The sequence below is a fragment of the Microcaecilia unicolor genome, chromosome 5 (assembly GCF_901765095.1).
Source record: "Microcaecilia unicolor chromosome 5, aMicUni1.1, whole genome shotgun sequence".
NCBI lineage: Eukaryota > Metazoa > Chordata > Amphibia > Gymnophiona > Siphonopidae > Microcaecilia > Microcaecilia unicolor.
This window is the reverse complement of record NC_044035.1, coordinates 156689987-156978344: the sequence shown is the minus strand read 5'-3', so window position 1 is coordinate 156978344 and position 288358 is coordinate 156689987. Positions and strand designations below refer to the sequence as shown.

General features: G+C 44.0%; 2 protein-coding genes across 2 annotated transcripts in view; both read right to left on the bottom strand.

The window, feature by feature from the left end:
- The window catches only part of LOC115470373 (arachidonate 5-lipoxygenase-like), a 104745-nt gene extending 16626 nt beyond the window's left edge, over nucleotides 1–88119 (bottom strand). Inside the window, exons 1-13 of the mRNA XM_030203482.1 lie at nucleotides 87791–88119; nucleotides 74377–74575; nucleotides 55312–55393; nucleotides 50633–50755; nucleotides 40564–40670; nucleotides 37478–37650; nucleotides 35038–35184; nucleotides 21210–21413; nucleotides 17392–17478; nucleotides 8189–8367; nucleotides 6092–6213; nucleotides 3069–3169; nucleotides 902–1072 (exon numbers count right to left, since the gene is read on the bottom strand). Coding sequence (XP_030059342.1) covers nucleotides 902–1072; nucleotides 3069–3169; nucleotides 6092–6213; nucleotides 8189–8367; nucleotides 17392–17478; nucleotides 21210–21413; nucleotides 35038–35184; nucleotides 37478–37650; nucleotides 40564–40670; nucleotides 50633–50755; nucleotides 55312–55393; nucleotides 74377–74575; nucleotides 87791–88096 — 2001 coding nt within the window. The 5' untranslated portion in view covers nucleotides 88097–88119. The remainder of the gene's footprint in view (nucleotides 1–901; nucleotides 1073–3068; nucleotides 3170–6091; nucleotides 6214–8188; nucleotides 8368–17391; nucleotides 17479–21209; nucleotides 21414–35037; nucleotides 35185–37477; nucleotides 37651–40563; nucleotides 40671–50632; nucleotides 50756–55311; nucleotides 55394–74376; nucleotides 74576–87790) is intronic.
- A 57752-nt stretch (nucleotides 88120–145871) lies between these two features.
- Nucleotides 145872–283777, bottom strand: LOC115470372 (arachidonate 5-lipoxygenase-like). Its single transcript, XM_030203480.1, has 14 exons — nucleotides 283467–283777; nucleotides 238025–238223; nucleotides 233493–233574; nucleotides 233137–233259; nucleotides 225273–225379; nucleotides 223043–223215; nucleotides 222709–222855; nucleotides 204244–204447; nucleotides 198587–198673; nucleotides 171066–171244; nucleotides 160793–160914; nucleotides 159023–159123; nucleotides 151828–151998; nucleotides 145872–150694 (listed from the first exon to the last, which is right to left on the bottom strand). The coding sequence occupies exons 1-14, from the start codon at nucleotides 283614–283616 to the stop codon at nucleotides 150515–150517; spliced, it is 2025 nt and encodes a 674-aa protein (XP_030059340.1). The 5' UTR covers nucleotides 283617–283777; the 3' UTR covers nucleotides 145872–150514.
- Between the last annotated feature and the right edge of the window lie 4581 nt (nucleotides 283778–288358).

The window sequence follows — 288358 nt, the reverse complement described above, 5'->3', positions numbered from 1 at the left end:
TAACAGGTAAGGGCCATTACTAGCCCACTTTTCCTGCCAACTGGAGGGGGGTGGGGAGAAGCGACAAGCGTCTGTGGCAGTGGCTGCTCTGTTTTGCTCACAGAAAGGACACAACAAAAAAGAACAGGAACCCTTGTAGGAACAAAGACAAATCAGTCACAACAAGGGTGACAAAAAGGTGGGGGGTGGGGGGGACAGTAGATGATGTACAAACTTGCACCTTTATTAAACATCCAGGACTCAACACGAGTTGTGTTTTGGCCCACGAGGGCCTTCCTCAGGAGTCTCTTTGATTGGATGTATGTTGATATTAGGCTGAACCCAAAATGATGTAGGTAATGTTCAATGTCTTGCTATTCGTCTTCTAGAACACCTCGTAGAGCGCTTGGACTCTCTGGAGTACAAACTTTTTTTGTCACACTTGCACCTTTATTAAACATCCAGGACTCAACACGAGTTGTGTTTTGGCCCACGAGGGCCTTCCTCAGGAGTCTCTTTGATTGGATGTATGTTGATATTAGGCTGAACCCAAAATGATGTAGGTAATGTTCAATGTCTTGCTATTCGTCTTCTAGAACACCTCGTAGAGCGCTTGGACTCTCTGGAGTACAAACTTTTTTTGTCACACTTGTTGTGACTGATTTGCTCTGTTTTGCTCACACTCTTTTCTAGCACCTCTGGCATACCAAGGCAGCAATCTGCCTTGGGAGCCATTGAATTCATACATCTAAGAGAACCACTCCTAAACGTGGTCCCTAGGAGTATGCCTATGCTTTAATCCTGCCCTGCCTTTAATGTGGGTAGAAGGATCATTATTTCATGTAAAATCAACTTTTCTGGCTGAAGCGGTGTTGTGTGCCACTAGATGGTGAAGTTAGGTAGCCATGGCTTATAGGCTCACCTCATAGTCCCGAAACTGGCTGAGTGCCCAGACAGCTCCCAGGTGCCAGCAGGAGCGCCCCCTATCTGGCAATGACTCCATAATGTATTTTTCAGTGACCGTGCCTTTCTGTGTTGGGGGAGGACATCGCATGGTTGGAGGAGCATTAGGAATCCAGGAACACCAGTCAAACTACATAAGAAAAGAGAGATAGATGGGGAGTAATCAGAGAGTTCTTCCATGTGAACCTTGGGTTATACAGACCGAGGGGAGGGGGTGGATTTTTAAAAAAAGAGCACCAGGTTACTAGGACAAGAAGGCACCTATTTGGAGCATATTCTATAAAGAAAAATAGGCATCTCCTAGAATATTAGCATTAACAGGTCAAATACATGATAATATTTTAGGCATGAGGACATATTATCCATACAGCTGATGTAAATGCTTGCACATACATTGTTAAAGATCATGCATAGATTACAGTATTTTATAATTATTCTAAGTCAATATTCAGCTGGTAGTGGTCATCATTTTTTTTTAAGTGCAGATATTCAATGCTGGGCCACGTATGGGCACTGGAATTAAATATCCAGGTCTGACTAGACGTACTGGCTGCCGGCATTTATCCGAGTCCCAGCCAATATTCAGCAGAGACCCCATTAACAAGATTTGTCAATGGCTCAAGCCCCTTCCAACCCCTCCCCCCTGGATTCCGATCCTCCTCCAACCCCTCTTCCAGTTCCGATCCTTCTCCACTCCCCACTGTGGATCAGATTCCTTATATGGAATGCTGACCCCTAGCGAGATAGTATTGCAAGACTAATGCCAGGCATCAATGGGCACCATTTTGTACTTGAAGCCAGATGGGGTAGGAGCAGAAAGGGACCATTCCATCCCACTAGACCACCAGAGAGAGCCCCCAGATAAGTCCCGGGGGTACCTAGGGGTCTTGGGGTGGGGTAGAGGATTGGAGGAGTATCACAACCATAGTGAGGTGGAATTGGAGGAGGATTGGATCCATGGGGGGGGGGGGGGGGGGGTGGAATCAAAGCATCAGCCACATCTCAGAAGTTATACGGGTGGCAGCCAATATTCAGGGCTGGCACCCACATAACTATATGACCAAAGTTAGGACAGCCTTCTGTGTGGTCCTATTTGGTAACTGATTCAGCACTAAATAGTGCCAGTAGAAGCATCTCCCTGCCCCTCCCCCTGTAATGCCCCTCTCCTCTCTGGATTTGACTTGGATGGTTAGGGCCAATATTCAGTGGCACTGCCCAGTTAAATGCCACTGAATATTGGCGGCTGACCTCCGGAGAACGATTTAAGCACGTCCCTGCCACCTTTAGGCATCTGTACTTACCCCAGCTCTATGGCTGGTATAATAGGTGAGCCATTACCAGGCTATGCTAGTGTTCTATAACTAAATCAAGGCCCCTAGGCTCTATTATAAAATAGGCGCCTACTGCTCAGCTTTGGGATGTCTAAATGGATGGCATTCAGTTACAGAATTCCTATCTATGGTTCTTTATAAAATATCACTGCACAAATTCTGCAGAAGTCACGCCTCGATTGAAGGCACAGACATTACGCCAACTTGAGAGCAGGCTTAAATGTTAGAGCAGAGGTTCTTAACCCAGTCCTGGGGATACACCTAGCCAGGTTTTCAGGATACCCACAAAGAATATGCTTGAGAGAGATTTGCATTCTCTACCTCCATTGTATGCAAATCTATGGGTATCCTGAAAATGTGACTGGCTAGATGTGTCCCCAGGATTGGGTTGAGAACCCCTGTGTTAGTGTTCCTTACACAGCTATGTAAGTCTTTTATAAAATATGCATGCAAACTGCGACTCTAGACAAACTCCACCCAAATTTCTGTACGCCAACTGTACAAGTATGTGCCAGCTTGCACCATGCAGTTTTCAGCAGGACCTAATTTTATAAGAGCCCATATATGTTCAAAAGTATCTTACAAAATTACCATCCAGATGTCTATGTAATCCTATATAGTAACATTTCTGAGACGGAAAGACTGGAGGGAGCATAGAAGTGGTTCCTTCATTTCCTCTTAGGAAAATTTAGGTGGGCAGAAGGTGGGTTCTTTTTTTTTGGGGGGGGGGGCGGTCTTTTTGTGGTTTATGTCCAGGTTGAGAGAATCAGATTCTTGTTCTAAGTCACATTGTACCTGTCCAAAGTTCACACCAGCATGTTGTGCAGATGCTGTAAATATCACCATCGTGAAATACTCAATTAACTTCTCTCGAGTCTTTAAACTTTCAGGAAATCCTGTAAGAATGGGAATCAGATTAGGTAAAACTCAACTCCCCTCTGTGAATGCATGTCACTTCTACCTAAAGAATGTTATCAACGTTTAGGAAACATGTGCTGAAAGTAAATGTCCCCCATACATGGGAAATTCCTTTTCTGACAGTGGGAGAGCCAGAGAAGGGCCTGGGAGGAGCCTGGGCCTCTTCATTGTGGGCTCAGCTCCCCCCCCCCCCCCCCCCATATGATGCCCAAGCCCAGACACCAGTGGTATACCCAGACTTCTACATGGGGGGGTCCAGAGCCCAAGGTGGGCACATTTTGGCCCGCTGCCTCACAGGGTCCTCAACCCCCGCCAGCTGAAGCATTTGTCCACCACTGGTCTCTGTTGTATTGCTTGCCCTGTTTTCCTCTCACATTGCATGCATGCTAATTTTAGTGAAACTGAGCATGTGCGACACTCGTGCATGCTCAATTTCACTAAAACAAGCATGCATGCAACATGAGGGGAAAACAGGGCAAGCAATACAACAGAGACCAGTGGTGGACAAATGCTTCAGCTGGCGGGGGTTGAGGACCCTATGAGGCAGCGGGCCAAAATGTGCCCTCCACCTTGGTTTCTGGACCACTCCCCCCCATGTAGAGGTCTGGGTACACCACTGGTTAGAGGGCAATGCTCTATCTGTGTTTTGGTGCCAGGAGCAGGCCTATTTTCAGCCTATGCTATAAAGGAAAGTTTGTGCATACTTTCCTAAATAGAATACTAGTGTAACTGGTTACGTGTATGCATATATTGTAGACGCAAACAATCACACAAGCCATAGAACTGGTGTAAAAGCTTATGCCTAGATTGGAGAAGGAAGTGTGTAGATTATAACATTCTATAAATGTGTGGCCTCCTCTGCCATTCACATGGTTGGAGTTAGGGCAGTGTGGGTGGGGCACACATTTTACATGGGCAGAGCATAGACGTGTCTAACAATTATGTGAATAACTTATAGAATACTGTAAGTTATACACTGAAGTGATTCATTTAGGCAAGCACATTTATGCCTGCTATTAGCAATGTGTAAGTGGGTCCACCTAAAAATTGGCACCTAAATGCTGGCTTACACTAGCATTTTATAACAGAATTGGGCCACCCAGATGCCCTTATAGAATTTTTTTGGCATCAAATGTTTGGTGCCCTTTCTATCAGCCTGAATGTGTACAGGCAGCTGAATTTTGCCACTGAATGTTCATCTTTTGTCTGCTGACAGGGTACCACAGAGGCGGAGGAGGACCGTGTGTCACTATGTGAAGATAAGCCAGCAGAGGGAGTAGTGAAGGTAGCAGGGCTCTTCCCCCCAAAAAACAGCGGACACAAGTTCTAATGATCAAAATCTTTATTCTTCAAAACCCGACACAGTACTGTGTTTTGGCGAAAAGCCTGCAGCATTTCAGTTCTGCACGTTGCACTACATGCTTCCACAGGATTGTCGTCTTTTTAAAGACGGTTATTTTGACCCCTATTTTCATCAGTGACTTTACATACAGACCCCTGATGCAGGCTTCATCTTAAATGGATAGGCTGGCTGAAAATCTGCTTAAATATATGCAGAAAACTCATTGGGATATCTTTAAGAAGAAGCTACTCCACTGAACTTGGACTCCATGTTTAGAGATTTATCTGTTTTCTTCAGGGGGAGTTTTGTTTGGTCTCTAATTTTTGCATCTGTCAACCTCCATTTCCCCCGAAGTTAATAATCTAATTGTAGACTAATGTAGATCAGGGGCGTATCTGCTATGGGGCCACAGGGGCCTGGCCCCCACAGATTTGCCCTTGGAACCCCCTACCGACGACACTTTCAACCCCCCCTCCTCCTGCCGTCACTCCGCTGTCGCACCTCACCTCCCTTTGCTGGCGGGGGACCCCAACCCCTGCCAGCCGAAGTCTCCGTCCTTCCTTCGTTTGGGTTTGGTGGTTTCTGACGTCCTGCATGCGCGTACAACGTGCAGCATGCAGGACGTCAGAAACCACCAAACCCAAATGAAGGAAGGATGGAGACTTCGGCTGGCGGGGTTGGGGTCCCCCGCCAGCAAAGGGAGGTGAGGCGTGATGGCGGAGTGACCAAAGGAAGGAAGGACGGAGACTTCGGCTGGCGGGCCAACCCCCGCCAGCAAAGGGAGGTGAGGCGCAACGGCGGGAGGAGGGGGAGGTTTAAAGTGGGCGGGTGGGGGTGGTGGTGGTGGCGTCGGCGTCATCTTCATCTTCAGCGGGGGGGGGGGGGGGGGGCTAACATGTGCCCCCTCTCCTCGGCTCTGGCCCCCCCTACTGTTGAAGTTCAGATACGCCCCTGATGTAGATGCCGGTGGCATAGCTATGAGGGCCTAGGCACCCCCAATTTGGGCTTGAGACCCCTCCAGAACTACAGTACCCCTTTAAACAGCTGGCAGGGATGCTGAAGCCCTGCCAGCCAAATAAATACAGTGCCCGAGCCGCTCCCCTCCTCCTGGTGCTGCTTCCTTAATACAGAAGGTGGCGGTGTGCCTTCAGCCACTGATGCTGGGACTTCTCGTGCATGCCCAGTTTCTGCAAAAACTGGGGATGCTTGGGGAATCCTGGAGTTGGAGGCTGGATGCATGCACAAGGAGGAGGGGAGTGGCTCTGGCACTGTATTTATTTGGCTGACAGGGCCTTGGAATCCCTGCCAGCAAAGGTATGTTCAGAGTACACTGGGAAGGGGGGGGGAGAGAGGAGGAGGGAGGAATGCATTGCCCCCCCCCCCCCAGTCCACCCATGGGTGTCCCCAAAATTGGAGGGCTGGCTACACCCTTGGTATATGCTACCTATCAGAAGTCACCATGCACTCTGCAAAAGGACTGTGTTGCTATATACTGATGTGATATATGATGACTTCAGCAGTTTTTCTTTGAAGTAAAAGTAAATAATCTGATTTTTACCTGACGCCTTGTTATCCCTTAATCCTTTGACAAAGACATCTTTCACAAATGCTTGAAGCTCTGTATCCTCACACACCATCTTATCACTGTGATAATAAATGTTTACCACATCTGTAATAAAGCTTCCGAAGAGACAGAATAAAATGAAACATGATATATGAGCAGCTTTAAATGGTGGGCAAAAAAACCAAATAACATTTTGTTCAATTATTTCAGTCATATCCTTATTTTTTCCAAGGTAATATTCTGTTGTGGACTAGGAAAACAGAGTAAAATGGACAATTCTCTCAATGGAGGATGACTAGTAGAAACATATGACAAGGAGTATAAATATTAATATATTTGGTATAGTGGGAAATATGAATGTTTTAATATTTCTTTGAATTATACAAATATTTTTGGGAGGGGGAAATAAATACATTTTTGGTACAAATATAATAAATATTGTTTGTTTCCCTTTGATTACTATTCATGCTTACATTTACCAACTATCTCCTGAGCCACATTTGCTTTTATAGTCCAGCTTCTGTATTTAACCTGAGAATTCTCTTGCTTTTTTCAAGATGAATGAGGAGTGTGTATGTCAAAATTAATAGTTTTGTTTATTTTCTTTTATTGTTGTGCTAAATATCAGTGTGCATTAAGCTGTGTTAATGTGCGCTTGAAATAGTAAAGATAAAAGAAAATGACATTCATTTTTTTTGTTGTCATTTTAAATTGAAAATGATTGTTCTGCTTCCACTGTCTTATGGGCCGGGCCCTTCCTTTTGGCTCAGATCATGGCTTCATGTCTGCTGGGCAAACATCCACCTCTCATCCTGTGCAAGGGGATAGAGAGAGAAGCAGATCTCATCTTGTACCTTACCTCTGCTATCCATCTGTTCTTAACTCTTTTTAAAAACCCCTGAGCCTGCATTGTCTTTTCACCAGTGTCATACAGCCTGTCAACCAGCATTCTTCAGTAGTGGATCTCCCAGCTCTTCCTGTCTGAGGGTACTGGATTGAGGAATAGAATCCTTTCTGCATAGACAGTGCTCCAGCTCAGCAACATCTCAATTATAAGTGTTTATCTTTTGGTTTAATTGCATTGAAGAACAACTGAAACTAGAATCTTGAGTCTCCTTGTGGTGTTAAGATACTGGTTTAATTCCTTGCTAGCCACTGTGCTGGGAATATGTGAGAAGGCAAGACAATGATTAAAAAACCCCAAACAATATACTTCATTGGGACTTTCCTGTCATTTTTAAATGATATCAGATCTTTAATATGAACATCAAGAGAAGGACGATTAAAAATGCCAGGAATGACATGTACCACCACTTGTGGATTGCAGTTTGCTAACAGAGCTGCAGACCTGCCAACTGCACTCCTGCTGAGATGCCGGGATCTCCCGCTGAATGGCCTCCCCGTCCAGTGGCAGCAGGAAACGCCCTCATAAAGCACCATCTCATGCTGCCGCTGATCCTATGGCAACAGGAGATGACATTTTATGAAGGTGTTTCCTGCCACCTTAGGACAGGGAGACCACTCATTTTCCCGCCAGCCACAAATCAGCTGTGCTGGGGCAGAACAGTGGGTTGGGATGGAGTTGTAGGTGGGGCTGGGCAGAGTGGGGTGAGCAGAGGTGGACCCTAAATCTCCTGCTGAGTGGGTCAGCCCCCTTGACAGCTCTGGAACTGTGCAGGCTGTCTCAGAAGACCTGCTGCCAACGAACAACCCAACTCTATTCTTTACTTTATTTGCAGTTTCTAGACTGTTTTTTTCCATGATAAGTTCTAAGCTATTTACAGATTGGACATTAGGTACAAAGATGGGACCGATACAATACCTCGGGACTTACAGCAGATGTTAATTATAGTAGATCAGGTAGGCACTGTAGAGGGACTAACATAGGAATCTTTTAAATAGAGACGTTTTCTAACAAAATGGGGCACTCTCAAAGATCAATGATGGAGATCTGCTGGGTTATAACTGACATGAGATCCACTGATTTATTATTTTTTTCATTCTTTTTAGTATACGCTTGGTGGCTCCACTGATAAATTAATAAGGAAATAACAGGCCTGCTATGTTGCTAGAAATAACTGTAGTTCTTACTTTGTTACTGCTTCCCAGATCTTGAGTCCATCATCTCTGAAGAAATAGTACGAGACGTCTTCCTTGCTCTCAATCCCATTCAGTTTCATTGCTTTCGGCAAGCACAAGGAATCATACGTGAGTATCTTTATGGCTCGCAGCACCAGCTGCAAATGCCCACCACCACCTGTAGCATTTGCCTTTAATGTCAAAACAAAAAAGCCCTCCATAATTTATTCATTTAGCAGATTTATATTCTGTATGATCTATAAAGCCTAAATAGTATGAATATTCCACTTGGACCCAGACCAACACCTTCTGAGCAGGGAATGTCTTGATGAAATAATATGAACAAAATAGAAAGAGACAGAAAAGTGGCCTTTGAATAGAGATGAAATGTGTAGAAAGAGATGTTCATAATAGGAGGTGCAGAGAGCTGTCCGGATGGGGGGGGGGGGGGGGGTGTTGCAAAAGCTGTGGTTTGAGACTGGAGGAGTGGTATCTCAAAGTACTTCATCAAATAGCCAAGGAATATTACAAAAAAAACCTTAGAACAAGTTATAACATCATCAACTGTTCCAAAGTTCTTTGTAATAAACACATTTTAGAAGTGACGATTCCCCAATTTTTTTTTTGTTACATTTGTACCCCGCGCTTTCCCACTCATGGCAGGCTCAATGCAGCTTACATGGGGCAATGGAGGGTTAAGTGACTTGCCCAGAGTCACAAGGAGCTGCCTGTGCCGGGAATTGAACTCAGTTCCTCAGGACCAAAGTCCACCACCCTAACCACTAGGCCACTCCTCATAGAATCTCAAAGTACTGACAAACTTTGACTATAGGCCATATTTACTAAGCAGAACTGTAGTAAAGAGGCCCCTCTGACAGCTTATACTCACCAAAACACCCATCTAGAAGGTCATTTTATAACAGGGCACCTAGGTTAATGGGCAGGAAGGTGCCAATTTTTGCTCTGTTTTACAAAGACCCATAGGTTCCCTATGGTGCTTATTTTAGAAATGTCATTTGCATTTTGGACTTCCAGAAACTGGTACTTAAGTGTCTATCATGTACAGACATCTATGTCCAATTTTACAAAGCTGGGATATGTAGGGCGTGGTAGGGCAGGCCCCCCAAAAAGATGATTATTCCCCATTTCGAAAGTGGAATGAGCATTTATGTTCAACCAGCTAGATGGTAGGAGTTAGACCTTCTACTGGGAAAATTTCTCCTATTGAGTGGTGCTCTATTGCAGGGATTAGGAAAGGTCACCACCTTCATTCCCCAGAGACTGGTGTCCTCCCTCCCAAAAACAAAACTGGCATGCTATACTGGGCTCTCTGACAGCTTTGGGAGAAATAGATGTCTGTTTCTAAAATGGCTCACAAAACCGTCTTATGTTCCAAGACATAAACATCTATGGTACCATTTTATAACGAAAGACATTCATATGCTTCCTGTGTTACCCCATTGATATTTTAGCATCTATTTTTCTAAAATTGGCATTAATGCTGCATGCCACCTGTACATGAACATTAATTTCACCAAGTATTTTAGAATAGCTTCTACATCGTCAGATCCACTTCTAAGATACAAGTAGAACTTCAGACATTCTGTCTTGGGAATCTAAATTCCAGTTTTAACATCCTTTCTAAAATGCCTTTAGAAAATACTAATGCAAATCAAGCACTAACAGCACCTAAAGACATAGATGTCCATGTGTAGACTTTATAAGTATCTCTGTAAATTAGTATGTTTCATAATCGGTGCACATACTTCACAACACTGCTTCTACTCCTCCAAGATCACAACCTGGCAGTGCTTACAGTAAAATTACATGTGTTCATGCATTGAGACCCTTTATTCAGGTTTGATTCCAACCTGGACACTAGAAACTCTGCCTCCTATATTCAACTTTGGGGCTAGTTTTGTGCCTTCCTGGAGGAGTTTTAGGCCTTGGGATCATCCATTCTTGTAAGGGGGTGGGGGTGAGGGTTAGTGTGAGGCATGGGTCAGCGGTAGACCTATGCTGTTCTGGGCATGTGTCTCCCTTTCTGTAGGAGCTACTGTTCCCATTTCTTTTGTAATTTGTGGGATGGGTAAACGCTATGGTGTCTTTTGTCTTGGTCTATCCTTGTTCAATGTGGTGTTTCTGTGTCTTATCTATCTTGGTCTGTCTTATCTATCTTGGTCTGTCTTGCCTTAATTGGTACTACTGGAGCTAATCCAGAGTGCCGGGGGTTTATCTGCTAGCTTTTGGACTGGCAATTGGATTATTGCTTGTGCTCTTGGTTTTCCTGTTTCCTGCCTTGGATCCTGTTGTATGTCCTGTTTCTTGCCTTGTTCTGACTTCCAGTCTGTTCCTGCTCCTTTGCCAGCTTTCTGTTCCTTCATCATTATTGCAGCCTGGAGGTTCTTATATAATAGCTGAATCATTAACAATTCCTGCAACAACGTAAATAAGAAATCCCAATTGACAGAATCAAAAGCTTTTTCATCATCTAAACTAATCATCAACACTGGGACATCTTGCAGGGTGCAGTAATTTGTTGCTGCCAATATCTTCCTGACATTCTATACAGCATGTTGGTTACGAACAAAACTCACTTGATCAACATGAAAAATCTTGGGAAGTAGGGTCACTAGCCAATTAGACATTATTGTTGCTACAAGTTTGTCTCATCCACATAGAGATGGGTGAGAAATGTCCATTGACCCCACCAAAATGCCACCTGCAACCCCTCTAGGTCCATCCAAAACATAGCATGATCTGATATTCCTATTGTACTAATCTCTGCTCCTGCCATGTGTGAAAATGAGTCTCAGGATATAAAGATGTAGAGGCTCATTTTCGAAGCACACAGATTTGCAAAGTTACATAGGTTACTATTGAGCTCATTTTTGAAAGAGAAAAACATCCAAAAAGTGTCATAAAGCACCATTTGGACGGATTTCAAAACATCCAAATCGGCCTTTTCAAAACCTGTTCTGCAGAGGTCTATCTATGCATTTTGTCTACAATACGTCCAAATCACAAGGGGGGGTTTCAAAGGTGGGATTAGGGCGTGCCTAACACTTGGACATTTTTACAGCCATAATGGAACAAAACCAAAATGTCTAGGGCAAAAACTTCAACGTTTTGGTCTAGACCTGCTTTCTTACAAATAAGACACAAAAAGGTGCCCTAAATGACCAGATGACCACTGGAGGGATTCAGGAATGACCCCCCCCCCTTACTCCCCCAGTGGTCACTGACCCCCTCCCACCCCCCACCCCCAAATATGTGAATAAAAATAAGTACTCACCAGCCTCCATTACAGCCTCAGATGTTATAGCGAGGTCCATTAGAGTTATTGTAATGGTGTATAGTTGGGGGTAATGGGTTTCGGGTGGGGTTTGGAGGGCTCAGCAGACAAGGGTGCAATGGTGAGATGAGTACCTGGGAGTATTTATATGAAATCCACAGCAGTGCCCCCTAGGGTGCTCCATTGCTCTCATACGATGTCTGGGGGACCAGTCTGCTAAAAATGCTGGTCTCCTTCTACATCCCAATGGCTTGATTTTGTACATTTTTAACTTGTGCGGTTTTTGTGCACAAAGCACAAAACCTTGTTCAAAGTGGTATTTTCGACCAAAAATAGACATTTTTATTTTTTTTCTTAAATGGGTATATTTCCTATTTGGATTTGGTATGTTTAACGCAAAACATGCAAATCCCGACATACACGCACTATCGAAAATGCCCCTCCACGTAACTTTGTAAGTCTATGTGCTTTGAAAATGAGCATCATAATCTATCCTAGACACTGAGAAATGTGCTCTTGCTAAGTGTATATAATCCTTATCTAAAAGATGTAAAATTCACCAGGGATCTACTAGGTTCAAAACTTTACAGAAATAACTCAAGCCTCTAGATTGTGAAGACAAAAACAGTGATGGAATTCAAGAATGCGAGAGATAAACACAGAGGAACACTATATAGAAAAAAAACATGGAATCCAATTAAAGCAAAACTTAAATGACCTCATAAGAGGAGTGAGTTTTGACAGCAGATTCAGAGGTTGGGAAATAGGACCAATTCCAGGTAGACTTTTAAGGTCTGTGTATGTGTCACGTAAATGGCAAACAGGATCGAGGCTGGAGTGGCTTTTGACAGCAACTCCTAAAAATGTACAAAAAGACAGCAACTCCAGTAGTTAGGAAGTACATAAGTAATGCCACACTGGGAAAAGACCAAGGGTCCATCGAGCCCAGCATCCTGTCCACGACAGCGGCCAATCCAGGCCAAGGGCATTTGGCAAGCTTCCCAAAAGTACAAACATTCTGTACGTGTTATTCCTGGAATTGTGGATTTTTCCCAAGTCCATTTAGTAGTGGTTTATGGCTTGTCCTTTAGGAAACCATCTAACCCCTTTTTAAACTCTGCCAAGCTAACCGCCTTCACCACATTTTCCGGCAACGAATTCCAGAGTTTAATTATGCGTTGGGTGCCAGATTCAACTGTGGCCACCTTGATCGGGGATGGGCCGTTACTGTGTTGCTATGCTGATGCCCCAGTATCCCTTTGCCCAAGCTCATCCGTGCAATCCAGAACAAAGTTCATGACCACATTAAAATCACCTGCTACCACTAACAAAACCTCCATCTCCCTTGCACGGATCCATATTATTTGTTGAAAGAAAACCTTATCACATGTATTTGGCACTTATATATTCAGGAGCATAAATTCAGCTTCCTGTAAACCATTTCCACCAAAACATATCTCCCTTGCGGGTCATGCACTGTTTTAGCTATACAAAGAGGAACATATTTTGCTAAATAATACAGCAAACCTGAAGCTGAGACAACTTCTCCCACCCAACCCCTCTTTAATTTGCAATGTTTCCCTTCAATTAAATAGGTTTCTTGTAACCAGGTGTTATGGGACCCCTTCTGTTGCAAAGCTTGCAACATTTTTTAGCGCTTTATCAGAGAGTTAGTTCCAGCAATATTCCATGAATTTGTTTTGTTCTGTACTCCCAACTCACCCCACCCCACCTCTTCACTAAGACATATTTAGCTCAACTTTTACCCTCCTACTCTCCCTATCCCTTATGGTACAGACAACTGTTTCGCTGCCAGATCACCTCCAATTCTTAATCCCTTTCCCTCCGAACCAAATATCCCCAACTGTGCAACTACTCACGCCATTCAGTAAACCTTACTTTCACCACTCACTCTCCCATTTCCCACTGCCACATTACCTCATTCATACTCACAATGTGCACTGTGAAACAATGTCAAACCACAGCTAGATATAACATGGAAAAACACAAGAGTGAACTTCTCTGCTTGCAGTGCCCTCAGCGTAGTGGAGGCATCTAATGAAAACAGGTAAGGATTCCTGGCTCCATCCGAGAACACTTATCAGACTTCATCTATCAATGCCCTTGCTAATACTCCCGCTTCCACTTCACTTCAGCAAAGCTGAAAAACACTTCATTCCTGCTTATGCACCAACAGCAGGGCCATTTTATGGGCATAGTTCAAGATCTTAGCGATTATTATCCTAGGCCTTATGTTGGCTTGATTCTGCCGTCCCAGATGTTCAGTGCACTCCAACCACAAGAGTCCTGTGCCAGCCATTGCTACAAAAACCAGTCAGTTCGCCATCCTGCATTGTTTCAAGCAGTCCTATGAGGTGCAGGTTATTCCTGTGGGATCTGTTTTCCAAATCATCTAACTCGTCTTCGTAGACCTCCAACATTTTGGTGAACAAGGTAAGTTGCACTTGGGCCTGTTGCAGTATGTCTTCAACTTCTGAAATACAGTTCTCCTCCACTTCCTGTACTTGATCCCTAATTTATGCAAGCCATCTGAGTCACTCCTTGAAGTTGCTTGCAAGCTTCTCAAAACAGCTATCTAAAGAGGCTATAACTGCCTTTGTAAGAGACTGAATTGCTGTGTCACTGAAAACAGGAGACCCAACTTCTGGGACCGCTATCTTAGGTTCAGACAGCCACACCTCTATTTTTTTCCCTATAATTTAGCATCCAATTCTGCTTAATATTTGCGCAAATATCTGTCAATAAAGGTCTGGTGGTATATGCAAAAGTGGCATTCTGAGACTCAAAGGTGAATGAGAGGAATATGTAGAAGCTGATAAAGATAAAGCTGAATTGCTTAACAAATATTTCTGTTCTGTGTTCATAGCTGAAGGGCCGGGAGCAGGACTGTAGAAGACAAACACAAAGAGGAATGGAGGGGTGTTCATGAGGAGCTGGCTAAACTAAAGGTGGACAAAGCGATGGGGCTGGATGTCATACATCCGAGGGTACTGAATGAGCTTAGGGAAGTTCTAACTGACCTTTTCAATGCTTCTCTAGAGTCGTGAGGACTGGAGAAGAGTAGATACGGTCCCTCTTCAATTAAATCTCTGTCCACTTCTTCTGTCTGTGAAGGAGGCCTGTATATCATACCAATGTAAATACATTTGTCATTCCTCTTTCCAGACTGACCCACAGCGCCTTTTTCTTACCCTGTAGGTCCTGCAATTGTGTGCCTTTAATATTATCTGTGGCATATAATGCCGCTCCCCCTCCCTTTCTTCCTGCACTGTTTTTCCGGAATACATTATAGCCCAGCATAACTATATCCCAGTCATGGATCACTGTGAACCATGTCTTTGTGACCGCCACCAAATCCAAATCAGCCTCTTCCATCACAGCCTCAAGATCTAAAAGCTTATTTCCCATACTTCGGGCAATAGTATATACTCTTTTCTGGATGTTGCCCCTTTTCCCCCATTTATGTAGAGGTATTTAATGCTTCACTTACCTGAGGGCTTGTACTTACCTGTGAGCTTTGATCACCCTGTCCCAACAATTCTACTTTACAGCCCTCTTCAGTAAGTTAGCCAGTCTGTTGCTGAAAACATTTTTCCCTTCTTTGATAGCAGTGGCGTTCCTAGGGGGGCTGACACCCGGGGCGGATCGCCGATACGCCCCCCCCCCCAGGTGCAGCGCCCCCCCCCCCGGTACAGCGCGACTCCCCCCCCGGTGAAAGGACACCCCCCACCCCGGCGAAAGAACCCTCCCCCTGGGTGCACGCCGCTGGGGGGGTGCCACGCACCAGTCAGCTTCGTTCGTTTCCATGCTCCTTCTGCCCCGGAACATGTTACTTCCTGTTCTGGGGCACAGGGAGCATGGAAACGAACGAAGCTGACCGGCGCGCGGCACCCCCCCCAACGGTGTGCACGCGGGGCGGACCGCCCCCCCCCCTTGGTACGCCACTGTTTGATAGGTGGACTCATCTCTGCTCGGCAGCTCTTGGAAAATATCCCATGGTCCAGGAAGCCAAAATGCTCTTGATGACACCATCTGTACAACCACATATTCATCTCCAGGATGCAAGCTTCTCTGCTTTGGTCTTTACCCTCAACAGGGAAGATCGATGAGAACACCACCTGTGCACCTGTTTGCTTCACACTCTTTCCCAGAGCCATGAAATCACTTTTGATACATTTGGAGGGGTACTTAGCAGTATCATTTGTGCCAACATGGATGAGCAGCATTGAATAATAGTAATTAGGTTTGATGAGTCTCGGCACATTCTCTGTAACATCTTGAATTTTGGCACCTGGCAGACAGCACACCTCTCGTGACATCATGTCTGGTCTGCAGATGAACGCCTCTGTACCCCTCAGAAGAGAATCACCGACCACCACTACCTTTCACCTCTTAGTGGTCACTGATTCAGTAATTCTGGATATTTCGAGCACTGATTCCTTCTCTCTGGGGTGCTCTCACCGCCTCACGGTATCTATCCTGCAGGGTTTCATGATCTGAAGATATCTTGCACATGGAACCACCCCCTCTCCTGGGATCACATTTTTTGTCTGCACAGAGGCACAAGCTGTAACTGGGGCAACTGCTTTGGTGGCCCGATGTTTCCCAGCCATACTGCAGTAGCAGAAGTATTTGTACCTATAGAAAAAAAAACCTGAAACCAGAAAAAGCCCTACCAAAGTTCCTAACTTTTCCTCAGCTATCTTTTAGGCTAAAAGTAGCAGCTGTCTTCTTTTGTGCAAGTTCTGATCCTCAGAAGTGTGGGGACTTCAAAAGAGATTATTTAGATTATCTCTCCTTTTAAAATGGAGATAACAAAGAGGTCCTGGAGCAAGCAAGCAAAGAAGCTCCTTAAAGAGAAAATTAAAATAAGTCCTCTCTACTAAGATAAGAAAAAAAGAGCAACAGTTTTCCCAGCAATATAATATTAGAAGTTAAATAAACCTGTTCCTAAAATAAATAATTCAGGCATTGCACTTGTTGCAAAAAAAAAAAAAAATTTAATTCAACCTACAATATCTACCTCTTAATTGTCTGTGATGAACACACAAAAAATGGTGACAGGGCTATGCCCCTTACCCTTACATATTAATATTGTAAACTGTGATGGTGGCAATTTTATTGCTTCTAATGGCAGTATATCAATTATATCAAATAAATAAATTAATCTTATTTCTGTCTCCCCCATTATCCTCTCTCCTGTCTCCCCAATCATCCCTTTTTTCTACTCCCTTCAAAACTCCCTTAACTAGCTCTCTCTTCTTCCCCTCTTCCTACCACATTGTCTCTTATTCCCTTCTTTATCCCCTTCCCTTATGATTGCCGTTCCAAGTCAGTTGGGATGCAAACAATGGGGACTGAAGGTGACTGGAAACCTAAGCATGCCTTTCCTTGTTAAGGCATCGGCATTGTGGGAACAGGTGCATTGTGGGAACAGGTGAACAACGATGAACTCTCCATGCACTTCCTTTCTAACAGAAGGTGAATGCCACAGGAAGGGAGGGACAGTACAAGTTCCATGAGCATACTGCATTTCTATGATGTTAATGCCCATGCTGCAACAAGCAGAGGTGCCCAGCATTTGGGTCTTGGGATGACCTGATGCCTACAATCGGAAAGTGAGAGGAGATTCAGACGACTTAGGAATTTCCCAGAAGAGCTGGGGAATTTAGGCTCTCAGTGCATATCTGTGTGCATCTGCTATGTCTGTGCCTTTCTACAATAGCATAGGTTTCCCCTCTACCAAGCGTTATAGACCTCCTTGTGGATTTTGTAGTTCATAAATGTATTGATATATCAGTGCTTTTCTCTAAAGCATCTACTAATGCATATGTATCTGTGGGGGCATGCATGTGTTAGTATAAATGCAGCTACTGAGATAAAAATAAAATTCAATAACCTTGTCGAAGATGCCGTTCACGCTGATGAGTTGATCTCGAGCTTTGGTGTTTATGGCCATTGTGAACCGCACATGATGCACCAACAGCTGTAAAATGCCAAAGGTAAAAAGGTACTGCTAGTCAGTTAGATTTCACTCTGGTGTGCTAGGCAGTTAACGTGCACTGTTGTGAATAGCAATGTACAAAATATTGAAGTCAAACTCAAATAAGGTGAATTTCAGCCTGGTTCCAGTGTTCAGATTTTCCTCAGATTCTCTGGAGAAATCTATCTGATTTTTACTAGTGGATCTAGGAATAAGGTAAGTGAAATCCAAAAAATTTGAAGGCAGTTTGAAAAATTCACCTTCGACTTTTGAAACATCGAAGCAAAATTTTTTGGGCCACTTTGAATTCTTCACAAGAGCTTGTCCAGCTAATTTAATCGATCCTTGACATTTTAAAAAATTTATTTTGAAGATATTTACATATTTATATTATGTGCACAGCTGATGATATATCCTCAGGTGCACTATAAACATTTAAGAGTTACTCTTAAAACTGGGTGCCCACATTTTGTCATAACTTGCACACATGGAAGTGCAGAATACCTGCATGCTTGTGGGTAAATGTACACTTATGAGTGTAAGTTGCAGCAAAACAGTAGAGCCCTATTCTGTAAGGGCACACGTAAGTGACATACAGAGTAAATGCAAAGGGGGCGTTCACATGAGTAGAGCATGGGAGGGGCATGTATAGTGCTGCCACTTATATTTATTTATTTTATTTATTTATTTGTTGCATTTGTATCCCACATTTTCCCACCTATTTGCAGGCTCAGTGTGGCTTACAATTTTCCGTCATGGCTTACGCCATTCCTGAATACAGATACAATTGGTATTATAAAAACATAGTAACATAGTAGATGACGGCAGAAAAAGACCTGCACGGTCCATCCAGTCTGCCCAACAAGATAAACTCATATGTGCTACTTTTTGTGTATACCCTACCTTGATTTGTACCTGTCCTCTTCAGGGTACAGACCGTATAAGTCTGCCCAGAAATAAAGAAAGCATGGATGACATAATAAACAATCAAGTAAAAAGAGAAAACATTCAGTTGGTATTACATATAGGACGTGGATGACATAGTAATAGTAAACAATCCGGTATAAGGAGAAAATATTCTAAATATTAAGTAAGTGATGGTGCATTACAGTTCCTATTATAAGTCATTATGGTATGTCTTGTTAAAGAGGTGAGTCGGTGCTCGCAGTTACACCAGGTCTATGTCTGGTGTAATTCTGGGTGCCCAGAATTTAGGTACCCTGATACCGGGTTATACTAGTATTCTACTATGGCATTTGGACACCCAGGTGCCAATATAGTAAAGTTACTTACTTGTAGCAGATGTTCTCTGAGGACAGCAGGACACAGATTACCACATATGGGTGACATCATCTGACAGAACCTGGCATAGACGCTACCCAGCATTGTAGTATTTTCTGAAGCTTTTGGCGGCACCACACTGTACAGGTGCCTTTCTGCCTGACATGAGCGCATGAGAGCAGCAGTACAGTAAAAAAGCTTAAGGAAGACAACTCCTAGGGGAGTGGGAGGGTATGTGGTAATGTGTGTCCTGCTGTCCTCAGAAAACACCTGCTACAGGTGAGTAACTTCGCTTTCTCTGAGATGACTTTTAAAATTCTGGGCGGCATGCAGGAAGGCGAGGGCGGACCAGCAGAGGACTGTTGTGGGAGACGAGGTCGGGCTTGGGTCGGACTGGCACTCGGAGGAGAGAGGGGGCCAGGAACTCGGAGGAGAGGGAGGGGGCCTGGAACTCTGAGGAGGGGGAGAGGGAGGGGGATAGGAGGGGGGAATGCACCACCTGTAAAAAAAGAAATTTGAGCACCCCCAATCATTTTGAAAAGTTGGCTCCTATGCCTTTTATAATAACATCTGAGCCTTGTGTCTATTACTCTCAGTATAAGTGTGCATAAGTATAACTTTTGGACTGTGAATTAGGATCGCAGGTGAGGGGTTTGGTTAGTAAGAAATCCAGAATGCTTAGAGCTAAATTATACCTCTCACTCACTGCCAACCCTTTTGGAGTTTGGTGATATGTGCATTGTCCCCACATAGTTTGTCCCCTGAGATGTAGTGTGTTTCACACTATATTCTGATTTATATTTTATACTCCAAGCACATTATTTTGAGTTGTCTTACACCATTGGGTGTGAGTTTGAGAACACTTTTGCTTAACATCTGTGCTCTATGTTTAACTGTGCTGTTTTCAGCAATGTCATGTGCCTCTTTGCTACTGAGAGAGTTATTAAATGTGAAAGGCTCTAGGTACATATTCTGTGAGAACTGTTTGTAAAACTGTTCCTTTCATAACACCTGTGCTGAAGGTTGCAGCGGTGTCCGTGCCATCTGTTTTCACTCTCTGTCTCGGCAGTGTTTAATTGCCTTCAGTATTTGTGTTGATAAGACCAAAGTTAAAAGCACTAGCAAGCTTTCTTTAAAGCTGCTTTGCTAAGTTGGGCAGCTGAGTGGTTTCGTAACAGTTTAAATCTACTCTAATTTGGTTACAGAGACATGGTAGACAGCATTTTGGATGCAAATCAATATACTTGGGTCTTAGCTAGCCTTGCAGAACTACTCCTTATGAGTGATCAGTGTATGATACAATTGGAGAAGGAAAAATAGGAATTGAGAAATACCCAGGCTTTACTGACCCGAGCACAGACTGATTATGCCCACTTGGTAGTGAACAGCATCAAGCTTTTCTAGTGGCTGCTGGAGCTCACTCACTGCCTCAGCCATAGCTTCCATCTGCTCACCGGTCTGCAGTTCACTCTTCTCCTCCCCCCCCCCCCCCCCCCCCCATGGTTTGGCATCTGTTCCCTCTCAATACTTCCCCCTGCTGATCTATCTTAGAGGTGGCCATTAAAAAAATTTACTGCGTGAGGACTAACCGACATCTATTTTGTAGGCTGTAAGGGCTCATGCACTAACTGGTTAGCAAAGAAATGGCCACTCTCCACACCCAAACATGCCCGTTCCACACAAAAATAATAAATATTTCTTTGAGTATGGCTAGTGCATGCCAGTCTCAAACATCACAGGACATTTGACAGCATCCTGCGGTAAGCTATTTTAAGTTGCAGTAAGCAATCTCTAGTGCTTAACGCAGCTTAGTAAAAGGACTGAGCATTTTTTATCTCATTGTAGTTGTAGTTAAAAGAGTTGTATTTTTGCTTGCATGACACAAAAGAATGACTTTTCAAGTTTTAAGTACATAAGTAATGCCACACTGGGAAAGACCAAGGGTCCATCGAGCCCAGCATCCTGTTCACGACAGCGGCCAATCCAGGCTAAGGGCACCTGGCAAGCTTCCCAAACGTACAAACATTCTATACATGTTATTCCTGGAATTATGGATTTTTCCCAAGTCCATTTAGTAGTGGTTTATGGACTTGTCCTTTAGGAAACCATCTAACCCCTTTTTAAACTCTGCCAAGCTAACTGCCTTCACCATGTGACAGTTTTGATTTATAGAAATAATGCTGTATGGTATGGTTACCAGATAATTTTGGTTTGGCATCATGGTGTCTCATTTTTACAAGGGTATCAAAGTTCAAGTGTTTGCATTCCATCACATAAAGCTAGGATTGATTCAGCTAGTCCATGAGTAGCTAAAATCCCAGAGATATCTAGTAATACTATTGACAGACAAAAGTAAACAGTACATAGTATCAAACAGGGGGCTTGGGGTTATTTTGGGCTAAAACACAATTTTCAGTTTGCTTTTCTGTCTCTCTTCAAAACCAATAACTTACCTTGAAAAGTGGGTGCACCTCAGGGAGCTGTCGGTACATGGCGATGCCAAACACTTCTGAGATGAGGTGAGTACGCAACAGGTGAGTGACATTCTGATGCATGTGAAAGTCAGAAGATCGAACCCACATTTTTGCCAATAGCCAGTCATACTTTGCATCTGTAGGAAGAAATATGGGGTTGTCGGGGCCGGGCTTTTGATTGATCTGAAATGCACAAGTAAAATATTAAAAACATTGTAGTAGTAGTATATACGGTGAGGGATGATTTGCAATGTGGTAATGCATCCTAAATGCACTGTGGTCTCTATTAAGCTGCATTAATGGGTTTATTGGGCAGGTAAAATGCATGCTGTGCTAATGTATATAAGTAGCCTTTCATTCATCAGGGTTGAGGGTTACCCTTGAAATGGGTACGTAATCAATTTGTACTGTCTGTGGCCAAAATGTAGTGCAGTACTTTCTCAATTTCATGGCACACGCTACTAAGGATCTCTTGCAGTTTCTGAGCTTACAGTAATAGAACTGGTTTAAGAAAAGAATAGCAGGTAAAAGCAAAAGAGACAAAAATAGAGATCTTGCTACTTTAAGATAAAAAGTCCTTTTTTTAATGGACACTCCAGTATTTAACCAGTATGTACAGTAAAATAATGATGAAAAATAAAAGGTAAATTGTCCATAAGATTAAAGTAAATTTCTTGCAACATTGATCTTTACACTTCATTGAAGAAATATTTCTAGGTCAACTTGACGTAACTTTGCTGACTTCCAACTCTTACATCTTTCATACATTTAGCAGACTGCAAAGATGGCAAAATCCAACTCCTTATGATGATGTATCAAAGACTGTAGCCCTTTCCTTCTGATTTAAGTGAAATAGTTTCTTGTGGTGCACTTTAGTATCTCTCTCTCAATTTTTTTTTTTGTTCGGTAGCAACATCGGTGTTTCAGTGGATGATCTTGTAGCTGTTACTATTTTATTTATTATTTTGGTGCATTTGTACCACACATTTTCCCACAGGAGCAGGCGCAATGTGGCTTACAATAATTCAAGAGGAAAAAACACAATGCAAAGATGACTCAGTTTCAGATTGAGACAGGCAGGGAATGGAACAGTGGAAAACACGGGGTGAAGGATAGGGGCAAAGCAACCGGCAGATAGCCATGTACAGTCAGGAAGGGAGAGAGGTTAAACATAGGAGTTGCCAGTGGAATAAGCTTTGGTGAATAAGAATGTTTTTAAAGACTTTTTGAACAGGTGGTGGTCAACTAGTTCTTTTAGTTGTCTCGGCAGAACATTCCAGAATTTTGGACTAATGTAGGGGAAGGACGAAGCAAAAGGGTCTTGTATTTAACATTCCTGCAATTGGGATAATGTAGATTGAGGTAGGTCCTTGCAGTTATTAGCGCATTTTTAGAAGGTGGATCGATGAGATGGAGCATACAGTGGGGGAAATAAGTATTTGATCCCTTGCTGATTTTGTAAGTTTGCCCACTGACAAAGACATGAGCAGCCCATAATTGAAGGGTAGGTTATTGGTAACAGTGAGAGATAGCACATCACAAATTAAATCCGGAAAATCACATTGTGGAAAGTATATGAATTTATTTGCATTCTGCAGAGGGAAATAAGTATTTAATCCCTCTGGCAAACAAGACCTAATACTTGGTGGCAAAACCCTTGTTGGCAAGCACAGCGGTCAGACGTCTTCTGTAGTTGATGATGAGGTTTGCACACATGTCAGGAGGAATTTTGGTCCACTCCTCTTTGCAGATCATCTCTAAATCATTAAGAGTTCTGGGCTGTCGCTTGGCAACTCGCAGCTTCAGCTCCCTCCATAAGTTTTCAATGGGATTAAGGTCTGGTGACTGGCTAGGCCACTCCATGACCCTAATGTGCTTCTTCCTGAGCCACTCCTTTGTTGCCTTGGCTGTATGTTTTGGGTCATTGTCGTGCTGGAAGACCCAGCCAAGACCCATTTTTAAGGCCCTGGCGGAGGGAAGGAGGTTGTCACTCAGAATTGTACGGTACATGGCCCCATCCATTCTCCCATTGATGCGGTGAAGTAGTCCTGTGCCCTTAGCAGAGAAACACCCCCAAAACATAACATTTCCACCTCCATGCTTGACAGTGGGCACGGTGTTCTTTGGGTCATAGGCAGCATTTCTCTTCCTCCAAACACGGCGAGTTGAGTTCATGCCAAAGAGCTCAATTTTTGTCTCATCTGACCACAGCACCTTCTCCCAATCACTCTCGGCATCATCCAGGTGTTCACTGGCAAACTTCAGACGGGCCGTCACATGTGCCTTCCGGAGCAGGGGGACCTTGCGGGCACTGCAGGATTGCAATCCGTTATGTCGTAATGTGTTACCAATGGTTTTCGTGGTGACAGTGGTCCCAGCTGCCTTGAGATCATTGACAAGTTCCCCCCTTGTAGTTGTAGGCTGATTTCTAACCTTCCTCATGATCAAGGATACCCCACGAGGTGAGATTTTGCGTGGAGCCCCAGATCTTTGTCGATTGACAGTCATTTTGTACTTCTTCCATTTTCTTACTATGGCACCAACAGTTGTCTCCTTCTCGCCCAGCGTCTTACTGATGGTTTTGTAGCCCATTCCAGCCTTGTGCAGGTGTATGATCTTGTCCCTGACATCCTTAGACAGCTCCTTGCTCTTGGCCATTTTGTAGAGGTTAGAGTCTGACTGATTCACTGAGTCTGTGGACAGGTGTCTTTCATACAGGTGACCATTGCCGACAGCTGTCTGTCATGCAGGTAACGAGTTGATTTGGAGCATCTACCTGGTCTGTAGGGGCCAGATGTCTTACTGGTTGGTGGGGGATCAAATACTTATTTCCCTCTGCAGAATGCAAATAAATTCATATACTTTCCACAATGTGATTTTCCGGATTTAATTTGTGATGTGCTATCTCTCACTGTTACCAATAACCTACCCTTCAATTATGGGCTGCTCATGTCTTTGTCAGTGGGCAAACTTACAAAATCAGCAAGGGATCAAATACTTATTTCCCCCACTGTATATTCAGGGGCTTCTCCATAAATGATCTTGTGCGTTAGTAAGCAGATTTTAAATGTAATTCGATCATTGACTGGGAGCCAGTGTAGTTTATAACGCAGTGGCTGTGCATGATGAAAACGCGATTTGCCCAATATTAGCCTTGCTGCCGTATTTTGAGCAGTCTGTAGCCATTTGCTAAGTTGGGCAGCTGAGTGGTTTCGTAAGAGTTTAAATCTACTCTAATTTGGTTACAGAGACATAGTAGACAGCATTTTGGATGCAAATCAATATACTTGGGTCTTAGCTAGCCTAACTAGTGTTAACTAGTGTTATCTACTACTACTACTACTTATCATTTCTATAGCGCTATTAGACGTATGCAGCGCTGTACACTTGAACATGAAGAGACAGTCCCTGCTCGACAGAGCTTACAATCTAATTAGGACAAACAGGACAAACAAGAGGTAAGGGAATATTAAGGTGAGGATGATAAAATAAGGGTTCTGAACAAGTGAATAAGAGTTAGGAGTTAAAAGCAGCATCAAAAAGGTCGGCTTTTAGCTTAGATTTGAAGACGGCCAGAGATGGAGCTTGACGTACCGGCTCAGGAAGTCTATTCCAGGCATATGGTGCAGCAAGATAAAAGGAATGGAGTCTGGAGTTAGCGGTGGAGGAGAAGGGTGCAGATAAGAGAGATTTACCCAGTGAACAGCGTTCCCGGGGAGGAATGTAGGGAGAGATGAGAGTGGAGAGGTACTGAGGAGCTGCAGAGTGAATGCACTTATAGGTCAATAAGAGGAGTTTGAACTGTATGCGGAAACGGATAGGAAGCCAGTGAAGTGACTTGAGTAGAGGGCTAATATGAGCATAATGACCCTGGCGGAATATTAGTCGTGCAGCAGAATTTTGAACAGGTTGAAGAGGAGAGAGATGGCTAAGTGGGAGACCTGTGAGAAGCAAGTTGCAATAGTCTAAGCGAGAGGTGATAAGAACATGGATGAGTTTTCTGGTAGTGTGCTCGGAAAGGAAAGGGCGAATTTTGCTGATATTATAGAGAAAGAAATGACAGGTTTTAGCAGTCTGTTGAATATGTGTAGAGAAGGAGAGGGAGGCGTCGAAGATGACCCCAAGGTTACGAGCTGATGAGACAGGAAGGATGAGAGTGTTATCCACAGAAATAGAGAATGGGGGAGGAGGAGAGGTTGGTTTAGCGGGAAAGATAAGAAGCTCAGTCTTGGTCATGTTTAGTTTTTTTTTTTTTTTTGTTACATTTGTACCCTGCGCTTTCCCACTCATGGCAGGCTTAATGTGGCTTACATAGGGCAATGGAGGGTTAAGTGACTTGCCCAGAGACACAAGGAGCTGCCTGTGCCTGAAGTGGGAATTGAACTCAGTTCCCCAGGACCAAAGTCCACCACCCTAACCACTAGGCCACTCCTCCAACTCCTTCAGATGGCGCTGAGACATCCAGGCAGCAATGTCAGACAGGCAGGCTGATACTTTGGCCTGGGTTTCGGCTGAGATTTCTGGTGTGAAGAGGTAGATCTGGGAATCATCTGAGTGTTGTGAGCTTGTCTTGTGAACAGGTTAAGGATAAGACCTGGGTGGGTGATCCCTGACAGTTAAGATAGTTGGCTCACACCAGTTCAACTGCTTTCAGATTTCAATCCCTTCCCCAATTGGGACTTACAGTTGTCATCAGCTTTAAATCTTGATCTCTATGACTAAGTTTTAGGATTCAATCTCCCTATGACCAAACCTTCTACCTTAGGGCCTCAGTGGATCAGCTGGAAATTAGACTGACCTTTCTGAACAGTTCAATGCTGATAGGAAATCCATATGACTTTGCTCCATATGACTCCAGGGGCAACTAATTAACAGGTTAGCAACCCCTGTGCTTAATCCTCCTTACGTCTCCCCTAATCTCTTTAGCAAGAAGGTAAGGCTTTGGTGGGCAGCCCCAGGATGGGGTTCCCCGCCTACTGTTCCTCTATATCCTTCTAAGATAGAACCCCTGTGATGGAGGAAGACCACCTAACTGGATCCCTCCTGGTGGAGGAAGACAAAGCTCCTTCCTTTACGTAGAGCCTTATACTTAACTCTAAAAGCTCATGGTCAAATCCTATTGGATCAGACTCCTTGAATAGTCCTCCTACTGTCAGACTTTGATTGACATTTTTTCTGGCGCAGGAACCCGGAATATTCTGTCTGCAACTGCAATGACAGAGCATATTCACACAGTCTGCTAAACACAGCTTTATTGAACAATCAAGCGCACTGAACATGCAGCAAGGTAATACGTGCTATCACAGGAAAACGCATACAAAGTAGCAAATTAGTAGGTAAAACAATTAATGTGCCTTGCATTAAGCCTTTTACTGCATATTGACCGTGGAAAAGTTAACTGTTTCTTCGGAGGTGCAGTGAATTTTTCCATGGGAACATCAGCTTGTGAATGTGCTAACTGATGCACCTGGGGAAGAAAAATAAAGGGGTCAGTGATATGAAATAAAATACCAATTGATTATACTTTCCCAGTGTGTAATCAAAAGTCCTTGACAGGCCTCATACCCCCGACAAGGCAATGAAAAATAGAATCCAAAGGCAGCCCTCCCCAGTCAGGCACCACCCTCAGCACCACCTTTAGTGATAGGCCCTAACTAGGGTTATCATTGTTGAAAATGGTTTGGTGACATTTCATCACTGAGACATTTCATCACCATGGACATTTTGTCACACAACACTTCATCACATATTCAAGGTAAATGTTTTCAAATCATATACATGAAAAATTTGTGGCAAATGGGGGGGGGGGGGGGGGGGGGAATGCCATCACATTGGTGCCTATTCTTTTGCACCTAAATATGAACCTCACTAAAACTTCATAAACATGAAATTCTCAGAAAGCTCATATTCAGGGGGCCTTTTACAAAGCCGCGCTAGTATTTTTAACTCACAGTAAAAATCAGCTGGCAGTAAACACTGAGATGCCCATAGGAATATAATGGGCATCTCAGTGTTTACCGCCATCTGATTTTTACCGTGAGCTAAAAACGCTATCGAGCTTTGTAAAAGACCCCCTTTAGTCACCAAAAATCTGTGTTTTTGTCATCCGGCATTTTATTATGTGCAGAAAGCTAAATATACTGAAATTATTTACGCAGAAACCTTGTGCAGCGAATTGAGCAAATACATTTATATTTAAAATAACCTATCACATACCGCACAATGAACATGCGTGGAAGAGTTGCACACAATGGTGACGAAAGTTCAAAACCAATTCAGTTCATTACTAGCAGGCAATTACACAGAAAGGTCAATCAAAGTAGAGATGGACCACAGGTTTCCAACAAAGGAAGACAGCAGCACTAAAGATAAAGTGGTCAATATGTTTAATGCCCACCAGTCAACATAATAGTAGTAATCAGATCAAAACAATGTCTGTCGAGTTGTCATGCAAAGTCCACCAGAGTGAGCATAATCAAGCATATTGACCCGTATGTTCCAAAACTGTGGTCTTACTGCTGCCACTACAGAAGTGCCTTTTGCATATCAAATTCTATATTCTGTTCATCACACATAGAGGGGCATAATCGAACGCGAACGCCTATGTGTAAGAACGTCCATCTCCGAGAATGGGTCCATGAAGGGGCGGGCCGAATCGTATTTTCGAAAAAAATGGACGTCTATCTTTTTTTGCGAAAATACAGTTTGTGCCAGGCAAATGCATTGGATTTGGTCGTTTTTTGAGCTGGGCGTTTTCGTTTTTTAGCGATAATCGAAACCGAAGCAGCCCAGCTCAAAAATGACCAAATCCAAGGCATTTGTTCATGGGAGGGGCCAGGATTCATAGTGCACTGGTCCCCCTCACATGCCAGGACACCAACCGGGCACCCTAGGGGGCACTTTTACAAAAACAAAAAAAAAAAGTAAAAGAGCTCCCAGGTGCATAGCATCCTTCCCTTGTGTGTTGAGCCCCCCAAATCCCCCCAAAACCCACTGCCCACAAGTCTACACTATTACCATAGCCCTAAGGGGTGAAGGGGGGCACCTACATGTGGGTACAGTGGGTTTGGGGGGGGGGGTGGAGGACTCAGCATTAAGCAGCACAAGTGTAACAGGTAGGGGGGATGGGCCTGGGTCCACCTGCCTGAAGTCCACTGCACCCCCTAACAACTGCTCCAGTGACCTGCATACTGTTGTCAGGGAGCTGGGTATGACATTTGAGGGTGAAAATAAAAAGTTGTGAAACTTCATTTTTTGTGGTGGGAGGGGGTTAGTGACCACTGGGGGAGTCAGGGGAGGTCATCCCCGATTCCCTCCGGTGGTCATCTGGTCATTTAGGGCACTTTTTGGGGCCTTATTCGTGAAAAAAACAGGGTCCAGGAAAAGTGTCCTAAATTCTAGCTAAAAACGCATACTTTTTTTCCATTATCGGTGAAATGCGCCCATCTCTGTTCGGCCGATAACCACGCCCCAGTTCCACCTTCACCACACCTCTGATACGCCCCCATCAACTTTGTCTGCATCCGCGACGGAGTGCAGTTGAAAACGTCCAAAATCGGCTTTCAATTATACCGATTTATTCGTTTTTGGGAGATAAACGTCTATCTCCCGATTTGGGTCGCAATATAGGCGTTTTTCTCTTTCGATTATAAGCAGGATAGTGACCCCTGAAGTAGGCATTTGTGCCGAAACACAGATCTGTTTTGGGTCCATATGATTGATTGTGCTCACTCTGGTGGACTTTGCATGACAATTCGACAGACTTTGATTTGATTGCTACTTTTATGTTGCTAGGTGGACATTAAACACATTGACCTTTTTATCTTTAGTGCCTCTGTCTTCCTTTGTTGGAAACTTGTGGTTCATCCCTACATTTACTTTTTTCTGTTCGCTTGGCTTAGGGTGGATTGTCTCCTTTTTGTATGTTTGAGGCAATTACATAGCACATGTCGCAGTTGAGTTGGGAAGGATGGAAATGGAGTGAGGTGGAGAAAGCGAGGTGGCATCTTGGAGACCTGGGTAGATAAAACAGGAAAGAGAATCAGGTATGAATGGCTTCACTATGTGTTTAACAAGGCTCATATTTATGCACAAAATAACAGGTGCCAATGTGTGCTGGCACTTTTGGTTTCCTTTGGACACGCAGACAAAAAAGTTGCAGTTACTGCTATGCACCCCCCATTTGCTACAAGTTTTCCGTGCATATAATTTGAGTGCATTTAGCTTCAATACATGATGAAGTGTCCCAAAAAGTACACAGGCAAGCAGTTTGCAAGATCCAAAACAGCAGAACAGAAAAGCAGACCCATGTGGTATAATACAACAAAAATGTATTCAACGCAGATACATAAAATCAGCATATAACTTTCCTCTAGCCACCCAACATGGCCATTTTTCGCCCTCTCAAGGGCTGCACTAGGGGCTTAACATGAAAATGTTTCCCTTTCTGGTTAGTGCAGTGTAGCAGGAAGAATAAGACTCACAAGCAGTGAGCTCTTTCCCAAGCAGCTGCAGCCTGACACCTGTGGCATGATGAAGTGGCAGCTTAAGGTGCTGAAAACATTGTTCTTCACCTAAATATGAGCCTTGTGAAAATTTTATGTGTAAGAAAGTTTTAATAAGGGTCATATTTAGGTGCAAAAGAACAGGCACGGATTTGTTCAGGCACAATCTCCCCCGCCTCTCCACAATTTACCACAAATTTTCCATGCATATAATTTAAATACATTTAGCTTGAATATGTGAGGAACTGTCACATGATGGAACGTCCATGGTGATAGTGTCTTGTGATGACCTGGTTCGGTGATAAAGTGATACAGTTATGAAGTGTCAGGCAATGAAGTGTTTCAGTGATAAACTATCAGTAATGAAATGTCAGGTGATGAAATGTTCATACACCACTGAAAACATGACTGGATTCTTTAAGTCCTTCCTCCTACCCAGGCCCCACTCCTTAACCACAAGTTTCTTCCTGCTACCGTGACTTCCCCATTTCATGGCCTTAAATTCCCTGAAGGTCTAGTAGAGGACAGCAATGATCCTCAGTCATTCCTGCCTTCTTTGAAGGTGTTTGCCTGTTCTGTTCAGGATGATACACCACAAGAAAAATTAGGTTGTGTATTCTTTTACTGTTCTCCTGGAAAATGGAAATTAACCCAAGATGATTTTAGGGATTTTATTTCTGGTGCTAATTCGATAGCTGAAAATATATTGTTATTGGGTGAAAGGCAAAAGGCGGGGGGGGGGGGGGGGGGGTATAAATGACCTAAATAAATAAATAAATATTAATGTTCATTTAGTTAATCAAGAGGACTCAGAATCCAAGGCACTAGTAGATACGCTGCAATATTTGGGGTATTCTAGGGTGGAAGGAGGTCCAGCTCTTGAAAAAGGTCATCAAATCAATCTATTGACATATAGGTTACAGTCTAAGGGTGATTTTCAAATTGTAGATCCTATATGGACACCAACTATTTGGTCAGACCGTTTTAGATTACAATTTGTTCAATCCTTTTAAGCCAGGTATTAGTAGGAATTATCTTTCAAGGGGTAAGATTGAAGGAGAACTATTTTGGAATATAATCTTAGATAAACTGGCATCACAGGGTACGACAGATATAAATTTTATGACTCAGTGGCATAAAGTTTGCGATGAAATTTTGGATGATATGGCACTAGTTCAGATGAAAAGAGGTTCTGGAAAGAAAAAATCTACATGGTATAATGAGAAATTATTGGAATTGAAAAGAACATGTAGGAGGTTTGAGAGATTGTGGCACAAATTGTGTTTGAATTGGAATGGTGTGAGGCTGTTGGTATATATAAAGCTGCCATAAACCAAGCTAAATTAGATTATTTTTCCAATTATGTTGGGGCAGAATGTCACCAAGAGACTCTATTCTCTGGTAAATACTTAGAGTTCTGATGTATTAAAAGTTAAGGTGTCATCAGCAGATGAGCTTGCGGTATTTTTTTAGAACTAAAAGTGAAACAGAAAGAAGATTTTTCCACAGTTAATTACCCCACTGGATTTCTTTCAGAATCTAGATTTAACTAACAACATTATTCATGCTGATAGAGTTTGGAATAATGTTTCCATTTCTGATGGTCCTTAAATTCAAGGATGCTTGCATAGATACTCAAAATCTCATTGTTATCTGTTTATTTATTTAGATTTTGCTCACACCTTTTTCAGTTGTAGCTCAAGGTGAGTTACATTCAGGTACACTGGATATTTCTCTGTCCCAGGAGGGCTCACAATCTAAGTTTGTACCTGAAGCAATGGAGGGTTAAGTGACTTGCCCAAGATCACAAGGAGCAACAGCGGGATTTGAACAAACCACCTCTGGATTGCAAGACCGGTGTTCTAACCACTAGGCCACTCCTCCACCTTGTCCAGCAAATTTGATATCTAAAGCACCCCCCTCAGTTCATGTGGTTTTTGTATTAAGGTTTATTGGAAATGTTGGATAATGGTAAATTTCCAAAGGAAAAAGTTTTAATTATCCGTACCCCTATCTCAGTGCAATCTAGTGTAGTTTCAAACTATAGACCAGTGGCTTTCATACCACTTTTAATTAAGGTAATGGAGGAGCTTGTAACACAGCAATAGACAAATTACTTATGTTGTTATGATATTTTACATGAATCTCAGTTGAGGTTCAGAAGTTTTAGCATGGAGACAGTTTTGGCTACACTGTCATTTGAGCTTAAACAAGAAGTTAGTATGGGTAAGAAGGATCTTTTGATATAATACTATTTCTCTTGTGCATTTGATCTAGTGGATCATATGGTATAGTTATCTATTTTGGATTTTTATGGGGTGGGAGGTGTGGTTCTTTTACTGGTTTAAAGGTTTTTTGACTAACAGAAGTTATAAAGTAAGGATGAATTGATCTTATTTTTCTGAATGGATTCCGAGCAGTGGAGTCCTACAGGGTTCTCCTTTGTCCCCCATTCTTTTTCATGGCACCTTTGGGTAAAAAGCTAGTTGGGTTTTAGAATTTTCATGTATGCAGATAGTAACATAGAGGCTCATTTTCAAAGCACTTAGCCTCCCAAAGTTCCATAGAAACCTATGGAACTTAGCCTCCCAAAGTGCTTTGAAAATATGCCTCATAGTAACATAGTAGATGACGGCAGAAAAAGACCTGCACGGTCCATCTAGTCTGCCCAAGAAGATAAATTCATATGTGCTACTTTTTTTATTTGTACTGTCCTCTTCAGTGCACAGACCGTATAAGTCTGGCCAGCCCTATCCCCGCCTCCCAACCACCAACCCCGCCTCCCAACCACCAGCTCTGGCACAGACCGTATAAGTCTGCCCAGCACTATCCCTGCCACCCACCACCGGCTCTGGCACAGACCGTATAAGTCTGCCCAGCACTATCCCCGCCTCCCAACCACCAGCTCTGGCACAGACTGTATAAGTCTGCCCAGCACTATCCCTGCCACCCACCACCGGCTCTGGCACAGACCGTATAAGTCTGCCCAGCACTATCCCTGCCACCCACCACCGGCTCTGGCACAGACTGTATAAGTCTGCCCAGCACTATCCCCGCCGCCCAACCACCAGCCCCGGCACAGACCGTATACGTCTGCCCAGCACTAGTCCCGCTTCCCAACCACCAGCCCCAGCACAGACCGTATATGTCTGCCCACACTAGCCCCGCCTCCCAACCACCAGCTCTGCCACCCATTCTAGGCTATAACTGTTTTATTCCTTTTGAAGGCCACCTGTCGAATATAGTCCCTATTGCATCTAACGTGATTAATATAATAGAAGAATGGGCAACTACCTTTAGATTTAAAATGAATAAGGATAAAACAAAGTTTATAGTGTTTGGAGCACATTCAGTATGGCAAGTGAGAAAATCTTATGCATTAATAATATTGATTTTCCACTGGATCTGTCTATTCCTCCTTCCCCCATGATTCTGATTTCCTAGCCTGACCCCCCTCCCCCCAATAAAATACATCCCCATTCCAACCCCCTAACAATATCAATTCTTTCCTGAACTCACCCCAACATGTGCTGGCTGTCAGCACTTGTGCAGGTCCTGGCTGAATATCGGTTGGGACCCTCATAATGGGATTTGTCAGTTCCCCCTTCCCAACTCCCCCAACAAAATCCATCTTGGTCCTTACCCCTCTCCCGAGAAGTCCCCCTTCCATGCCCTAGTGGACCTTCCCCCCCCCCCCCCCCCCGGGCCTACTTTAGCATCCCTGATGGTTTAGAGGATAGTCCAGACAGGAGGGAACCCCTATCACTCCTGCCTATGTTAGTTCCGAGTGAAAAAAGGCAGCTGTGATGTCTAGCGATAGTGTTTCAATATTACTGCGAGGGGTAAGTCAATGTTGGTATTAATTTGACTTGGACTACAGTGGTTCAGATCTTAAGATAAGTCTTTGACTGAATGATGATAGCTCTGATCAGAAAATATTTTCAGAGACTTTATAAAATCACATTAGAGATTTGTCTGGATACAAATCTTGATGATACAGATTTTGAATAGAATATTTACACTGGTACTCATTAAAGGAATAAGATTACATAGTCTTTATTATAAATTGAACCCTTTAACATTAAGAATGACTCAAGGAGGTTTTTTGACCGATGATTAAAAAGCTAACTTCTGTTGTTGACAGTGGGAGTGACCAATGTGTCACCATCAAAAATAGCAGACTGAGCCCGAGGCTCTCGCACTGTGCCGAATAAATCTGCTGAAAATGGCAGTTATCAGAGTGTTGGCCTTAAGACTGTGAGTAGCTGGTGAGAGGGGAAATTGTACTGGTTATGAAGAGTATGAGGAAAAAGACCGTGGACCTCAAAGAGAATGTGTATTCGGGGTTAGGTGGTATGGGATCTGGGACAGAGAGCACTGAGCTCAAAAGTGCAGAATGGGAGGAGCTGCCAACTAGGATTGAGATCAAGAGTTGGTTTAAGGAGTTGAAGCAGATAATTCTAAAAGAGATATGCAGGACTTAGTGGTAGAGCTATGACTGGACATGAATGAGATTGGGCAAAGAGTGGAGGAGAAGGAGAGTTAAATGCAGGAACAGGAGGAAGAGATACAGAATATTAACCAATGCATCAAGGTGATGGAGAAAGTGCAGGCAGAGGTGGCAGTCAAAACAGAGGACTGAGAATAGATTGCATAGATGTTACTTATGCATATGGAGCCTGCCTGAATTGAGTTTCAGGATATTGGTGGAACTTAAAAGATGGATGGTACTGATAAGACAGTTGGGGGGGGGGGGCAGGGGGCAGATGTGGAGGAGGCATATAACAGTTAAATGCCGCTGAAAATGACTGGATAGCCACATACAAGTGAGTTAATCGGAAACAGCCGCTGACAGGTTAACTCACTTGTATGTGGCTATCCGGTCATTTTCAGCGGCATTTAACTGGTTAGCGGTGCTGAAAATGGCCGGTTAGCACCAAAGTGGAAGCCGGCTATGTCGGGGACATTCCAGGCACATTTCAGGGGCAGAGTCCGGTTAGCTCCCAATATATAGAGCTAACTGGCAATGTTTAAAGATAGGACAGCTATTTTGCAGTCCTATTTATGCACTAAACGCTAGCTCTTGGCTGCTTAAGTCTGAATATTCACTTCACCGGGCATGCGCTAGCTGGGTTTAAAAAAAACCCCCAGAAATTCAATGCTGAAGCCCACATAGGGCCCGACGCTGAATATCCGTTTTTTTAGCATCAGCGGCGGACAAAGGCACTGTGCGCTGCTGGCTGAATATCGGCCACTCTCAGGCTAAGCATGGGTGTAGAATAAACTACAGGAACACAACTCACCTGAATAGCAATGGGCAGAATTTTGTTCTCTGTGTTTTTGTAGAGCAAGCAGATAGGAGCTGCTATATACTGCACCGTAGAAGGATCCGTTGCATTGGCAGGAATGCCATCAAGCAGCTCATAATCCACTATGAAGACATTCCCCTGCTATAGAAAAGAACCCAAAGTCATATTACCAGGACAATAGTTACAGATTCCTACTTCACTCCCTTACCACAGGAGGAAAGCATGTGGTTACCATGGTAACAGTTACATCTTACTGACAGACCAGCAGGTCAGAGCAACTATGAGCTTTGAGAGTATTAATTGAAGGCTCCCTCCATTTTTGAAAGGAAACTCCTCACAGATCTTCCTTTGAAAATTACGCTGGTCTGCATTTGTATTTTATGTTATTTAGACAGATACTTGCTATGGTGCATTAAGGAAATAACACACATTATCTGCTCCTTAACGCGTGTTAAATGGCAATAATGTGCATTTTATAGTTTGTTACCTTGGGCTAGCTAATAAAGAGATGCAAATGCATCTAAAACACCTCATTATTATGTAAATCGAATAACATGGTAAATTTTGAAAGCTTTCCTGGAAAAATAATGCCAACTCAAAAGCTGACATTATTTTTCCTGCCCAGGAGCACTGGCCCATTAACATGTGGCAAACAAAAGAAAGAAGGGGAAGACCAATACAGTTCCAACTCAAGGGTAAAAAGCAATTTTATTAGTTGAACTTGACCAGGGGCATAGCCAGACCTCGATGGGAGGGGGGGCAGAGCCCAAGTGTGGAGGGGTACATTTTGGCCTGCCTTCCCACTGCCACCCCCTGCCTCCGCTCCTCCCCACTGCCGCTGGAAGGTACCTTGGCTGGTGGGGGTCCCCAACCCCACCAGCTAAAACGTTTGTCCCGCACTGGTCCCACACTGCCTGGCGCCCTGTCCTATTTTCAGCGCCATATACGCTCATTGTAATGAAACTGAGCAATGCTGAAAAAAAATGGCTTTTTACATTTGAGTTGGAACTGTATTGGTCCTCCCCTACTTTCTTTTTTTGCTCTGTGCCTTCATTCATGTAGGGGTTTCCTCTTCTTTTTTTGTTTCCATTAACATGTGGCCCAATGCTCCTGGGCGCCATCTTAAAGGGGCCGACAGAGAAAATACAGCTATGGTGCACTCCTCCCCCTTGAAGATACTCCTTTGTAAGGTAACCCATAGCTGGTTAAGTGCTGAATATCTCACTTAACCGGCTATGTGTTAGCCGGCTCTGGAAACCCAGAAACTCAATGCCAGTGCCCGGACATGGCCCAGTATCGAATTTCCGGGTTTAGAACCAGCAGAGGTCAGCGAAACGCTGATCGCCACCAGTTGAATACTGGGCCTATAGTATCATAGCTGATGACAGCAGATAAAAACCTGTACAGTCCATCTAGTCTGCTCAACAAGACCCAGATTAACTGTTAGTAAAAATCCAGAACCAGCCTAACATGTCCTTACTGGATTTAGATTTCAACTGGCGCGTCTGTGACCTGAACCCTCCATGTGTCATCTGTGTGAGAAGAATGAGGAGTAGAACTCGGTGCCTCTGATCATCTTGCCTGTGTTCCCTGGCCTGAACTGCTGTGATCATGGCTGCTGGATTGGTTTTGCCTCCCTCCCTTTGGCGTCACTTCCAGGTTATCATCTATATCTTGAAGAACCCAACACCTGTGTGACCTGTACCTTCTGTGTGTCAGTTCTGTCTTTATGTAGTAACCCATAGTCGGTAAAGTGCTAAATATTGCACTTAACTGGCTATGTGTTAGCTGTCTCTGGAAACCTGAAATTTCAGTGCCAGTTCCCAGACATGACCCACATTGAACGCTGCTGGCAGTCAGCAAAACGCTGAGTGCTCCCTGCTAAATATTGGGCCCAAACAGTCACAACAACAAGGGTGACAAAAGAAAAAGTAGTAGCCAATGTCCGAACTACCGTCTTTATTATATCATCCAAGACTCGACACGAGCCGTGTTTCGGTCAACAAAGGCCTTACTCAGGATTCTTTGTATGGATGTGTGCTGTTATTAAGTAAAGCTCAAAGTTATACAGGTGGTGTTCAATATCTTTCTGCTTGCTTCCAAAAAACTCTCAGTAAAACGCTTGAACTTACAAGAATTCAAACTTGAATTCTTGTAAGTTCAAGTGTTTTACTTTCTTGACCGATCTGTGTCGAGTCTTGGATGATATAATAAAGGTGGTAGTTCAGACATCGAATGCTGCTCTTCCTTTTGTTACCCTTGTTGTGACTGTTTGGTTTGTTTATCTACAAGGGCTACCGTTCTTCTGTTTTACTGCCAAGTCCTACTTGTGAGGAATGAAAATATCGGGCCCAAGCATAATGTCAGTGATTAGTTAAATATGCTCCAGATAACCGTTGGTAAAAACTTGTCATTTCTTTTTATTGTGCTGTACCTGTATCTCCTCTTCCAGTGTTAGGTTCCGCTGGAAGCTGCTTTTAACCATTTCAGTAGTCACTGGAAACTTCTGGGGGATTTCCTTGCACTTCTTGATCAGGACAGGATTGCAGCCATTCAGAAATTGATAGGCGAAAATATAATCTTCCTGCCAGTGCTGCATGACATACTCTGCAGAGGTATAAGAACAATCTCAGCACTCAGAACAGCCCTGAACATCTGCCCATTGAACTTCCCCACAGAGCAGACATAGAGGGGCCGCTCTATTAAGAGTGCGTGGAACCTCTGGGTTAAATTTTTAACACTGATTTTTTTGTTGTACTTTCACATTTACGCCCTAATTCTATAAACTTGTGTGCACAATTTTATGTGTAGCATGCATAGTTGCGCATGTAAGTTTTAGAATAGAGTTGGCATTAACAACCAATTATTGGCACTAATTAGTAGTTAACTAAAGTAAATTAGTACTCGGGTATGGATATGCTCGAATACCTATCAAACTCAAAAAAGAATCCGCTGCCACAAAATGACAAAAGTTTAAACTGAATATAGTGCGGAGTTGCACTTTACAGGAAAAAGGCCTCAAAGAGCTCACAGATCTTAATAAATCTGTTTGAGCTAAAGCTCACAGATCTTGGTTTACCTGTCGGAGCTTGAACGGATCACACGATCCTGCCTTCATCGTCGGCCAAAACCAGTGGTGTGCTGGAGCCGGCTCTGTCCGGCTCGCAAGAGCCGCTTGTTAAATTTTGACAACTCTTGCGAGCCGGTTGTTGTTGGGGGCGAGCCGGCTCCATTGGGAGGTAAGCATGGCAGGAGGGCGCCATCACAGGCCATGCTTACCTCCCCTGCCGCTCCGAGGCATGTCTAACGATGTCCTTCGCCCCCACCCTCCCCTCCTGCTCCCATCTGACTTTTTAAATTACCTCCGTCGAAACCGCTATTTAAAGCCCTGCTGCATGCAGGCCGTCTCTCCAGGATTCCCCTGCTTGCTTTGGTGACGTTCGCGCCCTTAGTCCCGCCTTCTGACGTCATTCTGACGTCATTTCCTTTTTCCGTGAAGGCGGGACTAAGGGCACGAACATCACCGAAGCAAGCAGGGGAAGCCTGGAGAGACGGCCTGCACGCAGCAGGGCTTTAAATAGCGCAGGCTTCGACGGAGGTAATTAAAAAAGACAGATGGGAGCGGGAGGGAAGGGTGGGGGCGAAGGACATGTTCGCTGGACATGTTTGGGAGCGGGAGGGAAGGGCAGGGGAGGGAGGAGAATCACTGGGTATGGATGGGGAGAGGGGGGCAGGGGAGAGATTTGCTGGGCATGGATGGGGAGAGAGGGGCAGGGGAGAGACTTGCTGGGCATGGATGGGGAGAGGGGGCAGGGGAGAGACTTGCTGGGCATGGATGGGGAGAGGGGGCAGGGGAGAGACCTGCTGGGCATGGATGGGGAGAGGGGGCAGGGGAGAGATTTGCTGGGCATGGATGGGGAGAGGGGGGCAGGGGAGAGACTTGCTGGGCATGGATGGGGAGAGGGGGGCAGGGGAGAGACCTGCTGGGCATGGATGGGGAGAGACCTGCTGGGCATGGATGGGGAGAGGGGAGCAGGGGAGAGAGGAGAGTTTCAGGACATGGATGGAGGGGAGAGCAAGAGAAATTCTGGTCATGGATGGAGGGGAGGGAAGGGAGAGAGAAGAAATGCTAGACATGGAGGGAAGATAGAGGAAGGAGATTAGATGAGGGAAAAGGAATTGAGGAGAGAAACTGCACATGGATGGAGAAAATAGGAAGAAGCTAGATCCACTGGACAGTCAAGTCTGCGGAGGATCAGAAATGAAGAAGAAAGGAGGAAAGAAAAGAAATAAATGGAAAGGAAGCCCTGGAAACGGAGTCAAGGGAACAGATAGAGAGCAGCAGAATCAGATACTGGACCAGCATGATCAGAGAAACAAAGTCACCAGACAACAAAGGTAGAAAAAAATAATTTTATTTTCATTATAGTGTTTGGAATATGTCCACTTTGAGAATCAGGTGCTGAACGTTAAAAGTTTATATTTATTTACTTATTTATGGCATTTTATCCCATATTAAACATGAATTAGATTGGAACCTGGGATCATTAATTTTTTTCCTGGAGAGAGTAATGCATTGCCCCCTCCCCCCGGCTATGGCCAGCTCTGCAATATTTGGGGGGGGGGGGGGGCGCCGAGGTGGACGGGGGGGGGGGGGGGGGGGGGGGGGGCGCCAAGGTGGACCGGGGAGAGAGCCTGTTGTTAAAAATTTACCAGCACACCACTGGCCAAAACCTTCTGATGTAAAGTTTTCCTGCTGATGTATCACATCTCAAGTCAACTATTAAATTGTATATGGTACTCTATTAAATATATTATGGCTCTATTGGCGCCATCACTTATCTTTCTCGGTGGTGCTCTTGGACCGCGTTTCCCAAATCTGTGCTGTGCTCCACTCTCTTCCCCTCATATGCCGAGCCGACGATGGCCAACGCTTTGCAAGGCTGCTTCAGGGTCTCGGTATCACATGGGAGAATGAACAGCATAGCTTCCCATTTGCAGCTACTAAGAATGTTTTTTTCTCTTGCAACTGTCCCATTTTGGCAAGGCTACTTCAGTGTTAAATAAGTGGCCTAAAACCTTACTTGGATGAAAAAGCTAATTTTTTCCCATGCCTTTGTTACTACTTATCTTGATAACTACAATGCTTTTTTTTATTAGTCAACTGTAATAAATCTAATATACAATAGAAAAACAATGGGATCATGTCACTCCCATCCCATATAACCAACACTGGCTTACCATTCTGCTTAAAATTCAATTTAAAGTCTTTTTGCTAGTCCATCTGGCTTTTTACAGTGGTAGACCTTTTCCACCTAAATGCTTTCCTAAGCCTCTGTTATCTTGGGTGCCTTCTTCACCCTTCCCAGAATCTTCTTGTTGTATAAAGTGGTTTTTATTACCCCTCCCTTCCACACTGGTACTAAACTGGCTCGTAAACCTCTATGGTATCTTTTTGATTTATCAAGCCCAATAACTAAATGAATAACTTTATTAGCTTTTTCATGTGTGGCAACTCACTTGAGGCAGTGTTGCTGATTCGAATAAAGATGCGCTCAAAATCACTGAAGCTTTTCCATGAAGACTGGAACATGTTCATAAAGTAATTCAATGAGAGATTTTCTATTCTGAGAAGAAAATATATGGTTATAGGATAAAATACAGAGATACAAAAGAACAGTCAAACGATAATATGCTATAGTAGGAGAAAGAAACAGACATGGGGTACTCTCCTGTGTGAACTATCACTAGTTTGCTTATTTTTGGAAGCAGCATGTCTTCAGTACTGTCAGCCACAGACGTGAGGTTGGTGGGCCATGAGGATGGGATGGAGGGGGGGGGGGGGAGATGGTACTGGACCTACTGGGTGGGAGAACAGGGAGAGAAATAGATGCCAGGACTTGTGGGGGAAGAAGGCAAAGATGAATGACCTGCAAGAGGGGACAGGAGAGAAAGAAGAGGGACACTTGCTGTACCCCCAAGGGGTAGGGGAAGGAAAGGATGATTTATTGCTTGACTTTCTAGAATAATGCATTTTTCTTGTATGTGTATTTTAGGTTACCAGTTTTGTGAATTGTCTTTAGCTATTGAAATAGCTGGTATATAAAAATGATGTGTGTTATTATTATTATAATTATTATTAAGATATGCCATGACTTGTTGCAGCAGGGAAAAGGAGGAAGAGGGAGAGATGATGCTGGACCTGAAGGAGGGGGGGGGACAGGAGGGAGGAAAGAGAGATGAACACTTGCTGGACCCCCAGGGAGGGGCAGGAGGGAAGGATGTTAGCTCTGGAGGGGTCTAGGAGGAAAGAAAAAGATGTGCTGGCCTTGGGAGGGGGGCAGGACAGAAGGGAGAATGATGGAGATATGCTGACCTCAGGAGTGGAGGCTGTGTGGGAGGAGTAATGCTGGACACATGGGGTTGATAAAGAGACAGAGGGGTGATACTGGGCACATGGGAAGGAATATGGACACTGAGGGGAAATGCTGAACAGGTCAAGAATAAGAGCACAGAAAGGGGTACTGTTCAACATGGCAAGAGGATAGGGGCAGGGACATGGACACGGAGGTAAGATGAATGATGGACATGAAGTAAGAAGAAATGACAAAAGGACAAGGAGACCAAAGCAAAAGAGTTAAGAAAAGACAGAGGAAAGGAAAGCAGAGACTGGGATCAACTTGATAAGAAAAATAAAGTGACCAGACAACAATGGTAGAAAAAGGAATTTTATTGATTAAAATATTTCAGTTTTTGGAATGTGCATCTGCTAGAACTGGTGTTAGACATGGCTGTGGCCCCTGACAAAACCTTACTCATTGGCCTTCAATCTCAAACATAGTGGTGGTAAATCTCCATCTTTGGGATGGGCTACCCTTGGTGTCTCTGTAAAACACATAAATACCTACCCTAGGTCCAGAGCCATAGCGAGGGGAGCTGACACCCGGGGCGGGTCGCCGCTGCGCACCCCCCTCCCCCCTGGGTGCAGCACGGCGCACCCTCCTCCCGCTGTAGCGCACCCCCCCCCCCGGAGCGCATACCCCCCCCCCCCGGAGCACATACCTGCGGCGAGGGACGGGCGGGAGGGCCGATCCACCCCGACTGCACGTTGCTGGGGTGTGTCGGCTCCGCGCTGATTCACTGCTCTCTCTGTCCCGGAACAGGAAGTAACCTGATCCGGGGCAGAGAGGGCAGTGCACCAGGGCGGACCGCCCCCCGCCCCCCCTTCCTACGCCACTGCCTAGGTCCTTACTTTTTTGCCTCAGTCCCACACAGCAGCAGTGCAACATTGCTTTAGCTGGAAGGGATTCTCAAGCTCAACCAGCTGAAGACATGTGGAGCCCACAGCCTCCCGGCTGGCACTCAGTGGTAGCACTTTAAGCCGCTGATGCCAGCACCACGTGCAGACTCAGTTCTCTTGCATGTTACCATGTGCTCCAAGTGCTACCACAGACTGCTGTGATTTTCTGAGTGGAGGCAGCAGGCTTCAAAGTCTTCAGTTGATGAGGCTTGAGCATCCCCTCCAGCTAAGATATTTTAAATCTGGTAGGGAAGTAGGGGCAGGGGTATGGAATGAGGAGGAAATCTAATACCACCTATATTACCTGTTGGCCCACTCAAAAAATTGCTTTCTGGCTATGCTACTGCTCTAGAATCCCAAACAATAAACACCTTCTGGCCGATATTTAAAACCATTTAACCGGCTAGGAATGGATCCTGGCTGGTTAAATGGCACTTAGCCGGCTATCCGGCAATATTCAGTGGGAGATAGCTGGCTATCTCCTGCTGAATATTGCTGGTTAGCGCTTAGCGGATAACCGGTTATATTGCATGACATAACTGGCTATCTGATGATATTTAGCAAATCGCCAGCTAAGTTTGGTGGCCAAATATGGCCGCCAAAATAGCAGGTTTTATCTTTTGTTGTTTTAAATATTTGCTTGGCCAGCTAAAATACACATGGATATTCAATGCTGGTCACCAGAAATGGCCTCGCATTGAATATCTGGGCTCAGTGATGACCAGGGGAGGCAGCCCGCTACCTCCCGCGGTCTGAATATCGGGCCTCTAAAGGACAATTCTGTAACTGGGTGTGTGCAGTTACATGCACTTTGCACGTGCATGTAAGTTCTATATCGTGTAACAGCAATGGGGGGGGGGTTCATGTGGACGGAGCATGGGAAGGGCATGGGTGTGTCTCCAACTTAGACTCACAGCTTACAGAATTCTATTAGTTACGTGCTTAGTGTTGAACACTTAGCCGTGTCCATTGACCTAGCATAAATAGTAGGTGTGACATTGTAGGTTTGCACTAGCATTCTGTTTGGGACTCTTGGCACCCAGATGACATCATAGAAAATGCACTCCCCATGCATTATTGGGGCATCTAAATCAAGACGTCCTGTTACTGAATTGCCTCCCTAGACTTAGAAGTAATTAGATATAATTAATTTATATTTAAATTACTCAAGAGGAGATGCAGCGTAAGAAATTGTTGAACTGCTATGATATTTTGTATATAAGAACGTAAGAGTAGCCATACTGGGTCTGACCAAAGGTCCATTTAGCCCAGTATCCTGTTTTCCAAAAGTGGCCAAGCCAGGTCACAAGTACTTGGCAGAAACTCAAATCATGGCAACACTCCACACTACAAATCCCAGGGCAAGCAGTTGCTTCCATGTCTGTCTCAATAGCAGACTATGGACTTTTCTTCCAGGAATTTGTCCAAACCTTTTTTAAACCCAGATACACTAACTGCTGTTACCACCTCCTCCGGCAAAGAGTTTCAGAACTTAATTATTTGTTGAGAGAAAAAATATTTCCTCCTATTTGTTTGTAACTTCCTTGAGTGTCCCCCAGTCTTTGTACTTTCGGAAAAAGTAACAAATTGATTTACTTCTACTTGTTCTACACCACTCAGGATTTTGTAGACTTCAATCATTTTATTATAGTTGCCCTTTCGAAAATTAAAAGCAGCTATAGTAGATTTCTTTTGCGGATTCATCCCAGATAGTAGCTCAAACTTAATCATGTTAAGAAGGGAAAATTAGGTTCTTACCGTGATAATTTTCTTTCCTTTAGTCATAGCAGATGCAGCCATTACAGATGGGTTGTGTCCATCAACCAGCAGAGGGAGATAGAGAGCACACTTTTTTCAGTGCCTCATACCAGCTTGCTCCACTGCCTCTCTTCAGTATTTGAAGCTTCCAAAGCAGTATGGCAAACCGCAATGGGAATAACATAAGCTTTCCTCACAGCGAACGATGGCCCTACAACAAAGGGCATTAACTCAGAATGGAGGGAATGAAACATCCTCCCAGAGGGCATAAACTCATCCTCCACTGAGACATAACTGGAGGGAATAAACTCATCCTCCCGGAGGGAATAAACTCATCCTCCAAAACATGAAACTGGAGGGAATTAAGTCATCCTCCTTTAATTGAACAAGAATCCTGAAGACTGTTTTCTGACTTTCTCCCAAGGACGGAATCTCCAGGAAACACGAACAGAACCTGAAATAGATTTACAGCAGATAGCATCAGACAGGGAGGGATCATGGCTGCATCTGCTATGACTAAAGGAAAGAAAATTATCATGGTAAGAACCTAATTTTCCCTTCCTTGTCATCAAGCAGATGCAGCCATTACAGATGGGATGTATCAAAGCAATCCCTAGATAGGGTGGGAACAAGCCACACCACGCGCCAGCACATGCGCTCCAAAATGTGCGTCCCTCCTGGCAGCCACATCCGGCCTGTAATGTCGGGCAAAAGAAAGCTTAGAAGCCCATGCTGCTGCACTACAAATCTCTTGAAGAGAGAGTGCTCCAGTTTCAGCCGAAGAAGAGGAAATTCCTCTAGTGGAATGCGCCTTAAAGGCATCAGGCGGAGGCCGGCCGGCAAGCAAATAAGCTGAAAAGATAGATTCTTTAAGCCAGCGGACAATAGTGGCTTTAGACGCTGGAGACCCTCTGCGAGGACCTGATAGCAAAACAAACAGATGATCAGAGGTCCTGAAAGAGTTAGTAAATCGCAGATACTGCAGCAGAGTCCTGCGCACGTCCAACAGGTGCAATTGCCCAAAAGATTCTGGAAACTCCTCCTCGACAAAGGAGGCAAGAAAATAGGTTGGTTTAGGTGAAACGCTGAAACCACCTTAGGCAAGAAGGAAGGCACGGTCCGAACCGTGACCCCGGACTCTGAAAACTGCAGAAAAGGGTCTCTACAAGACAGCGCCTGGAGCTCTGACACCCGTCTTGCCGAAATAATGGCCACTAACAAGACGGCCTTTAGTGTCAAATCTTTCTCTGAAGCACGCCGAAGCAGTTCAAAGGGAGCACCCTGAAGGGCCTTCAGCACTAGCCCCAGGTTCCAAGCTGGACAAGGTGCACGCACGGGAGGACGGAGCCGAAGCACCCCTCTAAGAAACCGTGCCACATCCGGATGAGCAGCTAAAGACATGCCTTCAACCTTGCCACGCAGGGAGGCCAATGCTGCCACTTGCACCCGCAGGGAATTATAGGCCAAGCCTTTTTGTATACCATCCTACAAAAAGTCCAGAATCGGCGAGACAGGAGCCTGTAGGGGTGTGATCTCTCTGGAAGTACACCAGACTTCAAACTGGCGCCAAATCCTGGCATAAGCCACGAAAGTGGAACGCTTGCGGGCTTGCAGGAGAGTGGTAATTACTTTATTGGAATAGCCTCTGCCTCTCAATTGCACCCTCTCAATCGCCAGGCCGTAAGACCAAATCGACCGGCGTCCTCCATGGTCACCGGACTCTGTGACAACAGGTTGGGAACCAGAGGTAACTGAAGGGGATCCTCTACGAGCATCTGTCGGAGGTCCGCATACCAAGGCCTCCTGGGCCAATCAGGGGCGACGAGAACCACTTCTCCTGGATGCAGCCGAATCCGCAGGAGCACTCGCCCTATCAAGGGCCACGGAGGGAACACATACAGTAGGCCTGGAGGCCAGGCTTGAGCCAAGGCATCCAACCCCGCCGTGCGAGGATCTCTCCATCTGCTGAAGAAGCACGGGACTTTGGCACTGGAGCTTGTCGCCATTAGATCCATCACGGGCTTGCCCCACTTGGCACATATCTGCAGGAACACTTCGTCTGCAAGTTCCCACTCCGCTGGATCAATCTGATGCCTGCTTAGATAATCGGCTTGCACGTTGCTCTGACCTGCAATGAGAGCTGCCGACAGAAACTGTAGATGCAGCTCGGCCCAGTGGCAAATTTGTTCGGCCTGCGCGGCTAGAGCTCTGCACTGAGTGCCGCCTTGTCGATTTATGTAGGCCACTGCTGTCGTGTTGTCCAACATCACTCTGACAGCCAATCCCTCCAGGGTCACTTGAAAAGGCCAGAAGCGCCTGAAACACCGCTTTCAACTCTAGGCGGTTGATGGACCACTCCGACTCCTCGGGTGTCCATAGACCCTGGGCATGCTTCCCCTTGCAATGTGCGCCCCAGCCTTTCAGACTGGCATCTGTCACCACTAGGCACCAATCGGGGAGCGCCAGCGGCATTCCTCGCCGCAGCATGCTGTCTGAGAGCCACCACTCCATGCTGAGTTGGGCTGCAGGGAGCCAAGAGAGTCTGCATTGGTAATCCTGAGATACTGGAGACCATCTTTGGAGTAGAGCATACTGTAGAGGTCTCAGGTGCGCTCTCGCCCAGGGCACCAGTTCCATGGTGGCCGTCATCGATCCAAGCATCTGGACAATGTCCCAAGCTCGCGGGCGGGGCATCCTCAGGAGCAGACGGACCTGATTCTGAAGCTTGCACCGCCTTTGCTCGGGTAGGTACACATACCCCGAGGCTGTGTCGAACCTGGCCCCCAAATATTCTAGAGACTGCGAGGGGGTCAGGTGACTTTTGGCCAAATTGACGACCCAGCCCAGAGATTGAAGTACTGAGACCACTCTGGCTGTTACATGCTGACTCTCTGCAGCAGAGTTTGCTCGAATGAGCCAGTCGTCCAGGTACGGGTGAACCCGAATACCCTCTCGCCTTAGAAAGGCAGCTACTACCACCATAACCTTCGAAAAGGTGCGGGGAGCTGTGGCGAGGCCAAAAGGCAAGGCCCGGAACTGGAAATGCTTTCCCATCACCGCAAACCTCAGAAACTTCTGGTGCGGGGGCCAAATTGGAATGTGCAAGTAAGCTTCTTTCAGGTCCAGAGACGTGAGAAACTCTCCTGGCTGTACCGCCGCAATGACGGAGCGCAGGGTTTCCATGTGAAAATGCCGCACTCTCAGGGACTTGTTTAATTCTTTTAAGTCCAGAATAGGGCGAAAAGACCCTACTTTTCGTGGCACCACAAAGTAGATGGAGTAGCGGCCGCAGCCGTGTTCGGCGGGAGGTACCGGGGACACGGCCCCTATCTGAATCAGACCTTGTAAAGTCTCCTCTACTGCCGCCCGTTTGGCGGCAGAACCGCATCGGGACTCCACAAACACGTCTCTTACAGGGGCGTCGAATTCTATTCTGTAACTGTCTCTGATCAGGTCCAAGATCCACTGAGTGGAGGAGTGGCCTAGTGGTTAGGGTGGTGGACTTTGGTCCTGGGGAACTGAGGAACTGAGTTCGATTCCTGGCACAGGCAGCTCCTTGTGACTCTGGGCAAGTCACTTAACCCTCCATTGCCCGCCGCATTGAGCCTGCCATGAGTGGGAAAGCGCGGGGTACAAATGTAACAAAAAAAAAAAAAAATGTTGGCCCACTCCTCGGCAAAGACAGGACTCGAGGAGAGGGCCGGCGCACCATCTTTGAGAGGGTCGCCCCTGAACTCCAGGCCTTGAGCCAGCGGCTGTGGAACGTTTGTCCGAGTGAAAGGAGTTCCTCTGCTGAAAACGGCCACGAGAAGTGAACCCAGCAGAACGACCTGGGCGGTACCTTCGAGCTTCTCGGAAGGGAGGTCTGTAAGAGGAGTGGACCGCCGCACCCTTAGAGGAAGGCCGAGGCCTATCTTCGGGCAAGCGCTGGGGTTTAGCCTCACCCAGGCCCTTCACAATTTTCTCCAACTCCTCACCAAACAGGAGAAGGCCTTGAAAGGGCAAGTTCACCAACCTTTGCTTAGAGGCCATGTCCGCCGCTCAATGCCGTAGCCAAAGAAGACGGCGAGCCGCCACTGCTACTGCCATGTGTTTAGCCGAAGCTCTGACAATATCATAAAGGGCGTCAGCAAGAAAGGACAAGGCCGACTCCATCCACGGAGCCACATCTGAAAAGGGCTCCGCTCCATCACCGGGTTGTTCCACTGCCTGTTGCAACCAAGCCAGGCAGGCTCTAGCAGCATAACAACTGCATGCAGACGCCCGAATAGTGAGACCTGCAATTTCAAATGACCGTTTAAGTGCTGATTCCAGTCTACGGTCTTGAATATCCTTCAGGGCAACACCTCCTTCAACAGGGAGGGTAGTTCTCTTTGTCACAGCTGTGACTAGGGCATCCACTTTAGGCATAGCAAAGCGAGCCATATGCTCCTCACTCAGAGGGTATAATTGCCCCATAGCCCTGGAAACTTTCAAAGGTCCCTAGGGGTCAGCACATTGAGCCAAAATAAGCTCTTGGATGGAGTCATGCAAAGGAAAGGCTCGAGCAGACTTTTTGGTACTAGCCATCCTAGGATTCACAGAGGAGGCTGTGCCACTGGCAGGGTCCTCAATAGAGAGAGCCTGCAGGGCATCAGAAATAAGCGCTGGCAGCTCATCACGGTGGAAAATCCTCACCGCGGAGGGATCGTCCAGATCCTGAGTCACTTCTGCACCAGACTCTGGCTCCTCAGACCATGAAGGCCTGCCAGAGTCCTTCGAATCCTCGCAGCCCGACCACGGGGGGCGGGGGGAAAAAGGAGGTGCAGCACTCTCTGAAGGGGAATGAGCCCTTCTGCGCTTCATATTCTGCCAATTATCAGGGAATAACGCCTCAGAGGGCATACCCAGGCTAGAATCCACCGGGGGGGAGGGGGGGGGCATTAGAAGAGGCCCATGCCGGGCTTTGTGGGAGAGCTCTTTTAAGCATGTATGCTTTATGCATTAATAAGACAAAATCAGGGGAGAAAAACTCACCCTGGGCACCCAGATCTCTGCCGGGGCTAGTAGCTCCCATATCAGCCTCACTCCGAGGCCTCCCCCCGGGTTCAGGACTCTCCGACTCAGCAGAGGTCGCGCCATGTGGTAAATTCAAACTGGCGCCCGCTGCCAGCTCAGAGCGTGAAGAATCGTCGTTCGCCATGCTCGGGCCGGCTCTAACGTCTGTACAGCACGATTTACAGAGCCCCGCTGCTGATCTGCGCTTGCCACACTTGGAACAGCGCTTTACTGTCTCCACAGCCATCGCCGAAAACGGCGGTTCACGCCAAAATCACCCCGATCACGGGCCCACCCCGGAGGAGTCAGAAAACACTCTTACCTCACTGGACTGAGTATCACAGCTCCGGTCCCACAGAAAAAGGCAAGGAAAAACCTCTGTTCCCTTTTTTTTTTTTTTAACGCTGTGAGGAAAGCAGAGGTAAATAGAACTCCGGAGGCTCAGGTGAATGGGAAAGGCAGGGAAAGGGCGAACCTATGTGCCTGCATCCACTGTTGGTGGGGAAGGACAGGGAAAGCTAAGCAATGTGTCCACATCCATGGAGGTATGGGTAAGGCAGGGAAAGGGCGAACCTATGTGCCTTTAAAGTGAAGCTGCTATAGCCTCCAACACCCCTGCTAACAACTGGCAAAAGCACAGGAGCAACCTCCAGGCAGATTTTACATGGAGCTCAAGAAGCTGCAGCCACTCTGCTAGGGGAGATAGAGAATACTGAAGAGAGGCAGTGGAGCAAGCTGGTATGAGGCACTGAAAAAAGTGTGCTCTCTATCTCCCTCTGCTGGTTGATGGACACAATCCATCTGTAATGACTGCATCTGCTTGATGACAAGGAATACTGTTTCCCAGTGGACACAACACTGCCACTTCTCGCACTATGCCCTGCACGCCACCAAGGACCAGATCCAAAATGACTCCCCCTCTTTGGATCTGATCCTTGGTGGTGTGTAATTTGCTTAGAGATGGTTAACCATAGGTAAAACATCAAACTGAAAAGTAAACTAAATTAAACTAAATTAGACGTAATAGGCTATTATTTTTTTGTGCTTTTCTTCACTCTTTTCTTGGATTGTAGTAGGCACAGAACCTAGTGTCAGTTCTTTCTTTTTGTCTGCCTTATGCTGCAACCCAGAATACACCTGCCTTATTCTGACTAGTTTTTACATGTTGGCTTTTAGCACAGCCTCACTTGTTTTACTTAAGTCCTCACTCCTGGGAAGATTTATGTTTTACCAGGAGTAAAGCAAGTTCTCAGTCACTTCCTGTGTAGACTCTGAATCTATTTTCTCAAAGTTCTAGCTGGGGTCTTTACTCTTCATTAGTCTGACTGTGCCCTTCACTCTCCTGCTGAAAACAGAGGTCCAGCAATGCTTTAAAACTCAACTGCTGTAGAACTTCTTTTCCTCTAGATGCCACTCTAGGCCCATTAATCTGAAAAAAAAAACAAAATAAAAAAAACAGTTCAATCGCTGACAAGCTAAAATGGCAATACTTACGCTCTAATATAATTTGAAGTAAAGTCAAATTCTTTTTGACCATCAAACTGAATGTCACGAGGGAGTTCGCTGTAAGTGTGTGCATCAATGCTGAGAAGGAAGCCAGGTTGCCATTCATTCCACCTAGAGAAAAAAAATGCAAGAGACTGGTTTAATCCCATACGTTTAGGGGACTTTTTACTAAAATGAGTTAACTGTTACCATGACAGATAGCACAGATCCCTTAACACCATCATAAGAAGTGGTGTTAAGTGCAACAAACTGCAATACACAGAAGCCCCCCTGATGTTGAGAAGCAAATGCGGGAGCAAGAGGCCATTAGCACTGGACTAGCGCCTGCATTAGTGAATGCAGACTGCTCAGAGGCCCTAGCACAGGAAACAAGCACACCAAAGATTGGTGCGAATAGCATGCTAATATAGTCAAATGAATGTTAATGATGTCATTTCCTACAGTACACAAGACAAAGCCACCCTTACCACTGAAAAAATGCCAGCCCAGAGCAGGCATTAGTGTGTTTGAAGAGAGGATTTTTCATGATTCTTTCTTTAGAATCTGGTGGATTTTCTTTAATGTCAAAGCAGAAGGAAGCCCATGGAACATCGTAAGTACCAGTTGTGCGAAACAAATGTGCATAAGTCTAAGCAAACCTGAAAGTGAAAGCACACTTGGAGCCTGTTTCCTGCTTTTAGAATATAAGCTTTCCAAGTTAAAATAATTTTGAAATGCGTATATTTAAAGGCGCAGAAAACAGAAGCCAATGTGTGCTTCACATTTGGTTTTGCCTGGTGCATGTGCACAAGAGCAGGGCTTACCGCAGAGCTTTTCTGTGCATCTGTCAAGCACATCACCCTCCTTACTTTTGTTGTAAAACTATGCATGCATACTATTTCCATTGAGCATTGGCAAGCTAATTTTCTGCTCTGTTATGGCAGTATAATTTCTGCACTGTTGGCTTACTGTGGCAGTTCTGAGCATTGAGCCATACAAGGGCAATGCTAAAACAGGGCACCTCTATTTAGGCTGTGCAAGGAGTGCCCATTCTATTATGGAATCAGGACGCCTAAGTGCAGCAAGATTCGAACATATCATTTTATTCTATGTGTTGCACCTGTATGTTGGAGACATGCCCGTGCTCTTGTATATGCCTCCCTTGCAGTTATGGGCTGTAGGAGGAAGCATTGGAAAGGACAAAAATGTTCAGTTTGATTTGTTTCCTATGTCATTTCAGCATTGTTCATTTTGTGGTTTTATCTACTTTCAAGGGGGCAATGTAGTTAAGCGTACACACTCTCCCAAAAAAGTGCACACTCTGTGGTAAGAGCGTGCAGTCTTTGTTAAGAGTGTGCACTCTTCTGAAAGAGTCCTCACTTCCAAAATAGCATATATTCTGTGGTAAAAGCATATAGAATTTAACAGTGTGCACTCTTCTGAAAGAGTGCACACATCTCTGAAAAAGCGCATACTCTATGGTAAGAGCGTGCAGTCTGTTAAGAGTGTGCACTTTTCTGAAAGAGTGCACACTCTCCCAAAAAAGTGCATATCTGTGGTAAGAGCGTGCAGTCTTTGTTAAGAGTGTGCACTCTTCTGAAAGAACTGGTAACAAAAGCTGACTGGGTGGATCACCAAGACATCTCCAAAGATCAAAGACACATGGAGACAAAAAGGAGACAGGCTGGAGAAGGTGTAAATCCAGCTATTGAAGACAAAGGCTTCAGAGGAAACCATAAACAAACCTATTTGCTTGTTATCAGATGTATACCTGCCCCCTCCCATCAGCTATCAGACAGGAAGACACCAGGACATGTGCAGAAAGGAAAGACTTATAATGTGATCATGTGAACAGACTACATTAACCATAATGCCTTGCAAATTACTCAGTACAAACCAGGAAGAAAATGATCCAGGACATGCACTCATATTTCCCTGCAAACTAACAGTATATAAAGCAGAAGCTGTTTCCCCAAGAAGCAGATTCTTCTCTTCGGCTGCAGCCCAGATCCTTCTCTGCTGAAGCCCTGCTACTGCTACAGAGACTCTCTTTGGGATCTGCTGCTCTGGGGACCTGCAGCTTGTCTCCCTGCTGTGAGGATCTCTCCTTCTATCACCATATACTCATCACTCAGCTTCTACAACAAAGGACTTTTGTAAGTTAACTTATAACCTTTTGATCTAAACTCTGTTACCTTGTTGTTTTTAAAGCACAAATTCTCTGTTCCAAGATCCTTTTTTAAAAGATCCTTTTTAAGACTACCTCTTGCTGCAATTACTGAAACCTGTATTGTAAATAAACCTTTTCTGAAGCTAAATATATGGTCTTTTCCTGTTCTTTGCACATGTTCTTAGACCTGGCAATGAAGGTTAATGTAATCTAATAAATATAGCATTTAATTCCTCTAATTCATTGCAATTGTAAATCTTATTACCATATAGGTAATTGGTGGAGAATTAACCAAAATATATATCCTAAAACTTATAATACAGCACCTGTTCTTAAAATATAAATATTAGCGAATGCTCCGAGCAATTTCCCCAAATTAAATATTAATTCCTGTAACACAGGTACAGTTTAACATAAAACCATAGTAAAAATGGCCAAATATAAACATAAATACAATAAATGAGGTAAACTTAAAACCTGACAATAGGACTACCATGAAACAGTATCAAAAATATACAAATTTACCAGCACTGAAATTAAAATAACAGGGATTTTAATGTGATGTCAGCATAATCATCTAATAAGCACACATTAGAACATTCAAATAATATAGATATGATGCTAATGATTTTCTACAATACAGCTTACCATGTAGCTGAGGGGCCAAGTGCAGATATATAGATGGGGACAAGATGGCTAGTACAATCAGTTGGGATAAACAGGTGAGTGGCTAGACTCCAGGCAAGTTCTTTGTACAGTTAAACTGATCGAAATTACAGACTGTGTAGCAAGCTAGCCAAGTTTTTATGATTGTACACCACAGATTACAATCCAGATCAAAGAGAACCAATGCTTGAAAGCAAATATCAAGAAAATATGTTCTGTGTGACCATTGTACAGTAGAGCAATAAAGCTTTGGTGTGACACCAACTGTAGGGCACCTTGAGTGTCTGACAGTATCTATAAAAAAAAACCAAACAAACAAAAAAAAACCCACTGACACCTCATGATAGACATACCAGCAATGCCTGTAGCTCTGAGACAGAATTTCTACTTGAGAGTAACACGATGAGTCCCTAGCACTGAGGTAGTTTACTTGAAACACATAACTTGGTGTGGAGTCGGGCATCGGGGGACCATGGCAGTTTGCCCTTTGGTTAAGTTCTTCATTTCATATTTAAAAGATTTGAGGTTTACTGAGATTAGTGAACTGTGACTTTCCTATATGCTGTGAGGCTGAAGATTTTTTGTATATTGGAGACTTGGTTTAATTTTGAGCACTATTGGTTGATTACACATTTGGGAAGCAGGGGAGTGTTCCTATGACTGGGAATATGAGTAGCCATAATCTGTAACACTTACAAGGTTTATTGTTTATAGTTTAAAAACTTAATATACTGCTTTAGTTGACAGACAAATCAAAGCAGTTAATAATAAAAACAATGTTAAGAAAATAAAAGTAGAACTCCATAAGACGATAGGAAATAGGTACCTTTTTTTTTTTTTAAATTAAGAAGGTAATAATATCTTTTTATTAACTGTTTTGAATCCTTTGGGAGAGTCGCCAGTATACAAACAGAGAATAGAATAGAATTTATTGGAGTGTAAGGTTGTATGGTTGGGGGGATTAATTAATAAAATACAATGCAGGTTGTACCAAAGACCTTTGGGCAGACATAGCTGTAGAATATAGATATGGACTGGTGATTTCGGATTGTACATTGAGCGGTGTTGCTTGCATTTTGTAACTACAACTTGTTATTGTGTGAATAAAAATATATTTAAAAAAAAAGAATAGAAAATCAATTTTAAGGGCTCTCCTGAATTTATATCTTATTCCATCTTTTACAAAGCTGCGCTAGCGGCTGCAGCATGGATGCCAACACAGCCCATTCCTTTGAATGGGTCATGTTGGCATTAGCACACCGGCAGCCACTAGTGTAGCTTTGTAAAAGGGGGGAGGAGTTAGGTTTTACAAAGTGCTATTTAGCAGTTACACAGAACATAACTTTTTATGATTGGACATGAGGGTGGCCGCATCACAGGGGAAGTGGGGGTTATTTCTTTTTAGAATTGAGTGGGAGAAAGTTGGAATTGAGAGAAAAGACACAACAGTTTTCTTTTTTTTAATGACCCAGTGGTTGGAAGGGGAAATATGGGTTGCTGAATGGCCAAAATGATTTTCACCTCTGGTAGGAGGGACGGATAGCACAGTTAGATTTAAGTCAGTTACCCTTAAGACTAGGTTTGGTCATCCCAAGTAAGATGGCTAACACTGAAAATCAGTGAAAGTGCCTGCTTTGCTTCCTCCGACTGAAACCTGCCTCTCAGGTGGGTCACATTCTTTTGATTTGCTAAATGTAGGCACCTTGTGAAACTGTTCCTAGATTTAGGAACTTCAAAGAGGCACATTTAGCTGTCTTAACTCTCCAAATTAGGCAACTAAAGCCTTTGAAAACTGAGTCCTGTACCTGAATTTTGTACCACGGAAAAGTGGAAAAAGGTTCAAAAAGCATACCGAAAGATTTTCTGTCGCTCTTCCAACTCCTTTTCTCTGTACTGTTTTAGAATTTGAATTTTATCATCCTGAGGCAACTTTGCTGTGAAGAGAAAGAATGAGAAGCATTTGACACAACATACAGATTATGAAAAAAAGGGCTGCTCAAACTGACCTACAAGTACCAGTGACTGTGATAGTTTGAAAGTCATTTTATTTAGAGGATACCTGTTTCCACAGACCCAAAGCAAAGTTTCTCTTAGCAGTTAGCAAAATCAGCATAAAAATTCTTGTATATACAAAACATAAAACAAAATAAAACAATGATGTTGAGGCAAAAATAGATGATTCCGTCAACTCTGCATCATATAATTTAAATTAAAATTTACAAAGTAAGATGAAAGGCATTAACCATAGGCCACAGAATTGCTTACTCCGCCATGAGTCTGGCAGTATATGCGTGGAGTAGTGTTACATTTCTTTTGCCCTGTAGAGATACATGTCTTACTAATCCGCAGTATGCTTGATACGCATTTATTTCCGGTTGAACGATTAACCGATAGCATTTCAGGATGCCCGCTGCATATTACTACCACATGTTTTGTTTTGCCGTTAAGAAGCTGGTGTTTTTCTCCTTTTTAAATGCTATCATATTGTGCTGGTGTTCTATGAAAAAGGGTGTATAGCATTGTTTCTGTAAATTTTAAAGGCCCTCTTTGCGCCCTAGAAATACCCTTCTCCAGGGACAAAGGGTCTGCGCTTCCACTATGTGTTGGGCCGCCTGCCTAAATCCTTTTGATATTCCATCCCAGTGATATCTCTGTTGTGTAGATACCAGAAGGCGTAAGTCTAGGATAATGTCCATGACCATGGCCTTCTGTCTATCAGGATCTAAGTATATCTTTGCCCATTTATGTTCCCATATATATGGTATTAGAAATCTATAAAAATTAGTGTAAAAAGTGTGTGTTAATCGTATGTGGCTTAGTTTTTAGTTAGAATGACAGGTAAAGAATTATTGGAAATAAAGACAGAGATAGATTTCAGAAAGAAGACTTTATTCTTACCAAGTTTTCAATTAAGTACAGACATCAAACAGATCTGGTTTCAGTCGCATAGGGCTCCGCCGTCTGAGAAAGCGTTGGGGAGGACTCCAACCCCCTGTCTAAATCTTATCTCTTTTATAGCCCCAGATCCTAATACAAGTGTATTGTGAGGCACCTTTTTTTTCTAATATTTCTCAATTTCTGAGATCATGTGCCATCAATTACCCTCCTTGATCTGGCTGAGATAGTCATCCAAACCTTCGCAGAATCTCCAGAGTCACCATCTGAACAACCACCTGTATTTGAACCAGCTTTTGAGTTGCCATCCTCACCTCCACCTCCCACTGTTCCAGCATTCCCACTTCCCTACGTTGATCTTCGCATCCGTCTCATCCGAATCCGTAACCTTGCAGAAGATCTCACCCAAGTCCGCAACTTAGCAGGACAGTTGAATCTGGAAGAACAAGAGTCTGTTGCGTTTTCAACAGTACAGAATTTGCACAGCAACATCAGTGAGCTGCTCGACATTCTACATTTGTACTTCCCGAATCAAGTCAGATAAATGCCACAGCAAGTTCCGCCGCTGTTCACTCCAGAAGAGCTTATTCCCTTACAGACTATTTCTCTACATAAAGTTCCTATTCCAATACCACCTTTCCCAACCACTCCTGTGAAAGTTTTAATACCACCACCCTCCCCCTCTGATTTCCGGCTCGAAGGACCAGATATCAGTAGGGAGGTTCCACCTTCACACTACCTCAGCGCTATCACAGTCTGCATAAATTTTCAGCAGCAATTTTCCTGGGATTCTATATATTGCGCCTTATTATCTGGGCAGAAATCAAAGCGTATTCTATAACAGTGTGCATAACTTAATTGGTTAACTATCTAATCAGCGCTATCAATTGGACGTTAACAAGCAATTAGCAGTAATTGGCATTAAGATTTAAGCACGCAACTTGCTAAATGTATTTTGTAATGTGGGGCACTTAAAATCTAAGTCGCATAAGTACATAAGTACATAAGTAATGCCATACTGGGAAAAGACCAAGGGTCCATCGAGCCCAGCATCTTATCCACGACAGCGGCCAATCCAGGCCAAGGGCACCTGGCAAGCTTCCCAAACGTACAAACATTCTATACATGTTATTCCTGGGATTTTGTATTTTTCGAAGTCCGTTTAGTAGCGGTTTATGGACTTGTCCTTTAGCAAACCGTCCAACCCCTTTTTAAACTCTGCTAAGCTAACCGCCTTCACCACATTTTCCGGCAATGAATTCCAGAGTTTAATTACACGTTGGGTGAAGAAAAATTTTCTCCGATTTGTTTTAAATTTACTACACTGTAGTTTAATCGCATGCCCCCTAGTCCTAGTATTTTTGGAAAGTGTGAACAGACGCTTCACATCCACCTGTTCCACTCCACTCATTATTTTATATACCTCTATCATGTCTCCCCTCAGCCGTCTCTTCTCCAAGCTGAATAGCCCTAGCCTCCTTAGTCTTTCTTCATAGGGAAGTCGTCCCATCCCCGCTATCATTTTAGTCGCCCTTCGCTGCACCTTTTCCAATTCTACTATATCTTTCTTGAGATGCGGCGACCAGAATTGAACACAATACTCAAGGTGCGGTCGCACCATGGAGCGATACAACGGCATTATAACATCCTCACACCTGTTTTCCATACCTTTCCTAATAATACCCAACATTCTATTCGCTTTCCTAGCCGCAGCAGCACACTGAGCAGAAGGTTTCAGTGTGTTATCGACGACGACACCCAGATCCCTTTCTTGGTCCATAACTCCTAACGTGGAACCTTGCATGACGTAGCTATAATTCGGGTTCTTTTTTCCCACATGCATCACCTTGCAGTTGCTCACATTAAACGTCATCTGCCATTTAGCCGCCCAGTCTCCCAGTCTCGTAAGTCTTGTAATTTTTCACAATCCTGTCGCGAGTTAACGACTTTGAATAACTTTGTGTCATCAGCAAATTTAATTACCTCGCTAGTTACTCCCATCTCTAAATCATTTATAAATATATTAAAAAGCAGCGGTCCTAGCACAGACCCCTGAGGGACCCCACTAACTACCCTTCTCCATTGTGAATACTGCCCATTTAACCCCACTCTCTGTTTCCTATCCTTCAACCAGTTTTTAATCCACAATAGGACATGACAAGGGGGTGTGGGGTGTGGGAATTTCTAAAATCTATGCGCTTTGTTATAGAATACATCCATTTAGACATTGAGCTTTACACCTAAGTAAAACATAACGTAAATGGCTGCAACTAAATTTGGTGATGTGGAGAGATGCTCAGCATGTAAACATACCAGGCTATAACCTTTTTAGGAAGGATAGGGAGGGACGTAAAGGTGGAGGAGTAGCTCTGTATGTGAGAGATGATATCGCAGCAACTGAAATGACAGGGAAGTGGGGAAAGGAAGAAGCGATATGGATCACCTTAGAAAGAGAGGATAGAACCTTGGTCCACGTGGGTGTTGTCTATAGACCCCCGACACATTTGGAAGAACTAGATAAAGATCTGATCGCTGATATTCAAAAGTTGGGGAAGAAAAGAGAGGTGCTGTTGTTGGGAGATTTTAATCTGCCGGATGTAGATTGGAAGGTTCCGTCTGCAAAATCAGAAAGAAGTAGAGAGATTGTGGATGCTTTCCAAAGTGCTCAGCTCAGACAAATGGTGAACGAACCCACGAGGGAGGGAGCCACGTTGGATCTGGTGCTCACGAATGGGGATAGTGTGTCAAATGTCCAAGTGGCTGCACACCTGGGAAACAGTGACCATCAAACGGTTTGTTTTGATATAACGGCTCATGTGGATGGCAGCCACTCTAAACTCAAAGTCCTGGATTTCAAGCGAGCTGACTTTAACAAAATGGAAGAATACCTGAGGAAGGAGCTGAGGGGCTGGGAGGACATACGAGAAGTGGAAGGACAGTGGTCCAGGCTAAAAGAAGTAATAAACAGGGCCACAGACCTTTATGTAAGGAGGGTAAATAAAAGCAAGAGAAAAAGGAAACCGATATGGTTTTCAAAGCAAGTGGCTGAGAAAATAAAGGCTAAAGAGTTAGCGTTCCAGAAATACAAAAAATCTCAAGTAGAGGAACACGGGGAGGAATACCGGATGAAACTGAAAGAAGCCAAGAGAGAGGTACGTCTGGCAAAGGCGCAAGCGGAAGAACAAATGGCTAGAAATGTACGGAGGGGAGACAAAAACTTCTTCAGGTATATTAGTGAAAGGAGAAAGACTAAAAAGGGGATTGTAAGACTAAAAGATACAGCAAAACGCTATGTAGAAAATGATGAAGAAAAAGCCAATTTGCTAAATAGATACTTTTGTTCTGTTTTTACTGAAGAAAATCCTGGGGAAGGACCGAGAGGGACTGGCAAAAGTACACCTGAAAATGAACTGGATAAAGCACCGTTCACGGAAGAGAGTGTATATGAACAACTTGGAAAGCTAAATGTGGACAAAGCCATGGGGCCGGACGGGATCCACCCCAGAATACTGAGGGAACTCAGAGAGGTTCTGGCGGGTCCTCTTAAAGATTTGTTTAATAAATCCTTGGAGACGGGAGAGGTTCCGAGGGATTGGAGAACGGCGGAGGTGGTCCCTCTTCACAAAAGTGGGGATAGGGAAGAAGCTGGAAACTACAGGCCGGTAAGCCTCACTTCGGTTATTGGAAAAGTAATGGAAGCCATGCTGAAGGAAAGGATAGTGAATTTCCTGGAAGCCAATAAGTTGCAAGATCCCAGACAACATGGTTTCACCAAAGGGAAGTCGTGCCAAACAAATCTCATTGAATTCTTTGACTGGGTGACGGGAGAATTAAATCAAGGACGGGCTATGGACGTCATCTACTTAGATTTCAGCAAGGCTTTTGACACGGTTCCCCACAGGAGGCTCTTGAATAAACTAGAAGGGCTGAAGATAGGACCCGAAGTGGTAAACTGGATTAGGAACTGGTTGACAGGCAGACGCCAGAGGGTGGTGGTAAATGGAGTTCGCTCGGAGGAGGGAAAGGTGAGTAGTGGAGTGCCTCAGGGATCGGTGCTGGGGCCCATTCTGTTCAATATATTTGTGAGTGACATTGCCGAAGAGTTACAAGGTAAAGTTTGCCTTTTTGCGGATGACACCAAGATTTGCAACAGAGTGGACACCCCGGAGGGAGTGGAAAACATGAAAAAAGATCTGAAGAAGCTGGAAAAATGGTCTAACGTTTGGCAATTAAAATTCAATGCGAAGAAATGCAAAGTGATGCACTTAGGGAGTAGAAATCCAAGGGAGGCGTATGTGTTAGGTGGGGAGAGCCTGATAGACACGGACGGGGAGAGGGATCTTGGGGTGATAGTATCTGAGGACCTGAAGGCGATGAAACAGTGCGACAAGGCGGTGGCCGTAGCGAGAAGGTTGCTAGGCTGTATAGAGAGAGGTGTGACCAGCAGAAAAAAGGAGGTTTTAATGCCCCTGTATAAGACGTTGGTGAGGCCCCACCTGGAGTATTGTGTTCAGTTTTGGAGGCCGTACCTTGCGAAGGATGTTAAAAAAATGGAAGCGGTGCAAAGAAAAGCTACGAGGATGGTATGGGAGTTGCGTTCCAAGACGTATGAAGAGAGGCTTGCTGACCTGAACATGTATACTCTGGAGGAAAGGAGGAACAGGGGTGATATGATACAGACGTTCAAATATTTGAAAGGTATTAATCCGCAAACGAATCTTTTCCGGAGATGGGAAGGCGGTAGAACGAGAGGACATGAAATGAGATTGAAGGGGGGCAGACTCAGGAAAGATGTCAGGAAGTATTTCTTCACGGAGAGGGTGGTGAACGCTTGGAATGCCCTCCCGCGGGAGGTGGTGGAGATGAAAACGGTAACGGAATTCAAGCATGCGTGGGACAGGCATAAAGGAATCCTGTGCAGAAGGAATGGATCCACAGAAGCTTAACTGAAATTGGGAGGCAGGGGGAAGAGGGGTTGGTGGTTGAGAGGCTAGGATGGGGGAGGGCAGACTTTTTATACGGGGTCTGTGCCGGAGCCGGTGATGGGAGGAGGGACTGGTGGTTGGGAGATGGGAAATACTGCTGCACAGATTTATACGGCTGTGCCCTGGAAAAGACAGGTACAAATCAGGGTAAGGTATACACATATGAGTTTATCGTGGGCAGACTAGATGGACCGTGCAGGTCTTTTTCTGCCGTCATCTACTATGTTACTATGTTACTATGTTATATACCATGCGGAAATTTAAGCCTATTCTTTAAAATATAGAGGTGCTTTAGAGAATACGCCTAGGCGTACCTTTTTTCTGGGCAGAATTTTCAAGCGCCATATATAGAATCTAGCCCCCCCTATCTGTATAAGTACTGCTAAATATTGGGTAGTCAGTTGTCAATTTTTTTTCTCCCATAGATAACTGTGGCAAGCGAGAACTCACACGTTTTCCTTTGCATTCATCTTACGATATTAGAAACAAAATGAAAGAAAAAGCTCCAAGAAAAGTGGAAAAATATTCTATCTCTGATACATTTCCAATCAACTTCATCTCACTGAAGCAACAGTACACCTGGCACTTGCCTTTTTCAATGTGCTGTTCATGAAGGCTACCCCTTACATAAGCATCTTCACAAACTAGCCACGTCTCCTCTCCCTATCTCTGCTCCCTTCATTCCTCTTGCTTACTCTCACGTCCCATCCCCTTTATCATTTTCGTTGCCCTTCGCTGCACCTTTTCTAATTCCACTATATCTTTTTTGAGATGCGGCGACCAGAATTGAACACAATAGTTGAGGTGCAATCACACCATGGAGCGATACAAAGGCATTATAGCGTCCTCCTTTTTGTTTTTTATTCCTTCCTAATAATACATAACATTCTATTTGCTTTCTTAGTCGCCGCAGCACAGTGAGCAGAAGCTTTCAACTTATCAATGACGACACCTAGATCCCTTTCTTGGTCTATGACTCCTAACATGGAATCTTGCATGATGTAACTATAATTTGGGTTCCTCTTTCCCACATGCATCACTTTGCACTTGCTCACATTAAATGTCATCTGCCATTTAGACACCCAGTCTCGTAAGGTCCTCTTGTAATTTTTCACAATCCTCCTACGATTTAACAACTTTAAATAACTATGTGTCATTAGCAAATTTAATTACCTCACTAGTTATTCCCATATCTAGGTCATTTATAAATATGTTAAAAAGCAGCAGTCCTAGCACAGACCCCTGACCATTTAACACTACTCTCTGTTTTCTATCTTTTAACCAGTTTTTAATCCACAATAGAACCCTACCTTCTATCCTGTGACTCTCCAATTTCTTCTGGAGTCTTTCTTTAGGTACTTTGTCAAATGCCTTCTGAAAATCCAGATACACAATATCAACTTTTTCTACGTCTAATTTTGAGATATGGCAACCAGAATTGAACATAATACTCAAGGTGAGGTTGCAGCATGGAGCGATACAGAGGCATTATAAATCACCTGCCATGATCTTATCAAACCAACCAAGACAGTGCTGATTACAACAAATGATATAAAAGACATCAACTCAGCTCATCTGGACTGACCTCTCCTCATCAAGCTACAAATACAACTTTCATCTTCCATTAATTCATCTCATTGGGCACTGGAACACTTCAGATCAAGCACTGCCTGTGAAGATAAACACCTACACGCAGGTTGTATGGTCAAAATCTGTAATCACTTGTGGGTAACAGACAGTAGGCATTTTGCCAACAGGGAATGTGTGTTTGTTCCAATATCAGAATTGGTGTTTGTGCTAGCATTTAAAGAACCAATATTTTACTCTTATTCTGTGATATTCTAAAGTTCAAACATACCTTTTATTTTCTAGTAATTCCTAACTTTATTAATTCGTTTATACTTTAAATAGTTCTATTCCTCATGTAAGTACATTCTTTGTTATTTCTATCAGTTTTGTGTTCTTAGTCTCATAGTTTAAACATATCTTAGGGATCTGAACTTGGAACAACTCATTTAGGATATGTATTTGTTCCAGAGTGAATAATATGGTATTTGAACATCTCTTTCCTACCGCTAGGTGGTGATACTGGGCTTGATGGACCTTCGGTCTGTCCCAGCATGGCAATGCTTATGCTCTTACGCTTATGTTCTTTCCCTACAGGCACCTAGAAGTAGGCACCACTTAGACATGTCACAGGCACCATTAAATTGATAGGTATGTGCAATAGGGTAGCTCTTAACTGCATAGGGGGCAAACACCTGCATGGAGCATGTGTTGGCCATGGACATGTTTCTCAAGTATGTGTGTAGTTTATAGAATACTATAAACTATGTGCACCACTAAATTATGCCTGCCACTGATATGGTGTAAGAGGGCGCACTTACACATGGGTATGCTAATGCTGACTTTAAGCTAGTATTCTATAACAGAATCTTGGCGCCAAGATACCATTATAGAATTGGCACTAAGTGCAAGGCATTGGGGCGCCTAGACTGAGGTAGTAATTTATAGAATAGACCCTAGGCCACTTACATGTACCCTTACAGAACAGCACTTTGTCACTTTGCTGCTACCTATGCGTGTAAGCATACACTTCCCTCGAAAGCACTGGTGTTCTCTATATTTATGCACATGAGTAGTGCACACAAGTGGGCACTCAGTTACAGAATTGTCCTTAAAGTGTGCACCTACTTTTATATGATTGTAGGCATTCTCAGGGATGTAGTTCGGCTGGAGCAAAGGCAGGCTTGTGATGTAAGTGCACATTTTATAAAAATATGTGTATACATACATGGAAAACGTGCACACATTTATTTATTTATTTGTAGCATTTGTATCCCACATTTTCCCACCTATTTGCAGGTTCAATGTAGCTTACATTTTTCCGTAATGGTGATCACCAGTTCCGGAAGAGAAATACATATTTAAGGTGAAGGAGACAGAGTGGATTAGGTATACAGATAAAGAAAGTACATTTTCATAATCAGCAATAAAAGGTATTGGATTAACTTCAATCGTGATAGATTAACTTGAACAACCAGGAATATTAAACTTCAATCTTGTTAAATTACTATGGACAATCAGGAAGTATAGAGTTATGTTTAGTGAAGATTCGGTGTAAATTTTGTTAACTGGTATTTAGGATGGATTATTGTAGTATGCTTTTTTTAATTTCTTTGAAGGCGTGAATAAACATGTGGATAAATGTGAGCCAGTTGATGTAGTGTATCTAGATTTTCAGAAAGCTTTTGATAAAGCTCCTCTTGAGAGACTACTGAGAAAAACAAAGAGTCATGGGATAGGAGGTAAGGTTCTGGTGTGGATTAGGAATTGGTTATTGGACAGGAAACAGAGGGTAGGATTAAATGATCATTTCTCAGTGGAGGAGAGTGAACAGTGGAGTGCAGCAGGGATCTTTACTGGGGCCAGTACTATTTAACATATTTATAAATTATATGGAAATTGGTATTAATCCGCAAACAAACCTTTTCCGGAGATGCGAAGGCAGTAGAACGAGAGGACATGAAATGAGATTGAAGGGGGGCAGACTCAAGAAAAATGTCAGGAAGTATTTTTTCACGGAGAGAGTAGTGGATGCTTGGAATTCCCTCTCACGGGAGGTGGTGGAGATGAAAATGGTAACGGAATTCAAACATACGTGGGATAAACATAAAGGAATCCTGTTCAGAAGGAATTGATCCTCAGGAGCTTAGCCGAGATTGGGTGGCAGAGCCGGTAGTGGGAGGCGGGGATAGTTCTGGGCAGACTTATACGGTCTGTGCCAGAGCCGGTGGTGGGAGGCAGGGCTGGTGGTTGGGGGGCGGGGATAGTGCTGGGCAGACTTACATGGTCTGTGCTCTGAAAAAGACAGGTACAAATCAAGGTAAGGTATACACAAAAAGTGGCACATATGAGTTTATCTTGTTGGGCAGACTGGATGGACCATGCAGGTCTTTTTCTGCTGTCATCTACTATGTTAATAGGTTAGTTTTCAATAATTTACCAAAATTATTTATTTCGTGTGTTGTTTTTATTGATTTAGGTAATTCGTTCCATATTTGCTTGGTTATATAGGAGAAACTGGATGCATATGTTAATTTATATTTCACCCCTTTGCAGCTGGGGTAGTGAAGGTTCAGGAACGTGCGTGGTGATTTAGTAGAGTTTCTGGTTGGTAGGTCTATAAGGTCTGACATATATCCCAGAACTTCACCGTGTATGATCTTATGAACCAGAGTGCAGACTTTGAACGTAATGCGCTCTTTTAGTGGAAGCCAGTGTAGTTTTTCTCTTAAGGGTCTGGCATTTTCATATTTCGTTTTGCCAAATATGAGTCTGGCTGCCATGTTTTGTGCAGTTTGGAGTTTCTTAATAATTTGTTCTTTGCAACCAGCATAAATTGCATTGCAGTAATCTAGTTGGTTTAGTACAATTGATTGTATCAGTCTGCAGAATGTTTCCCTTGGGAAGAAAGGTTTTATTCTTTTGAGTTTCCACATTGAGTGAAACATTTTCTTTGTTGTGTTTTTCATATGGTTTTCTAGTGTAAGATTTCGGTCGATTGTGACTCCTAGGATTTTCAGATTGTCTGAGACAGGAAGGGTAAAATTTAGGGTACTTATAATGGTGGGTTTGTACTTGTTGTGTTGTGATGAGAGGATGAGACATTGTGTTTTATCTGGATTGAGGTTTAGTTGGAAAGCATCAGCCCATGAGTTCATAATTTGGAAGCTGTAATTAATTTCTTTAGTGATTTCTGTCAGGTCATGTTTAAATGGGATATAGATCGTGACATCATCTGCATAAATAAAAGGATTGAGGCCTTGGTTGGATAGCGTTTTGGCTAAAGGTGTCATCATTAGGTTGAAGAGGGTCGGTGAGAGCGGTGATCCTTGAGGTACTCCGCATTCTGGTTTCCAAGGTGGTGATATAATCGAATTTGATATTACTTGGTATGTTCTTGCTGTTAGGAAACCTTTGATCCAGTTAAGTATGTTTCCTACAATTTTGAAATATTCTAAGATATTTAGTAGTATTTTATGGTTAACCATTTATACCTTTGGAGCAGGTGTGAGTTTGTGTATCAGAATGTATGCACTATTGAGGTTGATTCCTGGGGCCTATTTTATAAAGGCACATAGACACCTCTACTGCCCCTTTGAAATAGGTCTAAAATAGATAGCTTTGGGGACTTCTCATATAGGTATCCTCTTATAAAAGTATACTATTAGTGGGTCAGTTTAAGGATGGCTAGAAATGTGCAAAGCTTACAGGTACTTTTTACTCATGGACTTTGCACTGTGTTTCAGAATAAAAGTCTGTATATACTTTGACTAAGGAACACACACATACACAAACGCATGTGCGCACACATACCCACACACACTTTTGAAAATGGAAAAATATGCAATGTATTTCCAAACCCTGCTTAAGTTGGTGATGTGACCATGTAGCAGATAAAAAATAATTCTGAGATGGCTTTTTTTAAGTATACCAACTAGTGCGCACTTTGGGTGCTATGTCTACATTTAAGCTTCACCGCAACTATACCTCAAGGAATGTCTCCCCTCATTGCAGGTAAAAGTACGTGGGTAGTGGAGCTACTTGATTACTTGTAGCTGTTTATGGGGTAGGTGATTTTCTGAAAACCCATATAAAATCCACTAGGCTTTTGTCTGTGTATCTAATGTGGAAAATTCTGGCAGTGGACATACAGTGAAACTAGCAAAAGTAGAGTGACTGCCATGGTCTCCATGAGACACCAGATGGAGCCACTGCCCTGTAAGAAAGGGAGACAGGCAGCAAGGATGCAGGCCTGCTCTTTAGGAGTGGTTTCACTAGTTTTTCTAATTTTGGCTAATGAGAAAGCCACATATTCTTCTCAATCAGACAGAGTGAGCCTGTTTCCCTGACTGCTACTGTCTTTGTGAGAATGTAAAATTTTCCCACAGTCTGGGAATAGTGTGATTCTAAAGAAGGTGCTCTGTACACACACATCACTTTTCCCTCCAGTAAGAGGCTTTCCCCATCTTTAGTCTATGCCACCATGCCTCCCAAAAGATATATTTTCTTTTTTAATAAAGGACCAGTGGTTTTCAACTGATGTGTCGCGAGGTCAGCACACAAAACAGTGAGTTTTTAAAAACATTTTTGCAGCATGGTGTCTCCTCTCGTTCCTTTTCGTCCCTCCTGCCATGGGGTCAATATTTGCCCTCATCCTCAACCAGCCCTCCCCCCACCCCCCGTGAGTCCAGCACCTCTCCTTCACCCTCTCCCCTCCCCCCAGTTGTCAAACTTCACATTTTCCCAGGCAGTTCTTATGGCTGCTGCTGCTGCTGGCAAAAATGTGAAATTTGATGACCACGGAGGGGGGGGGGGGGGGGGGGGGAGATAGAAGGGGGAGAGGGCTGCAAAGAAGCAGTGCTGGACTCTTGGGGGGGGGGACTAGTGGAGGACAAGGGATAGGCACTGGACCTATGGGGCTGGAGGCAGAAGAGGGAGAGGTGCTAGAATTGTCGGGGGGGAACTCAGGTCAAAATTGGGAGAGGTACTGCACTCATGGGGGTGGGTCAGGGCAGAAGAGGAAGAGGTTGGGGGGTGCTGAGGGAAGAAAATGGAAAGGTGCTGCCTTGTGGGGAGAGGGTTGAGAGATGAAGTGAGAGAATCACTAGCACTGGACCCAAAACAGGGGAGGTGGACAGAAAGGGGGATGGAGGGTGGGAGAGGTGCTGGATCTGCAGGGAGAGAGGCACACAAGAGATGCTGGACCTGTTGGGGAAAGGGGACAGGAAAGAGGGGTGAGATGCTGGACTATGGGGAGGGGACTGTGGAGCTGCCAGACTGTGGAGAGAGGGAAAGAGAGAGAGAGTGGTAGTGAGTATGAGAGAGATTCTAGATTGTGGGGGATGGAGGGAAGAGAGAGAGAGAGATGCTGGACCCACAGGAGATGCAGCCACACACAGCCTGATGCTATGCTTCCTGGGTTGTGTAGGCAGTAAACCACCCTTAGAAGGCTTTCATGTCCAGTGCTCAGTTTACCACATACATAACCAGAAGGAGTAAAGCATCAGCATTTGTGTAGCTGTGTCGCGTTCATAAGTCTTTGTGCCCAGGCGGAGCACGGAAGCAAAGAATTGAACCTGCGCTCTGCTGGGCAGCCAGCAACCCCGAGGCTTCACCTGTGATGACCGCTATTCCCCGAGGGTTGAACCCCCCAGGTGCAGGCAGCCGACAGGGCTTCTGGATGCAGGCAGGGGTCAGGCAGCTACGGGTAGCAAACGGAAAGGAACCTGGATTCAGGCGACAGTCGGACCAGGCAGCAAGTGAGGACGAATCTGGATACAAGCAGAAACCAGGGCAGGTGACGAGCAGGGAGCTGTCAGGGGTCAGGCGGCGGGCAGAGGATAATCCGGTGTTCAGGCAAAGGTCAGGCAGCAGGCGGAGGATAATCCGGTGTTCAGGCAAAGGTCAGGCAGCAGGCAGAGGGTAATCCAGTGTTCAGGCAAAGGTCAGGCAGCAGACAGAGGGTAATCCGGTGTTCAGGCAAGGTCAGGTCAGGCAGCAGGCAGAGAATAATCCGGTGTTCAGGCAAGGTCAGGTCAGGCAGCAAGCAGAGGATAATCCAGTGTTCAGGCAAAAGGTCAGGTCACAAAAGAAAACAGTTTAGGAAACGATATCTCACCACAGCTGTCACCTACCAAAGTAGAAGCTGAAGCACTGAAGGAAGGAGTGGATGCTCCTAAATAGCCTCCATCATCGGGAGCAACAGGAATCAGCTGGAGAGGGAGGCTCTGGATTGGCGAGTGCCTGGAGGAGGGCAGAGCCATGGTGCGGGAGTCCAATCCCGGCAGCCGGAGATGGAGCAAGACCCCCCATGTGCCTGGACCCCACCACCAGGACGCTGGTGCTGCAAAGATGGTGCCAGCGTTCTGCTGCTGGAACCCGGACGCCCTCCGGAGCGTGGCCATTGCTCCGGGGCAGAGGCAAGGCATGTGGCTGCAGAGACAGTGGGCCAGCCACGAGGACCGACGTCCGATGCTCCCCGAGGAGCGCAACACAGAGTGGGACTGGGGAGGAACAAAACGGGGCAGTGGAACATGACTGGGCAGGTAAGCTGCACTTTTTTTTTGGGGGGGGGGGGAGAGAAAGAAGGGGGCAAGGAACTGCTGGACCATAAGGGGGAAGAGAGAGAACTGTTGCATCATAGGTGTGAAAGGGAGAAAAGAAGGGATAAGGAAATGCTAGTTCATAGGGGTAGATGAGAGAGAGGAAACAGGGAAATGCTAGACCATAGGTGTAGATGGGGAAATGCTGGAGAGGGGACAGATTTGCTGCACCATGGGGTGGAGGGGAAGAAATAGGGGGCAGAGAGTTGCTGGACCATGGGGATAGAGAGGAAGGGAGAGGGGAAAAGGAATTGATGGCCCATTGGGGTGAGGGGAAGGAAGAGGGGATCAGGAAATGCTGGACCAAAGGGGTGGAGGAGAGAGGGCAGGGAGATGCTGGGCTACAAGTGTGGGTGAAGAATGAGAAGAGATGCTGGGCTACAAGTGTGTGGGAAAGGGGAAAGAGGGGAGATAGTTAGCATGGTGGAACCATGTGAGAGAAACCATGGGGGTTCTCAAGGAGATGAGTGAGAGGAGGAGGAGGAGTACAGAGGGTAGCAGAGTAGTAATGGGAGTGGGTGAAAAAGAAGGGAATAGAAACCCAGGGAAGGAATGAGACAAGAGAGCTGGAGGGTTAGAGGAGGAGATGGAAGAATAATAGGTAAGTGAAATATAGGTGGAAGACTGAAGAGTGAGCAGATAAAATTTGAGTGGGCAGACTAAAGAGAGAGAGAAAGAGAGAGAGGAAATATGTCAGAGGTGGATGAAGTGAGGAAAAATGGAAGTAGAAAAAAAGGACAAATGGACAGCACCCACTGGAAAGAGAGTAGAAGATAGTCATGAAAGCAGAAAGACAAACTGGGACCAACATGCATGGAAAAATAAAATACCCAGACAACAAAGGTAGAAAAAAAAGTGTTTTATTTTTAATTTATTAGGTGGAATATGTTAACTTTAGGAAATATGCAACACGATGTCTTTGTATTTTGTTCAGTAGAAGAGGAAATGCATTGCTGTTTTTTATTTCTCCTTTGTTGAGGTACATGCCTAGTTTGACTTCTTGGGGTTCCCAGTTCAATTTTTTTCTTTATATTTCTATTTCTGATTTGTGATCCCTTGTTCTGAAATTGATGAGGGTTTGTCTGTGTTTTGTGTGTGTCACAGTTGTGGCCATGCCCTTATTTTCAGACCTACTGTTTCTCTATCTAGCTCTGTGACCTCTCCAGTCTGCCGTTTTCCTTATTGTTGTTCTTCCTGTAAGCCAAGCCTCGCTTTGGTCTCCCTGCTTCTGCTTCATTTCCTGTTGTTCTTCTTCCTGTTAGCCAAGCCTCGCTTTGGTGTCCTTGAAGCCAAGCCTCGCTTTGGTCTCCTTGCTTCTGCTTCATTTCCTACTTGTGACATCATCAGCCTACTCCTTTATAAGGACCCAGGGAGCTTTCCTACATTGTCTTTGCAAGAGGTCTCTTAATCTTGTGTTATTTGTTTAGAGCATTTCCCTGCTTGGCTTTGTTCCTGAGAATCTTGCTCCTGAAGGTCTGTTCTGTGTTTCTTTGAGTCTTGTGTTTCAGTGCTTTGCTTTGTTTCTGTGTGTTTGCTTTTGTACCTTGATCCTGAAAGCCTGGCTCTAGAGGCACACCCTGCCCTTGGTGTCTGTATCTGTTTGACTCTACCCTTGGCTCCTGCTTTTAGTCTAGCCCTGCTTTTGATTCTTGCTATAGTTAAGCTCTGTGTTTAATCAAGCTCTGTTCCTGTTTTCTATATTCCCTGTTCTGTTTCCTGTGTGTGTGTGTGGTTCTTGTCTGTTTATTCTGAGAGTCTATAGAAGCCAGTGTCGGCCCTGATTACTTCAGTGCTATTCAGCTGTGGCTGCCTCTCAGTCTGCCTGGCCTTTCCCTTTCCAGCTGTGGGTGCTGGTAAGCATATTGCTTCTTTGTTTGTCTTCCCTTAGTCTGCTTAATCCTTTGCCTGCTATGTTTGCTTCCTGGCTCTTGAGCTCTGTTTCTGTCAAGTTCTGCCCCTGCTCTGTGTTTGAGCTAGTTCTGTTCCTGTTCCCTATCAAGCCAAGTCCGTTACAGTATCCTGTTCCAGCCAAGCCAAGCCCGTTCCAGAATCCTGTTCCAGCTAAGCCAAGCCCGTTCTAGAATCCTGTTCCAGCCAAGCCAAGTCTGTTCCAGAATCTGGTTCCAAAATCCTGTTCCAGCCAAGCCTGTTTGAGAATCCTGAATCCTGTCTGAGAATCCTGAATTCTGTTCCAGCCAAGCCTGTTTGAGAATCCTGAATCCTGTTTGAGAATCCTGAATCCTGTTCCAGCCAAGCCTGTTTGAGAATCCTGAATCCTGTCCCTGCCTTGTTTATTGTCTTGCTTCTGTTATTCTTGTTGCCTAGTTCCTACCCTGTCTTGCCTGTCTAGTTGTGCTTTGTCTTGCCTCTTTCACCCTAGTCCTGTCCAGATCTAGTCCTTGCCTTGTCCTTGTCTTGCCCTTTTCTGGACCCAGTTTTAATCTACTTCCATGTTTTGCCTTGTCCTGTCTGGGTTCCAGTTCTGGCCCTTTGCCTTCTTTTCCTTGCCTCGTCTGGATCCTGTTCTTGTGTTGTCCATTGTGTTTAGTTACCTCTGTTCTGCCTTGTTGAGTCTGTTAGTTTATCCTAGTCCAGTCTGTTCTGATTCCTGCCTGTGCCAGCCCCGGTGATTTGTCTGCCAAGGCACCGGCTTTGGTCCAAGGGCTCGTCATTCCTGACAGTTATGACAGCGTGTGACTGAGATGTGGTGTTCTATTTGCATGTAGTTTCTGTGTAGAATTCTGTAGGTTTTTGCCAGGTTTTGTGTTTCATAATGTTCCTGGTAGTGGAGAGATTTATGTTGCTATTACACTCAGATGACATGAGAATCACAATTTACTTTTTTTTAGGTATAGTAACTTCCATTGATAAAATGTGCTACCTATGATCTGCACCTGTTTGGGTGGGTGGGGGTGGGGGGGGGGGGGGTAGGGGTTTTGTGGATACAGAGAAGGTTTACATTTCATTCATAAGAACTGCCATATTTTATCACACCAAAGATCCATGAGAGTTATATATTCAGTGAGTCACATATGCGAGCATTGTCTGTCAGGTGTGTTCTGACTGAAAAAGGTTGATAACTACTGCTCTAGACTGTACACAATTCTGTATAATGCATACTAAAAAGTTCCCCCCTTTTCATTCAGGAGGATAATTACAATTTACAAACTTCCTTCATTTACTAAGAAAGAGAACACACCACACAAGGTTCTATTTTTATCCCCCATCATTAAAAAGGTTAACCTTAGAATATTATCAATGTAACAGGCCCCTTCCCTAGCAATCTTCCATCTGGGTTTTCAGTAATAAATATAAACAAACCTTCCTAAGGAAAACGTCCCTCTGGCTTTTCAGTAACACAGGAATGAACCCCCATCATGGAAAACATGCCTTCTTCCCACTCCCAGCCCTCTACAGGCTGTACCTCATCCTTCCAGCTGTCTTTATGTTCTGCCTCTGAGCACCTCTCCAGGGGATAGCTTTACTCCAAACCCTTCTCCATTCATGCAGATAGAACATCTCTTAAAAGAACTGCTTAGTTCCTAGCCTTTGCCTGGCTTTTCAGGGAAAGCACCTGATTCCAGGGCTAGCTTCTCCCTGCCTCTACTTTCAACTGGCATTTGCTTCACTTCTCTTGGGACTCTCGTATGCAAGCAGAGCTTGCTAATATACTGCTGGCCTGATACAGCAAGAGAACCACACCCTCCTTCACAGATGGAGGGCAGCTATAAGTGGTATACCTGCAGTGAACTGCTCCTACTGGTACAATTCCAAGGTGCCTGATTGCCTTTCTCCTTATTATCTGATCGGCAGTTAAAGAATACTCTGTTCACTTGCAGGGAATAATTCCTGTTAGTACAATTCCTACAATTCTCTGTATTCCCCAAGCGGTATGCCTGGTCAGTTTTCTGGGCTTTGCTTTCTGCCTGCTTCTCCTTCCAGGACCTCTGCTTGTTCCAGCTCCTGGGTTTTCCAGGACTTCTTTACTTGGGGATAGGAGAAACTGCAGTGCTTTTCCTGTTTGCCAACCTTTTCTTTCCCCATCTGCTCAGACTGAGTGGCCTAGCTGGTCACATACCCATCTCCTTAAACCTCTACCTTTCGTTCCCATGATCACCATGGATCTTGATAGGCAAAACCTGTCACAATAGGCTATCAGGTGTCTTGTTAGAGCACTGTGCTGCATATGCCAAGAAAATCTCAATTTTCAGCATTATATAGAAAATGCTATTGAAAATCTAGGTCTAGACCCAGTGAGCAGGACTTGTCCTGGTAGGAGCCATCCTACCCAAATAATTCCCACTGAATATCGACCCCCTTACTTAATAAGTATGCAGTGATGTAAACAGAGTAGGGAGGCTCACACAGTTCCTAGATCAATTCATCATGCAAAGATTTAATCCAAATCCTCCAAATCCTACATTGTCTTTTAAGTACCTGACCCATAAAGCTTATTGTCAGGGACAGCCCAAGGCAATCTGCCCCCGAGGCAGAGATGAAATGCCGTCCATGCCCCCCCCCCCCCCCGGTGCCCAGTCTAGCATCCCCTTCCCTCCTTAACCCTTTAACTTATTTATTTATTTTTAAAGGTGGAGACAGCATTGGCAGCTATTCCCATAGACTGTCCTGCCTCTGAGGAAACAGGAAGTGACATCAAGAGGTTGGTCGCAGTGGGAGAAAAGGTGGCACTGCGGCAGGGCAGCCTATGGGAATCGCTGCCGCAGCAACTTTTTGGAAAAAAAAAACTAAGGTAAAGGGTTCAGGAGGGAAGGGGAGAGTGCCGCTCCTGGAGAATGTGGCCTGAAGCCCATGCCTCAAGTGGCCTAATGGTAGCCCCACCTGCCCCTGCTTATATTTAAATTTACTGACCTCGTCCATCTCTGAGGACAATTTCCTTTTCTGTAGTTATCCACTTGTAGCAGGGGAACTCCAAGCACTTCCCACAAGGTGTTTTCACAGTTACATATTTGCAATACCAATGATCTTCAAACCAACACTTGTGCTTCTCAAGTTTTACCACATAAATTTCTCCCAGATCTTCTGAAGCAGTCACATCATATGTGTCAATCTGCAAAGTATATGTAGAATTTCTAATCAGAAACAATGCAAATCAGGGCATCCACTTTGAAAGGAGATCCTATCCTACGTTGAGTTTGCATCTTTTCTATTTTTATTGTAGTTTTCTTTTCTTTGCGTTTTGTGAGAGGGTAGGTGAAAGGGGATCCAGGAAGGCACGCAGAAGGGGGGTGCAGGCAGCTGGGGAACCCCAACGGGGCAGACTTCATGTGCACAGCACCCACATTCAGAAAGCTGTGCTACCAGAGGCAGAGAGGTTGGCTGGGTTAAGGAAGAAGAGGAGGAACTACCAGTCCCAGAATCCCTCTCTTCCCCACCCAGCTGGGCAAGAGTTAGGGGAGGAGATAGAAGATTGGGAAATGGTCTCTGAGGAAGGTGATGAGGGCCAGCTGGAGAGGTTGGGGGCGGGGGAAGTTGAAGAGGAGGATAAAATGGAGGTTACTGAAGGACTAGAGGAGGAATAGATGGAGATTGGAGCTCTGGCTCAAACCCGAAAAGCTGCTGTAAGAGGGTGGCTAGCTGTGCCTTGGAGAGACTGGTGGAAGACCAGAGGAGAGAGACTGAGGCACTGGGGGAGATCTCTACTAAAGAGGAAACAGGTGCAACACCTGGGAGAGAAAGCGGGCTGGGCACAATTGAAACCCCAGTCTGAACCAGGTGGGACCAAAGCTGTGTAGCTGTGCTGTAAGAAAGACTGTGTAAACTGTTTCATACTGAAAAGGTCTGGGCCTGCAACCTACCAAGCTACTGTGTTTTCTTTCTGATAATGTACTGTTCCCTAAAAGAAGTAATTTTGGCTAAAGTGAAGTGACTTTATATGGACTGTTTTGAACCTGAATTGTGCTTTGGGGCAGCAAGCCTGAACAACCTGGAGTTAAGGTGTTCCTGGGCGTGTATGTTAACTGGAAGCAAGAAAATAGAGCTCTCTTACTTGTAAACATTGGGCTGTGCCTGTGGAGGTGCCTCTGTGCAAGGAACAGAGGGGGGAAGAAGTCCTGAAAGTTCTCAGGGCCTGGAGCTGAGGCTCAGAGCAGCTAGACTGCTGTGGAGTGAGGCAACAGCCGTGTGAAGGAGGAGGCAGCTAAGCAGGGTCGAGCCCGGCTGGGTCCTGGAGGGGCGACCCAGCTACAGTTTCTGTAATTTGACAAATTTGTAAACCACTGTGACCTGAAAAACCAGGCAGTATAGTAAATTCTTTAATAAGCATAAACATTAAGCTGTGTGACACCTATGCAGGCAAGGTCATTTCACCAGATGCAGAGAGACCTTTCTCCAGTATGAATATTATATGACCTTCAGTGGGACTAATGACTTCTCTCTGCATCTCTAATGCAGGAACTTCAGTGAGAAGCAAAGACTCTTCCTTCAGAAGGAAGGAAGCTTGAACTGATTTATTGTATCCTTGAGCTGATGCCCCTGCTGGTACTTTGCATACTGCTGGTGTCTTGGCCAGGTTAGGGGAAGGGAAGATTAAGGAGATGAAGAAACTGAAAGAGGAGATAAAAGTTGAAAGACTTAAAAAGGGAAAGATGAAGAAATGGGAGATGGAGAAGCTGGAGGGGTGAGGCAATAGTGCAGAGAGTAAAAGAGGGATTGGAATTTTCAAAAGCAATCTAGGGAAAAAGGGATAGGGGATGGGATTTGATATACCACCTTCCTGTGGTTACAATCAAAGTGGTTTACATATTAAATACAGGTACTAATTTGTGCCTGGGGCAATGGCGGATTAAGTGACTTGCTCAGAGTCACATGGAGCTGCAGTGGGACCCAGTTCCCCTGGTTCTCAAGTCATTGCACTAAGCATTAGGCTAGGCTGCTCCTGCACTAAAATGGATTAATGCACTAGGGGGCCCTTTTACTAAGCCACGTAAGCGTCTACTTGCACCCAATGTGTGACAAATGGAGTTACCGCCTGACTACCGCATGGCTCTTGCGGTAATTTCATTTTTGGCGTGCGTCCAATATGCACGTCTGAAAAATATTTTTTATTTTCAGATGCACGTAACAGACGCGTACCAAGTAGCATTTGGTGCACGTGGGTCATTACCACCCAGTTACCGTGTGAGTCTTTACCGCTAGGTCAATGGCTGGCGGTAAGGTCTCAGATCCAAAATGGATGCGCGGCAATTTTCATTTTGCCGCACATCCATTTTCAGCAAAAACTTTTTGAAAAGGCCTTTTTTACAGCTACGCTAAAAAATGAATCGGCACACACCCAAAACCTGCGCCTACAGTACCGCAAGCCATTTTTCAGCATGCCTTTGTAAAAGGACCCCTAGATTGCCCTGTTTGAAAATAATCCTCTTCTGACCAGCTAAAAGTATCTGCGGGCTTCATGCATATATATTTTAGCTGATTTGTGAAGAAACCTTTCCAGGGGTGTGTGTTTATGTTAGCAAAAAAAAAAAAAAAAAGAAAGACATGTGTGCATGACAAACTTTTAACCACAGACTCCACAATTATATGAGCATATATAAAAATTGACCTGGACATGTCTGTATTTTTGTCCAACTTTTCTGTTTCACCCGCTCCATTTCCATCTTGTTCTGTCTTATACCTTCCTTCATTACTCATCCTCACCCTCTAAACCTCCATATCATCCTACTCAGTCTTCTCGGTCTTTATTTATCTCAGTGCCTTTTTAGTTTATATATCTGCATTCCTTTGCTCTTTCACCTCCATCTTGCCCCTGAAATTCCCTCATTCATCACCCTCCTTTTACTCTTTCTGCTCATCACAGCGTCACTCTCCATTATCACTACAACTCTTTCATTTCCCCGTCGCCTCTCCATCTCGTCCCCAGTTCCTATGTATTTCCTCTTCCATCTCATCCATTCATTTTGCCTCCCTTGCCTATTTTCTTCAAACTCCTGTGCATTTTATAGTCCCAACTTACCTATTTCCTTTGACACCTCATGCAGAGGTTTGCACCTGTGTTCTCTGCAGGTACTTTTTCTATGGAAAATAATACATAGACGCCCTTATTTTATAAGTGGAGTGGAGGAGTGGCCTAGTGGTTAGAGCACCAGTCTTGCAATCCAGAGGTGGCCAGTTCAAATCCCGCTGCTGCTCCTTGTGATCTTGGACAAGTCACTTAACCCTCCATTGCCTCAGGTACAAACTTAGATTGTGAGCCCTCCTGGGACAGAGAAATATCCAGAGTACCTGAATGTAACTCACCTTGAGCTACTACTGAAAAAGGTGTGAGCAAAATCTAAATAAATAAGCTCTATTTTGAGTTTAATATGTGCATAAACTGGCACTTAAATGTTTATCTTACATAAATATCTGTTCCTATTTTATAAAGCCTGAGATAATTTTAGGTATTATTAGGAAAGGAATGGAAAACAAAATGAGAATGTTATAATGCCTTTGTATCGCTCCATGGTGCGACAGCACCTCGAATATTGTGTTCAATTCTGGTCACCGCATTTTAAAAAAAGATATAGTGGAATTAGAAAAGGTGCAATCAAACTCTAGAATTCGTTGCCAGAGAATGTGGTAAATGTGGTTAGCTTAGCGGAGTTTAAAAAAGGTTTGGACGGCTTCCTAAAGGAAAAGTCCACAGACTGTTATTAAATGGACTTGGGGAAAATCCACTATTTCTGGGATAAGCAGTGTAAAATGTTTTTGGGATCTTACCAGGTATTTGTGACATGGATTGGCCACTGTTGGAAACAGGATGCTGGGCTTGATGGACCTTTGGTCTTTCCCAGTATGGCAATACTTATGTACTTATGTACATATTAGACTCAAATGCTCAAATGAATGGCCTAGGCATGTTTCGGGTAGGATGAGGGTGTGTCAGATTTAGAGATGTTTAGTTTCCATATAAAAGGACTAAGAGGCCCTTTTACAAAGCGGCAGTAGAGCTACCACTGCTTTGTTGTGCACCAATCTGGCACTACCGCTGGCCTAACGTGGGAGCCGCCGTCAGTGCTGTCCCCAACACATGCCATTTCCGGTGTGACTGAAATTTTTTTTTCTACATGCCGGGGTGTTACCTGGCATGCTGCCCAGTTACCACCGTGTTAGCAAGGGAGCCTTTACCGTCAACTAAATAGATGGAAGTAAGGGCTCCTCCTGGAAATGTCTGTTCGGCAAGTGTTTTCTTTCAAATCTTTTGAGGGGGGGGGGTGGCAGGGGGTCAGTGATCACTGGGGGCGTAAGGTGAGGTAACTTTTGTGATTTTGTTGAAATTGAAACAGGTTTAGACCAAAATGACTAACTTTTAGCCATAGGCGTAGTTTGACTGTTTCATTTGGGGGGGGGGGGGCAAAGAATGGGCGGAACATATTAGGATATCATTTGCATATATACATATGCAAATGAATATGCTAATATAGAGGACGGAATTGAAATTTACAGGCAAAATATCACAGATGCACATTTCAAAAAGCTGACACATTTCAATTAATAAATTATGAATAAAATACTTTTATCTACCTTTGTTGTGTGATCATTTAGTTTTTCTATTCGCTTTGGTCCCAGTGTCTTCTGTTTTATGCAGTGTCTTCTTTCCAGTAGGCTTCCCTCTGCTCCCCACCCTCCCAGTCCCATCCATCTCTTGCTCCTTCCCTCTGCTCCCCACCTCTCCCAGTCCCAACCATCTCTTGCTCCTTCCCTCTGTTCCCCACCCCTCCCAGTCCCATCCATCTTCTGTTCCTTCCCTCTGCTCACCATCCCTCCGTCCCATCCATCTTCTGTTCCTTCCATCCATCTCTTGCTCCTTCCCTCTGCTCCCCACCCCTCCCAGTCCCAACCATCTCTTGCTCCTTCCCTCTGCTCCCCACCCCTCCCAGTCCCATCCATCTTCTGTTCCTTCCCTCTGCTCACCATCCCTCCGTCCCATCCATCTTCTGCTCCTTCCCTCTGCTGTGCCTGACCTCTCCAAATCCCATCCATCTCTTGCTCCTTCCCTCTGCTCCCCACCCCTCCCAGTACCATCCATCTTCCCTCTGCTCCCCACCCCTCCCAGTTCCATCCATCTTCCTTCTACTGCCCCCCCCCGCGAGGTCCAAGATCGTGACTCCGTTTACCCCCTCTCTTCCTCCCTCCCTCCGGCGCAGGCAACAGTCTTCAGCTTTTTCATCGTTCCTGGCAGCGGTAGCGATGTACACGCTGCCTTCGGTCTGCCCCGGAAGCCTTCTCTTCAAGTTCCTGTTCCCACCTATGCGGGAACAGGAACTTGAAGAGAAGGCTTTGGGGCAGAGCCGAAGGCAGCGTGTACATCACTACCGCTGCCAGGAACGCTGAAAAAGACTGCTGCCTGCACCAGAGGGAGGGAGGAAGAGAGAGGGGTAGACGGACACGCTCCTCTCTGTCCGCTTGGCTTCCCTGCCCTCTCTGTCTGCGTCCCCCCTTCCTTTGACGTCAGAGGAAGGCGGGACGCAGACAGAGAGGGCAGGGAAGCCAAGTGGATGGAGAGGAGCGCGTGCCTGCATGTGTTTTTTTTTTTTTAACTAATGGCGCGGCGGCGCCTCGTCATCGTTTGGGGGGGCATTGCCCCCCCTCGCCCCCCCAGTCTACGCCTATGCTTTTAGCCCTGGACGTTTTTGCTTTGTTCCATTATGATAGAAAAATGTTCCAAGTTTTGGGAACACTCAAAGCCCGCCCCCAACGTGCCCCTGACACGCCCCCTTGTGATTTAGACACGCTGCAGATGAACTGCATAGAAAAATGTCTTAAAAATGGGTTTTGAAAATAGTGATTTGGATGTTTTGGACAAAAAAAACCCATCCATCTGCCACTTTCTATTTCGAAAATGAGCCCCTTAATGTGAGCAAGTGCAAAGTGATACATGTAGGGAAGAAAAATCCAAACTATAGCTATCTGGACTTGAGGTCCCTTGCTCGCATCTCCAGGTTCCTGGAAAGAGAATGTCTTGAAAGATGCATTGATAATTGTTATGAAAAGCAAGACGAAAAGAGAGGAAAGAGCTCCTCATGAAATCAAATATGTAGATAATAAACTGTAGTTTGGAGTTTAATCATCTATCGAGTGACATCATTAGAATTTTGAGACAACATTGGCATCTTATGAAGACTTTATATACCTTTTTTGATAAGGAGTTGATGATTGCAAGAAGTAGAAATTTGAAGGCTATTTCGGTGCCTTCTGCATTTGGTAGAACCATGGAACCAGGATTGCTCCACATGGACACTATCCATGTGGTAGCTGTTCAGTATACTCTGTTAATGTTGCAGTTAAGTCCATTAAACATCCATTTACTGGTAACGAATATGTATTAAAATATTATTCTAATAGCAAAACTGAAAAAGTTATTTATGCCTGTTACTGTCTCTGTAAACTTTATATATATATATATATATATATATATATATATATATATATATATATATATATATATATATATATATAAAACGTGGAGGGGCATAATCGAAAGGGGCGCCCAAGTTTTCCTGAGGATGGCCTCGCAGGATGTCCCGGCGAAGGGGTGGGGAAACCCGTATTATCGAAACAAGATGGGCATCCATCTTTCATTTCGATAATACAGTCGGGACGCCCAAAGCTTGACATTTAGGTCGTCTTTAGAGATGGTCGTCCTTAGACTTGGTCGTTTCTGATTTTCGGCGATAATGGAAACTAAGGACGCCCATCTCAGAAATGACCAAATGCAAGCCCTTTGGTCATGGGAGGAGCCAGCATTCATAGTGCACTGGTCCCCCTGACATGCCAGGACACCAACTGGGCACCCTAGGGGGCAATGCAGTAGACTTCAGAAAAAGCTCACAGGTACATAGCTCCCTTACCTTTTGTGCTGAGCCCCCCAACTGTACACCACTACCATAGCCCTTATGGGTGAAGGGGGGCACCTAGATGTGGGTACAGTGGGTTTTCTGGTGGGTTTTGAAGGGCTCACATTTACCACCACAAGTGTAACAGGTAAGGACGCCGGGTCTGGGTCCGCCGGCCTGAAGTGCCCTGCACCCACTAAAACTGCTCCAGGGACCTGCATACTGCTGTCATGGAGCTGGGTATGATATTTGAGGCTGGCATAGAGGCTGGCAAAAATATTTTAAAAAATATTTTTGAGGGCGGGAGGGGATTAGTGACCACTGGGGGAGTAAGGGGAGGTGATCCCCGATTCCCTCCAGTGGTCATCTGGTCAGTTCGGGCACCTTTTTGTGGCTTGGTCGTAAGACAAAAAGGACCAGGTAAAATCGTCCAAGTGTTCATCAGGGATGCCCTTTTTTTTTCATTATGGGTTGAGGACACCCATGTGTTAGGCATGCCCAAGTCCCGCCTTTGATACGCCTCCGACACACCCCTGGGAACTTTGGTCGTCCCAGCGACGGAAAGCAGTTGGGGATGCCCAAAATCGGCTTTCGATTATGCCTATTTGGGCAACCCTGTGAAAAGGACACCCAGATTCTTTGTATTACATAAACTTATAATACTGTGGAGAAGAGGAGATGTGGATAACTTGCTCATCAGGATTGAACAAAAAATGATCTTCGAATTCAAGACTGTTGATCCTTTTGGTTTGAATAAGGAGTTTGATCTTTTAGCTTGCCTTTAATGTTATTTGCAAAGAGGTGGGATACAAATGCAATAAATAAATGTATCACAGGGAATGGCAGTGGGAGTTGAACTGGGCTTCCTTGGTTCACACCCTGCTGCTTTAACCATTAGGCTACTCCTCCATTACTGAAAGCACATAAATAAGAAAGAGGTCGATATTCAAAGCGATTTAATCAGCCAGAAATGGCTCCTGGCTGGTTAAATTGCTTGTGTGTGGCTAACTGGTAATTTTCAGCGGCATTTAACTGGTTAGTGCCACTGAAAATGACTGGTTAGCTCTAATGCAAACCCGGCCATTTTGGGGGCAGAGTCAGCACTTAACCGGCCAAGGTCACCGTATAAATAGGACTGCATAAAAGTCAGTCCTCAGTCCTATCTTTATGCATTTCCCAGTAGCCTGTTAAGTTCTGAATATTGCGTATAGCTACATAGATTGCCTTTATGAAACAGGCAGTACATATTAAAGAGCTGCACAAGAATGGAGATTGCTGGGATTCTTGTGGGGATGGAGGAAGTTACCGTGGGATGACTGCGGGAGTGTAGTCAAAATCTCTGCTAACTCCAGAATGACGCTTGGAATGCACTGAGAGAGGCAACTGGAGCACCAGAATGAGGCTTGGAACTTATAGAGAGGCAGAGCATCAGAATGAGGCTTGGAGTGCCCAGAGACACAGCTGGAACACCATTCTGAGGCTTGGAACAATCACTGGTTGAATAATAAACACCATCTAAAAAAATCAATGGGAGGCTGTTGGGGGAAACAGAGCGCTGCGAGCAAGTAAATAATAATGTTGATTCGTACAGGTATGGGTGGGGATGGAGGAGATAATTGTGGAGATGGGTGGGGATGAAATGGAACTTAGCGGGTACAGGTAGGTATGGGTTAGATTCCATTGGGGACGGGCAGGGATGGGTGAAATTTCTGTTTCCGTGCAACTCTCTACAACATATGCGCTTATGTACCTTGACAGCATAGACACCCTGCAAAAGTGGCATTGTGAGACTCAAAGGTGAAGGGGAACATTATGTAGGAGCTGATAAAGATAAGGTGGAATTGCTTAACAAATATTTCTGTTCTGTGCTCACAGTTGAAGGGCTGGGAGCTGGACCGCAGAAGACAAACACAAATAGGGACGAAGGGGTAGTAGTTCCAGAATGATTTTCAGAGGACTGTGTTCATGAGGAACAGGCTAAACTAAAGGTGGACAAAGCGATGGGGGCTGGATGGCATACAAGTCTATAAACCGCTACTAAATGGACTTGGGAAAAATCCACAATTCCGGGAATAACATGTATAGAATGTTTGTACATTTGGGAAGCTTTCCAGGTGCCCTTGGCCTGGATTGGCCGCTGTCGTGGACAGGATGCTGGGCTCAATGGACCCTTGGTCTTTTCCCAGTGTGACATTACTTATGTACTTATCTGAGGGTACTGAAGCAACTTAGGAAAGTTCTAGCGGCTCTGCTGACTGACATTTTCAGTGCTTATTTATAGTCGGGAGTGGTCCCAGAGAACTGTGGTCCCCTCTCCACAGAAGAGGAAGTTAGGAAAGGTTGGAAACTGCAGGCCAGTAAGTCTGACTTCTGTGGGTAAGTAAATTAATGGAAATGCTTTTAAAACAGAGAATAGTAAAGTTTTTGGAATCCAATGAATTACAGGACCTGAGGCAATATGGTTTCACTGGAGGCAGGTCTAATCAGACAAATCTGATTAATTTCTTTGACTGGGTGACCAGAGAGTTGGATCAAGGGAGATTTATTTGGATGTATTTAGATTTCAGCAAAGCCTCTACATGGTTCCACACAGATGACTAATAAATAAACTGAGTGCCCTCGGTATAGGTCCTAAAGTAATTGCCTGGGTTAGGAACTGGTTGAGTGGAAGGCGATGGAGGGTAGTGGTAAATGGAGCTCATTCTGAGGAAAAGGATGCTACTAGTGGTATGCTGCAATTTTAACATTTTTGTAAGTGATATTACTGAAGGGCTGTCTGGTATAAGGTTTGCCTCTTTGCAGATGATACCAAAATCTGCCTAGGGTAGACACCCTTGATGGTGTGGATAACATGAGGATGTATAGGCTAGAGGAATGATCTGGAATTTGGCAGCTTAGATTTAATGCTAAAAAATACAGGATTATGCATTTGGAGGAGTGGCCTAGTGGTTAGGGTGGTGGACTTTGGTCCTGAGGAACTGAGTTCAATTCCCAGCACAGACAGCTCCTTGTGACTCTGGGCAAGTCACTTAACCCTCCATTGCCCCATGTAAGCCGCATTGAGCCTGCCATGAGTGGGAAAGTGCGGGGTTCAAATGTAACAAAAAAAAAAAGAAACCCTAGGGAACCGTACAGTTTAGGGGATAAAGAACTTTTGTGCATGAAAGAGAAACAGGACTTGGATGTGGCCAAACAGATAAAAAGGCGATGGCAAAAACTAGAAGGATGCATAGGTAGAGGAATGGCCAGTAGGAAAAAGGAGGTGATGATGCCCCTGTATAAGATTTTGGTGAGACCTCATTTAGAATATTGTGCGCAATTCTAAAGATTGCATCTTCAAAAAGATATAAACAGGATGGAGTCAGTCCTGAGTGTGGCTGTTAAAATGGTTACTGGTCTTTGTCATGATGCATACGGGAGCAAAAATCTCAATATATATACTTTTGAAGAAAGGCAGGAGAGGGGAGATATGATAGACACATTTAAATACCTATGCGGCATAAATGCACAGGTGGCGAGTCTCTTTCAAATGAAAGGAAGCTCTGGAAAGAGAGGGCATAGAATGGTGAAAAGGGATAGACTCAGAGTAACCTGAGAAAATACTTTTTCATGGAAAGGGTGGTAAATTCATGGAATGGCCTCCTGGTGGAAGTGGTGGAGATGAAAACTGTATCTGAATTCAAGAGAACTTGAGACAAGTATGTAGGATCTCCAAGGGAGTGATAGAGAGAGTAGATGGCATGAATGGGCAGACTGGATAGACCATATGCTCTTTTATCTGCCTTCATTTTTCTCTGTTATAAAATTGCCCTTCACATGTCTTTGTGCAGCACGCCACACATCTGGCATTTGCTATTCAAGTCATAATAATAAATACAATTGCATATATGTAATAAGATGATGTATCTTGTCTGTGTGTGTTGACTAGAATGTAGGGACCAGGGCTTTTTTTGAGGGGGTACTTGGGGGTACTAAGTACCGGCAGCTTTTCCATTGTCTGCTAAAATTGACCCATGGTCCTCAAGTTTTAATGAAAGAGCTCAGGCCCTACACATCAATTCTGCCTTGTCATAGATTCTGTGACTGTTTGCAGGGGGACTGGCTATTGTGAGGCGGATCCCTCAATGATCACCCCACCCCTGAATGGTGGCCTGGCATTTGATTACCGGCACCTTTTTCGCTAGAACAAATACACTGGTAGGGACTGTCCCTTATATGTGTCTGTTCAGCACTGCCTGTGTCTTGTATCACTGTATTGAAATTCTTTTTCTTCATGTGTCTCTCTTTGAACTGACTGTAAACAGCTTGTTCTTGGAAATGGTCACATATCAAATTAAGATAAACATAAAAATTCATCTGTGGTGGCAACCAGAAGAAGCTAAATCCGTTTATTCAGTGACTCTGAATAAACATGCAATACAATCACCACCACTGCTGAACTACATTTAGTTTGGAGCTGATATTCACCAGGACTAATCTAAACATATAACTTATCTGAATAGTGAATAAATATCCTCACTCAACCGCATAATTTCATGGCCCACCCTCTCTGCCCTCCCTCCACCCATTTCTTATACAGATAGGTTTGGGCTGTTCATATTTTGGGCCTGATACTACCTATATGAAGAAGTTACACATTCACTGACTGCTAGTGCAAATATATCTTCATTTGAATGTTGACCCAATGATTAATAGTGGTTGTACATTTGTGGATTTTTTTTGACAGCGTGCACCTACTGGTTGTCAGTACTGACAGTACCACTGGAGAAGGTACATGTGTAAATGTAAATTAGACTATTGCTAACACAAGACCACATCAGAATCGTGATTTCCAAAGTTTTTCATGCACCGGTCTCTCAAGAGCTGTTGACTCAGTTTGTACAATTTCTATCTTTGTGCTCTGCGTGCATATTTATTTATTTACTTATTTATTTGGATTTATTTACCACTTTTTTGAAGGAATTCACTCAAGGTGCTGTACAGCAAGAATAAGTCAAACAGAAGCAATAGAGAATTATAGCAGTAAAAATATTCAAACAATAATACAAAGCATAGCATAGCATAGTATGCTACACTGGTTTCCACTTAAAGAACTAACAATAAAATGCAAGACAAAGGGAGGACGTTATCAATGTGGGCTACCATTAACAAGTGTTGTTTTACTGTTAACCCCATCTCAGAGCATAACCTGGGACATGTGCTAAAAAAGCTCCAGTAAGTGGTAAAATAACATGTCTTAACAATAGCCCACATTGATAACTACACCCCCCCCCCCCCCAAAATGCTTGGTCAGTTGTGAGCTACTAATTATAAATCCCCGGAGAGAGACAGATAATCCTAATCTATCAAAAAAGTCAATCTCTATGATAACAAAACAATATTTACTGAAGAAACACACGTCTAATAATCAAAAGATAATTATTTACATCTTTAAATTTTTTTGTGTAGAGCCTGGAGAGTTCAGTATAGGCTGCAACTGCAGCCGAGCATTTGAATCAGTGAGATGTGCCGCTATAGTGCGGCTCACTATATAGCTCTATACATCATGTAGTACTCTCCATGCATAGATGTATTTTGCGTGTAAAACTATAAACACTGCCATAAAGTGACATGAAATAAATAAATATAAACTACATGTGCTAATTCAATAAGTATTGCAATTGTTTGGAATCCTCAACTCGCCGGGTGAGAACTTTCACCCCATGAGAATAACTTCAGTTCTGATAAACATACACTGATTTTTATAAGGTTAAAGCACTGGACAATACAGCTAACAGGAGCAGACATCTGAATTCAAAGCTTCATCGCTAATGCCTATACTAAACTCTACACAAAAAAAAATGTAAAGATTTAAATAATTATCTTTTACAGAAGTACATACAGTAAGTATTGCCATACTGGGAAAGACCAAAGGTCCACCAAGCCCAGCATCCTGTTTCCAACAGTGGCCAATCCAGGTCACAAATATCCAGCAAGATCTCCAAAAAGTACAAAACATTTTATACTGCTTATCCCAGAAATAGTGGATTTTCCCCAAGTCCATTTAATAATGGTCTATGGACTTTTCTTTTAGGAAGCCGTCCAAACCTTTTAAAAACTCTGCTAAGCTAACCGCCTTTACCACATTCTCTGGCAACGAATTCCAGAGTTTAATTACATGTTGAATGAAGAAAAATGTTCTCCGATTCGTTTTAAATTTACTACATTGTAGCTTCATCGCATGCCCCCTAGATGCGTGTTTCTTCAGTAAATATTATTTTCTTATCATTGACTTTTTTTGATAGATTTTGATCAGTTGTGAGGGCAACTGCACTCCTATGTCACATTCCATCTAGAAACTGAGAAACATAACTGAATGTAGGTCTGCTGCACCTATCAGAGAGAGGAGAGAGAGGTGTTATACACAGTCACCACCCAGAAAGTGCTGGAGGAGAGTCTCAGATACTTACCGCACCTCTTTCAAAGTCATTGTAGAGGAGTTTGTCAAGCAGGCTTTTTTCACTGCAGCCTTGGGACCCCTCCAGGGTTATGTAAATATCAGAATCGGTGCCTGTCAACCACTGGCTTCCTGTGGCCACCGTCACTTTGTACAAAGCCATAGTTGGGACTTTTGCAGCAGTGGTTAGAGTCCCCAGTGCTTTGGCTGCAAAATCTGTCTCTGTCTTTGCCAGGAAATGTGGTTCCTTTGCCTTATCAGGTGCTACACAGTCCTGCTCTATCCCTCTGTGCTGCGTGCTTCTGGCAGCCTGAGTCATGCACAGGAAAAGAGATTCCCTTTTTATACAGTCCCTTGCCTTGTGGAGCATGAACAGGACACTGTGTTTTGGACCCTATGGGAAGGAGAGAGGGAGGAGTATGGGAAGGAGAGAGGGAGGAGTGTGGGAAGGAGGAGAGATAGTAGATTGCAGCCAAGGGAGATCATTCCTTGTTTTCTTGAGTAATCAGAGAAAGATGCTTGAATTCTTCTCCTTCTGACTTCACGGCTTTTCATTTATCATACTAATATTTTTAGACAGTTGTTGAAGAGGCCTAATAATAGTCTACAGAGCTAAAATGTTAAGTAGCCCTTTTAAGATGTGAATATATTTTCATATATATACACTATAGGGGAATATTTCAGCCAGTATAGAAAAGGCAGGGCATGTACACAGCATTCTAAGCAGCTGATTGAGAATATCTGCTAACTTCTTGTGAGGCTGCAATCACTGTGAACCTGGAGAATCTGTATTTACTTTATACAAAATCCAAATAAGGGTGTGGAAACACAAAGTCAATCCAACTTCAAAATAACATGTTCCACTTCACACAAAGAGAGATTTAAAGTTCAAAAATAAGAAGGAAAAGCCTCAAAGAGCTCCAAATCTAACGATTTATAGAGCTATATGTGATTAAAAAAAAAAGATCTCCTCTTCATCGGCAAAAACTTTCCATTCTTGTGCAGATGGTACCACCTATAAATTGTTCAAATGAAACAGTGCAAATATTCAAAACTTTCAGCAAACAATGTACTTATGTTTAAAGACCTTGTAACAAGATTGTAGCAAACCGGCTTCATAAACAAGAGCAGGATCCCCCCAGGACCAACCATGACCAGCGTTTCGCAAAGCTGCTTCAGGGTCTACAATACCAGGAACCTACAGACAGCACTTCCATCTACACTGCTGTTGACTGACTCCCATCTTTTGTCTTTGGATGGCCCCAAGTGCTCTGATGGCCTTATGTTGTCCTTGTTGTGTCTCCTATGAATGTGTGAGGTATGGCCTGGGGTTAGGGCTGTGGGTTCCGCCCACAGGGGAATTGGGCTGAATTCCCACTGCAGCTCTTTGCAACTCTGGACAGGTTACTTAATCCTCCATTGCTACTGCTATGAGATGTGTACCTACGTTTTCAGTGCTTTGATTTTACCCACAGAATGGTGGTATGGCATATCCCATTCCACCCTCCCATCCTTAACATGTGTTATCAATGATTTTGAGTAGGCTGCAACACATTTTAGTGTATGTAGGGCCATGCTGTTTTGAAGGTCACTGCATACACATTTATTGCTGATGGAGATAGCCATTAATGTGATGCAAGGTAGTCGTTACTTACCTTCCTCTGCCAAGTGCTGCCTAATGTGCTGATTGAGAGACTACTTCAGTCAGCATACATGCCAGAAATACCACCTTAGCACTTCCAAGTCTTGATGCACCCCAAAATATCTGGAAGACTCAAGTTTGAGAGGACATGGTTTCTTATAGACCTGGTTCCTGTATGGCATGTTTTGCTATGCTCCTCAGAGAGGACAGCACAGGTCTGCCATTTGGGGGGTTGGTGGAGAATGTGCAGTCGCAGCATAGCCAGAGGTTCTGTCCAGCATTAGGTGAGAAGTCTACACATGATGATTGTGGATGGCTTTGAGCATTGATATCCATGAAGACTTCACGCACGGAGGTGGTGATGCAAAGGTGGTCATGATGTGTGGGACTTGGTTGTCTCTGCATTTATGAGCTGCTGTCAACATGCATATGTACATGTAGTTATGGACTGACTGACAAGCCTGAGTTTATAGGGGGAGGGGGATCAGATGTGTAGGCCATCATTTCAGTCTTGCATATTGGGAGTTCCATATGGGGTTGGAGGACATGTTCTGCCCTTTCCTGAGCGTGGGGGCCATGGTGACAGGGGAGAGAAATCATGGCAATCCCACCAACTGTTTATGCGGGTGATCCTAGGAATGTATAATGATTGACTGCACTGATGCTGGACACGTAGCAGTACTGCATGATAGATACCTTGCTAGGCTACACCTGATGTGCCTCCATACCCAAATGGCTGTGTCATGAGGGGGGAATCTCCTATGCTGACAGAATAGCTACCTTTTGTGGATCGTGCAGAGCATAGTAAGGAGGTTGCTCTCCTCAGAGTTACAATTGGGTTCCCTCCTGTTAGACATTCTTGAACTCTATTTGTGGACTGTGGAGAGCGCTGTTCCACATGAACAGGAAACTAAATGTCCCAGTTCCTCATGGTCCACGCAGCCCATCCGGCAGACACACACTTCCACACTTCGCCATCCTTAATATCTATGGCTGTGAACAACTGTTTTAGAAAGTGTGGACAACTATCTTCATGCAACCAAGTCTGTTTTGAGAATGTTCATACTATGGATGTCTCTGTGACAATTTTAGAACGCGTAGGGATGTTCATTATTCTATTTCTGTTATCGTGCCATTTATTGGTGTGCTCATAGTTGAACGTTTCTTTTCTGACTTGAATGTCCTTTTGAAAATGCCATTCCACATGTTTATTTTTAACGCCATAAAAGTACAGAGACAGGGGTCAGTAATTTTTTAATATGAGTTCCAAGCTAAATATAATGTTTGGAAAAATGAAACTTCAGGCACTTGCTCTCTAACCTGTGGGGATCCCTCTGGGGTCATTATTGGCTCCCATTCTTTTGAATGTCTTTATGTCTCTCTTCTTACAAAGTATTTGTCTTACTCTGCTTGACAGTCAGTTTAAACCCAAGTATAGAACATTACCATGCATAGACTCAAACGCTTATCAAATTCTTCTTTAATGCAGTAATTAAAATAAGGGAAAACAAAACTTCCAGTTCAGATACATTGGATAAGAGTTGCTGCCCTCTGCAAACTTAGAATCCTTTCTTAACCAGCCCTCCCTAGGCAAAAGGGCCTGGAGCATCAGCTATACACTGAGCAGTAATGTGGTTTATATTTGTTGGTGAAAACTTTGATGGAATCACAGAGGATTTGAAAGGTTCATGCAGCATGAACATATCACGGGCAGTTACAGTTTACAGAAGGAGCATGCTGCGGACTTTTACAGACCGGAAGGAGAGAGGTGGGGGGGGGGGGGGGGGGGGGGGGGGGGGCTAGGCAAGTCAATAGAAAAAGTCCCATAAGATATAGGGAGCTAGAGCATGTGCTCCAGACAACTGCAAGAATACAAGAACTTCTAGTCCTGGTACACAGCATTATTTATTATTTAGATTTTGCTCACACCTTTTTCAGTAGTAGCTCAAGGTGAGTTACATTCAGGTACACTGGGTATTTCCCTGTCCCTGGAGGGCTCACAATCTAAGTTTATACCTTAGGCAATGGAGGGTTAAGTGGACTTGCCCAAGATCACAAGGTTTGAACCGGCCACCTCTGGATTGCAAGACCAGTGCTCTAACCACTAGGCCACGCCTCCACTCCATATATGGGCATCTACATGGTTACCCCCAGATTCTTTATATGGCACCTAGAGTCTGCACGGAGATACACATGTAACTTAAGTAACAAGGTAATCAGCATTTTTAACAATTGGTAATAATTACAATTTATGCACAAAAATCGTTGAGCGTATTCTATAAAGAACTGCACCTAAATTGCAACGCACACAGTTCAAAATAAACGCACATAGCTTATAAGAGGTATGGTTATGGGCATATTTATGTGTGTAATTACAGAATATAGGTCAGTGTGTCTAAATCTATGTTCACGGATTTACACCAGGTTTTTATTGGTGTAAATGGATGCAAGTAGACTCAGCATATTCTGTACACTGCACCTAAATCAGATAGAATACACTTAATTCCACATAGATTTTTTTAGGTGCCATATGTAGAATGTGGCCCTTAGTGCATACTAATTTTTAGCATGCGCTAAAAACACTAATGCACCTTAGTAAACAGTGCCCCAAGTGTTGAAATGCCCTAATCATTCCCCCAACATGCCCCTTGTGATTTGGATGTACTGCAGATGAAAAGCATAGATAAATGTTTGCAAAATAGTTTTCGAAAATAGGGATTTGAACGTTTTGGCAAACAAAACATCCAAATGCTGTCTTATGCCACTTTTTAAATGTTTTTTCTCTTTTGAAAATGAGCCCCTGTGTGTCTTTGTAAGACAGTCTCACCATTACAGCTGAATGTGGCTAAATGTACCTCATGGACAATACTTCACACACAACCCCCACCCCCCCAGAAACAGTCAAACAAAGGTGAGTAAAAACATATAAAAAGAGATGTGCGAATTCAAACAACCTTTATTAATGAGACCTGACAAGGTCACCATGTTTCAGCGGTGAAACCTGCGTCAGGAGTCTAAAACAAAACATAACTAAAACAATTATATAAATAGCTGAGATATAAAAGAGATATGGAAAACACATCAGAACCACAAGAGAAATAATGTAAAACTTAGTACATGTGGAGGGGCATTTTCGAACGGCGCCGGTCATCTCCATGGCCAGCTCTGCAAGTGGGCGGGGCCAACCATATTTTCAAAATGAGGTGGGCGTCCATCTTTCATTTTGAAAATACGGTTGGGGGCTCCCAAATCTCAACATTTGTTTCAAATGCTGAGATCACCAGCTGTAGAGATGGACGCCCTCGGTTTTCAGCCATAATGGAAACCGAGGGTGCCCAACTCAAAAACGAAGAACTCCAAGGCATTTGGTCGTGGAAGGGGCCAGGATTCGTAGTGCACTGGTCCCCCTCACATGCCAGGACACCAACCAGGCACCCTAGGGGGCACTTCTACAAATTACCAAAAAAAAAAATTGCTCCCAGGTGCATAGCTCCCTTACCTTGGGTGCTGAGCCCCCAAACCCACTTCCCACAACTATACACCACTACCATAGCCCTAAGGGGTGAAGGGGGGCACCAACATGTGGGTACAGTGGGTTTCTGGTTGATTTTCAAGGGCTCCCATTTTCCACCACAAGTGTAACAGGTGGGGGGGGGGGGGATGGGCCTGGGTCCGCCTGCCTGAGGTGACTGCACCCACTAAAATTGCTCCAGGGACCTGTATACTGCTGCAATGGACCTGAGTATGACATTTGAGACTGGAAAAAAAATTCTACAAGTTGTTTTTTTTAGGGTGGGAGGGGGTTAGTGACCACTGGGGGAGTCAGGGGAGGTCATCTCTGATTCCCTCTGGTGGTCATCTGGGCAGTTCGGGTACTTTTTTGTGACTTGGACCTATAAATAAAGTGACCAAAAAAAGCGGACCAAATTCTTGCCAGGGACGCCCATTTTTTCGGGCGTCACGGTGACAGAAAGCAGTTGGGGACGCCCAAAATCGGCTTTCGATTATGCTGATTCTGGCTCCCCTGAGAGAAGGGCGCTCATCTCCCGATTTGTGTCGAAAGATGGGCACCGTTCTCTTTCGAAAATGAGCTGGATAATTAAATAGTAAAAAAGAACCAATGTATAACACACAACCTTATATGTAAATGAGAAAGGACATACCAAAATTTCAGGCTGATATAAAAGAACCTTCAGATATATACTGAAACAAAACAAGCACCTGTGTGTAGCAGCAAAAGAGAGATTAACATCAATTATCTATTAGAATCTATTGATATGGGACTCAACAGTGATAAAAATACAAATGAGTTTAGTATAAAAGAATTGAACATCCTTTGGTGAAAATCACAAATTGCACCTCAGCAGTCAGTATAAATTAGAAAGCTCAACATAAAAAGTGTTACAAGTGAAATAAATGTGATGCAAAATAATAACAAAAACACAGAGCAGAAATATTTTAGTACCCCTGAGACAAAGACTATCGCTAAGCAAATTTGTAGCGATAAACTGTGAAGAAATCCAACTATAGTGAAGGAGCAGTAGTGTTTATTGCCCGAAGCAAACACCAAGAACATGAACGTAAACATATGCATAGTTAACAACACAACTACGTAAAAACAAAACACAAATGTGAAAGGTTGTGCAAAGCAACTAACGACCCGAAAATATAAACAACTTTAAAGGGCCTTTTACAAAGGTGTGCTTAAAAATGGCCTGTGGTAGTGTAGACGTGTTTTGGGCACGCGTAGAATCATTTTTCAGCGCACCTGTAAAAAAATGCCTTTTAAAAGTTCTGCCAAAAATGGGACGTGCAGCAAAATAAAAATGGCCATGCATCCATTCTGGGTCTGAGATCTTACCGCCAGCCATTGACCTAGCGGTAAGGTCTCACACGATAACCGGGCGGTAATGGTCTTCAACGCATGTAGAATGACGATTGCTGTCCAATTACCTCCCACGCACCAGAAAATAAAACTATTTTCTGTTGCCTGTAGCTGACATGCGTCAAAAATTAAATTACCACAAGGGCCACACGGTAACTCAAAATTGATATGTGTTGGGTACACATAGGCCCCACGTGGCTTTGTAAAAGGGCCCCTAAATGAACACAGAACATGTACCAATTATAAAAATAACGGGTGTGAGATTAAATTATGGGCTTGCACGAAGACCTAATAGCTATCCATGAAAAATGCGGTGAAAAAAGCAGTGGAGAAGATGACAGCAACTTAACGGAGCTGGCAAAAGAACTGGCTCACAATACGTTAAAGTATAACAAAGCAATAGCTAACGTGTCTGTAAATGAATAAAACCAAGAAGAGTCAAACTGAGCCACTTTGTGCAAAATAGATGTATAAATGAGAGAAGAAGGGCTGCCTACCGTATGGTACATCAAACCACGGGAGGAAATAATTGATCCACGCTTGCTACAACCAACCATTTAAAACGTTAGTGCTGACGCACCATGCAACAGCCATAAAAAAAGAATATTCATAAAGCGTATGCAAAGCACCAATAATGCCAAGCAAAAACAGGGGAAAACAGCAGGGATGATGAAGGCAGCAAGTGATAAATGGTAAGGGAGTGAAATAGCCAGTGCAATGTGTCCAATAATGAAGGGACGTAATTAAAAAAAAACAACAGAAATGGCATAACGCTAAAATAGAAATTAATCCAACTGGAACCTAAGGAGCCATTTTTTACAAAGCGGCGGTAGGGCTACCGAATGTATAGCGTGTGCCAAATCGACACTACCGTCCGAGTAGCGTATCCACCCGGCAGTAATGTCGAAGTTGGTGTTGGAATGTAATTGTATTTTACATGCATTGCCTGTCACCTATTATTTCTCTGTGATTACTCTGTGACCTCTGATGTGAATTACTTAGAGAGGTCACACAGCTATGCAACTTCCTGTGGGGGTTAGATGCAGCACATGCAGCACATGGAGCACATGGAGCTCATGATCTCTCCTAACCTGAGAGGATCTATGGTGGTGTGAGCATCCATTACCATCTAAGCACATGGAAGGAGCTGATAATACAAATGTATAGTAATATGTAAATATAAGCCTGTCTGATTATAATCTAACTACAAACTGTGAGTAAACAGATGTTTTGTTACTTCAACTTTAAAGTGACTCAGCAGTGAATTATTCAGGGGTGAATGAGAGAGAGATGAAGAAAGAAATTAACATTTCTAAAGCTGAAGCTGTGTGTACTAAAATCTGCTAATTATTTACTACAAATAATCCAACAAAAGGGTTATGGGCCCAGGGCTCAGGAATTGAAAAAGAAGAGAAATATTACCAGGCAAAAAAAAAAGGCCACATTTTTCTCTTAAGTTTTAAAGGAAAGATTCAGTCTGTCTCTCTCTCCCCCCACACAGCAGACAGAAGGCTAAGAAAATGGCTGAGGGAAGAAATTCACCATTGTTCTATTCTCTCAAGGTGCCTAAATTAACTGAGTTTAATTATCGGCAGTGGGAATTAAGATTCATATGTCTCCTTCGAGCAAAAAGATTAAATATATGCTTAGACCAAGACAGAACAGATGAAAATATGGCTGAATGGGACAATGCAAACTATTATGTGAAGTGCATGCTTTTGGAAGCTCTCTCAGAGAAACAAGCCATATTAGTGGAGGGAAAAGATACACCAAAGGACATTTTATATAAACTGAGAACTATGTATGCAACTACATATGCAAAGCAGCAACCAATTTGGTTAGCAGAGTTGAATGAAACCAAATTAAGGGATAAAAGTAAATGTAATGATCACATTATGCATCTTATGTCTTCATTTCAAAAGCTAGAACTTTCAGGAATTCCCATGTGTGATGCATTGAAAAGAGCATTTCTTTTTACCTCACTATCAAAGAAGTTTGATGTTTTTAGGTCTGTAAATGAGGCCATTGAAGGGCAATCTTTTGAACAGGCAACATCAAAACTAAGGCAGGAATGCATAATAAATGATTCTGAGGAGATGTGTTCTCAAAGCAAGTCAGAGAGAAATGAAACAAATTTCTTGGCAAAGAACAGAGGAAGGCGGAGCTATGGGAAAACTCCACCCAAGGGCAAGCTGATTTGCTACTCATGTGGAAAGGAGGGACATGTATCTAAATGGTGTAAGGAAACACAAAACACTCCCTCTAGCTCACCTAAGCCAATGGAACTAAAGAATTTTCAAACCAGGAAATGTATGAAGGACAAAGATAAACACAAAGGCTTTCTAATGGCAGAAAAATCTTTGACTATGGTAAATAATAATTCAAATGAAAGTACTTGGATTTTGGATTCAGGGAGCACATGCCATTTAACCAATTGTAAGAATTTCTTTCAGGAAATGTGTCCAGAAGAAGGAATTCTTAAAACTGCAAACGCAGGGACTGTTAAGATCCAAGCAAAAGGTATTGGATTCTTAAAATGCAAAGTGTCTAATGAAGTTAAAGAAATTCCTGTAAGTGATGTCTTGTATATTCCCCAAGCAGTTTGCAATATGCTTAGTGTATCTACATTAGATAAGAAGGGATTTGTGATTCATTTTGAAAACAGTAAGTGCACAATCTCTAAAAATGATGAAGTGTATGCTGAAGCTTTTATGCATAATGATGTTTATAAACTGAGTATTTCAGGTGAAGCCTCACATATGGCGCAAGTAAGGAAGAATGATGGTAAATGTAGTCTGGAAATCTGGCACCGCCGCCTGGGACATCGTGATTCTAAGGTGATCCAGGATCTTTACAGTAAGCAACTGGCCACTGGCATTCAGATAAGTGCAGATGCTGGTAAAATGGAGAAATGCATAGACTGTGTTACTCAAAAAGGTGTGAGACCCTCATTTCCTGCATACACAGGAAATAGGAGTAATAAAGTGCTGGACTTAATACACAGTGACTTATGTGGACCGTTTAATATCCCATCATTGGGAAATAACAGATTTGTGCTAATATTCTTGGATGATTTCTCTAGATATTGTGTGGCCTATTTGCTGAAAGAGAAAAGTCAAGTCACAGACATGCTGAAGAAATACGTAGCCATGGTGAGCAATAAATTTGAAAGAAAACCAAAGGTTCTTCAGACCGACAATGGTGGTGAGTTCACTTCACAAAGCATGCGCACATTTCTAGAACAAGAAGGCATTCAGCATATCACAACAGTAGCTTATACACCAGAGCAAAATTCTGTTGCAGAGAGAAAATTTAGGTCACTTGTGGAAATGACCAGATGTATGCTGTCAGATAGCAATCTCCCTAAAAGACTATGGGGGGAAGCCATTCTCACAGCAGTGTACCTACAAAACAGAATGCCAACTAAAGGCGCTGAGCGCACACCACATGAGACATGGCATGGTAGGAAGCCAAACCTGTCACACATAAGAACATTTGGAAGTACAGCATATGCTCATGTACCAAAGCAAAGAAGGCATAAGCTGGATTCCACAACAGAAAGGGGCATTTTAGTTGGCTATGCTCCAGGACACAAAGGATATAGAATTTTGAATCTGAAAACTGGCATTGTTGGCATAAGACATGTTACATATTTTGATGAAAACAAAAGGGTTGATAAAGGCTGGATTATCCCAGATGAGCCTTATCATCCAGAATATGAAACTAGAACCATAATAGACATGCCAGTGTATATAAATGCCATACCAAGGCAGATGTCTGAAAGCAACTCACCTGTATCTAACGAGGAACAGGCAGAGGAAGCAGACACAGAAAGGATCATTGAAGAAGACAGTACAGTTGGAGAAGGGGAATCAATTGTAGAAGAACTCTCAGATTTAGAGGATGCGGAAAGGTCAGACCAACCTGTAGTCAGACGCTCATCCAGGGAAAACAAAGGTGTTCCACCCCCAAGACTGTCTTACCTAACAAAGTCAGCAGAAGCTCAAGAGCCCTTAACATGGGATGAGATTGAGAAAATGCCAGCAGAAGAAGCTGCTGAATGGCATAAAGCTGCACAAGAAGAAATTGATGCATTGGATAAAAATAATACTTGGATTCTTACAAAATTACCTCCTGGCAAGAAAGCTATAGGATGCAAATGGGTATTCAAGTTAAAAAGGAATGCACAAGGAAAAGTGGAAAGGTATAAAGCCAGATTAGTCGCAAAGGGATATCTTCAAAAATATGGAGAAGATTTTGATGAAGTGTTTGCACCTGTAGTGAAACACACGACAATCAGAACACTTCTGAGCATTGCAGTCTCAAAAGGCATGCAAGTCAACCACATTGATGTGAAAACAGCGTTTCTTCACGGAGATATAACTGAAGACTTGTACATGGAACAACCAACAGGTTTCATAAATACAAAACAAAGACAGCTAGTGTGTAAATTAAACAAAGGTCTTTATGGATTAAAGCAAAGTGCAAAATGTTGGAATGAAAAATTGCATGAAATATTGACAAATTTAGGATTTAAGCAAGGTGAAGCAGATAAATGTTTGTACACTAGGTGCACAAATGGACAATATGCATACATTTTAGCTTTTGTTGATGATCTGCTCATTGCAAGCAAAAGTGAGCAAGAGTACAAGGACATTGTAAAATGTTTAAACCTCAATGTTGAGATAAAAGAACTGGGTAATGTGTCATACTATCTTGGTATAGAAATTGAGAAACAAAATGATGGTTCTTATCTTCTAAGCCAGAAGCAGAAAATAAATGAGCTTATTGAAAGTTTAGGTATGCAAGATGCCCAAGTTGTAAGCACTCCCATGATCACTGATTTTCTGAAGGATGAAACAGTAAGAGAACCTTTACCAGATAACATCCAATATAGATCAGCCATAGGTAAGCTTTTATATCTAGCTACCACATACAGGGCTGATATAGCAAATGCAGTAGGAATTTTGAGCAGAAGGGTCAGCTCACCTACCAAATCAGATTGGACTGCAGTTAAAAGGATGGTAAGGTATTTAAAAGGTACCATTGATTGTAAATTAAAGATTTCAGCCAATAGTAATCCAAAACTAATATGTTACTGTGATTCAGATTGGGCAGGGGATCATTCTGATTATAAATCCACAAGTGGATATGTGTTTATGTATGGAAATGTACAAATTTCATGGGCCAGTCATAAACAAAGTATTGTGAGTTTGTCTTCTACAGAAGCTGAATATGTGGCCGTATCGGAAGCGTGCAGAGAACTGATGTGGATTGAAAAACTTTTGCTGGATTTCGGAATAGCTGAAAAGAGACCAATCCAGATAATGGAAGATAATCAGAGCTGCATCCGACTGTCACAGAATGACAAGGTTCAGTCACGCACCAAGCACATCGCAACGAAATACCACAACGTGCGAGAGTTGGCAAAAGAAGGGGTCATCAGTCTACACTATTGTCACACCAGTGAGATGACAGCTGACATCATGACCAAACCGTTACCCAGAGAACATTTTGTGAATCTGCGTATAAAGCTTGGACTTTGTATGAATAAATAATTGCATGACAGTTATGCATGAGAAGGGGTTTGTTGGAATGTAATTGTATTTTACATGCATTGCCTGTCACCTATTATTTCTCTGTGATTACTCTGTGACCTCTGATGTGAATTACTTAGAGAGGTCACACAGCTATGCAACTTCCTGTGGGGGTTAGATGCAGCACATGCAGCACATGGAGCACATGGAGCTCATGATCTCTCCTAACCTGAGAGGATCTATGGTGGTGTGAGCATCCATTACCATCTAAGCACATGGAAGGAGCTGATAATACAAATGTATAGTAATATGTAAATATAAGCCTGTCTGATTATAATCTAACTACAAACTGTGAGTAAACAGATGTTTTGTTACTTCAACTTTAAAGTGACTCAGCAGTGAATTATTCAGGGGTGAATGAGAGAGAGATGAAGAAAGAAATTAACATTTCTAAAGCTGAAGCTGTGTGTACTAAAATCTGCTAATTATTTACTACAAATAATCCAACAGTTGGCACGTGCTGTTTCCTGTGGTAGAAAATATTTATCTATTTCCTACTCTGGGGGGTCATTCCTGGGGTAATCGGCAGCATGGCCACATTGGCACACTCTGCATGAGTGCCGCTAGGCCAATGGGTGACACTAAGGGTTCAGGCAGTAAATAGATGTGCGCTACCTTTAATTCTAGTGCACGGCCATTTACCGCCCCCATTGAAAAAGCCTTGTTGTTCCTCAGTTGCAGTAAAAAATGGCCCAGCGCGTACCAAAAACACCCACCCACACTTCTGCAGCCTAGTTTTACCACGGTTTAGTCAAAGGACCCTTAAGAAACTAAGGGCCTCTTTTACTAAACTGTGCTAGCAAGTCCTGTGCGGCAAATGTGGCGCAGTCCAAATTTAATAGACTGTGACGCATTTGCTGCACTGGGAATTGCTAGTATGGTTTAGTAAAAGAGGTTCTAAGACCTAAAAAAAAAACCCTTTTAAATAATGTAGGAGACTAAAACCAATGTGACAAATTTGCATCTACATAAAATGGGACAAATGGTAAAAAAAATAAAAAGGCAATAATCTGAATAAATAATGAGGGAAGCAATATAATACTAAAAAAATACTGTCATCGTGTGGAATCATGAATAAAACAATGTAAGCAGATAATGAAATAATGCAAATAAAATTGAATGTTAAGGTGCTATGGATGTCTGTGACACAAGATAAAACATAACCTGACTTTGATTATAAAAAAAGGTCTCAAAAATCCAACTCCTGGTTGGGCCCTGGGGGAGCTACTGTATTGAACTCAAAGATCAATCTCTGCTCTTCCTTTAGCAGCAAAATATCTAAATTTCCACCATGCCATCTGGGCCTAAAATGTTTGAACACAAAAAAGAGATCATCTATACTGTGGTTTAAATCATTCCAATGATTAAGAAGTGGTGCAGACACACAGCCCTTGCAATACAGCTTCTATGCTCAAGCTAGTTTTTACTATCCTTTTTGTTTTTTTCCCCCCACATATAGCAGATTATGATGTAGATGGCATGTGTGGAATTACAGTCTGTAATATAATTGAGTTTAATGTTTCTCTTGGTAATAGGATGTCTGAAATGGGACAAGATAAGTGAATGCCGACAAACAGAGCAAGAACCGCAGCTGGAATGGCCAGTAAAGCTGGTTATTTTTCCATTTCTCTCAGGCAGAGCTGGCCAATTTCTCTTTCAAGTTCTTATTCCTTGAGTAAGCCACAATGGGGAACTTGTTCTTAATGCAGCTATGGGCCTGGAGAACGTGCCAACTTTTCTTAATGATATGTGCTAAGTGTGAGAATCTCAAGGTACAGATAATATCAGGTTTTGTCTTGGCTGGTTTCTCTCTTAAAAGTGTCTCACGGCAATGAGCACTGGACTTATTTAGTCCCTGAGGGGCCCTTTTATGAAGAAGCAGTAAGCCCAATGTGGGCTTACTGTGCACCAATCTGGAGCTACCATTGGCCCAACCTGGGCGCCGGTGGCAGTTCCTGCCCCAGTGCGCACCATTTCCCACACTGGGGAAAAAAGACTCAATTTTTTTTTCTGCATGGCGGTTACCCAACAATAATCAGGCAGCACTGCATGCTACCTGGTTACCACTGGGTTAGCGTGGAAGCCCTTACTGCCACCTCAATGGGTGTCAGTAAGTGCTCCCCCCCCCCCCACACACACACATGACCACACGATTAGAGCAATCTTACTGCATGGCCATGTATTTTTGCAGTCTTTTTACCTGCTGCAGTAAAAAGGGCCTGTAAGTGATGCAATTAATGGGATATCCCCCTCTGCTGGAAAGATTTAGACATAACAGTAGACCGTGCCTCAGAATCCTGCATACTGGAACAAAGTCTGTGTAACCTCAAGAATTGACAGAAGGGAAGATTGCTTTCAGATTTCTGTTATGGGAACTGGTGAAATGGAGGTAACTGTTTCTATCAGTGGTTTTTTTCTTTTGTAGACTGTAGTGGCAAGACCATAGCGGGGTTTCTTGATTAATATGTCCAGAAAGGGAATTTCCTCTTCACTGTGAGTTATTGTGAGTTTCAATTTAGAATCTCTGGTATTGAGCCAGGCAAAAAATTGTAACATTTTTATTCTTTGAAGAGATAATTCTGAAAAATTATCATCAATGTACTTCCTGTACATTCTTATTTCAACATCAAAAGGATGATCTTCAAGGAAACACTTCTCAAATTTAGAAACATATAAATTTGCAATATCAGGTGCCATAAGCATCCATCGCTGTTCCCTTGATCTGCTGAAAATTTGGGGGGGAAACAAAAATAATTCTGAGTGAAGGCAATCATAGTCATTGCTAAAATGAAGCGATTTGGTATCTTTAAATGTGTAGTCCTATGTCCCATGTTTGCTTAATAATTGCAAGTGCCTCAACTTAGGTGATGTTAGTATACCGTGACTCAACATCGAGGGTCACAAAAAGAATATCTTCTAAATCACTGTCAAAATCATCCAGCCAATTTATCATGGTATGAACAGTCTTCCTGATATAATGGGCCTGCCAGGCAGAGTGACGGACTTGTGTATTTTAGGGAGGATGTAAATGGTAGGTAGTAGAGGACAACTGACTGTTAGAAAGTTGTTTTTTCTTTTTTTTTGGGGGGGGGGGGGGGGGGGGGTAATATATCCAGCTTTGAATGCAAAATCAACTTTCTGACTGATCTCTGCTTGCAATTTGCTAATGGGATCTTCACTTAACAGTAAATAATATTCCCTGTCTGCAATCTGTCATTCAATTTTACCAATATATTGCTCTCTGTCCATGATGACGATGCTGCCACCTTTGTCAGCCAATTTTATGACTATATCATGCTCAAATAAAATTTTACCATCCGAAGTGGTTCAATCAATAAACAGTTGCTCATTCAACTTATTGCTTGTTCAACTTTTTCAATTTTTTACATGTACACCCCATTGCTTTGAAGTGTTCAAATATTTAACTTTTTTTAAATTTTTTATGAAGACATATATAAAAAGAAGGAAAAAGCCTCTGTATTCCCGTTTTCAGTACGTGTTAGTGTCTGTTAACCGGGACAGAATCTTCATAGGCTCAAAAACCTCCTCTTATTTTTAATTAACAAAACCAGGTTATTATGACGAACACTTATCTTTTAGTGCCGTCCTTGCCGTTGCAATTTAGCTTCACTCTAATATGCCGACGGGGTCCCGTTTCGCCGTGCAGGCTTTCTCAAGGGAAACATCTGTTGCTACGATGTCAATCTGCTTCAACAAACAAAAGTATGAATTAGCCTCTGCGTTTATGCCACCCTCCTACTTATAATTACGCTTCATAATCTACTTTTCTTGTTCTGACCTACTTATTCAGCCCTGCTGTGCTCACTATCTGAACATCGCTATCTTTGAAAATGGCGCCTTTACGCTCCTCCGCTATGACGTCACTATTCTCTAATTGGCTGATTCTTTGTCTACAAACTTTAGACTAAATCTTAAAGGGCCCTTGTTATAAAAACGTGGCCCATTGGATTGTGGTGTTCAAGCCATTGGGTTCAAGAGACTTGAGTCTAAAGATCCACCTTTGTTCTGCTTGTAGAAGTAATCTAGCTCTATGGCCCCCCCTAATGTCCGCCACCACCTGATCGAGTACTAAACATCTATAATCAGCAAATTCATGTTTAAAGATGTTAGAATGGGCTACCAGGGGGGAACCTAATTGTTTTCTTTTCAAGCAAGATTTATGTTCTAAAAGTCTTGTGTGCAATTGTCTAGTGGTTTTACCCACATAGATCTTCAAACAGGGGCATTGTAATAGATAAACAACATGATCCGACTTGCAATTGGTATGTGAATTGATCTGATATTTTACCGTATCTACCGGATTTGTAAATTCCTTACATTCCAACATCATGTTGCAACTACTACAACTGTTGCATTTCAAATGCCCCCTTGTTGTTATAAAATTAGATCTCTCCTTTAATCTAGCTGGACTCAAATGTTCCTTTAAATTCTTTCCTCTAGAGTGTGCAATGCGTAAAACCTTATCAGCAAACAATGGATGAGACTGTACTATATCCCAATTTCTCCGTATAATGTTAGAAATTTCCTCTCCGCCCCTTGTGAAATTCAAAATGAAAATTTCTGGTGTCTCTTCTGTGTCCCTTACTGGATCCTTATCTAATAGTAAATAGTCCCGTTCACTGTATTTGGCTCGTTTGTATGCATCTTTTACAATTTTAGCTGGATACCCCCGGTCCATCAAATTTTTTGAAAATCTCTTAGCTTGTGTCTTATAATCCTGTCTTGTGGTACAATTCCTCTGGAAACGCAAAAACTGAGAATATGGTAAACTATTCTTCAAAGATTTTGGATGGCAACTTTGATAGTGTAGTAATGTGTTCCGATCAGTTGTTTTCCTATATATCAATGTTCTCCAACCCTCTTGTGTTCTCTGTATGTTGACGTCTAGGTAATGAATATTATCCCTAGAACTATCAAATGTGAATTATATCGCTGAACTCAAAGAGTTTAGCCAATCCACAAATGTGATAAGACTGTTGTTATCTCCTTGCCAGATCAGAAAAACATCATCAATGTATCTCAGCCATGTTATGATGTTATGATCAAATGGACAATTCTGTAGCCAGTGTGCTTCATAATGGGACATAAAAAGATTTGCTACTGAGGGTGCGAACGTCGCCCCCATGGCTATCCCTGAAGTTTGTAAATACAAACTATTTTGAAATAGAAAATGATTTTCTGTCAAAGCCAAAATACTTAATTGCATTAAGAATTCAGTAGGTACCTCTACGGGGCGTGGTCTTTTATCTAATAATAACTGAATCACTCCCAGAGCTTCTTGTTGTGGAATAGATGTGTAGAGCGATTTAATGTCTAAAGTCACCAATAAGATCTCCGTATCTGTCGGTACGGAAATCTTATGTATAATTTGAAGAAAATGCTTCGTGTCTCTGATATACGATGGCATAGTGGCCACCATAGGCTTCAGAAAATGATCCACAAAAATTGATAAAGGTTCCAACAGCGATCCTCTAGAAGATAGAATGGGACGCCCTGGAGGTTTGTGTAAACTTTTATGAACTTTCGGTAGACAATACAGTGAACGGGACTATTTACTATTAGATAAGGATCCAGTAAGGGACACAGAAGAGACACCAGAAATTTTCATTTTGAATTTCACAAGGGGCGGAGAGGAAATTTCTAACATTATACGGAGAAATTGGGATATAGTACAGTCTCATCCATTGTTTGCTGATAAGGTTTTACGCATTGCACACTCTAGAGGAAAGAATTTAAAGGAACATTTGAGTCCAGCTAGATTAAAGGAGAGATCTAATTTTATAACAACAAGGGGGCATTTGAAATGCAACAGTTGTAGTAGTTGCAACATGATGTTGGAATGTAAGGAATTTACAAATCCGGTAGATACGGTAAAATATCAGATCAATTCACATACCAATTGCAAGTCGGATCGTGTTGTTTATCTATTACAATGCCCCTGTTTGAAGATCTATGTGGGTAAAACCACTAGACAATTGCACACAAGACTTTTAGAACATAAATCTTGCTTGAAAAGAAAACAATTAGGTTCCCCCCTGGTAGCCCATTCTAACATCTTTAAACATGAATTTGCTGATTATATATGTTTAGTACTCGATCAGGTGGTGGCGGACATTAGGGGGGGCCATAGAGCTAGATTACTTCTACAAGCAGAACAAAGGTGGATCTTTAGACTCAAGTCTCTTGAACCCAATGGCTTGAACACCACAATCCAATGGGCCACATTTTTATAACAAGGGCCCTTTAAGATTTAGTCTAAAGTTTGTAGACAAAGAGTCAGCCAATTAGAGAATAGTGACGTCATAGCGGAGGAGCGTAAAGGCGCCATTTTCAAAGATAGCGATGTTCAGATAGTGAGCACGGCAGGGCTGAATAAGTAGGTCAGAACAAGAAAAGTAGATTATGAAGCGTAATTATAAGTAGGAGGGTGGCATAAACGCAGAGGCTAATTCATACTTTTGTTTGTTGAAGCAGATTGACATCGTAGCAACAGATGTTTCCCTTGAGAAAGCCTGCACGGCGAAACGGGACCCCGTCGGCATATTAGAGTGAAGCTAAATTGCAACGGCAAGGACGGCACTAAAAGATAAGTGTTCGTCATAATAACCTGGTTTTGTTAATTAAAAATAAGAGGAGGTTTTTGAGCCTATGAAGATTCTGTCCCGGTTAACAGACACTAACACGTACTGAAAACGGGAATACAGAGGCTTTTTCCTTCTTTTTATATATGTCTTCATAAAAAATTTAAAAAAAGTTAAATATTTGAACACTTCAAAGCAATGGGGTGTACATGTAAAAAATTGAAAAAGTTGAACAAGCAATAAGTTGAATGAGCAACTGTTTATTGATTGAACCACTTCGGATGGTAAAATTTTATTTGTTTCAAAGATAGTGGTATCGTCCCATTGTTTATTTAAGTTATTATATCATGCTCAAGACAGTGACTTTTGGTCAGGGTAAAAAATTCCTTTTGAGAGGTCTTTTCTAACTCTGAAATGTCACATATTGGTCTGGAAGAAATGGAGGAACCCACTTGGATTTACTTTGTCTACAGATATATCTATAGAATCTGTAGGATGTTATGAGAAAAGTGTCACTTGTAATTTTCATAGAAATCGAAAAAGATCTACTCTTGTTTGAAGTGGGTCGTACTTAACAATAGGAAGACAATAAAAACCTTTTTGAAGTAAAAGGATTTTATTGTTGGTGAAATAAGCATGTGATAAGTTAAGATGGGAATGTCTGCTACCGTTGGGGTCTGTATGGATTGCATCTGCCTCTGCCCCTGTCTCTGCCTCTGAATTGAAAGGTTTGATAGGTCAGACAGTTGTGGTCAAAGTTTTTTTTTTTTTTGAACTTCTTCTGACCAACTCTGATCTAAAACTGCTGTGGCTAGGCCAGGCATAGGAGTAAATGTTTGTTGGATTTTTCTATTTTTGTAGCGCTGGTGCTTACCCGGCGGTAATTGGGCAGCACCGCACACTGCCCGATTATCGCCGAGTTAGCGTGGAGTCTTTTTTGGTGGTGAGGTGAAAAACTCTTCAGAGTCATTTCTGATGCATTTTCTATTTCTCTCTTTCATCAACATATTATCACTTGTACTGAGGGCATTATAATTATTGTGGTGGATTTGAAACAGACACTCCTGTTGGATCTAGAAAACTCTAGCACTAGCCCTAGACCAAGGATAGATAATTTGAGTTAGCCTTCAAAACATCATTCTGCTTCTTTGATGCTTCAACAATTAAAATAATTAAATCCAACAAACACTTATTTAAAATTGAACAGCACTAATCCAGGAAGTCCTGGTCATCAAGGCACAGCCTCTTTTAGAGGTCTTTTTACTAAGCTGCAGTAAAAGGGGACCTGTGTTAGCATCAGCGTGTGTTTTTGATGCACATTGAGGCCCCCATTTTCCAAAGTGGGTAAAAGGCTGTCTTTTTTGCTGGAAAAGAAATGGCCATTCGGTAAATGAACCACATGCCACATGGTCATTATGGGGGGGGGGGGGGGGGGGGGGAGCATGTACTGTGTAGATAATGAACACAGTTATGCACCCTAGAGTAGAGTAAAAGGGCAAAGGCCATAAATCATGAGGCCCAGGAACTTATGATCTGATATGATATCCTTATGGGCAAACAGGCCTTGGAAAGGAGGAAGCATAAACAAACATGAGAATGTGGTCTAGTAGGTGAGGGAAACCAGATAGTTTTGAAAAAGACCAGATGACCTCTAGTAAGATAACTTGCTGAAGCCTTGTAAATCATTGTTAAATACAAGTGTATAAAAATAGCTGTTTCAGTTCAGTATGTTGGAGTGATAGATACAGAAAGCATATGTTGTATGCAGTAGTTCTATCCTCCCATGAGAAAATATTAATTGTATCAATACTTGCTAAGTAAAATAAATTACTTTTCTTATAAGCAGCAGCCTTGGTCTTTTATCTCTACAAATTGTGGGTAACTGGTATATGTAAATTTGGAGAGGTGGTAAAAAGACCTAAACATTTACAGTGAATTAATTCATTCAACTGCCACCCATTGAAGTGGCGGTAAGGGCTCCTGTGATAACCAGGCAGGGTGTGATGCTGCCCAATTACCACCGGGTAAGCACCGGTGCTACAAAAATAGAAAATATTTTTATAGCACTAGAAATGGCGTTCGCTGGGGGTGGGAACTACTGCCATGCTCCTGCGGTAGTTCCGGATTGGCATGTGGCAAGCCTGTTGCTGTGCACCAACTCTTTAGCAAAAGGGCCCCTTAATATTCTAAATCCCCTGGGTAACTTTTGAGTCCAACAATACTGAAGGATTGCATAATGTAGTTCATTGTGCACCATAGTTTTTCTTAAGATGAACTACTTCTGACCATTTGTCTATAAGGGTTTCTGAATTGGATTCATCCGCATCAAATGGTGAGTGATCTTGAAGAAGGCACTGAAGACAGTCCTCTGGGAAACTAAGGACATTGTCCCAGGGATGAAAAACCATTCTGTTTCTTCCAAATAGAACAAAAGCTGTTTTAAATTACTAGTCTTTTTACCACCTGCCCAAATTAGTACTCGCCAGCCACCCGCAATTTAGAGAGATAAAAGACTAGGAAAGCCATGCATATGAGAAAAGCAATTCTTTTATTACTTACCAAGATACAGATACAAATCAGTATTTTCTCATATGGGAAAGCAGCACTGTTACATAGAAATGTAATTTGTGACTGTCTCTTCCAACGTACTGCTCTGGTACAGCTGTTTTTATACCTTTTGTGTTAAGCAATGCTTCACATTACTTCAGCACTTATCTTCCTCAGAGATCATTCTGTTCTCATCATCTATTTTACTACTACTACTATTTAGCATTTCTATAGCGCTACAAGGCATACGCAGCGCTGCACAAACATAGAAGAAAGACAGTCCCTGCTCAAAGAGCTTACAATCTAATAGACTTAAGTTGCTAAATCACATTCTCTTGTTGTTTATACTAGTTTCTTTCCCAAGCCTGCTTGCCCGTAAGGGTATCCTAATAGATCATAAATTCCTGAGTTTACACAGGCTCATGTTCTTTAATAAATTACAGGCTTCTCAATCTCTGATAGATTCCAGAGTCGCACTGGCTTGTTAGCCTCTGCCCTTTTTGACCTGTGCTGGGGTGCTGACCTGTGCTCATGATTCTACAAAGCCAAACCCTTACCATTTATCACTGGCTGCCTTCATTATTGCTGCTGTGTTTTCCTACATTTTTGTTTAGCGTTACTGGTGCTTTGCATACGCTTTATAAATTGCGGGTCCGAGTTGCATGATGAGTGAGGCCACATATAACATGGTGGCAGCCACACTCTGTGCTGGTGACTTGCTCCGCCCCCTCAATTGTATATATCTACCTCCCTCTCCCTGCAGAGCTCATGAGCCCATGCTGTGACATCACAGGCTTCCCTATGAGCTGATTGGGGGATCCTTTGGGGAAGGAACAGAGCTAAATTTGCTACCGAGGGCTGGCATAAAGAGATGCATTGAGAGCACCGGGCTCTCTTTTACCTACCTCTCGGCTGCTTTTTTTTTCTGCTCTCCCCAGCTACAGCCTCCAGTGACCTGTTCCTCTGTCATACTCCAGTGACCTGTTCCTCTGTCATACTCTCCCCAGTGCAGCACATGGAGCTTAAGAGGGAAGAGAAAGGAGAGACTCCCTACACACTGCATCCTCTTGGAGCATGCTGTCCCTACTGCTTTGTTGTCAGTGAGTAGATAATATTGATGCTTGCACCTAGCTGGACTGCATGGCAGGCATGGGGTTGTTAAACTCTGCGGCTTGGAAATTTGATGAATTATGTGACCTAGCTTGTGCATGGCAGGTCACTGCTTGACTTCAGATGAACTAACTCCCTAGCTGGTATCGCAAGGCGGGGAGGAGGTGATAAGGACTGTTGGATTCATGGTTCAGGTGCCCTCCTAAGTTGTGAGGTTTGTTGATTTAATAGCTGCGGATTATGATTTACTCCAATCCTGAATATTGACTGTTTTATTGCATATTCTACAGTATGTGTGTTGAGTTGAGTGGCATGTGTGTGTGCCAGAGAATGTGCTAAAGGTGGTTAGCTTAGCAGGGTTTAAAAAAGGTTTGGATAGCTTCCTAAAGGAAAAGTCCATAGACCATTGTTAAAATGGACTTGGGGAAACTCCACTGCTTATTTCTGGGATAAGCAGCATAAAATGTTTTGTACTTTTTTGGGATCTTGCCAGGTATTTGTGACCTGGATTGGCCACTGTTGGAAACAGGATGCTGGGCTTGATGGACCTTTGGTCTGTCCCAGTATGGCATACTTATATGTACTTATGGCCTACCTGTGTTAATATTCTTTTTTTATTGCTGCTGTTGTATCGTGCGTTATCACTGATGGATTTTAAAGGGTTGGTTGCAACAAGCGTGGTTCAATTATTTTCTTCCATGGTTTGGAGTACCATATAGTAAGCTGCCCTTCTTTCATTTATACATTTACTAGCCATTAAGCCTGTAACAACGGGCGAGTTTTTTGTTTTCCTATGGCCTTCCTCCTGTCCACCAACCCTGCTCTCTCCCCTGCCCTCCCCCCATGTGCAGCAACCCTCCTCTCCCCCCTCCCATCCGCTCCATCCACCCGTGTCCATCAACTGTTCTCTCCCCTACCCTCCATCCTCGGGCTCCCATCCATGTCCACCCATCTCCTAAGTGTATCGTGATTGTGACCTCCTCTGCCCTGCCGTTCCCTCTGCCGCCATTTCACTATCCCCCCCCCGCCGCCACCTTTGACCCCCCGGCATCGCCCCCCCCCTCTTTCCGCCGTTGTCGTGTCCTCCTCCAGCTGCTTTCGTTACCTCCCGTGATTCCTCCTGTCATGTCGTCAGTTCTCCTCCATCGCTGTGTGTGTTTCACTCAGTTCCGCCCTCTCCTTCCCTCCCTGCTCTCTCCTCCTACGATTTCCATTCTCATGTCCAAGCCATCCTCCCTATTGGGCTGTACTGCTGGTGGAGGCGGGGCTTGGACTTCGACTCACCCGCAAATGCGCAGTAGAGACCGAACGTTGAGAGTGCAGGTCACTTGTCATTTATATGTTTGATTTTGCAAAAAGTGGCTCAGTTTGACTCTTCTTGGCTCTATTGCTTTGTTATACTCTAACATATTGTGAGACAGTTCTTTTGCCAGCTCCAGTAAGTTGCTTTCATCTTCTCCACTGCTTTTTTTTCACTGAGTCTTTTGTGGCTAATTATTAGGTTTTTGTGCATGTCCATATTTCACTCTCACACTCGTCATTTTTATTAATTGCTACAACATTTTCTGTGTTCATTTTAAAGCTTTATGCGCTCAGGTTGTTTTGCTCAACCTTTCACATTTGTTATTTGTTTTGTGTAGTTGTGTTCTCAAGTTATGTTTACATTCATATTCTTGGCACTTGCCTCAGGAAATAAAACCCTGCTGCACATTCAGTATAGTTGGATTTCTTCACAGTTTTTTTTTAATTGCATACCTATTTGCTTAACGATAAGGGTACTAAAATATATCTGCTCTGTGCCTTTGTTATTATTTTGCCTCACATTTATATCACTCTTGTAACTTTTTTTTTTATTGAGCATTCTAATTTGTACTGACTGCTGAGGTGCAGTTTGTGGTTTTCACCAAGGCATGCTCAATTCTTTTATGCTAAACTCATTTGTGTTTTTAAGAGTCCCTTATCATAGTGTCTAATAGATAAATGATGTTAATATCTCTTTTGCTGCTACACACAGGTGATTAAGTTCTTTTATATCAGCCTGAAACTTTGGTCTGTCCTTTCTCTTTTACATATAAGCTTGTGTTGTTATTCATTTGTCTTCATAAGCACTCAGTTTTATATTATTTTGATGTATTTTTCATATCTCTGTTATTTATATTTGTTATTTATTGTTTTTAGCTATTTATTAATATTAGTAATTTTGCATTGCCTTATGAATTTGTTTTTATTTATTGTTTTTAATCATTGTCTTTAGTGCAATTCATTTGTTTTTTTTCCATATTAGGCTGTTTATACATTTAACATGGTTTCATTGATTTTTAATAAGTTTTATATGTAATTGTTTTATTTATGTGTTTTAGACTCCTGATGCAGGCTTCACAGCTGAAACATGGTGACCATGTTGGGTGTCATTAATAAAGGCTGTTTGGATTTGTACATTGCTGTGTGGTTTTACTCCACCCTTGTCTGGCTGGAGCTTGAAGCAGGTACATAGGTGCGTATTTGAGAAACTGTGCACATAGAGGTCCTTTTACTAAGTAGAGGTAAAAGGTGGTTCACGGTGGCATTGGGGTATGGGATTAGGCCACCTCCTAATACCATGGGTGCACGTGGGAGTTTTTTAAAAGGAGGCAGTAAATGGTTATGTGGTAATTAAAAAATTGCTGCACAGCTATTTACTAGTGGAGCCTTACCACCTCCTATTTAGGAGGCAGTGAGGGCTCTGGCAGTAACCTGGTGGTAATCAGGCAGCTCATGGCACTGCCCAATACCACCAGGCACACCTACTCCCCACCCACTAGTGTTAGAAATTGAAAAAACGTTTTAGCACTGGAAATGGTACGGGCAGACCCAGAAGTAGCACTGGGCTCCTGGGCTCTTCAGCTTGGAAAAGAAACAGCTGGGGGGGAGGGGGGGAATGAATGAGGTCTACAAATTCCTGAATGGTGTGGAATGTGTGGAGGTGAATCAATTTTTCACTCATTCAAAAAGTACAAAGATCAGGGGACACTCGATTAAATTGCATGGAAATACTTTTAAGCAAATAGGAGGAAATATTTTTTTCACTCAAGGAATAGTTAAGCTCTGGAACTCGTTGCTGGAGGATGTAATAGCAAGGGTTAGCGTACCTGAGTTTAAAAAAGGTTTGGACAAGTTCCTGGAGGAAAAGTCCATAGTTTGTTATTGAGATGGACATGGAGGAAGCCACTCCTTGCCCTGAGATTGGTAGCATGGAATGCTGCTGCTAATTGGGTTTCTGCCAAGCATTTGTGACCTGGATTGGCCACTGTTGGAAGCAGGATACTGGGCTAGATGGACCATTGGTCTGACAGTATGGTTATTCTTAAGGTCTTATATGCCTTCTGGTGTTTGTGCACACTTTTTACACATATGTGTGGTCACACAATGTTATAAAAGTCTTTTCTGCTCATAAAACAGGGTTTACCCATGGGGAAAACACTTCTTGTGAAATTAGTCATCTAATGACTTTATTTAATAGAAGGGTAAATGAGAAACTTATTTCCACAAATTTTCTGTTTATTGCTTTCTGAGTTACCTCAGTACTATCTTAACTATGGGAGAGTCATTGTCAGGTATGAATTTACCTTCTAAGATTGTAAGGAAGGGGTGCCTCATTCCAGGAAACAATATTTTACAAATGATCACATATAAACTATACACAAAGCAGGTTATAAGACTTATTTTCCAGAATGAAGTGCCCTGGCAACTCCCAACAAAGATACAACAAACAAGGCTCCTGTTTTCTTTGCTCTCTTGTATGCATAAAGCAAACATATTGGGAATTTGAGAGATGTATAACGGGTAACCATATATCTGACAAAAACACAAAGAATCTAGTTTTAGTAGAGTTCAGTCTGACGTCACCTGGAATCTCCTAAGCATTCAGGGTTTGTTTGTTTGTTTTTAAATTGTATAGTATGTAATGGAGCAGTATTATTTACATATTTTAAAATATATTGCATCAGTAAGCAGTTGGGATACCCACATTTGTTTTTTTTTTTTACATGGCTGAATTTTCATTTATTTGTCAGGGGAGGCGGAAAAGATTGCCATGTTTGAAAGTTGTTTTTTTTTTCCCATAGCCTCTTTCTCGGTCATAGATGCAGGAGACACGAAGCTTACCTGTACCACAGACAAATAGGACAAAAGTGGGTGATGTCACCTGACCAGGCCAACATAGAACTCTTATTACAGAGATCAGGAAAAGCCAGAAAAGCTTCCTCAGTCATTTAAGAGCTTAAGCAGGCCAGCTCCTTATAAGGAGAATGATGGGTTTCTGTGACTGATTATCCTGAGTGGGATTACTGCAAGGCTAACATAGGGTCCTGTTATAAAGCCATGGTAAAAAGTGGCTTGTGGTAGTGTGGGTGCTTCTTTTTGGGTGCGCGCTGGGCCACTTTTTACCATGGCTGGGGAAAAGGCCATATTTTAATGCCCCGGGAAATGGGCGTATGCTAAAATTTAAAACTACCACATGCCTATTTATGGACTGAGCCCTTATCACCAGCCATTAACTTAGCAGTAAGGGCTCATGTGCTACCCGCACGGTAACCATGCAGCATGCGCCAACGTAGTCATGCTGCTGATTACGGCCGGGAATGCCCCCAGCGGTAGAAAACAGAAAATATTTTTGACCGCATGATTCAGCATGCACCAAACTGAGAATTACTGCCAGGCACAAGCACTACCCCAGCGATGGTGCCAATTTGGCACATGCTGCCCGTGCATTAGCCCCCCTTAATAACTTTCTCATACACTGCAGGATCCAGCTTTTTGCAGTTTTGAGTTCCTCCTGCCAAGAAGAAATCATAGAACAATAAGTGCCATGCCCTTCAATTTCAGCAGCGGACCACATGCCCACATGCCCTCAGAATTCTCAGACTTGTGTATAAAATATAATACTCTAATCATGATCTGCCTCAAGTTGTGCTTTCTATGCTGTGAGCACCTGCTCCCTGCTCTGTGTACTCATTCAAATTGATCACTTCTGGGCTCTTTCCCTGATCCAGTTGATAAGCCAGGAAAGGAATGAGCCCAAGTTCTGCTCTGCTCTAGTAGCAGGGGCACTCAGGATAGCTCCATAAAACACCAAATAAACACACCAAAGTCAGAGCCATTGGGTTAAACTTGGCAGCAGCTTTTTTTCAAATTACTAACCCAAGTCAATGTGATTATGAGCCAACATAAAACCTCGTAACTGTCGAAAAACCACCGCCGCTCCCCTCCATCTTCACCCAGCCAGGTTAGAACCAACAGCTGGCCATTGTCATAGCTCCTGCTGTGACTAGCACCTCGGCTCAACTTCGGACCCTGAGGAGGCCACTCCTGCCTTGCTCCTTGAGTCCCGGTTGTTCCAGTGGTGCTGTGCTCCACCCTGCGGCATCTCCCACTCCAGGATGCTCCTGCTTTCTTCTGGGTCAGTAGACCTGACTCTCCTAGGGTGTGTGTATGTGTATGTGCGATGAAGACCTGCTCTTAAAGGGGCAGCACACAGGAGTTCCGGGGACACCTGCTTAGATCTACTTTCGCCCTCTGGGGTATTTAAGGGCAGTTCCTGCTTCTCAAAGATGCCTTTGCAACGAGTTCTCTAGTCTTGTTCCACCTCCAGTCTTGGTCCTAGTAGCTTGGATCCATCAACGGGACATAAATTTGCTTTACATATTAACACCACAAGCAAATCAAAAGGGGGAGTTTACTGCATTATATGTCCGTGCGGTAAACTATACATCGGTCAGACCTCCCACCAGCTATATGTTAGGTTAGTTGAACATAAGAGTGTCATTTCTACCAGAAAAACTACATCACTGCTAGAGGTTCATTGCACTGAATCAGCTCACAGCTTTGACTCACTTAAGTGTGTGATACTTCAACAAGTCGGGTGGGATCTAAAGTTAAGTAATTTCTTATTACGTTAAGGCAGTGCTTTTCTATCTGCTACGAAGACAAGCAAATTGAATAAGGAAGTTTTTAGCCTATGATGAAGAAGCCCCAGCCCTCCTCCTGTAACAATACGGTAGAGGTGCTTCTCTGGGCATTTTCCTCCTTTAAGAAGGATTAATTAATGCTTACTTTAAGACTGTATTTCTATATTTGTATGCATATATTTCAGAAAGGAAACCAGTTCCCCTAGTATATTTATAGTTCATTTCTACAAATAAAGCATATGGGGACAGACTTAAGGCTCTCTCAATATGTATACACTGGAAGAAAGGTGGGAGAGAGGGGATATGATACAGACACTTAAATACCTCCGTGGCATTGATATACAGGAGGTGAGCTTTTTTCAAATGAAGGAAAACTCTGGAATGAGAGGGCATAGGATGATGTTACAGGCTCAGGAGTAATCTAGGAAATACTTTCTCACAGAAATGGTGGTGGGTGCATGGAATCTCCTCCTGGTGGAGGTAGTGGAGACGAGGACTGTGTCTGAATTTAAGAAAGTGTGGGACAGGCACATGGGATCTCTTAGGAAAAGGAGGAGATAGTGATTGCTATGGATGGGCCATTTGGTTCTTATCTGCTGTCATGTTTCTAAGCTGAAGGGATGATCATTTTATTCAAAATCCATTTGGGAGAGTGGCCGTTCCCCTTGCATCCCACCTAGCTACGCTTCTGGCACAGACCGTAGAAATCTGCCTGGCACTGGCCTGTCCAGCCATGATCAGGTCACAGACCATAGAAGTCTGCCCAGCACTGGCTTTGCATCCCAATTACTGGTGTTGCCTTCTAATCACCGCTGAGCTTCTTTGGTTTCATGCCTTCTATACAGGATTCCTTTTGTGTTATCCTATGCATTTTTGAATTCCATTATTGTTTTCATCTCCAAGTATCTACCACCCTCTCCGTGATAAAGTACTTCCTGACATTATTCCTGAGTTGGACCCCTGCAACCTCAATTCATGTCCTCTAGTTCTACCACTTACCCGTCTCTGGAAAAGATCTGCTTGTATATTAATATTGAATAATATCAAATAATAAATATTAATACCTTTCAAATTAATATACAAATTCTGTACTCCCTTACAGAACTGTGCATAGTGCATTTAGTGCCCCTGTTCTGTACACTTATGTGTACACCACACATGTACACATAAGTTATAGACTTACCCTTCTCACATGTATGGAAGGTATATGTGAGTAGAGTGTTTGCAAGTGCATTATGGAGGTTTGAGTGGGTGGGTTCTGGGTGGAGTGTTAGTGGGTGGGGTATGTGTGAGTTTGTGTAGGTGAGGTTTGTGAGTGGATTAAGGGAATGAGTAGGCGAAGGGATATGTTTGAGTGGGTGAAGGTATGCATTGGTGGGTATGAGTGAGATGTATGAATGGGCATGTGTGTGGGTGGGGGGTATGGTCAGTAGGGGAAGGGGTATGAGTGACTTGTGTGTGCATGAGTGGAGGGAAGAAGGAAGGTGTCTGAAGAAGAGATGGCCTTGTTTCCCCTACTTTGTACCCCTGCATTCCCCTTGTACTATGTCTCCTTTATAATCATCCCTTCTGTGTCTTCTCTCTTTAGCTTTGTCCCTAACCCTCCTCTATATTCTTCTTCCTCCTCCTCCTCCTCTCATTTTCCTTACTCTCATAATCTAACTAAAATGATGGGCTGAAAGAGCAGTCTCACCTCTACCTTTCTACCCTCTTGACTTTGCCACAGTTTCTCTGTGCCTGCCTGTCTTACCCTCCTGGCATTATTGTTCATGTAGAAACAATGAGCTAGAACACCTTTTTTATTTGGGAGGGCCAAGCTCTGCACCCAACCCCACCCATGCTCTGTCACCCCCCCTCCCACGGCATCCAGTATCCTTCCCTACCTTTCAACCCCCCACCATAGTGCCTAGCATTTCTCTTCTCCCCTCCCCCATAGTCTCCAGGACTTCATTCCACCTCCCCACCCCCTGCAACATTTTTAGTGCCTTACCTCCCTTCCCTGGGGTAGCCATACTCCAACTGGCACAGCACTAAAAGCATAGAGGCTGGCGGGCATGAGGACTTGAGCATCTGTGCATGCTCAAGGCCTGCCTGCTCCCTCTCTCTCCAAACTTCCTATTTCATGCTTTATGTACTGCACCTGCCAGCCTCAATGTTTTTGGAGCTGTGCCGGTTGGAGTATTGCCACCCTGGAGGAGGGTGGTAAGGTTCTAAACTCGGTAGGGGCGAGGGACAGGGAAGATGGAGAGGAGAAGGAGAGAAGAAGTTGGAGCAATGTTCCCTCTAAGGACTGAAGTGGACATGAGCAAAAGTTTTCTGTTACATTACATTGTGAGCACTTCTTACAGATAGCACACACACATAAGAAAAACACTCGCAGGGAGGCTGGAAAGAATTCCATGAGCCCTGCTCTACATGCTTTCCCTCCTTGTTCGCCTGTAGTTTAACTATGTTTATAGCTACTCTGAATTTTACTCAGTGGATGCATAGCGCAGCTTAGAGGGAACACTGCTTTCTCTGTACAAGCACCACTTTTAACAAAAAATAAAAATAGGAGCACTTTTCAACACAACAAAGGACGGACCCCTTCACTGTCTACCAACCGCCTCCCCCAGTACCTCTGTTACTGATGGTATTATACACACTGTAATACACTTCAGGGAATTATGTACCAAACAAATCAATATAATGCATGGCAAACAATGCAGCATATTAAACAGAAAAGTATTTGCAGTCTGGAAATATTTACAGGCATTTTAATACTTGGCTCTCTTGTCAGCCCTAGCTCACCCATCCAGCATCTTCCCATTGGCTATGTGATGTTCGTCAGTACTATAACAGAAATCCTGAGGTTACTGACAACCATAAAATAATTGGACGGTTGCCAAATAGCCACCAGTCTTCAGCTCAGCTAGCCTTTAGTAAGTGGTTGAGTTATCAAAGATTAGGTACAGCTAATATAGACAATATGTGCTATCTGTATTAGCTGTACCTAATAGAGCTGCAGGATGAGACATGGGGAAGCCACTGCTGCTTCTCAAAAGCTTGGACAAGTCACTTGTCCCCACTGAATCGGGTACAAAATTAAATTGTAAGCCCCAGACATACTGTGAAGTAATACAAAACACTACAAATGTCACTCAGGACCTAAAGAGCAATTCCAGCATACCATGTTCAAAAAGGCATATCCTACCGACCCAACCTAAATTGCCTGAAATCTGCAACTCAATCGAAACCTAAGAGTGTAATGGACACAACACAACTCTTCCTCTCTACGATTCCCTATTGTGTCTGTTACACACGAACCTCATTCTACCACTACATCACTTTGTAATTGTCCATACCGGAACTGGCGATCGCCATTACGGTGCTATGTAAGCCACATTGAGCCTGCAAATAGGTGGGAAATGTGGGATACAAATGTAACAAATAAATAAAATAAAATAATAGCAGTGTAACTTCCACAAGTTACATAACAAGCACCTAGTTAAGAAAACATAGCACCAAAAACACTGCAACACTAGAACATCAATAAACCCTATTGGAACACTAAAGAAACCAGATTAGTATAAATGCATCCTGCACAGTTAATGCTAACAGAAAACCATATCTGTTTCATATACACAGAACACAGACAGATCCTCATGCAGTATGAAATAATTAACTACAAATTGAAAATAAAAATATGTAGACAGATATTAAACAGAACCCCCAAGAAGCCATAGTGCAACTCCAGAGAAAAAGTGATGCATGTCCCCTTGTATTTTGCAAATATAAGGATAACAGATGTAAATTTCAAAAACTGACAAATTCCAATCACTACACTATAAGTTAACCAATACAAATAAAATAAAATAAAAAATATGATACCATTTTATTGGACTAAACACATTTTCAATTAGCTTTCAGAGGCCAAAACCTTTTCCCTCAGGTTAGGACAGTATACTGCTGTCTGTTCTGACTTGAAAAAAGAGGGTTTGGTCTCTAAACAGTCAAAAATGTAAAATTAGTCCAATAATGATATCTCCTTATTTCCATTTTCTATATTTATTAACGCAGCTATCACACTATTTTTATCCTAAACTAAACATAAAATTCATTTTTTCTGCCTTTGTTGCTTGGCCATTTACTTTTTCAAAATTGTCTCTTGTTTCTGCTTTCCTTGTTGTCTTCCTAACTCTCTTGCCAAGATTTCCTGCCCATCTGTCATTTTTCTCTCCTTTCTTCTCCTTTTCCTTTCAGCTTTCTTTAATTTATTTTCCATCCTGCATCTGTCCACTCTCTCCCCCTCTGCCACCTCTCTCCTCTCTTTCATCCAGCGTCTGCCACCTCTGTCTCCCCCCCCCCCCCCCCCCACTGGACATCTCCTCCCATCTAGTGTCTGTCCTCCCTCGCTCCCTCATCCAACATCTGTCTCCTTGCTCCCCCTCATCCAGTGTCTGCCCCTTTTTCTGCCCCCCCTAACATCCAGCATCTATCCCCTCTCTCCCCCTCCCACCAGACATCCTCACCACCACTGGCGCACCCTGCTGCTGTGGCCACACTGTTCCCTGACTCTGCCGTGGAACAGGAAATGATGCCGGAGGGGGTGAGAACATCACTCATTAACAGGAACAATGTAGCCACTCACATCCCTGCTGCTGTGGCCATCACTGCTGCTGCTACTGTTTCAGAAGTGGCAGCAAAAACAAAGAAAAAGATCGTGGAGCCACACTGTTCCCCAACTCTGCCCTGGAACAGGAAATGATGTCAGAGGGAGTGGGAATGTCACCCACGAGCAGGAACAATGCAGCCCTGTAATTTTTTCTCTGTTTTTGCCGCCACTGCTTCTCCCCATTCCGATGCCTATGACCTGTTCTGTTATCCTGATGGTGATGATGCACAAGCATGAAGTATGGCATTTAAACTTTTGCAGGCAGGGTCTGGGCTTCCCACTGGCTGTGCCACCCACTAGAGCTGTAATACCCCACCTCTGGAATTCACTACCCTTATACCTGAAATTACAAACTTCTTTATCTCAATTTAAAGCAGACCTCAAAACTTTTCTGTTTAATGATGCCTTCTGCTAATCCTACTCCATTCTCTTGCAAGCCATGCAGGCCACCCCTAGGGATGATATGAAAACTTACCTAATGTTTGTCCCCCCACCCACCCATTTTTTTTCTTTGAATCGATGGGAGTTCTACCTCCTCTCCCTCACTCTCTCTCTTGCTTTTACTCACCTTATTTTATCCCTTACTTATCACCTTCTGTCCTACGCTCGATCAATGATCATCGCATGGTTCTTCCAGGGCCCAGAGTGGCTCAAATGGAAAGCCTACGTCATAGTGCATTGCTTTTATAGCTCCAAATTTATGGAACTCTGTCTTTGCTATTGTGTAGCAAACTTAATATTAAGAAATTCAAGGTACATTTAAAGGCATGGTTATGCAGTCAGGCATTTTCATGTGAATGAGGCGGTTTCGATTTGGACATGGGCACCTCGGGAAGGAATATGAATGCTTAGCCATTAGTTATACTGTACTATGCTACTGAATGAATGGTTTTGTTTTCCTATCAGGTATTGTAATTCACTTTCTTACTTTTAAATTTTGAACTTGTAAACCGCTTTGATCTGCATGTCAGTTAAGGCAGTATAATCAAGCCATAAAGAAATAAAATTTTCAAACAATAAATATTTTAAGCCACCTAGAGGGCATATCCATATGACGGGATAGTAAATATTAATAAACTTGAATGTGGCACTGACCCACTTCTCAGCTTCTCTTGGGAGGTTAACTGGTGCTGGAGCACATGACCGCAAAAACAAATGGGGTTCACACTTTCCACAAAAAAAGAACACAACAAAAACAGGGTGGAAAGGAAACAAGTCCAAGAGATCAGTGCAAACACCAGGATAAGATGCTCCAAACAAAACTTTATTTGGACCCTACATGGTCCGTGTTTCGGCTACAAAAGCCTTCCTCAGGGGTCAGTCGATGAATGCTCAGCTTTATATCGACTGTTGATGGAGCGCATGAATATATATATCTCTTAAATGGTGTCTCTCCCTGAGTCTACAGCTTGCTGGTATCAGCAGCACAAGTGAGTCACTTCTGATACCAGCCAGCTGGAGCACAAGACACATAGCACAGTGTACTACATGCAGTATGCACATGTACAAACCACCCAGGTAAAATAAATACAACACTCTCAAAGCCAACTATTGTTGTTTTGTAAACCATCCCTTCCAAGAAATAAATCAAAAATTGCTTTACCATTTGTGGTCCCCAGGTTAAATCTGTAATTTGTACAAGGAAGAAATGTTTTCTCTTTTTAATTTGCATGCTCAGTTTCAAATAGATCATCTTTTGGCAAAAACTTTAGCTTCCTGCAATGTCAGAAAGGAAAGAAATCCACAGAGATAAACAATGTGCCAGAATCTTAAAAATGGGAAGATCAAGTGCCTTCTGCACATGATTTTAATTATATAACTTTCTGTGTGGAGATTTTCCCTCCCATAAATCACAGGAACCTTTTCACACATGACATGCTATTTTGACATTATATAAGCTCACTGCCTTGCCGATGTTTTTCTCTCTACTTTTATCCAATACGTAAGGCTGACTTACAGTTTCTAGGCCTGTGAGTGACTTAGTACAGTATTGTGTGGAGGGTTTCGATTGCTGTGCTTGTCTGTTTTTCCATATTGATTTGTCCTTCAGTACATTTAATTGCATACACTTCTGTGCATGTGACTCTAGGTTATAAGCAGAGCTGTTGGGCATTGATTTATTGCTTAGGTCAGAAGGGATTCAGCATCTTATCATCCAAAATTCACTTCACAGAAACAAGGGCTACTATCTTCTCTATTGCCTGCTTTTACATGTAGAACAGGCTCCTAAGTGAATTGAGACTTCTCTTGGATACTTGGGGCTTCAAGCATAAACTTAAGGCTTTGCTGTTTACCCAGGCTTTTGAAGATACCAACTAATGTTAGCAATTTAGTTTCTCACTTTGTAAGTTGTGTATTGTGTAACCTTTTAAATTGATCCCTCCTGCTGGCAATGTATGTCTGAAGTTTTTTTTTTGTAGCTGCAGTCATTATTTTTATGATGCTTTTGTCTTATGTAACTTATGGAGTGGAGGAGTGGCCTAGTGGTTAGAGTGGTAGACTTTGGTCCTGGGGAACTGGGTTCAATTCCCACTGCAGCTCCTTGTGACTCTGGGCAAGTCACTTTTAACCCTCCATTGCCCCAGGTACAAATAAGTACCTGTATATAATATGTAAGCCACATTGAGCCTGCCATGAGTGGGAAAGCATGGGGTACAAATGTAATATAAAAAAAAATAAAATAACTTTGTTGCATTTGTGAATTTTTTAATGTGATCTTACCAGGTATTTGTGACCTGGATTGGCCACTGTTGGAAACAGGATGCTGGGCTTGATGGACCTTTGGTCTGTCTCAGTATGGCAACACTTATGTACTTATGTACCGTTTAGGATTGAAAGTGGAATATAAATATGTAAAATAGATAAATAAATGTTGAAACCTTTTGACAAGTAGTCTCACTTATTCAAAATTCCATGACTGATGGTATTATCATGAATCTGAGACCAGCATCATTTTCTTGTCATTTGTTTCTTGGATTTCTGAGAGAAAAGTTGTGTTCGAAGGTTTGGGCTTCATGAGGAAAAGGAATGGAAATTATCAGGCATAGAAACAAATAAAGAGTACAGAGCACACACAAGGTTCAGGTTGTGAGAGCAAAACATTGGCTAAGTTTTTTATGCCAGGAAAACGTCAGGCTGTGTGGTACAGAACACAGACTCCATAATGAGAAGCTTAACAGAAATTAAACTGAAAAGAGCACAGAAGAGACAAGGTTGAGTTACAGGATAGGAAGGACACTCAGCAGTTGAGCTGGTATATATGTGAATCACTTCACTTGTAAAAGTCTTGCATGCTCTGTGGATCCATACAGACTGCAAAGTGCCTGGCTCTGTAGTAGTATCTACTGTCTCTTTCATACTGGGGGCCTTTGAGTTTGGAGCATGAAATTCACCTGAGTGAGATGGTCCCTTTCTGTTTAGGCCTGGAGATATACTTGGATGCTTCTGTGGCTATGATTGTCTGATTGCCTTTGTGGATGATAGAATGTGTATATATGTACTTCTTTAAATTATGTTAGTTCTAGTTTCTGATTACTTCCTTTTTCCTGTCTTATAATGGTGTTCCTTTCTGATTTCTCTTGTTTTGGGAATGTATACTGCTTTGTTATGCCTACCGAAAGGGTGGTATATTAATTGTAATAAACCATAACCGTATGTGTAATTGTCTTGTAAAATCCCTGCACATTACATATATAAAAATTGTTTCTCTCACTGAATAATGTCAATGCTTGCTAGAGGTAGACATAGAAATGGTGAGAGAAGCAGAGGAGGAAAAGGCAGTTGATCCTCCAAAGAAACCTAGGATTAGCAGTTTCACTAGTGGTGATGATCAGAGACTTGGATCTCAGAATCCCTGTAGTTCATCAGCCAAGATAAAGAGAGGTGTTTTTAAGAGGACAGTCTAATCCAAAATGCACAAACAGAGCAAATAATCAACAAATTGTCAAACTGCAGTGAATATCACATGTAGAAATATGGCATATAACACAGTAAATAATAAATGAGTGAGAAGTATCATACAGTTGTGCAACAATGTGGAAGAGCTCGAACAGCTAATCACTAGGGCAATATAATCATTTCCCTCTCATATAGCCAAAAGCTCATTTGCTTCTTTTATATTAAAAAAAGTCATTCAAAGTGTAACAATAAAAAATATATATACAAAAATTTCTATGTGATGAAGAATCAAATGGGCACAAAATTATCTTTGAAAGGGTGAACAAACAATGTGGATAAAGGAGAGCCGGTTGATATTGTGTATCTGGATTTTCAGAAGGCATTTGACAAAGTACCTCATGAAAGACTCCAGAGGAAATTGGAGAGTCATGGCATAGGATGTAGTGTTCTATTGTGGATTAAAAACTGGTTAAAAGATAGAAAACAGAGAGTAGGGTTAAATGGTCAGTATTCTCAATGGAGAGGGTAGTTAATGGGGTTCCCCAGGGCCAGTGGCGTACCAAGGGGGGGGGGGCGGTGGGGGCGGTCTGCCCCGGGTGCACGCCGCTGGGGGGGTGCCGCGCACCTGTTGGCTGTTCGTTTTCATGCTCCATTTGCCCCGGAACAGATTACTTCCTGTTCTCCAAGGACAAGCAGGCTGCTTGTTCTCACTGATGGGTGACGTCCACGGCAGCCCCTCCAATCGGAACACTTTACTAGCAAAGGCCTTTGCTAGTCCTCGCGCGCTCATGCGCACCGCGCATGCGCGGCCGTCTTCCTGCCCGAACCGGCTCGTGTTCGTCAGTCTTCTTTTGTCCGCGCTCGGTACGGTCGTGTTTTCGCCGTGTCGTGCCCCGCAAAGTCGACCTCGCGCGTTCTTCGTGTTGTTTCGAAAAAAAAAAAAAAAAAAACATTCTGTGTGTGGAAAGAGACTCTTCAGTCTCTTTTCCCCCCGCTATTTCCAGCTTTTTCGCCCCGGTAAGTTTTCTTTCGTCGTCGGGGTAGGCCGCTTTTAGGCCTCGGGTCAAAGTTTCTTCCCCTTGTTTTTCGGGTGCCTTTTCCGCCATTTCGACTTTTGATCTCGCCAGCGTGATTTTTCCGCCCATGACATCGAAGTCTCCCAGCGGCTTCAAGAAGTGCACCCAGTGCGCCCGGGTCATCTCGCTCACTGACAGGCACGTGTCGTGTCTTCAGTGCTTGGGGGCTGGGCACCGCCCGCAGGCCTGTAGTCTGTGTTCCCTTTTGCAAAAGCGGACTCAGGTAGCGAGATTGGCCCAGTGGAACGTTTTGTTCTCGGGCTCTTCGTCGACATCGGCACCGGGGGTATCGAGTGCATCGACGTCTTCAGCGTCCAGACTAGAGAGCTGCACGGCTTCCGTCCCCGCGGGATTCCCGCGGGGACGGAGGCAGTTCCTGCGGGGTTCCTGTGGGGATGGAAGCTGTTCTGCGGGGTTCCCGCGGGGACGGAGGCAGTTCCTGCGGGGTTCCCGCGGGGATGGAACCAGTTCTGTGGGCTTCCCGTGGAATTGTACGCTCCACCTGCACCAGCCTCTCATCTACCGAATACCAATTTATTTGAGTGCTGTCTCCTCCTCCTCTTCTTCCTTGCTTTAACAGCATAAATGTGAAAAGTCTTCCATTAAGGAGGTGGTAGAGTCACAAATGATGACGGAATTCAAAAAGGCATGCTAACCTTAAATGGCTGCATGTGTGTGGATATGTCAAGTGACACTTAGATGGCGACTCTGGCTGTGATGAACTAGAGCTGATACCTGGCAGACTTGAATGGGCTGTGTCTCATACATGGCAATCTGGTTTAGGATGGGCTGGAAAGGGCTTAGACAGCAACTTCAGTGGCTGGAACATAAGGACAGTGCTGGACAGACTTTTATGGTCTGTGTCCCACAAATGAGAACATGAATAGGCTGGAGTGGGCTTCGATGGCAACTCCAGCAGTTGGAACATAAGGATGGGGCCAGATAGACTTCTGTGGTCTCTGTTCCAGAAACACGAAAGAAAGACCATAATCAAGTATATAATATCACACTCGTTGATTTAATGATGACTTGATCATGAGTGTGAATATTGGCAGAATGGATGGACCGTTCAGGTCTATTTGCTGTCACTTACTATGTTACTATTAATGCTCTTTGCTCCCAGGCTGGTGCACAGACCTCAGCTCTGACACAGGCACGAGAATCAGATGTCACCTGACCTACTGGCATGTGCATGTGGTGACCTCTCAGCACACACTGCCAGTGAATCAGAGACAAATTTTAGATGTGCGCACCAGAGTGTTCCAAGTTCCAACTTCCTTCCTTCCTTGCCTACAGTGCTGTGGCTCAAATCCAGAGAGAGACTGAGGGAGCTGACTGGAACTTTCTTTTATGTACTATTAAATTCTTACGGGGATGGGTGGGGATGGGTTAAATTCTTGCGGGGACGGGTGGGGACGGGTTGGGATGGTTTAAATTTTTGCGGGGATGGGTGGGGATGGGTAAGATTCCAGTGGGGATGGGTGGGGACGGGTAAGATTCCAGCGGGAACGGGCGGGGATGGGTAAGATTTCTGTCCCCGTGCAACTCTCTAGTCCAGACCTTCATCCTCGGCCGCCAGTGCATCGAGTGCATCGAGGCATCGGCCCTCTGCATCGGCGCTGAGACATCGGACAGCTGCATCGACGTCGGTGGTACCGGGACTTCGTCGGCTGATGTCGTCGGACGGTGGTGCTTCGTCTGGAGTGCAGGTGAGGGCTGTCCATTCCCCTGCTGGTGGCAGTGAGCCTTCGGGTGGGTCTCCCCCTACCCTGAGGGCTCCTGCGGTACAGCCCCCCCGAGACCGACCTCCTTCGGCCTCGGCCCCGAGGAAGCGACGGTTGGATTCTACGTCCTCCTCGTCGGTGCCGGGAAGCTCCGGTGACATGCTTCGTTCCAAGAAGTCGAAGAAGCATCATCATCGGTCTCCTTCCCGTGTCGGCACCGAGAGCTCTGGGTCGCCGAGGGAGTCGGCACCCAGTAGGCATCGGCACCGAGAGGACCGCTCACCCTCTGTCCAGGAGGTGTCGATGCGCTCCGTTCTGGACAGCCCGGAACAGCCTCCACACCCGGAACAAGTTCTGACGTCGACGCCTGCATCGACATCCATGCCTTTCTCTGCAGCCGCTCTGAACGAGAGCCTCCGGGCCGTTCTCTCAGAGATTCTGGGAGAGCTGTTGCGCCCTACCCCTCCGGTACCGGCGGTGCTTGCGCCACCGGTACCGTCGAGGGTGGCGCCGGCTGGTCCATCGCCCGAGGTGAGGTCTCCGGCGTCAGTGCCGCGTGCGGTACCGGCTGCCGTCGCCTCCCAGGAAGGCTCCCCGACTACGTCGGCGGAGGGAGCTTCGCCGATGCGGGCGAGGGAGTCTACCTCTCGACGTCCCCATCGTGGACGTGGCTCCACGGAGTCGAGTCGGGCGAGGTTGCAGACACAGGTCCGTGAACTTGTGTCTGACACCAAGGGTGAGGCCTCGTGGGAAGAGGAAGAAGACCCCAGATATTTCTCTGACGAGGAGTCTGAAGGTCTTCCTTCCGATCCCACTCCCTCTCCTGAGAGACAGCTTTCTCCTCCCGAGAGTCTGTCTTTTGCTTCCTTTGTCCGGGAGATGTCTACGGCCATCCCCTTCCCGGTGGTTGTGGAGGACGAGCCCAGGGCTGAAATGTTTGAGCTCCTGGACTATCCTTCTCCACCTAAGGAAGCGTCCACTGTACCCATGCACCATGTCCTAAAAAAGACATTGCTGGCGAACTGGACCAAGCCTCTAACTAATCCCCACATTCCCAAGAAGATCGAGTCCCAGTACCGGATCCATGGGGACCCAGAGCTGATGCGCACTCAGTTGCCTCATGACTCTGGAGTTGTGGATTTGGCCCTAAAGAAGGCTAAGAGTTCTAGGGAGCATGCTTCGGCGCCCCCGGGCAAGGACTCTAGAACCTTAGACTCCTTTGGGAGGAAGGCCTACCATTCTTCTATGCTCGTGGCCAAATTCAGTCCTACCAGCTCTACACGAGCATACACATGCGGAACAATGTGCGGCAGTTGGCGGGCTTGGTGGATGCGCTCCCCCCTGAGCAAGCCAAGCCTTTTCAGGAGGTGGTCAGGCAGCTGAAGGCGTGCAGAAAATTCCTGGCCAGAGGGGTGTATGACACCTTTGATGTTGCGTCCAGGGCCGCTGCTCAAGGTGTGGTGATGCGCAGACTCTCATGGCTGCGTGCCTCCGACCTGGAGAATAGAATCCAGCAGCGGATTGCGGACTCGCCTTGCCGTGCGGATAATATTTTTGGAGAGAAAGTCGAACAGGTGGTAGAGCAGCTCCACCAGCGGGACACCGCATTCGACAAGTTCTCCCGCCGGCAGCCTTCAGCATCTACCCCTACAGGTAGAAGGTTTTTCGGGGGAAGGAAGACTGTTCCCTACTCTTCTGGCAAGCGTAGGTACAATCCTCCTTCTCGACAGCCTGCGGCCCAGGCTAAGCCCCAGCGCGCTCGCTCTCGTCAGCAGCGTGCGCCTCAGCAAGGCCCCTCGGCTCCCCAGCAAAAGCAAGGGACGAGCTTTTGACTGGCTCCAGCAGAGCATAGCCGACATCCAAGTGTCAGTGCCGGGCGACCTGCCAGTCGGAGGGAGGTTGAAAGCTTTTCACCAAAGGTGGCCTCTCATAACCTCCGATCAGTGGGTTCTCCAAATAGTCCGGCAAGGATACACCCTCAATTTGGCCTCAAAACCTCCAAATTGTCCACCGGGAGCTCAGTCTTACAGCTTCCAGCACAAGCAGGTACTTGCAGAGGAACTCTCCGCCCTTCTCAGCGCCAATGCGGTCGAGCCCGTGCCATCCGGGCAAGAAGGGCTGGGATTCTATTCCAGGTACTTCCTTGTGGAAAAGAAAACAGGGGGGATGCGTCCCATCCTAGACCTAAGGGCCCTGAACAAATATCTGGTCAAAGAAAAGTTCAGGATGCTTTCCCTGGGCACCCTTCTCCCCATGATTCAGGAAAACGATTGGCTATGCTCTCTGGACTTAAAGGATGCCTACACACACATCCCGATACTGCCAGCTCACAGGCAGTATCTGCGATTTCAGCTGGGCACACGTCACTGGGCACACTGTGTGCTACCCTTTGGGCTCGCCTCTGCGCCCAGAGTGTTCACGAAGTGCTTGGCTGTAGTAGCAGCAGCACTTCGCAGGCTGGGGGTGCACGTGTTCCCATATCTCGACGATTGGCTGGTGAAGAACACATCCGAGGCAGGAGCCCTGCAGTCCATGCAGATGACTATTCGCCTCCTGGAGCTACTGGGGTTTGTGATAAATTATCCAAAGTCCCATCTTCTCCCAGTGCAGAAACTCGAATTCATAGGAGCTCTGCTGGATTCTCGGACGGCTCGCGCCTATCTCCCAGAGGCGAGAGCCAACAACTTGTTGTCCCTCGTCTCGCGGGTGCGAGCGTCACAGCAGATCACAGCTCGGCAGATGTTGAGATTGCTGGGCCACATGGCCTCCACAGTCCATGTGACTCCCATGGCCCGCCTTCACATGAGATCTGCTCAATGGACCCTAGCTTCCCAGTGGTTTCAGGCTGCTGGGGATCTAGAAGACGTGATCCACCTGTCCATGAGTTTTCTCAAATCCCTGTATTGGTGGACGATTTGGTCCAATTTGACTCTGGGACGTCCTTTCCAAATTCCTCAGCCACAAAAAGTGCTGACCACGGATGCGTCTCTCCTGGGATGGGGAGCTCATGTCGATGGGCTTCACACCCAAGGAAGCTGGTCCCTCCAGGAACGCGATCTGCAGATCAATCTTCTGGAGTTGCGAGCGATCTGGAACGCTCTGAAGGCTTTCAGAGATCGGCTGTCCCACCAAATTATCCAAATTCAGACAGACAACCAGGTTGCCATGTACTACGTCAACAAGCAGGGGGGCCCCGGATCTCGCCCCCTGTGTCAGGAAGCCGTCAGCATGTGGCTCTGGGCTCGCCGTCACGGCATGGTGCTCCAAGCCACATATCTGGCAGGCGTAAACAACAGTCTGGCCGACAGGTTGAGCAGGATTATGCAACCTCACGAGTGGTCGCTCAATTCCCGTGTAGTGCGACAGATCTTCCAGGTGTGGGGCACCCCCTTGGTACCCCCTCTTCGCATCTCGAGCCAACCACAAAGTCCCTCAGTTCTGTTCCAGGCTTCAGGCCTACGGCAGACTGGCATCGGATGCCTTCCTCCTGGACTGGGGGGAGGGTCTGCTGTATGCTTATCCTCCCATACCTCTGGTGGGGAAGACTTTGTTGAAACTCAAGCAAGACCGAGGCACCATGATTCTGATTGCTCCTTTTTGGCCGCGTCAGATCTGGTTCCCTCTTCTTCTGGAGTTGTCCTCCGAAGAACCGTGGAGATTGGAGTGTTTTCCGACCCTCATCACACAGGAAGAAGGGGCGCTTCTGCATCCCAACCTCCGGTCCCTGGCTCTCACGGCCTGGATATTGAGAGCGTAGACTTTGCCTCTTTGGGTTTGTCAGAGGGTGTCTCCCGCATCTTGCTTGCTTCCAGGAAAGATTCCACGAAGAGGAGTTACTTCTTTCTGTGGAGGAGGTTTGCCGTCTGGTGTGACAGCAAGGCCCTAGATCCTCGCTCTTGTCCTACACAGACCCTGCTTGAATACCTTCTGCACTTGTCTGAGTCTGGTCTCAAGACCAACTCTGTAAGGGTTCACCTTAGTGCAATCAGTGCATACCATTACCGTGTGGAAGGTAAGCCGATCTCAGGACAGCCTTTAGTTGTTCGCTTCATGAGAGGTTTGCTTTTGTCAAAGCCCCCTGTCAAGCCTCCTACAGTGTCATGGGATCTCAATGTCGTTCTCACCCAGCTGATGAAACCTCCTTTTGAGCCACTGAATTCCTGCCATCTGATGTACTTGACCTGGAAGGTCATTTTCTTGGTGGCAGTTACTTCAGCTCGTAGAGTCAGTGAGCTTCAGGCCCTGGTAGCCCAGGCCCCTTACACCAAATTTCATCATAACGGAGTAGTCCTCCGCACTCACCCTAAGTTCTTGCCAAAGGTTGTGTCGGAGTTCCATCTGAACCAGTCAATTGTCTTGCCAACATTCTTTCCCCGTCCTCATTCCTGCCCTGCTGAACGTCAGCTGCACACATTGGACTGCAAGAGAGCATTGGCCTTCTACCTGGAGCGGACACAGCCCAACAGACAGTCCGCCCAATTGTTTGTTTCTTTTGATCCCAATAGGAGGGGAGTGGCTGTGGGGAAACGCACCATATCCAATTGGCTAGCAGATTGCATTTCCTTCACTTACGCCCAGGCTGGGCTGGCTCTTGAGGGTCATGTCACGGCTCATAATGTTAGAGCCATGGCAGCGTCGGTAGCCCACTTGAAGTCAGCATCTATTGAAGAAATTTGCAAAGCTGCGACATGGTCATCTGTCCACACATTCACATCTCATTACTGCCTGCAGCAGGATACCCGACGCAACAGTCGGTTCGGGCAGTCAGTTCTTCAGAACCTGTTTGGGCTTTAGGATCCAACTCCACCCCCCGAGGGCCCTGTTTGTTCTGTTCCAGGCTGCACTCTCAGTTAGTTGGTAAATTTTTTTAGGTCAATCTCAGTTATGTCCTCGCCGTTGCGAGGCCCAATTGACCATGGTTGTTGTTTTGAGTGAGCCTGGGGGCTAGGGATACCCCATCAGTGAGAACAAGCAGCCTGCTTGTCCTCGGAGAAAGCGAATGCTACATACCTGTAGAAGGTATTCTCCGAGGACAGCAGGCTGATTGTTCTCACAAACCCGCCCGCCTCCCCTTTGGAGTTGTGTCTTCCCTTGCTTTGTTTTGCTACTTATGGGACTGACGAACACGAGCCGGTTCGGGCGGGAAGATGGCCGCGCATGCGCGGTGCGCATGAGCGTGCGAGGACTAGCAAAGGCCTTTGCTAGTAAAGTGTTCCGATTGGAGGGGCTGCCGTGGACGTCACCCATCAGTGAGAACAATCAGCCTGCTGTCCTCGGAGAATACCTTCTACAGGTATGTAGCATTCGCTTTCCGGGGCAGAGGGAGCATGAAAACGAAGAGCCGGCAGGCGCGCGGCACCCCCCCCCAGCAGCGTGCACCCGGGGGGGGGGTTCTTTCACCGGGGGATCAGGGGTTCTTTCGCCGGGGGGGCGTTGTGCTGTTCCGGGGGGAGCGCTGTACCCAGGGGGCGGGGCGCATCGACGATCCGCCCCGGGTGTCAGCCCCCCTAGGAATGCCACTGCCCAGGGCTCTGTGCTGGGACTGCTGCTTTTTAACATATTTATAAATGACCTAGAGATGGGAGTAACTAGTGAGGTAATTAAATTTGCTGATGACACAAAGTTATTCAAAGTCGTTAAATTGCGGTAGGATTGTGAAAAATTACAAGAGGACCTTACGAGACTGGGAGACTGGGCGTCTAAATGACAGATGACGTTTAATGTGAGCAAGTGCAAAGTTATGCATGTGGGAAAGAGGAACCCAAATTATAGCTACGTCATGCAAGGTTCCACGTTAGGAGTCACGGACCAAGAAAGGGATCTAGGTGTCGTCGTTGATGATACGTTGAAACCTTCTGCTCAGTGTGCTGCTGCGGCTAAGAAAGCAAATATAATGTTAGGTATTATTAGGAAAGGAATGGAAAACAAAAATGAGGATGTTATAATGCCTTTGTATCGCTCCATGGTGCGACCACACCTCGAATATTGTGTTCAATTCTGGTCGCTGCATCTCAAAAAAGATATAGTGGAATTAGAAAAGGTGCAGAGAAGGGTGACGAAAATGATAAAGGGAATGGGATGACTTTCCTATGAGGAAATGCTAAAGCGGCTAGGGCTCTTCAGCTTGGAGAAAAGGCGGCTGAGGGGAGATATGATAGAGGTCTATAAAATAATGAGTGGAGCTGAACGGATAGATGTGAAGCGTCTGTTCACGCTTTCCAAAAATACTAGGACTAGGGGGCATGCGATGAAGCTACAATGTAGTAAATTTAAAACGAATCGGAGAAAATTTGCATTCACTCAATGTGTAATTAAACTCTAGAATTCGTTGCCAGAGAATGTGGTAAAGGCGGTTAGCTTAGTGGAGTTTAAAAAAGGTTTGGATGGCTTCCTAAAGGAAAAGTCCATAGACCGTTATTAAATGGACTTGGGGAAAATCCACTATTTCTGGGATAAGCAGTATAAAATGTTTTGTACATTTTTGAGATCTTGCCGGGTATTTGTGACCTGGATTGGCCACTGTTGGAAACAGGATTCTGGGCTCAATGGACCTTTGGTCTTTCTCAGGATGGCAATACTTATGTACTTATGTACAAAGTCCAAAAACACACCATCCAACAGAGGTACTATCCTGCCACTGGTATTTCAGCAGAATTGCCTATTTCAACAGATTTTCTTACTAAATCTCCAAGCATGAATGTTGCTCAAATACTCTCAAGAAGTCATCCACAAACATGGCTGAAACCTATTGCCTGAGTGGTTACACTGGTTGAGTTTTTCCACATCTGCACACAATGGTCTGATACATCTCGCTCATTTATTATTATTTACCACTACCCTTTTATGCTTCCCATACAACCAGTTCCTAACACAGACAAACCAAGGGTGTTCAGTTTATTTATGTTGCTGATGGGATGAGATTTGATATAACCACCTTTCTGTAGTTTCAATCAAAGAAGTTTATGTATTATATGTACTGGTACATATTTTGTACCTGGGGCAATGGAGGGTTAAATGACTTGCCCAGACTCACAAGGAGCTGCAGAGGGAATCAAACCCAGTTCCCCTGGTTCTCAGGCCACTGCACTAACCATTAAACTGCCTATTAGGAACTGTGTCAAAAGCATTGCTCAAATCTAAGGGCCCTGCATACTAAAAGGTACGCTAGCGTTTTTAGCACACACTAAAATTAGTGCACACCACGCTAAAAATGCTAGCGCGCCTATAGTGGAGCTCAGTAAACAGGGCCCTAAGTATTTCACATTTAGTTCTCTCCCCTAATCCAACTCGCTGGTCACTCAGTCAAAGAAATTGATCAGTTTTGTCTGATAAGATCTAGCTCTGGTAAAAACAGTGGGGTTAATTTTGAAAACAGAAAAACGTCCAAAAAAATAGCACAAAGTGGTAGATGGATGGTTTTCTTTCTTTTTTTTTTTTTTTTTTTTTTTTTGCCAAAATGTCCAAATTGTAATTTTTGAAATGCATTTTTGAGATGTTTTTCTATACAGTTCTGCAGTGCAACCAAATCACAAGGGAGCACGACAGGGGAGGGATTTGGGCATCCTAAAACGGAACAAAACAAAAATGTACAGGGCTACAAGTTAGACGTTCTGGTCTAGATCTCTTTTTATCATGACTAAGTCAGAAAAAGATGCCAAAAATGACCAGATGACCACTGGAAGGATTAAGAAATGACTCCCTCAGTGGTCACTGACTCCCTCCCAACCCGAAAAGATGTGAATGAAACAGTACAGCCCCTATGACAGCTTCAGATGTTATGGCCAGTCCTATTAGAGCAGCAAGCAGGTCCCTGGAGTAGCCTAGTGGTTGGTGCAGAGCACTGTAGAGAAGGGGACCCAAGCCCATATCCCAATCTAACTGGTACACTTGTGGTGGAAAGTATGATCCCTCCAAAACCCACCAAAAACCTACTGTACCCACATATAGGTGATACCTGCAGCCATAAGGGCTATTGTAGCGGTGCACAGTTGGGTACAGAAAGTGTTTGGTGGATTTTGGAGGGCTCACCATTTAATATAAGGAGGTAATGCTGAGATATGTACCTGGGACCTTTTATATGAAGTCCACCGCGGTGCCCCCTAGGGTACCCCACTGCTCTGCTGGGATGTCTGTGGTGCCAGTCTACTAAGAGTTCTGACCCCCCACTCCACCCCATACATCCCAATGTCTTATTTTTGTGTGTTTTTTTCCCTTGGACCATTTTTTTTTTGTAAATGCTCCAAAAAGATAGACGCACTGAGCACAAAAACATCTAGCAAATGGCCATTTTCAAAACAAAAAGATAAATGTTTTTCTGTTTTGAAAATTGCCTAGTTCGCTACTGGATTTTTGGATGTTTTTGGCAAAACGTCCAAAGTCGAATTTAGATGTCAAATCGAAAATGCCACTCCATGTTCTTTCTGATTCTGTAACCCATTTAATTCCAAAAACTGCACTATCCTCTGTTTTAGCCGCAATTCCATTAATTTACTCATCATTAAGGTCAGTTTTCGCTTTGGTGAAGAGGAACCATATTCACCCATCTTCAGTCTTCCAGAAACATTCCCAACTCTAAAGAAACATTTCAAAGTGATAGGGCCAGGCTGGATATATATGAGACAATTGAAGGAACTTAGGAAGTTTCTGGTGACTCTGCTGTCTGAACTTTTCAGAGTCACCAGAAACTTCCTAAGTTCCTTCAATAGTCTCATATATATCCAGCCTGGCCCTATCACTTCGTCTATTTTTAGTTTAGCAATTGCTTTTTTTCTAGCTCAAACGGTGCTGCTACTTTACACGCAAGGCCATCCGTAAGATGTGGGTGATTACTGAGGTACCCACTCCCACAATATCGCCACCCTCTTCAATTGCCCACAGTGTCTATGAAAAGATAGTATTACAATATTATACAAGTCTCATACAATATTGCATGTTGGAAAAAGAGCAGACTGCTATGAGTACCTGCACAGAAACTACATGCTGACAAAATGCTTCACTTCGGTCACATATGAAACTATAGATAAAGCCTCACCAAATGCAGAACAAATGACCACATATTAGAAAACAGTAACCTCCAGGCAAAAACTGAACTTGAAATTCAAGAAGCCAGACACTGCCTGCCTGCAGTACAATACTGGAACCATAAGTGTATTTGGGGTGTGCAGAGCCTGAGCTCTTTCATTAATATTTGGGGACCATGGTTCAATTTTAGCAAGCAATGGAAAAAGCCCCTGAATTTTGCTAACTCTGTAGTCTTCTGAAACTCATTAAAGGTCTCCCTCTCTCCCATTCCTTTTTATATCCATAGTCTGCAGTCCTACTCCCAGGTCTTCCTTAGCGAACACTGGACAGAAATATTTAAGCAATTCCACTTGTTTCTTTATCAGCTTGTAGATATCCTTCCCCTTTACCTTTGAATCTCTCAATTCCACTGAGGCACATTCTCCTTTTACTAAAATAGACTTCTTCCCCCATTTTACTGTATTAACTATTTTCTCTTCCTCTTGCATCTTCATTTTCTTGACTAGTTTCTCTTACTTTTTCCAGATATCGTTACTTGTCTCCCTCTTTCTGTAATTTCATATAGCTTATGAGTGCTAACCTTTCTACCTTACCTTTTCGGCTACTTCTTTTGAAAACTGTAGTGACATCTGTTTCATCTTATTTTCACTTACTTTCATAACAAATGCGTTGATTGCCTGTGCGCGATTTCCTTTCAGTTTTTCCCACTGCTTTTCTACTGCTCCAAGATGCTGTATTCCAGCTCCTTGATGTCCTCCCTCATCTTGGCAAAGTTAGTTTGCAGCCTGTAGCGTAATAAATAACCATATCATCTGGAGATCATTGGATCCTAGGTGATCACTCATGATGACATCAGAAAATACTCATTCCCTTTGTCAGCACCAGGATTAATATAACACCCACCCACCCCCTCCATGAGTTCTGTTACCAGCTGACAGAAAAGGTCTCCCTGTTTACATTGTAGGATCTCCTTCCTTCTGGAGAACACAACAACCAATCAACTTCAAGCAAATTGAAATCACCTAACAATAGTTCTTTCCCTTTCATAGCAATTTTGTGAATTTCAATTAAATCTCTATTTCTTTTGTCTGCAAGGTAGGTCTGTATATTGCACTGATATAAAAGGATGAGATTAAAGCAAGTTCATCCTCTTTACCTTGTAAACCCAGGAATTCTGTTGCTTTAATATTATGTTTTACATATAACACCTCTTGCCTTTATTTCTACTCTGCTTTTCCTGAATAGGTTATAGCCTGTGACCATCACTAAGGTCATCAGCCTTTTCCATTACAGTTTCTAGATCAAGGACTTTATTTTTATAGTCACTATTAATATACACAGATTTTCAGCTTTGCTCTTTTTTAAACAATTTCTATATGTGTTTAATGTTTTACTTACCTAAGGACTTTTACATAAATAAGGGCTTTACTCATCCATCAATCCTAGTTTAAAGTCCTCTTCAGTAGGTTAGCCAGTCTGCTCTGAAAGACACATCACTGCTTCTCCAATAGATAGACTTACTTTTTTTAGCTTCCTGCATCCTTTAGAAAATCATCCCATGTTCCAGGAAGCCAAAACATTTTCATTGACCCAATCGATGCAGCCATGCATTCATGTCTAGAATATGGGCTTCTTGGCCTTTACTCTTACTGAGATGATTGAATAGGATGCCACCAACACATCTATTTCACTCTTTCTCCCATAGCCACAAAGTTACTTTAGATACATTTGGGGAGATACCTAGGAAGTACCGACATGAATGAACAGCACTGGATGACAGTTGAGAGGTTTGATGAGTCTCAACAATGTCTTGGATTCCTGGCACCCAGCAGACTACACCTCTTTGGAAATCATGTCTGGCTGGTATATGGATGTCTGCTGATGTCTACAAAATCCTTAGTGGTGTAGAATGGGTAAAAGTGAATTGATTTTTTACTCATTCAAAAGGTCCAAAGACCAGGGGACACTCAATGAAGTTACATGGAAATACTTTTAAAATAAATATGAGGAAATATTTTTTTTCACTCAAAAAATAGTTAAGCTCTGTAACTCGTTGGCAGAGGATATAGTAACAGTGATTAATGTATCTGGGTTTTAAAAGTTTTGGAAAAGTTTCTGGAGGAAAAGCTATAGTCTGCTATTGAGATAGACATGGGGGAGGCCACTGCTTGCCCTGAATTCTACTACTATTTAGGTTTCTGCCAGGTACTTGTGACCTCTATTGGCCACTTTTGGAAGCAGGATATTGGGCTAGATGGATCATTGGTCTGACCCAGTATAGCTATTCTTATATTCTTAGGTCTCCATACCCTTTAGTAAGGAGTCACTACCAACCACCACTGCTCTTCACTTCAAGGCACACTGATTGCTGATCCTGCCCGTTTAGGGGTTCAGAAGTTGTAGTTTCTCTTTATCCAGGGATGGCTTCACTACTTCCAGGGCTGCATACCAGTTGTTAAATTCAAATGAAGGTGGAGTAAGGTACTAACAGAATACCTAACCAATCTGTCATAAATAAAACACCTGCTTATAAAGCTGACTCCTTTACATACTGACCAGAGATATAACTATCTGGGGTCATCTAGTGGTTAGCAGAGGGTATTGCATCCAATTTCCAGTACCTTGTTTAGTTCAAAACCTTAGTTCAAGGTACTGCATTTAGGGGTCCTTTTACAAAGCCCCGCTAGCGTTTTTAGCGCATGCTAAAAATAAGCTGTTGGTAAATGCTGAGATGCCCGCTACGGGCATCTCACTGTTTACCCCCAGCTGATCCCTTTGATAATGTTTGTGTGAAACTAATAAAGCTAAAAATGGTCAAATTCATGGGGTTGGTTAGGATGCATCCTAGGAGAGTAAGGGAACACAAATATTCTGGTGGGTCTGCTGAAAGTCCAGTTTAATAGATCTTTGGAGACAAACGTGATTCTAGGCATTAGAAAAAGTAGATGAAATCTCTTGTCATGCAGGTGGTAAATAGAGAAGGTTGGAAGGAAACTACAGCCTTTTTCCTCAGTAGTGGGAAAATCAGTGGAAGATGTAGTGAACAATCTGGAATCCAGTGGGTTGCAAGATCCAAGACAACATGGCTTTATTAGAGACAGGATGAAGGCAATTTTATAAAAGGGTGCACCAATTTTATGCATATTTGTACAGCAGCTACGGTATATGTGTGTATGTGCCTTTAAAAAATAGGCCCCCAAAATAATACGCAGTACTGCACAAATGCTCCTGCATAAGGTTACATCATACAATGCAGAGGGTCAAAGTACACAAAATAAGCAGTCCATAAAAAACACACAAAGGGCTCTCAAAAATGGAACAAATGTGCTTTAATGATGACCCGACACGGGCTGTGTATCAGCGTAACAAATGCCTGCCTCTGGAGTCAATTCCCCCAAAAAACAATAGGTGCATAATGTAATGGCAATACACAATAGTAGTAGACTAAAGTGGACTACTATTCTTGTGTTGTGCCACTACATATGTATTTTGATTTGAAACTTACACACCTAGTGTAGTTTGGCAGAATTGACCCCCTGAGTCAGGCATTTGTTTTGCCAAAACACGGCCCGTGTTGGGTCACCATTAAAGCACACTTGTTCCATTCTTGAGAGCCCTTTGTGCTTTTTTTCTGGCCTGCACAAGGTTACACCTGGTCCAAGGCAGATGCAACTTCCTGCACGAACTAGGGGGCAACTCTATAAAACAGGCAGTAATTTTTATGTGCCAATTATGTGCATGAATGTTTAGAATATGCCAAAATTCTACATATGCGCTATTCTGTAAATACCCACATATCTTACATAACACATATTTGACAGATAGGCCTACACACAGGTGGAGTCTGAGCATGTCTCCATCATCTAGGTGCAAACACTTATACCAGCTCTATGGCTGCTAAGTGTTCATACCTAATTGAATATAATGTAAGCCACATTGAGCCTGCAAATAGGTTGGAAAATGGGATACAAATGCAGCAAATAAATAAATAAATATGCACATCTATAGGCAGTTACGCTAGTATTCCGTAAAGAAAAGTGCACACCTACTTTCCTTTTTAGAACCGGTGTCTAAATATAGGCCTGCTGTTATAGAATTATCTCCCACATGTGGGTTCTATATAGTACATCTGTACCTTGCAACTGCACCTCTGCCTAGTGGAAATTACACTTCCATCAATGGCTAACCATGGCCTTCATATTCATGTAGGCAGGGTGCTTGTTTATGTGTGTCCTGTGCTCTTTAAGTAGGATAGGACTTCAAAGTGATGTAGTTGTAGTTTTTATGTGATAGGCTCTTCCTGAGCACCTGTACCTGTTCCCTATGCCTTGTGGGATGTTGACCAAGGGAATACAAATCCTGGAGACAAGAATCTTAAAAAAGTTTGTTTATTGATGAAAAGACTCGACACAACTGTTGTGTTTCAGCCATCAGGCCTGCATCAGGAGTCTATAAAAACATACATATGCAAATATGGAAAAAAAGGGGGGAGGGGTGAAAGATAACAATAAATATGATAAAAAAGTTTATATAGATTTTACTGTACAGATGTTTCATGCAACATTAGCATTCTATGGGAATATTGTACATGCGAATATGTATTTATGTAAAAATCTTTTCAGTTTTCATTATAAGCTTACTGCCCATAACTATACACATTATAGCATATCCTTCCAATATACTATTTCATTCATATGCTCTGCATGTTTATTCATTATTTATATGTATTCTATTATACGCATTGTTCTTGCAATATTAGCACCTTAGGAGAACATTGTAAATGTGAACACATTTTTTGACGTTTAGCAAAGGATGTTATTCCCACATTTTATCTTTTCATTTTATTTGTTTTTTACCATATGTTATTGCTTACTATGGTTTTTTATCATACTGTATATGTTTTATGTTTTTTACTTAATTTTTCTTTATTTGCATATGTATGTTTTATAGACTCCTGATGCAGGCCTGACGGCCAAAACACAACAGTTGTGTCGAGTCTTTTCATCAATAAACAAACTTTTTAAGATTCTTGTCTCCAGGATTTGTATTCCCGTGGTCAAACATTCCACTCTTACTTATACTTGTGTTTTCCTGTGGGGCGTTCGAGTTCTCCGCTTGGTTGCAGATTCTTCTGACCCTATGCCTTGTGGGACTTTTCCCTAATGGCTGGCCCTTTGTCCTTGTGCATGCTGGGCGGTAGCTCACCCATTCTCTTTCCTTTGAGTTAAAGGAATCTGTCTGAAGCATGCTTGTTATGAACTGTATGTACCTGACTGCCTAAGTCTTTCAAAAGCCTTGAAACATCATCAAATTTTCACCAGTTTAAAAGTATTTACAGCATCCACTCTTCAGCAAGTATTGAAAGCAACCCCAACTTATTTCTGCAGTGAGAGCTAGGGTGAGCTGGTAGAGAACAGACTTCCAGATCTGCAAGGCAGAGACTTGTTCAGCACATCTAACTGTAAGTTATTTTCCTTTGTTTAAATTTGCATTAAAGAAGATTTTGGTTCAAGAGTTCTGAGTCTTCACAGTCTAGCTAAGTGTTTGAGACAGCACTTTTGAAAGGACTGTATAGTATGCATGCTGTTGTAGTCTTGTGTGTACTTGTGTGGTTTTTCTATTTCATATGGTGAATTTCTCAATGCAGTGCTGATTAACTTTATTGCATGCATCTTTAAGAATATATTTGGATGGTTTATAAACAATAATTAGCATGAGAGAGCTTATTGTGCTGTGTATATGGTTAGATACCACTCTTTCCAAAAATACTAGGACTAGGGAGCATGCAATGAAGCTACTAAGTAGTAAATTTAAAACAAACCAGAGAAAATATTTCTTCACTCAATGTGCAATTAAACTCTGTAATTCATTGCCACAGAATGTGGTAAAGGCAGTTAGCTTAGCAGGGTTTAAAAAAGGTTTGGCTCATTTTCTAATAGAAAAGCCTATAAGTCATTATTAAGATGCACTTGGGAAAATCCACAGCTTATTTCTAGGATAAGCAGCATAAAATCTGTTCTGTTCTGGGGTCTTGCCAGGTACTTGTGACCTGAACTGGCCACTGTTGGAAACAGGATACTGGGCTTGATGGACCTTTGGTCTGTCCCAGTATGGCAACACTTATGCTCTTATGACAACCACTTTGTTATATGCCCGATGAAGACCATTGAAGCATGGCCATGTTGGGTTTGTGCTGAAGTTTTTGGACCTTTCTTCCTGTGTTTTTTGGGATCCTCTTTGTATTATCCTTGTATGCATATATAGGGAAAGGGAAATGGGACTTGATATACCGCCTTTCTGAGGTTTTTGCAACTACATTCAAAGCGGTTTACATATATTCAGGTACTTATTTTGTACCGGGACAATGGAGGATTAAGTGACTTGCCCAGAGTCACAAGGAGCTGCAGTGGGAATCGAACTCAGTTCCCCAGGATCAAAGTCCACTGCACTAACTACTAGGCTACTCCTCCAACTATGCAGCCATTTCCCACATGTAAAATGTGCTTTATACACAGAAAATACTTTATAAAATCATTCCCATTTTGTCAGACAAATCTGATTTGTTTTTATTTGATTCAGTGACTATAGAATTAAATCCAGACTGTGCAAAAGATGTGTTACTTAGATTTCAGCATAGTTTTTCATACCATCCTGCGTCAGTGGCTTGTTAATATGGAGGGGTCCCAGTTAGGTAGACTGAGTTAGAAACTGGTTGAGAGATAGGAGACAGAGAGAGGAGTGAAATGGAATTCATTTGGAGAGAAAGGTGATTAGCAGAATGCTTCAGTGATTGGTCCTGGGGCTGTTTCTGTTCTATATCATAGGCTTTTTTTCAGAGGGGTTAGAAGAAAGTCTGTCATTTTGCAGATGCAGTGCAACATAGAGGACACACCCAAGGGAGTAGACATAATGAGAAGCAATCTACCTAAGAACATAAGCTTTGCCATACTAGGATAGACCTATGGTCCATCAAGCTCAGTATCTTGTTTCCAACAGTAGCCAATCCAGGTTACAAGTACCTGGCAAGAACCCAGAATAGTAAAACAGACTTTATGCTGCTTATCCTACAAATACTGCCAAACTTCTTAGGCCAACCTCTGCTCTCTTGGTAAATACTCAAAACCAATGCAAAATATCAGAGAATTTCAAACGAGCTAGCTTTGTAAGTTTTCTATGTGAGGTAGAGTCTACCTATCTGTGACTAATCTATTTGGGTGACTATAGCGGAAACAGCATTCAGCTGTTTCCAGTTGCACAGTGATAAAATAACACTATCGCCATTTTGAAGATCAAACGAGAAGGCACACACAGGCACTGTAGTGAGTAAGTCGGTAAACCAGGAGCGTTTTTTGAATGGATGAATGAGGAAGTGAAGTAGTGTTACAGGGCTTGACTCCATACTTTCTTCTTTTTCGTTAACAGATTAGGTGATACTCCCCCTTGACAAAGCAGAGCGAAACAGGCACCTGTCGGGGTGTAAGAGCTCACCAATCTGCATAAGTGCTGTGTGCTTAGTACATACATTATGAGAGCAGTAATGGAGTTATAATTGCAAACATGTCTATGAATTAAATATAAAAGATTAAGGTAGGTGGGGGACGAGTCTATGATTAAAAACGTACATGAGCAAAGATTCACTGTTGAGTGAAATGAATTAGCCGTGTCAATAGATGAGACTCTACCTCACATAGAAAACTTACAAAGTTAACTCGTTTGAAATTCTCTGCTATTTACTACTACTACTACTTAACATTTCTAAAGCGCAACTAGGGTTACGCAGCGCTGTACAATTTAACATGGAAGGACAGTCCCTGCTCGAAGAGCTTACAATCTAAAAAGACAAATGTACAGTTACTCAGATAGGTCAGACAGATTGGGGCAACCTATATGTTCGAAAGGTTAGGTTCCAAATGCAGCATTGAAGAGGTGAGCTTTAAGCAAGGATTTGAAGATGGGTAGGGAGGGGGCTTGGCTTAGGGATTCAGGAAGACTGTTCCAGGCATAGGGTGAGGCAAGGCAAAATGAGCGGAGCCTGGAGTTGGCAATAGTGGAGAAGGGTACTGAGAGGAGGGATTTGTCATGTGAGCGGAGGTTACGGGCAGGAACGTAGGGGGAGATGAGGGTAGAGAGGTAAGGTGGAGCAGCAGAGTGAGTGCATTTGTAAGTAAGGAGGAGAAGCTTGAATTGGATGTGGTATCTGATCGGAAGCCAGTGAAGCAACTTGAGGAGAGGGGTGATATGAGTATATCGGTTCTGGCGGAATATGAGACGTGCGGCAGAGTTCTGAATGGATTGAAGGGGGGATAGATGGCTGAGTGGGAGGCCAGTGAGGAGCAAGTTGCAGTAGTCGAGACGAGAGGTGATGAGAGCGTGGACGAGAGTAAGGGTGGTGTGCTCAGAGAGGAAAGGGCGAATTTTGTTGATGTTGAAAAGGAAGAAGCGACAGGTTTTGGCAGTCTGCTGGATATGCACAGAGAAGGAGAGGGAGGAGTCGAAGATGACCCCGAGGTTGCAGGCAGATGAGACGGGGAGGATGAGGGTGCCATCAACTGAGATAGAGAGTGGGGGAAGAGGAGAAGTGGGCTTAGGTGGAAAGACGAGGAGCTCGGTCTTGGACATGTTCAGCTTCAGGTGGCGGTTGGACATCCAGGCAACAATGTCGGATAGGCAGGCCGATACCTTGGCCTGGGTGTCTGCAGTGATGTCTGGTGTGGAGAGATAGAGCTGGGTGTCATCAGCGTAAAGATGATACTGGAAGCCATGAGATGAGATCAGTGAGCCTAGGGAAGAGGTGTAGATAGAGAAGAGGTGTAGATAGAGAAGAGAAGGGGTCCAAGAACAGATCCCTGGGGAACTCCAACAGATAGCGGGATGGGAGTGGAGGAAGATCCATGAGAGTGCACCCTGAATGTGCGGTGGGAGAGATAGGAGGAGAACCAGGAGAGGACAGAGCCCTGGAACCCAAATGAGGCCAGTGTGGTGAGAAGGAAATCGTGATTGACAGTGTCAAAAGCGGCAGAAAGATCGAGGAGGATGAGGATGGAGTAGTGGCCTCTGGATTTGGCCAGGAGCAGGTCATTGCAGACTTTAGAGAGTGCTGTTTCTGTCACGTGGAGAGGGCGGAAACTGGACTGGAGTGGGTCGAGGATGGCATGAGAGGAGAGAAAATCAAGGCAGGGGCTGTGAACGGCGCACTCAAGTATTTTAGAAAGGAAGGGTAGGAGAGAGATAGGGCGATAGTTGGAGGGGCAGGTAGGATCGAGTGATGGTTTTTTGAGGAGAGGTGTGACTACGGCGTGCTTGAAGGTGACAGGGACAGTTGCAGTGGAGAGAGAGAGGTTAAGCATTGGCTTTGAGTATCCTAGAAATAAGCAGTGGATTTTCCCAAGTCCATTTTAATAATGGCTTGCAGACTTTTATTTAATAATCTTCTTGGATGGTGGATGAACAATTTGAAGAAACTTGAGGCGCAGCTGAATGCTTGGTGATATCTATTCAGTGCCACAAAAAAGTGCAGAGTTGTACATTTCAGTTGAAGAAAGCTCAGGGAGCAGTAGGTGTGTGTGTGGGGGGTGGGGGTGGGGGTTACAAACTTATATGAATTGACCAGGAGACAGACCTTGGGGCAATAATGTCTGATGATCTTAAGGTAGTGAAAAATGTGGTGGCCAGAGCCAGATGGATGCTTGAATACAAAGGGAAAGGCATAACTAGTAAAAAAAAAAAAAAAAAAAAAAGTGAGGTGATAAAAAAATGCCCCTGTACAGATCAATGGCGAGACATTTCTATTTCAATTTTAGACTTTTATATTGTCTTCCTCCCCAAAAAGGGGATCTGAAACAGTTTACAATTAAAAAAATAGAATTAAGATAACACATCAATAAAATGTAATAAAGCAAAATATGCATCAACATAACAGAATAGTGCAATAAATTTCTCCAGTAGCCTCTCTTTAAACCAGCTGCACCTAGATTCGAGGAGGATAACTTCGTACACATTTTGCATGTAAAATACCGATTTACAGGTGTAAATGGGCTCTTCTAAAGTTAGGCTATGCTTAGCCAATACGTTCTTTTACAGTAGGCATGCTGAGGGATGGAGTTTGCAGGAGCATAGGTGGAATCACAATTTACATGCATGTATTATAAAAGACATAAGTACATTTACACTTGCTTTCAAGCAAGCGTAATGCTCACTCCTTCATTCTAGGCATGATTTCTGCACAGTTTCTGCTTGTATTTTATAAGAAACATAGGTGCCTAGGTTTCATTTAAAATAATAATTTTAAAAATGAAGTGCCTTCCTGCCCTATGAGCTTAGGCATCCTGTTAATAAATTACCCTCTTGAGGGCAATTCTATAACTGGGCACTTCCATTTAGATGCCTACAGGGGGCACAGTAGGAGCCAAAAGGAACCTGGGAGCCTATGTTCCATTATAGAATACTAGTATAGTAACCCGGTATCGACATGCCTAACATCTAGGTGCCTGCACTTATGTCAGCCATAGAGCTGGCACAAGAGTGCGTGCTTAAGTGTGGCAAAAGACATACATCTGTAACTTACCAAATACTGTAAGCTATGTAAGTGGGAGCAGGGGCGGACTGACCATACAGGCAACCGGGCAGTGCCCAAGGGTCCAGAGTGTCTCCCCCCCTTGCAAACTACAGCCTCCCCCCGTCCCACCTTAAAGGGCCCTGGTGTTGTTAGTAGCCTCTTCGAGAGCAGGAAAGATCCCAACTCTTTCCTGCCCGTTGCCACTACTTTGCCCAGCGCCACTGCATTTTCAAAATGGCTGCTAAGACTTCCCTGCAGCAGTATCACGAGGCTACCGTGCTTAGGCGGAATTTTTTCTACCTAAATGTGTACGTGCACACATATCTGCATATATGCACTTATTCTAAACATTTATGCATATAACATGCATGTAAATGCAGGCATCTAGGTTACAGAATTGCCCTTCACATGGCTCCACATGAACTTTTATTATTAGGCTCCTTCCTTGGTCCTCTCCCTCCTGTCTTTCTTTTCCCTATGGATCCTTCCTGGGTCCTCTCCCTCCTGTCTCTCTTTCCCTATGGATCCTTCCTGGGTCCTCTCCCTCCTGTCTCTCTTTTCCCCATGGATCCTTCTTGGGTCCTTCCCTCCTCCCTCTTTTCCCCATTGATCCTTCCTGGGTTTTCTCTCTCCCATACTGTAGTTCTCCATATACTATCTCTATTTTCTTGCTTCAGCTGTGGGTCTGCTTGGGAGAGGGGTCACTTCTCTAGTAGGTTTAGGCTCAGGTAACATATAATACTGTGTTCAGTTGTGGAGGATGTATCAGGGAACGGAGAAAGTTGCGAGAAAGGTAACCAAAATAGCATATGGTCTAATGACCAAAATATGTATACCCTAGAGAATAAGAGGATATGATGAGACATGTAAATACCAGGAAGGTATTAATAATAATGCATAAGAAGCAAAAAGGTCAATCTTTAGCAGCAAAATGATCACTTTAAGTTACAAGGATAAATTATTTGTTTAACTTTATGCAGATTTTCTGCAATCCTAACTATCCAATTAGGATCACTGGAAACATAGAACTTTAAATGAATGAATACGTTATCTATTTAAAGTGAGACTTGATGTTTATATGTTTGACTTCAATGCATAAAGTTATATGGACAGCAGCTGCGTTTTTCTGTTCTCCATATAACTTTTTGAGCTCTGTTCCCAGAATGCCCCAGATCCCACCCTGATTTTAAGTGGATAACTTTGGCCATAGAGGGGGGTAATTCTATAACTTGCCAATTCAAATTAAGCGCACTGACGCTGTGCGTTGAACGCCAATTCTATAACAGCATGTGTGTGCCAAGATGCTGTTATAGAACAGTAAAATACACCCAACTTGGTGCCTACAACTTGGCATAACCACATATGCCAGGTCAATGGCAGGAATAAATGAGTGTGCCAAAGTGTACCATGTGAGATATGTTGAGGGGCATTTTTGATATGACATCTAAATCCGATTTTGGATGATTTGCTGAAAACCTGGCCAGTTAAATAGCCTTAAGCCAGCTAAGTGCTAATAATCAGAAAGATAAGCTACAGCCAGTAAAGGGAGGTGAATGGTTTAGTGCTGCTCTGTTTGCATGGTGGGAGGAGAGATTAAGGTGAAGCTAACTCTCTGGGAAGGTGCACAGGGGACAGGAAGAGGGAGAAGGAAGCTGGAAAGGGATGGCAGCTACCCTCTAAGAGTTTGCTATTAGCTGAAGTAAAAGGAGGCAATAGGAAGGTGCATTTTAGTGATTGCTCTTTAGCAAAGGTTTACTCTGTTTTTGCATTGCTGAGACCCCAGGGGAATGAAGGCTGGGGGAAAGGCATGGAACCTATGGATAAAGTGCCATGGTTAGCCTGTTCATTGTTGGAGAAATACAAGTAAACCCCTTATGTTTTGTAATTATCCTCCTGGGTGGAAAGGGGCAGTTCGGAACATTCAAATAAATGGTATAATTTACAGCACTTGTGTAGTCCAGAGTCTGGTGCTTGGTAAAAAGGGAAGGAACCCTGAGGAGGCTTGTAAGAGGAGGAGGAATGAAGGCCTGTTACTTGGGAGAACAGGGACAGGTAGACGGAGCACCCTCTTTTGGGCCATACTATTTTCAAAAGTGTGTTAGGTCGCTGGAGAAAAGGCATTGGTGTGAGCCTATGAAGGGAGTTCAGGGATTGACTGCCATTGTGCCTGTGTCTCCCCCCACCCCCCGACAATATCAACCTCAACCCTTTCAATAGAAAGAAAACTGTAATGCTAGAGCTCATCATGTCAAGTATCAATGGGTTAGACTCGGGGAAAAATGTCATGTAACTAAAATACTTTAATGGAAAGGGTGATGAGTGACTGGAATGTCCCTCTAGGAAAGATATCCCTGGTGGAAAAAAAGGATAGTAATGCAGTACTAGAGTTACCTGCAGAAAGCAGCAATTCAGCCTGATCAGCAGTGGTAGTTACTATTGTATTCTGCTTCTAAGAAGGAACAATGGTAACAACGCTAAACAGCAGTGGCCTACCAGCATCAGGCTTTCAAGAAAGCTGGGGTAGCCCGAATGGAGGGTCCATGGATGAAAACCAAAATCTGATGAGTATGAAAAGTCATTTAAATAAAAATAAGCCTTGGAGGCTTTAAGAGAATTACAAAACTTGGCAAGAAAACATAGAATGGAATCTGGGTGTTTGGTTTAAATACTGGTTTTATAGGTAGCAAAGCTGAAAATGGCAAGGCCTGACATGGTTTAGTAGCGGAGATGGAAGGAGCCAATAGTGTAACAAGTTTTGGGTGTGCTTGGGCCAGATATGGAGGGTGTTGCTGCACGGGATTTTGAGAGGTCAGATAAAGGACATGGAGATGGAGGGATCTGGTATTGGGTTGCTTATGGAAATGTGTAGAGGTAGCTACTCAGGGCTGGCCCAACATTTATAACAGACTAGGCTGTCGTCTAGGTTAGCAGCTTCTTGAGGGCAGCAAAGGACAACTTTAGTCAAAGCAAAACAATAGATCCTAACAGCCACACTAGATCAAAGAACTATCAGCACATAGTTTAATGTGCCTCTTTATAAGATATTTGTGTGATAATTATGATTACTATGTTTCATTATTGAAGTCTTAGGTGTGGGGGGGGGGGGGGGGGGGCTGCAAGCTAGGGGCCTGAAAGTTAAATGAAGAGGTATATCAGACTGAACGTTCATCTAGGGTGCCCAATATCCTTGCGTTAGCTCTATATCTACCCAAAAGTGAATGAATCTTAACTGGCAGACTGGATGGACCATTTTTGTTAACCGTTGTGATGTCCTTTGGACAATAAGACAGTATAACAAATGTTCATATAAAATAAATTTTGGTCTTTCTTTATCTTCTATCACTTACTATGTCACTATGACAGCAATATAGCTGGAGATTGTTGGTAGAGAAACATGATTAAAATAAGAAAATTCTGTAGGGAACAACGAGTATGTGAGTTGCACAGCAAAACAGTAATATGACTGAAGGTATTTAGTACATCTACACTGCAACACTGTTAGGGATTCGGTCAGGGGAAAGGTAATAATACGGTAGCTTTTTGCTCTTGTTGCGATCTTGAATAAAGCTGCTGATGTCATTGAGAGCCTTTCTGAAGGTCAGCATGGCTTCTTTCACTGGTTTCTCCGTGAAATGCTCATCTGTGTACATCCCTAGAAAGAGCTGAACACAAAACAAAGCGGATTTTACAAAGTTTGGCATAATGTGATATTGCCATCTAAGTTTTTTTTTGTTTTTTTAGATATGCTGTACTGCCCTGTCTGAGAATCTGCAACTTATCACAATAACTTTGCTGAAGACCTTTTACTCTCTCAGTTCAAAGCCCAAATTACAGGAGGAGTCTCCAGGCATTGACATTAGAGATGCAGGAATTTCATGCAGAAGATCTGTACTTTCAGGTTAGAAATATGTAAAATAACTCTTGTCAACAAATCAACTTCAGATACTAATGTTGAAATCACATTTCCATATCCAGCAGTAGTCTGTGTCATGACATGATGCTCATTCTACATGACGAATGGAAAAAAGGGAACGTACACATTTTACCTCATTAGCATGCGTTCCTGTGCACCTGTGTGAGTCAAATTGTCAGTAAATTGGCAGAAATGTATTGAAAACAAGGAAATAACAATACACATTACCACATATGATGGTCATATACCTTATAAAATAAGACTCAAAAAAATGGAACAAAACATTAACAGTTATCCAGTGTACATTTAGCAAAAACTTAATTGACCTTTTTAGATTAGTAACAAACATGGATCTATTCCTGCAAAGTAAAAGATAATTTCAACACCAGAATGTGTTCAAAATGTCCTCCCTGAACAGACTTACAATTACGAAAATGTGCATGCCACTGTCTTATTGCAGCATCGATCAAATGTTGATCAAGTTCTTCCCATGCGATCACAGAGTTCATCATTTTTTCTAATCTTTGCATTCTATACTTTTTCCTCCTTTGCCATCTAGGCTGTGTAGTCCATGAGATTTAAGCCTGGCTGTTGGGTGGCCACATTGTCAGTGGGATGAAGTGCGGCATTTGTCATGTCAGTAGCACTGTTTCTCGAGCTTGGTGGGCTGGCGCACTATCTTGTTTTCAGATATTCGTAAGCTATCCAAGTATTTTATCTTTTAGCAAGTCCTGCATCGCCACTATGTCTGTAGAGCTGCCACAAGTAACATCACTGGTACAGTTTAAATAATTGACTAAACCCGTAGTCTATACAGAAACAACTTCTCTGCCTGAAACAGTGTTTGATGCAGTCGTATTGTATAAGACTTTATACACTCACCTCATTATCTTGAAACTGACTAAGCGCCCACACAGCACCAAGGTGCCAGCAGGAGCGCCCCCTGTCTGGCAAAGACTCAATGATGTGCTCAATGGTGATTGTGCCTTTCTCTGTGGGGGGAGGGCATCGCATAGTGGGAGGAGCATTTGGAATCCAAGAGCACCAGTCATACTACAGGAGAACAGACAGAGAAAATGATGTATTACCCCTTCCCTTTGAGTTCTAAATTACAAAGACGATGTAGTTATATCTCAGGTAACCTAGTAATACTTTTAAAACAAAACTTTTAAAAACATTTAAAACAAAACTCCCCACATATATCCAGAAATGTTTAATAATGCCTTCTGCTATATTACTATCATGTATTCTATTACCATGCAACCCAAAATCCTTCTGTAAAACCAAATATCTATTCTCTTCTTACTTCCACTATCCATGATGTATTGTAAGCCACATTGAGCCTGCAAAGAGGTGGGAAAGTGTGGGATACAAATGCAATAAATAATAATAATGAGAGAAAATATTTTTTCACTCAGGGCCAGATTCTGTAAGTGGCGTCTAAAACTAGGAGTGTCCAAAAATAGCATTTAGCACTATTCTATAAACCACACCTAAAATTAGGCACAGCTTATAGAATAGCACATAGGGCCAGGGAAAGCGTCTACATTTAGGTGTGGCCATTTACGCCACTGAAAACCTGGTGTAAATACCTGTCTAAATGTAGTAACGTTCTCCTGAATTCTATAACCATGTGCATAAATTTGAGGAATGCCCCTGACATGCCTACATTCCCTCCATGGCGAAGCCTCATTTACAGCTCATTAGAATTTACACGTGCCTCTTTTTAGAATACACATAAATAGAGGCACGTGTAAATTCCAATTATTGCCAATTAGTGCTGATAATTGGTTATCAGCCAATTATCACTGACTGGCTCATTAGTCAATTAAGGTATGTGCATAAATTGGGTGCTTGCTCAAAAACGTGAACAACTCGCTGCTCCTTATATAGAATCCGGGGGTCAATGCATCATTAAGCTGTAGAACTTATTTGCCAGAGGATGTGATAAAAGCAAGTGAGTGTAGCAGGGTTTAAAAAAAGGTTTGAACAAATTCCTGGAGGTAAAGTCCATAAACTGTTGATAAGATAGAGCTGGGGAAGGGCATAACTTGTCCCTGGGGGTTGATAGCACAAACTCTTGCTACTTTCTGGGATTCTGCCAGGTACTTGTGACTTGAACTGCTACTGTTGGAAGCAGGATACTAGGCTAAATGGACCTTTGGTCTGACCTGGTATAGCGGCAAGGAATTAAACCAAGGACCTTAGCCGGTCATCAGATTAGAGCATCCAAAATGTGTTATAGGTATAGAAGGATGAGGGAAAATATGATTGAGGTCTACAAAATCCTGAGTGGTGTAGAATGAGTAGAAGTAAATCTGTCTTTTTACTCATTCTAAATGTACAAAGACTAGAGGACACTCAAGGAAGTTACATGGAAATACTTTTAAAACAAATAGGAGGAAAATATTTTTTCACTCAACGAATAGTTCAGCTCTGGAACTCTTTGCTGGAGGATGTGATAACAGTGGTTAGTGTATCTGGGTTTAAAAATGGTTTGGACAAGATCCTGGAGGAAAAGTCCATAGTCTGCTATTGAGACAGACATGGAGAAGCCACTGCTTGCCCTGCAACTGGTAGCATGGAATCTTGCTACTGTTTGGGTTTCTGCCAGGTACTTGTGACCTGTCTTGATCACTGTTGGAAACAGGATACTGGGCTAGATGGACCATTGGTCTGAACCAGTAGGGTACGCTTATGTTCTTATGTAAATAGGCTTAATTTCTGTTCTAAATTCCAAGGGCATTTTGCTGTCGCATACAACTATTGTCACACAGGGATGGAAACTCCTAACACTAGTGCTTCTTTGGAGTACAGTGTTTCATCTGGCAAGATTATTTGTAGTCAAGGACTAACCTAGTGGTTAGAGCAAATGATGGAAAACAATGGAAAGCATGTTTTAGATATCTTTGCCCAGAGATGCTCTTTGTGACTTTGGAGAAGTCATTTTACTCTCCATGGCCTTGGATATAGAACTTATGGGGTGCTATACAAACTCCACAGTCAGTGTTTTAAAATGAGGACTACAGAACTTGAAGTTATTCCCAAAGAGAGAGGATATCAGCACTGAATATCTGGGTATATAGGTGACTGCTGCTTTTAGCTGGATAAAGACAATATGCAATGCAGGTTCCAGATAAGAAAGTGGATTACATAGGACAGCTTTCTGTGACCCAGCAGTTGTTAAAAGGAGTTGTTCTCCAGATGCTGAAACATTGACCCCCCCCCCCCCCCCCCACGGAGGTAAGAGGTCCTGGCAGTGGCGTTCCTAGGGGGGCTGACACCCGGGGCGGATCGCCGATGCGCCCCCCCGGGTGCAGCGCCCCCCCCGGAACAGCGCGACGCCCCCCCCCCGGAGAAAGAACCCCCCGGATGCACACGCTGGGGGAGGGGGGTGCCGTGCGCCTACCGGTTCTTCGTTTTCATGCTCCCTCTGCCCCGGAACAGGAAGTAACCTGTTCCGGGGCAAAGGGAGCATGAAAACAAAGAGCCGACAGGCAAGCGGCACCCCCACCAGCGGCGTGCACCCGGGGCGGACCGCCCCCACCGCCCCCCCCCCCTTGGTACGCCACTGGGTCCTGGTGAGTGCACTCCCTTTATTCAGAAGCATAGCCAGGTTTTGATGTTAGGAGGAGCAGACATTTTGTAAAATAAGCTTCAGTGTGAAGATGAAGGGCTGATCTGCATAGCCACCATTTTACTCAATCTGTTTGGGGGAGAGGAGTGGAGGAGTAGCCTAGTGGTTAGTACAGTAGACCTTGATCCTGGGGAACTGGGTTCAATTCCCACTCCAGCTTCTTGTGACTCTGGGCAAATCACTTAACCCTCCATTACCCCAGGTACAGATAATTACCGTTATATACTATCCAGCTTATTTTCGAAAGAGAAAAACGCCTATAGTGCGACCTAAATCGGGAGATAGACGTTTGTCTCGCAAGGGCACCCAAATCGGTATAATCGAAAGCCGATTTTGGGCGTTTCCAACTGCACTCCATCGTGGAAACGAATAAAGTTGACGGGGGCGTGTCGGAGGCGTGGAGGAGGCGGAACTGGGGCGTGGTTATCAGACGAGGAGAGATGGGCGTCTTTAGCTGATAATCGAAAAACAAAGCGTTTTTACCGTGATTTTGGGTCACTTTTTTTGGACCCTTTTTTTCATGAACTAGTCCCAAAAAAGTGCCCCAACTGCCCAGATGACCACTGGAGGGAATCGGGGATGACTTCCCCGGACTCCCCCAGTGGTCACTAACCCCCTCCCACCAAAAAAAAACCCACTTTAAAAACTTTTTTCCCAGCCTGTATGCCAGCCTCAAATGCCGTACCCACCTCCATGACAGCAGAATGTGTTCGATCCTGTCACAGCCTTTCCCTGGGTCAGATGTGGCTCTCGGGTGCAGTACAGGGTCACATCAGCATTGCATTGTGGTGGGTGTAGGGTATTGGGCTCCGTGATTTCATTAGCTTGTGTTACAGTCTCACAATGTTGGTAGTTGGTAGGCTCTTCTCCCATGGTGCTTTTCCCCCTAACTACTAGGTCAGATTGTGCCCTGTTGTGTTTCCTGTTGTAGTCCATGCAGTAGTGGCCATTTTTGTAAGCCAGTTTTAGTTCCCTTTCCTGTGTTAGCCACGTTAGACAACTTAGTTCTTCCCTTGAATGTGGCTGAATGAAGGCATTGTACAGCATTCTGCCAGCTCTGACCTACTGCTCATCTCAGTACCAGGGAGACTTGTTACCAGTGGGGCACAACCTCTGATCTGCAGTTAACTGTGAGTAGAGGCGGTTATTCCAATAAAGGATGTTTTCGTAGAGTTTAGTCTTCAGGTGTCAACTGGTGTGCCAAGGTTATATAGCAGCAACCAGTCCTAGAGGCTTGCGTGTATGCAGGTCCCTGGAGCACTTTTAGTGGGTACCGCAGTGCACTTCAGCCAGGTGGACCCAGGCCCATCCCCCCCCCCCCCCACCTGTAACACTTGTGCTGGTAAATGGGAGGCCTCCAAAACCCACTGTACCCACATGTAGGTGCCCCCTTCACCCCTAAGACCTATGGTAGTGTTGTACATTTGTGGGTTTGGGGGGAGGGGGGTTGGGTGTTCAGCACCCTTGGTAAGGGAGCTATGCATGTGGGAGCTTTTTCTGAAGTCTACTACTACTACTATTTAGCATTTCTATAGCGCTACAAGGCATCCGCAGCGCTGCACAAACATAGAAGAAAGACAGTCCCTGCTCAAAGAGCTTACAATCTAATAGACAAAAAATAAATAAAGTAAGCAAATCAAATCAATTAATGTGAACGGGAAGGAAGAGAGGAGGGTAGGTGGAGGCGAGTGGTTACAAGTGGTTACGAGTCAAAAGCAATGTTAAAGAGGTGGGCTTTCAGTCTAGATTTAAAGGTGGCCAAGGATGGGGCAAGACGTAGGGGCTCAGGAAGTTTATTCCAGGCGTAGGGTGCAGCGAGACAGAAGGCGCGAAGTCTGGAGTTAGCAATAGTGGAGAAGGGAACAGATAAGAAGGATTTATCCATGGAGCGGAGTGCACGGGAAGGGGTGTAGGGAAGGACGAGTGTGGAGAGATACTGGGGAGCAGCAGAGTGAGTACATTTATAGGTTAGTAGAAGAAGTTTGAACAGGATGCGAAAACGGATAGGGAGCCAGTGAAGGGTCTTGAGGAGAGGGGTAGTATGAGTAAAGCGACCCTGGCGGAAGATGAGACGGGCAGCAGAGTTTTGAACCGACTGGAGAGGGGAGAGGTGACTAAGTGGGAGGCCAGCAAAAAGCAGATTGCAGTAGTCTAAACGAGAGGTGACAAGGGTGTGGATGAGGGTTTTGGTAGAGTGCTCGGAAAGAAAGGGGCGAATTTTACGGATGTTGTAAAGAAAGAAACGACAGGTCTTGGCAATCTGCTGGATATGAGCAGAGAAGGAGAGAGAAGAGTCAAAGATGACCCCAAGGTTTCGAGCTGAGGAGACAGGGAGAATGAGAGAGCCATCAACAGAAATAGAAAACGGGGGGAGCGGGGAGGTGGGTTTGGGGGGGGGGGGGGGAATGAGAAGCTCGGTTTTGGTCATATTTAATTTAAGATGGCGTTGAGACATCCAGACAGCAATGTCAGACAAGCACGCTGAAACTTTGGTTTGGATGCAAGGTGAGATATCAGGGGTAGAAAGGTAGATTTGGGAGTCATCAGCATAGAGATGGTAGGAAAAGCCATGGGATGAGATTAATGAACCAAGGGAAGAAGTGTAGATAGAAAAGAGGAGGGGACCAAGAACAGAACCCTGAGGTACGCCGACAGGCAGAGGGATAGAAGTAGAAGAGGATCCACCAGAGTGAACACTAAAGGTGCAGAGGGAGAGGTAGGAAGAGAACCAGGAAAGGACAGAGCCCTGGAATCCAAGTCCACTGCACTGACGTAGGGTGCCCAGTTGGTGTCCTGGCATATCAGGGGGGCGAGTGTACTACGAATCGTGGCCCCTCCCACAACCAAATGGCTCGGATTAGGACGTTTTTGAGCTGGGCGTTTTTAGTTTCCATTATCGCTAAGAAAAACAAACGCCCAGCTCAAAAATGTCCATTTTTTCGAAAATACGGTTCGGCCCGCCCCTTCACGGACCCGTTCTCGGAGATAAACGCCAATGGAGATAGGCATTTCCATTCGATTATGCCCCTCCATGTAAACCACTTTGAATGTCATTGCAAAAAAAAAACACAGAAAGGCAATATAACAAGTCCCCTTTCCCTTTCCCCATCTAGCTATGCCTTTCCCTGCCTTTACCATTCTATGCTGCCCTGACTCATAATTTCTACTGAGTGATTTTTAAGCTTTGTTTATACATAGCTTTGATTTATATTTATTTTTCAATTTTGAATTATTACAGTGCTACCTTGGGTGAATTGAATGTCTAACACCACAAGGGTAGGTAATGTACCTTGCCTGGTCCCTATGCACATTTTGATGTTTTTAAGTGTATTACTTTTACGTTTTCACTTACTGTATGCGATATCATGGATTTAATCATACTATGTGGTTTTTATTTGAATATATGAGTTTTTATTTGGATATATTATATTTCAGTATACTATTTATGTCCTTTTATATGATTTAGATTTTACAACTTATTTATTACTAGTAAAAAAGTCCCGTTTCTGACACAAATGAAACAGGCGCTAGCAAGGTTTTCCTCAGAGTATGTGTGAGAGTGACTGTGTGTGTGTGAGAGAGAGAGAGAGAGTGAATGTGCGAGTGTGTGTGTGTGTGACAGAGAGAAAGACTGGGTGCGAGTGTGTCTGTGAGAGAGAGAGTGAGACTGGGTGTGAATGTGTCTGTGAGAGAGAGTGTGCCAGGGGCCCCCCCTCCTCCCCCCTTCTTCCCCTCCCCCTCCTCCTCTCCTCTCCCCTCCCCCCTTCCTTCCTCCCAGTTCCAGGGTCGTTCCCTCCCTTCCTCCGACTTTCAGTGTCCCCCCTCCCTCCCTCCGAGTGTCAGGGTCCCCCCCTCCCTCAGGGTCCCCCCTCCCTCCGAGTTTCAGGGTCCCTCCCTCCCATTTTCAGGGTCCCTTCCTCCCTCCGAGTTTCAGGCTCCCTCCCTCCCTCCGAGTTTCAAGCTCCCTCCCTCCCTCCTGAGGAGTCATTGTGGCTGCCCACAGACCCTCCCATGGGGCCTGAAGGGGCAGCCACGGCCGTCACCTGCTTTCCTCCTCTTTCATGCCGCTCCGACTCCTGAGATCCCCCCTCCCCTGCGCAGAAACGCGCAAGCGCACTCGCGCGCCGGCTCGGCACAGCAGAATGCTCTCTGTGGCTCTGCCCCCTCTGCTGATGCCCAAGGACGACTCCAACCTTTCTTTCCGTGCCATTGGTCAGGACGCTGTCGGCTACTCTGCCCCTCAATGCTTCGGTTTCTTTTAAGCTCCGCCTCTGTCCCTGGGCCCTGGCTCTTTCGCCCCTCCTCCTCCGGCTCTGGCGTTCTACGTGACGTCAGCCTGATCTACAGAGCCCAGCAGACCAACTGCGAAGAAAGCCACGGATACAGGCAGCAAGCTAGAACGTTGGAGGTGAGAATTATTATATAGGATGTTAACTGTACCTGCCCAAAGTTTACCGCAGCATGCTGTGCAGATGCTGTGAATATCACCAAAGTCAAATATTCAGTCAACTTTTCTTTAGTCTTCAGACATTTCGGAAATCCTGTAAGTGTAACAACCAGTTAGAAAAACCTTTCACTTCCCCTTTGTGAATATTAGTGATTTTTCACTTTATGGTCACTAAGGATATTTCTGATTTGAGATCACTAAGGATATTTTCACTTTGTGGTCACTATTGATATTTTTGCTCTATATATCTTACCAAGAAAGCTGTAACATAGTTTCAAGGTAAACATCCCTCACACTTTTGTACTTTTCAAGACAAAATCACCGCACTTCTTTTTTAGATCCTCTCCCAGATTTTGTTTCCCTTTTATCACTCTAATCTTAGTGCACACAGACTTTTCCCATGATAAACCACTCTGCTTCTTCTACCTCTCACTTCTTGACCTGCAGACTCCCATAGAAATAAAAATATTTGAAAGGCTTCTGGTGTAATTTCCTCAAATTAATTTTGGTCTTCATAGCGCAAAGAGAGCAAAAATGTTGGATAATAAACTGTTATTTTAGCAGGTTCTCAAGAAGTATTTGTCATACAGCCACAAAATTTAAATGGACTGATAAAGTTACTTGATGCTCATGAAAGAAGCCACTAAGCCATTAGCACTGTGCGTGTCATTCATAGACAGGACAGCAAAGATTAATTCGTGCAAATACATGTGCAGGGGCATTTTCGAAAGAACATCAAAGCCAGAATAGGGATGAAAAAGTCGGAGCATTTATCTCAGTAATGCTTGTTCCATCGGGACCCCTAGCCAACATGGGCCATGTTTCACCTATGCTGCATTGCCTACGATGGTCCTGTCTGCTACCACAGCTTATAATCACTCAATTGTTCAATAAGTCAGAGATATTGTTGGACTGATGATGAATTCAGCGAGTCATGAGGCTGTGTTCCTCATATGAAAAAAGTCTCTGCTGAGGTCCTGTATTAAAAAGACACCTTTCGGATAATGCATGAAAGGCACTGGGTTTTTGCAGTTAGTTGATATTTATACCCCAGGCATATGAGCAACTTGGACTCATAAGTTTGATTCACACCTAAAATATAGGCATGTTTCTAACTTATTATACTAGTATTCTATACAGAAAAGCAGGTGCCTTCTTTATATAACAGGCTCCAAAGAGGCACTTTCTTGGTGCATAAAAATAGATAACCACTTTACAGAACTACCTTCATGAGGCAAATTCTATCAGGAGGTCATTAGATTTATGGTAACATGTTGAGGGCAACATATTGTCTTTGTCATATGATAGACACATTTTGGTAGAGCTGAGTGTTTAGTAAACTCTTTGCCATGACAGAGACTCTGCAGAAGGGTGGAGTGTTCCTTAAACAGAAGACATTTGGGGTTATTTTATAAAAGGGCACTTATATGGAAGGTCCAGAAAGATACTTTATGCTTTAATAAAATAGAACCCCAGAACCAGCCCCAGTACAACACAAATCTTCATGCACAAATTTGCACCTGCTCCAAAGATATGAACATAGATGTGATATGTGTGCATATTTTAGAATATACAACTCCATCTTACTCCACCCAAATGACACCCCCAGGAACATCTATGCATGGCATCCATATATGTACATGCTATCTTGCCAGCACATGCATTTTATATGCAAGCATACAGGTGCGCAGTTGTCTAAAAACTATTTTCAGCTTGTAAAACATGCTTCACAGGTAGAGATTGCTTATCAAATCAGCTTTTACCTGATGCCTCATTGTCCCTCAGTCCATAGACATACACATCCTTCACAAAAGCTTGGAGCTCCATATCCTCACACACTGTCTCATCGCTGTCATAATAAATATTCACCACATCTGTGACAAAGCTTCCAAGGAAAGAAAAAAATGTAAAAAGCGTGAAGAAGGATGCTATATTGGAAAAACGAGCCAGATGCTAAAAGATGAGATTTAATCTACATAGACATCATATGAAAAATGCAACCAGGATGTCACCTCTGTGGGACAGCACTTTATGAAACCAGAACACAGCATCAATGATTTTATGGTGAGAATACTAAAAGGAAACTTTAAGACAATCCAGGAACGTAAGACCTTTGAAGTCAAAATGGTGAAATATTTTGACACCCACCAGACAGGACTTAACAAGGATCTGGGTTTTCTGTTCCATTATAAACCATAAAATTCTACTGCTTTTTCATTCTCTTATCTACCGTTCATCTCTTCCTGTGTCTCATCCACCCCACCCTTGTCCTGTGAGATGCCTTTGCGTTTCACTTATATATACTGATGTTTGCCAACATTTGCTTATTTCTGATCTGAAGAAGGGTTACCTTTGAAAGCTGATCAAAAATGTATTAAGTTAGTCCAATAAAAAAAGGTATCATCTTATTTTCTTTTTTATGTTTTGTTTTATTTCTATGTATTACCTTACAAGGAAAGAAAAGAAACACACAAGTAAAACACAGGAGACTTAAACTGTTGAAAAGACTAATGGAGCGCCTGTGTCATCCTAGCCAAAGACATTTAGCACCTGCTTTATTTGTCATGAGTGAGACCCTAACAGTTGTATGAATTCATAGCTTTCCTGACATTCTAGTATTTATATTTTTTGTCAAACATTTTTTTTTCATTTGGTTCTTTTCATGAAGTCTTTTTACTAGCGGTGTTATTTGAAAATAATGCAGGTTATTTACATATAAAACATGTGCATCTTAAAGAGTGTATACGCTATCTCGATTGGAAAATGGATATTTAGGTCTGCGTGTGCAAAACTGAAGCAATAGTTTATAAAAGACATATTCGGCATGGAGCCTTTTATAAAATATTGATAGTGTTGCAGAAAAATGTGTACTTGGCAGCATGCAAATGAGAATAAAACAATTTCACAAAAGTACACACTGAAAAAAAGAAGAGCAGCATCTCTCTGGGGTATTGCATAAATGTAAGTTGCACCATTTACATGCATAAGAGGTGATTTTTGCCACTAAGGGGAGTAGTTATCAACATGGCTGCTGTTAAAATGTTTGATTTTACTGTTAACCTGGATTATTAATAACTAGGTCTCATTGTGTAAAATGGCACCAGTGCGAACATCTTTATTAGTTCACAAGCAACTTTATTACAGGACATCAATCTCTGATTTTATATTTATGAAGATGAAATTCTTATAATCTTTCCCACATCAAGCTTAGCCCCAGACTTAGCTCTTCTACAAGCAGCATTCTCCTCAGCCTTTGAATGGCTGTTGTCCCACAGACTTGTCCTTAACCCAGCAAAAACTGCCACCTGCTGTATTACAGAAACCCACCCTAAACCCTCACTGACACCATTCTTATTTGGTCTTCGCATTTCATCAGTCGACTCGTTCAGATATCTAGGTATCATTATTGCCATTAATCTCTCCTTTGACACATAGATCTCACAAACAATAAGGACTGGGTTCTACTGGTTACGTCGTCTCTGATCTATTTCTCATTATGTGAATTCCTCATCTCTTCACACTCTGGGTCATGCTTTCACTTCATGATCAGACTACTGTAATATGGGTTATAATGGTCTCTCCCACTTCCAACTGCGTCGACTACAAACCCTACAAAACACTGCTACTCGACTACTTTGTAAAGCAAAGATATATGGCCACGTCACTCCTCTGCTTATGCAGCTTCATTGGCTCGCTATGAAATTTCGGATACAATTTAAAATTCTTCTTCTTACCTATAAAGTTTTACACACAGGTAGACCCTCCTATCTATCTTCTGTAATCATTCCTTATACCTCTTCACATGCCCTCCACTCCCTCAATTCTTACTGTCTAGACCTGCCTTCTCCCAGGTTGGCACGCTATGAAGCTACCAGAAAAGCAGCCTACTACTTTTTAGCCCCCAAATTATGGAATAACTTGCCACCAGAACTTAGGTCAGAGCTTTCAATAACCCCATTCAAAACTTTATTAAAGACTCATTTCTTCCAGTTAGCCTTCAGTGTTTCCCCTGAACACCAGCCGTAACTCTTACTCTGCTCCTTACTTACAGCACAAGTGCATCAAACTTAATTTGATTTTAACTTATAATGTCGTTGTATGCATAGGCGCCGACTCCGTGGGTGCTCCAGCACCCCCAATATTTTATGCACCAGAAGTTCCCTTCCAGCCCAGCCAGAATTTTAAAAGTCCCTTCCTCCCTCCCTCCGAGTTCCAGGGCTGTCGGGCCGTCCGTCCGTCCATCCCTCCCTCCCTCCGAGTTCCAGGGCCCGCCCTCCGTCTGTCCGTCCGTCTGAATTTTAAAAGCCCTCTTACCTCATCAGTGAAAAGCATGCACTGCAGGCTCGGCGGCGCTTCAGCCTTCCCTTCTGTCTCTCGGCTCTGGTCCCGCCCTTGCGGAAACAGGAAATAAGGGCGGGACCAGAGCCGAGAGACAGAAGGGAAGGCTGAAGCGCTGCCGAGCCTGCAGTACACGCTTTTCACTGACGAGGTAAGAAGAGGGCTTTTAAAATTCAGACGGACGGACGGACGGAGGGCGGGCCCTGGAACTCGGAGGGAGGGATACAGTACAGAACATACTTGACAAAAGAGAGAGACCACACCAGATTCCAACAGAGTTTTTATTAACTCTTGCAAGGATTGCAATGAAAGAAAATTATTTTGTGTTTAACAACAAATTTTATTTGCAGACCAGTGGAGTTGCAATGGGGGCTACATTTGCTCCCTCCATCGCAAATCTTTATATGTCAGAATTTGAGAAAGAATGGATTGACCAATCTCCTTTTTCTGAAATCATCATCACATGGTGGCGCTATATCGATGATGTTTTTATGTTATGGGGAGGCTCTCTTGCAGAGCTTAACAACTTTATGACGTGGCTCAACAGTTGCAATAGTGATATTCAATTCACAGAGCAACATTCCACAGAATTGATTCATTATTTAGACGTAGAAGTGAGACTGGTTCAAGATCGTTTTGTCACAAAGGTCTATAAGAAGAGCACAGATAGAAATACATTTCTCCATAATTGTAGTTGCCATCCAGTACAACTGAAGAACAGCCTTCCTTTATCTCAAATGTTGAGACTGAGATGCATCTGCACAGACTTTTCCACCTTTAAACAACAAGCAAAGAATTTAATTGATGATTTGGCTGATAGAGGCTATTCTAGAACTATACTTAAAAAAGCCTATCGTAGAGCCAAATTTAACAGCAGAGAGTTACTTCTGTCCACCACTACTAAAGATAAGGACAATGAAGAGATGTTCACTATGGTTATGCAATATAACGAGGCTAGTCCACATCTAGCTAGACTAATTAGGAATAGATGGGAAATCATACAATCGATCCCTGCCTTTAAGAATGTCAATTTACGTATTGCATATGCAAGGTGTAATAATATGAAAGAGATGATTAGTCCGGCAGACCTTAGAACTGTGAGAAAACAAGATGCAAAACAACTGTATGGTCACTTTAAATGTGGCCTTTGTCAAATTTGCTCCATTACCAAACAAGTCAAACAAATATATAATCCAAAGACAAAAAAACATCATGCCCTGCGCCATTTTACTAACTGCTTGTCAGATTACGTCGTCTATGTAATCAGTTGTCCCTGTGAGAAATCGTATGTGGGAATGACCACTAGAATGCTAAAAGTTAGAATACTGGAACATCGATCAAACATTCGTAGCAAGCTGTAAAAGAGCCCATGGTAGAACATTGCATTGAGAAAAACCATAAATTTGAAGACCTTCAATGCTATGTAATTGATAGAATTGATGCATCAAATAGAGGTGGTGATCGTAAGTTAAAATTGCAGAGACGAGAGGCTCGGTGGATCTTTGATTTAGATTCATTAGAATCTAATGGCCTCAACAGTTCTATTGACTGGCATGTTTTTTATTAGCTCATCAGTCAATTATGATTGCAAGTCAATTTAGAGCTCTATAATTATCAGATGACCCATAGATGACGCTGAGACGCCATTTTGAAATGCATGGTGCTCCGTTAAGCTGTAAGCGGATCCAAGTGTGACTGTGCCAGTGTGCACTTTCTGTATTTTTTGATTCTTTTCTGCTTAAGTTTAATTTTTAATCTGAGTATTTATGTAGATTTTCAGCATCATGATCTAGAGCTCTGTTCCTGATGAAGCCTTGATGTTGGGGTGAAACGGAGGTGGCCCCCGTCGAACATAAAGATAAGAGTGCTTTACTTTTGTTATTAAGCGAAGTAATGCTGGAAGTTTAATAGTTCAGCAATTAAGAATCATACCTTTAGATAGAGTTAAAATGTTTGATAAAATCTTGAAAAAATTCTAATAAGTAAACAGTGGAGTTTTTACACCCAATGATAGAATCTGGGCGGGTGTTACTTTTGATATTAGTAACCTCGCTCTAAACCTGCGACTGTCTGTCCCAGGTTTCTGAGGGTTTTCTCCACTTCTAAGCACATTATTTTGAAACTTTGCTTCCTAGAGTCACTGCATATTTTGTATCACATTACGAGCCTTCAGACTCTAGACGATACTGCAACATTGTAGTCTTTTCGAGGGAGGGAGGGGGGGACAAGAGAGGGCGAGGAGAGGGGGCGGAGGAGAGGGGAGGGGAGGGGAGGGGGAGTGGGCGGTGGGGAATGCACCACCTGTAAAAAAAAAAATTTCAGCACCCCCAATCATTGAAAAGTTGGCTCCTATGGTTGTATGGATGATTGTGAGTCTTTTGATTGAGTTCTTTCCTATCTTAATTTGGAGTTCTTTTCCTGTTGTTGTGTTTATAATGTAAATTGTACACTGCTTTGACCTTTACAAAGTAAAGGCAGTACATCAAGTCCCAATTAAACTTAAACTAAACTTAACACGTCTTAACAGGTAGCTCGTATTAATAACTACACCCCTTAGACATATATAAGTAGTGGATTTTGCAAATCTGCATGTCCGAGGGAATCCATTTAAGGGACAGAGATCTGAAACTCAAATTTTTTGCATTTTGAAGAAGTTTTGCACATTGGAGACGTAAACACAGTTCTCCCCTCAATCACTCCTCCAAATCACAGGCATAAATGAGGAATTACCTAGGGGTTATGCATAATGCACAGCAGGTGTAAACACAAACAGGGAAAGTTTCTGAAGCATACATGTAATACTGTTGGAAAATATGCCTAGAACAGGCCCTCTTTAAATCTGTACATGCCACAGCATACAAATGTTACATGTAGCCCCTGCGGACTGTGGCTCTTCACTTGGTCTGTCCATATGTTCTTGTGGGGAGGCTGGGGGGGTATGTATGTCAAGCAAGGTAACTCTGTATTATGTACCGAAACAACTCTTGGAATTCAGGATTCTTGAATTGGGACCAGCAAATGCTGAAAGGCTGTCAGCCCTTGAGATCATTCACTCCACTTACTCTGATTTCCACTGAATGTATTTGCCAGTACAGGTTGTGTTCTCAACCAACAAGTTTACCTAGGGGGCCATTCTATTAAGTCATGGCAAAAAGTGGCCTGCGGTAATGTGGGCGCATGTTTCTGGCATGCACCGGGTCACTTTTTTACCGCGTCTGGGGGAAAAGGGCTTTTTTTCAATGGGCCAGGAAAAGGGCCTGCTGTAAAATTGAAATCAGTGCACGCTTATTTATGGCCTGAGCCCTTAACACCACCCATTTATCTAGTGTAAGGGCTCACATGCTACACGTACGGTGACTGGTCGGTACACGCCGCTGATTAATGCCGGAAACGCTGCACATGGTAGGAAATTAAAAAAAATTATTTCTCCCAGGACTGAACTTGGACAAACCTAGAGAACTTAGAACAGGGATACAGGAGTTCAGGCCTTGAGTGCCACAAACAGGTCATGTTTGTAGGATATCCCTAATGAATATGCATACAATCTACTGTTTTGAGTATCTCTTTTTCAATCTAGTTACAAATTATAATCATTACACACCAAGTAACAACCAACTTATTATCTATATAACTAATGGGCTGAGAAGGATGTCCATCTTTCGACATAAATAATTGAAACCCAATTTAGGACGTCACCAACTGCATTCCGTCGCAAGGACGGCCAAAGTTCAAGGGGGCGTGTCGGAGGCGTAGTGAAGGCGGGACTTGGGCATGCCAAACATTTGGACGTCTTTGACTCATATTTGAGAAAAACAAGGACATCCCTGACGAACACTTGGACGTTTTCACCCGGACCTGTTTTTCTTACAACTAAGGCACAAAAGGTGCCCGAAATGACCAGATGACCACAGGAGAGAATCGGGATGACCTCCCGTTACTTCCCCAGTGGTCACTAACCCCCTCCCACCCTCAAAAAACATCTTTAAAAATATGTCGTGCCAGCCTCTATGCCAGCCTCAGATGTCATACTCAGGTCCCTGGAGCAGTTTTAGTGGGTATTGCAGTGCACTTCAGACAGGCGGACCCAGGCCCATACCCTCACCCTACCTGTTACATTTGTGGAGGGAACAGCGAGCTCTCCAAAACCCACCACAAACCCACTGTATCCATATATAGGTGCCCCCCTTCACCCGTAAGGGCTATGGCAGTGGTGTACAGTTGTGGGTAGTGGGGTTTGTGGGGCTCAGCACACAAGGTAAGGGAGCTATGTTCCTGGGAGCAATTTATGTAGTGCCCCCTAGGGTGCCCGGTTGCTGTCCTGGCATGTCAGGAGGACTAGTGCACTACAAATGCTGGCTCCTCCCACGACCAAATGATTTGCATTTGGCCGTTTTTGACATGGATGTCTTTGGTTTCGAAAATCGCCGAAAGTCAGAAACATCCATGTCTAGGGATGACCAAATCTAGGGACGTCCAAATTTAAGAATTTAGACGTCTCTGACTGTATTTTTGAAACGAAAGATAGATGTCCATCTTGTTTCGAAAATACGGGTTTCCCCACCCCTGAATTTTGTCGTTTTGCAAGGCCGTCCAAATCGCAACTTGGACGTCCCTTTCGAAAATGCCCCTCTATATCTCCTTTATTGAAAATTTCAAGCCATAAAACGTTTTATAAAAAACACAAGGTTCACTTAACATCAATCCCACACTCTTATTCATACATCTCACTATCACCCTTTTAATGTCGTCCTGACTGTGTGAGTAATTAACAAACATACAAAAATTTCCTACTACTTCTTCCTCTTTTGTCCTCTTTAACAATAACTTATATTAATAACATTATACGATTATTTTCAACATCACAAGATGTAATTCTTCAATTCTTTGTTCTAAAACAGTCTTACACCTTCCACCTTATGTCCAAAGCGATAAGGGCTCCCATGCTAATCCAGCGGTAACTGGGCAGTGTGCAGCATTGCCTGATTACCGCCGGGTAAACACCGGCACTACAAAAGCAAAAATATTTTTGTAGCACTGGCAGTGGCGTACCAAGGGGGGGCGGTGGGGGCGGTCCGCCCCAGGTGCATGCCGCTGGGAGGGTGCCGCGGCACGCGCCTGCTCCAAGTTCGCTAAACTTCGTCGCTCGTTCGCTGCAGCTCCCTCTGCCCTGGAACAGGTTACTTCCTGTTCCGGGGCAGAGGGAGCTGCAGCGAAGCAAAGTTTAGCGAACTCGGAACAGGCGCGTGCCGTGGCCCCCCCCCCCCCAGCGGCATGCACCCGGGGGGGTGTCATTTCGCGGGGGGGGGGGAGGTGGCATTTAACAGGGGGGGCGCACTGCACCCGGGAGGGGGGCGCATCGGCACTCTGCCCCGGGTGCCATCCAGGCCAGGAATGCCACTGAGCACTGGAAATGGCATGCGCTGAAGGTGGGAACTACCGCCTGACTGGTGCAGAAGCCTGGCGGTACTTCTGGTTTAGCGAGCGGTAAGCCAGCGTTGGGCTTACCGCCGCTTAGTAAAAGACTCCCTAAGTCAGGGATCCAGGAGTTTAGGTCTCAAGTGCCACAAAAAAGCCAGGTTTTCAGGATATCCCTAATGAATATGTAACTCCATTCCAACGTATAAACCACTTTCCAATATTCTTCCATTATTCTTTATTAAGTCTTAAATTATCTTTAATATATTAACATACAAATGATAAATGCTGAGTGTTGCAACTTCAAACTGGCTTCTTCAATAAGTGGCTCTGACTGTGCCAAGTTTACTTGATTTATTCAAATGTCCTCCGGTATTGTCCTTCTATTCCTGATATCTGAAACGCTGCTGATCTCCACCTGTCACGATATTAATAAATGCCAAATGTTCGATACTGTCTGCTCAGGTGTGCATTCTTTTTTAAGACTGCAGAGAGTTGTTTGCCAACTTAAATTTTCAACATAATTGTGCGCAATGATGAACGAAAGATCATAGCACAGTGTGTCACGGTGGATTGGAGAGCTGACAGTATCAAACGTTCGGCATTCATCAACATCATGACGGATGGAGATGAGTAGCGCTTGAGATATCAGGAATAGGAGGACAATACTATGAAACATTTGAATAAATCAAGTAAACTCGGCACAGTCAGACTCACATGTTTAAGAAGCCAGTTTGAATGTATGGTTTAAGACAGGGGTAGGCAACTCCGGTCCTCGAGAGCCGGAGGCAGGTCTGGTTTTCAGGATATCCACAATAAATATGCAGGTGATAGATTTGCAAGCACTGCCTCCATGGTATGCAAATCTATCTCATGCATATTCATTGTGGATATCCTGAAAACCTGACCTGCCTGTGGCTCTCAAGGACCGGAGTTGCCTACCCCTGGTTTAAGAGATAAGTTGCAGCACTCAGCATTTGTTTGTTATTATATTTAAAGATAATTTAAGATTTAATAAATAATAATATTGGAAAGTGGTTTATACGTTGGAGTGGATTTACATATTCATTAGGGGTATCATGAAAACCTGGCTTTTTTTTTTTTGTGGCACTTGAGACCTAAACTCCTGCAACCCTGACTTAGAGGGTCTTTTACTAAGCGGCGGTAAGCCCAACATGGACTTACCGCTTGCTAAACTGGAAGTACTGCTGGGCTACCACAGCAGCCAGGTGCTAGATCCCACCCCTAGTGCATGCCATTTCTGGTGCTACAAAAAATGTTTATTTTTTGGTAATCATTACCGCTGGGTTAGTGCGGGAGCCCTTACTGCCACCTCAATGGGTGGTGGTAAGTGCTCCCCTCCAAAATGGCTGTGTGGCTAGTGCTTCAACTTGCCTCACGGCCATTTCTTTAAAAAAAAAAACCCAGACTTTTATCCGTTGCGGTAAAGAGGGGCTTCAGCGCGCATCAAAAACGTCCCCTTTTGCTGCAGCTTAGTAAAAGGACCCCTTTGAACCATATCAGAATACCCTATCTTCCCTGTTTTGGTGATATCTTTGGAAGATACCTTATCCCGAACCATACGCTTTTGAGCGACTATCGGCCTTCCCCCCCATTTCTAGTTTAAAAGCTGCTCTATCTCCTTTTTAATTGCAAAAACGCAATTTGAAAGTGCAAAACCCCTTCGCGAAAAACTACACTGGCTCCCAATCAAAGAATGCATTGCTTTCAAAATCTGCACTCTGGTTCAGAAGATTATCTACGGTGAAGCTCTGGGATGCATGACAGACTTGATAGACCACATCCAAATCAACACAAACTGCACTACCCAAGCTGCAAAGGACTCAAATACAAATCAACTTACACGTCCAGTTTTTCCTACATAAGCACGCAACTGTGGAACGCATTACCAAAAGCCTTGAAAACTACGAACGACCTCCTAAACTTCCGGAAAACAATAAAAACTAACCTGTTTAAAAAGGCATACCCTACCGATCCAACATAAATGCCTGAAAACTAAAGAACGTAATGGACATAACACAAGTCTTCCGTTGTATGATTCCCTAGTGTGGCTGTGCCACATGAACTTTATCTTACCACAACATCACTTTGTATTTGTTTACACCGGAGTCTGTAATGCCTCTCTGGTACTATGTAAGCCACATTGAGCCTACAAATAGGTGGGAAAATGTGGGATATAAATGTAACAAATAAATAAATAACAGTAACCCAGCTCCTTTGTAACAAATGTGCAGTGTTTCGGGTAATAATGGTAGTTCTTACTTCTTTACTGCTTCCCAGACCTTGACTCCATCATCTCTGTAGAAATAGTATGGGATGTCTTCTTTGCTGTCCATCCCATTCACTTGTATTGCTTTTGGCAAGCACAGAGAATCATATGTAAATGTCTTCATGGCACGCAGTACCATCTGCACATGCCCACCACCACCTGTAGCATTTGCCTAAAATGTGAAATACAAAAAGACCACACTGACATGTGTGTTCACCATAAAAAGGTCTTTTTCAAGACCATTCTGCATTTCACCACATCAGGACACTAGATGTTCATTTGATCTCCATTTCATACAGACTCCTGATGCAGGCCTAACAGCCGAAACACCACATCGTATCGAGTCCTTTACCAATAAACAATTTGAACCAATGGTTATAAAGTTATTAACTGTCCACAGAAAGATAAGAAGGGAGGAGGATTGGCTTTCATTTTTAAAGAGTTCTTTGATATTAAGCTAATAGATCAATATCAAGACAGCAATTTGGAACTTATGACTTGTCAGTTTTTGAATGTATGTAAAAGAGGTACACTGGGTTTAATATTGATTTATAGACCACCTAATAACTGTTAGTTTGTATAAAAGCTATTTGAGAAGCTTACTTATTATGCAACACAGTTCTCTGAAGTGATTATAATAGGGGATATCAATTTACACTTGGAGGATCTTTCTGATTCAGATGCAATGACTTTTTTTTGGAATCTTTAAACCTAGTGTTAGATATATCCTTTTTTACACACCAGAGAGGTCATAAATTGGATTTTCTAGTTTATTCTAAGTATACAGGGTTAATTACTTTAGATCACATACATTGGGACCAATTAATATGGTCCTATCATTTTTTTCTCTTTTTATCTGAAACTGTTTAATGTACAGGGTAAACAAGCAAATGATAGGAGGAAAGTTGAACCTCTTAAATTTTGGAATGAGATTTCTTCTAAAATTGCGGTAGTGTGGGTGCATCTTTTTAGCACGTACTGGGCCACTTTTTAGCGGGGCTGGGACAAAGGCCAATTTTTAATGGGCGTGTACAAAAATTAAAAGTAGTGTGTGCCTATTTATGGCCTGAGCTCTTACCACCAGTCATTGACCTAGTACTACTACTACTATTTAGCGGTAAGGGCTCACATGCTACCCACATGGTAACCATGCAGCACAAGCCAACATGGCCACGCTACCAATTACCCCAGGAACGCCCCACATGGTATAAAATAGACAAATATTTTCTACAGTGGGATTCGGTGCATGCCAAACTCAGAATTACCACCGAGCCCATGCGCTTCCCTTGCGGTAGTGCCAGGGCTGCTGAGGGGGGGGGGGGGGGGGAAATTCCATGGGCCTGGGCCTCCAAGGGGGGCCCGGCGTCAGGGTCTCTCTCCTTCTCCTGCCGAGACCCGAGTGATTGTGTCCCGACAGGAGCAGGAGAGAGAAAACTCCAGCGTCGTGGCCTGGCCCCCCTTGGAGGCTGGGGAGGGCCCAGAGGAGCAACTCCAGCACTGCTCTTCTGCTCAGCTGAGCAGCTGCTTTTCCTCTCAGGGCGCATGCTTGGTTTTGAAACCGAGCATGCCCTGAGAGAAAAAGCAGCCGCAGGGGCAGGCATTCGGCAGAAGAGCAGCGCTGGAATATGTCTTCTGCTGGCGGAGCCTCGGGATCCTCACCAGTCAATAAGGTATTTTGTGGCAGTGATCTGGGGGGGGGGGGGGGGGGGCAGCAGTGATCTGGGGAGGGCAACTGCGATCCGGGGGGGGCAGCGACTGCGATCTGGGGGGGAGGCGGCAGCGGTCCTACCTCAGGCCCGGTGGTGTCGACCCTGGGTAGTGCCCCTATATTCTTGTATTTCAGTAAAGCAGTTTAAACATTTATAGTTGATTCAAAATACAGCCGTTAGATTGATTAGTGGGGTTGGGCACTTTGACAGTGTGTCTCTCTTATTTTTCAAGATTTTCATTGGCTAACGATAAGCAAACGTATTGATTTCAAAATTCTCAGTTTGATCAATACGTCAATATTTGGTCTGAATTCTGAGGGTTTAGCTGAGTTGCTGGTTTTTCCATCTGCAGTGAGAACTTTGGGTTTTTCAAGAATTTTGAAGTTGTTTTTTTTCTTTCTTTAAAAGATATTTGGTTCAAATCTGCTCTTGAGGCCTCTTTTCCCTTTGCTGGGGCTAGAATATGGAATAAGCTTCCCCTGGATCTAAGGCTTGCACCCTCTTATTTTTCTTTTAGGAAAATGCTGAAAATGTATTTATTTGAACAATAATTTGTTGCATTTTATTGTTCTGTTTGGATTTTAAATTTGTTTTGGTTTTTGTTTAAAGTTATCTTTCTTTCCCATTATTGGAATATTCTTAAAAAATTAACTGTTTTGAATTCATTACGAATAACCAGGGCTTCTTTTGAGGGGATTCTTGGGGGTACTGAGTACCAGCACCTTTTCCATTATCTGCTCAAATCGACCCATTGTCCCCAAGTTTTAATGAGAGAGCTCAGGCTCTACACACCAATTCTGCCTTGTCATAGATTCTGTGACTGGTTGCAGGGGGCCTGGCTATTGTGGGGTGGGTCCCTCAGTGATCACCCCAGCCCTGAAGAGTGGCCTGGCATTTGAGTATCAGAACCTTTTTTGCTAGAAAAAATGCACTGGGAATAACAGTGGTATAGAAAACTCCTTAGTATAGTATACAACTTTCGAGGGCAAGTGTATACTTAGGTGTTTTCCTGCCATTTATGTATGTAACTAAGCACTATTCTATAAATAAACATACAACAAAATCAACAATAAAACAATTAAAAAAATAAATCAATAACATAAAAGCAAAATTATCATCAACCAATATTGAGTGGATTTGCTGTGAGGCAGTGTACATTTCTTTGGGCTCAGCCCTTGGGTCTGCAGTTTTTTTTTATGAAGGATCTTCTGTGAGTTTTAAGTTGTGCAGTTTGTGAAGTATCATGGCCATGCCGAGACCCACGCCCTGACTTACCACATGATGCTCTGGGGTCACTCCATCTCCCTGTCTCTGATGCTCCAGGATGATTCCAGGTTGGGTGTCTCTCCGCTTGCGCGGTGCCAGCATTTCCATTAGGTGCACGTGCGGTCCTGCCTGGAACTTATAGGCCCTGAGGTGGGAATCTGGAGAGGGTGCCTTCCTCTGACATCAGGAGGCAGAGGCTTCTTAAGAGCTCCATGACCTCTCCTCCCTTGCCTTCACAACTGGTTTCTGTTTGCCAAGTTCACTTGTCTCCTGGTTCCTGCTTGTCAAGTCTGCTGGTCCTCTGGTTCCTCTTTGCCAAGTCCTCTGGTCTCGTGGTTCCTGCTTGCCAAGTCCTCTGGTCTTGTTGTTCCTGCTTGCCAAGTCTTTTGATCTCATGGTTCCTGTTTGCCAAGTCCTCTGGTCTCCTGGTTCCTGCGTGCCAAGTCCATTGGTCTCCTGGTTCATTCTTGCAAAGTTTGTTGGTCTCCTGGTTCAGGTTTTGGCCAAGTTTGCTTGTCTCTTGGTTCTTGCTTGGCCAAGTTCGTTTGTCTCCTGGTTCCTGTTTGCCAAGCTTCAGCCTTGTCTCCTGCAGCCTGCTGTGCTTAACTCCTGTCTTGCTTTTTCTTTCCCTCACTCGGAGGTGATCTGTCTGCCATGGTCAGGGCTTCAGCTCCAGCCCCAAGGCTCACCACCCTGGATCACAACACCATATCTGAAAACAAAGGTTTACCCATCCCTGTGCCTGACTACGAGCAAAGAGTAAGCTGTGGAGCTTGGAGAGACCAGCTTAAACTACTAGGAAAAGAAGACCAAAGTACTGTGAGAGCCACTATCAGATGTTAAGGAATAAGATACTGTGTGGGAAAATCCCGTGTACTATCCAGCTTATAATCGAACGAGAAAAACGCCCAAGTTCCGACCTAAATCGGGAGATGGACGTTTATCTCACAAAAACGAATAAAGCAGTATAATCGAAAGCCGATTTTTGGGCGTTTTCAACTGCACTCCGTCGCGGATGCGGACAAAGTTTATGGGGGCGTGTCAGAGGTGTGGCGAAGGCGGAACTGGGGCGTGGTTATCTGCCGAACAAAGATGGGCGCATTTCAGCGATAATGGGAAGAAAGTATGCGTTTTTAGCTAGAATTTAGGACACTTTTCCTGGACCCTGTTTTTTCACGAATAAGGCCCCAAAAAGTGCCCTAAATGACCAGATGACCACTGGAGGGAATCGGGGATGACCTCCCCTGACTCCCCCAGTGGTACCTAACCCCCTCCCACCACAAAAAAATGATGTTTCACACATTTTTATTTTCACCCTCAAATGTCATACCCAGCTCCCTGGCAGCAGTATGCAGGTCACTGGAGGAGTTGTTAGGGGGTGCAGTGGACTTCAGGCAGGTGGACCCAGGCCCATCCCCCCCTACCTGTTACAATTGTACTGCTTAATGCTTATTAGTCGTCCAACCCCCCCAAACCCACTGTACCCACATGTAGGTGCCCCCCTTCACCCCTTAGGGCTATAGTAATGGTGTAGACTTGTGGGCAGTGGGTTTTGAGGGGGATTTGGGGGGCTCAACACACAAGGGAAGGGTGCTATGCACCTGGGAGCTCTTTGACCTTTTTTTTTTGTTTTTGTAAAAGTGCCCCCTAGGGTGCCCGGTTGATGTCCTGGCATGTGAGGGGGACCAGTGCACTACGAATCCTGGCCCCTCCCACGAATAAATGTCTTGGATTTATTCGTTTTTGAGCTGGGCGCTTTCATTTTCTATTATCGCTGAAAAACAAAAATGCCCAGCTCACACATTGTTGAATAAAACATGGGCGTCTATTTTTTTCGAAAATACGGTTCGGTCCGCCCCTTCAGTGACCCGTTCTCGGAGATAAACGCCCATGGAGATAGGCGTTTTCGTTCAATTATGCCCCTCCATGTGTGCTGAAAAGAATACCAGTGTGGTGTGGAAAGCCTCAGTGTGCATTGAAGTTGAAAGTTCAGTTCAAGGAGCTTGGTTTGCTCAGCATCTGTGATAAGATAAAAGGGATCACAGACACAGATGAAAAAGCAATGTGAATACGTAACAGAGATAATGTTTAATCAATGCTATAAGCCTATAAAAAAGACTACCTCAAAGCAACTTTCTGGAAGTTTGGAGCACCCTGAAAAGACTATGTATTATTTGCAAGTTTAAAACTAAATGCCATGGGCCCGATATTCAAAAGTACTTAACTAGCCATCTTTCTCTTTCTCTCTCTCTCTCTCTCTCTCTCTCTCCCCCTCCATCCAGTCTTGCCTCATTTCTCTCTCCCTCCCCACCTATCCAGTCTTGCCCAATTTCTCTCTCCCCCAGCCCTTAGCCTCTGTCTCTCCCCCCCCCCCCCCTTATCCAGTATTGCCACCATCTCTCTCTGTCACACTCTCTCTCCATCTCCATCCATCCAGTCTCGCCTAATCTCTCTCTCTCTCTCCCCTCCCATCCACTGCGGCCCTGCAGCACAGTCTCACTCCATCCCTCCCGTGCACATCTGCTGGGCCCCCGCTAATAAACTACCATGGGAGACACGCTGAACCCGGCTCTCTACAGTGCCGCTAGTACTTCCTGTGCCAGTCCTGGAAGTTTACATCAGAGGAGGCAGGCCTGGTGCAGGAAGCACTAGCGGTGCTGCAGAGAGTCAGGTCTCACGCATCTTCCATGGTAAGTTTATTAATGCAAAGCCAGCAGAGGTGCAATGGGAGGGAGAGAGGGAGCAAACTGTGCTGCAGGACCATGGTGGCTGGGAGGGGACAGGGAACAGGCCCTGCATGCAGTGAAGGTGTGGTTCAGGCTGGGGAGGCAACTGAGCCTCACAACAACAAAGTAATAGCCAATCAACTGCTGTTCTGGGCAGGTGTAGAGGGCAGGGACTAGGATTTCCAGGTGATGTCAGACCCTGGCTTGTATCTGACTGGGCCCAAACTTCTGGTCCCAGTTCGGCTGTTTTGGGGACCAGAAGTTCAGGCCTAATCAGCTGCAAGCTGCATCTGACATTCTTTAGAAAGCCTGTAGAGGGGAGAAGCAGAGGGATGGAAAATACTTTTTTTTTTAAACTACTATCCAAATTTGTACTTTGTTACTAAGTACAAAAGTACAGCTTAAATGTAATTCGTTACAAGTAAAAGTACTGCTAATTGTACTTGAGTACTGTAGCAAAGTATAAGTATTTTATTACTATCCATCTCTGATAACCTCTCACTGTTCTCCTCTTACTTACCCCACTAAAATCTCCATCCCTACTTTCTCCTCCAATCTCTCATAAACTCCATAGGTGGCCAAAAGACAAGTATAAGAAAGCACCCCACTATTAAAGACTTAAGTCATTTAAGACTACTTCATGCTCTGGAGGGTAAACTCTGAATATACTGCTCCCATATTAACCAGAATTGCTTTTTCCATTGAAAAGTCAAATGAGCATCATGAGCTTCTAACACCATAAGAGCGTGTAAGGCATTTGAGTGAATTCCTTCAAAAAGGCGGTAAATAAATCCTAATAAATAAAAATAAATAAAATTTCTCCAATGCCAGAATGAAGGGACTTCACTTTTGTTTCCAGCGTTGCAAAAGGCATCTCCTACCCAGTATCCCTATCTTGCACAGCAACAACCACCCTCCTTTACCCACTGGGACAAAAGCAGATCCTTTCCCAAGCAAAAAGCATGAGGGGGAAAAAGATTATGGGGCCAAAATTCAGACCGCAGGATTTAGACCGGCTAACTACCACGGTTGGCGTTGAGCCCAGATGTTCAATGCTGGGCCGTTTCCAGTGACTGGCATTGAATATCCGGTTTATTTTTGGCCAGTTTAAAGATACCTGGCTATGTCGATATTCAGATTAGCTGATTATCTTTAAAATGGCCAAAGATATTCCACATTTTAACACAGCCAAATATGGTCACTAATCCAGCTTTAAAAATTGGTGGATAGCTGGTTATATTGGACGACATAACTGGCTATCTGCTAGCCGCTAACCGGGGATATTCAGCGGGGGATAGCCAGTAATCCACTGCTGAATATTGGCAGATAGCCGGTTAAGCACTGTTTAAGCGGTTAGCATCTGGTCAGTTAAGTAATGCTGAATATGGGGGGGGGGGGGGGGGGGGGAGAGAGGGGAATAGGTTTTTGCAATAAAGCCTCTAAATATTGATGTACACTACTCCAAAACTTTTATGTCAGCTGGCAAGCCCACAAGGAATGGGCAAGGGAACACTCTGTGGTTGAACATTTAAAACAAAGTTGCTTAGGATCATAACCTGCCCTGTGGACCCACAGCTGAGAAAAGTAAGCCCTTTGTATTGTGCGAAAGTGACATTCCCGCAACTAGGCACTACATACTAATGTAGGAGTACATGTTAAAGAAGCAACAAGGTCTCTAGAAGTCACTTGGGTTCACAAATCCAATGTCCACATCCCAGCTAAGGATTCAAAATCCTGAAGTGGAATGATTTTATCCAATGTCTTATGTAAACTTGACACTGATACAGCATTTGGAGAGTCAGTAGCAAAAAATTCATATATTTTCTTTGCAGCCTCCCCACCCCCCAAAAAAATTTCTCCCTCTTCAGTGTTCGCGCATAATGAACTAATTGATAAAAAGTGAACTTATTTGTTTCCAAGGCCTGAAACCTCTGCTGAACGGTTTCTATTCCATCATTGATATTTGTGTTTTTAGTACGTGACATGAAGAAGAGCCAGAGAACTGGCAGAGTAGCTTCCTGCATTTTTTATACTTAGTCAGAGGAAACATAGAACACAAAGTTATTTTTTCTAGGAGATAAGGAGGTACAACCTGATTAGATTTTACTGAAGTTTGAAGTTCTTGGTTTCATAGGAAGCCACAAGAAACATGACAGGACTTTTTTCAGTACTGATAGCAATACTGTGGCTGTGGCAGACAGCTTACATGCTTATCAAACTCAGAATCTTCCTGCTTCTCATCTCTGCAGCAAGATACTATGATGCATTATGGAGAGGGTTCATTCAAAACTCAAGGTTCTAGATTTAAAACTAAATGAACTTTGTTGAGATGCGGGAATTCCTCAAGGAGTTGCTAGCTGGATGGGAACACTGGGAGAAGTAGAAAAGCAGTGGGCAAAACTGAAAGGAGCTATTTTAAAGGCAACAAACCTTTTTGTAATAAAAGCAGTGCTTTTTTTGTGCCGGTACACGCCGGTACAGCATACCAGAACCTTTTTTGTGTGGTCCGGCTCACCTGCCCGCTCCCTTCCGGCCGTGCTCCCTGCGTTACAAAACTATTGTTTACCCGAAGTCGCGGCAAACTGGCAGTGAAGGCAGCAGGCAGGCTCGCCTCCTCGTCGTTCGCTTCGCTTCCCTCTCAGCGTGTCCCGCCCTCCTCTGATGTCATTTCCTTTCCGCGAGGGTGGGACGCGCTCTAATCCTCGACTTCTCTTCACCACATTGAACTCTCTCCTCAAGGTGCCCCCTCCCCCAACTCCCCCTTCATTATCTCCTCAGACCCTTGCTGAATTCTTTCACAACAAGGTTCAAAAGATAAACCTTGCTTTCTCTACCTCACCAGCTCTCCCTCCACTAGTCCGTTCCCCTCTCTCTCCTTCCCCTCATTCCCTTTCCTCCTTTCCTGAAGTTACTATTGAGGAAACTACACTTCTCCTTTCTTCCTCAAAATGTACCACCTGTTCCTCTGATCCCATTCCCACCCACCTTCTTAATGCCATCTCTCCTACTCTTATTCCTTTTATCTGTCACATTCTCAACCTCTCACTTTCCACTGCGACTGTCCCTGCTGCCTTTAAACATGCTGTGGTCACACCTCTCCTTAAGAAGCCTTCACTTGACCCTACTTGTCCCTCTAATTACCGACCCATCTCCCTCCTTCCTTTTCTCTCCAAATTACTTGAGTGTGCTGTTCACCGCCGCTGCCTTGATTTTCTCTCCTCACATGCTATTCTTGACCCACTACAATCTGGTTTTCGCCCTCTCCACTCAACCGAAACTGCGCTTACTAAAGTCTCCAATGACCTATTACTGGCTAAATCCAGAGGTCAATATTCCATCCTCATTCTTCTTGATCTTTCCGCTGCTTTTGACACTGTCGATCACAGCATACTTCTCGATACCCTGTCCTCACTTGGATTCCAGGGCTCTGTCCTTTCCTGGTTCTCTTCCTACCTCTCCCTCCGCACCTTTAGTGTTCACTCTGGTGGATCCTCTTCTACTTCTATTCCTCTGCCTGTCGGCGTACCTCAGGGTTCTGTTCTTGGTCCCCTCCTCTTTTCTATCTACACTTCTTCCCTTGGTTCATTAATCTCATCCCATGGCTTTTCCTACCATCTCTATGCTGATGACTCCCAAATCTACCTTTCTACCCCTGATATCTCACCTTGCATCCAAACCAAAGTTTCAGCGTGCTTGTCTGACATTGCTGCCTGGATGTCTCAACGCCACCTGAAATTAAATATGACCAAAACTGAGCTTCTCATTTTCCCCCCCAAACCCACCTCCCCGCTCCCCCCGTTTTCTATTTCTGTTGATGGCGCTCTCATTCTCCCTGTCTCCTCAGCTCGAAACCTTGGGGTCATCTTTGACTCTTCTCTCTCCTTCTCTGCTCATATCCAGCAGACCACCAAGACCTGTCGTTTCTTTCTTTACAACATCCGTAAAATCCGCCCCTTTCTTTCCGAGCACTCTACCAAAACCCTCATCCACACCCTTGTCACCTCTCGTTTAGACTACTGCAATCTGCTTCTTGCTGGCCTCCCACTTAGTCACCTCTCCCCTCTCCAGTCGGTTCAAAACTCTGCTGCCCGTCTCATCTTCCGCCAGGGTCGCTTTACTCATACTACCCCTCTCCTCAAGACCCTTCACTGGCTCCCTATCCGTTTTCGCATCCTGTTCAAACTTCTTCTACTAACCTATAAATGTATTCACTCTGCTGCTCCCCAGTATCTCTCCACACTCGTCCTTCCCTACACCCCTTCCCGTGCACTCCGCTCCATGGATAAATCCTTCTTATCTGTTCCCTTCTCCACTACTGCCAACTCCAGACTTTGCGCCTTCTGTCTCGCTGCACCCTACGCCTGGAATAAACTTCCTGAGCCCCTACGTCTTGCCCCATCCTTGGCCACCTTTAAATCTAGACTGAAAGCCCACCTCTTTAACATTGCTTTTGACTCGTAACCACTTGTAACCACTCGCCTCCACCTACCCTCCTCTCTTCCTTCCCGTTCACATTAATTGATTTGATTTGCTTACTTCATTTATTTTTTGTCTATTAGATTGTAAGCTCTTTGAGCAGGGACTGTCTTTCTTCTATGTTTGTGCAGCGCTGCGTATGCCTTGTAGCGCTATAGAAATGCTAAATAGTAGTAGTAGTAGTAGGAAGTGAAGTGAGCGACGAGGAGGCGATCCTGCCTGCCTGCATTGCTGGTTTGCTGCAAGTTCGGTAAACAAAAGTTTTTTGCAACGCAGGGAGCACAGCTGGGTGTACGAACCAAAGGGAGCAGGCAGGTCGGGCTGGGGTTTGAATGATCTCGGGGGCAGGTGGAGGCTGGGGTGAGTCAGTGGACATGGAAGAGAGGGAGAGGATAGGGGGCAAAAGAGAATTGCTAGACATGGAGGGGAGGGGAATCACTGGACATGGAATGGAGGGGAGGGGAGGGAAGGGGAATCGCTGAATATGGAGTGGAGGGGAGAGAGGAGAGGAGAATCGCTGGACATGGATAGGAGAGGAGGGGAGGGCAGGGGAGAGGAGAATCACTGGACATGGAGGGGAGGGTGGAGGAGAGAGGAGACATGCTGGACATGGATGAGAGGAGGGCAGGGAAGAGAGAATTGCTGGACATGGATGGGATGGAAGGGGAGGGCAGGGGAGAGAGGAGAATTGCTGGACATGGATGGGATGGGAGGGGAGGGCAGGGGAGAGAGGAGAATCGTTGGACATGGATGGATGGAGGGGTTGGCGGGGAGAGAGGAGAAATGCTGGACTTGGGTGGAGGAGAGGGGAGAGAGAATTATTGCTTTATATGGATACAGGGGAGGGAAGAGAGGAGAAAATCTGGACATGGATGGAGGGGAGGAGAGAGGAGAAGTGCTGGACCTGGATGGAGGGCAGGAAAGAAAAAAGAAGATGCACATGGATGGAGATGAGGGAAAGGGAAGAGAGGAGAAAAACTGCACATGGATGGAGAAAATAGGCAAAAGCTGGATCCACGTTATACCTCCTCTAGTCAATTCCATGGAGGAGGACACAGCTTTTACTTATGGATGTAGGGCAAGAAATGAAGAAGAAAGGAAGCCCTGGAAAGAGTTAAGAGAACAGATAGAGAGCAGCAGAATCAGAGGCTGGGACCAATATGGATAGAAAAACAAAGTCACCAGACAACAAAGGTAGAAAAAAATCATTTTATTTTCATTCTAGTGTTTGGAATATCTCCAATTTGAGAATTTACATCTGTGTCTTATTTTGTACTGGGTGCTTACAGAAATTATTTATAATGAAAACAAATCATTAGTTATTTTTTTTCTCCTATACTAGTATAATATTTTCAATGATGTCTGTTTATATGTGCCATGGCTGGTATAATGGGGGCGGAGCCATATGTGGTGACCCCGCCCATAATGAGTACCGGCACCTTTTTTCTACAAAAAAAGCACTGAATAAAAGTAAATAAAAGCAAGAGGAAAAGAAGCCACTTTGCTTCTCAAAAGTGGTAGCTGAAAGGTAAGGAAAAAGAAGTTAGCCTTCATAAACTACAAGAGATTGTAGAAAGAGGAAGACAGGTGACAATTTCTGAAAAAGCTAAAAGAAGCTAGTAAAGTAGTAAAAAAAAGCAAATAACCAGTAAAGTAAAGTGTGTGTGTGGGGGGGGGGGGGGGGTGGACACAAAAGATATTTTTTAGATATGTTAGTGATAGGAAGAAGTGCAAAAGTGTAATTGTGATACTCAAGGGTGAATGGGAGGAATATGTAGAAGCTGATAAAGATAATCAGAGTTACTTATTTCTGTTCTGTTTTCACAGATGAAAGGCCAGAGTAGGACTGCAGAAGAAAACACAAATAGGAATGAAAGTGTGATAAACCCTGAATAATTTTCAGATGTTCATGAGGAGCTAGCTAAACTAAAGGTGAACAAAGTGATGGAACTGGATGGCATACATCCAAGGGTACTGAAGGAAATTAGGGAAGTTCTGGAGGCTCCACTGCTGACCTTTTCAGTGCTTCTTTAGAGTCTGAAGTGGTCTCATAGGAAGGGTGGATATGGTCCCTCTCCACAAAAGCAGCAGTAAGGAGGAGGTTGGGAACTACAGGCCAGTTAGTCTGACCTCTATGGTAAGTAAATTAATGGAAATGCTTCTAAAATAGAGGATAGTGAGGTTTCTGGAATTCAATGGTCTTGTCAGACAAATCCAATTAATCTCTTTGACTGGGTGACCAGAGTATTGAATTGCGAGACAGCGCTAGATGTGGAGTACTTATATTTTAGCAAAGCCTTTGATACAATTTTTCACATACGATATAAATAAACTGCGCACCCTCGGTATGTGCCCTATAGTGACTAACTGGGTTAGGAACTGGTTGAGTGAAGGCAACAGAAGGTAGTGGTAAATGGAGCTTACTCTGAGGAAAATGATGTTACCAGTGGTGTTCCACAAGGTTCGGTTCCTGGTCTGATTCTTTTTTAACATTTTTGTAAGCGATATTGCTGAACGGTTGTCTAGTAAGGTTTGCTTCTTTGCAGATGATACCAAAATCTGCAATAGGGTAGATACCACTGATGGCATGGATGAGGAGGGACCTAGTGGAACTTGAAGAATGGTTCAGAATTTGGCAGCTAAGATTTAATGCTAAAAAATGCAGTGTCATGCATTTGGGCTACAAAAATTTGAGGAAGTGGTACGGTTTAGGGGGTGAAGTACTTTTGTGCATGAAAGTGAGACTTGGCTATGATATGTGGTGATCATAAGGTGGCCACAAAGGTAAAACAGGCGATGGCAAAAAATAGAAGGATGCTTGGGTTCATAGGAAGAGGAATGTCCAGCAGGGGAAAGGAGGTAATTTTTGCCTCTATAGAGGGCTCTGGTGAGACTACACCTTCAGAAAGATATATACAAGATGAAGTCAGTCCAGAGGGCAGCTACTAAAATGGTCAGTGGTCTTCATCATAAACAAATAGGGCAGTGGTGTTCCTAGGCTGGCTGACACCCGGGGCGGATCGCTGATGCGCCCCCCCGGGGGCATCGTGGCCCCCCCCCGGTGAAATTACACCCCCCCCCCGGTGCAACGCGACCCCCCCCCCCCCCGGCGAAATTACACCCCCCCCAGGTGCATTTTTACCTTCTGGGGGGGGTGCCGCGCACCTCTCGGCTCCGAGTCCGCTCGTTCCCTGCTGCTCCCTCTGCCCCGGAACAGGAAGTAACCTGTTCCGCGCAGAGGGAGCAGCAGGGAGGGAACGAGCGGACTCGGCCAACAGGCGCGCGGCACCCCCCCCCAGCAGCATGCACCCGGGGCGGACCACCCCCCCCGCCCCCCCTTGGTATGCCACTGAAATAGGGACAGACTTAAAGATCTCAATATGTATACTTTTGAATAAAGATGGGAAAGGGGAGATATGATAGAGATGTTTATCTCTGTGGCTTAAATGCACAGGAGGCACGTCTCAATTGAAAGAAAGTTCTGGAAAGAGGGCACATAAGATTAAGGTGTGGAAGGAGATAGACTCAGGAGTAATGTAACAAAATACATCTCCATGGAAGGGATGATGAATTTGTGAATGGCCTCCTGGTGGTGGAGATGAAGATTGTATCTGAATTTAAGAAAATTTGGGATAAGTACATAGGATCTATAAAAAGGAGGATGGGATAGTAGATGGCATGGATGGGCAAATTGGATAGACCATAAGGTCTTTCTTTGCCATCATTTTTCTCAGTTTTTAATGTAATCTCAGAAAAAACTGTCAAACGTATTTAAAATGAAGTTTTTAAATGTCAACACTATAGGACAAACCCATTCTTGTAGTCCAACAACAAGTAGATGACAGGCAGTGGTACCTCATGTTTCCCCCACACTCCCTGCCTATGCACATGGGGAGGGTGATTTTCACTTATGTGGATTTTAAAAAAATATTTTATTGTAAGCAAGAAAACAAACAGAAAGCAATATACAGCAGCAAGTTGACATCATATCAACCCTGAAGACTCACTGTGTTTTTCCTTCATGGTAGTCTTCAGACTAGCAGTTCTGAAAACACAGCCTAACCCTCCCCCTCCTCCTACCCATTCCCTCCGTGCTCTGAATGTCATAGGTTCAACAAAAGGTTATGTGCTCTGTGTGGAAGTCTATTCCAGATTGGAGACCAAATTTGTTGAAACAGCCACCAAACCCGTGGAGACCCCTGTTTTACATCCAACCATTCCCATCACGTCAACTGGTGGCGCTCATTTCTCCATTCCGTTACGGATAGTGAAGAGGACTGTCTCCAATTTTTCAAAATGCATTTTCTGGCCAACAGAAAGCTCTTATGCTGTAAAATATTCATAACTCTAGTGGTGCTCAGTTGAATGAAATTACCCAAGGTAGCTATTAAATAAAATAGGACTCTCCTCCAAAAGCCTTGAATCTTCTTGCATTGCCAAAACATATGAGATAAATATGCTGGACAGACACTGCATCGTGGACACTGCTATTTATGTGGCCTGGTTTAAGTGGTTTACTTATGCAATAAGGGGCTGAATATCGGCACTTAACCTGACTCCGTCCCTGGAATGCCCACGGGTTAACTGCTTTTGAATTTGGAGCTAGCTCGTCATTTTCAGCAGAGATAACCAGGTAGGTGCCTCTGAAAATAACCAGATAGCTGCAAACAAGCAATTTAACTGGTCAGTGGCCATTTCTGGCCGGTTAAATCGTTTTGAACATTGGCTGGACTATTTTTAAGCACATTTTGGAACAGGTGATGGCACCTACTGTGGAGAGTCAGTCTTCTGTTTTGTCCATCCATTCATATGCGTATGTCTGTGTATGCACAAACCCATGCCTTTGGACTCAAATGAGCACTGGACTAGTGAGCAGCAAACAGCAATGGGGCAGAAAGGCTAGGCTCTGCCACCCAAAGATAAGCAGGATCAATGATGTTGCAAGAAGAGAAGAAAACCTAAGAACTTATCTGCGCTGGAGGCATGAGTATGCTGGAAGGGAACCAACCCCACTAGCACAGAAAGACAAACTGACTTTTGCTTGACTAGAGCTGCAAGATAGATGGGGAGGGAATAGAAGGAGAGGAGAATATGGGGGGGGGGGGGAAGAAAGGGTGAGAGAAGGAAGGAGAGAAGAAAAAGAAAGGAAATGGAAGAGAGAAGGGATAAAGAAAGGGGAAAGGAAGGCTGATGAACCACACCCCTGTGCACACTATTACCCTACTGCACACTGCTCTCGGAGAGTGCTTTGATATAAAGATGGTAAAAATGGTGAATAAAAACTTTAAGAAAACGTGCAAAAAAGGCAGTCCACTGTATTCAGGCTAGAACGTGTAGCACGTTTCTGGATCTGCAGGGTTAACAATCTGCGCTGATACTAGTGACTTTTACAGGAAGCCAAAACCATAATGTTAACTGTTACTAAGAAATAGATTTTGATCAAGAGGAAATAGTCAATCTATATATAGATATATGGATTGATACCCTAAGTAGCAGCTTTGAAAAGAAATCAGTTTTAAAGAATATGGTGCTCTTAATGGCCAGGCAATGCAGAAAGTGTTGAGCATAGGTGTTAACTCACGTGAAAGCTGTGACCACACACCATATGTATGTATGGTAGCGAGGCCATTAAGTATTCCACAGCAATGCAGAGAAGAAAACAGTGGCTTTTGATGTGGCCAATGCAAGAAATGTTTCAGCAAGTCCAGGGCAGTGTAGAAGAGTTAGAGAGGCTATAATGCCAGTTTTTAAGATTTAACTGGCAGTTTTGTCTTTTGCTGTAACTAGAAAGAAGTGCCTGATGGGAGGTAAGAGAGCTTGTGCACATTGGAATAAAAACAAAAGTGTCAGCATACATTGGCGCCTGTTCTGCATAAATATTAGCTTTGGACACATTTTATGTGTAAGAAAGTTTTGCAAGGCGAATATTTATGTGCAAAAGAGCAGGTGCCCTGTGTGCTGACACTTTCATTTTGTTCTGACATGTGCATAAGAAGCCGTGCTTACAGTTAAACCCTGTGCGCATGCATCTGGCAGGCTCCTACCAATTAGCATTCAAGTTCTGTGCGCATAAAGTTTGCAAATATTTAGTTGTCTGCGTGGCACAGTATTATGTAAGCAGTAGAATCAATGTGCTCAGACATCCATGCATGGCTCTACACATGGCTTTCTGCTTCGACCTCTCTGTGTATTATTCACTACATCAAAAGTAAACTTGGAAAATTGCTATTTTTTCCAAATCTTTTTATTAGTTTCTACAATACAGGTAGCAGGTCCAAACAAAGTTGAACAAAAGAAATGCATTGCAGATATATAATTAAACAGCAAGAAATGCATTTAGGTCCATAAGAAGTTAAGGCAATGATGCAATAAATTCTTTAAATGGTGCCCATGTCTATTGGAAGCTGGTAAGGTGATGGGATTTGAAAGATGCATTTTCTTCATATCATTTAATAGTGCAAAGGTGGCTCCACCATTCATGGAAATTTAGGTGCGAGGAGTTCTTGCAATGCAGGACTCTCAGGTGAACTGGTAGAGCTAACGTGGTATTAAAGAACTTGTGATATTGATCTTCCGGTGAAAGGTTTGGAGAAGAAGAACGTAATATTATCACATCATAGGATATAGTTGACGGTGATGAGATTGAAAAGATTTTAATAATTCTTTTCCAAATTTGAGTCCAAAATGTATTCACATGAGAGTAGTTAAATAGCATATGCATCAAATCACCACCAGCTTTAGAACATGGCCAACATAGAGATGGAAGTGTTGATTGTGTTATTTTCACGAATTTAGAAGGTGTCCAGTAGGCTTTGTGAAAAATGAAATAATAGGATTGTGAGATGCCAGCAGATAAGCTGGGATGAATAGAGTCTGACCAGAAAACTGACCAGTTTATTTCTTAAGGTTGGAAGTTCAGGGTGGTTTCCCAATGATTTTGCAGGTTTGTGTAAGGGTTTGTAAAGGAGTCATGCAAAACTTTGTATAGTTTAGAGGCCTTCTTGATTCCAAGTCGGAAGCTGAGACATAGAGAAGGAAGATCCGAGGGAGCGTCCTGATTACAGTTCTGAGAGAAAGAGTTCTTTATAAATGTTGATAATTCTAACCAGAATTTTGCTTCATGGGTAAACCATGTGAGAGGTATGAAGAAACAGCAGTATCTAAGTTATTATATTCAGTAATTTGGGACACTGACCAGATACTTTTTTATTTTTTGCCATAAAGGCCAATTTAGGGTAGAGTTTGCAAGCTTAATTGAGGAATTAAACCACAGGCTAGTATCAGTGGGGGAGGTATTAATGAGTTTAAGGGTTTTCTTGAAGGAGTTGATCATAATGGAAGTAGTCTTAATTAGGTGTAGTTCAGAAGAGTATGGAAACTTATTCATTGTGGGTAACAGATATAGTAGGGTAGGAGATGCTAAGCTATTTTCAAAAATAAGCCATCTTGGAAGGTTATGGAGATTACCACAGTAAAACCAGAAAATAGTTTGAGACATTCTAAAAGTGTCATCATATGTTTTGAAATCTGGAAAATTAATGCCCCCATTTGCCTTTTAAGTTTTTGAAGTGAGATTCTAGGTGGTTTGTTTTGCCATAAAAATGTAGAAATTTTACTTTCTAATTTCTTATATAGGGAAGGAGGAAAGGGGACTGGCACCATACTTAAGGTATGAAGTTAAGTTTAGGAGTAAGAACCATTTTAATTGCTTCTGCTCTGCCTCACCAAGAAAGATAAAGTGGTGACCATTTTTCTACCGTAGAGGTGACTATAGAGAGAAGGGAATTGGAATTAAGTTGGAGAGAACTATCTACATCTTTTCCATACCAGATGCCTAGATACTTAAGTACATAAGTATTGCCATACTGGGAAAGACCAAAGGTCCATCAAGCCCAGCATCCTGTTTCCAACAGTGGCCAATCCAGATCACAAATACCTGGCAAGATCCCAAAAAAGTACAAAACATTTGATACTGCTTATCCCAGAAATAGTGGATTTTCCCCGTCCATTTAATAACGGTCTATGGACTTTTCCTTTAGGAAGTTGTCCAAACCTTTTTTAAACTCCGCTAAGCTAACCGCTTTTACCACATTCTCTGGCAACAAATTCCAGAGTTTAATTACACGTTGAGTGAAGAAAAATTTACTCCGATTCGTTTTAAATTTACTACATTGTAGCTTCATCACATGCCCCCTAGTCAAAGTATTTTTGGAAAGCGTGAACAGATGCTTCACATCTACCTGTTCAACTCCACTCATTATTTTATAGACCTCTATCATATCATACTTTAGAGGCCTTTGGTTCCCATTTGAAAGGATAGCAAGATAGGTGGTGTTTCTAAACCAGAGGAGAAATAGGCAAAATAGCTGACTTATTCCAGTTTATTTATAGTCAGATAAAAAGGAGAAAGATTCTATGGTTTTGAGGAGTGAGGGAAGAGAATCAGTAGTAGTGTAGAGGAGAATATCATCAGTGTATATGGAGATTTGAATTGTTCAGGACCTATGCGTGCTCCTATTATATTTGGGTTGTGTCTAATAGCCATAGCTAGGGGTTCTAGAGCAAGATTGAAAAGGAACGGGGAAAGGGGACAACCTTGTTTTATGCCTCTTTTTAAAGAAAAAGGGCTCAATAGTGAACCATTAACAGCAGTGGAGGCTCCATAGCTCCCGAATTATTCAACCACCATGTCCAAAGGAGTGGAAGAGTGAGTTAGAGGTATATGCTGAAACGGAGGACGTTTACAGCAGAACCCGAATCGGCGGAACCACTCCTAAATACCTATGAGAAATCAACTTGGAGTTTTTGGCTCCTGTGGAGGTTACATTGAATATCATCTGGAAGGCGCTTCAGGACCTAACAGTGGCAGTAAATAATTTTGTTTCAGATATAATTTTATTAGAGAGTTACATGGACAATTCAACTGAACCCTTTGAGAGTAAAAAATTGATATAACAAATGATTCTACATGAGCAAGAAGTGGTTATGATAATAGACCAGAAGTTTTGAATAATAAAATTAATATTATTATAGATGATTAATGTCGAGATTATTGTTTTTCCCAGAGTTCCGGGTATGACTCCTAAAGTTTTCCTCAGAAATATTTCCTCAAATTATTACTTTGGAAGGAGTGAAGCCTTTGAAGACTGGGATTACTTTAATCAGTGGGATATGAAATAGAGACTTAAGTATATCTATTGTTAAATAACTTCTGGTTTTTAAAAGAGAAAGAATGTAATCAGATGTATTGTTTCTAACTAATATTGGATAATAAGTATGTTTTTCAATGAATTGATTTGACTATACACTGTATTGGGCTTGAAGAAGCCAACCAGATGATCAATGTGGAATAATGAATTAGACGAGTAATATCTGGGAATAATCAGGTTAATACCACGGGGTTTGTTTTTCTGTTTACTGTTTAATTGATCTCCTTATCTTGTTTCACGCTCCCTATTTAGTGGTCTAAGGAAGAGAATAGAATTACCTGACTGAAATAATTCCTACATATTACTTTCTCTTTATTTCCAGCAAGTTGTTTTATCGCTTGTAAAAATGTAAATGATTATAAATAAAAAATTTAAAAAAAAACAGCAGTAGAGGCGATAGGATTATCATATAAAAGGCTGACCATATTTAAAAACTTATTACTGAAGCCAAATCATCTTAGACAGTGAAATAAATATTGCCATTCTATTCTGTCGAATGCCTTTTCTGCATCTAATGAATAAAGAATCACTTAGGGCTCTGTTTACTAAGTCGTGCTGTAGGCATGCAAACGTTTTAGCACAAGCCAATGATAGAGACACCCATTACATTCCTATGGGTGTCTCTAGCATCAGCGCATGCTTAAAAGTTTGTGCATCTACAGAGCAGCTTAGTAAACAGGGCCCTTAATTGATGGGTACTCGACAGAATATTCCAAAATAATCTGGAATTGTCATTTGGTAAGCAATTAGGGGTGAAGCCATTTTGGTCTCTGTGAATGAGGATAGGAAGTACAGTTTGGAGATGGACTGCAAAGATTTGAGCAAATATTTTGTTATCTATATTTACAAGTGATATTGGTGTGTAATTTTCAACTTTATTGTGATCCATATCAGGTTTAGGGATAACAATTATGGTGGATTCCAGAAAAGAACCTTTAGGAGAAATATCAGATAAAAGAAGATTATATAATAGGAGAAGTTTGGGATCAAGAATATCAGAAAATGCTAAATAAAATTTGATATTAAAGCCATCATTCCCTGGTGATTTATTTTTTGGTAGAGTTTTCATAGCTTTGAGGATTTCCTCCTCAGAGATATTTTTATCTAGGGAATCTAGATTTTGCTTAAAGAGTGTAGGGGTGCTAAATTGTTTGTCAAATCTTCAAAAGAGAAGGAAATTTCTGAGCTATAAAGTGATTGATAAAAATTTTGGAATTGTGCTATATTATTATCAGTTATATGCACATTATTATCTGAGTCTATTATTTGAGGAATTCTGGATCTATTTTGTTTGGATTTGGGGTATTGGGCTAACGAGCAGCTGGATTTATTATTTTCAGGGTAGTATAGGGATTTTTGTGAATGAATACAGGATAAAGCCTCCTGTGATATTAAATTGTTGTATTCACATTTGTATTTTTGTAGCTCTGAATATGTAGAGGATAGTTTATTGTCAATGTATTGTGATTCTAAAGACTTAAATGAATTTTGCAGAGAGGATATTTTACTTTTCCTTTCTTTATGTTTCCCAGCTGTATAATTTATTATTGCTCCTCTGGTGTTATCTTTAAATGTGTCCCACTAACCACCTAGTTTAACATCTTGAATTGGGTTGTTATAAAAATAATCTATAATTATTTTCTTCATGCATTCAGTGAACTTTGGATCTTGCAAAAGGGATGTGTGAAATCTCCAGGAAGGTCTGTGAACTGGAGGTGAAGAATAATTGAGAAAATGAGAGATGGCAGAATGGTCAGAAATAATTGAGCCATGTATTTTGGAGTTGACTACAGAGGGAAGAAGAAAATCATCAATCCTAGAAAAACTTGCATGAGCGGGGGAGTAAAAGCTGTATTCTCTGAGTGTGGGGTGCCATATTCTCCAGGGGTCACATAAGCCAAATAATACTTTAATATTATCAATGGCTAAAGAAGATTTGGACTATCTTAAGGGGCATTTAGACTATCTGTCTAATATAACATACGCATCTGGCTTTTCCTACATTAGCACACAACTATGGAATGCATTACCAAATGCCTTAAAAACAACGCACGACCTAACAATCTTCCGAAAATTACTAAAAACCTACTTGTTCAAAAAGGCATACCACAATGATCCATCCTAAATACCAGACAATGAAACTCTTCCAGAATTAGACAATACCGAACTCTCTACACCTGACTGCTTCAATAACTCTGTCACTAATGACCGCAAATACACTTCCACCTTATTTCTCATGCCGAAATGAGCTGATTATGATTTACTCTACCATCTATGTACTTAATGCAATACCACTTTGTATTCCTCATACCGGAAATGGCGATTGCCACTACGGCATATTGTAAGCCACATTGAGCCTGCAAAAAGTGGGAAAATGTGGGATACAAATGCAATAAATAAATAAATATAGGGTCTTGAAAGTGATTAAAATCTCCACGTAGGAGACCTTTTATCATAAATATATCACCCATGATTGACTGTAAGGTGATGTCAGTCTCATCTTACTTTGTAGATTTGATTGGAGACAACGGAGCATGTTTTTGTCTTTTAGTGGCAGGAAGAGACTGCAAACTTGTTTCAGATTTAGTATTTTTAGAAGCCATATTATGATCATGAAAGTTCCAATAGAAAATGTAAAAGTCTGAGCTTGAAATCACTGGAATCTTAGATCAAACGGAGGGAGCAAACGGATCAGGCAACTGTTTTCTCTTGAGCTCACCAGCGCCCCCTGGAAAATTGCTATTTTTTTTAACTTATGTTAATTAAAGTCACACTTTCATGATTGCTGAAATCAGAAATTAAAATTTCTTGAAAAATATCTTTCACATTAACGGTTCAAAAAGAATATATTGCCTGTATGACTCCAAAATGAGAACTGGGCTCAACTGCCTTAAAAAAGGGAAGTTAATTATTTCCTTTGTTTAAACTGCCTTAATAAAAATAGACTTAGGTTGTGTGCCTTTTTTCCCTGCCTACATCCCCAGTTCCCACCCAATATAAGCTCATTCCTTGATTTATATCTCTTATCCAAATTAAGAGAACATAAAAACATAAGTATTGCCATACTGGGACAGACTGAAGGTCCATCAAGCCCAGCATCCTGTTTCCAACTGTGGCCAATTCAGGTTACAAGTACCTGAAAGATCTCAAAATAGTACAATACATTTTATGCTGCTTATCCTAGAAATAAGCAGTGGATTTTCCCCAAGTCCATTTTAATAATGGCTTATGGACTTTTCTTTTAGGAAGCTATCCAAACTTTTTTAAAACCCCTCTAAGCTAACTGCTTTTACTACATTCTCTGCCAATGAATTCCAGAGTTTAATTACAGGTTGAGTGAAGAAATATTTTCTCCGATTTATTTTAAATGTACTATTTTGTAGCTTCATTGTGTGCCCCCTAGTCCTAGTATTTTTGGAAAGAGTAAACAAGCGAGTCACGTTTACCCGTTCACTGCACTCATTATTTTATAGACCTCTATCATCTCTCAGCCCTCTTTTCTCCAAGCTGAAGAGCCCTAGCTGCTTTAGCCTTTCCTCATAGGGAGGTCGTCTCATCCCCTTTATCATTTTTGTCGCCCTTCTCTGTTTCTTTTCTAATTTCACTATATCATTTTTGAGATGTGGTGACCAGAATTACACACAATATTCGAGGTGTGGTTGCACTGTGGAGCATTACAAAGGCATTATAACATCCTCATTTTTGTTTTCCATTCCTTTCCTAATAATAACTAACATTCTAGCCACGCACTGAGCAGAGGGTTTCAAGATATCATCAACGATGATATCTAGTGGATAAGAGGGAAACTTTTACTCCAGTAGCTCCACGTCAAGCACGTGCCATTTCTGGCACTATGGAAAATAATTCCATAATTTCTAGTTTGGTGCTAACTTCCTAAGAAACCTTAAATAACTAACAAATCAGTGATATTAATATGTAGATAGCAGTCCAGCAGCATGACACAGGCTATTTAGTGTTTTGCACTGAGTACCACATATATGACTATCTGTCACTTGATGAGAGGATGTATGTGTGCACATGAAGCAAACGGCTCCTTATTTTCAGACGAGTCCAATCTCTGGGGGCTAGAAGAGCAAACTTGGTGGAGCTGGGACAGACAGTGAGGTAAAGAGAGGATACCTTCAGATACATAGTGGAGCAGTCCTACCTCCAGCCCCTGTACTGCCTTGGAGGTGAAAGGTCTCCTGCATGATCTTGGTATCACAGGAAGTAATTCTGTAACTAGGACTTGCCTGCCAAGTGATACAGTATCTTCTCCTCCTGAGGATGTGTCCTGGGGGATATACCCAGGAGGGAAGTGTTAGGATGGCCACTGTAGCTTGTAATTCAGTCATTAGGAATATAGATACGTGGGTGGTTAGTGAGTGTGAGTTCATTTGCTAATTTACCAGGGACTGCCAGACAATGAAGTTATTCTACAAACAGTTTTGCTGATGAAAAGTGCTCTGATCCTATATTATTTATCTCCTGTGGAGCCTTTGCTCACACATATTTTGGAATTTGTTTTTCTAAATTGGCATTTTGGAACCACCATCCCATGTTTGATGAGGTGAACTTTATCAGAAGACTGACCCTAATCTCTACAGATATCCTGAAAACCTTGTGGTTGTTGAGGACTGGAGGTTCTTCACTCCTGTCTACAGGAATCTGATAGCTCACCAGTGAATGACCAGGGTATATGAGGATGTATAACAATGAAACCAATGGGAGTCAAGCGTTAGGGATATTGAAAGAGTGTACACATGCCTCTTTGCAAATCTGTGCATATGTGTGATATTCCTACTCCTATACACATTAACCCCCTAATTCTATAAAAGCGGCCAAAAATTGTGCACCCAATTTGCATACACAATTTAATTAAATGAGTTAATTAGCGCTAATAGTTGGCTTTAAAACAAGCTATTTTTGGCACTTAGATTTAATTGGAATATATGTGTGTAAATTCCTACACCCAAATATTACATACAAGTTGAAAAAGGAGGGCACAAAAATGGGAGGGTCATGAGCAGAATGGCGGCATTCCTTATATTTACGCGCATTGTTATAGAATGAGAGGGGATACACACCTAATTTAGGCTTGTGCATTTGCATCATGTTTCAGTTGGTGCAAATGGTCATGCCTAAAGTTAGGCGCAATTCCTGGACATAAGCGCTATTCTATAAACCACAACTAACTTTAAGCATGGCTTACAGAATAGCGCTTTTTTCAGCACCGATTTTTTTTCGGCACCATATATAGAATTCACCCCAACCCCCTAATTCTATACAAATTACCAAAAATTGTGCGTGCAAATTTGGGCACACACCCAATTTGCAAGTACAATTAAATAAGCTAATTAGCGCCATTAATTGGCTTTCAAACATTTATTGGCACTAGCGCTGCGTACTCTTTGTAGCGCTATATAAATGCTAAAGAGTAGTAGTAGTAGTAGTAATTAGATTTAATTGGAATATATGCATGTAAATTTAGGCACAGGATCTGCTCCTAAATTTAACACACAAGTTGAAAAAGGGGGCGTGGAAAAGGGAGGGTCATGGGCGGAATGGGGGCGTTCCTTATATTTACACACATTATTATAGAATGAGGGGGGATACGTGCCTAATTCAGGTGCATATATTTGCACCAAATTTAAGTTGGTGCAAATGGCCGTGCCTAAAGTTAGGCATAATTCCCATGCGCAAGCACTATTCTATAATCCATGCCACACTTTAAGTGCAGCTTATAGAATAGCGCTTTTATCAGCGCCATATATAGAATTCACCCCTTAAGGGCACCCGTGGTTACACACCCTTTACATACATATATGCAAAGAACAGTAGCACTTATATGTGTGTGCCCTATGTGCCAGTGGCGTAGCCAGACTGCCAATTTTGGATGGGCCTGAACCTAAAGTGGGTGGGCACAAAATTTTCTCTCTATCCCCCTTCCCCAGCAAAATTTAGTCACACTAATCAGATGCATTTGTCATATAGGGGTAAAGTGCTGCTTTTCAGTGCATCATGTTTCAGAAAATTTATTTAAAAGCCTAACACCCTTTTCAATGAGCTTTCAGAGGCCAAAACCTCCTGCCTCAGGTCAGCATAACGCTGTTATGGTATCCTCTCCTGACCTAAGGAAGGAAGTATTGGTCTCTGAAACTTTATTAGCACAGGTACCGTATTACTTTATCCTAAATTAAAATAAAATTATTTTCTTTACCTTTGTTGTATGGCCATTTACTTTTTCTCATTGTGTTGCTCCCAGTCTCTAGATTCTGCTTTCCTTCGTCTTTCTCTTGCCAGGGTTTCCTGTCCATTCACCACCTATGGCTTTTCATCTTTTCCTCACCCTTGTTCTCCACATGCCCCTTCCTCTTATTCTCCAGTCTTTCCCTACTCTGTCCTCTCCCTCTTTCCATCCAGCAGCTCCCCTCTTTCTTTTGCATCCAGCGTCTCCTTTTTCTCCCTACCCTTCCATCCAGTGTCTTCCCTCTTTCTCTCCTCATCCTTCCACCCATCTACCCTCTCTCCTGATCCTTCCATCTAGTGTCTCTATCTCTCTACCCTTTTCTGTTCAGCCCTCTCTCTCTCTCTCCACATCCTTCCAGTCTCTCCCCTTTCTCTCTGCATCCTTCCAGCCATCTCCCCTCTTTCTCTCCCTATCCTCCCATGTCCAGCAGCTCTCCCTTCCCTCCAGTCCCTTCTTCCTCTCCCTCCCATGTCCCAGTGGCTCTCTCCCTTCCCTCCAGTCCCTTCTTCCTCTCCCTCCCATGTCCCAGAGCCTCTCTCCCTTCCCTCCAGTCCCTTCTTCCTCTCCCTCCCATATCCAGTAGCTCTCTCCCTTCCCTCCAGTCCCTTCTTCCTCTCCCTCCCATATCCAGTAGCTCTCTCCCTTCCTTCCAGTCCCTTCTTCCTCTCCCTCCCATGTCCCAGCAACTCTCTCCCTTCCCTCCAGCCCCTTCCTCCTCTCCCTCCCATGTCCCAGCAGCTCAGCCATTTTCCCTCCAGGTCTGCCCATCCACATCCTTCGCGCGCTGTCTCTATCCCTTTTGTCCCACAGAGGCAGCGCTTCCTTCCTGCCCTGTCTTCTCCCCAAGCTCCGCTGCATCGGTCCCTCCCTGCGTGGAATCCTCCTTCGCCGGTCACGCTGCGCTGCCATGCACACGCAGCTTCGCTCCTCCCCCTGCCGCATTCATCCGGCCCTAAACAGGAAGTGCATCACAGAGGGCCAGATAGACGCGGCAGGGGAAGGAGCGTAGCTGCGTGTGCAATTGCATGGCAGCGCAGCGCGACCGGCGAAGGAGGATTCCATTTGCAGGGAGGGACTGATGCAGCGGAGCTTGGGGAGAAGACAGGGCAGGAAGGAAGCGCTGCCTCTGTGGGACAAAAGGGATAGAGACAGCGCGCGAAAGATGCGGATGGCGGGCCTGGAGGGAAAATGGGTGGGCCTGGGCCCGTCCAGGTCCACCCGTGGCTACGCCCCTGCTATGTGCTATTATGAAAGGGCGTGTGTCAATGTTATAGCATGTAAGAGCAAGAGGGTTGTACACGTGGGAAGGATATAGGCAGAGCTCACAGTTATACAGGTAACTTACAAAATACTGGAAATTACACGTATTCCAGCTGCATTTAGGCACCTGCAATTACATCAGGTCTATGACTTGTATAACTGCAGGCGCACTGTTCCCTCTAAGCTGAGTGAGAGTCCTCCACCTACAGTCCTATCAGTGGGGGAGGGGGTGCTGTTTCACTATCACATTTTCAATAGTGAGGGACAGCCAAGCTGTGCTGGACTCCATGGAACCTGCCTTCTCTAGCGATTGAAAACACAGTATTGAAGCACTGCCTCCTACTGGCAGCAATGCAGTTGGAGGATTCCCACTCAGCTTAGAGGGAACAGTGACTGAAGGCATCTAAATGTAAGCTTCACAGATACCAGGTTCGATGGTATTCTATAGCAGAATCTGGGTGCCCAGGCGCACAGTTGTAGAATTGTCCCCATTATCCTTTGTCTAAGTGTCTAGATCCACATTGTTGTAGCTGTGCTTTATATATGCATTTATCAATGCACCAGTGCACGTATTTCTCTCTGCCCAGGTATCTGTGTGTGAGTGTGTGACTTTCTCACCTTATCAAAGAGGCCACACTCGCAGATGAGCTGTTCTCGAGCTTTCGTGTTTATGGCTATTGTGAATCGCGCATGAGGCACCAACAGCTGCAAGAAAGAAAAAGATAGTCAATGGGATTCCATGTTGGTATGAGTCCATCTGCACTCAATGCAAGTCAAAAGCAAGTACACAAGTCTTTGTGGAAAAAGTATCTGCATAAACAGAAGGTGCGGGTACTCCGAGTGGATTTTCAAAGGGAAATTTATCCCTCTGAAATGTAATGTCTGCAGGTAAAAAGTACCAACAGACTTTACACCCATAACCACCAGTTCTGTAGGTGCAATGGGGGCTTGATCACTCCCAATATTCTCTCCTGTATTCCTCTGGATTGGGAGTTGAGAACTCCATGCTCCAGGGCCACAGGGGAGTGCAGAAAGGAAGGTCTTGTGTCTTCTAAGCTATGGCTCCTGCTTCCCTTGCAGCCTATTGACTGGTTAAGGAATGTCTGGCAAATGGGCTTCAGGGGGAGAAGCAGCAGTGTAGAACAGATAGGTGTCCTGCATTCATCTCTCACATAGGAAGGAGAAGTTGCTGATAGATAGATGAACTAGGAAAGGAAATGAGAAAAGGTAACATATAGAAGGACAGGGGAAGGGGAAGGAAGGGCACAGAGGACCTATAAGATAGGTGATAAAGGGGCCAAGAAAGCTTCTAATAAAGGGGCTGGAATAGAGGTAAGGTTGTTTGTAAAAAGAGGTACAGGGTAGAACTGTTGCTGTGAGGGTCTAGGAGAGGAACTTAAAGAAGAAATCCTAAGAAGATATAAAACTGAGGGGAAGAGAAGAAAAAGGAGGATGATAGTCGGCCTGTAGGAGAGGGAAAAGAGTAGACATGGACAGCAAGAGCTAGAAGAAGAGGACATTTGTAATAAGGGGAAGAAAGGCTGAGAGAATGGACATCGACTGTGAGAGGAAGAATGGAGCCATAGGCAGCCAGTTGTTTGGAAGAGCTAAAGGGGGTTGGGATAGTGTGGGATTGGGGTAAGCTGAGTTAAAATACTTGGGAAAGTGAAGAGCTGGATCAGCCTATGAACCAGGTAAACACTGACTCAAGGCACCAGAGATAAAGAGTGCCAAATCTTTTTTTTCTTCCCTCCCCCACTCACCTGACTGCCGTGGTACAGCATTCCCCTCTTTCTCAAGCCCCCTTCTCCTGGATTACCTTTACATTCCTAGAGGGTGCCAGCAGTGGCAGCAATCCATACACATTGCCAGTGCCTGGCCTGGAGCCTCCGCTTTGCTGCATCCTCTCCCTCAGACACAAATTCCTGTTTCTAACAGGTCAGTGCAAGGCAGAGGGAAGGCTCCTGGTCAGGTGCAGGTAGTGTGTATGAATCACTGCTGTTGCTGGTGCCCTCTAGGAGTACAAAGTTAGACCCAGGAGGGTATTATGGAAAGAGAGGGCAAAGCCAGATAACGGGTGGGGATGGGGGAGGAAGTGAAGAGAGAGAATTGGATCACAGGTGAGGGAGGTTGTGCAAAAATTGGCTCGGGGGGGGGGGGGGGGGTGCTACAGTCCTTTGAGCTGGTCCTGGGACAGTGACTCAGCCAGAAATGATTTTTTAGAGGGGTCTGAGGTTAACATTGGGGGGGGGGGGGTGCATTCAGGTCTCAGTCATACTACTTATATTCTTACTGACAAGAAATTCCTTGTTTGCTTCTGAAATTGGATTTCTGCATCGTGTGTGACACTTTACATATTTTAAACTCAATTATTTCAAGTACTTAGCAATGCTAAACCACACACACATCTATGGAAACAATTCAACTGTATTTAAAGATGACTCCCATAACTGTGACCAGTAAGTGCATATTAATCAAATAGGAGGGTGGAAAGCCTCCTATGTCTACATGTAGAAATCTAATGTCTAAATCATGACCCGTGACCATTATACCTATAGCAGAGGTATACTGTGATGCTGTGTCTTTAGGCCCTGATGATGACATCAGCAGTGATTTTTGAATATAAATGGTGATACCTTTAATAGAAGGACAGAAGTTTTGCTGGAAATTATCCTGATGCAGAGGCAGTCTTCCCAACTCTCTAAACCTAAATTAAACCTGACCAAACACAAGGCTGCTATAAGGACAACCATCTCAGTATATATATCATACCCTACAAAAAGTCCTAAAACCCCAGCTGATGTTATGACATACTAATTACCATTATTTAGCATATATTCTCCAACTTTGTTTTATGACAAATAAATGTCTTATATACAACCAAACGTTACACATTACAAATGTAAGCACTTTCATTTGTTCATGCATACAACAATAGAAATGCATTCCTTTTTTAAAAAATGCAATAGGAGGAAAAAGCCTCAACAGGCTCCCATCGAAAACATTCTTCAAAATATTGCAGCTCTCACTGTCATCACTGGCTAAAAAAAAACCCTCCTAAAATGCACCTCAATTTTTATGTGACAATACAATAAATGTGGAACTGCACCCAACCCTTAACTTAATGTGCTGTAACGAGTTGAGCACATTAAGTTAAGTGTTGTTAAATGATTATTGGGATATTCAACCCATGGCAGTCAGCGGTTTGTAAGCCACTTACAGTTGTAGGCTCAAATAACCCTGGGTATTTAATACTGGGCCATGTTGAAGCTTGGGCATTGCATATACGGGTGTGTGCTATAACCCAGAAGTTAACCAGGCATCAGGGTTATTTGTGCCCACAGCTGCAAGTAGTTTAATAACTGCTGCCATGGGTTGAATATCTAACTCAATAATCATAAGACCATAAGAGATGCAATGGCTGCAGAGCAGATCTAGAATGCTTCACTTTACAGCCCAACATACAAAACATTTTTATTGGTGTCATACTGGGATTTATGTCCAAAATTATAGGGGCACTAGTGAGTGGAACTTGGGACCACTTTGTGCTAGACACACAGTCTGCATTTAAAAACAAGACTAAAAGTGCTAGGACATGGTGTCGCAAGGTATGCTTGGTGGCCCGTAAGAGTGTGCTACAGCGGTGGATATCTCCAGAGCCACCGGAGTATTGGCAATGGTGGAACCAAATACATGAATTAGCTACCTGGGAAGCTAGGGAGGCAAAAGGGAACCCAAAAAAGAAAAAACATTTTTTACTGATCTAGAATCCATATATACAGGGGTTAAGCCCCCGAAGACGCAGCTTATTGTTAAATATGTTGTAGACCTGCATGGGGATCACTGGTTAAGCGATGATCTATCTCCACGGAGTAGGTTGACAAGAGGGGGAGAGTAGGGACCCACCTGGGTTAACAAAAAAAATTGTATTAATGTTTGGATGTTGCCTCAGTAAGGGCAACACATAATCTCTCCACTGCCAAACGCTGTGCGTAAACGTTTGCAAAAGCACATTTGGAACCTTACCATACCATAATAGCACTAACTCCTTTGATTTAAAGGCAGCACTGCAAATATTGTACCAGGCCCTAACACAGCTATATACACCACCAACTGAATAAACAGAACAAGTGGGACACTACAGCTCTCTACATGGAAACTACATCGTAGCAGAACACTGCACCTCAATCACACATGCAAAACAAAACCGAGCCTTATCAAATACAAAACAAAGGACCACAGTTTAGTAATAAAGATATGAAGGCAAAAACTGAACTGGAAACCTCAAGAAGTCAGACTATGTGTGTACAGTAATTCCGGAGAAATAGAAGCTGACATGCATTTATCCCTGTGCTGAGCAAAATACAAAGACATCAGAGATGTGCATTTCTCAAAGCTGGCATATTCCAATTAACATCTAAAGGGGAAGAAAAGGAAAAAACAACAACTTTTTTTTTCTAATGTTGTTGTCTGAACATTTTGCTTTTCCATTTGCTTTGGTCCTAATGTCTCTCTTCTGCTCTGACAATTAAGCTACTCTTCTGCCACAGGAGGTAATATGGATGGGTCTAGTAGGGGAACTGGACTGTGCAGGCCCAATGAGCCAGCACAGTAGCAACAGGAGATGGTGGAGCATGGGTGAAGTTTTGCAGGGAGAGGAGGATAAAAGATGTATTGCCCACCCCCCCCCCCCCCTAATCTCTATGAGTTTGTTTTTTTTTAATTGGATGCCTGGTTTTCTTCCTGCTGACCCACTGAATCCTGGCTTCCCTCATTGCTCTTGGTTGCCACCTTGCATCTCTTGACTCTGCTGTCTGAGCCAGGTGTCCACCTCTCAGCTACTGCAGCAGTATCAGGTAGGCAGACCAGGATACAGTGGGTTAATATGAGTACATGCTCCTATATCTAGGGCAATTAGAACATATCCAGCTCTCCCACCCCATATGTGATCTTTGAGGTTTCAAGCTGAAGACAGGAAGCACCACATACAGCTGCGACTCTTGCTGAGCTGACAGGGCTCAGAGCATTTAGCTGGTGGAGCATCTCTTGTGGACTTTGCAGACATAGGATTGCCACAGATCTGCAATACACAAGTGACAGGAGAAATGTTATAGGGAATGGGAGAGCAGAAGCGGTAAAGGGAGGTGCCTGGCCTCAGGGTGAGCTGAGCAGGGAAATTGTCCAACCCTGTGGGGCTGGGGAAACACAAACAGAGAGGAATGAAGAGTAGGGGCACTGAAGGAATGGGTAAGCCAACTTGCTGAGGCAGGGAACTAGCTAAGGAGAGGTGAGAAAGAACACCCCTAAGGAGTGGAGGAAAACAGAAGGCTATGTTAACAGGAAGTGGGGTGTAAAGCAGATAAAGGAAAGGAAGTGGTGCAGGCAGAGAGCTATTAAACCCTCTGCTCTCAAATCTAAAAAGTTAACATGATGCCCATGCCGGAGGGGAAGAGTAAAAAGGGCAGAGGGAGTAAGGAGGTGAAGGAGAAAGAGAATAAGAAAGAGAAAGAGGAGGAAGAAGAGATTAGGAGAATGTGAAAGAAGCCAGCACAGCATTGAGACAGACATGCTTGCCCTGGGATTTGTAGCATGGAATGTTGCCACTATTTGGGTTTCTGCCATGTACTTGTGACCTGGATTGACCACTGTTGGAAACAGGATACTGAGCTAGATGGACTATTGGTCTGACCCAGTATGGCTATTCTTATGTTCTTAAGAGGTTGAGAGGAACATGGAGGAGACATGGAGAAAGAATATGGTGTGGTAGGACTGAAGAGAGAAAGACACTGTTGAGGACTGGCTTTAGTAGGCAGAGCAGTGGTGTGTACAGGAAGCAGGGCAAGAAGGGGAAGTTGAAATCTTAGGGTATGAACTGGGATTGACGAAAACTATGGCTTATAGCACTTTGAATACTTCCCTTGCTTCTGATTTGGCCACATGAGTCTTCTACATGTCCACATTACTTGCTTCATTCTTGACATATAAATATGGACTGGTCAGTCACACTTGCTCCATACTTTGTTTTTAATTTTATGCTGGGAGGCGGTTTTAAATTTGTGTTGAGTTCATGAATTCAGCACCTCCAATAATTTTCAAAAACTGACTCCTAAGTTTGCACATATGAGCTTTGTTAGAAAGTTGGCCTAAAAGTGCACATTTGTGTAAGTGAACTGCTAGTGAGTGAGCACTGGTGTGATTCCTGTTCAATGCCTCATGTCTCCTGTCCTCTGTTCTTCCTTTGTTAGTCTATAAATGTTCTTAAACCAGTAACCTACCTTGAAGAGTGGGTGCACTGCAGGTAAATGTCGGTACATGGCAATGCCAAACACCTCTGAGGTGAGGTGAGTGCGCAAGAGATGGGTGATTGTCTGATGAATGTGGAAGTCAGAGGAGCGAACCCAAATTTTGGCCAAGAGCCAGTCATATTTTGCATCTGAAGGAAGAAATATGGGGTTGTTGGGACCAGGCTTTTGATTGATCTGCAAAGTAAAAGAGAAATATTTTTAAAAATAAATTTTATAGTATAATAAGAAAAATATGAATGCATAGTGAGGGACATAGGTTCCTTTCACTTAGCCGCGTAGGTGCCTATGCTTGCCCAACGCAACCAAATTGGAGTTACTGCCCAATTACCGCGTAGCCCTTGCGGTAATTTCAATTTTGGAGCGCGTCCGAAAAATATTTTTTATTTTCTGGCATGCATAGCGGACGTGCACCAAGTGGCATCTGACGCGTGTAGGTCATTACCGCCCAAATTCTTCACCGCTAGGTCTATGGCTTGGCAGTAAGGTCTCAGACCCAAAATGGACACACAGCAATTTTGATTTTGCCGCACGTCCATTTTCGGAGGGGGGGAGGCCTTTTCTACAAGCGTGCTGAAAAATGAATTGGTGGGTGCTAAAAACCAGCGCCTACACTACCGCAAGCCATTTTTCAGCGTGCCTTTGTACAAGGACACCATAGTTGAGTAATTTTCAGTGGCATAATCGAAAGAGAAGGACGCCCATCTTCCAACACAAATCGTGAGATGGGCGTCCTTCTCTCAGGGCTGCCCAAATTGGCATAATCGAAAACTGATTTTGGGTGTCCTCGACTGCTTTCCATCGCGAGGACGACCAAAGTTCATGGGGGTGTTTCGGCAGTGTACCGAAGGCGGAACAGGGGCGTGGTTAACAGATGGGCGTCTTTGGCCGATAATGGAAAAAAGAAGGGCATCCCTGACGAGCATTAGGCCGACTTGGTCCAATTTCTTTCACGACCCTGCCTCAAAAAGGTGCCCGAACTGACCAGATGACCACCGGAGGGAATCGGGGATCACCTCCCCTTACTCCCCCCCAGTGATCACCAACCCCCTCCCACCCAAAAAAAAAAACAAATTAAAAAAACATTTTTTCCAGCCTCTATGCCAACCTCAAATGTCATACCCAGCTCTATCACAGCAGTATGCAGATCCCTGGAGCAGTTTTTAGTGGGTACTGCAGTGCACTTCAGGCAGGCGGACCCAGGCCCACCCCCCAACCTGTTTCACTTGTGGTGGTAAATGGGAGCCCTCCAAAACCCAACCGAAACCCACTGTACCCACATCTAGGTGCCTCCCTTTACCCTTTAAGGGCTATGGTAGTGTTGTACAGTTGCGGGTAGTGGGTTTTGGGGGGGGGGGGGTTGGCGAGCTCAGCATCCAAGGTAAGGGAGCTATGCACCTGGGAGCAATTTCTGAAGTACATTGCAGTGCCCCCTAGGATGCCCGGTTGGTGACCTGGCATGTGAGGGGGGACCAGTGCACTACAAATGCTGGCTTCTCCCACGACCAAATGGCTTGGATTTGGTCGTTTTTGAGATGGGCGTCCTCGGTTTCCATTATCGGCGAAAACCGAGGCCGCCCATCTCTAAGGTTGACCATCTCAACATTTAGGTCGACCATCTCTAAGGTTGACCTAAATGTTGAGATTTGGGCGTCCCCGACCATATTATCGAAGTGAAAGATGGACACCCATCTTGTTTCGATAATACGGGTTTCCCCGCCCCTTCACAGGGATATCCTCAGAGATGGGCGCCCTTAGAGATGGGCGTCCCCGTTCGAAAATGCCCCTCTTTGTAACAGGGTGCCTAGGAGGATAGGAACATACAGTAAATGCATGTGTGTCGCTTACTTTATAATCGGCTTGTTCAAAAATCATTACTCTAGATAGCAAATGTTATATCCAGTAAAAGTAGGACTTTCAGAGGTGACTCTCAGAAAAGCTGTTTACCGAGGGATATTCACCACAATCGCCTGTAGTCCAGTTCTTTAAGTACCCTTATTAAATTTAAATATTTAATTTCCTTTTATTTAAATTTTCAATGTTTATTATTTCAACGTTTTAATCTTCTCAATCCTGAACCAAAATTTTAAAGATGAGTATTTTATCTATATCAGATTGAAACATTGAAATGATAAAAAGAAGAGCTGGGGAGGAGTTGGAGGTATGTGCATAAGTTAGCAAAATATGAATGTATCCATATGGAGCACACGTTCATGGTTTTACCTGCCTCAGAACAAGTATAACCTTGTGAGAGAGCATTTGTGCACCAAAGGGGATCATTGCGGAAGCCTGTTTTTTAAAATTACATAAATACCTCTGTCGCTTTTATAAAATAAGCATAAAACAGGAGCATTTTTCAAAATTATTTTAGGTGCCATGTTACAAAATTACCTTCCACTTGTATGTGTACCTACTTTGTACAAGAATATTACCCCAAGGCAATTTTAGAAAAACCCACCTTTAACCATGCACACCCACTAGATGCAGTTCAGGCCTTTACCCCAAGGTGGTTAAGGGGCCCTTTTACAAAGGCACGCAAGGGCTTATGCGCATTCAGCACTTGCCAAATCAGCATTACCGCCTGGCTACCGCATGCACCGGGTGGTAATTCTGAATTTGGCGCATGCCGAAAACATATGGTAGAAAATAAACAGCAGTGGATGTGTGCTGTATGCCTACCACCCAGGTAGCGCATGAGACCTTACTGCTAAGTCAATGGGTGGCAGTAAAGTCTCAGGCTGAAAATGGACGCACGCTAGTTTTTATTTTGCTGTGCGTCCATTTTCCAGCCCCTTAAAAAAGGCCCTTTTTCCAGGATGAGATACAAACTGGCCTGGTGCGTGTCCAAAAGACGTGCTCACACTGCCGCAGGCCACTTTTTGCTGCGGCTTAGTAAAAGGGCCCCCTCAATGACCTACTTCCCCACTCCTCCATCATCTCCCTTTTCTTTCCTAGTTCTCCTCCAGCACCTCTCTCCCCATCCAGCATCCCCTTTCCATATCCAGCATCTCTTATTGCTTCCCTAGTTCCTCCCCTCAAGGTGTCCAGCATTTCCTTTTCACTTACCCTACCTATACCTACGACAGATAGCCAGAATCTCCCCTTTTCCCTCCTCCACAGGTGGTCAGCATCTCCCCTTCCCTCTCCCCCTAGGTGTGCAGGATCTAATCTCTCCTTCAGGGGCGTAGCCAGACAACAGATTTTGGGTGGGCCTAGGCAAGAAGTGGGTGGGCACCAAGGGCATCTTTTACTAAGGCACGCTCACGTTTTTAACGCACGCTAAAATTATGGGTGCGCTAAATGTTAGAGACGCCCATAGGAATGTATTGGCGTCTGTAACGTTTACTGCGCCCACAATTTAAACGTGCGCCAAAAAGGTGAGCGCGCCTTAGTAAAAGATCCTACAAGTGTTCTCCCCCCTCCACCACCCAAAAAAAATCTCCGCTAGTGGGAAAACGCTTCTTTCCACCTCGGCAGTCTGCAGCAGGCGTGTGCTGTAAACTCAGCATGTGCAGGTGCCAGTATCGAGGAGAGTAGCGTTTTTGTTACCATCAGGGGGAAGTCTTCAGCTGCCAGAGCTTGGGATCCCCACCAGCTACCACTAAAAGTGTGCTACTGTTTGGGTGGGCCTGAGCTCTAAGTCGGTGGGCCCCAGCCCACCCAGGCCCACCTGTGGCTACGCCATTGCTCTCCTTCCCTTCCCCTTCTCCCTTTCCAGCATCTTCCCCTCCATTCCCTATTCCCAGACCTGCTGCCACCTCTACCCCACCTCCACTGAAGCACAAGGCAGCAGCTAAATGATGCTCAAACCTAGGGCACCAGATTTTAGAGAAGATGGCATAGCTCATAAAGCACCACGAGCCTTTAAAAATGGAACACAGTTCTTTAATGAATGAGCCTTGACAAAAAGACCCGACACGGGCCGTGTTTCGGTGACTAGCACCTGCATCAGGGGTCCCCACGTCTCATATAGTAAAAGCTTTTACTATATGAGACGTGGGGACCCCTGATGCAGGTGCTAGTCACCAAAACACGGCCCATGTCAGGTCTTTTTGTCAAGGCTCATTCATTAAAGAACTGTGTTCCATTTTTAAAGGCCCGTGGTGCTGTTTTTTTTGTTTGGACTTTAGTTTGTACTTGGTTCCCTCTCTTTTGTTATATCCATAGCTCATAAAGCACCATTTTAAACAGACTCCCAGTGTGGCAACAGTTTTTTTAGCACAGTCCTGAGCTCATGTTGTACTGATCCCCTCCCGGATGAAATTTCCTGTTAGATGGGGTGGGACACAGTAGTGCATGAGCTCAGGGCGTGCCACTGCTGTGAGATCCCACTAAAAATGATGCTCACGAGCCACACTACCACCGTTCCAAACTCTGCTACTTTAGGTGGACAGCAATTCACCAAGTGGCTGTGTCGGCCCTGTTCCTTTCATTTCAAAAACTACATGAAACATGACCTTTCCTATTTCACTTGAGGTGATAGCACATCCCTAACTAACAGAGAAACAAAGGAGCTAAATGAGCACAACTTTGAACCTTGTAAGTGCTAGCCCCAGTTGTCAAGGCACCAGGGCAGCCCCTGTTTATCTGCATATCACTGATAAACAAAACTAAAGAAAGAGAGCTTTCAGCAACGGCGGCGTGATGCAACTGTCTGATGCATACTATGTTTTATGATACGGCATTTATGATGTGTTTGTAAAATGAACCACTGAGTTTAGGAGAACATGTAAATGTTAGCTCCAGTTGTTAGGTGTCAACCAAATGCACTTCTACTGAAAGCACACTGGGCCTCATATTCAGCACTATTTAACAGGCCAGGAAGGCTCCTGGCCAGTTAAATAGCACTTTGCTGGATAAGTGCTAATATTCAGTGTGAAATAGCCGCCTATCCATGAATATTCAAGCCTAGCCCTAAGTTTAGTGGTCAAATCCGACTGCATAAATAGGAGTCTTATCTTTGCCTGCTATTAACTTAACAGGCTAGTACTGAATATTCACATAGCCAGTTAAGTTAGAGCTGGCCAAAAAAACCCCTGGTTATTTAATACCGATCACCAGAAATGGCCTGGCATTGACTATCCAGGGTCAGTGCCAGTGGCGGCAGCTAACCATGCTGCCTGCCACCAGCTGATTATCAGGGGGATTGTAGATATCTGACCCATGGAGACAAAGTCCTTGAGCTCTTTTTATTTATTTATTATATATCAATGATGTAAGGCAAATAAATTTAGGACAGGCCATGCAAGGAGTGTAAGTTTAAAGCAGGCCTCCTAACTTATTCAGTGGGCATGTTAATAAATTGCACCAATTTTTTAAAGAGGGAAAGTTATTTCTACAGCGCTGTACACATTATATATACAGGTACTTTCTCTGTCCCTAGAGGGCTCACAACCTAAGTTTTTGTACCTGAGGGTTAAGTGACTTGCCCAAGGAGCTATAGGGGGAATTGAACCCAGGTTGCCAGGATCAAAGCTGACTGCACTAACCATTAGGCTACTCCACTCCAATAACAAATTCAAGCAGGGTTACTTGGAGCTCAGGCCTAGATGCACAAAACTGTAATGACCCTTTAACGGCCGCTGAACGATGAAATTTCCCACCGTCTCATGCATTAAGGGCCCTTTTCCGAAGCCGATAGCAGACAACGAAAACGGGATGCAAACGAGTCACTTCCAATTGAATATGAACAAATCGTAATGCACCACCATACCGACCTTACACGATTCATTACCGCAAAAGATTTAACGAGGAGTTGAAGCTGTCGTTCAGGCCACAGCTGTCAGACAAATCCATCGTAACACGTCAATGCACACAAAAATGGCACAAAAATACACCCCAAAACAATTTAATCACCTAGGAACACTTATGGACCAAAAATTGTGGGAACCACATGTTACACGCCACACACCTTGGACAACAATAAAATGCAGCATAAAGGAACAATAACATGGCAGCACCTTCGAAGCAAGAAAATGTGAAATGAAACAACAGGAGCATGGCTGCAAACTTATCATCTGTTTAGTAGGAAAACTACCCATAAAAAAGCAGAGTGCCTGAAACCACACGGTACACAGCGAAAGCAAAAAAAAAAAACATGTGGAAAACAACGCAATTTACTAAAAATCAAAATTTTAACTTTATAAACGTCTTTCTTATCAATTAAATATTGCAAGCACAGAGAACAACACACAACAATCAAGTCTCAGCGCTCGGTAGTTGTGATTTTAAAAAGCTGTGACTCGACTATTACACGCCGTGGATGCACGCCTATGACGTTACATACACGTAGGTTAGCCACGTTGATCCTTGCGTATGCATTTCCGAATGGATTTCCGAAATTTTCATGCATCTGACTTCTGAGTACCGTTCCGAAATTTTCTATGGTGCGTTTTTCCTGCATTGCGCGTACTTTCGAAATCGGTAAGCAGTTTTACGTTTCGAGATTTTTTACGAAGGGTTAATGCATCTGGGCCTCAGTCATCTGCTCTAGCACATCAGGTGACTCCCTAGAGTGGGATTTGAATCAACCACCTCTGGTTCTCTGCTCTGTTTTTCAGCTGGCTGCTCTAATCATTAGGCTACTCCTCCACAAGTTAGGACATTAGTTTTCCTTAAAAACTAACCCATGGAATGTACATGTGCATATTTACGCCTTCTCTCTAACGTGCATAGATTTTCAGGTTTATTTTGTGTGTGTGTATATATATATATATATATATAAGTCCCAACCTTGCCCAAGCCTCACTCCCAAGAACCCTTCCACTGAGTGTGGAGAACACATGTGCATACATAAAAGTTTAAACACATTCTCTGTGCACATGCACCAAGCTACAAAAGGCTTATGGCAGGGGTGCTCATTGTCGCAACCCAGTTAGGTTTTCAGGATTTCCACAATGAATAAGCATGGATCTATTTGCATACAATGGAGGTAATGCATGCAAATAGATCTCATGCATATTCATTGGGGAAATTAAAAAAAAAACTGACCGGGTTGCAGCCCTTGAGGACCGACATTTAGCACCCCTAGCTTATGGGGACTGCCACAAGTGTGATGGTGTCCATGGCAGGCTCTAGGCAGGGTGAATTTACCAGTGCCATTGTGAGGAAGTCTCTAGGATGCTGCCCCTCTTCTTTGTCAGTGCCACCTTAAAACTTACAGTCTCGTCCAGTGGGGAGTGACATGGGAAGGGTGGAGCTAGGAGGGCATAGTTCAGGAAGTATAAAATCTAATTAAGGCCATAGCTAGGTTAAGGAGGCCCAGAGGGAAGCAGTGATGCCCCATGGCATGCTTCTCCACCACTTATATATGAACTGCAACTGCTGCAGTCCAGTGGCGTAGCTACAGAGGGCCACGGGGGCCTGGGCACCCCCCCCCCCCAAATTGGCTCTGAGGTTCCTGGTTTAGCTGGTGGGGATCCCCAACCTCTGCCAGCTAAAGCATTTGTCCCGCACTGGCCTCGCATTGCCTGGCGCCCTTTTCTGTTTTCAGTCGCTGTGCACGCTCGTTTTAATGAAAGTGAGACAATGTGTCCCCCCCCCCCCCCTCCCATCAAGGTCTGGCTACGCCTCTGCTGCAGTCAAGTAGGCCAAACTCCACTTGGAACCTTGCAAATTTTGTACTTTGACATGAGTAATTGCTAGAGATTTCCCTGGTAACTCTTAGGAACCAGGCCAGGGAGAAGTAAAGTTGCTGCTGTACTGAGAGGCAATAAGGTATACAGTGACCCTGCAGAAGCAGGCCACATGAGGACATCGTTACATTTACTGACTAGTTTTATGTTGCCTTTTTCCTCATGCCTCTTTTTCTTTACCTGCAACTGCTATGTGGCTCTGTCTTACCTAGGCTCTGGGCTTGACCTTGTTCACGCTACTACAACCACTGAGGGTTAAGTGGCTTGTACAAGGGTGCAGAGAGCCACCATGAGATTTGAACCTAGGCCCTCTGGTTTCCAGTGCAGTCCTCCAACCATTAGGCTATACATCCACCTTAAACATATACCCCCCCCCCCCCCCCCCAATATTCAGCTGGAAGTGGTTGGCGCTTTTTAAACACTGATCGTCGCCCGCTAAATTATCCCCCGATATTCAGTGCAGGGCCATGTCTGGGCACCGACACTGAATATTGGGGAATAATTATGGGCGGGCTGGGTGCCAGAACTTATGCAGGCCCAGCCATTTCCAGTGACAGGCATTGAACATCCAGGGTTTTTTGTCCAGCTTTAACTTATGTGAATATTCAGCACTGACCAGTTAAATTAATAGTGGGCAAAGATAGGACAGCTATTTATGTGGTCTGATTTGCCTGTTAAACTTAGCCGGCCATATCGTGTGATAAAGCCACTTAGCCGCTAAGTGCTAATATTCAGCTGAGATAACAGACGATGTCACGCTGAATGTTAGTGCTTAGCTGGCTAAACGCTCTTTAACCAGCCAGGAGCTGTTCCTGGCTGGTTTTAATAGCACTGAATGTTGGACCCATAAGGTATAGAAAACCACTAAGTGTGGGGTTAGCACTGACACATGTAACTGTAACATTCTCACACACAAGGGCTAGAACTCTATAATTTATGCACACAATTGGCACTTAACTTTAGTCAACCTGTTCTAGAATGAGGAGGACCTGTTATAGAATGCCCCAATCACTCCCCTTCAATTAAACAATATACACATAGCAGTGGGAAAAGCACTTGGCATGTGATTTATAAAATACATCCACAAGTGCCTATTTTTACTGGTACATATACACACAACAACAAAAACAAGGAAAAAAATCCCTGCAGTATACCAAAGTAACTAAGAGGAGCAGGAAGGGGATGTTGACCGACCAAAAGGACGTCTATCCAGAGGTTGATTATAGCAGTAATTTATTATCGAGGTGCATACAGACTCGACACGGACCATGTTTCAGCAAGGATATTGCCTGCCTCAGGAGTCAAGTTTCTGTTGTACAGTTGTGGAAAAATATGATGGATCAAAAAAGTACACTGGTAAATCAGAGAGTACACTTCTCAATGTCCAGACTGCCAAAATGAGCCTTTTGGCAGTTTGGACATTGTGAAATGTAATTTCTGATTTAAGGTGCCTTTTGGGGAAGGGAAGGGAAATGAGACTTGATATACCACCTTTCTGAGGTTTTTGCAACTACATTCAAAGCGGTTTACATATATTCAGGTACTTATTTTGTATCAGGGGCAATGGAGGGTTAAGTGACTTGCCCAGAATCACAAGAAGCTGCAGTGGGAATCGAACTCAGTTCCCCAGGAACTAACCACTAGGCTACTCCTCCACTCAAGATTTGGCAATCTGGACATTAAGAAGTGTACTTTCTGATTTACCGGTATACTTTTTTGATCCATCATATTTCTCCACAACTGTACAACAGAAACTTGACTCCTGAGGCAGGCAATATCATTGCTGAAACATGGTCTGTGTCAAGTCTGTATGTACCTCGATACTCAATGAATTACTACTTTAATCAACCTCTGGATAGACATCCTTTTGGTCAGGCAGCATCCCCTCTCTAATCCTCTTATTTTCTTACATATACACACACAATTACACCTGCCTCAGAACAGGTGTAAATCTTTGAACCATCTTTCCATGAGGATAATTTTGTAAAAGATACATAGAAACATATGTTGCATTTACAAAATATAAGAAAACATTCGAGAAAACTTAAGAATAGCCATACTGGGTCAGACCAATGGTCCATCAAGCCCAGTATCCTGCAACCAATAGTGGCTAATCTAGGTCAATAGTACCTGGCAGAAACCCAATGAGTAGCGAAATTCCATGCTACCAATCCCAGGGATAAGTAATGGCTTTCTCCATGTCTATCTTAAAAGCAGATTAAGATAGACATGGAGATTAGCGTTTTCCCTCCAGGAATTTGTGCAAACCTTTTTTAAACATAGATACGCTAACCACTGTCATCACCTCCTCCGGCAATGAGTTCCAGAGCTTAACTGGTTGTTGAGTGAAAAAATATTTTCTCCTATTTGTTTTAAATGTATCAATATCAGGCTTATTTTTGAAAGAGAAGGGCGCCCATCTTCCGACACAAATCGGGAGATGGGCATCCTTCTCTCAGGGTCACCCAAATCGGCATAATTGAAAGCCGATTTTGGGCGTCCTCAACTGCTTTCCGTCACGGGGACAACCAAAGTTCAATGGGGGAGTGTCGGCACCGTAGCGAAGGCAGGACTGGGGCGTGCTTAAGAGATGGGTGTCCTCGGCCGATAATGGAAAAAAGAAGGGCATCCCTGACGAGCACTTGGCCGACTTTACTTGGTCCATTTTTTCTTGTGACCAAGCTGTGAAAAGATGCCCGAACTGACCAGATGACCACCGGAGGGTATCGGGGATCACCTCCCCTTACTCCCCCAGTGGTCACCAACCCCCTCGCACCCTAAAAAAACTTAATTTTTTTTTTTTGCCAGCCTCTATACCAGCCTCAAATGTCATACCCAGCTCCATCACAGCAGTATGCAGGTCCCTAGAACAGTTTTAGTGGGTGCAGTGCACTTCAGGCAGGCGGACCCAGGCCCATCCCCCCCTACTACTACTATTTAGCATTTCTATAGCGCTACAAGGCATACGCAGCGCTGCACAAACATAGAAGAAAGACAGTCCCTGCTCAAAGAGCTTACAATCTAATAGACAAAAAATAAATAAAGTAATCAAATCAATTAATGCGAACGGGAAGGAAGAGAGGAGGGTAGGTGGAGGCGAGTGGTTACAAGTGGTTACGAGTCAAAAGCAATGTTAAAGAGGTGGGCTTTCAGTCTAGATTTAAAGGTGGCCAAGGATGGGGCAAGACGTAGGGGCTCAGGAAGTTTATTCCAGGCGTAGGGTGCAGCGAGACAGAAGGCGCGAAGTCTGGAGTTGGCAGTAGTGGAGAAGGGAACAGATAAGAAGGATTTATCCATGGAGCGGAGTGCACAGGAAGGACGAGTGTGGAGAGATACTGGGGAGCAACAGAGTGAGTACATTTTACCTGTTACACTTGTGGTAGTAAATGTGAGCCCTCCAAAACCCACCCGAAACCCACTGTACCCACATGTAGGTGCCCCCCTTCATCCCTTAGGGATATGGTAGTGGTGTACAGTTGTGGGTAGTGGGTTTGGGGGGGTTGGGGGCTCAGCACCCAAGGTAAGGGAGCTATGCACCTGGGAGCAATTTGTGAAGTCCACTGCAGTGCCCCCTAGGGTGCGCACTGAAAAATGGACCTTCGCATGTCCAAAACACATGGCTACACTAGCGCAGGCCATTTTTCAGCGCACCTTAGTAAAAGGACCCCTAAGGAAATTGCTCTGGTCAATAGGGAAGACAAAGCTCAGAGCCTCAGCTGTAAATGCAAAAATGCACAGAAGGATGAGTGGGCATTGGGTCCATTTGTTTAACATGCCTTTACTATTGAAAGTATTTACAATCCAAAGAAAAGCAATGTGAAAAACAGATAAATCAATAGTAGTAGGCTGCTAAATACTCAAGTGTCAAGTTCAGAGTTCTTGGACTCCATACATATTCTGTTATTTTATTCTACTTTTAATCACATCTGCATTACAGCCCTCTTCAACTGAATTGGAAGCAAACCCTCAGCTAAAGATGAATTCACTACCTTGACAAAACTTTGAACAAATTCATCCTATACTGCTTTACAAAACCTACCGAACAAACACTAAGATGTCAATATTCAATGCAATTTAATCGGCCAGAAACAGCTGGGTTAAACCACTTGTCCAGGGCTACCTGGTCATTTTTAGTGGCATTTAACCGGTTAGTGCCACTGAATATTACCACAGACCACTAAAGTGAAAGCCAGCTATTTTGTGGGTGGTCCGGGGGTGGAGTCAGCACTTATGCAGTTAAGTGCTGATATTCAACTCTTAGAGGCAGATGCACTAAAGCTAAATGAGCCTTTAATGACCCTCCAACGAGGAAAATTTGATCCGTTGCATGCATCAAAGGGCTTTTACCGAGGAAGCCAGCAGCTAACGAAAACGGAATGGAGATGAGCAATTAGTGTGAAAACCCCATTGAAACGACATGCACTAACCTTTTCCGATTGCCTTTACGCAGGAAAAAGGCAGGAAAACTAACGAGAGGTCTGGACCTCTCGTTAGGACAGCTCTGTGCCAGGAAAAATCATTAAGTGAAAAAATAAACAAACTTTGAGCCAATCCCAGCGCATTAGCAGAGTTAAAAGCGCTGTGATTGGTCCAAAGGACGTCAGCAAACACATCAAACACATCAAATAAAAAAAATAAAAAAAGGATCGGGAGGGGGCAAGGGCGCTCATCAGGAGCGTCCTGTATGGACGGCCTTGCCCCCCCCCCCCCCACTGCTCCCCCCTTTCCGCCGCTCCCCCCCCCCCCCCCGAAAAAGCAAAATGCTAGCTGCCCCGGTCCCCCTCCCTTCCTGTTCCTGTGTTCTACAGAGCTAACTCCGCCTCCCGTCATTCTTGTGCCCCGTGCCCCGCCCCCGCTGCCCCCCCTGAGGTCGACTACGCCGCTCCCCCCCTCCACCGAGACCCCCCTCCCTATTAACGACCCGAGCAGCGCCTCTCACCTCTTTCAGAAGCGCTGCACAGGCAGGAAGATCTATTGTGTTGGTTGTAGAGTCTCCATGCGTCTCTTCTTCCCTGGCCCAGGCCCCGCCTCCTTCTGACGTAGGTTACTTACGTCAGAAGGAGGCGGGGCCTAGGCCAGGGAAGAAGAGACGTCATGGAGACTACAACCAACACAATAGATCTTCCTGCCCGTGCAGCGCTTCTGAAAGAGGTGAGAGGCGCTGCTCGGGTCGTTAATAGGGAGGGGGGTCTCGGTGGAGGGGGGGAGCGGCGTAGTCGACCTCAGGGGGGGCAGCGGGGGCGGGGCACGGGGCACAAGAATGACGGGAGGCGGAGTTAGCTCTGTAGAACACAGGAACAGGAAGGGAGGGGGACCGGGGCAGCTAGCATTTTGCTTTTTCGGGGGGGGGGGGGGCGGCGGAAAGTGGGGGGCAGCGGGGGGGGGGGGGGCAAGGCCGTCCATACAGGACGCTCCTGATGAGCGCCCTTGCCCCCTCCCGATCCTTTGTTTTGGGATTTTGCTGACCGGGTAGCCACGTGTATTTGTTGTGGGTTTTTTTTTTGTTTGTTTTTACGTTTGCAGCATGCGCAGAGCAGCCAGCAAAACGCTTGGCTGCTCTGCGCATGATTTAGGGGCCGATTACCGACGTGTATTGTGATTCTTTGATACATTGTACGTTTGAATACCGATCTGAGCATGTGTGACTTTTTTTTTTGGTGCATTCTTCGTTTTTTAAAAATCGTTAGGGACTTTAACGATTTTGATTTTTTTACGTTTGGTTGCTGCATCTGCCTCTTAAACGCCTAAGTTAACCAGACCAACTGGATCACATAAACTCTTTATTCAGTTTCACTTAGGCGGTTAAGTGCTGAATATTTGACTTAATCAGATAAGTGGAGTGGAGGAGTGGTCTAGTGGTTAGAGGACTGGTCTTGCAATCCAGAGGTGGCCGGTTCAAATCCTGCTGCTGCTCCTTGTGATCTTGGGCAAGTCACTTAACCTTCCATTTCCTCAGGTACAAACTTAAATTGTGAGCTCTCTTGGGACAGAGAAATATCCAGTGTACCTGAATGTAACTCACCTTGAGCTACTAGTGAAAAAGGTGTGAGCAAAATCTAAATAAATAAATTAAATTAAATTAATTAAGCAATAGCCAGTTGCACAAACACAGATACTCAGTGCCTGTGCCCGGATATGACCCAGCATTGAATATCCAGACATAACACTGGCAACAGCCAAAAAAAACACTGCCTGCTGACAGCTGAATGTTTAGCCCTTTATTCCTAACTAGCCATTAAGCCCGTAAAAACGGGCGAGTAAAGCCCGTAAAAATGGGCGAGTATTGCAGCCCTCCTCTCTCCCCTGGCCTCACCCCATCCACCGATCCTCCCCCCCCATATCCAGCGACCCTCCTCTTTCCCTTGGCCTCTCCCCTCCCCCCATGTCCAGCAACCCTCCTCTGTGCCCTGCTCTCACCCCAAAGTCCAGCAACCATGGCCTCTCCCCCCTGCCCTCCCCCCATGTCCAGCTACCGTCATCGCCGCCGCTCCCTTCCCCCTCCATGCTGGGCCCCCTGCACTGACCTGACAGCGCCTCTCACCTCCATGTGAAAGCACTACAGGCAGCAGCAGATTGCTCTGCTACTGCCTGCAGCGCTTCCACAAGGAGGTGAGAAGCGCTGTCAGGTCAATGCAGGGGGCCCGATACAGGGGGGGGGGGGGGCTGGGAGCGGCGGCGGCGGGGATGGGGGGGGGGTGGAGGTTGTTTTGCGCGATGTTCCTTTCCAGGCGGCAGCGTCGTCGTCCAACAATTCGACTCCGTTTCCCTCTCTGTTCCACCCTCTGACATCATGACGTCTTGACGCGAGGGTGGGACAGAGAGGGAAGTCTGTACTGCGCATTTGCAAGTGAGTACGGTCACTTGCCATTTATATGTTTGATAAAACTTTCCTAAGTCTACACAACATTCTATGGAGTCCTTTTACTAAGGCACACTAGAAAGTAGCTGGCGCGGCGCGGCGCTGCGATGAGTGCATGGGTTTGTCGCATGCTCCAGCCATTTTCTAGTGTGGATGAAAACTGGCCGTGGGTGGTATTTTTTTGATATTACCACTGGGAGCCCTTATCACAACCTATTTAGAAGGTGGCAAGAGCTCCCATGCTACTCCTGTGCTAATTGGTTAGCGTGTGGTAATGTGTTGGCACTACTCGATTAGCACAGGCATGCCTATTCTCTGCCCCTAGACACGCCTCCCACCCTGGAAAATAAAAAATATTTTTTACCACAGGAATAGCGCACGCTGATGGACAAACTACCACAGGAGGCCTCAGCACATCCCGCTGTAGTGCCGTTTTACTGTGTGGTAGGCCCACGTTAGGCCTACTGCGCCTTAGCAAAAGGGCTCCTATATCTTTGCCAACAAACACAATATTTCTTTCAACTCCTTCAAAAGAAAAGTTCTCTGTTTTTTCTCTGCATAATGAAGAGCCATTTTGTCCTCTGTCATCTCTTTGATTTTTCTTTCTTATCAAGAGAGTAGCCAGACCTGCCATTTTGGGTGGGCCCTGAATTAACATGGGTGGGCTTTTCTCACCCCCGTACATGCATGCAATTTTTTTAACTTTCCCTCTGCCCCTGCTATCGTCACCTTTCTCCCTTCTGCCCAGCATCTGCTCCTCTCTCCCTCCCCAGTCTACCTCCAAGCTGATACCGGCAGGAATTCCAGTAAGCAATCTGCACCAGCCCTGCAGTCTTGCATACCTGCCAGTGAAGAAACAGGAAGTGACATCATTGAGGGCAGGATTCAGTAGAGGAAAGCCTGCAGAGCTGGCACAGGTTGCTTACAGGAATCGCTGCTGGCAACGGCTCAAAGGTAGATGGGGATGGAGGGGGTTCTCAGAGAGAGATGGATAACTGCCGTGAAAAGGGGGGGGGGGGGGGGACAGAGAGAGAGGAGTGAAGCACCTCCAATGAGATGCTTTGGGGCTACTAGACTGGGTGAACCTGAGGCAAGAGTGCCCACCTTGGCCCACCGGTAGCTACATCACTGTTTCTTATCACTCTCAATCAAATGCTTGCTAAAGATCCTGCACTTATTGCCACTTCTAAAGCTAAGTCCCAAGCCTCCGCTCTATTTTCCACCCTTCTGACCTGCGCCATGTCTTTCCTACTGCACTACTCTTCCAGTATTTTATCATCATTGACCCTGGTCAGACTATTCAGGCCTATCTGACTGGTCAGACTATTCAGGCCTATCTGATTGGACTCTGATCAAACCTGAATTCTGCCCTAACAATTGATCTGAGCAAGGCATTTCTATCCCCCTTACTTCCTCAATACAATTTTTCCACCCAAACCACACAAAGAATTCACCTCTTTCAAATCTATGCATGCTGTGGTATACACATGTAAATATCAGGGCTGCAGAAACAGTACACCAAACCAGGGACGTATCTGCGTGGGGCCACAGGGGCCTGGGCCCCCGCAGATTTTGGCCTGGACCCCCCTACCACCGCCAACCCGTCGCTGATCTTTGCTGGCGGGGGACCCCAACCCCTGCCAGCCGAGGTCCTCTCTTCCGTTGCAGCAGGCTGCCTGCAAGCTGCAAAGCTTCCTGTTCTTCTGAGTCTGACGTCCTGCGCGTTGTATGTGCAGGACGTCAGACTCAGAAGAACAGGAAGCTTTGCAACTTGCAGCCTGCAACGAAAGCGAGGACCTCGGCTGGCGGGGGGTTGGGGTCCCCCGCCAGGAAAGGTAAGTGACGGCAGCGGGGGAGGGTTGGCGGCAGGAGGGGGGTGGAGAGAGTCGTTGGTGGCAGGGGGGGGGGGCTAAAATGTGCCCCCTCCCTCTGGCTCTGGCCCCTCCTACCGCTGGAGTCCAGATACGCCTCTACACCAAACCTATGAATCCGAATCCTCTATTTTTCTACTGTCCGACTCCAACTCCAGCTCTGACTTCAACTCCTACTGATATTAGGCTTTAAAGTTTTGGTTTTGGATCTAAAGTACTGGTACATATAACTTTAGATCCAGGACAAAGGTATGTATATATAAGTATAAAACAATAAATTTACCATATATTATAATGTTCTTTTTTTTTTTTGAAGCTGGAGTCAGAGTTGGTATATTTTTACTGACTCTGACTCCACCCAAAATTGCTTCCAACTCTGACTCTACTCCACCGCCCTGGTAAATGTCAGTTTTTCTAAAATTGCTACTTACACACATACAGCAATTCACATGTGTTAAACCTGCTAGTCACACATTCAAATGCTTTGCCCCCCCCCCCCCCCCATAATGACCTCCATGTATAGCAACCATTAAGTAAGCTATATGGTTCAGTCAGTAGGTTTCACAGTAGGATTTGCAAGAAAATAAAATATTCATCTTCATCACTAATAGCCTGCTGAACAATTTCCATACTGTTCGCCTCTATGTGGTCACTTACTGTTAGTTCAGGACCCCCGAGAAGTATACTCCCAACGTTCCTACGAGCTTGTCTCTCAGAGTTCTCCTATTCTTTCTAGAGTTCCTTCTATCATCAGCTGATATAGACACAGTGTAAGTGCTCCAGTTTGCCATACAGTGTGGTATTCACTAAGCGAAAGACTAGGAAACTAAAAACGAATCACATCTTTATAAACCATTATGCTTGTTTCTGTGGACAGAGCACTAAGACTAGGCCTGCAATTGGTGAACGAGAACAAAATGAATAAAGAACATGGTAGGTCAACCAATGTGAATCATTGAATGCAATGCCCAGGCTGAGCAAAGTCACTGTGTACAATCTGGGCACTGTGGTCAATCACTGGATCTGTGCTGATGAATATGACAAAAGAAGTGTGCCATTGACTATGACTCAACACACCTAGGCAGCATATCAAAGAGTAACACAGATATCCCAAGTCACTTGCATCTCATAAGATAAATATTCTCTCTCGTACTCTCCTAGGAGAGCTGAAACTTCTAGCAAGATAGGGAAAAGCAGAGCTAGGGATGTGCTGATGAGAGGTGCAAGTTTAAGCTCTCTGTTAACTGCTGTAAAGAGAGGTGCACATACTGCAGTGGACCTTCTAAAGCCTGGTCAAATCTTGCATGCCTTCTAATAACTGATCACATACTCGTATGACATACCCCTGTGCAGGGCCAGTCTTAGGCAGGGGCGACAGGGGCGGTTGCACAGAGCCCCACACTCCTAGAGGCCCCGCATGTCTGGCACATCTATCCTCCTGTCTCGGAACAACTCCCTGCTCTATTCCTTATTGTGCATCCATATTGTAGTAGAGAGCATCAGGCTGTGGCAGCGATTTTCATATCCTGTCAGCTGCCGAGCCCAGAGCCTCCTTGCTGTTGTGTCCCGCCCTCTTTTGATATGTCTTCCTGCTTCTGCAAGGGCAGGATGTAGCAGCAAGGAGGCTCCTGGGTTCGGCAACTGACGGGATATAAAAATGGCTGCCGCTGTCTGCCGCTCTCTACTGTAACGTGCTGGATGCACATCAAGATATGGGGTGAGGTGGGGTTCCGAGAGCTCTAAACCTCCTTTTAAACTCTGATAAAAAATGGCTTATGGTGGTGGACGCAGGCCAGGGGAGCACAGAGGGGTAGGTGGAGGGTCCCACTGAACTGGTCTGCACAGGGCCCAGCAATTGCTAAGACCAGCCCTGCCCCTGTGTGCTCATCCACTCAGTCATGTGCAATACCTTTAGTTTTTCATATTAATCCTCAAAAACATGTTCAACCCCCCCCCCCCCCTTCCCCAAATCATTCACATACCATGAACTGTCAATTATATTCCACCATCTCCGCTACCACCACCACCAATTTCTCTGGTCTGTGTGAGAAAGCACCATGAAAATTAAGCTCACCTGGATAGCAATGGGCACGATCTTGTTTTCCATGTTCTTGTACAGCAGACAGATGGGAGCTGCCAAGTACTGTATTGTGCAGGGATCCGTTGCATTGGCAGAGATGCCATCAAGAAGCTCATAATCCACTATGAAGATATTCCCCTGCTACAGAAAAGAATGCACAGCCATGTCACCATTCAGAATGAAATCATTTCATTTTCTGTCGCTACGACTTGTCGTTTCCAAAGTGCTACTAGGTGTACGCCGCGCTGTACGGATACATTTAGTCCCTCCTCCACAGAGCAGTGATGCGTGCCATTTGGGTGCAAATTTTATTTCTTTAATGCTATACCTGTATCTCCTCTTCCAGTGATAGGTTCCTCTCAAGGCTGCAATCTACCATCTCGGTGGTCACAGGAAAATTCTGGGGGATTTCCTTGCACTTCTTGATCAGGACAGGATTGCAGCCATTCAGAAACTGGTAGCCAAACATGAAATCTTCCTGCCAGTGTTGCATGACATATTCTGCAGAGGCACAAGAACAGCCACAGCCATAAACTTCTGGCCTTCGAACTCCCTAGTAGAATAATCGGTGTCTAAAACAGGATACCTCACAGGACTCATGTGAAAAAAATATCAGTATTTTGGTTGCAATTTTCAAAGTGCCTGCATTAGGACACATTCTGTGCGTACGTTTAACCCATGAACTTTGCACAATTTTCAAACAATTAAAAATCACCATGGGTACAATATGCTTGCAGACATTTCCATCTGTGTTACATGTCAGCATGTTTTTCATGGAAAACAGTGCACATTACTTTACTTCCCTGACCATTTCACACCCCTGGAAATTCCTCCTAATGAGGAGTGGCCTAGTGGTTAGAGCACCGGTCTTGCAATCAAGAGGTGGCTGGTTCAAATCCCACTGCTGCTCCTTGTGATCTTGGGCAAGTCACTTAATACTCCATTGCCTTAGGTACAAACTTAGATTGTGAGCCCTCCTGGGACAGAGAAATATCCACTGGACCTGAATGTGACTCACCTTGAGCTACTACTGAAAAAGGTGTGAGCAAAATCTAAATAAATAAATAAACCAGGGATGTAGCTGGGACAGATTTTGGGGTGGGGCTTAAGGTTAATTTGGGCAGTGCAGATGTTAACACCACCTCCAGTTCTCTTCTCAGTGGCCTATGCTGCTGCCACTGACTGGGTGGACCGGACTCCAAAGTTGAGGAAGGAATTCATGACCCACCCAGGCCCTCATGGCTATGTCCCTGCTATTAACATAGCTAAAAGCGTACACATTGTTCCATGCTGAGGGCAGTTTTCAGGTGGCCAGTTTCTATTGCTAAAGCACTTGTCATCCATGTAGATGGCTTTGGAAATTTCCATCTTTATGTTTAGTGCAAGGGGGGACTGAGAGATAGGAGCATCTGAAGGTGTGAAAGTGAGCTGTGGGGGAGATTCTGGGAACAAATGGAATCTGCAGGTGGGAATACAGGTGTATTTAGATGTAAGAAGTCCTGGGAGGCACCTTTGCTTATAAAGGACCACTGCAAAATGAGAGTTCATGAGTCTATATATGAGAGGGAGAAGCGTTAAAATTAAATGGCAAAATAGATAGGGGTGGTGTTTCTGGATATAATGAGGCACAGTGGAAGGAGGTGCATGTATATATAAACTAACCCTGCAGGTGAAGGGTGCTTTTGACTACAAGGCAACATGACAGGAAAGGCTAATGGGAAACCATGGTTTCAGAAGAGCATGCCTCTTATGTAAGGAAAGTTAGAGAGGGAGGTTTGCTTCTAGGTGTTCAGTGGTGGATTTCCTTGGCATAAACAGTTGGTCCAAAGCATTGTAAATTTTAAAATTAGTTGATCACCATATAATGCACTAGGGATTACAGTACCAAACTCTGGAACTCATTACCCAAATATAGCAGACACTCAGTTGAGTATATGTCGTTTAGAAGTTTACTTAAAGCCTACTTCTTTAGATCTATGTTCAGCAAATATGTAAAGAGTTTTTTTCAATAGTAGTATTCTTATTTTAATACTAATTGTCTTGTAATGCTTCTTAATTTGTTATATAAAGTGCACTGAACGTGAGGTTTCTTGGGAAAATGTGGGGTAGAAATGTCATAATAAATTATAACTAGAGGATTAATAGTCCAGGTTTCATTCCAGTTGAGTGGAGGAGTAGCCTAAGGTTAGCTCAGTGGACGGAGAACATGGGGATTTGAGTTCAGTTCCCACTGTGGCTCCTCGAACCCTGGGCAAGTTACATAACTCTCCATTGCCCCAAGTGCAAAAAAGTTAGACTGTGAACCCACTGGGGACAGGGCAAGTAGCTACATATAATAAATGTGAATTGCTTTGGTTGTACCACAAAAAGGCAGTACATCAAATGCTTGACCCTTTACCTACCAGTGAAAATGATTCACTTAGATCATTTGCTCTTGGTAAGCTCTATGTAGAAGGACATCAAGCAATAAAGGCTACTGGGTAGATTAAAGCAGGTAGCATACTGGTAGAGTTTTTATCGCTTTCTCTTGCATGTAGTCTCAAAGACTGAAAGCTCACCTGAAATTGTGTTACTAATCCGAACAAAGATCTGCTCAAAATCTGCAAAGTCACTCCATGAAGACTGGAACATGTGCATAAAGCGATTCACACAGAGATTCTCTATCCTGTTAAGAAAAATCCTGGTTAAAGCACAATATTTGGGATATAGACATACTGTGATAGAGAGAAAACAGTTGCAGGACAATACACTGGGGGACAATATTCAGAAAGGCAGCCACTGACTATCTTTAACCCGGTACTCGACAGCCCTGAACATCTAGATAGCACTGCTCAATATATGACCCTACTTCAATGGATAATTTATCCATTATTGTTTTTCATGAGCGATAACTGACCTATTGCTTCTTCTGTTGAAAGGGATCTGTAGGTTCCTGAGATTGTTAGTCCACTTTAATGTCTGCATTTATTTAGGAGTCAAGCTTGCACTTTGATACACTTGTGTTGTGTCAAAAAAGCAAACAGGATGCTGGGAATTATTAGCAAAGGGATGATGAATAAGACCAAAATTACTATTATGCCTCTATATCACTCCATGGTGCGACCTCACCTTGAGTATTGCGTTCAGTTCTGGTCACTGTATCTCGAAAAAAGATATAGTGGAATTAGAAAAGGTTAAAAGAAGAGGGAACAAAATGATAAAGGGGGTGGAACTCCTCTCACATGAGGAAAGGTTAAACAGTTTAGGGCTTTTCTGCTTGGAAAAGAGACGGCTGAGGAGAGATATGATTGAGGTCTACAAAATCCCGAGTGGTGTAGAACAAGTAGAAGTGAACTGATTTTTTACTCGTTTCAAAAGTACAAAGACTAGGGGACACTCCAGGAAGTTATATGGAAATACCTTTTAAACAAATTGGAGGAAATATTTTTTCACTCAATGAATAGTTAAGCTCTGGAACTCTTTGCCGGAGGATGTGGTAAGAGCAGTTAGCATATCTGGGTTTAAAAAAGGTTAGGACAAGTTCCTGGTGGAAAAATCCATAGTCTGCTATTGAGACAGACATGGGAGGCTACTGCTTACCCTGGGATTGGTAGCATGGAATCTTGCCACGATTTGGGTTTCTGCCAGGTACTTGTGACCTGGCTTGGCCACTTTTGGAAGCGGGATACTGGGCTCAATGAACTATTGGTCTGACTCAGCATGGCTATTCTTATGTTCTTGGTTAGATTGTTTCTGCCTTATTTATTGTCTCCCCTTTGGGAATGCTGTGCCCTCCTTACAATGAAATTTAACTTAGAAGGCTGTGTACTGAAGCTTTTTTTCCTTCTTTTTATAGCTTTGTAGTTTCATGTTGCCCTCAAGTTTCCTTTTCTGTGTAATATTTGCATATGAATTGTTTGAAATTGCTTAAAATATATCTACTACCAAACTATAAAGGCAAGAAGGAAAATAATGAGAACAATTCTTTAAGGAGGAAAGACTTCAGAAACTCTGTATTCACTGTATATACTCGTGAATTACAGACTGTTATCAATCTCAAGCATATTTCACCATCAAGATCATGATACAGGTTCCTCATTAGTCAAAACCTCCGCTAACATAATCTGTACTATAACTCTGGTTTTAATTTGTCTTAAAACCAAAATACTGAATAATAACACCTATCTGGGCTATGTGTGGATTGGAGGGTGTGCTCGACAGAAAGTTTCTGTTTCCCAAATGCTTCATCGGGAGCTCCGCCCTCGAACGTCAGATATTGCCCTACAGGGAGCTGGTCAGTCCTACTCCAACCCTGTAGTAATTCTCAGGGGCAAGTATCAGCAATTGGGTTAAATAAAATATATTTTAAAACTACGGGGCAATTCTATAAAATGGCACCTAGAGGTAAGTGCTACTTATGTGTATCAAAGGCACTATTCTATAAGGTAGTGCCTATCTGCAAGGGGTGAACATGTGGGTGGATGATGAGAGGGCCATGGGCATGTCTCCCAGTTAGGTGCATAATTTATAGAATGCTGTCAACTGTGTGTGTCACTTGGTGCACTTAGGCATGTCCCATTGACATGGCATAAGAGAGAACACCTACAAATGGACACGCCAATGCAAAACTAGTATTCTATAATGGAATTTTGGCGCCAGGATGCCATTATAGAATTTGCACTAAGTGCGTGACAGAAGTGCTACATTCATCCTCGGGGAGGAAAGAGAATTGTCACCGTGGTGGTCCTGCTAGCCAGTTCATTGTGATTCCAACCTCTGGCCAGTAAGGATATCTTTGCGCCACCCATGCATGAGGAGCAACAGAGACTGCCAGGGGTGGGGGGGGGGGGGGGGGGAAGAGCTAGTTACAGAACATTATAGATAATACAGAGAACAAAACTGACTTTCACCACTGAAGAAACATTTTAGAATGCACTCAGGTGCTTTTAGCCTATATGTACATTTGAAAATGCATTGCACATGTGTCTTTCCTACCCCCTCCCCCAATGCTGAACACAGTCACAGGATTAAAAAGTTAAGAGTACTCACACCATTTAAAGTCATTTTTAGCCAGCTAGAGTGTAATTTTAGGTCAAGCTATTTCACCCAGAGAAGTTGCTATTTACTAAGGTAAATGACTTTGAAAATTGTCTCTCACATATGCTGTATTAATAGCCAGGAACTGCTCCATACAGAGGAAGTGATAAGGCACTATTTACTAGAGTGTGTTAGATGTTTAATGGAAGTTTCAAGTTGGGTGCTGTTTGCAGAATAGTGAGTGGCTTGAGGATTTAAACCAACTGAAACCTGGTGTAAATCCTCCCATGTAAATTAGGTACAGCTTCTCCAAATTCTACAGTACAACACATGTGTAGTGAACAACCCCTGCCCCTACCAGGAGGAAATATTTTTTTACTCAACGAATAGTTAAGCTCTGGAACTCTTTGCTGGAGGATGCAGTAACAGTGGTTAACTTATCTGAGTTTATAAAAGGTTTAGGCAAGGTCCTGGAGGAAAAGTCCATAGTCTGCTATTGAGACAGACATGGGATGGGGAAGCAACTGCTTGCCCTGGGATTTGTAGCATGGAATGTTGCTACTATTTGGGTTTCTGTCAGGTACTTGTGACCTAGCTTGGCCACTGTTGGAAGCAGGATACTGGGCTTGATGGACAACTGGTCTGACCCAGTATGGCTACTCTTCTGTTCTTATGTTCTTACGAATTGCACTTAGCAAGATGCAAGCACAAATCCAAACTGTTGCCAATTAACACCAATAATTGTTTATTTATTTTATTTTATTTATTTGTTACATTTGTATCCCACATTTTCCTACCTATTTGCAGGCTCAATGTGGCTTACATAGTACCGTAGAGGCGATCGCCAGTACTGGTTTGAACAAATACATAGTGAGGTTATGATAGAGTAAAGTTCATGTGTGACAAACACATTGGGAATCATAAGGAGGAAGAGTTAAGTTATGTCCAGTTCTAGCTTTGGTTTCGTTATGTCGCAGGGTTAAGGCATTTAAGTTGGATTGTTAGGGTATGCCTTTTTGTTAGCATCCATTTGGCATTAATTCACTCATTACTCAATTAAATTGCACACATAAATTTGACATGTGTTAAAATTAGCACACGGAATTTTGGGTGCCATTTATAGAATCTGGGGTTAGCGTGCAAAGCTGGGCGCCTAATTTATAGAAGAAGGTCAGTTGCGCATGCAAATTAATTTAATAATTGGCTGTTAGTTGGAGTGAACAGCCAATTATTGTCTTTAACTGGTGTTAATTGACATTAATTGGCAGTTGTGAATGCAACTGACCTTAGTCGCTATTCTAGAAGCTACGCGCTCATTTTTTGTCATGCACAACTTCTAGGAGGTGTAGCTATGGGACGATCATGAGTGGGTCAGGGGTGTGCCTAGAAATTAAGCACACATGTTGTAGAAAACTAGGGGTTACGCACCTAACTGCCAGGTGCTAGATGCAAACATTTACACCAGCTTTTGACATGGTGTAAGTGCTCACACCTAAAGTTAGGCACAAAACTTTGAACTTATGCTAGTATTCTATAAAGGCAATTCCACATGGAATTGCTGTTATAGAATTTGCACTCATCCCGGTGCCTCAATTTCAGCGCCACTTATAGAATTTACCCCAAGTGGTTAATAAGGATTAAAAATACATTAACTCATAGTGAGTACAGTCGAATCCCATGTGAATCAAATTTTGAATAAAGGATTCTATAATATGAAAAGATTGAGGAGATTAAGATCAAACTTGAATTTTAGTGCCTTTAGACATTTGGCAGTCTTTAATTTTACCTCAAATAGATTATTGCAGTGCAATATTAGTAGGCTTGTCGGAAGACTTATGGAAAAAAAACTCTAGACACTTCAAAATACAGCAGCTAGATTGATCTCTAGTACGTCTCATTATGAACCAGCTGCCCCACTTTTACAAAAATTGCATTGGTTGCCTGTGAGGGCAAGAGTTGTATTTAAATTGTGTACGATCACTTTTTCTATTTTTAAATGGTTTTGCTCCTGCATATTTATGAGATCTTGTGATTCTTTCACAATGTCACAGATTGGCTTTCTTATTGCAGTATCCCAGTCCAAAGGGTGTTATTTATAGGTCTGTTTTTGATGGATTATTTTCTTTTCAGTCTTTAAAATGGTGGAATTATTTGAATATCAGAATAATAAGTCAGACTAAATAGTTCAAGAAAGCTATTAAATCATATCCTTTTCAACTATTTATTTATTTATTAAGTAATGGAATATATTTTCAAACTGTGTAGCTCACAAGGAATGCCTTGTACTTTATCTTATTGTAAATTGTAGAGAGCTGCATTCACTCTACAGCCCCTCACTATCTCTCCACCCTCATCTCTCCCTACACTCTTTCCCTAGAACTCCGTTCACTAGGCAAATCTCTCCTAATTACACCCTTCTCCTCCATCGCTAACTCCAGACTCTGCTCCTTCTATCTCGCCGCACCTTATGCCTGGAATAGGCTTCCTGAGCCATTACGTCTAGCTCCATCCCTGGCGCCTTCAAATCCGGGCTAAAGGCCTACTTGTTTGATGCTGCTTTCGACTCCTGACTTGTAACTTTTATCTTATCCTTGTGTCCTTCTGTCTGTCCTTCCCTTATCCTTTTTGGTCCTGTCTGTTTGTCCTGATTTAGATTGTAAGCTCTTTTGAGCAGGGACTGTCTTCTTCATGTTCAATTGTAAAGCGCTGCGTATGACTGGTAGCGCTATAGAAGTGATTTATAGTAGTAGTAGAGAGCTCTTTTGGGATCTTGTGGGATATAAGTGCCAATGTAAATGTAAAATGTAAATTATGTGCATTAAATCCAGTGTTAAGCACTTAACATGGGACTTTATATTAATGGCAGGAAGGGGAGGGGGGAGGGGAAGATTGAGGATGGAACACATATTAGGTATTATTATAAAATGTTAACAGTAAAGCAGATCGTTATTTCAGATGTTTTACTTCGCCTATAGAAGTGTACTTTACTCTTCTGCATTAATATGAATTAACGCCATAGCTACTTTCCCCTACTTTCTGGCCACACCTCCTTTACATTACAACAAGGGTTGTTTTGCTACTAATATGCATTAAATTTCTCCAAAGCTTTACTACAGGTTGGTTAATAGGCCCCTTGGGGCATTATAATGTGTTAATAATCACCTGGGGCAGAGGAAATGAATGGGAATGCTGGCAGGTTCTTACTAGAGGATACTATTGTTATCATAAACCAAATATTTGTTATCGTGGGTTTTCTAGTCATGTGTTAAACAGTATACAACTGCCATGGTTATTCTGAGCAGAGAATATGCCCATATCAGCCCTTTTCTGAAGTCACTTCACTGGCTCCCTATCAGTTTCCTTATACAGTTCAAGCTCCTCTTATTAACCTATAAGTGCATTCACTCTGCTGTCCCTCACTACCTCTCCATCCTCATCTCTCCCTACACTCCTTTCCAGGAACTCCATTCACTAGGCCAATCTCTCTTAATTGTACCCTTCTCCTCCATCGCTAACTCCAGACTCCGTTCCTTTTATCTTGCCGCTCCTTATGCCTGGAATAGACTCCCTGAGCCTTTACGTCAAGCTCCATCCATGGCCGCCTTCAAATCCAGGCTAAAGGCCTACCTGTTTGATTCTGCTTTTAATTCCTAACTTGTCACCTGCTCGTAACCTTTGTCTTGTCTTCCTCTCTTCAATAGTCCCTTTCCCTATGTGTCCTATCTGTCTGTCCTACCCTTTCCCTTATTTGTCCTGTCTGTCTGTCTTGATTTAGATCGTAAGCTCTTTTGAGCAGGGACTGTCTTTTCTTCATGTTAAATTGTGAAGCGCTGCGTACGACTGGTAGCGCTATAGAAATGATTTATAGTAGTAGTAGAATGAGGATTGTTCCATTTCTTAGGCATTCAAATGGAATGCAGGGTGCTAGGTTGGGGCAGGTGCTGATTTTGCTGGGATGACACTTTGATGGGCATTAACCTATCCATTTGGCTTTTTGCTTTCATCCTCGGCTACAGAAGAATTTGTTGGTTTGTTTTTACCCAGGTAACAAGCACAAAAAAGGGGAAAACTCCACTTTAGTTTGTGAAATACAACAATAATCAATAAGCGAATCTGTTGTAACCAGATGTAGGATATCAAAAAATTAATAGAAGGGGGGAAAAGACCTCAGACAGGTGATAATCAGCCAGATTGCTGAAATTACTTACAGAGAATCACCATACTTCAATCATCGGTCACAATCCAACCTCCTCCCTTTTTTGGGGGATGGAGTCGGGGACAGTCTTTACTTTGTCAGGCACACACATCTAGTTTATTGTGCCTATTTTCTGACTTTGGGTTTTTTTTCCAACATTGGTCCCTTTTTCATTACTTTTTACCTTACTTTGGGTTTTTTTTATATTCTCTTTTTCAAGTACCTTGGCATTGAACGGTGTTGGTTCACTGCAACATGTTTTTGCAGTTGTGCGTCCTTGCTTTTTAGCCACTAGGTACATTACTTGCGGGTTAGCCGGCCATTTTGTACACAGCTGTTCAGTCGTTTTGACACGCTAGTATAGAAATACTATTGACCATAAAGCACAAAAGACGCTTATTACTTTGACATGTTTTTGTAGCCCCCAGGTACACAACTTGTGGGTTAGCCGGCCATTTTGTACACAGCTGTTTAGTTGTTTTGATACGCTGGTGTAGCCATACAATGGGCCGTAAAGCATATGAAAGATGCCCATTTTTTGCAGCGTCTTGCACAGCAGCCCCATTTTGAGCTTCCAGCCAGACCGTCAAGCAGTGAGTGTGTGTTTCCTTTAATTCTTTTCACTCAGTTTTGTTGGGTATGTGGGACATTTTTCTTTCATTCACAATGTGTTTTGTTTTCCAGGCCATCACTAATTGCTATTTGAGCAGTGATCATCAATTGGGCGTCCTTTCCCCTGAAGAAGCCCCACCGGCGAAACGGGTCCGTTGGGCGGGGTAGCCCATCCTTTACGCTGCTTCAAGCTAAGTGTTTTTGCATTTTGATGTCTTGAAAGTTTTGATTTGCACAGTGGATGTAGCATTCTTTTTATAAAAATTCTCTTAAAAAAATATTTGTCCAGTATAAGGGAGGAGGTTGGATTGTGACCGATGATTGAAGTATGGTGATTCTCTGTGAGTAATTTCAGCAATCTGGCTGATTATCACCTGTCTAAGGTCTTTCCCCCCCCTTCTATTAATTTTTTGATATCCTACATCTGGTTACAACAGATTCGCTTATTGATTATTGTTGGTTTGTTTTTAACCATTTTTACTGCTGTGTCTTTTATGAACCACCTAAGTAAATAAATAAAAGCCATGCATTGCGTTCCTGCCAACCAAGTTGTTTACAATCAAGCTCAACCTTTGAGGTGCCCCAATGGTAAAACTTACGCTTTAGTGTAATTTAAAATAAAATCAACCCCTTTTTCGCTGTCAAACTGAATGTCACGAGGGAGATCACTGTGGCTGTGTGCATCAATGCTGAGTGGGAAGCCAGGGTGCCACTCTTTCCACCTGAATAAAGAAGCAAAAGATTTTTAAAAAAGTGCATGGGTTTTGCACTCTTTCTCCCACCACATCATCACCTCCTGTCTTTTCTTCTACCTACATTCTCTTCTGTCTGTGATCTTTTGCTACCTTACACTCCTCCACCTCTCTTCTTTATCTTCCCATATAGGAGAAAATGTTCTTCACCAGTCCATAAATGTTATCCTTTCCTCCAAATTCATAAGCTGAACTTTGCGCACCTGAAGAGCTTTTGGCGCTCCACCAGCTCATTCCGTCTGTGCTGCTTCAGAATCTGAATTTTGTCATCTCGAGACAACTTTGCTGTGAAGAAAGGAAGAGCAGCAAGGAGGAGAACATGAAAAAGAAATAATCAAGAAGCTAGAACTCCTCATTCCTTCTAACATGTTACATCACAAGTGCCAGAAGTAAAAAAAAACAAAAAACAATGTTTCATGATGGAAAGCAGCACTTTGTAAAACGGTTTTAGCCCTCTGTTGATGGCTGCCAGTGCCATATCTATGAAGAAAAATACAATCTTAACACAATGGGCCTGTAGTAGCTGTGCTGTGGGCTTCCAAGCAGAAAACCTGGGTTTTCTTCCCTGGCTAGAACTCACTCTCTAAGAATGTCATGGTTGGGGATGCTCCCTGGAGAAGACTCATTCCAGACACCAGTCAATGGAGATACCCTGGGACCAGATTAAGGGCCCATGCTTACATGTTTCTTACAGTGTCATAGTCTCTTGATTTCACTAAGAAACATTACTACTATAAATGGGGATAATAAAGTGAAAGATGATATAAAATATGAAAAAAAATAATAGTAAATAAAGGATTTAACCACCCCAAAACTCAAAAAGATCTAATTACTCATAATACACAAAGGGGTCCTTTTACAAAGGTGCGCTGAAAAATGGCTTGCGGTAGTGTAGGCGTGGGTTTTGGGCATGCGCCGATCTATTTTTCAGCATGCCTGTAAAAAAGGCCTTTTTTTTTTTTGCCAAACATGGACGTGCGGCAAAATCAAAATTGCCACATGTCCATTTTGGGTCTGAAATCTTAGCGCCAGCCATTGCTCTAGCAGTAAAAGGGCGGTAATGACCTATGTGCGTCAAGTGCCACTTAGCGCACGTCCATTACGCGTGCCCAAAAATAAAAAATATTTTTCAGACGCGTGCCAAAAATGAAATTACCGCAGGAGCCATGCGGTAGTCAGGCGGTAACTCCATTTTGGTGCGCGTAGACCAGGGGCGTAGCCTGACTTCAGCAGTAAGGGGGTCCAGAGCCGAGGTGAGGGGCACATTTTAGCCCCCCCCCGCCGCCGACCCCCCCCTGCCATTGCCAACACCTCCAACAACTTTGAACCCCCCCGCCGATGACCCTCTCGACCTCCCGCCCGCCGTTGCCTACCTTTGCTGGAGGGGGACCCCAACCCCCGCCAGCCAAAGTCTTCTTCCTTTGTTTGGTTTCTCAGTCTGACGTCAGACTCACAGAAACAGAACGAAGCCTTGCAGGGCTTTGTTCTGTTTCTGTGAGTCTGACATCCTGCACGTTGTATGTGCAGGACATCAGACTGAGAAACCAAACGAAGGAAGAAGTCTTCGGCTGGCGGGGGTTGGGGTCCCCTGCCAGCAAAAGTAGCAAGCGGCAGGTTGGTGGCAGGAGGGTGGTTGAGAGGGTCGCCGGCAGGGGGGTCCAGGGCCAAATCTACGGGGGCCCAAGCCCCCGTGGCCCCATAGCAGCTATGCCCCTGGCGTAGACGCTTACCCGGCTTAGTAAAAGGGCCCCAAGGAGATAGATAGATATTCAGATGGATGGGTACCATATAACTGTAAATGGATATGTCATCTGTTTAAAGTTATATGCATATTCAGTGATGAAATAACATATATAACTTTACATAGATAATTTATCGATTTGATTTAAAATTGTATGTACTGCTTAGAACCAAAGTAAAGAGCGGTTTAGAATGAATCAAAGTACAATACAATTAAACTTAAACATCAACACAAACTCTGATGGTCTGGGGTAGACTGTGATGAGATGAGATACTGTTTTGGCTCCAGTTCTGCAATGTTTAATTTGGCAAGGTGAGGCCATGTTGCTACTTGGATTGAAGAGGGGAGGGGTGGGGTGCAAGAGGGTTCGTTTTGGGGGTGGATAACAGAGGGGACTTTCTATACAAAAATATGAAAATGAAATTGTTTTTGTTCTGTTGTTACAGTTTGCATACTTGGTGCATTGCATACGTTTACTGCTGATTCTTGGTCTGGCTGTACTGGTATTTGCTTTGACAATAAAAAGAATTCCCCCCCCCCCCCCCCCAAAAAAAAAAAAAAATCAACACAATGGGGGCAATTCTACATTTTGGCACCAAGAAGTAGGCACCACAATGAGGCATGCTTAATGCCAATTCCATAATGGCACTTAGGCACTTAACAACACTGGTGCAAACTCACTTTGGCACACCAAAAGTTAGATGCAATCACTTATGCCATGTCTAAGTGGGCTTTCCTAGGTGCGCCAATCAGTGAGCGGCTGAGGGGAAATATGATATGATAGAGGTCTATAAAATAATGAGTGGAGTTGAATGGGTAGATGTGAAGCATCTGTTTACGCTTTCCAAAAATACTAGGCCTAGGGGGCATGCGACTGCTAGCTCCTAGATTTAATAAATATTTGTCAAGACCTAACATATGATATCTTTCAGGTCAATATTCAAAAGTACTTATGCAATTGAAAGCTGGTGCTGACCACATAAATTACTTTTATTAAAAAAAACTGCACTCCGGACAATGAATAATACGTGTCCATCTAAGTTACTAAGGGGCTTAGTAATCAATGTGGGCTACCATTAAGATGTGTTATTTTACCACTAACTCATGCTATTTTAGCACAGGTACCATTTTATGCAATGAGACCTAGTTACTGATAACTGGGGTTAACAGTATACATAACACATCTTAACGGTAGTCCACATTGATAACTATGCCCCTAAGACTAGCCCACATTGATAAGTATGTCCCTAAATGGTCAATGGTTACCTGTTTGCTAGAGGCAGGGTCAGAAGTGTTTCAGGGCAAGGCCCAAAAGTTGCCCATACAATAGTGAAATTCAGCCTCTGAATGGATAACTTAACCAACTCAAAAAATGCTAATCACTCATTTACAAAGAATTTACAAAGGTAGATATGCAGAACAGGGCTGCATGCAGAGGTGGATGGCAGTAATATGGGACCCCCTCTCCCTCCCCAGATCCTGCTGCCTTTAAGCTGCCAGTGCCACTGACCTTTTCCTTTAGTCCGCTGCTGCAAGTACAGCGTTTAATTACACATTGAGTGAAGAAAACTTTTCTCCAATTCGTTTTAAATTTACTACATTGTAGATTGATCGCATGCCCCCTAGGCCTAGTATTTTTGGAAAGCGTAAACAGATGCTTCACATCTACCCATTCAACTCCACTCATTATTTTATAGACCTCTATCAGTCGAGACCTCTCACGCTTCTCCTTCCCCACCCCTTTAATAGGGGTCATGCATTTGATATACCCCCTTTCTGTGGTACAACCAAAACGGTTTGCAGTGAATTTTTTTTTTTTGGGGGGGGGCAGGGCTGGTCTTAGGCAGGGGCAACAGAAGCAGTTGCACAGGGACTCGTGCTGCAAGGGGCCCCACGCCAGCCTCGTCATGTCCCTCTCTTCTCCCCACCTGAAATCCAGCCTATCAACCTCCCTTCCTATAGGATCTGGCACTATTATCTCCCTTCCTACTTCCTGCATTGCTGCCCTCATTTAATCTTCCATGTTGCTGCCGTCCAGCAGCATCAGTGAGGTAAGCAGACTGTCTTTGGCGGCCCTGGAAACTTTTCCTCTGCTAAAACATGTCTCACCTATGCAGCTAAATGTAGGTGTGAACAGTTTTACCAGGTCTACAGTAAGCATAACTGTTCATGACTAAGGGCTCTGTTTACAAAGGCATGCTAGCGGTTTTAGCGTGTGCTAAAAATTAGTGCACACTAACTGCGTAGATGCCTATAATATTCCTATGGGTATCTACATGGTTAACGTGCACTAAAATTGCTAGTGCGCCTTTGTAAATAGGGCCCTAAATGTGGCACTTTAGCATATAACATTACTTGTACATTCCTTGCACTTATGTGCTAAGTGACTTGTGTGTGTAAATTATAGAATAGTGCTTTAGCACTTATGCATATAAGTGTGCATTGCATACATGTAAATACTAATATTCTATAACATATGTGCGCAAATGGTGCCTAACTTTAGCACCCTAATATAAAATTAGCGTGTATGTGATTTTCAAAAAATTGGCTGAATGTAAACTGGTGTGAGAACTTTGGAACTGAAGGTGAAAATGGGGGCGGAGCTTGGATCCCCCCAAACAAAAAAAGCATTCTGCTGCCCCTGGGAGGGGAGAGAGAAGGGGGAGGGGAGGGTTTGGAGGAGAAAAGAGAGATGCTGGACGGGTAGGGGGCGCCGACTAACAGGCTGCAGGGGAATGCCAGAAATCCTATCACCAGCACTGTCTGCAACACCTGTATGAGAAGATGCTACACACACCCCCAACAGTTAACAAAGAGGCTTTGCTTACAGTTGCTATGGATTAATTTTGGCCATTAACACATGAAAACTGCAAAATTTTAATCCACTTTAGTAAAAGGGGCTGTTTGTTACTGTAGAAACCCTGCAGTCCTTAGGAATAAACAAATTGTCAACATGACCTATAAAATGTATGCTCCATAGTTAAAACTACTGACCTCTCCCATCTCGGAGTATAAGTTCCTTATTGGTAGTTATCCACCTGTAGCAGGGAAACTCCAAATAATCTCCATAGGGGGTCTTCACAGTGATGGATTTGCAGTACCAATCATCTTCATACCAGTATTTGTATTTCTCAATTTTGACCAGATAAATTTCTCCAAGATCCTCTGAAACAGTCACATCATAAGAGTCGATCTGTGGAGCATAAAGCAAAATTTCTCCTTATGAAGCATGCATTGCTCTAGTGTCATTGGAAACAGAGATCCACCTTGAACGTCTTCAGTATGGAAACTTTGGAGGGAGCTGAGACCCTTTCCTCAGCATGTTTCATACAGACACCAGAACTTCAATAGCTATAACAACAGAACTAGGGGGATGATTTACTAAAGGCATTAACCTTGGCCTTTAATGTATGTAACCAATCAGATCAATATTTAAACATGGCAAGATTTAACATGCTATTGTCTATAGGAAGGACTGGAGAGCAGTCACAAGGGTGGTTTCTCCCTTAAATGGGTAAGGTAAGCAGCTAATTTTAGCTGCTGTTCTGAGGAAAATATTCAGCTGAACCTCACCAGCTAGGTTTTCAGCTAAGTATTAAATCTTGCAACTAGATTTAGTGCAGCAGCCAGAGATTCTTCTGGTTAAATTGGTGAATAGACCAGTCCCTGTTCAGAACTAATGAACGGACAAGGATTGGACCCTTCATTGACAGCTGTCAATGAAGGGACCAATGAAAAGAGGAGTGCAGTGAATAAATAAATAAATATCAAGTGCTATTACAGCTTATTGTTGTAGGGCACATACTATTCAGCTTTGCAGGAGGAGGAATCATTTCTCTTCCTCCTACTGGGATTTCTAACACTTCTGGGCTTTCAATATTAGGAGTGGGAGAGTTTGGGAGAAGGGGAGGACATTTCAAAGGTCTACCCATTCCATATGCTGATTTACAGTCAGAGTTTGGTTGTATAAGTGGTAGTAATTCTCAGCAGGAATAATTATACAGTTGGCATTTGAAAGAATAGGATAATCATGCACATCAATTGCTAGTGTTAATGAAATTCATTTTGTATATTAGAACCTGTAGCTTTTTGCTGTGCTAGTAGGTAATGGGCTATTTTTCGTACTTTTGCATCTCATTACCTCATTAGCATAGCTTTTGTGTTAACACTTTCCATTTGAACCATTCATATGTCTGGGTGCTTTTAGGAAAGCCCATTTTCAACAAGTGCCTTTTTACCCAGTTCAGTTGGTTTATTGGTATTTGCCTATGCAAATAGATTTTCAAAATTGTCCTCCCTGTGTCCCAGGAGTGGAGGAGAGGCCTAGTGGTTAGAGCACTGGTCTCGCCATCTAGATGGGGCCAGTTCAAATTCCACTGCTGCTCCTTTTGATCTTGGGCAAGTCACTTAACCCTCCATTGCTTCAGGTACAAACTTAGATTATGAGCCTGACAGGGAAATACCCAGTGTACCTGAATGTAACTCACCTTGAGCTAATACTGAACTAGATGTGAACAAAATCCAAATAAATAAATAAAATTGTGGGGGCAATTCCATAATTGGGGTGCCTCCATTTAGTTGCCATGGTGACAGCCTGCTCTATAAAAACATCTGGGGCCCCAAATTCTATTATAGAATACTATTAAAAACAAAAAAAACTACATAACATTATAAACTAAAATAAACTAAGAACTACTAAACTCAAAGCATGTAAGTTTTCAAGACTTTACGAAATGAATAATAAGGCTTCATCAAATATAATGTAAAGGAAAATTATTCCATAAACGTGCATGGGGTGTGTAAATGCAGGTGCCCAGTTATAAGGTTGCTCTTCACATGTTTTTGCTGGATTGTTCTGGGAGGGGGGATGGTAGATTCATCATAGCTATGAAATTTAGTTATCAAAATCTCTAGGGGCTGGGAGTGACTTATGGGACTGAAAATCAGTTGTGTGACGGGAAGGGGTACAAGACTGAAGGTTCACCTAGGATACCTAATTCCCTTGCACAGGCCTAACTTGTGGCACAATCCAGCTTTATGAACTGTTCTTGAATGTCATGAAAGTAACTCACTGCCAAACAACAGAGTAATGCTACAGTTACATACATAAGTTAATTGTTACCTGAATTAGTTATTACTCTACTTACCACTAACTTTCTCTTTGCTTCATGTACAATTTCTCATTCATAATAGATTTTCAAAATGTTAAACATTCATAGCTATCCCAGTATGTTTATGATACTGTAATGTAAAATTGGATTCTTTTTCTTATGCGTTATTCTTTGTTATGTATCCAATACTGTTTATTGTAAGCCACCTTGAACTCAAACTTGGTTGGGATATAAATGTCATCCTATATAATAATTCTCACCTCCAACGTTCTGACTTGCTGCCTGGGACCGTGGCTCATTCCAAGTTGGTCTGCTAGGCTCCGTAGATCAGGCTGACATCACCATAGCCATTATGATGTCAACTTCAGAACCCGGGGAAAAAAAAAACATGCCTCACAGCTGATCCATGTCCAGAGGAGGGTCGCTGGACATAGGTGGCTGGAGGAGGGGCAGGGGAGAGAGGAGGGTCGCTGGACATGGGTGGCTGCAGTGGGCACAGGGGGAGAGGAGGGTCGCTGGACATGGGTGGCTGCAGGGGGAGAGGAGGGTCGCTGGACATGGGTGGCTGCAGTGGAGCTGAGGAAAACCTTGCTAGCGCCCGTTTCATTTGTGTCAGAAACGGGCCTTTTTTAAATGTCATAAATAATAATAATAAATTAAGCACTAATTGGCACTAGCAATGAATAATCATTGATAATTGGAGTTAATTGGTGCTAATTGGCACTAATTTGCAGTTACACACATAACTGCACTTAAGGAGGAATTCATCAAGCAGCATTAGGGCCTTAAGTCATGCTATTGGGGCCTTAATGTGACTTAAAAAGTACTAACACAGCTTGACCAATCCGCTTGCCACACGCTAATCTGGAACTAACACCGAGCTACTGCAGCTGCCTGGCGGTAATTCCATCCCCAGCACATGCCATTTCCAGCACTATGGAAATTTAATTCCATTTTGTTTACCTCCTGGGTTAACTGACGGTAATCAGGCAGCGCCACACACTGTCCGGTTAGCACGAGAGCCCTTACCGCCACCTCAATGGGTGGCGGTAAGTGCTCCCCTCCTGAAATGGCCACACGGCAAGCGCGAACTTACCGTATGGCCATTTCTTTTTTTGGCCTGTGATAAAAGGGGCCTCGGCATGTGGAAAAAAACACATGCTTCTAGCTCAGGGCTCCTATTGTCGCAGCTTGGTAAAAGGGTCCCTGAGTACAAACATCTTACTGGTGTACAAGGGAATAGCTAGGGATGCAAGATATGCTGGTATTCCTCTGTATAGTACGTTGTGGGTCAGTGTTAGAATTTTAAATCAAACTATGAATTTGATTGGAAGCCAATGAAGCTCTTTGAGTAGTGGCTGCATTACTGTTCTGAATAAATGTTGTTTTTTCGGTTTGTTCTTAAAACTGCCTCAGTTGTCAATGTACAGGCTTCCCATAGGCTGAAACACTTGCCCATACTATCATACCGACCTATTGTGAACGCCTATGAAAGACTACTAATCAAACTAAGTTATAAGTGAACATCAGTCATGTTGGAAGGAATAACATGAGAGTACGATACCAGGATGCTTTGAAATACAACAGCATTACAGACCACTATACGCTGCTGTGGAATAACACAGCCTTACAAAGCGCTTACAATGAGATATGTGTTTGTAATTGGCACTTGGAAGCCTCTGCCATGGTCTTGGCTCCCCTTGCTGTCAAATGCTGCAACTCCCCCTGTTTATCATTTCAAGCATTGTGTCGACCAATACAAGAATATTCAAAGGAGCTTAGATCTTACAGTACATCAAGGCATGTTTAATCTATGATGAAAGAGCCTGCACTCTTGTAAGCTTTATTGCTATACAGGTTGAATTGAAAAGATTTTAGGCATCTAACTTAAGTTAGGCAGTAGGTCTGCACAAATGAAAAATTCCTCCTGTTGAGTTCCTAGATTTTGGTGCCTACAGTATGTTTAGTAGGTTCCTAAATGTTAAATGCCAAAGAAGTGGGAAGGGCAGGGGACAGCAAGTAAGTTAGGCACCGAGAGCTGCTTTCCACTGCTAGGTGCCTAATTTGCAAGTGCTTTTTTTTGTAGAAAAAAAGGTGCCTGTACTCATTGTGGGTGGGGTCACCACATATGGCTCCACCCCTATGATAGCCACACCCACATTAGCCGCAACCCTTATACCAGCCATGGCGCATATAAACAGGCATCATTGAAAATATTATGCTAGTATAGGAGAAAAAAATAACGTGATTTTTTTCATTATAAATAATTTCAGTAAGCTGTTACAGCTCCAGTACACCCAGTGCAAAATAAGACAGCAGATGTAAATTCTCAAATTGGACACATTCCAAACACTAAAATGAAAATAAAATGATTTTTTTCTACCTTTGTTGTCTTGTGACTTTGTTTTTCTATCCATATTTATTTATCTATTGCATTTGTATCCCACATTTGATGTTGGGTTGCATGGTAATGGAATACATGGTATTGGTCCCAGTCTCCGATTCTGCTGCTCTCTATCTGTTCTCTTAACTCCATTTCCAAGACTTCCTTTCCGTTTATTTCTTTACTTTCCTCCTTTCTTCTTCATTTCTTGCCCTACATCCATAAGTAAAAGCTGGGTCCTCCTCCGTGGAATTGACTGGAGGAGGTATAACATGGATCCAGCTTTTGCCTATTTTCTCCATTCATGTGCAGTTTTTCTCCTCTCTTCCCTTTCCCTCATCTCCATCCATGTGCATCTTCTTTTTTCTTTCCTCCCCTCCATCCATGTCCAGCACTTCTCCTCTCTCCTCCCCTCCATCCATGTCCAGCATTTCTCCTCTCCCCTCCCCTCTATCCATGTCCAGCACTTCTCCTCTCTCCTTCCCTCCATCCATGTCCAGCATTTCTCCCCTCTTCCGTCCCCTGTATCCATATAAAGCAATAGTTCTCTCCCCTCTCCTCCATCCAAGTCCAGCATTTCTCCTCTCTCCCCGCCAATCCCTCCATCCATCCATGTCCAGCAATTCTCTCTTCCCTGCCCTCCCCCTCCCATCCCATCATGTCCAGCAATTCTCTCTTCCCTGCCCTTTCTCCTCCCATCCCATCCATGTCCAGCAATTCTCAAATCCCTGCCCTCCCCTCTCCCAACCCATCCATGTCCAGCAATTCTCTCTTCCCTGCCCTCCCCTTTCCCAACCCATCCATGTCCAGCAATTCTCTCTCCCCTGCCCTCCCCTGTCATCCATGTCCAGCAATTCTCCTCTCCCCTGCCCTCCCATCCCATCCATGTCCAGCAATTCTCTCTCCCCTGCCCTCCCCTGTCATCCATGTCCAACGATTCTCCTCTCCCCTGCCCTCCCATCCTATCCATGTCCAGCAATTCTATCTTCCCTTCCCTCCTCCCTCCCTCCCTCCCATCCCATCCATGTCCAGCAATTCTCTTTTCCCTGCCCTCCCGTCTCCCATGTCCAGCGATTCTTCTTCACCCAGCCCATCCTCCTTCTCCACTGCCTGCCAGCATCAGACTCAGCAGCGCGAACGGTGCAGGCAGTGATTGAGAGAGGCTGGCAGCGTTGGAGCTTCCCTCTGCAAGTCCCGCCTATGCAGAAACAGGTAGTTGAAACAACGTAGGTGGGACTCACAGAGAGAAGCACCAACGCTGCCAGCCTCTCTCAATTGCTGTCTGCACTGTTCGCGCTGCCAAGTCCAACGTAGTAGTAAGTAGGGGAGTGAGAGGACGGGTGTAGGACTCGCCGGGGTGGGGGGCAAAAAAGGTGCCGGTACACCGTACCGGTGCGTACCGGCACAAAAAAAGCCCTGCTAATTTGTATTTAGATGAAAAACCAGTAAGCCTAGATTTAGGTGCCTCAAGTTTAGGTTCCTAAACTGGACAAATTTTCTGCCCAAACCTTATGCATAGTACCTAAATGCAAATGAAATTTAGCCAAATTTGAGGTATCTAGGTCAAACATACAACTGCCTCTAAAAACTGGCATCCTAGGGTTTGATATAAGGGAATTTATTTTATATACTGCAAGTGATTCCTGAGGCAACTGTGCAGTTTACAATTTCCATTACAGGTGCTTTTGCACTGTCCCTAATGGGCTCACAATCTAAGTTATATATTGTACCTGGGACAATGGAGGGTTAAGTGACTTGCCCAGGGTCACACAGAGGGAATTGAACCTGATTCCCCATAATCTCAACCCACTGCTTGCAGGCAGCAATGAGCACTGAACCCACTTCCCTAGGTTCACAACCTGCTGCACTAGCCATTAGGCCATGCCTCTGGAGATATCAATAGACCAGCAACATCTGATTAGACTTTGATCGAGGGGAACTGGGTTCGATTCCCACTGCAGCTCCTTGTGACTCTGGGCAAGTCACTTAACCCTCCATTGCCCCAGGTACAAATAATATGTAAACCACTTTGAATGTAGCTGCAAAAACCACAGAAAGGCAGTATATCAAGTCCCATTTCCCTTTCCCTTATTGAGTGAAAAATGAACTGGTCTAGACAGAACTCTGTACCAGCTAAAACACAGCTTAAGGAGGAAGTTACTGTGCTTACTCCACTAAATCAGGGATGACAAAACAAGGACAGTGTAATTCCACATCTGCTCTATCCACCCTATAGCTGTTTGTGTCCCTGCAAGAGACAGACCTCTTATAACTTCAGGTTTCTGGAGTTTTTTTAAGGGACTGGCCCTCCAATACCTCAAATCAGGGTTCTGGGACTTGTGCCTGCTATCAAAAGATATAGTTGCTGCCTGAGCTCCCACAATTGCACCCCAGAATTTACCAAAGAACATACAGTGTTCAACAGCAAACATCTACTAATTATACTGTACACTGTAGCATAAATTGATATATGCAAGAAAATAAACATTCAGGTTGATCAATAAACAGGCATTAATATAAAGATGACATTGGCGTTTCAGGCTGCCAAACACTGGAAAGAGTTTTCTGGAGTATTTTGGTCCTCTCATTCCTATTTGTCTTTTAGGAAAAACATTAAGACTTTGCTTTTTCAGAAATTTGTATTACATGATGGGTTTATAGGTTTTTAATTTTTAAGGCTTTTTTTTTATTCATTGTCCTCCTAGAGGATTGCTCTGGCACTTGATGTTTTGTAACCTGCTTCGAACTGCAAGGTATTATGTTAGATGTTGTGTAAATTAGATTCCAGCATAAGGAAACCCTGTTCTTGTAGCACTAGGATAGGACTGCAGTATAGCCCCCTGCTATATTGCCTAAAACCAAAAGAAATGGTAGTTAAAAAAACTAATCTGAAAAAAAATAAAAACAAAAAAACACTTTCTGCACAGTGAACACACAGAGGGGCATAATTGAACGGGGCGCCAAAGTTTTCATGAGGGCGTTCTCACAGGATAGCCCTGTAAAGGGGCGGGGCAACCCGTATTACCGAAACAAGATGGGCGTCTATCTTTTGTTTCGATAATACGGTCGGGGATGCCCAAATCATGAAATTTAGGTCGACCTTAGAGATGGTCATCTTTAGGTCATTTTTGAGATGGTCGTCCCCGGTTTTCGGCGATAATGGAAACCGAGGACGCCCATCTCAAAAACAACCAAGTCCCAAGCCATTTGATCGTGCGAGGAGCCAGCATTCGTAGTGTACTGGTCCCCCTGACATGCCAGGACACCAACCGGGCACCCTAGGGGGTGCACTGCAGTGGACTTCAGAAAAAAGTCCCAGGTGCATAGCTCCCTTACCTTGGGTGCTGAGCCCCCCAAAACCCACTCCCCACAACTGTACAACACTACCATAGCCCTTAGGGATGACGGGGGGCACCTACATGTGGGTACAGTGGGTTTCTGGTGGGTTTTGGAGGGCTCACATTTACCACCTGCCTGAAGTACACTGCACCCACTACAACTGCTCCAGGTACCTGCATACTGCTGCGATGGACCTGAGTATGGCATTGGAGGCTGGCAAAAAAAGTATTTTTAAAGATTTTATTTTAGGGTGGGAGGGGGTTAGTGACCACTGGGGGAGTAAGGGGAGTTGATCCCCGATTTCCTCCGGTGGTCATCTGGTCAGTTCAGGGACCTTTTTGATGCTTGGTCATGAAAAAAAATGGACCAAGTAAAGTCGCCCAAGTGTTCATCAGGGACGCCCTTTTTTTTCCATTATTGGCCAAGGACACCTATCTCCTAAGCATGCCCCAGTCCTGCCTTCGCTACACTGCCGAGCGCCCCGTGAACTCTGGTCATCCCCGCGACGGAAAGCAATTGAGTGCGCCCAAAATCGGCTTTCGATTATGCCGATTTGGGTGACCTTGCGAGAAGGACGCCCATCTCCCAATTTGTGTCAGAAGATAGGCGCCCTTCTCTTTCGAAAAATCACATAACAGTCTAATTGCGGGCTGTGATAATATGGGAGTTTTAGTTCTTGGAGGTAATGTTTCCAAATGGGTTAGTTTTGTGCATCTAAAACTCAGATAGAGCAATATAAAGGATAATGTATAGTACTATTGAATCCCACAAACAAGTCCTTCCCACTTGCAATAACGTGTTAGAGTGTTGAAGTCTTAATTAAAATTGGAGGAAAAGCCTCACGTAACATGAAGTAGGAAAGAGCCATGACCACAGACCCTGAAGCAGGACCTGAAACTCTGGCCACAGTTAAGAATTGGGCTGTAGAACTTCAAAAGATAAGTCCCATAGAGCTTGAATAATCAAGCGAGACTTCAGCTGGATTGAGAATTAAGAATGTTTACATTATAAAGTGCACATTCTGATTGATTGGAGGTTTTTATGCCAATGATGCGAGTGAATACTCCTTAGATATATGACAGTAGATGCTGCGAATTAAGGAGTTACTTCACGCTACGTGAGGCTTTTCCTCCAATTTCAATTAAGACTTCAACACTCTTAACATGTTATTGAAAGTGGGAAGGACTTGTTTGTGGGATTAGCAACAGTGAACCTCACATCTAAGCCAGGGCATGTGATCTCATCCTCTCAAATTTACCAAAGCACCATGGCACACAGCGTAAAGAGGTTGCCTAGGAGAAGAGGGTAAGCAGTGCCTATTTCAAGCCTTTACTATAAAGAAAAGTAAATGCCTTCATTTCTTTATAGAATACTAGTGCAAGAGGCAGAAAACATGTTTATTTCTATGGCACATTCACTTTAGTTGGTATAAATGCCCATGCCTGGATGTTAGCTAGAACACGCATAATTTATAAAATGAAGAGAAGATATTTGTGCACACCAGAAAAGCATACACCCTCTAACAGTGGCGTTCCTAGGGTGGCTGACACCCAGGGCGGATTGCCGATGCACCCCTCACCCCTGGGTGCAGCGTGACCCCCACCCCCGGCGAAAGGACACCCCCCCCCCCGGGTGCATTTTTACCTACTGGGGTGGTGCCGCGCGCCTGTCGGCTTCGCTCATTCCATGCTCTCTCTGCCCCAGAACAGGAAGTAACCTGTTCCAGGGCAGAGGGAACATGGAACGAGCGGAGACGACAGGCACGCGGCACCCCCCCCCCCCCCCCAGCGGCATGCACCCGGGGCGGACCACACCCACCGCCCCCCCTTGGTACGCCACTGCCCTCTAAACCTGTAAGACAGCGATTTTCAGACAGTGTGCCACAGCACATTGGTGTGCCTTGGATGGTCTGCAAGTGTGCCATGGAACTCAGTGACTGCGGTGAGTGGTAGGGATCCCCAAGCCCCGCCAGTTGAAGATGTCACTGGAGGTGCCCAGAAGCTCCTAAGCACAGCTCGGCAGTCAGGTGCTGCTTCCTGAGCCGCCAATGCCGGTACTCTGCACATGCTCAGTTTTCACATATGTGCAGAGTACCAGTGTTGAGGACATACACAATTTGTTTTTCTTCTCTGGGTCAGGGTAAGTAAAGCGTCAATCAAAGATGTTGTTGAAGCCTCTTTCTCCTGCAGATGCTGACTGTTGGATTTTTTTTTCTCAATTCTTAGGAGCTCTTAAATTTTTATCTTGCCTTTATGAAACAAAATTAAGTGTGTGTGTTGGGGGGGGGGGGGGATTAACTTGAGGGGACAGGACATGGAGGGCAGGGCAAGAAGAGGGTGGAGAGGACATATATTCTTAAATAAACTCAGCAGACCAGGTGAGATCCAACATCTTTACCTCCCTTTCAACCCCCCTCCCCGGTCCTCTACATGTCTCGAATCATTGAATGGCAGGCAGCAGTGATCGAGAGAGACTGCTCTGCCGGCCACAGGTCCTTCTTCCTGTTGCGTCCCACCTAGATGGCTTGAAACAGGAAGTTACTTCACAGGAGATCGAAGGGGGGATGCAGCAGGAATAACAACCTGCAGCTGGCAAAGCAGTGTCTCTCCATCACTCCTGCCTGCCATTCAATGACTCCAGGCAATGGGGGGCAGGGGAGGGACTGCACAGTGGCAGCAGAGGTAGTGGGAGGGGGGTACAGTGGTGGCTGGCCCCTTAAAATTGCTTGCTCCAGGCCCAGCTTTGTCCCTTGGCAGCCCTAGCCGGATGGTGAGTTGCAACTGATCAAAGAGACTGGGGTGTGTATAGACCATCAATGCAAAACAAAGGCTACTGAGAACCAATTTGCAACAAAATTTAAAAATAAAAGCAAAACAGTAAAGTTTAAAAGAAAACAGGATGTGCACTGTATCACCACATACCTAGAGAACATTGTCATCAAAAACTATGACAAGGCATTATTGTATAAGTGGTATACTTCTTAATTTTAAATTGCAATTAAATCACTTTCTATACCATTCTTATCTTCTCCTCTCCTTCAATACCCCAATGAAGATGAACTAGAGGGCAGCTGAAGGGAAAAAGGAGAAAGGAAGGGGAAGAGAGGCAGCATCACAGGGAAGATATTGTAAATATAGAAAAGAAAAGAAGCCTTTACCTTGTCCCCCCCCCTTTTTCCCTGAGAGGGGGGCATCTTGCAGAGGACAGGGAGATACAGAGGTCTCAGGGCAGCCCAGCAACAGCACTGACACCATTTAGTTAAAATGTTTAAAGTGTTTAAAATGCTCCAGCACTGTTATAAATAAATAGCAGTCCAGAGGCAACCTGGGAGAGAGAAAGGCAAGCCCGGGCAAAGAGAGGAGGGTGAAAGCAAGCTCTGAGAGGGAAGATTGGATCCAGGCAGGAGTGTGCAAGCTGGGGTAGAGAAAGGCATGCTCAGGCAAGAAGAGGCAGCTGCAGGCTAGAGGAGAAGAAGATCAAGCCCAAACAGGAGCGTGCTGCTGGCTAGAAGAGAAGGACCCACTGACCAGCCCCAGATGAAGAGAAAGAACTGGTGAGTCCTGTAAGGGGCCAGGCACAGAGGAGGAGGAGAAGGGGGTCTGGAGCGAGCCGGGGAGCAAAAGAGGAGCCGAGCTGCAGGGGAACAGGCGAGCTGGGGCCAAGAAGAGAAGCTGTAGCAGTAGCCACAGAGGCCATTCTTCAGGCAGAGAGAGAAGCAGAGGAGGAAGAGGGACCACACTGGGGAGCTGAGACTTGTTGGGAGCAGTGCAGAGCTAAATAGAGAGCAGCATAGCAAGGTCCCTGAATCCCAGAGAAGTCTACCCAGCGCATCCCTCCGTGTGTATGCTTGCCTGTCCAGAGAGGAGAAAGCCGGCCGCGTGACTGCCTGTCCTGTAAAGAAGAGGCCTATCCGGAAAGGGAAGAAGCCCCACAAAGAGAGAGACAGAAAGACACCCCCCCCCCCCCCCGCACTGAGTGCCCAGACTCCAAAGGAACTTTTTTAGAGTGTCTGCCAGCATGAGTGTCTGCCTCAGGAGGATCCAGCACAGAAGCCTGCTGGTTCGAGTGTTCACACCTAAGCGAGCCTGCCCTGGGGAAGGAGCTGCCCAGCCTAAGCCTCGAGCCCTGTGAGTGCCTGCAGTTAAGGACCTGCCTCTAGGAGGTTTAGTTTAGCAGTCCATCAGTTTGAGTAGAGGATGCATAACAAAATAAAAGAGGGCTAGATAGGAATTTCCCTTGCTTATCTTTTTATTTGAATTTAGTTAGCCAATAAGGTCCCTTGCCAAAGAAAATACTGATTGAGGTTAGCACACACAACAAGCGCAGGGAGTCAGGATTTTCATTTTTTGAGTTCTTTGAGTCAGAGCAGTAGGTATCCTGGATTTCCTGAGCCGGTGAGCTGACCTCGCCAACCGAGGAGACGTGAATGTGGAGAAGACCAAGGTACCCAACGCAAGAGAGCAGCGATGCTAGCGAACATTTGATACACCGGTAACATTATTGTGTGCACACAAATTGAAATATATATATATCAGATCTGAGTACAATAATTGGGGTTGTGTACATGTTTGGGATGTTTTATGTTATTGCAGCAGTGGGGTCAGGGTCTTGGTAACTGTAATTGTAGTTTTGAATATCTTATTGCCTTTGTAACTTATCACAAAGTATTTAACACCTTGCATTATTTTTATTTAATACTAGCAAACTTTAACAATTGGTACCAACATTAAGGAACATAACCAAGTGTTTCTATTTATTTTACCATTTAAAAAATATTTAATTTTTTTTTTCTTGTCAAATCCCTTGGTTGCGTGGAGTTTATTTGGGAACCCTATTTGAAACTGTGACATTCCTATATATTTATTTCTTTAATTATTGTAATTACCCGCTCCACGACTAGGGGGTTTACAATATGAAGATTAAATAGGCTTAGGATGTGGCATGTTGAAATTCCCCTGTTGCGAGCTCCGGAGGTTACATATCAAGTCATCATTCATGATCTTCAGCATTTGTTCATGTCTTACTAGAACTTCTCTCTCTTTTGAAAGAATCAGAAAACCCACAAGACAAGAGGTATCTGCCCTTGAGCAGCCTTGATCTTTTAGCCAGTCAGCAAAGAGGCTCTGAGTACTGAGGAAATGGGGAAAAAAGAGGAAGGAAGTGTGAGTGAAATCACAGGAAATGCAGTGAACCACAGACATAGAAATCAGCACCAAGGAACTAGGGAATCAGCAAAAGCCAAATCCAGAACCATTTATGTTTTAATTTGTCTTTGTTATTTGTTTTGACTGATTGTCTGAGACTGTATTATTCAATTATGTATGTTTAATTGTAAGCTGTACAGGACACTGTTGTTGAATATAATTACATATAAATCTTTAATAAATGAAAAATGAAATGAACTTATGAAGCAGCACCTAAAAAGAGCAAGATATTTTTGTATAGTGCCCCCATATAAGCATTTATGGAATTGGGATTGACCTGGCTGGAATCCCCCCTCTAGGCAGGAGGGAGGTCCAGCAGCACAGAAATGGTGGATTAGTAAACTCATTAGAGAACATTCTATCGATTTCCAAAGCATTAGGTTTTAGAATAGCATTCCAGTTACTCTGCGTTACATTGATCCATATTTCTTGTTCAGGAACTTTTTGAAGACATCTGTTTTCTAGGCAAAGTTTGTAATATTTTTATTTGACTCAAAGTATGTATTTCTTATTTAATATTTGTATAGATTTGTTTGGTTGTAAATTCCTGCTAAATGTAGAAGTTTTATTATTGTAATCTGCTTTGTAAGGCAGAATAAAAGTATACAAATACAAAATTAGTGACCCCTCCAGGCAGGATGGAGGCCTAACAGTGGAAAGGCAGAGGATCCCCAGCCCAGGACAGGTGTAGGTCTGGCACCAGACACTAACCCTCCCCACCTCTCTCTCCCTTAGTCCTCAACCCCTACTCTCCCTCTTCTCCTTCCTTCTCAGAAGTTTCTACTGAGGAAACTGCCCTTCTTCTTTCCTCCTCTAAATGTACTACCTGCTCATCTGATCCCATCCCCACAGGAACTCTTGGGGTGAGATTTACTAGTAAAGCTCTGAACATAAACCAAGGAAAGTCACCCTCCAATTTGACTGCAGCTCTACAGCTTGAAAGATAAGGCTTTTGCTGGCAGGGGTTGGGGACCCCCACCAGGAAAACCAGGGGCCCAGATGACATTTGGGGGGGCCCAGGAGCCACTGAATGACAGATCAAGGGAGGAGCAGATGCAGGAAGGTAAGGAGGTGGGTAGCAGCCCATGGGGGGTGCAGCAACGGCAGCCTGAGTGGGAGGGTGGCGGCAGTGGAAGTCCGAATTGGGGGGGCAGCATCTGTGATGACCCTGCCCTGGGCCTGGCTGTGTCTTTTGGCGGCCCTTTGCCCAAGCTACATCACAACTATATTTACCCTCTGTGCTGCAGGGAAGTTTGACGCTTATCTTGTAAATGTCTTTATCTTTCTGGTTAATAAACTGTGTGAACTCAGAGAGAGATAATTTCTCACTCTAGATGCAGAAGGCTACAGAGAAAAGTCAGGAATTCTTGGGGTGAGATTTACAGTAAAGCTCTGAACATAAACCAAGGAAAGTCAACCTCCAGTTTGACTGCAGCTCTACAGCTTGAAAGATAAGGCTTTTGCTGGCAGGGGTTGGGGACCCCCACCAGGAAATCCAGGGGCCCAGATGACATTTGGGGGGGGGGGCCCAGGAGCCACTGAATGACAGACCAAGGGAGGAGCAGATGCAGGAAGGTAAGGAGGTGGGTAGCAGCCCATGGGGGGTGCAGCAACGGCAGCCTGAGTGGGAGGGTGGCGGCAGTGGAAGTCCGAATTGGGGGGGCAGCATCTATGATGACCCTGCCCTGGGCCTGGCTGTGTCTTTTGGCGGCCCTTTGCCCAAGCTACATCACAACTATATTTACCCTCTGTGCTGCAGGGAAGTTTGACGCTTATCTTGTAAATGTCTTTATCTTTCTGGTTAATAAACTGTGTGAACTCAGAGAGAGATAATTTCTCACTCTAGATGCAGAAGGCTACAGAGAAAAGTCAGGAATTCTTGGGGTGAGATTTACAGTAAAGCTTTGAACATAAACCAAGGAAAGTCAACCTCCAGTTTGACTGCAGCTCTACAGCTTGAAAGAGTGAATTATCAAAGCCTTCATCTGTATAAGTAAACCTGCGGAATAACCACCAGTGGACCCAGATGGGCTGGGGCTCAACCAACAGCAGTGAATCTTGCTGTGGCTGGCAGGGATCTTCAAGCCTCGCCAACTGAAGACTCCAGGCATCTCTCCTCTCCCCTGCCCCCCACCGATGATCTAGGATCTCAGTCTCTCAATCCCCCCCCCCCCCCCCATGTCCATTTTAAAACTTCCCTTCCCTTCTGAAGGTCACTGGCATGGAGCACTGATTCATGCAAATTGCTCACACCAGTCCCGGAGCCTTCACTCTGACGTGGACCAAGGGCCGCCAAGAGACTGAACCGGGCCCGGGGCCGCTGCCAAAATACCTTGTTGGCTGGCCCCCGAGGCCCCGCCAGCAGAAAACATCTTCCTTCATTGCTGCTCTTCTACCAATTGCCTGCCCCTGCAGCTGCTTTTTCTCTCAAGGCATGCTTGGTTTCAAAACCAAGCATGCACCCTGAGAGGAAAAGCTGCCTCTCAGCTAGGCAGAAGAGCAGCGCTGGAGTTGCTCCTTTGGGTCCTCCCCAGCCGCCAAGGGGGCCCAGCCGTCAGGGCCGTGCCAACACAGTAAGCGGGGTAAGCACCGCAGGGGGGCGCCGACCTCTGGAGGGCGCCACCTCGGTGCTTACCCTCACCGCTTACCTCAGCTCCGCGCCACCCTGGGGGCTTTAAATCTTTTACCTCCAACGTCGCAGCAGCTGAGCAGCGTCAGTGAAAGCGCTGCTGACATCTCCAGCCTTCCCTTCACGCTCGTTCGTTCCCTCAGTGTCCTGCCCTCGCAAGGAAATGACATCAGCAGGACACTGAGGGAACGAACGAGCGCGAAGGGAAGGCTGGAGACGTCGGCAGCGCTTTCACTGACGTTGCGCAGCTGCTGCCACGATGGAGGTAAATTTAAATTAAATACAAGAAACCAGACTCAGAGGGCAGGCACATGGACATGGGAGGATGGATGGAGGAGGGAAGGGCAGAGAGGAGCATCGATGGACATGGATGGGAGGGCAGGGCCCAGGGAGAGGAGAATTTGCTGGAAATGGAGGGGAGGGGAGAGAGGAGAATTGCTGGATATGGATGGAGGAGGGAAGGGCAGAGAGGGACAAGGATGGACATGGATGGAAATGGAGTGGAGGGGAGAGAGGAGAATTGCTGGATATGGATGGAGGAGGGAAGGGCAGAGAGGGACAAGGATGGACATGGATGGGAGGGCAGGGCCCAGGGAGAGGAGGAATTGCTGGACATGGAGGGGAGGGGAGAGAGGAGAACTGCTGGATATGGATGGAGGAGGGAAGGGCAGAGAGGGACAAGGATGGACATGGATGGGAGGGCAGGGCCCAGGGAGAGGAGAAATTGCTAGAAATGGAGGGGAGGGGAGAGAGGAGAATTGCTGGATATGGACGGAAGAGGGAAAGGCAGAGAGGGACATGGATGGGAGGGCAGGGCCAAGGGAGAGGAGAAATTGCTGGAAATGGAGGGCAGGGGAGAGAGGAGAATTGCTGGATATGGATGGAGGAGGGCAGGGCAGAGAGGGACAAGGATGGACATGGATGGGAGGGCAGGGCCCAGGGAGAGGAGAAATTGCTAGAAATGGAGGGGAGGGGAGAGAGGAGAATTGCTGGATATGGATGGAGGAGGGAAGGACAGAAAGGGACATGGATGGCAGGGCAGGGCCCAGGGAGAGGAGAAATTGCTGGAAATGGAGGGGAGGGGAGAAAGGAGAATTGCTGGATATGGATGGAGAAAATAGGCAGAAGCTGGATCCACTGGACAGTCAAGTCTGCGGAGGACCCAGCTTTTACTTATGGATATAGAGAAAGAAATGAAGAAGAAAGGAGGAAAGTAAAGAAATAAATGGAAAGGAAGCCCTGGAAACGGAGTTAAGAGGACAGATAGCAGCAGAATCAAATACTGGGCCAGCATGATCAGAAAAAGAAAGTCACCAGACAACAAAGGTAGAAAAAAAATCATTTTATTTTCATTTTAGTGTTTGGAATATGTCCACCTTGAGAATTTACATCTGCTATCTTATTTTGCAATGTATAGCAATTTGTTTCTAAGAATATTGCTGACAATTCCTGTCAGTGTGGCAAGCGATCATTTTCACGGTTAAAAATCATAAAAAATTATTTGCGATCAAGTATTTTGCAAGAAAGGCTTGTAAGCCTTGCCATGATTGCTATTGAGAATGATATATGTGCCCAGTTAAATATCAAAGATAATTACTAATTTCGTGAACATGAAAGCATGAAAAGCTAAGTGGTTGTAAACCCTCTATTTGTTCAGCAATCCAACAAAGATGCACTCCATCTTTCAGCTCCTATTTCCTTTGCATCTTGTGCCACACGGGAGGGGGGGGCGCCAACTGATAGTCTGCAGGGGGGCACCAGAGACCCTAGGCACGGCCCTGCCAGCCGTGGCACCGGAGTCTTCTCTTTCCTGCGCCTGTCGGGACGCGATCACTCGGGTCCGAGCAAGAGAGAGAGAGAAAGACCCTTCAAGGCCCAGGCCCAGGGAACTTTGCCCCCCCTCTTGGCAGCCCTGCGTGGTCCCACCTATGCAATAACAGGAAGTTGCATCAGAGGGAAGTCTCTAGGAATGGTGTGAGCAGCTTGTGTGAATTACTGCTTGCTGCTGGTGACCTCAGGAAGGGAAGAGGAAAAAAAGGTACATGAGAAGGGAGGAGGAGGGATTGAGAGACAGACTGAATTGCTGGATCATCGGCTAAAGGCAGGGGAGGGAGACATGCCGGATCACTAGCAAGGCAAGGATTGGAAGATATAGGGAGAGATGCTGGACTGCAGGCAGGTGGGGAGTTAGGGGGGTTGAGAAAATTTTGTGCCCAACCACTTTAGGCTCAGACCCATCCAAAATTGCCATATGGTTATGCCACTGAAGTTAACAGGACTCCAGACATCTCTCCTGTCCTCTACCCCCACACTAATGATCCAGCATCTCAGTCTCTTAATTTCCTATCCCCTCCCACCCCATGTACCTTTTAAAACTTCTCTTCCCTTCTGGAGGTTGCTGAAAGTGAGGAGCGAATCATACAAATTACTTACACTAGACCTAGAGCCTTCCTTATGACGCAGTTCCACCTATGCAATAACAGGAAGTTGCATCAGAGGGAAGTCTCTAGAGATAGCATTAGCAGCTTGTGTGAATCACTGCTTGTTGCTGGTGACCTCAGGAAGGGATTAGAAGAAAGGGTACATGAGAAGAGGGGAGGAGGGATTGAGAGACTGAAATGCTGGATCATCATTATGGCTCCAGTACACTTTTTCTTCTTGGCACTGTCCCTTCCTAATTTGTTTCTCCATCTTAAACCACTGTACACTGCAGGAACACATTGTCCACCCTCTGTATTCATCATCTCACCATCTCTTTTTTCCTCTTCCTTTTTCTCAGCTCTCAACCTTCAACATTTCCTTCCTTCTATTTATCCATCTCCTTTCTATCTGAGTACATCTCGCCTTCGTTGCTGTCGTCATACCTCTCCTACTCTTCTCCGTACTCTCTTGCTCCTTCTTCTGCTCTCTGCTGGGGACATTAGTCCCAATCCTGATCCTCCACATCAGCTCTCATCCTATTTGTGCAGGTCACACCATGATATCCCCAATCTAATTTCTGTTCCTCTCCTCCCCCCCCCCCCTTCCCTGCCTTTCTCTTGCGCTCTGTGGAATGCCCGCTCCGTCTGTAACAAACTTCCCTACATCCATGACCTCTTTATCTCTCATACTCTCCATCTGCTTGCCCTAACTGAAACTTGGCTTTACCCTGAAGACTCTGCTTCAGTCACAGCCCTATGCCATGGAGGTTATCTTTTCTTCCATACTCCTTGCCCGGTTGGCTGCGGAGGTGGTGTTGGGCTACTACTTTCAACCTCTTCTTCTATCTCAGTCTCACTGTTTTTCTTCCTTCGAAGTCCACTCCATCCATCTATTTGCTCCTCTGCCTTTCCGAGTAGCAGTCATTTATTGACCCCCTGATGTCCCTTTCTTCCTTTCTCACTGACTTTGATGCTTGGCTTTCCTTCTTTCTTGAACCTTCATCTCCTTCCCTCATTCTTGGGGATTTTAATATTCATGCTTCTCAGTTTCTTGCTTTAACATCCTCTTTCAATCTTCAACTGTGCTCCACTGCCCCCACTCACCAGAATGGCCACTGTCTTGATCTTATCCTCTTATCAAACTGCTCACTCTCCAGTTTCTGTGCCTCAACTCTTCCCCTATCTGACCATCATCTGATAACTTTCACACTTAAACACCCTCCTCCCCAGTCCCATCCAATCTTAACCAATACATTTAGGAATCTTCAGGCTATTCTTCTACTCTGTCCTCCAATGTTTCAAATCTCTTCTCTACCACTATGTTATCCAAGTCCGCCAATGAGGCTGTCTCTTCCTATAATACTATTCTTTCCTCTGCTCTGGATACTCTTGCTCCTCCCATTCCCCGTTCTGTAAAACGTCTGAAACCCCAGCCTTGGCTGACCTCTAGAATCCACTACCTACGTTCCTGTGCCCGCTCTGCCGAACGCCTTTGGCTGAAATCCCATGCCCATGCTGACTTCATACATTTCAAATTCTTGCTGACCTCCTTCCATTCTGCTCTTTTACTTGCCAAACAGGACTATTACATCCAGTTGACAAATCCTCTTGGCTCAAACCCTCGACATCTCTTTGCCACACTGAACTCTCAATGTGCCTTCACCTCCAACCCCCCCCCCCCTTCACTTTCCCCCCAGACTCTGACTGAGTTCTTTCATGATAAGGTTCACAAGATTAAACTTGAATTCTCAACCAGGTCACCTCCACCTCTCCTTCCCTTAGTCCATTCTCTCAACCCTCCAACCCCTGCCTCCTTTTCTTCTTTTTCTGAAATCACTGAAGAGGAAACTACACATCTTATTCCTCCTCGAAACTAACTACCTGTTCCTCTTATCCTATTCCCACCCATCTACTTAACACTATCTCTCCTACTGTCATCCCTTTTATCTGTCATATCCTCAATCTTTCACTGTCCACTGCGACTGTTCCTGATGCCTTCAAATATGCTGTAGTCACACCACTCCTTAAAAAACCTTCATTGGACCCTACCTGTCCTTCCAACTATCACCCCATCTCCTTCCTCCCTTTCTTATCCAAGATACTTGAACGTGCTGTTCACTGCCGTTGCCTTGACTTTCTTTCATCTCAAGCTATTCTTGATCCACTTCAATCTGGCTTTCGCCCCTTCATTCAACCGAAACAGCGCTTGCTAAAGTCTCCAATGATCTGTTCCTGGCCAGATTCAAAGGTCTCTATTCTATCCTCATCCTTCTCGATCTATCTGCTGCTTTTGACACTGTTGACCACAGCCTACTCCTTGATACGCTGTCCTCACTTGGATTTCAGGGCTCTGTTCTTTCCTGGCTTTCTTCTTATCTCTCCCAGCGTACCTTTAGTCTATACTCTAGTGGATCCTCCTCTACTTCTATCCCACTGTCAGTTGGTGTACCTCAGGGATATGTCCTTGGACCTCTTCTTTTCTCCATCTATACTTCTTCCCTTGGTACTCTGATCTCATCCCATGGTTTTCAGTATCATCTTTATGCTGATGACTCCCAGATCTACCTCTCCACACCAGAAATCTCAGCCAAAATCCAGGCCAAAGTATCAGCCTGCCTGTCTGACATTGCTGCCTGGATGTCTCAGTGCCATCTGAAACTAAACATGACCAAGACTGAGCTTCTTATCTTTGCCCCTAAACCAACCCCATTCTCTATTTCTGTGGATAACACTCTCATCCTTCCTGTCTCATCAGCTCGTAACCTTGGGGTCATCTTCGACTCCTCCCTCTCCTTCTCTGCACATATTCAACTGACTGCTAAAACCTGTCGTTTCTCTATAATATCAGCAAAATTCGCTCTTTCCTTTCTGAGCACACTACCAGAACCCTCATCCACACTCTTATCACCTCTCGCTTAGACTATTGCAACTTGCTTCTCACAGGTCTCCCACTTAGCCATCTCTCTCCTTTTCAATCTGTTTAAAATTCTGCTGCATGACTAATATTCCGCCAGTGTCGTTATGCTCATATTAGCCCTCTCCTCAAGTCACTTCACTGGCTTCCTATCTGTTTCCGCATACAGTTCAAACTCCTCTTATTGACCTATAAGTGCATTCACTCTGCAGCTCCTCAGTACCTCTCCACTCTCATCTCTCCATACATTCCTCCCCAGGAACTCCGTTCACTGGGTAAATCTCTCTTATCTGCACCCTTCTCCTCCACTGCTAACTCCAGACTCCATTCCTTTTATCTTGCTGCACCATATGCCTGGAATAGACTTCCTGAGCCGGTACGTCAAGCTCCATCTCTGGCCGTCTTCAAATCTAAGCTAAAAGCCCACCTTTTTGATGCTGCTTTTAACTCCTAACCCTTATTCACTTGTTCAGAACCCTTATTTTATCATCCTCACTTTAATATTCCCTTATCTCTTGTTTGTCCTGTTTGTCTGTCCTAATTAAATTGTAAGCTCTGTCGAGCAGGGACTGTCTCTTCATGTTCAAGTGTATAGCGCTGCGTACGTTTAGTAGCGCTTTAGAAATGATAAGTAGTAGTAGTAGTAGAGGAGGAAGTGGAGGTGGAGAGGAGGGAGAGATGCCGGATCACCAACATGGCCAGGATTGGAAGAGATAGGGAGAGATGCTGGCCTGGAAGCAGATGGGGAGTGGAGGGTAGGGAAAATTCAATGCTCACTCTCTTTAGGCTCAAGCTCACCCAAAATTGGCCATATGGTGATGCCACTGAAGTAAACAGGATTAATATGGTTCTCTGCCTTTTTCTTGTTATGACACACCCAAAAGATTAGGCTTATGTGCATGATAAACTGCAGTGGGAGGCATCACAGGAGAGTAAAGCTCTCACTCTGATGATTCAGTTGGTCAGCCGCTTTCATTCGCAATCAGGCTCACCCCCCTGCCCCTCTCTAATTCTCTTATAATATCTTCCAGACTCACCCCCTCTTTTTCCTCTCTCCTACATCCCCCCACCCTCTGCCATGCCCATGAGAGACTCTTCCCCTGAGAGGAAGAGCAAGCAAGACCACACACATTTCCAGCCAGGGTTCAGAGGAAGCAACTGCAAGATGTGCCATGGATTTCAAAAACCTGGCTCTGCACTCTTTAGATAACAGGTCTATGTGGCTACTGTGGAAAGAGCAGAGTTGCTCTGAACATCCTAGTTCAGAACCACTAGTCTGACAATAGTCAGCTAAAGAAAGCCAGCTGAATTCACTACATTTACACCTGCAAAGCTTGCAGAGGTACTAACCCCCCAAATTCTATAAATGGCACCTAAAGTTAAGCAATGCAATGGGGTGCACAGTTATAGAATAGGTTCGGTTACACACATAACTCAATTTGCACTACATTGGCATTTAATTGGTGAAAAGTGCCAATAATTGGCCTTAACAAGTATTAATTGGCAATAATTTCTAGTTATGCATGTTACTGACTTACGACCCTATTCTATAAACTGAGGGCCCGATATTCAGCCAGTGATTCTGGTTCCCAGTGCTTCCATTGTTCTCTCTTTCTTTTTCCTAACCCCAGCCTTCTATAGATTGCCTATCTTTCAAGCACTACTTAGTCCTTCAGTTCCAGCCTCTGAACGTAACCCCCCTCAGCCCTCTTCTATCTTCCTCTGCCTCTTATCCCCTCACCCCTACTCATTTTCTCCCTGGCCTCCTCCATTCTTTTGTTTCTTACTCTCTACTCAGCATCCTATTTCACATCCCTGTCCCCATTTCTGCTTTCTTTTACCTCCTTCACAGATTCATCTCTTTCTTTTCTCATATCTCTCCTCAGCACCCCTATCAGCTTTCATAACCTCTCACCCTTTCTCCTGTTTTTCAGGTGTTGCACACATCTCGTTTCCTCCCTATCTATCATCTCCCTTCTTTTACACCCATCTCATACAGTCTCTGATACCCCCCAGCCCATCTATCATACCACTCACACCTACACAACTGCCAGATTCTATTCTATTCTATTCCAGTTTTTCTATCCTGCTAATTTCACTCAAAGAATCAAAGTGGGTTACAACATGTAATCATTTCACCTAAACTGATAGTCTCTGAAATCCCCCGGAGTTGAATAGGAATTGAGTTCCACAATTTGACTGCAGAGTAGCTAAAGGAACTATTTAAAAAAAACATTTATATTGAATTTAATTCACTGAGGGGGTCTATTACTAAGGCTCACTAGCATTTTTAGTGTGTGCTAAAAATAGGCGCGCACTAAATGGTAGAGATGCCAATGTATTCCTATGGGCATCTCTAGCATTTAGCGCACCTATTTTTAGCATGCGCTAAAAACGCTAGTGCGCCTTAGTAAAATACTCCCTCAAGGAAGAGCTAGATTTAAATAATAATGACTACGAGTAGGTCGATCTACCGAAGAATAGTAGATCTGAGTAATGTGGTCAAATAGACTAGACAGAAAAGGAGAAGAGTGGGGGAAAATAGGCTTTTTCCAATCAATAGGGGATACGTATATTTGAAAAAAGTATAATATTTATTGTAACAGGTTGACTCAACACAGCCGTGTTTTGGCGCCGTAGCACCAAATATAAAACATAAATAAATATAACTATGACTAGAACCATAGAAGATCTTATAAATTAAACAAACTATCTTAAATTCAGCCCTTGCAGAGACAGGCAGCCAATGAAGATCTCCAAGCAAAGGTGTCATATGTTCATACTTCTTGCAGCTAAAGATCATCCTCGCAGCACAGTTCTGCAATAATTGAAGTCTTTTTACCAGAAGCTGATTAATCCCAGCATACAGAGAACTGTAATAATCTAGCTGAGGTATTACTATGGCCAGGACCAACCATCTAAATTGGATCAAATGAAAAGAGGATCTTATCGCTCTAAACTGCCGTAATTTTGCAAAGACTCTTTTAGACAGATTAGCAACTTGATGTTTCAAAGTTAACTGTGTAGTTGTGTGTCTAGAATAAAGCCTGGCACTATAGAAAATGTATCAAAAGGAAGAGATTCCCCAATGTTGAGAATCAGATTTTGTGGTACTCTGCTTAAAGATGTATCAAGGTAGAGCAATTTAGTCTTAGCAGTATTAAGCTTTAACACATTCATTGATGTCCAGTAATGTGTCTTAGAAATACTTTCTGAAATTAAATCATCTATACCTATAGTACCATTTAGCAAAGGTACCAAAATAAAAATATCATCTGCATAAGAAGCAGCATAAAATAATGAGGATGTTATGAAATTACCTAAAAAATTCATGAAAACATTAAATAAAATTGGTGACAAAGGCGAACCTTGAGGGACACCATAAACTGAGCTCCAAAACTCTGAAAATTATCTGTTTTTTCTGATGACACTATATTGCCTATTACCAAGAACACACTTAAACCACTTCAGAACAGTACCATCCAAACCCAATCCATTCAGTCTATTTATCAATAATATGTGATCAACATTATCAAAGCCCCCAAAACAGTGAACTGAATTAAAACAGACGGAATATTTTGACTTAATGTGGTCTTAATCTTAGTAACCAGTGTAACCAATAAAGATTCAGTACTATGCATTGTTCTAAATCCATATTGGGAGACATGGAGCCAATGATGCTGGTCTAAGTAGGACCTCAACTGTGCTGCTGCAACTACCGATTCAGTTAACTTAGCAAGCCAAGGAATGCTGGCAACAGGTTGAAAACTAGCCACTTCAGTCAAATCCATTTCTTGTGACTTTGGTATAAGAGTCAAAATAATTTTCCCAAGTTCCTGAGGAAAACTGCCTTTTCTTAATAAAGAATTAACTAATAATGTAATCCAATCAACTAATTGAATTGGGACAGACTTAAGTAAGTGGGAAGGACAATGATCAAGAATGCAAAACTTACCAGCTAACTTTCTTAGTATAGAATGAACCTCTTTAGTAGAAACTGGACTGAATTCAGACCAAACTAGGTCAGCTTTAATGCCAAGCAACTGTTGTTCAACTTCATTGTATGGTTCCAAAAAGTATTCAGGGCCTAATGGCAACAATACTGATCTAATATTTTCAATCTTAGTTCTAAAATACATTGCCAATTCCTCCATTGTAGGCTGTAGATCCTTTGAAATTTGTATAACTGGGTGTGTATTAGTCAAGGATCTAAAACTTTTAAATAAGACCTTACTGTCTAATTGCCCAGATCCTATTAATTTCTGATAATATTCCTTCTTGGTTTATATAACCATTAAGTTATATCATTTGATCAACTTTCTCCATTTAAATTTATGATCAGCATTTTTTGTTTTATGCCAGACTCTTTCTAAGTATCTAAACGCACTACGCAAGTCTCTTAATTTATCATTAAACCACGGGGAATACTTTTTACCGCAGGGAATACTTCTTGGCTTTTCTATAGGAAATTGGTTTAAAGCACTATCTACAATATTATCCCCCATATTCATTCAGTCTTCAAGTCTCTGCCCTCTGGCAGCCTTAAAGTCTATGATGTACTCGCCAACATTAACTCCATCCTCATCCCTCACCAGAGTTCCTGCTTTCATCCAATCATCAAGCCTCTGTTTTTCTCTTGCTCTTCCCCCTCCCCCATAGTCTTAAACCTCATTCTTCCTCTGTCTTTTCCCCCAGTCATTGAGTACCATCATTCTTCTTTTCCCCCAGTCTTTTATCCTTCCTCTGTTTTTTCATCAAAACCCCAAGTCTCATTCGACCTCTCCTCTCCCTTCTCCCTAGTCCCTGAGTTCACATTCTTCCTTGCTATTTGCTCTCCCATCTGAGTCCCTTCTTTCTCCCCAAATCTCTTTCCCATGGCCCAATGACTAGTCGCATTTCAGCACCAAGAACATTGCCATTCATGGCACAGCGCCCTTCCCAAAGATCAGGGATGAGCGTCAAAAGAAAAATAGCACCTGGGGCAATGTCTCAGTTGCCCCAACCCTAGTTCCAGCCCTGCTGACAACCCAACACCAGTCCTCCTGGCACAGATTTTGTCCTGCATTGTGAAGCTCTTTTGAAGATGTTGAGCCGCACAGTGCCTAAAATCTAGCATTGTTCTCAAAACTCTGAGAGTTCTGGCTAGGACTGCTTCTTCTTCTAAATTCAGACATAATAATCTCCTCTTTCTAACCACTGTGCTATTGAAACATCTGAGCCATGTATTTAAGTGGTTCAAAAATTATCTGTTTGAACCACACAGGCCCCTTTTGGTCCACACTGCTGATGTTTGAACCTCAGAGGGCCCTGTACATAACACAATCCCATAGTTCTAGCAGTAGATGCTTCAGTTGTAGTCACAGAAGGAGATGTCTGCGTCTGAAGTTTCATGGGGGACAGGGGGAGAGAAGTGGTCACCCCCTGCCACCACTGATGTCTCTGAATGTGGGGCAAGAAGTAAACTCCTGTTCCCTGCCTATAAGGCCCTGGTGGGTGAGAAGAGAGTGAATTCTCAAGGCCCTGCCTCTATGGGATGTTCTTTTCCAAGTAATCACAATTTTCCTCACTCATTCCTCTCAGATAATAATCCAGTTCAGGGATTTACAGGGCAGATTTTGAAAAATAAAAATAAACAAAAGTTCTTTTATGTAGATATGCAGATAAAATACTTCCTTTGCATGTGATTTCTTCTTGATTTTCAGTCCTTACTCTTAAAAATATAAGAACATATGAATTACCATACTGGTTCAGACCAAGGGTCCATCTTTCCCAGTATTCTGTTTCCAACAAAAGCTGGTCCAGGTCACAAGTACCTGGAAGAGTCCCCAGAAGTAGCAAGATTCCATGCTAAATCCCAGGGTTAAACTATTGCTTTCCCTAAGTCAAGCTTAATAATGGTTTATGAACCTTTTCTCCAGAAATTTGCCCAAACTTTTTTAAACCAAGCTTCATTAGCTGCTTTTACCGCTTGCAACAAGTTCCAGAACTTAACTCTACATTGAATGAAAAAAAAATTCTATTTCTTTTAAATGTGCTACTATGTAACTTCATAGAGTGTACCCTAGTCGTTATACTTTTTGAAAGAGTAAACAACCGATTTCCATTTACCTGTTCCACTTTGCTCAAAGTTAATTCCTAATATCCTGGTACTGTCTTCCTTCTTGATTCCCCTCCTCTTCCTGGAGACTTCTTCATTTCTTTTTTTTTCCTCCTAGCACAGACACTATGCTTCTCTGTCCCTTCTTTTTTGATGAAGAGCTATGGATTAATCATTCTCCTATGGACTCTCTTCAACTCCTACCTTAGGCATACAGGGCCTAAAGGTCCCTCACTGTAGAGTCCAGGTGATTTCCCTGAGTCACGTACACCTTCCCAGCTGAGCTGGAAATAAAACAAGGACTTAAACCTGTATGTAACATGCTGTACGTGTGTTTTCCTGTTTTCCTTTTATAGAATACCTCTGAGCATGTTCCCAGCTTTTGGTTGGCCAGATATTAATTTTGGGCATGTGAATGGCACCTAACTCTCAAAGCATTGCTATCATAGTGTGCACTTTTACATGGAACAAATATTGGCATTCCCATGGATCAAGGTTGAGCAGAGCTGGGGTGGAGCTGTGAAACTCATGCATATGTTTCAAAATATGTGCCTATCTGCCTCTTCCTCTGCTGGCTTAAATCTGAAACCTGAATGGGCAAGAGTAGTGGATTCTGTGTAGCTCTGTGTCATTCAAATTTCAGATAGAAGCTAGGAGAGGAAAAGGCAGACACATTTAACTCTTCCTGCCTGCAGAAAAAAGGGGAACAAGCTTATACTGGGGAAAGCTTAGGAGGACTACACTTGCTCAGGATGGGGATGAGGATATGTCTGTGAGCAAGAGAAGAACTTCTTTTTTGAGACTTGGTACCTCTCAAAGTGCCTCTCATAATGCCTGTATATCGCTCTATGGTGAGGCTGCATCTTGAGTGTTGTCTGCAAATTTTTGTCGCTGCATCTTTAAAAAGATGTATGACCCACTGAGTGAAAAGGTACCAAAAGTGGAGTTACAAATAACAGAGATAAAAGCTATAAAAGTTTGGAGGGGCAACTTTAATTTTTGAAAATTTTGTGTCAGTAGAATGGAAATATGCAATTTGTTTTTCACAACTTTGATGTTTTTTAAACTGCAACCCTTCAATATTCAAAAGCATTTAATTGGCCAGGATCGGCACCTAGCTGGTTAAATGCACCATAACCAGCTATCCGCGAATTTTCAATGGGCCATGGCCAGCTGAAAATTCACAGTTAGCAGCTAGTGGATAGCCAGTTATCTTGATGGATATAACTAGCTATCTGTCAATTTTCAATGCAAGTTTGGTGGCTATATTTCGTCGTGTGAATATCAGGCCTATCTTTGGCCGGTTCCAGCTTAACTGGCCGACACTGAATATCAGCTTGGCCAGTTAAGTTGGAACTGGCCAAAAATAAACCAGATATTCAATGCTGGTCACTGGAAACAGCCCGGCATTGAATATCTGGGCTTGGTACCAACCGCAGGAGTTAGGTGGGCTAACTCCCGCAGTCTGAATATTTGACCCCAGGCACCTAAATTGAGGTATGTGATTTCTGTGGTTAATTACCTTTTTTTTTTTTATAAACATTTCTCATTTTTTAAAGACATAATTAGTCCACAACTAAGGCTGAAATTTTGCCGGATCGTGCAGTTGATATCCCTCTATCTTATAAATATCCCACTTTTGGAACCTTTTCACTCAGTTGGTCACATATAGTAGAATTGGAAAAGGTACAAAGAAGGACAATCAAAATGATTAAGGGGATGGAAAAACTCTCATCTAAGGAAAGGCTAAAGATGTTAGGGCTCTTCCGCTTGGGGAAGAGACAGCTGAGGGAATCCTGAATGGAGTAGAACTGGTAAGCACAAATCATTGATAACTCTTTCAAAGGACACCCCATGAAGTTACATACTGGCACATTTAAAACAAATAGAAGTAAAAAAAATTTCACTCAATAGATAGTTAAGCTCTGGAAGTCATTGCCAAAGCAAGTGGTAAAAATAATTAATGTAGCTGGGTTTAAAAAAATGTTTTGGACAAATTCCTGGAGGAAAAGTCCATAAACTATTAAGGTAGACCTGAGTAAAGTCAATACTTATCCCTGAGGTAAAGTAGCATGAAATCTTGCTACTTTCTGGGATTCTGCTAGGTACTTGTGATCTGAACTGGCCACTGTTAGAAACAGGATACTAAGCTAGATGGGCCCTTGTCTGACCCACTACAAAAACTCTTATGTTCTTACCCTAGGAATGGTCCTGATAAGTATTGAATGTGCCTATATCCAGGAGTCCCAGACAGAAAGAGGAGGTTTCACACCCATTATTCATGCCAACCTCAGGTAACTAATTAATAAATAATGAATTAATGCTATATTAATGAAAGAAAAGGCCCCTAGTGTGTAGATTTCATTATGGGAAATATTAAACACACTAGACATTTAAAGATTTCTAAATGGACAGACTTTGGATTCCTGTATAGACTCTGCCAATGCATTTGACATCTGAAACTTGTGACACATGTAATTTCTGAGTTTCCATGTACCCAGAACGGAAATGGTTTGAAAATGGGGAAGTACAAGTGGTTACGTAAGACCTTCCCAAAGAGTCACAAAGTAGCTGTGTACAACCAGTGCTATTACAATTACAAGTGTGTTTATTATGTTTTGTGAAAAAATGTTTTACAATAATAGCACAGAAAAGGAAACAGTATTGCAATGATTAACAAAATGTGTAACTCTTCAAACTATTAGCAATGAAAATAAAATGGTTGATTAATTTCTATTATCTGAGAGGGGATAAACACTTCTGTTCCCTTAAGCCAATCACCCAAATGTCTCAGCAAGCACGACCAACTATAAAGTCTAAAATCAGGGATACCCAGGCCTCTGCTTGACCAACTGCCAACCAAAACGTCATGTTGGAGCCTAGATTTCCCCCTCCCTCCACTAAAAATGCCCTAATTCCCTCCATAAGGATGCCAAATCCTATCCCAGAAATGTTAGAGGAAGAGTTTGCATAGTATACAACCATTTGGGGAAAATCACTGTTTGAATTAAAGCTATCCTACCTGAAAGGGAGAGAGGAAGGTCCTGCCAAATCTTCAAGTGTGCTTTAGTTTGTATCATTAGCCTATGAAAGTTGAGTTTATATAGTTGACTGGTGTTCACAGACAAGAGAACCCTCAGATAAACAAACAAATCCTCTGCCCAGCATAAAGAGAAAAGACCAAGCCAAGGTCGCTGCACCATCTCAAGGGAAGGAAGAGCCTCAGACTTCTCTAGATTTAATTTGAACCTGGCAAAGTATCCATATTCTCTAACGGCAATACACAAAAAGTCATTTAAAGGAGTTTCTCTGTTTTCAATACAATTACGTGAGATGTTGAAAGCTTTTGAAAACAGAGATATTTAAATGTCTCAATCATATCTCCTCTCTCTCTTCCAAGACCATATTAGCAAAGAGTGTGCATTCTTTCCCAGCAGTGTGCATATGCCACTTTCTACTGCAGCTTTGCAAAAGGTCCCCGTACTTATTGGGATTTACTAACTATTTTTATAAAGAGATTCATCCAAGGCAATGTACAACAGGTACAGCTTCACATAAAACTTACAATTTTGTTAACAACATAATAGTGAAATGATCAACCATAAGAATAATTGAAGTAAACTTGGAGATGAAAAATTGAATCCTAGAAATAGAAATAACATGATACAGTATAAGAAATACATGTGTTAAACAGCACGGTAGAACAATACTTTTATAGTTTCAAGAGTCTTGAAACTATCTAGACCAGTGATGGCGAACCTATGGCACGCGTGCCAGAGAGGGCACGCACGCCCATCCTTCATTCCGGAGCGGAGCTGCCTGTAATGGCAGCGCTCGCAGCAGTGGCCGCTACAAAAAGAAAAAGCAAAAATGTTTTTTAAAAGCAAGCACGGCACCACAGGCAGCCATCACGCACTGGCTGTTCGGCTCTGCAGCCTCTCCTCCTCTCACCTCTCACATCGCTGCACTCCTCTGGGGTTCTACTCCAGGGGTGACGTGAGAAGCGAGAGGAGGAGCGGCTGCAGAGCCGAACAGCCAGTGCGTGATGGCTGCCTGTGGTGCCTGTTGGAGTGTCAGCTGTTGGGCCCTCTCAGTTCAGTCCCAGGCCTCACCCCGACGAGGTAAGTCAAGAGATTTTAAAATTCAGACGGAGGGAGGGAGGGGGCCTGGAACTCGAAGGGAGGGAGGGAGGGAGGGACGACGACCCTGGAACTCGGAGGAGGGGAGAGGGAGAGACCCTGGAACTGGGAGGGAGAGGGGAGGGAGAGACCCTGGAACTGGGAGGGGGGACCCTGGAACTGGGAGAAGGGGACCCTGGAACTCGGGGGGAGGGAGGGAGGGGGCCTGGAACTCAGAGGGAGGGGGAGGGGGATGAGGGGGAGGGGGTGGCACTTTGTGATAAATAATTAGATTTGGAGTTGCTGTTTGGGCACTCAGTCTCTGAAAGGTTCGCCATCACTGATCTAGACAGTCAACTTTGTTATAATACCCAAGTTAACAAGATGGTTAGTAAATCTTTTTTCTTATTAAAAAAAAGCTATGTATTATTTGTAAACTAGTAAAAGAGGCCCGTTTCAGAGCAAATGAAATGGGCGCTAGCAAGGTGTTCGTTGCCAACACCCCTCCCTCCCTGGCCAACCCCTTCGATATTCTTCCATTGCTCCGCCCCCAACGTCATGACGTTTTGACGCAAGGGCGGAGCCCGGAGCAATTTCCCAACCTCCCCTGCCTCCCTCCCTGCCAACCCCTTCATTGTTCTGCCATTGCTCCGCCCTCAAGGGCGGGGCCCGGAGCGATTCCCCCCCCCCCACGCCTCCCTGCCAACCCCTTTGTTGTTCTGCCATTGCTCCGCCCTCGAGGGCGGGGCACGGAGCGATTTTGGTGGCTTCACCACCACGAACCTTCGAACCTTTTTGAAGGAAGTCAGGGCTTGGCTTCACTGAAGTCAGTGTCCTCAGAACGTTGAGGGTGAGTTTTATTATAGTAGATATTTTGACCCAAAGATTTTCTATTTAATAGTGCAGTCTTTAATTTTGCCATTATTATTGTAATTCCATCTATATTGGCTGTACAAAATCTTTAATTGTAAAGTTACAGAGAGTACAAAATGCTGCAGTTAGAGTTATCTTTTTGGTAGGCAAATATGATTCCATTTCTCCCTTCACATCACAGTTACATTAGTTGGCACTGGAAGCCAGAAGGCAATTTAGATGTTTTGGTACTGACCTTTAGGGCTTTTCATGGAGATGTTTCAAGTTATTTAATAGATCGTTTTGGGGTTTTTTTTCAATAGGAATTACCGGAGAGTTAGCAGAAATCTTTTTTTATCAGATTTCCCTTCCATTCGAAAAGAAAAGGCTTGGCATCCTTTAAAATCCTCTCTGACTTATCAAGCAGCCTCTAGTTGGAATTCTCTTTCATCTTTTTAAGACATATAGAACATCTCCATGAGTTTCGGAAATTACTTAAGACTTTTCTTTTTAGGAAATATGTTTTATAATTTATAGATATTGTGCTTGGGCTTTAAAGTTTGTGATTGTTCAGCTTCCTGGAGTATGCTCCTTTTCTTCTTATTATCCGCTTAGAACTTGTTGGTTGTAGTGGGCTATAAGACCTTAATGTAATGTTATAGAAATATGATAAATGATGGTTCACGCAATGCACGCACTACTGAAAAAAGTGTACACACTCTTTGATAATGGTATGCACTTTTTGGGGTCAATATTGAGCCAGTGGTGCTCAGCATTTTGATGACTTCCGCCAGCATTAAACCCAGAAAGTCAATGCTGGGTCATGTCTGGGCACTGGCATTGAACATCCAGTTTGGCGGAGCTGGCTAATGCATTATCGTGCAAGTCCAAGATTCACCACTTAACTGGTTAAGGCAGAGGTTTTCAACCCAGTCTTCAGTGCACACTCAGCCAGTCCAGGTTTTCAGGATATCCCCACTGGATATCCTGAAAACTCTGACTGGCTGCATGTGCCCTGAAGACTGGGATGAAAACCTCTGGGCTAAAGATAGAACTGACTTTTATGGGATCCTATTTATGTGGTCAACCTGGCTGGTTATGGGGCCCTTTTACTAAATGGTTGCCACGCAGCAATGGGCTTGCCGAGCAGTAATCCGGAACTACTGCTGGCCCAACGCGGGTAGTTGCACCCCCAGCAATGAGATTTGTAGTTATTACAGTACTAGTAAACTTTTGTTATGCAACATGCTTGAACTTTGTATGAACACACACACACACAAAATCTGATATACATACTGGTGCTTATTTTCTCCTGGAGTCAAACTACACGCAAGCTGCTTCCTCTGTAATAAACATGGGCATAATTTGACAGTTTCATTTGGGGGGGGGGGGCAAAGGGTGGGGCATGGTACATTAGCATATTCATTCACATACAGTGGTGGAAATAAGTATTTGATCCCTTGCTGATTTTGTAAGTTTGCCCACTGACAAAGACATGAGCAGCCCATAATTGAAGGGTAGGTTATTGGTAACAGTGAGAGATAGCACATCACAAATTAAATCCGGAAAATCACATTGTGGAAAGTATATGAATTTATTTGCATTCTGCAGAGGGAAATAAGTATTTGATCCCCCACCAGACCAGGTAGATGCTCCAAATCAACTCGTTACCTGCATGACAGACAGCTGTCGGCAATGGTCACCTGTATGAAAGACACCTGTCCACAGACTCAGTGAATCAGTCAGACTCTAACCTCTACAAAATGGCCAAGAGCAAGGAGCTGTCTAAGGATGTCAGGGACAAGATCATACACCTGCACAAGGCTGGAATGGGCTACAAAACCATCAGTAAGACGCTGGGCGAGAAGGAGACAACTGTTGGTGCCATAGTAAGAAAATGGAAGAAGTACAAAATGACTGTCAATCGACAAAGATCTGGGGCTCCACGCAAAATCTCACCTCGTGGGGTATCCTTGATCATGAGGAAGGTTAGAAATCAGCCTACAACTACAAGGGGGGAACTTGTCAATGATCTCAAGGCAGCTGGGACCACTGTCACCACGAAAACCATTGGTAACACATTACGACATAACGGATTGCAATCCTGCAGTGCCCGCAAGGTCCCCCTGCTCCGGAAGGCACATGTGACGGCCCGTCTGAAGTTTGCCAGTGAACACCTGGATGATGCCGAGAGTGATTGGGAGAAGGTGCTGTGGTCAGATGAGACAAAAATTGAGCTCTTTGGCATGAACTCAACTCGCCGTGTTTGGAGGAAGAGAAATGCTGCCTATGACCCAAAGAACACCGTCCCCACTGTCAAGCATGGAGGTGGAAATGTTATGTTTTGGGGGTGTTTCTCTGCTAAGGGCACAGGACTACTTCACCGCATCAATGGGAGAATGGATGGGGCCATGTACCGTACAATTCTGAGTGACAACCTCCTTCCCTCCGCCAGGGCCTTAAAAATGGGTCGTGGCTGGGTCTTCCAGCACGACATTGACCCAAAACATACAGCCAAGGCAACAAAGGAGTGGCTCAGGAAGAAGCACATTAGGGTCATGGAGTGGCCTAGCCAGTCACCAGACCTTAATCCCATTGAAAACTTATGGAGGGAGCTGAAGCTGCGAGTTGCCAAGCGACAGCCCAGAACTCTTAATGATTTAGAGATGATCTGCAAAGAGGAGTGGACCAAAATTCCTCCTGACATGTGTGCAAACCTCATCATCAACTACAGAAGACGTCTGACCGCTGTGCTTGCCAACAAGGGTTTTGCCACCAAGTATTAGGTCTTGTTTGCCAGAGGGATTAAATACTTATTTCCCTCTGCAGAATGCAAATAAATTCATATACTTTCCACAATGTGATTTTCCGGATTTAATTTGTGATGTGCTATCTCTCACTGTTACCAATAACCTACCCTTCAATTATGGGCTGCTCATGTCTTTGTCAGTGGGCAAACTTACAAAATCAGCAAGGGATCAAATACTTATTTCCACCACTGTACATACATCTTATATATATTCATTATAGTTATTCAAAACACACATAAGCCTAAGACACTGAATATGAAATATAATATAATATTATAGATAGATAGATAGATAGATAGATCTATATATCTATATAAAAAGATATATATATATATATATAGAGAGAGAGAGAGAGAGAGATAAATAGGGGAGCACAAAAAACCATTCAGACAAAACTGAAATGGAGACACCCCCCCCCCCCCCCCCCCTCCACCCAAGAAAGCCAGACTCTACAAGCAGGGCAATACTGGTAGGAGAGAAACAGAAATGTTTTTTTTTCTCTTGTACTGTGCAAAATAAAAAACAAAATAAATAAATGTACATTTCCCAAAGCAGGCACATCTCAATCTTTAAAAAATATTAAATAAAAATAATTTTTTTCTTTTCTACCTTTGTTGTCTGAGCACTTTACTTTCCTGATTCGCTTGTCCCACTCTATTCCACTTTCCATGTGTCAGTCTTCTAAATTCTTTTTCAGATTGGCTTTTCCATTTCTTCTCTCTCCTCTTGTCTTTCTTTCCTTTTCTACTTCTATCTGGTGCTGATCTTTTGCTTTATCAGTCCTAGCTCCATCCCTGCCTCTCCTTCCTTCCCTTGCCTCCAAGGCCATTCTTCCATCTCTTACCTTATACCCCACGTCCTATTGCCTCTCTTTCACAATGTTTTCAGCCCCATTTCCACCTTCAACCCATTCAGAGACCCATCCTCTTTCTACTACTACTACTACTTAACATTTCTAGAGCGCTACTAGGGTTACGCAGCGCTGTACAATTTAACAAAGAGAGACAGTCCCTGCTCAAAGAGCTTACAATCTAATAGACAAGTGAACGGTCGGTCCGATAGGGGCAGTCTCCCAAGTACCCTCACCCCAATGCCTCATCCTCTCTCTAGTCTTCCAGGTCATTCTCATTATGTCTCAACCATTCACAGTTAAACCCTTTTCTCTTAACCCTCATTTAACAATGTCACTCATTCTCCCAACTCATCAATATACCCCACCCACACCCCCTAGTCCCATCCATCTTCTGCTCCTTCCCCATCCCTCTCTCTCTTACTCCTCCCCCCCCCCCCCTCCCCAGTGGTCTCATTTTTTAAAACATCTTTCCCTGCTGGGGCCTGCCCCCATCTTACTCGCTCTCCTTCCAGCCCTGTGGGGCCCGTTATCAGCTCGGCTCGCCCCCCCCCCCTCCCCCGCCACAGCACTGGAGTCTTCCAATTTCTTTCTCTCCCCCTGTCTTCTAATCCCCTGAGCCACCGGTAGCCTCAGCAAGAAAGAAGTATGCACGCTGCTTTAGACGTGCCCCAGAAGCTCTTCTCTCTCCTACAACTTCCTGCCTACGCGGGAACAGGAAGATGAAGGAGTAAGAAAGGCTTCCGGGGGCAGGTCTAAAGCAGTATGCGTACCGATTTCTCACTGAGGCTGCCGGTGGCTTGAGGGATTGGAGGGCTCAGGGGAGGAGTGATACTGGGTACCGTGGGGCTGGAAAGACAGATGCTGCTGCAGCTGCACCACTCAGGGGGATGCCAAGCAGAAAAATGGTGTGGTAGCTCATTTGGGGGGGGGCAATGCTTCACTCACCCCCCCCCCCAAACTACACCCATGATAATAAAGAGTCTTCATGAAACCCAATCCTTTCTGTTTTTAATGTTTAATTTTCACAATATATATAGCAAAATAAAGAAATTGAAGAATAATTATATACAAAGATAACATAAAAGTATGCATTTAGCCCACATTACTGAGGAACAAAACCAGAAAACTATGAGTTACAAAGAAAGAATTATTAAACATTAAAGCTAAAACTTGTTGAGATAAAAACATTAACATTTAGAACTCAAATTAAGGGGGGAAGTTATCAACGTGGAATACCATTAAGATGTGTTATTTTACCAATAACCTGAGCTATTTTAGCACAGGTCCCATTTATGCCATGAGACCTAATTATTAATAATCCGTCTTAACAGTAGTCCACACTGATAATTTCCATCCTGAAGTCCTTTTTAACTAAATACCAGATTAAGTTCCAGAAACTTGCTCAGTTTGTTTCATTTTGAGTAACACATTTTCCAACTAAAAATGATCTAAGAAAACATAATTATTGCTGTCAAAGTTAACAAGACTGTTACACAGAAATTTAAGAAAGAAAGTAGCCCCCAAAGCTAAAATTAGGCTTTAACTGATGAAAGGCTTTACACTATGATGAAACTTTCGGGTTCAGTCAGTGCCCTAGACGTGACCTTTCTCTTATTCTAGAGATGAGTTTTCCATCACATCTCTGCTGACTCACAGCCTGTTCTCTTTATCCAAATAAGGGGTCTTTTTACTAAGGTGCACTGGCTTGCGGTAGTGTAGGCGTGGGTTTTGGGCACGCGTTAATCCATTTTCCAGCGCGCTTGTAAAAAAGGCCTTTTTTAAAATGTTTGCTGAAAATGGACGTTCGACAAAATCAAAATTGCCGCGCGTCCATTTTGGGTCTGCAACCTTACCGCCAGCCATTGACCTAGCAGTAAAGACTCATGTGGTAACCGGACGGTAATGACCTGCACGCATCAAATGCCACTTGACACGCGTCCGAAAAAAAAAATTATTTTTCGGACGCGCACCAAAAATGAAGTTACTGCAAGAGCCATACCATAGCCAGGCGGTAACTCCATTTTGGTGCACGTTGGGCGTGTGTTGACGCTTACACGGCTTATTAAAAAGGCCCCTCAGTAACTGAGCAGTCCTCTCTGCCTTTGGTTTCACTGTGTGCCTTTGCCATACACAGGTGTTGCACACACCCTCTTTGCTCTTCCTTAAGTCTTACTGTACTTCCATTGTTGTACCTGGTCATGAACAACATCCTTTCATCTCATGGAAATTTTAGTATGCAAATCTCTTCCAGAGAATATACCAGTGACTCTATGCATTAGGTTCACAGTAAGTTGTTTGATTGAATTTCTAGAAGGAAACCCAACAGCAAGGAAAGACATTACCTTTTTGCAAATATTTTTTTGTATATGTCTTATGGCATATCTATTTACTCAGGTTTTTGATTAACCAATGTAAGATGTTACATTTTTATTATACTGGCTGCTGGATATTGGATGTTGCGTGTCTGTACATAGTTATTGTATTGTTTTTGGTTTATTTTATGAATGTTTTAAATTTTAAATTACCTAGGACCTCGGATAGTGCAGTCTAGAAACTGTGATAAATGGGTCTTCAGTACTCTTATACCTCTCTAGCATTTCTTTTTATTCACAATTAGGTGTCAATGTTGTAAGCTGCATTAAAAAAATAATGCTAATACACATGAACTGCTGGCTTCATTGCCTCCAAAGCTCCTTGTTAAATGGCCAAAGTATCTTGTGCATCTTTCAGAAAGGAGGTTTTAAACTGCAAAAAAATTAAATGGGGCATTTAAACCCAGGAGCTTTTGCTGAAATAATGAAAGGCTTAGGGTAAGTCATAACGATTCCTGAAACACGCTCTTCCCCAAGTAATAACAAAAGGTATTATCAGTCTAAAGAAGTGCCCCAACAAAACACCCCCATGGTTAAAGGAGTCCTTTTCTAGTTCCCATCCTTCTCCACATGTTGACTTTACTGCCGACTCCATCAGACATTAATAATGTAGAGAAAGGAGGAGAAGAGAAAGGTTGCAACTCCCACCCATCTGCTCAAGCACACAAATCAGTGCCAACTGACCTGATGAAAACAGAGGATAGAGTGAAGGAGGGTCTCTTTTGGCTCATAGCAAAGCTTTATCATGGCTAGGGGACAGGGAAGGAGGAGCTCAAGCCCAGTCCAAGGGTATCTGACACCCTAGATGAACATTCAACCGTGTGCCTCACTCCTTGGATAGCTCAAGACCCTACTTCTTCTCCCCTGCTTCCATAGTATAGCATCTCTCTTTCCCTTCCCTACCACACGTAAGTGGTCAGCATCTCCCCTTTCCTTTCCTGCCCTTCCCCCCCCCATGTGGCCAGCATCACCCCTTCCCTTCCCCCTTAAATGTCCAGCATCTAAGTCTTTTCCTGCCCCCTCCCCAGGTGTCCAGCATCTCCACTTCTTCCCTTCCCCCTATCACCACTGCTGCTGCTGCCGCCGCCTTATGTCCAACAGAGCCAACTCAGTTGAGAAGAGCAGCATAGAAGCAGACTTTTGAGTGCTCTGTGCACTTATAGCTGCCAAGTCCTACCCTCTCCAACACAAGCTTTCTGTCAGGGGGACAGAATGCAGCAGGTCGAGGTATGCTCACTGGTACTCAAAAGCCTGCTACCTTGTTATTTCTCTGCTACTTTCTTGCTGACTATTCTGTCACCGTGCTATCGTTCTCCCCCAACCGTTCTCCCCCAACGCCTACTGCCCTACAAAGATGCCTATTCCTCCTTAGGGGTACTTATTTGGTTCACAGTGATCTTTTGCTATCACTTCAGAAGAGGGAATGCAAGGGTCATCATAGGTCACATTGGGTCTTCTGTTACCCCTGGAGGTTTACACAAACCCATGACTATACCCTAAGGAGCTATGTTTTTGTGCTGGCAGTGGGTTAATACAAATCTCATTGCCTATCACAATTTGCATTGTCCCAAGCTTAATATTAATGATCTGCTTATCTTTTACATTTAAGTACATATGCTCCTTAGATTGTAAACTGCTTGAGGGGAAAGAACTTATCAGTTGCATCAGTAGGAGATACTGGATGCTTATTCATTTCTAAGACATATTAGAAAAAAAGGCAGACTGGGTAGAGCAAAGGGATAATGTATGAGCAAGTGTTAAAACCAGCACAGTAACTCTAACTATCCCATGTAAATATATGAAGAGACTCGATAGGCATCTGGCATTTTCTTTTAACTTAAGAAGAGTGTGTTTCTGAGGAAATGTATTGGTAGATCTGTATAAAGTAAAGGCAAAAACAGATCAGGATTAAGGGGCCCTTTTACTAAAGTGCACCAAAAAAATGGGCTGCGCTAGTGTAGGCGCGTGTTTTGGGCACGCGCAGATCCATTTTTCAGTGCGCCTATTAAAAAAAGGCCGTTAAAAATTTTTTGTCTAAAATGGACATGCGGCAAAATAAAAATCGGCGCGTGTCCATTTTGGGTCTGACACCTTACCGCCAGCCATTGAATTAGCGGTAAGGTCTCACGCGGTAACTGTGCAGTAATTTTCTACACACGTAGATTGACGACGACTGCCCGGTTTCTGCTGCGCACCAGAAAATAAAAATTACTTTTCCGGCACGCATAGTAGACGCACATCAAAAATGAAATTACCGCAAGGGCCATGCGATAGCCGAGCGGTAACTAAAAATTGATGCGCGTTGGGTGCGCGTAGGCACCTATGCAGCTTAGTAAAAGGGCCCCTAAGGGCAGTTGGAAATTGGACTGGTGCTAGGTAGACTTCTACAGTCTATACCCCAATAATGGCAGGGATAGATAAAGATTAAATATACCAGTGTTTAATCCAGTGGCGTAGCTACGTGGGGCCAGGAGGGGCCTGGGCCCCCATAGATTTGGCCATGGACCCCCCTGCCGACGACCCTCTCAACTCCCCCTCCCGCCGCCAACCCTCCCCCGCCGTCGCCATGGGCTACCTTTGCTGGCGGGGAACCCCAATCCCCGCCAGCCGAGGAGGTCCTCATCTTCCCGCGAAGGCTTCGTTCTGTTTCTGACGTCCTGCACATTGTACAGAAACAGAACGAAGCCTTGCAGATCAGCCAATTCTGTTTCTGTGAATCTGACGTCATCAGAAACAGAACAAAGCCTTCACAGGAAGAAAGAGGACCTCCTCGGCTGGCAGGGAATGGAGTCCCCCACCAGCAAAGATAGGCGATGGCGGGGGAGGGTTGGCGGTGGGAGGGGGGGGTCGAGAGGGTCGTCAGCAGGGGTCATCAAAGTTAGCGGCGGGGGGGTCAGCGGCACCAGGGGGGGCTAAAATGTGCCCCTCACCTCGGGCTCTGGACCCCCTCCCGCTGATCTGGCTATGCTCCTGGTTTAATCATGAAGAAGTGGGCAGAGTGCCAAATTCAACTGTGACCACCTTGTTGTGCAGACTGGATAGACCATGCAGGTCTTTATCGGCTGGCATTTACCCCCCACTGTTTACTAAGCCGCACTAGCGTCTGGTGGTGTGCTAATGCCAACATAGCCCATTCACTATGAACGGGTTGTCGGCATTGTTGCACGGCTTAGAAAACAGGGGGGGTTCAGGGCTGCCGAGAGACTGAGCCAGACCTGGGGCAGGACCACCGCTGCCCCCCCCCAGGAAGCTGCGTAATCAGACTTAAAAAATTGGTGAGGGCCAGAGCCCAAAGTGGGGGGGGGGGGGACATTTTGCCCCACCTCCCTGCCCCCCACCACAACTCCATATGCCCTGGCTGGTGGAGGTCCCCAAGCTCTACCAGCAGAAGCCTTCCTCCAACACTGCCGCATTGCCTGCCTTACGGTGGCTTCCCCTCACATCATGCATGCTCAATTTCATAAAAACCGATCATGTGCAACGTGAGAGGAAGCAGGGCTGGCAATGTGGCAGAGAACAGCACTGGAGAAGGCTTCTGCTGGCGGGGCTTGGGGACCTCCACCAGCCAAATCAGAGGCCCTGAAACCAAACCCAATTTAGAATCCTGTGTCTGCTCCTCCCAGCCTCTAAAGAGGGCCCAGTGCCAGAGTCTGTCTCTCTCCTGCTCCTGTCGGGACCCAGGTGATTGTGTTAACACGATCACCTGGATCCCGTCAGGAGCAGGAGAGAGATAGACCCCAGCACCGGGCCCCTGTTGGAGGCCAGGCCCGGGAGAATCTTGCCCCCCACCCCCCTCCTTGATGGCCCGGGGGGGGGACTATCCTGCTTATTTTCAAAGGAGAAGGGCGGCCATCTTCCGACACAAATCGGGAGATGGCCGACCTTCTCCTAAAGCCGGCCAATTCGTTATAATCTAAAGCCGATTTTGGCCAGCTTCAACTGCTTTCCATCACAGGGCTGGCCAAAGTTCAAGAGGGCGTGTCGGCAGGGTAGCGAAGGCAGGATGGGGGCGTGGTTAAGAGATGGCCGGCCTCGGCCAATAATGGAAAAAAGAAGCCCGGCCCTGATGAGCATTTGGCCGGCTTTACTTGGTCTCTTTTAGTTCACGCCCAAGCCTTGAAAAGGTACCCAAACTTACCAGATGATCACCAGAGGGAATCAGGGATCATCTCCCCTAACTCCCCCAGTGGTCACCAACCCCCTCCACCCCCCAAAAAAAATTAAAAAACATTTTTTTGCCACCCTCTATGCCAGCCTCAAATGTCATGCCCAGCTCCATCATAGCAGTATGCAGGTCCATGGAGCAGTTTTTAGTGGGTGCAGTGCACTTCAGGCAGGCGGACCCAGGCCCATCTCCCTCCTACCTGTTACACTTGTGGTGGTAAATGTGAGCCCTCCAAAACCCACCCGAAACCCACTGTACCCACATGTAGGTGCCCCCCTTCATCCCTAAGGGCTATGGTAGTGGTGTACAGTTGTGGGGAGTGGGTTTTGAGGGGCTCAGCACCCAAGGTAAGGGAGCTATGCACCTGGGATCATTTTGTGAAGTCCACTGCAGTGCCCCCTAGGGTGCCCGGTTGGTGTCCTGGCATGTCAGGGGGACCAGTGCACTACAAATGCTGGCTCCTCCCACGACCAAATGGCTTGGATTTGGTCGGGTTTGAGATGGCCGCCATTAGTTTCCATTATCGGCGAAAACCAATGGCGGCCATCTCTAATGTCGGCAATCTCTAAGGGCGGCCCAAATATTGAGATTTGGCCGGCCCCAACCGTATTATCGAAACAAAAGATGGCCGGCCATCTTGTTTCGATAATACAGTTGGGTACGCCGCCTAACGGGGCCGTCTTTAGAGATTGCCAGCCCTGTTCAATTATGCCCCTCCACGTTAGGTAATGGAAAAGTTCATGGGAATTCCTAGGATCTTGCAGTTGTTGTAGGTACTTATACTGGTATATGGAGGATATAACTACTAGATGTTAGCATTTATGAGTCAAAGAGTTGGGGATTATATGAGCAATGCCGATATGGAAGACCCATGGTGTAGAGTCTAAATCTTAAACTGTCTAATTTCTTTGTTATGTATATATGTGTTTGTGATTAGTTTTAGATTGTCACCCATTTTGTTGTTTATGTATCATTTTAAATTGCTAGGTATTTGATTACTCTTAGATTGTCAACAATTATGTGCCTCATATGACTTTTTAAATTGTTATGACAAGTGCTAGACTTTACTTGTAAACCACTTTAATTGATGTACATGATTTGTACTAGAAGGGTGGTTAATTATGTAAAACAAATAAATAAATGTACCCCACAGGACCTCATTCTCTGTCAGCATTATGCACAGTTTAAATGAGTGCTGCATGAAAAAACAAAACAAAACAATTTGCTGGATGAATTGTCAACATTAAAATAGGAAACCATATCATGAAAATGAAAACCTGCAGATTAAAAACAAATAGTAGTATTTTTTTTCATAGTCAATGAGACTAATACAGTGGTATTAAAGAGAGGGTTGGATACGTTTGTTAAGGAAAAGTCCATAAGAAATTAATAGTAGCTCAAGTTGATAACTTCACCTTTAATGGTAGCCCACATTGATGACTTCCCCCTAACTCATTCTATTTTAGCAGAGGTCCCATTTCATGCAATGAGACCTAGTTACTAAAAACGGGGGTTAACAGTAAAATAATACATCTTTAAGTAGCCCACATTGATAACTCCTCACTTAGGGGCCGCTTTACAAAAGGGCGATAGAGGTAGCGTCGGCTTGGTGTGTGGTGATTTGGCCCTACTGCCCCACCAAGCGCCAATTCTGACACTAGAAAATATTTTTTAATTTTCTGGCGCCAGAGGTGCACCTGGCGGTTACCGCTGGAGCCCCAGGAAATGGCTGCTTGGAAGAGTTTAACTTACCACATGGCCATTTCCTTATTTAAAAGAAAAAAAGCTTTTTACTGGCAGCGGTAAAAGGGGGCCTCGGTGCGTAGCAAACCTGTGTGCCAATGCCACAGGTTTGCTATGCACACTAAATCGATATAGCAGACATTAAGGCCTCCTTTTACTAAGCTATGGTAAGCACTAGCATGTGCTTACCACAGCTTAAAGGGCTTACAGCGGGATGCACAGAGGTGTCACACAGTAAGTTCTGAATGTGCGTGCACAAACCACGCACTAAAAAATTTTAATTTGGGGGGGGCATGTCTGAGGTTGGCCAGAAAGTGTGCATTTCCATGCTAATCAGTTAGCGCATCTACATTGTCGTACGCTAACTAATTAGTGCGTGACCTCTTGCCACCTACAAATAGGTGGTGGTAAGGGCTCATGAACTGATGACAACATTAGTGGGCGAAGAGCAAAATAAACTTTATATGTATGCATATATCAAGGAGGAAAAAGCCTCAAGAAGCCACCAGGCTTCAAAAAGCTCATGGTTTAAAAGCCACAAGATCTGTCTTGCTTCTTCATAGGCAAAAAGCCTCCTTAGGACAAACTTACTGACTTGCAAATGTCATCGTGCTGTAACGTAATGTCAATCTCTTAATACTACAACAAGCGTTACTTCACTGCAATCATGTCTCTTTCTCCCAGGATGTGGAAACAAAGACCAGGACCAATGATAGTCAGCATGTTGATGTTGCATCAGGGTCAACAGGTCATAGTAATAGCACTCCATTCAAGCATGGCTAAAAACTTTTATTTTGTTGTTTATCTTTTTTGGTTCTCTTCCTGTTTTGTTTTTTTTAATTTAGAACCTTAGTGGGTGGCCATTAATTCAGAAAATGGAAAATCAACCATTTTCTGGCAGAAATGAAAATGGCCGTAGCAAGCAGGAAAGACCCATATAAGGGCACTTTCTACCACAGGTTTGTAAAAGGACCTCTTAGTGTGCACTAAAAGAAAAAAAAAAACTAAACAAAATGAAATAAAAAAGAAAAAAAAAAAGAAAAATGACAGAAAAAAACAATAGGAAACTTTTAAAATGCTCACTCCACATGCCATTATTTCAGTTCCCCAGAGCCTCAATCCATTAATATCTTTCAATTCCCCACAGATTGTAGGCACTAGGCAGCATCAAACACACAAGGCAAAGCTCTCCACCAACAAAACTGGTAAAACTGATAAAGGTATTGGATCCAGTAGCTGAGATGTATTACAGAAAATCTGCATTTACAAGAAGCAAGAGAGCGATAGAATACAAATGTCTACCCTCACCTGTCAGAAAGAGAACTGAGAAATGCTTTCAGATGCACTCAGTTGTCAGAAAAAGAGACAGAGTGAGACAAGCTTACACTATCCAGAGATGCACCAGGGGAGGATCTGAAACACTCACCGCTCCTCTTTCAAAATCATTGTAGAGGGGTTTGTCAAGCAGGTTCTTCTCGCTGCATCCTTGGGACCCCTCCAATGTGATGTAGATATAATCATCAGTGCCTGCGAACCACTGGCTTCCTGTGGCCACTGTCACAGTGTATGAAGGCATGGCAGGCACTCCAACAGCAGCTGCTACTGGCTATTTGCCTTAGCTAGGGACTCAGGATTTGTTTCTGCCTGGAAAGTTGTTTCCTGTAGCCTTTACTTCTACTGTAGTCAGTCTTTCTCTCTCTCTTTTTTTTTTAACCTTGCGTACCTCTCTCAGCCTGAGTCACACATAGTATAATAAATTTCCTCAAGCTCTGAGAGGGAGGAAAAGAGGAAGAAGGGGAGGTCTCAGGGTGGGGTGGAGAAAAGGATCTTTCTGTCTTTAGTTACAGGAGGTTACTAGAATTCTTTTGTATTATCTGGCGTTTTGGCTGATGTTACTGATATGCTTAGCCTGTGATTGACCAGAACTACCGGTATTATGCAGACCTAAAATGATAGGGAAATGGACAGTTAAAGAGCTAAAGGGCTCTTTTACTAAGGTGTGCTAAAAAATGGCCTGCACTCCTCCCTCTCCTTCTCTGCACATATTCAGCAGACTGCTAAAACCTGTCGTTTCTTTCTCTATAATATCAGCAAAATTCGCCCTTTCCTTTCTGAGCACACTACCAGAACCCTCATCCACACTCTCATCACCTCTCGCTTAGACTATTGCAACTTGCTTCTCACAGGTCTCCCACTTAGCCGTCTCTCTCCTCTTCAATCTGTTCAAAATTCTGCTGCACGACTAATATTCTGCCAGTGTCGTTATGCTCATATTAGCCCTCTCCTCAAGTCACTTCACTGGCTTCCTATCCATTTCCGCATACAGTTCAAACTCCTCTTATTGACCTATAAGTGCATTCACTCTGCAGCTCCTCAGTACCTCTCCACTCTCATCTCTCCCTACATTCCTCCCCGGGAACTCCGTTCACTGGGTAAATCTTTCTTATCTGCACTCTTCTCCTTCACTGCTAACTCCAGACTCCGTTCCTTTTATCTTGTTGCACCATATGCCTGGAATAGACTTCCTGAGCCGGTACGTCAAGCTCCATCTCTGGCAGTCTTCAAAACTAAGCTAAAAGCCCACCTTTTTGATACAGCTTTTAACTCTTAACCCTTATTCACTTGTTCAGATCCCATATTTTATCATCCTCACTTTAATATTCCCTTATCTCGTTTGTCCTGTTTGTCCGTATTAGATTGTAAGCTCTGTCAAGCAGGGACTGTCTCTTCATGTTCAAGTGTACAGCGCTGTGTACGTCTAGTAGCGCTTTAGAATGATAAGTAGTAGTAGTAGATGCGTGTATTGGACGTGCGCAGGTCCATTTTTCAGCGTGTCTGCAAAAAGACTTTTTTTAACTGAAAATGGATGTGCAGCAAAATAAAAATCAGCGCGTCGTCCATTTTGGGCCTGAGACCTTACCGCCACCCGTTGACTTAGCGACAAAGTCTCATGCACTAACCGGGTGGTAATCATCAGCATGTTTACACTGCCAATTACAGCAAAAAGTAGAAATTATTTTCTGCCGCGCATTTTGGATGCACGTAGAAATTAGAATGACCACCAGCTGCACGCGGTAGCTGGGCAGTAATTCTAATTGGATGCATATTGTACGCATGTAGGTGCCTACGTGTCTTACTAAAAGGTTCCCTAAATGAAAATTGTTGATCCTTTATTGGGTAAAGGATGCATTTTGGTAGTGGCATTCCCAGAGCATGGATAGGTTGAGGGAGGCAATAACTCATTCTACTATTCCCATAATGGGCATTCCATGCATTACTAGCTTAAGTTGTTTGGACCTGCGCATTACAGAGACCGGCACATTTTCTTTAGCTGGCCCTATTGAGTACAATAGACCACCTCTAGCGCTGAAATCACAGCAGACTGTTGCATCCTATAAGCCGATGCTAAAATGTTATCTGCTAAGTCAAGCCTATGAACTACCATGATCTGCCTGTGATTTATTGGCGCTATTGCTTTCTGTATGTTTGTGTTTACTCGGTTGTTTGTTAAATGTATTTCTTAGTATAAGCTGATTTGTTACCCAACTTGGGTAAAAGCAGGCTATAAATAATAAAAACATAAACATAGGAGCCCCTTTTACAAAGGCACGGTAGGCTCTACACGCATGTAGCGTGTGCCAAAATAAGACTATCACCAGGCTAGCGCACCCCCTGGCAGTCATTTTGGATTTGGTGTGCGCCCATACCGCCAGGACAAATTATTTTTAAATTTCCTACCACACGTGGCATTTTCTGCATTAATCGGCACTTGACGTGCACTTGACCAGTCACCGCACAGTGTGTAGTACATGAGTCCTTACCACTAGATCAATGGTTGGTGTTAAGGACTCAGGTCATAAATAGGCACGCATTGGTTTCAATTTTACTGAAGGCCCTTTTCCTGGTCCATTGAGAAAAGCCCTTTTTCTCAAGACGCGGTAAAAACTGGCCCAGCGCGTGCCAAATACACACACCACACACTACAGCAGGCCACTTTTTGCTGCAGCTTAGTAAAAGAGCCCCATAGTTAACTAAACAGCCCAACACCCAAAAGGAAAACTACTTTTTCCTTGATTTTCCACTGTTTATTACAAACGAGTAAACAAGTAACATACTAATTGCAAGTGGTTGAGGAAGTTCTGCCCTGGCTACCATATGTCCAGTCTGAAGGGTGGAAGTTTAGTGACCGAAGAGATGGATTCTGAATTACTACAGAGAAGGATGTTGAATAGATTGTCTGCTTGGATAGATACTGAAGGCCGTGAGAGAAGGATGCTGAGTTAACTGCAGGGATAGATGTTGAATGCTTGGTAAAAGCATGATGTGTTTTGCGGGTGGAGAGAGAGAGAGAGAGAGAGAGAGAGAGAGAGAGAGAGAGAGAGAGAGAGAGGCTGTGAACTGCTTGCTGTCTATGCCCAAGATGGAGGTTTTTTGCACTAGTGGGAGGGGTGCATAGGATACCCATAAAAATAGGATATCTGGAATTGACAAATAGAGGCAGAGGAAGCACCTTGGACTGAGGCATGAAACCACGCAGGTCTCAAGGACTCTGGAGGGAATGGGTCACTTGTAAGCTGTACCAGGAAGTTGTCTTACATGCTGTGTTATATATATATATATATATATATATATATATATATATATATACAGTGGCGGGCAGTTATGCCAAGTAAAACTTGGTGTAAACCTCTACACCTAGATAAGGCATAGACCAGGTGTATTCTATATAGATTTGAGAAATGCCCATGACCCACCCATTCCACACATGGCCACCCCCTCCCCCTTTTCAACTATCATGCTTATTTTCAAAAGTGATCACCAGCCATCTTCCAACACAAATCAGGAGATGGCCGGCGATCTCCTGAACCCGGCGAAATCGGTATAATCAAAAGCCGATTTTGGCTGGGTTCAACTGCTTTCCATTGCGGAGCCAGTGAAACATCAAGGTGGCGTGTCGGCAGGGTAGTGAAGGCAGGACGGAGGTGGGATGGGGGTGTGCTTACGAGATGGCCGGCTTCGCCTGATAATGGGAAAAAAAAGCCAGGCTTGACGAGCATTTCACCGGCTTTACTTGGTCCCTATTTTTTCACAACCAAGTTTCAAAAAGGGGCCCCAACTGACCAAATGACCACCGGAGGGAATCGGGGATGACCTCCCCTTACTCCCCCAGTGGTCACCAACCCCCTCCCACCCAAAAAAAAAACAAAAAAAAAACTTTTTGCCAGCCTCTATGCCAGCCTCAAATGTCATACCCAGCTCCCCGACAGCAGTATGCAAGTCCCTAGAGCAGTTTGTACTGGGTGCAGTGCACGTCAAACAGGTGGACCCAGGCCCATCCCCCCCATCTGTTCCACTTGTGGTGGTAAATGGGAGCCCTCCAAAACTCACCCAAAACCCACTGTACCCACATGTAGGTGCCCCCCTTCACCCCTTAGGGCTATGGTAATGGTGTAGAGTTGTGGGGAGTAGGTTTTGGGGTGGGGTTGGGGGGCTAAACAGCCAAGGGAAGGGAGCTATGTTCCCGGGAACTTTTTTTTTTTAATTTTAGAAGTGCCCCCTAGGGTGCCCGATTGGTGTCCTGGCATGTCAGAGGGACCAGTGTACTACAAATGCTGGCTCCTCCCACGACCAAACGCCTTGGATTTTGCTGGGTTTAAGATCGCCGGCATTTTTTTCCATTATGGCCGAAAAACAAAGCCGGCCATCTCAAACCCAGCGAAGTCTGACATTTGGCCGGGCCCAACCGTATTAATGAAGAAAAAGATAGCTGGCCATCTTTTTCGAAAATACGGTTGGCTCCGCCTGCTTGCGGCGCCGGTGCCGGAGATGGTCAGCCAACTATTTGGCCAGCGCCTTTTGATTATGCCCCTCTATGTGACTTAGAATTTATGGGCATCACATTATAGAATACGCTCAGACAGTTGTGCGTGTAAATTCTAATTAATGCCAATTAGTGCCAATAATTGCTTGTTAATCGGCAATTATCAGCACTGATTGGCTTGTTAACTAATTAAGTTGCATGTGCAAATCCAGATTATGACAGGATTTGCACATGCAAATTAAGTCGAGCTATAAAGAATCCAGGGGATAACATGCCTATGTGTAGAATGTGTCCACGCATTTGCCCCCAGATTCTATATATCAAGCCAAGATTTCCACACAGAAATCAAAGTGTATTCCATAACAATACACATAACTTAATTAGTTAACAAGCTAATCAGCACTGTTAATTGGATGTTAACAAGCAATTGTCAGCACTAATTGGCATTAATTGAGATTTATGCACACAACTCACTAAGTTTCTAAGTTGCATATTTG

Coding starts and splice junctions, on each gene's coding strand:
- LOC115470372 (XM_030203480.1), bottom strand. CDS start 283,616: ATGCCTTCATACACTGTGACAGTGGCCACAGGAAGCCAGTGGTTCGCA. Junction 198,674..204,243: donor CAGTGCACCCACTCTTCAAG/GTAGGTTACTGG, acceptor TCTTTCTTGCAG/CTGTTGGTGCCTCATGCGCG. Junction 171,245..198,586: donor AGTGTGGCCTCTTTGATAAG/GTGAGAAAGTCA, acceptor TTCACATTTTAG/GCAAATGCTACAGGTGGTGG.